Genomic DNA, 254,810 nt, shown 5'->3' with positions numbered 1-254,810 from the left:
GTGTCTGGTAGGCAGAACTAGAAAGTTCCAATCGAGGAGAGGTGGCAGTTTGAGACCAAGGTGCAGAAAAACATTACTTAGTAAACAACCAAAGGAGGATGCCCTGGAGCTATAACCATAAGAAGGGATGAGGGTGGGTGGAACCTGTGGCACCTTTGCCACCACCATTGATAAGGCATACAAGCCATAGTTAAACTGTTTGAGATAGGGACTAGAGACGTGGCTCAGTGGTTAAGAACACTTGTTGCTCTTGCAGAGAACTCAGGTCAGGTTTGGTCCCCACCACCCACATGTGTAACAAAGTTACATCATCTATGCTCCAGCTCCAAAGAATCCAATGCCCTCTTCCCACCTTTTCCGCTGATTTGCATTGTGCACATGTAGGCAAAACAGTTATTCATATAAACTGAAAAATTGTCAAAGATGTGTAGCTCTGAAACACCTTACATTCTGACTTGAATATTCCTTTGCTTGCTGCTCTACGAAGCTCCCAAGTGACAAAGATGGGGTTGGAGGAGGCATTACAGGGACACTTTAAAATTTGTTTTCTATGTGTATATGTGTTAGAGTAAATGCTCATGTGTGTGTGTGTGTGTGTGTGTGTGTAGAAAACCAAAAGAAGGCATCAGATTCCCGGGAGCTGGAGTTACACGCCAAGTGGGTCCTGAACTTGGGTCCTCTGGAAAATCAAGTGTGCTTGACTATTGAGCCATCCCTCCAGCTCCTTTTTTTTTTTTCTTGTAATCCAGGCTGGCCTTTAACTCCTGATCCTCCTGCCTCTGCCTCCTTCAGCTAATCCTACCGGGCTGTGCCACCAGAACTGGCCCCTCCAGTTCCTTTAAATGTTAAGATTGACCACAGAGTTATGTATTTCATTTTGTGACAGTATCATAAAATAAAATGTAGCTCCCAAGTGGATACAGGAGTGTTTTTTTCCCCCAAATGCTAGTCATGGTCTGGATAATAATTCTAATCTTGGGCAGGCAGCATGGTTACCCTGCTGAGATCAGAGATGAGGACCTGAAAGCAGTGATAGAACTCAGTGGTAGCGTATTTACCCTGTGACTGCTCGTAGCACCCCATGAAGAAGGGAGGAATCAGGCCATCAGGCTCAGCAGCAGCAGCTTCACCCCTGAACCGTACCTCACACGTGCACAGACACGCACAGACTTCCTAACGGCAGAATGTCATCCCCACTCAACTCAGATCAGAGCCCCTGATGATTCATAATACGCCTGCAAGGAAGAAAGCGTGCACTATCACCCTGCGGTGCCAGACAGGAATCTCTGAACAGGATGAAAACCGTGTGCTTCCAACACAAGTGCATACAGGCCGTTCTGGAATTACCCCAAACAGAGTACACGAAAAACTGAATTATCCAAAGACGCTTGGCTGAGCCCTGGAGAAGTCCCGACAGCAGGCCATGTGCGGTGTCACCCATCTCCACTTTGAGATGCGTCTCGAAGCCTGTTCCTTTCCTAGGCAAACACACTGAGTCCAGACAACGGCACCAGCTGCACCAATGTCATAGAGGGGAAGCCAGAGAGCTGGAGAACAACCCAAGGGCAGTCATGCCAGTGACTGGCAGGCAGGAAGCAAACAGGTGAGCCAGCACCACCCTGACACAGTATCTCCCTCTACCACACAGGGAAGAGCAGGTCGGAAGAGCAAGCTCCATGAAGTCGCTCAGACAGCACAAGAGATTGGAAAAATTGGAAAGACCGGGTGATAAATGCAAGACTGTTTTCAGTTCTCCCGTACTAACAACGAGGAAGCCGAGGCCTAAGGAGTTTAAGAATTTCCCTTGGGGGTGGGCTGGAGAGGTGGCTCAGCAGTTAAGAGCTTTAGCTGCTCTTCCAGAGGTCCTGAGTTCAATTCCCACTTGATGGCTGACAACCATCTATAGTGAGATCTGGCGCCCTCTTCTGGCCTTCAGGCACACATGCAGACAGAACACTGTGTACATACTAAAATAAGTAAATAAACACCTGACAACCTGAGTTCAATTGGACCTGCACCCTATACACACATACGCACACATTTTTAATTTCCCCAGGGCTTAAAAGAGTTAAGCAGTTAGGAATACCTGCTGTGCAATCATGAAGCGTTCTGGATTCATATTCCAGCACCCACATGACAAGCCAGATGTTATGCCCAAATCACGGAGTACCCAAAAAACCAATTAAGAGACTGAGTCCTGTATGTAAAAGCAAAGAACCTTTATTCTTATTCAAGTTTGAACTCAGACTCTCAGTGTGTCCAACATATTTGAGTATTCGGAGAGCCCCGAGTGCACTTGGGGTTGCGTTTTTATAGTAGCAAAGGTTGGGATGAGTGATTTCTAAGGTTCAGGATCCCTGATTGGCTGATATTTGTCTAGGGGTGTCCTGGTGAAAAGCAATGGGTGTGTGCTGGCAAGTGATCCTATCTGCAATTGTTGGAATGTTAGGAATTTCCTTTCGAGGGTCTGTTCCTGGTGCCTGAGTGGTCTCGGTTTGTGGGCTTTCTTGGAACCAGGTACTGAGACTCGGGCTTCTATTGGGCTTGTTGTGGCTGGGTCCTACACTAGACATCCCAACTCCAAAGGATCTAGGGAAATACATAAAGCCAGATATGGTGGTACACACCTATGATCCCAGCAACCAGGAGGTAGACAGAGAAAACCAGAAATTCAAGGGCATCCTTGGCTACATAACATGGGATAAATGAGACTTTGTCTCAATTGAAAAACAGCAGAGGAGCTGGGCAGTGGTAGCACACACCTTTAATCCCAGCACTCAGGAGGTAGAACTCTGTGAGTTCGAGGCCAGCCTGGTCTACAGAGTGAGTTTCAGGACAGACTCCAAAACTATACAGAGAAAAGAAAAAAGCAAAAACAAAACAAAACAAACAAACAAACAAAAAAAAAACAGTGGAGGTCGTTGGGTTGAGGTAGAACACACGTTTAATCCCAGCAAGAGGCAGCAGGCACATCTCTGGGTTCAAGGTCAGTCTGGTTTCAGGACTGCTAAGGCTGCACAGAGAACCCCTGTCTTAAAATACACACACACACACACACACACACACACACCAAAACAAAAGTGGAGGCAAATCCGTCTGACCACAGAAACCGCACATGAGAGGTGTTCAGGAAATGAAAGTTCAGTGTGCCTAACGTGTGAATTCAGCCTTATACTTCCTTACCCCTCCAACCCCCAAAAAGACAAACAGCAGGTTAAGGTTGCTGCTACACATTGTAACCCTCACACACACACACACACACACACACACACACACACACACACACAAACACTTAACATCTGACAATCAAAAGTTCTAAAAGAGAGGACTTGGTTCAGTCTTTTACCTGCATAGCACAAAAAAGGCCTGAAATTTAATTCCCAGGACTGGCATAAACTAGGTATGATAACACATTCCTGAACTCAGGAAGTGTAGGCAGGAGGATCAGAAGTTCAAAGTCGCTCTCAGCAGGTGAAAGTGTTTACCATGCAAGCCTGAAAACCCAAGTTCAAGCCTCGGATCCAGACCCAACAGTGAAAGAGAATCAACTCCTAAAAGTTGTCCTCTGGCCTCTGCAAATGGACCAGGCATAAGCACACCCACATGTGTGCACACCGACCAATTTAATTTTTAAAACAGAGTTTCTAGCTGGGCAGTGGTGGTGCACGCCTTTAGTCCCAGCACTTGGGAGGCAGAGGCAGGTGGATCTCTGTGAGTTCAAAGCCATATCAGTCTACAGAGTGAGCTCCAGGCACCAAAGTTACACAGAAAAACCCTGTCTCGAAAAAAAAAAAAAAAGAGTTTCTAACTAGCCTGGACTCCCTCACAGGACTGTCTCAAAACCGTAAAGGAGAAGTCAAATTTTGAAATACTGAAAATTGAGATAGGAAAGTCTGTAAGCAGGAAAGATCATACAAAGTCCAGGTCTAAAATAATAAGCTAATGGAAATTAATTAGTTGGTTTGCAACAGAATCTCTCTATCGGGATCTTTTGCTGTCCGGGAACTCGCTCTGCAGACCAGTCTGTCCTCAAGCCCACAGAGGCCCTGCCTCTGCCTCCTGAGTTCAGGGACTAAAGCCACTCACCACCACCTCAAGCAGAAATTGATGCTGATTGGATTTATTCTTGAGTTTTCAGACAAGGTCTCACTTTTTATTTCTCACTGGCCTAGAGCTCCATATGTAGGCCAAACTTGGCCTTAAACTCACAGAAATCCTCCTGCCTCTGCCTCTAGGAGTGCTGAGATCAAAGGCGTGCACCAGTACACCTGGATATATTAGCTGAATTTAGGTTCCTACGGCAAGGGGTTGGCAACGAGCCCATAAAGTCAGTGGAGTTCTGAGGGTCAGGAAGTGGGAAGCTCCACACACAGAACCAAATCAGCACCTGAAAGGTGAAACCTAGCATCCAAACACCTCGATCATTATTCATTCCACAACTACTGTCTAGAAGGTCTTCTCCAAGACAGGCAGCCTGTGGTCCCTTAATGCAGCCTCCAGATTTCTATTGTACAAGTAAATTCCCTGGGAATGGGAGTTAATGTCTTAACAGAGGTGTAGAAGAATTTGAAACAATGGCAGTATCTGACATTTCTATAGCCCTGGATGGGTGGGTCTGGAATTCTCAAAGTAGCTCAGGCTGACCTTAAACTCACAAAGATCTGTCTTTTTAGAGTAACCGAGTGCACCACTGCACCCTTCCGGATCTGTCGTGAGGCCCTGAGTTGCTCACAGACCTCGCCGCTCTCCCTGAAGCCCCTCATCCACCCACTGGAGGTATCATATTTCCCGTCACGTCTAACCCAACCAGCTGTCCCTCCATGTTCCCGTTCCTGCCTCCCTCAGCAAATTGTTTCCACATTTACTCTCCCTCTCCAGCTCCTGCCTCTCCCTAGTCACTGGCTGCTGTCCCCATTTTGTCCCATATGTAAGCACTGGCACATGCCTGTTCCCAAGTCTTCCAAACGTTCCTCACAGCGTTAAAAACAAACACGACGTGGTGGGATAAGACCTTGGGAATGGGGAGCTGGATCCAGAATGGGTCAGAGCTGAATAAGCTCTCTGTGGGCATGGTGCTTCTGGATGGTGCCAGAGATCAAACCCAGGGCTGCAAAAGTGCCAAAGAACCACTGTACCCCTAAGCTGCAACCTCTTCTACTGAGGAGCCTGGTTTTGACTAGCTGTTTAATATTGCTTATGTTTGTTGATGGAACCTTGCATGTAATTTTCAGAGCTAGTCCCCTCCTTCCACCGTGTGGGTCCCAGGGATCAAACCCAAGCCATCAGTCTTGGCAGTGTTATGGATTAAGTAAAAATGCCGCAGGTTCCTGAGTAGCTGCACCAAGCAGCCAGCCATGAGACATGCTACAGGTCCCCAAGCGGGTGGCAGGCAGTGGGCAGCGGATCCCGAGAGCAGCCAGTCCCAGGCAGGGACAGTGCAGTTCCCCAAGTGGCTGCAGTGGGCCGTGAGAGACAACGAGTCCCACGAGGAGAGATAGATGGATGAGCATGCTAGAAGACCACGCTGCAGGTCTCCAAAGGCGGCTAGACGGGGGCAGGGAGCCACTGGGAAAGAGACAGAGACATGGATGGGATAGGCATGAAGAGTGAGGTTGAATATTTATTTAGTGGGTTATGGAAGGGAAAGGGAGAAGGGGTGAGGGGAGAAGGGGGAAGGGCAGAGAGAAACAAGAGCGAGGGGTGGAGGTGGGCGTGGCTTGTCTCTTAAAGGGACGGAGCAGATCATTATAGGCAGCACCAGTTTTCACCAGCTGAGTCACCTCATTATCCCCGTTTAATGATCTCCAAATGAAACTAGCAACTGCAAATTATGTAATAACTTTTCTGTCCTGCATACTTCTGATGGATCCACACACAGGTATAATATAGTGCTCATGACGTAGCCAGCTAGGCTATGTGTACAGAGAGAATGCCTACATGGGCATTAAGCAATGGCCAGCTCATTCCGGAGGCTAACGCAGGATTGAGAGTCCGAGGCCGGCCAGCCAAGGCTATATAGCAATATCTTGTTTCAAAGCAAAGAAACCAACGAGAAAGCGAGCATTAAAAGTCCTTGCTATCGACACTGAGAACTTGAGTTCAGTCCCCAGGACCCACATGGTGAAGGGCAAGAACTGACTCCTGAAAACTGTCCTCTGACTTCCGCCACACACATACATGGTAAACAGTCTCTCTCTCTCTCTCTCTCTCTCTCTCTCTCTCTCTCTCTCTCCCTCCCTCTCTCCCTCCCTCCCTCCCTCTCTCTCTCTCTCTCTCTCTCTCTCTCTCTCTCTCTCTCTACACACACACACACACACACGCACACACACACACACACACACACACACTATTTTGAAACTGTAACAGCCTACTTTCAACACCATGCTCATGTATATAATTCCTTGGGATGGAACACATCTGTTAGAGTGCTTGTCCAGCATGCATAGGCCCTGGGTCCATCTCCAGCACCCCATAAAATCAGGGGTGGCAGGAAATGTCTGTAATCCCAGCAGGTGACAGGAGGAGAATCAAAGTTCAAAATCATCTTAATTCTGTTACAAAAATCAACCATCTAACTTACCAACGTGTGACCTCAAACTCACAGAGATCCACGAGTCCCTGACTCGTGAAGGCTGAGATTGAAGGCATACTCGTCCATCGCCCCTTGGCTGCCTCAAGACTTAATCACTCCTCAATACAATTCCATAAAATAAACTTTAAAATAATAATGCTGGCATGTGGCAAAAAGAGTCCATATACTCAAATTAGGAGAAACTCTTATTTTTGAGTGAGTGTACATGTGATGAATGTGTCCGTATCCATGTGTTTGTGGGAGTGTGTTGTCTCTGTGTGGAGATGAAAAGCCCAAGAGTTGACTTTGGGTATATTCCCCTATTTTTTGTTTTTTCAAGACAAGGTTTTTCTGTGTAAAAGTCCTTCCTGTCCTGGATCTCGTTCTGTAGCACGGGCTGGCCTTGAACTCACAGAGATTTACCTGCCTCTGGCTCCAGAGTGCTGTTCTTTACCTTACTTTTATTCCAGGCAGGGTTTCTTACAGAACTTGATGCTGGCCCCTGAGCCCCATCCGCTTGTTTCCACGTTTCCAGCTGGATTTCATGAAGCCCTTTCCCCCAGACCTGTTCTCTCCATTTCCCTCTGGTCCCTCAGTCTTCAGAGGTCTCCCCGACTCTGAACCCCGTCCCAGTACTGTCCGTTTTCTGGAGTATAGCTGAACATGATTCTTGTCTGCTTAAGCCTTCTTATTTCCTACAACTTCAAAATCAAATTCATTAGTTGTTTTTTATTGTTGTTGCTTTTTTTTTTTTTCCCGTTGGGTTTTTTGTTTGGTTTTGGTTTGGTTTGGTTTTTCAAGACAGGGTTTCTCTGTGTAGCCCTGGCTGTCCTGGAATTTACTCTGCAGATCAGGTTGACCTCAAACTCGAAATCTTCCTGCTTCTGCCTCTGAGTGCTGGGATTAAAGGGCCTGCGCCGCCCGTTTCTTTAACCTTTCCCAACTCTACGCTTGGAAAGCCCTCTGGGTTCTCTCCCGGGTCATCCAGCAGGAAGCTAGTGTGGAGGTGGACTGGGTCAGTTTTGAGAACCTGGGTGCAGCCTGCTCGCCGTTGCTGAGCGAAGGCTGCCCATACCCTCATCAGGAGCCTTCTTACTTCTCAGTTGGGCGCACGTAGACCGTGGTTCCTTGGAACTGTTAGTCTGACAGTCGGGCTCCCTAAACGATGTCTGCGATGCCTGCAATGCCTGCGCCTATCCCCTGCTATCTCCTGCAGCCTCCAGAACGCACTCTGTCCGCTTCCAGGCACTCCTACATGATCTGCAAGCTCTCAACTTGAAAGGAGCCACCCAGATCCCAAATAAAGCCCCCATACATAAAGATCCCTTCATAAGGCCCTCCCTGAGTCACTTCCCTCTGGCTAAGCTCAGAAAACCTTAGGATCGCCTCCCCACACACCGTAACGGCACTTGTGCAGTTAGTGTAAACCAAAACCTTCTGGCAGAGGAATCCTGGACACTAAGCCCTTCCTTTGCAAATCTATCCACGTCAGTCCTGCTTCTGCCTCCAACAGACAGCTTCTTCCATCCGGTATCGACCTCAGCTCAGTCTGCCCCTCTCAGAATCCCTCCACAGCCAGAATTTGACTCAAGGCGGAGGTTCCATGTAGCCTGGCCTCCCCTGCTTCTCTGGCCTCTCCCTAGTTCTGCTCTTCTGACACTCTGTGTTGGCAGCAACGGAGGCACAACGCTGCCTTGGGGCCTTTTACTTGCTGTTCCTTGTCTACTGGAATGCTCTTTCCCCAGGAAAGCCACCCACAAAACGTCATATTTACAGTGAGATCTTCCCTAACACCCTTTCAGAGTCTGGAGAACTGGAGTTTCCTTTGGACCTGACAAAATGCATGCCAGATAGTGAAACCATGAGCCATGTTCTCAATCTTCACTCAAATCTCCAAAGACAAGGCTACAAAGCCTTTAATCCCAGCAATTAGGGAGGCAGAGGCAGGCTGATATCTGTGAGTTTGAGGCCAGCCTGGTCTACAGAGTGAGTTCCAGGATAGCCAGAGATACACAGAGAAACCCTGTCTCGAAAAATAAACAACAAAAATCTCCAAAGAACCTGTGGGCCACTAATATACCTGTGACCCTTCTGCCTGCCTGGGATCACTAAGCTGACCCTACCCTGAAGGGGGTGACAGTTTTGTTTGGAAACCCCTGGAAGGAGAGCATTTCAGGGCTGTAGGGGTGGTCCACCAGGTCTTTGTGTTTCCGGGGACTTGCAGAACCTCTGCCAGCCTCCTGAGGACACAGGGTCTCATCCTCAAGAGTTGACCTAGCCGCTTCATGTCGGGTTTCCACTGAGCCCCACAGAAGAGAGAGCACACTGCTGGTCTCATTTCAGCCTCTTCTTCCAAGGAGGCACAGCACTCTCTGCTCTTATGTTATTTAAAAGCAGAAGACCCACTGGGAGGTGGAAGCATATACCTTTAATCCCAGCACTCAGGAGGCAGAGGCAGGCGGATCTCTGTGAGTTCGAGGCCAGCCTGGTCTATGTAGACAGTTCCAGGGCTACATAGACCCTGTTTTAAAAAATGAAATAAAATAACAAGAATATTGGTCGTGGTGTGAACTTAAGAAGTTTTTCGACTCACGGATGCAGAGTCGTGGGTCATGGAGATAACGTAGTCAGCAAGGCCCTGACCTGCGAGACTTTGGACCTGAGAAACAGGTATGAGTAGGACAAGCAGTGCTGGGAAGGGTCCTAGGAGCTTGCCTAGCTCCACCTACCTCTCCTTAACGAGCCACAGGCCAGTTTGGGCTGGGAGGGGGGAGGGGAACACAGCTAGCTGCCTGAGGAAGGACACCAAAGTTCACCTTTTGCCTCCCAGTGCATGCTACAAGAAACCGGAGACTCTGTCTTGTCGTCTTCACTGCCTGCCTCGCTAACGGCCTGGAAGACCTGAGGTGCAGGATACACGTGATCAGTCCAAACCCCGTTTCCTGGTGATCGTAAGCTTCAGGCAGAGACTGGGCTCGACACAGTCAGGCAGCCTCCAAACACTAAATCCAGAGCAACCTAGGCCTGGCAAAGCTAAGCCAAAGGCCCGGCATCTGGACAGCAGATGTGTGCACGCAAGATGTAGAGCCTGACTCTGCCGGGGCTGGGACAGAATTGGTTTCTCACAGAATTGACGAGAGCAGAGACCAGCTCATTGATAAGCCAGTATAATCGTGGTTTTGTTTTGTTCGTTTTTCTCATTTGTTTATTTTCCAAGACAGGGTTTCTCAGTGTAGCTTTGCAGTCTGTCCTGGAACTAACTCACTCTGTAGACCAGGCTGACCTCGAACTCACAGAGATCCTCCTGCCTCTGCCTCCCGAGTACCGTGATTAAAGGCGTGTGCCACACGTGTGCTGTGAGTACAGCCAAGCCAGTGGCATCTAGTTTAACACAGGTGATGCCAGAATACAGTTCAAGAAAGCACAGGTAGTTAATTGTGGCAAGAGAGTATGTTCCTAGGGCCAGCAAGGTGGTTCTGCAGAAGAAAGGGCTGTAGAATCCTGACACCTGAGTTCAGCATCTGGGACTCAGGATGGAAAGAGGTGCAGATTCATGTGGTTGTCCTCTGATCTCGACACACACCCATGGAATGTTCGCACACACACACACACACACACGCACAAATTTTTGTTTACTATTTATTTACTTACGGGGTGTGTGTCACGGCACTTGTGTGGAGGTCAGGGACAGCAAGCAGGAGTTGGTTTATTCTACTAAGTGGCTCCGAGGAATCAAACTCAGGCCATCAGACTTGGAGGCAAGCACCTTCACCCATGGAACCATCTTGCCAGCCACAAAATAAAGTCTTTAAAAAAATGAAGTATGCTCATCATAATCTAGGGGATTAATTTTCATAAGAGATAAGAGATAAAATTTGCTAGAACAAGACTCAAAATGAGATTTGCCAAAACCCTTGCCTTGTGGTTACACGTTGCACGGGATAGAAAGTCTGCAGAGAGCAGGTTCTAGTAAGAGCTTGCTCGTTCCTATAAATAAACACTTTGGGCTCCCCACCCCGTGCTGGAAAAGATACAGCTTTACCTTGAACCAGATCTTGGGGCCCCATGACGGATGCTATTTTCTTAGTAGTTTGAGAATTACTAAAAGGTTTTTCAGCATTAAGAAAATTGACTTTCTACCAAAAAGTAGAAACTAAGCCACTGCTCTGAATTATCTACCATCTTACGGCCATAAAAGGTCGTCAGCTGCAAAGAGCATGTGAGAGTTGACTAAAGCAGGAGGCTCAGCCATCTGACCACTTGCCCTCCGGCTGATCCTCTCCAGAGCCTCAGCTGCAGTGAGCACTCCCAGAGGTGGGAGAGCGGGCAAGCCAGTGTCCTTGTTTTCTGTTTCTTCTTATTTCTTTATGTCTCCTTCCTGCCTTTCTATGTCTGTCTGTCTCCTCCTCCTCTCATTCTCTCTCTCATCACCCGTCCGTCCAGTCTTGGGAGTCTGTAACTCCATGTACACGTCCTCACATGTTCCTTCTTCAGAGTTTTAGTCGTCGTCCAACAAGTACAAAACATCCCATCTTTTTTAGAACACATCTGTGGCTAAAACTCCTTCCCCTGGGGTGGGATAAACAATATCTAATGTTCCTTCCAAGGTGACAAACCAAAGCGTGCTTCTACTAAGGTTCACTCTGGGGACCCAACGAGTCCCACAAGAATGCAGATGAAGGGTTACCTATGTGATGGGGACTGGTAGGTACTTCTCCCCCAAAAGACCACACTGGAAACTCTTTACCCAGCAGTGATGATGGCTTCTCCAAAGGCAAATAGATGAAGCTCTCTCCCCCAGTCTTCCCTGGATAGAGTAGCATTCAGCAGGTGGTAGGAAGTGGCTGGAATCCTGTGACCCTCCTCACCCCTCCATGAAAGGACATAAACAATTATCAAGCCCAGCTGGGATAATCTTTTGCCAGCAGGCATGGCTGAACACCCATGGTGGGAGTTGTTTGACTTGGAGGACAGTCATAAACAGCAGCATCCCATGATGTAGGGGCAGGTTTTACATGCCACGTCACTTAAGGGATTAAAAGAACCCTATAGTTTCTATATGTTTATGTAGTCACCGCCCAGGTTCTTGTTGTTTGTTCATGTTAATTAAATGTTATTTAGTTAAATAACGTTTATTGTTGGGGACACATAGGAGCATATGAGGAGGTCAGAGGACAATTCTGTGGAGTCATTTCTCAACTTTTTTTTTTTTTTTGGTTTCTGGAATTAAACTCTGGTGATCAGACACGGCAGAACACACTTTCACCAACTGAGGCATCTTACTGGCCCCTAATTTGTTGTTGTTGTTGTTGTTGTTATTGGTTCTGGTTGTTTTCAAGACAGGATTCCTTTGTAACAAACAGCCTTGGCTCCTGGGACTCACTCTGTAGACCAGGCTGGCCTCGAACTCACAGAGATCTACTTGCCTTTCCCTCCTGAGTGCTGAGATTAAAGGCCTGCACCACCAACCCCAGCCCTAATTTCTTTTTCTTTTTTTAAATGAGTTGTGACTTATATTGGCAATTAGTTCAACCACAGTAAGTGGATTGCTAGGTATCAAACACTTGACCTTCTGAGACAACACAGGCTGGCTAAGCCTCCACAGTCATTTTTCTGTTGATGCTGGGATGTAAGTCCCCAGGGCAGGCAGTTGGGAAGCGAGGGAGCATCATCTGTCACAGACACCTACAGGTCCTGAAAACAGTCTCTCTGCTTCTGGCTTTGAGAATGTCAGTGTCTCTCCTGGCCCAGGAGCTCTCTCTACCCAAGCCTTGGGAAAATCCCGGAGAGGTGGCCATTTCAGAACAGTTTCCTGCCAGCTGGGATGTAGAAGTGACCCCGGACCAAACAGCCACGAATTTGCACGCACACCGTCACTGCCTGGATGCCCTGCCCAGGGCTGTGGAGTGCCAAGTATCACTCTGGTCTGTCTGGTGTGAGGTATGCATCGTCACCCTCTGTGGCTACCCCACACATGCAAGAGAGTTTTAGGAACTAGCCTCAGCTCCTGGGGATGAGGCTGCCTGCTTGCGCCCCGATTAGCTGTGGTACCTCCCTTCATTTCACCTCAAAAATGTAACTGATGATAGCTACCCATCAATACCCACGAGAGTTACATGAAATATGTCCTGGCTGCTGTGTCTAGGGCTAACCAAATGTTGGCCTTCTACGCACGCACCACCTTGCCCTGCTGAGTTAATCATTTGATCTCTTTATTAAATTAGAGGCTCAAAGAATCTGCTTTTGGCTTAAACTCATAAAAATTTCCTCTTTGAAATATTGATGATGATTATATGTAAGCCAGGCTCCGTAGTACGTGTCTGTAGTAATGTCAAGACCCCAGTCTCAAAAATTAAAAATGATTCATGTAAATTTAAAATGAGCAATAAAGTTAGTCTTTCATCCAATTCTGTAGAACTAACCCTTACCAGATATGCATATTTTTCATATAAATATTTTAATTATCTTATTACACAGTTTATTTATATCCATTTACACTACTGAATGTGTACAATCATATGCAATGATTTACAGGTACAGCATCATAGCTAAAACTTAGAGAGAATACACAAAGCAAATGGATTATCATACCACGCACAGAGGGTTACTTCAGTGCTAGAGAACCTTATACACATGAATCTGTTCAAGAGCTTCTCTGTCAATGTCCGTTTGCTGGCACACATCAAGGTTCAGTGATATCTCTTCCACCCAGGAGGACAGCTGCATATTAGTCTTAAGACCTAAGAGAGATTCTTGGAGACTTGGTACTGTCACTAACAGTGAGCCTTGTTTTCTGACATGATGAATGATGTAGTCCCAGGCACTGGCCTGTTTAGCCTCAGTAAGAAAATACTCGAAGACGTTATTCATTACAATGACATCAGCACTCTGCAGAAGCGGACCTTGGGTACAGATATCCGCACGAAGCACCTTTATTCTGTCGCTGAACTGGTATTTTTCGACGATCATTTCCTGCAACTGGCAAAAGTCTCCGTTCAGCTCTACTCCGCAGATCTGCGCTGCTGAGCTGTAAAGGTAGCCCCCGTAAAGGACTGGGCCAAGTCTGGAGCCAATGTCAACCAAGACCTTTCCCGACAGGTCGGGCAGTATGTGATGATAGAGGAACTTCAGCTCCGCGAGTGAGAAGGAATGGGAAATAAAGCCCAAAGGCGCCGTTTGGTGCGAGCCACACACGGTACAGTAGTGTCTGCTCATCTTTCCTTCCTCACATAATGAATCAATAAAGTCTTCATCATAAAGGAATGCATCAACGTGAACCGTGGGTTCTGGCTGCTGTTGTATTTTTTGGAGGGCTAGCTGTTCCGAGCAAAGCATAGCCTCTGGGGGCAAACAGCTCCGAAGGTCATCGGCTATGTTTTTCAGCACAATGTCATTGTTATCTTGAGTGAATTCGTCAAAATCCCGAGTAGTTCTCATCCAGTGGAGCAGTGCCGGGACTTCTGCTGGAGCCGTGGTCCGGAGCAGCTGAAGCACAGCTCGTCGGGCGGAGCGAAAGTCCATGCTGCAGCCTGCAAGCACAAAAGGAACACGTTTGCTCTCACTGAGCACACGCAGCCAGACCCCGCCCTCCCAGATATGCATATTTTTATCCAATTCTGTAGAACAAAAACTTTCCACCACAGACCCAGATATGCATTTTTTAACCTTTTTTAGCATTTTATTTTTATTTTTTGTGGAAGAATGTTTTGCCTACATTTAAAAGTGTACGCTATGAGTCAGGCACACGCCTCTAATCCCAGCACTTGGGAGGTGGAGGAAGGTGGACTCGGTGAGTTCGAGGCCAGCCTGGGTTACAGCTTGAGTTCCAAGACACCCACAGCTACACAGAGAAACCCTGTCTAGAAAAAAAGAAAGAGAGAAAGAAAGAAAGAAAGAAAGAAGGAAAGAACACTATGTATGTGCTGAGAACCAAGACTGAGTCCACGGCAAGAGCAACAGGTGCTCTTAACTACTGAGCCAGCTATCCAGCTTCTTTTTAGTTTTTTTTTTTAAATATTTATTTATTATGTATACAATATTCTGTGTCTGTGTGTATGTCTGCAGGCCAGAAGAGGGCACCAGACCTCATTACAGATGGTTGTGAGCCACCATGTGGTTGCTGGGAATTGAACTCAGGACCTTTGGAAGAGCAGGCTCTTAACCGCTGAGCCATCTCTCCAGCCGCTCTTTTTAGTTTTTTTGAGAGTCTCTCTCTTTCTCTCTCTCTCTCTCTCTCTCTCTCTCTCTCTCTCTCTCTCTCTCTCTCTCTCGTCTTTCAAGACAAGATTTCTCTGTGTAGCCCTGGCTGTCCTGGAACTAGCTCTGTAGATGAGGCTGGCCATGAACTCATAGAGATCCACCTGCCTTTGTCTTCCGGGTGCTTGGATTAATGGCTTGTGCCACCACCACCCAACCGGAGTGGCTTCTTAATTAGAAGGAGGAGGAGAAGGAGGAGGAGGAAGAGGAGGAGGAGGAGGAGGAGGAGGAGGAGGAGGAGGAGGAGGAGAAGGAGAAGGAGAAGAAGAAGAAGAAGAAGAAGAAGAAGAAGAAGAAGAAGAAGAAGAAGAAGAAGAAGAAGAAAATAAGAGGACATTACTGCTCCTAAGGGGTGAGGTTTTTATAATAGATACAAGGGAGAATACAGGCAGAGGCAGAGGCAGAGGCAGAGACATCCGGGAGAGTCTAGAGCAGGCATGACCAGCCACTGAGCCATGCCATGTGAGGAGAAGTGTTAGGGCAAACCGCTGCAGGTCCCCGAGTGGCGGCAGTGAGACTGTGGTGGGACATGAGGCCACGGCGGACCATGAGGCCACGGGGGCCACGAAGGCAGCCGGTCCCAGGCACGGAGCCGCAGGGCAGGTGAAAGACAGAGAGGGTAAGCAAGCCATGCAGAGAAAGTGGGTATTTATTTAGTGGATTATGGAGGGAAAAGGGAAAGTGGGGAAGGGGAGAAGGGAGAAGAGCAGAAAGAGAGGCAGAGAGAGAGAGAGAAAGAGAAACAGAGAGAGAGAGAGAGAGACAGAGAGAGAGAGAGAGAGAGAGAGAGAGAGAGAGAGAGAGAGAGAGAGAGAGAGGAGGGGCGAAGGAGGGGAGAAGGGAGAGAGACAGAAAGAAAGGGGCTCAGACTGGAAGCAGAAGGAAGTTCTGCTCTCCAAAAGGGGCCAAAAAGGGCCATGTGACCAAAATGGCTGGGTTATATTTAGAAATCAAAGGAGCTGGGGAAAGGAAAAGCCCAGCCCAGTCTCTGGGCTGGAAAATTAGGGCCATGGTAGCTATGCAGCCTGTGTAGACAGCGCTCATGGGAAGGGAGGATCAGGTGTCAGACCGATGCCAGTCGCCATTCCATCACAGCACCATGGTCTCTGAGATGCTGCACTCTTGAGGACGAAGGCTCATGTGAGTTCAGAATTTCAGCCCCTGGTCCCAAGCTCTGCTCCAGAGGATCCAAGAGGAAACGCTCCCCTCAAGGAAGCAAAGACAGACAGGAAAGAGTTTGGGTGTAGCATAAATAATAAAAATCCAGAGACAGATATTGAGGTTCAAGCTGAAGATCAGAAAAGCAAAACAGCCAGCCACTAGAGAAGCCTTTTACCTCTACCAAATCTGCAGTCCTGTCGAAAGGGCGAGATCCTGTCCCCATGAATCCTCAGACTCCACACTCCACTGAGTTCCTGTCTCTTCCTCTTTATATTCCTATCTCTGCCCAGCCTTATCACTCCTGTCTCCACCTCCCTAGTGCTGGGATTAAAGGTGTATAATCCCAAATGCTGGGATCACCTTTTGTGAGCTCTGTTTCCCTTTTAGACAGATTCAATCTTGTGTGGCCCAGGGAGACCTTGAACTCACAGAGATCCCTGGGCCTCTGTGTCCTGAGTTCAGGGATTAAAGGTGTGTGCCACCACTCCCTGGCCTGTATGGCTGACTAGTGTGGCTGTTTTACCTTCTGACCTTCAGGCAAGCTTTATTTATTAAAGAACAGATAATATAGCATTATTCTTGGGTTCCTCCATGACCTGACATTCCTCCAGGCACATCTTCCTAAAACACTGCTGTGCACTGTTGACTGATCCTTGATATGTGCCTGCTGGGACATTTACCCAGACCTCAACTTCTGACGCATTCATTCACTCTTTATTTCTTATTTTTTCTTTTTGAGACAGGATCTTTCGCTGTAGTTTCAAACTTCTGTCTCCTTCTGCCTTAGCTTCAGGAGTGCCAAGGTTACGAGTGTGAGCCACCACATCCAGCAACTTAAACATTTGGATAAGTCCTCCCCTGTCATAGGTTTTCTTGGACTGCCAACCCCAAATCACGGCATGGAGACTTATTATTAATTATGAATGCTTAGCCTTAACTTAGGCTTGTTCCTAGCTAGCTTTTTTTTTAACTTAGCTCATTTCTGTTTATCTGTGTGCTGTCCCGGGGCAACTATGGACTGTCCATCCTGCTTTCCTACTTCCTTCCTGTCTGTATGTCGTGCTGGCCCCAGGCTAGGCTGCCCCCCCCCCCCGGCTGTGCTGCCCCCCCACTGTGCTGGCCCCCTTTCTCTCCACCAGACCTGCCTATTCCTCTTCTGTCTAGCTAGTGGCTGTTGGGCTTTTTTTTAGACCAATAAAGTGCTTTAGGCAGGCAAGTTGAAACAGCAATACATCTTTACAAATACAGCATAAACAAAAGCAACACACTTTTACATACTTTGCATAAATTTACATTATTTATGCAAATGCAGTACAAACAAATGCAACATAGCTTTGCATAGTTAAACAAATACTCTGTTCCACAACATATCCCAATTTTGTCTAAATAAAAAAATATTTTAACTTTAACATAGTAAAACTATATACAATAAGAACAATTATCAAGTAAGAATTACATTACATATCCAGTGCCGTGGGACAATGGTCTTTTATCCTGTCTCTGTATTATTTTTAATAAAATGCTGATTGACCAGTAGCCAGGCAGGAAGTAGAGGCAGGCAATGAGAATTCTGGGAAGAGGAAGGATTCAGTCTGCAGTCATGACCAGCAATAGAGGATGCAAGATAGCTAGATGTGACTGTTTCTCTGAAAAGGTACCAAGCTACATGGCTCACACAGATAAGAATTGTGAGCTAATATAAGTTATAAAAGTTAATAAGATGCCTGAGATAGTAGGTCAATCAGTTTATAGTTTTAATGTAGACCTCTGTGATTTCTTTGGGACTTAATGACCGCAGAGACTGGGCAGGACAGAAACTCAGTCAACAGAATGGTGCCCAACGTGTGGACAACTGCATCCACATAAAGCCTGAGAGGGCTTGGGAAGTAATTTTAGACACAAAATAACAGTGTTAAACATGGCTTCTTGATAGCAGCACTTTCTCGGGTGGGCTCTGCTTGCTAGAGGCAAGAGCTCTCATTTAAGAGAGGCTTCCTGACTCAGCTTTAGCTTCAAAATCTTGCAGCTCTTTTAAGAGGTTCTGTCACAAAACACTTAAATGGTGTTGATAAAACGCTGACTACATACTTTTTGGTGGTGGCAGGGACCTTGAAACGCAATAGAGTTGTGGCAATAAATATTGCTCCAGCCAGTACCTCTGCCATGAGGTTAGACTGTCAGAAAGCTAAGAAATGGAGTAGATCCAGCCGTCAAAGTTGCAACTTTAATACTAGCCATATAGCTTAGCAAATCAAATACTCATGTGGTCAGAAAAAAAGAGATATACAGTAAAGAGAGATTCAAAGATGAAGAAAACTTCCAAATGTGTGCTAAAAAATATATGTAGGCTTGGGAGAGAAAAGAAAAAAAGGATAAAGTCCTTAAAATAAAAAAGAAAGAAAGAGAGTAGTTGGGTGTAGTGGCACACACCTTTAATCCCAACACTTGGAAAACAGAGGCAGGCAGATCTCCGTAAGTTCAGGACAGCGTGGTTTACAGAGGGAGTTCCAGGACAACCAAAGAAACACAGAAAAACCCTGTCTCAAAAGCCAAAAATTAAAAATAGAAATAAAAGAAATAGGGGTTAAAATAAAACCACATAAAGATGAAAATACACAGATAGTCTAGATATTGTATGTTATTATGTTCTCTTTAAATTGTTTTTTTTAATATTTATTTATTTATTATGTATACAATATTCTGTCTGTGTGTGTTTCTGCAGGCCAGAAGAGGGCACCAGACCCCATTACAGATGGTTGTGAGCCACCATATGGTTGCTGGGTTGAACTCAGGACCTTTGGAAGAGCAGGCAATGCTCTTAACCTCTGAGCCATCTCTCCAACCCTCTTTCAATTGTTTGAATGCTGAGGAAGAAGCAACAGCTGCTAAAAGATACTTGTCTATAAATGCTGCTGAATTAATCCAAGATAGGTATTTTAAAAATGCCTTGACTTCAAAATTGAAGTCAAAAGGTATGTTACTTTGGAGAAGAGGTTTTGCTTTTGTTTCCACAGGAAATGAGAAGCTGTGGATTCATTCCAGGTTAAGAAAAATTAGGTTTAATCAAGGAAGACCTCCTGAGAAATCTCCAATAGGAGTGGATGGCTCCAATGTCTGAGTTTTACATCCAGAACAGATTCAAGACTGCTGCCTGAGATGATCAAGCCTCACAGAATTTTCCAGTCAGGGCTTGACCATAATTCTAAATTTTCTTTAGGTCCCTGTAAGATTATCAGTGCCTCCAATCAACAGGAAGTAGCCTGGAAAACTATGCCCACATTCCCCCCAAAAATGGACTATGGATATTTTCCTTTGCTTAGAATGTTGGTTACAAGTTGTTATGGATAATAGCCAGGAGAAATGCTAAACAAAGAATATTAGATTCAGAGTTCTTGTTTTGAAAAAAAAGGGGGGGAAGTGCTGTGGGACAATGGTCTTTATCCTGTCTCTTGTATTATTTTCAATAAAACGCTGATTGGCCAGTAGCCAGGCAGGAAGTATAGGCAGGTCGACCAGGCAGGGAGTAGAGGTGGGGCAACAAGAATTCTGGGTAGAGGTAGGATTCAGTCTGCATTTGTGACCCAGTCATAGAAAAACAAGATAGCAAGATGTGACTACCTCGCCTAAGATGGTACCAAGCCACGTGGCTAACACAGACAAGAATTATGAGCTAATATAAGTTATAAGACTTAATAAGCCTGAGATACTAGGCCAATCAGTTTACAATTAATGTAAACTTCTCTGATTTCTTTGGGACTTAACAACTGCCGGAAACAGCAGGTCAGAAAACTCAGTCAACAATCCAGTCCTTTTGTATTTGGCAATTCCAGAAAAAAAAACTCCATTATTTATCCTTTTTTGGTGAATCCAAAGTTCTGTACTGAATTTACCTTCTAACATACCTAAGAAAATCTGTAACTTTAATTATCTAGTCTTCAACTCCATCAAGATTGCAGAAGGATTATAATTATCTAAGTAAACAGGAAGTACATTGCAAACTACTTTCAAAACTATAGAAACTATAGAGACATCTGGCTGCCTAAACTCACCCAAAGTTTCTTTACAACATTGGGGCATCCATCTTTGGCATATAAACCTAGAATACCTGGTAGACTTTTTAAAAAAAAGATTTATTTACCTATTACATGTGCATTGGTGTTTTGCCTGCATGTATGTCTGTATGAGGGTGTTGGATCCCCTGGAACTGGAGTTATAGACAGTTGTGAGCTGCCATATGGAACTTGAACCTGGGTTTTCTGGAAGAACAACCAGCGTTCTTAACTGCTCAACCAACTCTTCCCATCTGGCAGACTTTCCTATGAAACAATAATTTTGAAGGATTATCCCATCTTGTCTTGGCAATGTTTAGCAGTTGTTGTTCTAGGTATCCTGTATGTCCAGTTTGGATGGTATACTGTCAACAGTCAAGGCAAGAACAGTACTTTGCCCAAATGGCTAGGTTTGTCACAATGAAAGCAAGCTCCATATAGGGGTTCTTTGATGTTCATCATCCTTTTGTAAAGTAGTTTGGTGGCTGCCAAGAGCAGAGGTGTCTCACTGTCATAAAAACCTTAGGTTATTAAACATCTTAAATGTCATATTCTGTAGGTCTCTGAAGCATTTGAAGATCACCTGTCCCTCTAAAATATATGTTTAACCTTGAAAGCATACCTAATATGACTACAAGTTTGATTATTATAGATGACTAACTACTAACCTGCATTTCTTAATTATGGATTACATTTTTAAAGGAGCTGCATAGGTTTCCACACATCACACAGGGATCAGCATATCCATCCCCTGTCTTGCAGTCTTTCCTGGTTTATCTCTTTATGCCCATAGCCAAGATTTTTTAGGAGGTCTCCCTTGGCTAAACTTGTTCTCTATAAAACTTGAAGGAATCCACAGCCTTTCATTTCCCAAAGAAACAAAGGCATAACCTCTTTCCTAGTGCAATATATTTTTTGATTTCCATTTTAAGTTAAGACATCCCTGCTGCCTTTACTTCCAGCACTCAGGGAGGCAGAGGCAGGTGGATCTCTGTGAGTTTGAGGCTTTATCTACAGAGTGAGTTCCAGGACATCCAGGGCTACACAGAGAAACCCTATCTTGAAAAGCAAAACAAAAAAGACATCCCTGGATTATCTAAACTGGTTTAATTCAGCAGCCCCTTTTACAATCTAGTGTTTCTCAGCAGCTGCCATTTGTTCATCAGCATTTAAAATTCAAGTCAGCAAAGCAACAAAGGAGCCAGATTCCCTGTGTATTTCCTATTTCTACATGGCTATTTTCCTTTATATTATTTTACTCTCTCTATAAAAACTTTATTAATTTTTTATGGGCAAATTATTTTTAAGAATTTATTTATTTTTATTTTGTGTGTATGTGTGAGTACCAGAATGTATGTATGAATACCACAAGTGTGTCTGGTACCCACAAAAACCAGGAAAAGGAGTTGGATCCCCTGGATTTGTAGTTACTGGTTATTGTGAGCCACCACATGGGAGCTGGGCCCTAATTCTGGATCCATTTATTATTTTTTTAAACTTTATTTTATGTGCAATGGTGTGAAGGTGTCAGATCACCAAGAGACTGAATTTACGCACACTTATGAGTAACCATGTGTGTGTTAGGAATTGAACCTGGATTCTCTGGAAAAGCAATAAGGGCTCATAACCACCATGCCATCTCTCCAGCCTACTTTACTATTTTTTTTTTTTTTTTTTGGTTTTTCGAGACAGGGTTTCTCTGTAGCTTTGGAGCCTGTCCTGGAACTAGCTCTTGTAGACCAGGCTGGTCTCGAACTCACAGACTATTTTTAAATTATTTAATTTTTCATGCCAGGTGGTAGTGGTGCATGCCTTTAATCCCAGCACTTGGGAGGCAGAGGCAGGTAGATCTATGTGAGTTTGAGGCCAGCCTGGTCTACAAGAGCTAGTTCCCAGACAGGCTCCAAAGCTACAGAAAAACCCTGTCTCAAAAAACAAAAACATTATTTAATTTTTCCTATGTCTGTCCATACTGTTCTTTTCTTTTTTAAGTGCCCATGCACATTTTAAATACACTATAAGCTGTTTAGAGGTTTTTCAGTCTGGTCTGGCTTCACTAGGCACCTGTAGCATTCTCTGACCCCATGAGCCAAACCTTAAACTTGCCAGGCAGCTTTGTACGGGTAGCTGTCTCTGGCCACTTTATGTTTTTGAGCTTGAGGCCAGCTGTTGTAAGAGGCTGTTCATTTGTTTCCAACTACTCAGATATGAAATAATCACACAGAAACTATATTAATTAAATCTCTGCTTGGTCACTCACTACAACATACTCCTAGTAAGCTCTTACATATTAAATTAGCCCATTTCTATTATTTTATATTTTACCACAAGGCTCGAGGCCTACTGGCAAGGTTCCAGCTGGCAGCTCATGTCTTTCCACTCTTGAGGCTACGTGGAGCCTCCCTGGCTCTGCCTTCTCTCTCCCAGAATTCAGGTTAGTTTTCCCTGCCTACCTCTATTCTGCCCTGCCAGATTCTTTATTCATTAACCAACAAAAGCAACACATATACAGAAGGATTCCCACACCTGTGGGAGTCCCCGCTGTGTGCTGTGAATAAAGAAACTGCCTTGGCCTGTTGATAGGGCAGAACTTAGGTTGGCAGGGAAAACTGGACTGAATGCTGGGAGAAAGAAGGGCAGAGTCAGGAGATGCCATGGATTCACTGCCAGAGACAGATGTGCTGGAACTTTGCTGGTAAGCCACGACCTCATGGTGATACACAGACTAATGGAGATGGGTTAAATTAAGATGTAAGAGTTAGCCAATAAGAAACTAGAGCTAATGGGCAAGCAGTAATTTAATTAATACAATTTCCGTGTGGTTATTTCGGTTCTGGGTGGCTGAGACCAACAAGTGGCACCCTCCCCTGCAACACACACCATTTCCTTTTTCCTGTTTAAATAAAAAGGAAAGCTTTAACTTTAAAATAGTAAAATTACATGTAACAAAACAGGTATCAAGCAGGAATTATAGTTATAATATTTATATTTATTTTCTTTTATCATAACTAAGGAAAACTATAATTACAACTATCTATTCTTCAATTCCATCAAAGATTCCAGAAGGATATAATATTACCTAAGTAAACAGGAAGTGTATTGTAAGCAACTTTCAAAACTCTAGAAATGGCAGAGAAAAAGTAATAGAATAAGAAAAATAAGCCACATAAAATGGAATATATACAGAGAGTCTGGATTATGCATATTATTGAGTTTTCTTTGAATCTTTTGACTGCAGAGAGACATTTGATTCTGGGGACTGCTAAGATAAACCAACATATGTGTTTTAAAGGTTTTGACTTCAAAGTTTGAGTCTAAGGATATGCTGCTTTGGAAAAGTTGTTATTCTTTTGTTTCCCCAGAGGATGAGAATCTATGGAATCCTTCCAGAGTAATATGGCTTGATGGAACAAGACCCCCGAAAGGTCTCCATAAACACCCCCAAAAATTAATTTGCCCAACGAAAAGCAGAAAGCAGTTTTGAGAAAAACTATGCCCAAATTCTCAAATATTGTTTATAAAAGTTTGTTTACATTTATGGGGGGATATGCTATAAAGAGATGAACAGTTTGCATTGATATTGATCTTGGTTTATTGGTACAAATTTAAGGTCAATTTTATTATATGTATATTTTTGCTCTTGATTAAGGAATTGTGTTTGTGCAGCTCATTTAGAAATTTAATGTATACTTAAGAAATACAGGTAATAGATAATCATCTGTAATAGTCAAGTATGTAATCATGTTAGTTTGTTTTCTAGATATATAGAGATATAGTTCAGTTAGATAGGTATTCTTCAAATCTTTCAGAGACCTTTACAATATGGCATTTAAATAACTTAGGACTTTTTAGGACATGAGACACATCTGATCCTGGCAGCACAAATTACTTCAAGAGGAAGATGGGCATTGAAGAAATTTCTTACAGAGTTTGCTAGTCATTTGGACAAGAAACTGCTCTTGCCTGGACTGCTTGGTGTTATGCTGTGTGAGCTGGACATGCAGGACCCATGGAGAGAGGACTGCTGAACTTGCCTAAAAGTGAAATGGTTCTTTGGGGTTCCTGTCTGCCAGACATCCTGCAGGATACGTAAGAAAGTGACTGACAAACTGCCAATTTAGGCAGAACTGTTTTTGAAATTTGCTGCTTCATGGAAAACTCTGCCAGAGTCAAAACTTACACAGAGATGCTCTGTCTCAAAAGCCAAACAAAACAAAACAAAACAAAACAACAAAAAAGAAAAGCTCTAAAGGAAGGGGAGACTTTTTCAGTGATGTGATCATTCTTTAAATTGCGTGCTCCTCCAATCAAACCCTCACAGGAACACATACACATACACGCTGAGAGAAGTTAAGTTTGAAGGGGGCTTAATTGAGATAGGTGTGATGATTCACACCTTTAATCCCAGCACCCTGGAGGCAGAGGCAGGTGAATCTGCGTTTCCAGGCCAGCTAGGGCTACACTGTTGAGATCCTGTCTGTGATAGTTTGAATGTAATTGGCCCTATAAGCTCATAGGGAGTGCTACTATTAGGAGGTGTGGCTTTGCTGGATGAAGTATGTCCCTGTGGGGGCAGACATTGAGGTCTCATGTATGCCCAAGCCACACTCAGTACTTCTGTCTGCTTCCTGTTGCCTGCATGGCAATACGTAGGACACTCAGCTATTTCTCCAGCACCATGTCTTCCTGCAAGCAGTCATGTTCCATCAGGATGAGAATGGACCGCGCCTCTGAACTGTAAGCCAGCCACCCCAATTAAACGCTTTCCTGTATAAGATTTGCTGAGGTCATGGTGTCACTGCGCAGCAACAGAGAACCTAACCAAGTTGGTACCCGGGACTGGGGTGCTGTTGTGTTAGGCCTGACCATGTTTTTGTTTGGAGGTATTTGAACTTTGGTACTTTGGGTTAGAAAAGCAGTGGAATGCTGTAAGTACTGTTTAATGAGCCATACAGTAGGAGCCTGGAAGACAGTGTGCTGAGAGTGATTTGAACTTTGAGGATCAAGACGTTTCAGAGGAGCAGAATTTAGTATGTTGATGAGGGAACTCTTTCAGTCAATAGCCTTTAAGATAACAGCCCACTTTGGGTGTGGTCTCATGTACTATAAGTGCAGACAAAAAGCATGCATAGCCCCCTTTTTTTCCTGTGGGATTTGGTTCCAGTTTCCAGCGCATGCAGATTGCTACTGATTGCTACCCTTACTGTCTGTTTATCCCCAAATAAATAAATCTTTGTTATCCTCCATTCTAGGCTGTTGCGGAACTCTTTGATGGGACTACAGTATGTTGCGTAGAGATTGTTCTTATAATATTTCGATGAAGAATGTGGCTGATTTTTGCCCTTATCCAAAGACTCTGCTTGAGACTAAAGTGAAGAGTTTTGGATTAATTCCGATGGCAGAGGAAATCTTAAATCATCCTAGTATAGACTCTGTCAGGGAGTTACTAGTAGTAACACTAATGAAAATATATAATGAAAAGGAGCAGGTTGAGCAAATAAAAATGCAAAGTGTACAGATTTGAGAAAAGACACCAGGAAGTGGAATAAAGCTAAATCCTGTGTTCAAAGAGATGAATGGATTAAGAAATTGAATAAAGGGAGTGATGACCTCAGGGCAAGGTCCTACCCAGCTAAGTTTTCATCTTGTGAAAAGGAATTAAAGAAGAGTTTAGAGCTAGGTGTGGGTACATGCCTTTAATCCCAGCACTCCAGAAGCAAAGGCTCTCAGACCTCTGAATTTGAGGCCAGCTTCATCTACAGAGCAAGTTCAAGAACAGCTAAGCTTAGGCAGTAGAGATAACAATCAAAACCAAAAAGCTAGTAAAGATGTAATTGAGCCAGGCAGTGGTGGCGCACACCTTTAATCCCAGCATTTGGGAGGCAGAGGTGGGCGGATCTCTGTGAGTTCGAGGCCAGTCTGGTCTACAAGAGCCAGCCACCCCAATTAAACGCTTTCCTTTGTAAGAGTTGCCGTGGTCGTGGTATATCTTTGCAGTAATAGAAACCCTAACTAAGACACTGTCTCAAAAGATAATTGTTTTAGGGCCCCCTCCCCAGTAGCAGCACTGGGAATAAATGGAGCCAAGGTCACAGAAAGTAAGAGTTCTAACACTTAGCTCCTCCCCAGCCCTACAAATCCTTTCTTCCAGTCCGTAAAAATGCTCTGAAACCAGGCAGTGGTAGTGCACACCTTTAAGCCCAGCATTTGGGAGACGGATGCAGGCAGCTCTCTGTGAATTTGAGGTCAGCCTGGTCTACAGAGCTAGTTCCAGGATGGCTAGGGCTGTTACACAGAGAAACCCTGCCTCGAAAAACCAACATAAATAAATAAATACCTGTATTCTTGTCTTCATCTCATTCCTTCATCCCAGAAGACTGACAGTTCTGCCCTGCTTCCTGATGGCAAGCCTGTTCTCTCAACAGTTGTTCTGTGAGATTCCAGTATGATTAGCAGAGGGGGAACATTTTCTTCTGGTCAGTAGGTAAGGAAGACCCTGCCAAAAGGAAACCCTGCCCTATGGACATCTGACTCATGGGACAAACATTTCTCCGTGGTTAAACTGTCATCTAAATTTAAACCTCTCAGCCAAAGCGACTACAATGTCTTTATTTCAGGACTCCAAATGGATGTGGGAACTGAACTCTTCAGCATTGCTTTGCCTTCTCTGTCAAGTGTTTAACTTTGAGTCTTTGAGTGTTCTCCAGCCTGTAGATAGTAAGTTGGGAGGATGGTAGAAAGGAATCCAGGTACTTCATGTCATAGAGCAGGTGTTAGAGTTTAGACATATTTGAATATATATATATATCACATACATGTAATAAAGATCAATATTTCATTGAATCATTTGAATTTTGAGTTGTTTTAATTTGTGTGTGTGTGTGTGTGTGTGTGTGTACGTGAGTGAGTGCATGTACCCAGTGCACATGTGGAGGTCAGAGGACAGCTCTTGGGAGTTGATTCTCTCCTTCAATATGTGGGTCCCAGGATTCGAACTCAGCCATCTGGATTGATGTCAATCATCTTTACCCCAGGTCATCCCATTAGCCCTATGTTTCTTATTAAATATGGTGTCCTCCCCCACTTTTTTCTGTTTTTTCAAGACAAGGTTTCTCTGTATAGTCTGGCTATCCGGAACTATGTAGACCAGGCTGTCCTAGAACTCACTATGTAGACCAAGCTGATCTCAGACTCAGAGATGCACCTGCCTATGTCTTCCAAATGCTGGGATTAAAGGCACACTTTTTGTTTTTTGGGGCAGGGTTTCTCTATTTAGCTCCAGCTGTCCTAGAACTCACTGTATAGACCAGGCTGGCCTCAGATTCTGAAATCCACAAGTCTCGTGAGTCCTGGGATTAAAGGAGAGCACCACCACCCACCGCCTGACTTTTTCCTTTAATTAATTGATTTTGAAATAGCATGTTGCTGTGCTGCCTAGGCTGACAGCAAACTCCTGAGGCCACAGTGAGTTTCCTGTCTCAGCCTCCCAAACAGTTAGGAGCATGGTCCTGTGTCAGCTCTGATTCTCCAGTCCCAGTCTCTCAAGTGCTAGGATCACAGTCCTGTTCAACACACACATCCTGTCCTGGGGGATCAAGCCCAGAGCTTCATGAATGCTGGGAAATGCTCAACCCACCAGCAGTATCCCTCAGTTAGGCAAAGGACATAAAGTCAGAAACATAATCCACAAAATAAAAGTAGATAATTATTCCACTAGTTATTTATGAGTGCATAACTAAACTACTTATCTTCTAAATAATTTAAAACAATACTCATGAGCTGGGCATGGTGGGTCATGTCTTTAATCCCAGCAATCTCCCTAGTGCTGGGATTAAAGGCGTAGGACTCCCAAGTACTGGGATTAAAGGTGTGAGCCACCACTTCCTGGCCTCTTGTGGTTTAGCTCTGCACTCTGACCTTCAGGCAAACTTTGTTAAAACATAAACAAAATATTACTACACAGGCCAGACTAGTCTATTATGCAAATTCCAGGACAGGCAGGACTACACAGAGAAACCCTGTCTTGGAAAAACATAAATAAAATAATAATAATTAAAACACGTACATGTTTTCCTTCACTATGTGTGGATCAGAAAGAAGTCCAGGTTTAGCTGGGCGCTCTGTCTCAAAGTATCAACCAGGGCTGTTTGATTGAAACTATCACCAGGTATGGCCTGGCATGGTAGTCCATGCCTTTAACCCCAGCAGTTGGGAAGCAGAGGCAGGTGTAGCCAGGGCTACTTAGTGAGTTCCAGGCCAGTCAGGGATACATAGTAAGACCCAGTCTCAAGAGGCCGAGACAGGAGAATCACGAGTTTGAGGTCAGCTTGAGTTACATAGGAGTGCCTGTTTAAAATAATAATTAAACTAAATCTCAGACTGGACATGACCGTACTTGCCTTGGGAGCTCAAGACCCAGCCTGGACTACATAGGAATCTTAGGCCATCCTGAACTACAGGAGACCCTGCCTCAAAACAAAAACAAAAACAAACAGTAACAAAAAACAACCCACTGAGTTGGAGAGATGGCTCAGAGGTTAAGAGCACTGATTGTTCTTCCAGAGGTCCTGAGTTCAATTCCCAGCAACCACATGGTGACTCACAACCATCTATATAGTGAGATCTGGTGCCCTCTTCTGGCCTGCAGGCAAACATGCAAGCAGAACACTATATACATATATGTGTGTGTGTGTGTGTGTGTGTATGTGTGTGTATGTGTATATATACATATATATAATAAATGAATAAATCTTAAAAATAAAAAACCCTGAACCCACAATGTTATACCAAGACAACTCTTTTCATGAAGGAAATTTAGTTTGACCTAAATTTATTTTATTCATTTATTTTGTTTGTTTCCAGACAGGGCTGCTCTGTGTAGTCTGGCTGTCCTGGAACTTGGTCTTGTAGACGAGACTTGCCTTGAACTCAGAGATCCTCCTGGATGCTGGGATTAAAGGCATGCACCACTATGTCTGGCTAGTGTGACCTAAATTTAAAACAGAAAAAAAAATCAGTAATCACAACAAGTGCTGGCAGGGATGAAGGAACCTCCATATACTGATAGGAATGCAGCAAGGCACTGAAAAGCAGGTTTTCCACTGGCAAGGTTGCTCAGCAGCTATCAAGCCTAATGACCTGAGTTCAATCCCTGCGACCTACATGGTAGGAGAAGATGGAATTCCACAAGTAGTCCTCAGACAAATAATTGTTAAAAGAAAAGCTGGTTAGAGTGAGGAGGTGGAGGTACATGCCTTTAATCCCAGCACTCGGGAGGCAGAGGCAGGCGAATCTCTGAGTTCCAGGCCAACCTGGTCTACAGAGTGAGTTCCAGGATGGGCTAGGTCCACACAGAGAAACCTGTCTCAAAAAACACAAACAAAACAAAGAAGGAAAGAAGGAAGAAAGGAAGAAAGGAGAGAGAGAGAGAGAGAGAGAGAAAGAAAGAAAGAAAGAAAGAAAGAAAGAAAGAAAGAAAGAAAGACAAAGAAAAGTTGGTTAGAGCTATGATTGTAATCTCAGCACTCTGGCAGGAGGCTATGGCTGGTGAACCACAGCCAGGTCTACAAAGTGAAACCCGGTATCTAAAAACAACAACAACAACAACAACAAAAAAAAACCTACAAAAAAACAAAAAACAATACAAACACTGGATTTGATGCTGTACACCTCTAATCCCAGCGGTTTGTTTGGAGGTAGGATCGGGAGTTCATGGCTAGTCTCAGCTACACAGGGAGGGAGCCTGACCGGGATAGTGACGTGGCTCGGGAAAGGGGCCATGGTAAACGTGTCTGTTGCCCCAATCCTAGGGGCAAACATGGTAGGAGAGCACTGACTCCCAAAAAATGTTTCCGAGTTCCACACGTTCACTGTGGTACTTGCAGTCACACATATAAGCCCATATAAACACTAAATTGAAAAGTTTCTGCACTCCAAAAAGCTTCTCCACCGATGCAATAATCCTTATCAGATCAAATCAAATAAGATTAGAAAAAGCCCAGGTTTAATGGATACAAACGCTCTCAGATGGTTTTCCAGCCCCCCTCCCCACAGACAGAAAGGAAGACTGAAAATAATGCCTTTGTTCTCTGGGGGGCAGGTTAAATACCCTGTGGGAGTGGTCTTGAGCATCTCTGGGGAGGGGTCATCATTTGGCAGGTTTTCTTGGGGGCAGAGTCTGAACTGAGGCAACACCCAGGGGAGGGGGCTTGGGCTGAAGACTCTTTGCCTTGGGTATATGGTTGCCTGAGGCTGGGGTGTGGCTTCCATCCAAACATTCCAGAGTCTTTGAATATATATGGATGCCAGGGACTGGAGCGACGCTTCCACCCAAAGATAAATAAATTCATGAAATTTGAATGTATGCTTTAAAAAAAAAAGCTAAGCATAAACTTAGTGCGTCCAGGTGGGACGTACGTGTACAGGGTAGGTCTCTCAGATCTCGTGTATTCCAGGTTTGCCAAGCTAGCGACGTCTCCTGCCTGGTAACATCCCTGGAAGAAAGCTGCCAGGGAGCTAAAGCCATCACTCAGAGGAGAGATGCACACATGACTAACCCCACCCACTTTGTAAAACTGGGACACCGAGGCTGGGTGAAGACGCCGAGAACCAAGGGCTATGTAAAAGTCACAGGAAGGGGACCTGTGCCCAGACTCTGTAAGCAGACTCCACCCGGAGTGAAAACTTTTGCCTTTGCTGATTTTAATATGTGCTTTTGTCACCTTGCTGGGATTTAAAATTACCGAGGAGCACACACTAGGGTGTGCCTGTGAGCATTTGACGGGGAGTGTGGTGGCACCATTTCCTGGGCTGGGGTCCTAGGCTCAACAAGGAGAGCTGAGTGCCAGCAAGCAGCCTCTGCTTTTTACCAGCTGCCCATGCTCCCGCCGCCACGCTCTCCCTCCCGCCGCCACGCCCTCCCGCCGCCACGCCCTCCCGCCGCCACGCCCTCCCGCCGCCACGCCCTCCCGCCGCCACGCCCTCCTACCACAGACTATAGCTCCCCTTAAGCAGCAAGCCCAAATGTGCCCTCCTTGTCTTTAAGTAGCTTGTTACCAGGTATTTTTGGCTTATCACAATGGAAAAAGTAGTTAAAACACATTATAATAAAACATAATATCAACATTAGCTTTTTTTTTTTCTGAATCCTATGAGTCTTTCTGATAAATGTTGCTCTGGGACCCAAACCCAAGGGCACTTTATTTTTCATGTAGGTAGACTGAAATTTTCTCAATGAAATAGGACCCATATTCGACTCTCGTGTGAGAAAATATAGAAGTATGGCTTGTAACAAAAACCTATGTATGTGTCTAAGAATCTTGGTCATAAAATCATAAAAAAAAAAATGGAAAGAACCCAAATGACGTTCAAGTTATGAAAAGGCAAAACTAACCCCTGGGATCGGGGAGACCGGGTGGAAGACAGAGTGCGCCCTGGCTTCATCCCCAGGTTCCCAGCATTGACAAAGACGTACTGATCTATGGTGGCTGAACAAAGGCCTTAGGAGGGGTGGAGTGGGTGTGTGTTCTGCGACCTGAGGGAGGGAGGGGTGAACAGGTGCCACCACAAACAGGAAGCCCAAGACTGGAACGTTTCACAAGATGCAAATTTTACCCCCCAGGGAAAAAAAAAGGAAAACAATAAGCAAATATTGAACTTTAATTAATAATATGTGTGCAGAAACTGTAGGGGAAGTGTGCTCTGAAACAAGAGACCAAGACAATGTTCAGCAGCAGAGGAGACGTGCAGGATGGCAGGGCAAGCAAGAATCATCAAAAACACACACTGTCACGCCAGGCGGCAGTGGTGGCTCACGCCTTTAATCCCGGCATTCAGGAGACTGGCTGGGTCGTTGTGAATTCAAGATCAGCCAGGTCTACGGATCGTTCCAGCACAGCCAATGAGGTTCATAGAGACCCCGTCTCAAAACAAACAAAAAACACAAATTGAAGGGTTCATGGGTATTTTCTACAAAATCTCCCAACTCCACTCTTTATGTGAAAATTCCGTAAGAAGACAGGAGATAAACATTACAGCCCAGGCTGGGGACACTTGTTAGTCTTTCCTAGGAACTTAAGTCAGGCCGTGCTGCTTTGTGGGTCTGACCGGTTTTCTGATTTATCCAGCAAAGCACTGCTTTCCCCAAAGCTTGGAGCTTCCCTCTTTCTCTAGAGCTCCGCCCCCACCCATCCTGCCAAGTGTTGGAACTCACCGCCTGTGTAACTCAAATGGCACCCCACTTCTCCCGGACCCTTTTCCCCTTGTGGGCAGCTGACGGAATTTACAGTTGTCGCTCTGGGAGTTTTCTTTTAAACTCTAGTAAAATCGGTCTTGTGCTTTGAGGAGGAGAAAGAAACTTAAAATTTAGGCAAACTAAACCCCGTTCACATTCTAGCTAAGCAGCTTTTCATGTTCAGTGTGACCACAGTGCTCTTTTTGTCTAAATTAAGAAACACACATGGAGCCTGTGTCATACAGGGACGTATTCTGTAGCCCAGGTTGGCCTCAAACTCATGGAAGTCCTCCTGCCTCAACTTCCTGAATACTGGGATCACAACCTGGCTGAAAGAGGGCATGTGTACCCTAGTTAACTGACAATCACAGGGGAAATACAATGGGAAGCATCCATTTGCACCCTAGTTAACTGACTATAACAGGGGAAATTCAATGCTTGTATATGCACAGCCATTTTGTGGCACTAAGGGTCGAATCTAGGCCTCAGACATGCTAGGCGAACACCGTTCCACTAAGCTATGTCCCCATTTCATATTCTCTTTATTTGGAGACAAGTTCCAGGCAATTTGCACAGGCTAGCCTTGTGCTTCTCTTGGCTGGTCAGAACTGAGCTTGAGAACCTCTGTGTCGGATGCCAGGTAGCTGGGGTGGACAGGCCTGTGCCACCAGGACCAGCGCTCACAACTCTCCTGTTAAAACCTTCTTTTCTCTTTTTCTTTTTCAAAATTATTATTATTAATTATTTTGGTTTTTCGAGAGGGTTTCTCGGTAACTCTGTCCGTTCCCAACACCCACATGGTGGCTCACAACTATTGCTAACCCAGATCCAGGGGATTTGATATTCTGTTCTGACCTTTGCAGATACCAGGTATGCAAGTACAGACACATAGGCAAACTAATCATGCATATACAATAAATAAATAAATAAATAAATAAATAAATAAATAAATAAATCTAAAACAAAAACAAATAAAACACCTCTCTAGAAACACCTTTGTCTAGATGTGGTGGGGTACAACTTTACCAGCATTGGAAGGCAGTGGCAGAAGGATCTCTGTGAGTTCAAGGCCAACCTGGGCAACAGAGGGATGGCTAGGACTAGTTAACAACCCCATCTCAAAACAAAACAAAATAGTGAAAAACACCCTTACAAATCAGAGCCTTGGCCAGGTGGTAGTGGATCATACCTTTAATCTCAGCACTCAGGAGGCAGAGGCAGGTGAATCTCTGAGTTCAAGGCCAGCCTGGTCTACAGAGTGTGTTCCAGGACACCCAGGGCTACCCAGAGAAATCCTGTCTCACAAAACAAAACAAAACAAAACAAAACAAAACAAAACAAAACAAAAAGCAGCAACAAACCAGAGCCTTGTCTCCCAGGTGCAGTCAGGATCAACCATCACAGAATCAGCGGTGTGGTCATCGGGTTCTCACCTCCATGCACCCTACTCCAGGCAGGGATACTGGCTCGGTGTACACATCCTGAACCCCAGATTTGGAGAGGCTGAGCTGGGAAGATGCAGGACTTCAAAGCCAGCCTTGGCTACAAGCTCCTGTCTCCTCCTGTCTTATATTCCTCTCTGCCCAGCCATAGCCCTTCCTGTGTCCACTCCCCAGTTCTTGGATTAAAGGTGTGTGCCACCACTGACTGACCTCTCTGACTAGCTAGTGGCTTGCTCCACACTCTGGCCCTCAGGCCAGCTCTGTTCGTTGTAGCACAAATACCACCACAATTTATTATGTAAGTGGGTGTTTTTTTGTCTGCATGTATGTCTACATACCACAAGAAAGCATCCGATCACAGGACTGCTGTCATAGACAGCTGTGAGCCACAAGTGGGCGCTGGGAATTGAATCCAGGATCTCTGGAAGGGCAGCCATCTCTCAGGCCCAAGGCCTTGAATTTTAATTTTCCTGCCTCAGCTCCCAGAACACTGAGATTACAGGCATGTAGCACTAAACCAGGCCTTTTGAGAAGAAAGTTTTAGAGAACATCTTAGTACACCTTACTTATTTGGGGTGAATCTGTGTCTGTGTGCTACAAAGGACACGCAGAAGGCACAGGAGGACTTGCGGACGTAGGTTTCCTCCTTCCGCTAATGGGCTTGGGGACTTCAACTCAGGCCGCCCAGTTTCACCGAGTGAGCACCTCACCACTCTTCGCAGCTCTGAGATGTCACCTTAAAAATAGACGGTGTCGGGGGCTGGAGAGATGGCTCAGTGGTTAAGAGCATTGCCTGCTCTTCTAAAGGTCCTGAGTTCAATTCCAGCAACCACATGGTGCCTCACAACCATCTGTAATGGGGTCTGGTGCCCTCTTCTGGCCTGCAGACATACACACAGACAAAATATTGTATACATAATAAATAAATATTTAAAAAAAATAGATGGTGTCTTTGGACAGGCCTGTGTGGTTAATCTTTTCTTCTCTAACTGCTGTAAGGGATCCCTTTACACCACACTTTAAAAGATCTTTTGGAATGTGGCAGGATGACTCTCCTCAGTCAAATGCTTTTATCAAAAGTTCTGGGGCCTGGAGAGTTGGCTCAGAGGCTGCACTCAACTGTGAGCAGTGGAGTTTGGGTCCCAGCACCCACACGACAAGCCAGATGTTTTGCACACATCTGTAACCCCAGCACTGATGTGGGCAGAGACTGGAGAGAATCACTAAGGCTTGCTGGTTTTCCAGCCCAGCCAAAAAACATAGCCCTATCCCAAAGAAATAGCTGGAAATGATAGAGGACACCTGACATCTTCCCTGGCTTCTGTATGTGAATACAGGCACCTGTCACCAACACACACATGTACACACAGAGAAATGAATCCTTACAGAGTATGCATAATTGTACTCACTTGTGTCTGTGTGGAGGTATATCCACACAAGTGCAATGGGGGTCCCTGCAGGCCAGAGCCATCAGATCCCCAGAGCTGGAGTTACAGGCAGCTGTGATCACCTGACATGACTGCCAAGAATCACTCGGGTTTCCTGAGGACCGTGGTTTAACCCCCAACACTCAGACGGAGACTCACAACTTTAACTCCAGTTCTTGGGATCTGACACCCTCTTCTGACTTCCAAGGGCACCAGGAAGGCAAGAACACTTACACACATATAATAAAATCTTTATTGGTGTTATACTTTAGATCTGAAATGTAGGCCTATGGTCCTCAGCTGGCAAGGCCTCTGTGGGGGTTGGGTCCTAGCTAGAAAGGGGGCGTTACTGGGGAAGACTTTTGAGGTTAGGGCTTCTTTCAGCACAAACTCTGCTTCAGGATCCCCGACATCTGAGCCCACAAGCTGCACTGCCTAGTTCCCACCACTCCAGCTGCCTGCCATGCCTTCGTCATGGTGGACTGACCTCTGGCTGAGTCAAAGAAAGCTGACAGAGATTGGCCTGCCTCTGCCTTGAGTGCTGGGACTAAGGCATGTGCCACCACCACCCAGCGGGTTTTCATTTTTTAAATTTATCATTATATTGTCTGCATGTGTATGTGTGCTTCATGTATTTGCACCAAGAGTCAGGTCCCTGGAACTGAGATTACAGATGACTACATGTGGGTGCTGGGAACTGAACCCAGGTCATTCGCTGTAGCACAAATAAAAACCCAGAGACAGATATAGGGGTTCAAGCTGAAAATCAGAAAAGCAAAGCAGAACTAGAGAGTTCTCACCTCCTCTCATGCTCAGACTGAAAGGGGCAAGCCTCCGAACCTCAGATTGGGACTGAGACTCTTGAGTTCCTGTCTCTTACCACTTACATTCCTCTCTAGTGCTGGGATTAAAGTCCTGCACCACCACTGCCCGGCCTCTATGGCTAACTAGTGTGGTTGCTGGGATTAAAGGTATGAGCCACCATTGCCTGGTCTGTATAGTTGACTAGTGTGGCTAGCTTTGCACTCTGATCTGCAAGAAAGCTTTATTTATTCAAACATAAAGTATCACTATAATTTGCAAGAGCAGCAAATGCTGTCAACATTTTTAGATAAAGATGCCTGAGTAGAGACTCTTCTTAAGGCTGTCAACTTTCACTCACACTCCCTTTATAGCAAAGAATCTACCCATGGCATATATTCTTTGTAAATTGCTTGTTTTTGATGATGAATAAGATATTATGAGCTAGTCATGGAAGGGCAGAGCTCACTTCAGTGGCTGAGGCACTGCATACAGACACATTCAGTTAACTTTACTGAATGTGATACCTCGTCCCCATTGGTTTCAAAACCGAAGCAGAAAGTGAAGACGACGACGCACAGCTAAGGCTTATGTGCACTTCAGGGCGACATCCTGCACATTGAAAACATTTCTGTTTTAGTATTTTGCCTGCATGTCTGTGTATGTGGACCCTTTGTGAGCCTGGTATCTACAGAATCCTAAAGAAGTTTCCGATCTGGAGCTGGAGCTACACATGGCTGTGGCCATGCTGTGGGTGCTGGGAGCTGAACCCAGATCTTCAGCAAGAGGAGCCAACTGGGAATAAATGCTTGGACTTCTGAAACCTCAAAATCCTCTCCCAGCGACATACCCCCTCCAAGGCCAGACCGCTTAATCCTTTCTTCTCAGTGCCTTCAACTGGGGAAGCATTCAAACATATGAGCTTATGGGGCTGTTCTCATTCAGACTACCACAGAACCTATCAAAAGCCATTTTCCAACATGGTTAATTGGCATCATGAACAAGAGCTGTCATTCCAATCATCCACTTACATTGGTAAAGCAATTTTCTGTTCGACAAAACAGTCTCAGTCAAAACCCATCAGGGATTGGTCCCCCAGCTTGTCACAAACCCCAGCACTTCTAGGCACGGTGTCACCCTGTGGCCCACCATTCCATGTTCCGCCAAGTGGGGGAGGGAACAGCATTGCTTTCTCACCTGTCCTTCCCCACACGCCAACTCCAGACCCTCAACTTTACCCCTTTCTCCGTGGAGACTTCTGCCACACCAGCACCTGTAACCTTCACGAGATTTCCTGTTGTCCCCTTTCCCTCAACAGGCTTCAGGAGTCCAGGCTGGCCTTGAACCGCTGTTTCTTCAGGTCATAGAGAAGTGACTCACTGGTTGTGACGATGGCTGTGGAACTGATTGGAACACAGGAATGATATCTCCAATCCTTATTTAAAATTCTGCTGGTATGTGTACCATGTGCAGCCCCAGGCCTGTGCAGCTCAGGGGAGGGCATTGCTCATGCCCTAAACTCCATCAGGATGATCTCCAAGAATAGAAAGTGCTCTTGATTTCTCCATCTCTCCAGCCCTTGAGAGGCACAGGTCTATCTCCGTGGGTTACACAATAAGCTCCAGGACAGTCAAGGCTGTGCAAGAAGTGTGAGGAGCTAAGTTCGGGTCCCCAGAACTTCCTGTTGGCCAGCCTAGCTGAGCTGCAGGCATCCTTCAGCCTCAACCCCTAACGTAGCCACAAATCTGCTATTGAACTTGGTTGTAGAATTTTTTCCCGTTCATTTGGTGGTGTTGGATAGACTCCAAGGCTATTCAGATGCTGGGTAAACACTAACACCAAGTTATAGTCCTGAGCCCACAGATCTCCTATGTGCTCTTGCCCAGGAATATAGATCTAACAAATAGCAGAGAACATTTCCCTAGCATCTAAGGCAAGAAAATCAATTCAAAGTCATCCATGGCCACTAAACAAATTTACAGGCCAGTCTGTTACATGAGACTGTCTCAAGAATGTCAAGTGAGGGGTAGTTTACCAACAGCCTGGTTTCCCAGTCACCAGTAAGTTTAACACCCAGAAGAGCAGAAGCCACTGTGTAGCTGCAGACCCAAGTGCTCCAGGAGTCGAGGCCAGCATACATCATCTCGAGCCAGTATATAAATCTCAAGAATCAGAGAAGCCATGTGTGATGGCACACGCCTTTAATCCCAAACAGGCAGGAGACAAGAGGCAGGAGGATATCTGAGTTGAGGCCAGCCTTGTCTAGAATGAGTTCTAGGACAGCCAGGGGTACACAGAAAGAAAAACAACAACAACAACAACAAAAAAGAAGTTAATTAGAAAATTAAACCAACCTGGTACTTTCAAATACTCTTTCACAACGGAGATTTTATTGGTTGAGGAGTAAAGTACACAGACATTTCAATTCTTAAAACATGTACCCAAACTCTGAGGAGTCATACATTGTGTTCACGTACCCAAGAGCCATGTGTTGTTTCTCTTTGAACTTATTCCAAGTAATGTTCCATCCCCAAGACCTCACATAATAGTAAATTGTTCACAATCCTCCACTCCACTGATTCACCGTTTTATCCACGCCCAGAACACACTCTAAAGTTCAGTGTTTCACATTGTTACACGGTTAGGAAAGCGGACTGCCACGGGCAGACAGTCCTGACAGGGCAAGGGCCGAGGAGTGGGTTTGTAGCCAACAATTCTACGAAACACGACACCGGATATAACGGAACATACTCCAGACACAAATGCACGACTACTTAGAATATGCTTTGTGTTGTAGGATATAAAACTAGCCCTCTACGGAATGTTATGGTGACCCCCGAGACAGTCACAGCCTCTCCTGATTCAGTATCCTGCTATTTTCTGGTTGTACCAAAAAATAAACAACCAGCAAGTGATTTAACCTCTTAAAAAAATCATTTACACTTAAAAAATGGGATGAGGCAGGATTTCTCCCCACCTTTTAAAAATGTTTCTAGAGCTACTAAAAAACTCGCATTTACAAAATAGTTGATAAAAATATTCCTCTGGATTGTACAAGAAGGGAGGCGGGGACACTGACACACATGATGGATGGTTAGTCGGACTTGGCTTCTTTCTCTTCTCCTTCAGAGGCGGGACTCTGCAAACCACAGGAAAAGAAAGATCAAGTACACCATAGCCACAATCAACACTTAACACAGCACGGCATGGGTGCCATCTCTTTCCTTTCCTGAGACACCATCCTTCCATACAGCCCCGGCTACCTTGGAATTTATTTCGTACAACAAGCTGGCCTCAAGCTCAGAGATGTTCCTTCCTCTTCTCCCAGAGTGCAGAGATTAATGGTGTGTGTCACTATGCCTGCCTTTTTTTTTTCCTTTTGGGTTTTCGAGACAGGGTTTCTCTGTGTAGCCCTAGCTGTCCTGGAACTCACTCTGGAGACCAGCCTGGCCTTGAACTCAAGAGTTCTGCCTGCCTCTGCCTCCCAAGTGCTGGGATTAAAGGCATCTTCTTCCACCACCACCTGGCTAAGGCTCTGGTTTGTAAGGGTGTTTTTCAAATTGAGATGCAAATATCTGACCACTAAGAACCCTAGACAGCGATTGTGAGTTCAAGGTCAGCTTCATCTATACAGCCAGTGCTATATAATAAGAACATACCAAAAAATACTACTATAATACTATTCCAGTTGGAGACTGACTTGATAGGTAAAGTCACACAGGATAACCAGAGTGCTAATCCTCAGCGTAACAAAAGCTAGTTGCTGTCAGCCTGGTGGCTCATGCCTGGAATCCCAGTAGCTGGAGGCTAAAGCAGATGCATCATTTCAGGATTAGACTATAGAGGCTATCTCAAAAGGACAAAACATCTGTTATCAAAACCTTACACTGCAGTCAAGCAGTGGTGGCGCCTGCCTTTAATCCCAGCATTTAGGAGGCTGAGGCAGGCAAATCTCAGTGAGTTCAAGGCCAGCCTGGTCTACAAAGTGTTAGAAGAGCCAGGGCCAACACACTGAAAAATCCTGTCCCGAAAAACAGAACCGAACCCTAATCTGCTACATCCAAGATTCAATTTAATATCTGTTGCCCAAAACCCAACATGAACGCATGCAGGTGTACTCTTCTGACCTGGTTTTCAGTCTCTCCGTTCTCTGCAGGCAGATCCGTGGTTTGCTGGTCGGCCACTTCAGCTTGTTTGCCCTTTGCTCCCCTCTTCCCTTTTGCTTGCACTTTTTTATCAGATGACTTATCCTGAAACGAGAGCAAGAGAACATTTTAACACTTTCCATTTAATTTTGACTTGATGCAGACCATACCCACAATGGGGATAACAGTGTATCTTGTGAGACAACCTCAGACACCCAGAAACATAGCCTTGGTATCGGACAATTTGAGATTCACTCCAACAAGACCACCATCACACCTCATTAACCGAGATTTAACCGAAAGCCTGTGCTGCATTCTCCACAGCACATGGGCATTACCACACATCAGAGACTAAATGCAAGTCTTGTAACCCTACTAATCCAGCAATTTCTTTTAAGCAAGAATAATCCACCTGCCACACAACCACTGCTCTGGCAAGATCTGTACCCACATATGTGGATTTTTCACCTTTAACAATGCACATGTTGTGAGGTCATGTTGTCTATCCCGCCACACAGTCCCTTCTTGATATAATGAATAGCTAAAAAGATCAATTGTAAGGTGTTTTCACTTGGGTATTTGTAGAATGTGAAAAGCACACGTTAGTGTGAGGATATTACTTGAAACATTAAGTCCAAAACTAAATCCTGGGGCTGGAGAGATGGCTCAGAGGTTAAGAGCACTGACTGTTCTTCCAGAGAGTTCAATTCCCAGCAACCACATGGTGGCTCACAGCCATCTTTAATGGGATCTGGTGCCCTCTTCTGGCATGCAAGCATACGTGGAAGGAATGTTGTATACATAATAAATAAATAATATATATATATATATATATATATATATATATATATATAAAAACTAAATCCTAAGCAGTACGAAACTATTTCTGGATCCCATCTGGCTTATAGGGAAGGAGCTTAGTGATCCCCCTCCTCCTAAAACCAAAACAACAAAAACCATCAGTTCTCTGTAAAGATTACGGTTGTGGTACTAACACATACATGTATCAATAAATAGATGCAATAAAAGCCAAATTCCTTATGGGTGCTGGTGACTTACAAGACTTCAAGGGCCCCAAGGTAAACAAGAGAACCAATACTGTCTTAAGGGAACGTGGAAGCAGGGTTTCATATAGTAGGGTAACTACTCATGTGACCCATTCTGTTTTATCTTCTTTTGTTTTTTTGAGACAGAATTTCTTGGTGTACCACCATTGGTTGTCCTCAAACTTGCTTGTAGACCAGGCTGGCTACAAACTCAGAGATTCGCCTGCCTCTGCCTCCTGAGTGCTGACATTAAATAGGCACATTCCACCAATTTCCTGCTTGTCAGACCCATTCTTAAAGCCCCTTACTGCTTCTGTATTTAGCTGGTGAGCAGATGGGGACTTGAGCTTGAACCCAGACTCTGAAAAGTATAAAATACCCAGGCCCCGTGTGGATGCTGGTCACATCTTCAAACCCAGCAGCAGGCAGACCCCTATGATTTCTGTGGCTAGCCAGGGTCACAGTGAAACTGGCCTCAAACAAAAAAAGATAAATATGTACACAAAATACCTGTAGGTTAGATTAACCAAGTCTTCCTACATATGATTAAGCCTTCAAACTGTTCACTTGCCAAGTCTGTTCTCAAACACAAGGCCAGGTGTAGGAAGCATGCGTGTCACCCCATCCCCATTAGACAAAACAGTGACCACTCACCTCTCAATAGGGAAAAGAAAAATGGTTACATGTGATGCCCCAAACCCACTGAAGTCAAACACGGGCCACTCCACGGGCAGCTCAAAGTATAAAAAGCATAAAACACTTGGCAAGAAATAGGTAAGAATGCCAAATAGTTTATACACAGAAAAGGAGCAACAGAGAACTGCACAGACACCCGATTAAGAGCGACTCCTTAGACCCTCACCAGTAGTTTTTATGCTGGGATTACTGTCGTTCTCTGGCATAAGAAAGTAACGGGGGGGGGGGGGGGGAGGTTTGATGCACAGTTTCTGTGTAGCTTTGGAGCCTGTCCTGGAACCCCCTCTGTAGCCCAGACTGGCCTCGAACTCAGAGATCCACCTGCCTCTGCCTCCCAAGTACTGGAATTAAAAGCGTGTGCCACTACTGCCCGACGGCATGAGAAAGTCTTAGTTGACGGTACTGTCGCCATTTCTAGAAGCTGTGTTTAAAAAGACTACAAAGAGGGAATGGGAGAGACAGATCAATTCCCAGGACTCACCTGATGGCTCAAAGCTGTTAGATCCTCTTCCTGCCTCCGTGGTGCGCGCGCGAGACACAGACACAGACACACACACACACACACACACACACGCGCAAGCCCACTATCCCAACAGATCAGTTTCTACTAATGTCCACAAAATGCTCTTTGCCTCTAATTACATACACGCATATGTGCCTGTGCCGGCTGTGCCTGCAGAGGCCAGAAGAGGTCATCACACCTTTTTATCCCCTGGAGCTGTCACTCAAACAGATCCAGGTCCCTCTGTAAAATCAGTGTGCGCTCTTAACCAGTGAGTCATCTCTTCGGCTCATAGCACGCTTCTGAGTTCTTAAAAAAGGCCTGTACTTGTGTCTGTGCATCGCGCGCATCTGGGGCTGGAGACCTCTAGAAACAGGAATGATGGACGTTCGTGAGCTGCCCTGTGGGTGCTGGGGACTGAACTCAGGTCCTCTGCAAAAACCAAACGCGCACAAGTGCTAAGGATATACCCAGCCGCCCGCAATGACCTTCCAGGAGCCACAACTTCAAACGAGCGGCCTGCCTGCACATCCGTTTCCAGACCTACCTTTCCCGCGGCCTTTTTCGGCTTCGCGTCCACCTTGGCAGGGGCGGGCTTCTAGGGAGAGGGGACAAAAAGAAAGGTGAGAGGCGGCGAGCGGCCCTGCAGAGTGCGGCCCCGCTCGCTCCCGCCCCGGCCCCGCGGTACTCACGGCCGACAGCCTCGCGGAGCGGCGCTTGGGCTGCGGAGAGAGAAAGCAGAGTGAGCGACGCTGCGACCGCACCCCCGCCGCCCTGCCCGCCCCGGCTCGCCCGAGGCCCGCGCTCACCTCCGCCTTCGCCGCTCCATCCGCGCTAACCTGCAGAAAGAGCGAGCACCCGAGAACAATGCGGCCGCGTGACGTCACGCCGAGCCGCCCGCGCCCCCCGAAGATTCCCGAACCCGCACCCCGCTCGGGCCCGACCCCCGCTCGGGGCTCCGCCGCCCGTCCCTCCCGTCCCTCCCGCCGCGCTCACCTTCCTCTTGGGCATCGTGGCGGCGCTGGATGGGAGGCGCGTGCGAGGCCGAACCTGTCACGGAGCCGCCGCCGCACGGACTGCTGCGACCCGCCGCGGGGGCGGTGGGAGAACCGGATGGAACCGGATTGGGGCCCGCCCCCCTCTCCCCCGCGCCTCCCCGCCGGCCGGGCCGCCCCCCGCCCCCATTGGCTGCGCCGCCCGACGGCGCCCGAGCCCGCGTCCCCGCATAGGCGCGGCGGCCTGTCACTCCGTCGCCTCGCCCCGCCCCCCCGGGCCCCTCACTCGGCGGGCGCGACCCCGGCCGAGGGGCGGGCCGGAGCCGCCCGACCCCGCTAGGTAGTTTGTTTGAAGCCGACTGCAAAAGTGCGGTCTGCGCGCTGATTCGCGGGGGCGTGTCACGTGGCGCCGCGTCGCTCTCCCACAATGCCCCGGGCGGCTGGCTCTCCGGCTCGTCCAGCGAGGCTTCCCGGAACGCCCGCCCACGGGGTCTTCTCCAAGGTGGCTGTGGCTGGGGTTCGGCAATGCCTAGGCGATCTTCGCCATGAAATGCCCGTGGAGGCGCGGGCTGGGGAGGAGAAGCAGCGTGGCCCGTGCTGCAGACGCGCGCGCTGGCATGTCGCGCAGGCGCAGCTTCTGCGCGCCTTCACCAGGGGGTCGGTGTGTTTGTAATGCAGCTTGGTGAGGTTTTAGCGCATGCAGCTGTCGGGATCTCGGGCTTGAGTTCCTGCCCGCCGGCATCATCCCCGAGAAGCCACCCACTGCAGATTAATGTCCTTCTCTCCCCTGGGCTTAAGTGTGTGCAGGAATCGCACCGCCCCCTCCGAACCTGGTGCTCCGCTCAGCCGCGGTGGTTTTACCTCTGAATTCCCGAAGCCAGGAAGATTGCGCATAACTTTCTTTGTTTAAGAAAAGCAGTTAATGTTGAAGTAGACGGCAAGCTCGGTAGTAGAGTCCTACCTGCAGACATGTTACTGCTCATCGATTGTAAGGAATATATATATGTCTTTACCTACTCTAAAGCTTGTTGATAGGACAGGGAATTCGGATCTCTTATTTCTTGCCACTTGTAAGATTTTCATGCAGATATCTGAAGTCCCCTACCCAGTAAAACCTTTTTTTTTTTTTTTTTTTTTTTTTTTGCTGCATTCTACCAATTAGAAGGCTTGAAGCAGTGACCCCCTGGACCAAGTCTTTTTAGCCTAGCTAGCTGAATTAAGACCCTGAGGTCGGATCCCAGCCATTGGGGAAAAGACACTATCACCACCTGAGTTAGGATAAAAACCAAATGCATTTCCTGTCTCTGTTCTGTCTTCTGATTGTACCCTCTTGATTTGGATCTCTTATATTCGAGGCCAGCCTGGTTTACAGAACAAGTTCCAGGACAGACAAAGCTACAGAGAGGAACCCTGTCTCAAAAAAAACTACCACCAAAAAACCAAACCCATAAACTAAAGTTTGTTACAGGGAGCCTACCAGAGATGACCAAGCAGACACAGTTTATAGCGAACTCAAAGCCTTTGTTACGGCTACACTCCAGTCGGTATTCGGAACCCACGTGTAGCCCAGAGCAGCATTTAGAACAAGGGACTCTTTTTCTTTCTTTCTTTCTTTCTTTCTTTCTTTCTTTCTTTCTTTCTTTCTTTTCTTTCTTTCTTTTTCTTTCTCTCTTTCTCTCTTTCTTTCTTTCTTTCTTTCTTTTCTTTCTTTCCTTTCTTTCTTTTTCTTCTTTCTTTCTTTTTTCTTTCTTTCTTTCTCTTTCTTTCTTTCTTTCTTTCTTTCTTTCTCTTTTCTTTCTTTCCCTCCCTCCCTCCCTCCTTCCCTCCTTTCTTTTTTCTTCTTTGAGACAGGGTTTCCCTGTAACTTTAGAGCCTGTCCTGGAGCTCACTTTGTAGACTAGGTTGGCCTCCACAGAGATCCACCTGTCTCTGCCTCCCAAGTACTGGGATTAAAGGCCTGCACCACCACCACCCAGCGACCTAGGGGCTTTTAACGACAAAAACCACATCCTGGTATCTCCCTCAGCAGCTGTAGGGAGAGGTTTTCATAAGCAGTTTAATGGGAACTAAGTTACCTGGGACATCTTGGCCTTCCTAGAGTAGTTTCCCACAGCATTTTCCATTAAGAAGATCAAATTCTAGTTCAATCCAAAAAGACCTGAGCAAGAATACAAGATGGAGGAACCTCTGCGCTTCTTTTCCTGTCACATTTCCCACTGTGGGCATGAATCAAATCATTAGCTAGTCCTATTGTAAGGGGGCACAGCTGGTCCTAAGGACCAAGAGCTTAGCTGAGTTTATTATTGTGGGAATTCATTCCGCCAAACCACAAAGATATAGTTGGCCATGCAGTTGAGTATACAGGGTCCCATCCATAAGTCTGATCAGATAAAGAATCAATGGTTTAGCTAATGCTGACAGTCAGGTGGTCAGCCACTGGGACCAGGCAAACAGACTGGTACCAGTGGTGTGATCTAAGTCTCCTCCTTTCTTTGAGGTGTTCTCTGACTATGGCAATGTTTTCACTAACTATCACTGATGGGTTAGCATGGAAACAAGTTCCCCTGAGGCTGTGCAAAGTCTTCCCTTTGTCATTAAAAGAGGGTTCAGCCTCCTTCAGTTCTGTAGGACTACCTTTGTGAGGGAGTCGAGTTGGCTGTCCAGCCTGGAGATAGAATTCTCCAAGTGGCCTAAATCTAAGTTTCCATCTGGAAACTGAGCTCCTCAAAGTTTTGATTCCCAACAATGAAGCTTGAGGTGCCTACGACAGCTTTAGTGGCTATTCCTGCCTCTACTAGAATCAGAACCAGAATTAGGGTCCATTCAACCTTTATTAACGTTTACCCAAGGCTGATAAGAGCTCTTCCCTCTTCTCCATTATAGGCAGACAGCTGGAGGATAACAGACCAGTATACATAGAGTGGGGTGTGCCTTTCCACTGAGTAGCAGGAGGCACCTTTCCTCAGTCCATTGGTACAAACCAGCCAGGTAATGACATGATGCAAGGACCTAGTCCTTGGTAGGCCACACATAAAATAATTCCTGAAGGCCTTTTTCTTCTTTACAATTTGAAGGCCAGTCTTCTCCACAACCTGATTTACTGACCCCTGTGGTTTTCCTACACCTATATTGTTCCATCTCTAGAAGGGACATAAGAGAGCAGAGATTGATTCAAAAGTTTCCCATCTGTGGTTTTTCTGAATCCCCTCATCCAGGGTTGGGGCAGATGGGGATTGTGTCCCCTGCCATAGTAAACCCTGGTCATTTTCACCTTTATCTTTAAGGGGCCTGAGTCCAGATCCATCTGTCCTTCTTACCGGCCTTTCCTGCCCCCTCCCCCAGGGGATGACACCAGACTCCAGAGAAGGATGAGTTGCTGTCTGGCAGCATCTATCATCCTTGCTATCCTGTCTGGCCAGTCATTCTTCCTCCAGTCAGTCTCACCCCAGGGTGCATTACCTGCAGTCCAGTAAACTGGGTTACCAGGACTGGGAGAAGCCTCATGTTAGACCTGAGGGGGCTAAAAAACATTTCCATGGCTGTCTGATTAAAGTGCACAAGGGACTGGCCAGATGAGTGCCTTCCCCTAAGTCGGGGTTTCAGAGAGCAGCCCCTCACTGTCTTTTGAGGTCTCTTTTGTGAGGAAGAGTTAGGGTTGGTAGAAAACTGTTGAGATGATTGCCTCTTAGCAACTGGACAGAGGCATGGGGGACTTGGCTGGAGGCTGCCTGTAGAATAGAAAAATGCAAGAATACGTCATAGAAGGGGAGTCATCAAGATAACTGGGAAGAGGCATTCTGGGAAGGCAAAAGGGCAACCATGTATCACCAGTTCTGGAGTTTAGCAAGTGGATATACGTCATGGAATACAAATTCAGCATAGGTTGAAAAACACAGTTTCTAGGACACTTTAGGCTTAGGAAACAGAAACTTATTCTTGTAAGCTATGGAGACAGTAACCATGGATAGCAGTGTGGTACGGAGTCAGTAACAATGGATAGTAGTATGGTACGGAGACAGTAACAATGTATAACAGTGTGGTACAGAGACAGTAACAATGTATAACACTGTGGTACAGAGACAGTAACAATGGATAAGGATGTGGTACAGAGACAGTAACAATGTATAACAGCGTGGTACAGAGACAGTAACAATGGATAAGGATGTGGTACAGAGACAGTAACAATGTATAACAGCGTGGTACGGAGACAGTAACAATGGATAAGGATGTGGTACAGAGACAGTAACAATGTATAACAGTGTGGTACGGAGACAGAAACAATGGATAAGGATGTGATATGGAGACATTAACAATGGATAACAGTGTGGTACGGAGACAGTAACAATGGATAAGGATGTGGTACAGAGACAGTAACAATGGATAAGGATGTGATATGGAGACATTAACAATGGATAACAATATGGCTCCTGTTTTGGTTTCACACTCACCTCCTCTAGGGCCACCTCTGCAGCTCTATTGCCTCTGGTTTCTGCGGAATCCCCTTTTTGGTGGCTGTGGTTTTGGGATGGCTCACTCTCCATTCCATTTAGATCTGTTTCTCCAACCAACAGAGCTGATGGAAACACACTTCTTGTATAGGGAGGTATACAGTCATACAGAGACACATAATAAAGACAGCCACCACACATTCAGACACCAGAACAGACAAGGGGAGTCAGAGGAGGTCTCATACATATCTTGGACACAGGATCTATGGTCATGTCTTACCTGCCTTCTTTTTTCCTAACCAGATATTATAGAAATATAATATATAACCAAACTGAATTCCAGAGGGGTCAGATCAGATGACTTTCAATGCCCCCCTCTTTTTTTCTCTTCTGCGTGGCAGCATCCGTGTGCCTCCAGAGCGATTGGCAACAATCACTCACAGAGGATTTCCTTGGGGCCCAGGGACATCTCAGAGTGCACACTCCTTAAGAGTTCTTCCCAGCCTGTGTACTCTTTCCCTATGTGTTGAGGTCCAGTCTCTGGGGATCTCACTGGGGCCTCCTAAATCTTATGGGGAGCCTTCCAAGCACAGTTTATAGTCAATTAAAAGTCTTTATTTGCCAGGTGGTGGCTATGCACACCTTAATCCCAGCATTAGGGAGGCAGAGGCGGGCAGATCTCTGTGAGTTTGAGGCCAGCCTGGTTTACAGAGCAAGTTCCAGGACAGCCATGGCTGTTACAAAAAAAAAGCCTTTGTTCCAGCAGGCTACTAGTACTCAGGTAGTCAGGCCCTAAGTGTAGCCCTGAGCATTTAGACCAAGAGGCTTTTAAAGGCAGAAACCACATCCCGGTATCCGCTCTGCAGCTGCAGGGGGACATTTTCTCAAGCAAGCAGTTTAACAGGAACCAAGATAAGTTATCTGGGACATCTTGGCGTCAGGTCTTAGGACAGAGTTGGGTAATTTTCCACTGGATTTTCCATCAAGGAGATCAAATTCTTGCCTGAGCCTGAGCAAGACTACAAGATGGAGGAGACTCTGCACGGCCTTGCCCTGTTACATACCTGCCCTGGAACTCACTCTGTAGACCAGGTTGGCCTCTAGCTCACAGAGATCTGCCTGCCTCTGCCTCCCGAGTGCTGGGATAAAGGCGTGCGCTACCACCATCTGGCTTAGAAAAATGTTTTAATGGACTATGATCAGCTGGAATTGTAGGGGAGGAAAAGTCATAGAAGCACTGGAGTGCGATGTTGGCAGCAAGCCCACTGGACATGGTTTGGTAGCAGATGAGGCTTAGATGCTTTGAAACTGAGCAATTGCATAGGAAAATCAATGAGTGAATCTTTAGAACCTCAAGTCAGACCGTGTGACTCCTGTTAAAGTAAAGACTTCTGTCTTCCACTTTCCAGAAACCTGGTCTGACGTGTTTAGGGTGTCTGTGCTCTTGTCCTCCTTGCCTCAATGGTGCCACCATTTCCTGCTCCCTTGACTTCTTCCCCTTGGGCAGCCTTCACTTCAGGGCCATGCTAATTGCTGTCTTCTTTCTATCTGGTGAGACACGTGCTCTAATCTAAATCTTCGGGTAAAGCCACCCGTAAGGCTTTCCTCGCATTGCCCCGCCTGTTCTTTGTCTTGTTTGTGCAGAGGACGATTTGAAAGGGACTCTAGCAGGCCTGTGTGCAGCAGACACGGCTCCGGCAGGCCTTCCCTCTCCCCTGTCCCCTCAGCCTAGCTAAAGGAGCCACCAAGATCTGTTCCTTTATTTGTCTACTTCCTGCCCCTGACGCTAACCACCAAGTCAAGCTACAAAAGTATTAAAGTCCAGCAATCAAAAACCTCCTTTGTGCTGCTCTAATCAAATCAACATACCCAGTCAAAATCAAACACCTCATCCTAACACGAAGTTTTCCCCTTTTCCTTTATAAACTGCCGTTTGCCTTTGGGTCAGTTCTGTCAGGCTCTCCCTTCTCTCACCAACCAGAGGCAGTCTTTTGTCTCTCCAGGGCAAATACCATTCCCTCTCGTGTTCTCTTCCCCTCCCTCCTCTTTATCTCTTGGTCTTTGTCTCTTTTCCCTGTCTTTATCCCTCTGGGACAAATAAATCTCCTTTGTGCTGGAGAACTTGGTCTTGGGGTGTCTTGTATTTCAGTCCTTTAGGCAGCCAGTGGTCACCTATAGGGAGAATAACTTGGCAGGACCAGAGTGGAACTCAGCTTTTCTCTTGTTTGGTAGCTTTTAAAAAAGTAACCCTTCCCTGGTGGTGGTGGTACACACCTTTAATCCCAGCACTCAGGAAATAGAGGCAGGCACATTTCTGAGTTTGAGACCAGTGTGATCTATAGAGTGAGTTCCAGGACAGCCAGGGCTACACAGAGAAACCCTATCTTGAAAAACAAGCAAACAAACAACGAAAGGAAAAAAAAGAAAAAAAAAAAAAGAAAAGCAAAAATCTAATTCTATGGTGAACCTTTTATTCCAAACAGTTCATAGCATTTGTCATTTTAGAAGAATACTAAACCTGCCAGAGTTTGGTCAAATCGTTCTGTCCTGCCTCCAGATGTGGGCAGGAAGGACTGCTTTCATTCCTTGTTTCTCCCCAACGTGGTTCAAAGGAGAACCACTCCCTCGAAGAAACAGCTGTTTAATACTCAAGAAAAATGAAAACTGTCCATTCTAATGTTAAGGGGACTTGTTGTACCTGCTTCCTGAGAACCTGTGCAGTGAACAAGTGTGGGTTTTGCTGGCTCCTGTTAACTCTAAAGACAGGGAATGGCAAAATGATACACTTAACTGATGGGCTGTGAGGGATGCCGGTCCCGTCAGACCTAGAGCAGGGAGCTGCTTTATATGGATTAACCTGCAGCTGTGGTTTTCAGTTTTGACCAGAATAACAATCAAAAAGTGGAATTTTGTTGTTGCTGTTTGGAGACATTGTCTAAGGCAGCCCACGATGGCCTCAAAGTCAGCATCTCCTGCCCTGTCTCCCAGATGCTGGGATGCTAGGCATGCGCAACCATAATGTCTGGCAGCAAAACGTTCTATTAACAATATTCTTGTCGGGCAGTGGTAACACATTACCTTTAATCTCAGCACTTGGGAGGCAGAAGCAGGAAGATCTTTGTGAGTTTAAGGACAGCCTGGTCTACAGAGCTAGTTCCAGGACAGCAAGGGCTACACAGAGAAACCCTGTCTCACCCCCCTCCCCCCAAATACTCTCACCTTTATACAATGAAAAGGCAAAAATATTTCTGTGCCCTTTCTGGGAAGTGTACTTCATTTTGATATAACAAAGGACAAAGCAAAGCGACATTAGCAACTCTTCTTTATAGTTACGTGACATAAAATGCGGTTTCTTTTTTTTTTTATTTGTTTATTTTTATTTTATGTGCTTTGGTGTTCCAACTGCTTGTGTGTCTGTGTGTGAGTGGAACTGGAACTTGAGTAATAGACACCAGCAAGCTGTCATGTGGGCGCTGGGAACTGAACCCAGGTCCTCCGGAACAGCAGTCAGTGCTCCTAACCACTGAGCGATCTATCCAGCCCATAAATGTGGTTTCTATTTGAATGTCTTTTCATTTTTTTCCCCTTTCAGAGAAACCAAAGCAGGAGTTGGAGAGACAGCTCAGCAGTTGAGAGCACTCTTTCTTGCAGATAACCGGGTTCAGTTCCCAGCGCCTACATCATCTTAAGCCTATAGCTTAAACTTCCTGTAAGTCCAGAAATCCACAAACCTCTCTGGGCCTCCATGGGCATCTCCACCAATGTAGTTCACATACTGTTGAAGAGTATTACTTTTACGTAAAGGTGCATTGCTCTTGTTTATGCTGCGTTTATTTAACTCTGTAAAGATGTGTTGCTGTTTCACCTTGCTTGCCTAAGGCACCTGATTGGTCTAATAAAAAGCTTAACAACCAATAGCTAGGCAGGAGAGGGATAGACAGGGCTGACAGGCAGAGAGAATAAGTAGGAGGAAGAATCTAGGCTCAAGGGAGAATGAGGGAGAGAGAGGGGGAGATGCCTGTGGCCAGTCAGCCAGCCACAGAGAAACACAGGAAAGGAGGACGTACAGAATGAAAGAAAGGTAAAAAGTCCCAAGGAAAAGCACAAAGGAAGAGAAAGTTTAAATTAAGTTATAAGAGTTAGTAGGACATGCCGGGCGGTGGTGGCGCACGCCTTTAATCCCAGCACTCGGGAGGCAGAGGCAGGCGGATCTCTGTGAGTTCGAGGCCAGCCTGGTCTACAAGAGCTAGTTCCAGGACAGGCTCTAAAAATGCTGCAGAGAAACCCTGTCTCGAAAAACCAAAAAAAAAAAAAAAAAAAAAAAAAAAAAAAAAAAAAAAAGAGTTAGTAGGACAAGCATAAGATAAGGCTGAGCATTCATAACTAGTAATAAGTCTCCGTGTCATGATTTGAGGGCTGGCGGTCCGAGAAGGCCTGTAACACATTCACATGTGTTTGGTGTGGCAAGCAGAGCACACAGCCTGACACTGCTCAAAGAACATTTGTAGCAAGCAATCGTCTCAATACATGGAGTGGGAAGTTTCCCAATTACATAAGAAGACAGACTCTGAGTCACAAACTGAACGAGGTTACGCTTACATTTAATTAGGAAAAGCTATCTACATTTTTAAGCAATTAAACTGTGATTTGATTTCTTTAAATTTTTAATTTTTATTTTATGTGAATTGGTGTTTTGCCTGCATGTATGTCTGTGTGAGTGTGTCAGATCCCCTGGAACTGGAGTTACAGACGGTTCTGGACTGTGTTGAGGGTGTAGGGAATTGAACCTAGGTCCTCTGGAAAAGCAGCCAGGGCTCTTGACCTCTGAGCCATCTCTCCAGCCCCCTTGATTTTTTTATACTTTATTTTATTTTGTTTTTAAATATTTATTATTTATTTATTTATCCATTCATCCATTTATTTATTTATTTATTATGCATACGATATTCTGTCTGTGTGTATGCCTGAAGGCCAGAAGAGGGCACCAGACCTCATTACAGATGGTTGTGAGCCACCACGTGGTTGCTGGGAATTGAACTCAGGACCTTTGGAAGAGCAGGCAATGTTCTTAACTGCTGAGCCATCTCTCCAGCCCTATTTTATTTTTTTAAAAAAGAAAAAAATTATTTTTTTTCATTTTACATACCAAACCCAGTTCCCACTCCTCCCTCCACCAATCCTCACCTCACCCCTGCCATCCACTCCTCAGAGAGGGTAAGGCACATGGCTTTGGGGAAGGTCCAAGGCCCTCCCTACTATATCTACACTGAGCAAGGTATCCAATCAAAGAGAATGGGTTCCCCCCAAAACCAGAACAAGCAGTAGGGATAAATCCTGGTACAATTGCCAGGGGCCCCACAGTCTGCCCCAGCCATACAACTGTCACCCACATTCAGAGGGACTAGTTTGGACCTATGCTGTTTCCTTCTCTGTCCTGCTAGAGTTGGTGAGCTCCCATTAGCTCAGGTAAACTGTTTCAGTGGGTGTCCCCATCACAGTCTTGACCTCTTTGCTCATATTCTCACTCCTTCCACTCTTCAACTGGACTTTGGGAACTCAGCCCAATGCTCCACCATGGGTCTCTGCATCTGTTTCCATGAGTTGCTAGATGTAGGTTCTATGGTGGCATTTAAGATATTCATCAGTCTGACTACAGGGCAAGGCCAATTTGGGCTCTCTCTCTATTGCTTAGGGTCTTAGCTGGGGTCATCCTTGTGGATTGCTGGGAATTTCTCCAGTGCCAGGTTTCTTGCTAGCCCCATAATGGCTCCCTCAATCAAAATTTCTTTTCTTGCTCTCATCTCTGCCCTTCCTCCATCTCGTCTATATCGTTCCCTCAAGTTCTCCTCCCCCTCCCTTTATCTCCTCCTCTTCCTCTTCCACCCTTCCTTCTCCTCCCATCCCCATGCTCCCAATTTTGTCAGGTGATCTTATCTATTTACCCTTTCCAGATGGATCTATGTATGTTTTTCTTAGGGTTTACCTTGTTACTTAGCTTCTCTAGAATCACTGACTATAGGGTATATCCTTGGCTTTGCGTCTAATATCTACTTATGAGTGAGTACATACCATGTTCATCTTTTGGGGTCTGGGTTACCTCACCCAGGTTGTTTTATTTTCCTACTTCCATCCATTTCCATGCAAATTTCAAGATGTCATTGTATTTTACTGCTGAGTAGTAACTCCATTGTATAAATGTACTATATTTTCTTTATCCATTCTTTGGTTGAGGGGCACCTAGGTGTTTCCAGGTTCTGGCTATTACAAATAATGCTGCTATGACTATAGCTGAACAAATGTCCTTGTAGTATAATTGAGCATCTTTTGTATATGCCAAAGAGTGGTATTGCTGGGTCCTCAGGTAGGTTGATTCCCAATTTTCTGAGAAACCACCATACTGATTTCCAGAGTGGTTGTACAAGTTTGCATTCCCACCAGCAATGGAGGAGTGTTCCCCTTACTCCACATCCTCTCCAGCATAGACTGTCATTGGTATTTTTGATCTTAGCTGTTCTGACTGGTTATAAGAAGGTATCTCAGAGTTGTTTTGATTTGCATTTCCCTGATGGCTAAGGATGTTGAGTAATTCCTTAAGTGTTTTTTGGCCATTTGAGATTCTTCTGTTGAGAATTTTCTGTTTAGCTCTGTACCCCATCTTTCAGTTGTATTATTTGGAATTTTTGTGTCTAATTTCTTGAGTTCTTTACATTTTTTGGAGATCAGTCCTCTGTCTGATGTGGGATTGCTGAAGATCTTTTCCAATTCTGTAGGCTGCCTTTTTTTGTCTTATTGACTGAGTCTTTTGCTTTACAGAAGCTTCTCAATTTCAGGAGGTCCATTTATTTATTGTTGCTCTCAGTGTCTGTGCTACTAGTGTTATATTTAGGAAGTGCTTTCCTGTGCCCATGCATTGAAGGCTGCTTCCCATTTTTACTTCTATGAAGTTCAGCATGGTTGGATTTATATTGAGGTCTTTAATCCATTTGGACTTGAGTTTTGTGCATGGGGAAAATATGGATCTATTTGAATTTTTCTATATGTTGACATTCAGTTATACCAACACCATTGTTGAAGATGCTTTCTTTTTTCCATTGTATAATTTTAGCTTCTTTGCCAAAAATCATGTGTTCAAAGTGTGTGGACTAATATCTGTGTCTTCAATTTGATTCCATAGGACGACCTCTCTGCTTTTATGCGAATACCAATCTGTTTTCATTACTGTAGCTCTATAATAAAGCTTGATGTCAGGGATGGTGATGCCTCTAAGTTCCTTTATTGTACAGAAATGTTTTGACTATCCTGGGTTTTTTTATTTCCATATTGTTCTTTTAAGGTCTGTGAAGAATTGTGTTGGGATTTTAATGAGAATTGCATTGAACCAATGGAATGTTTTTGGTAGGATTGCCATTTTTACTATGTTGATCCTACCTTATCCAAGATCCTTCTATTTTCTGGCATATTCTTCTATTTTTTTTTTTATTCAAAGACTTAAAGTTCTTGTAGAACAGGTCTTTCACTTCTTTGGTTAGTGTTGCCCCAAGATATTTTATGTTATTTGTGGCTATTGTGAAGAGTGATTTTTCTCTGTTTTTTTCTCAGCTTCTTTATTTTTGTATATGAGTTGATCTTGTATCCTGCCACATTACTGAAGATATTTATCAGTCTTAGGAGTTCCCTGGTAGAGGTTTTGGGGTCATTTATATCTACTATCATATCAACTGTAACTAGTGAAAGTTTAACTCCTTCCTTTCCAATCAATTCCCTTGATCTCCTTTTGTTGTTTTATTGCTCTAGCCAGAACTTCAAGAACTATGTTAAATAGATATGGAGAGAGTGGGCAGTCTTGTCTTGTTCCTGATTTTGGTGGAATTGCTTTGAGTTTCTCTCCATTTAATTTGATTTTGTCTGTCAGTTTGTTGTGTACTACTTTTATTATGTTTAGATATGTTCCTTGTATCCCTGATCTCTCCAAGACCTTTATCATGAAGGGGTGATGGATTTTGTCCAATGCTTTTTCAGCATCTAATGAGGTGATCATGTGTTTTTTTTTTCAGTTTATTTATATGGTGGATTACATTGATATTCGTATGTTGAACCATCCCTGCAACTCTGGGATGAAGCTGACTTGATAAGGGTGGATGATTTTTTTAAATGTGTTCTTGGATTCTGCTTGACAGTATTTTTTTTTTTTTTGAGTATTTTTGAATCTATGTTCATGAGTGAGATTGGTCTGTAATTCTCTTTCTTGGTTGAGTCTTTGTTTAGTTTTGGTATCGGGTATCAGGTTTCTATCAGCCTCATAGAAAGAGTTTGGCAATGTTCCTTCTGTTTTATTATGTGGAACACTTTGAGGCATATAGGTGTCAGCTCTTCTTGAAAGTTCTGGACTTGAATTCTGCACTGAAACCGTCTGGCCCTGGGCTCTTTTTGGTTGGGAGCGTTTTGATTTTCTTACAGCTCTAGTTAAACTGTCCACCTGGTCTTGATTTAATTTTGGTATGTGGTACCTATTCCGAAAATTGTTTATTTCTTTTACATTTTCCAATTTTGTGGAACAGGTTTTTATAGTAAGACCTAATGATTCTCTGGATTTCCTCATTGTCTGTTGTTATGTCCCCCTTTTCATTTCTGATTTTGTTAATTTGGATGTTCTCTTTCTGCCTTTTGATTAGTTTGGATAAGGGTTTGTCTGTCTTGTTGATTTTCTCAAAGAACCAGCTCTTTGTTTCATTGATTCTTTGCATTGTTTTCTTTGTTTCTATTTTACTGATTGCAGCCCTCAATTTGATTATTTCCTGTCTTCTACTCCTCCTGGGCTAGTTTGCTTCTTTTTGTTCTAGAGCTTTCAGGTGTGCTGTTAAGTCACTAGTATGAGATTTCTCCACTTTCTTTATGTAGGCACTTAGTGCTATGAACTTTCCTCTTAGCACTGCTCTCATAGTGTCCCATAGATTTGGATATGTTGTGCCTTCATTTTCGTTGAATTCTAGGAAGTCTTTAATTTCTCTTTCTTTCTTTCTTTCTTTCTTTTTTTTTTTTTTTTTTGGTTTTTCGAGACAGGGTTTCTCTGTGGCTTTGGTGCCTGTCCTGGAACTAGCTCTGTAGACCAGGCTGGTCTCGAACTCACAGAGATCCACCTGCCTCTGCCTCCCGAGTGCTGGGATTAAAGGCATGCGCCACCATTGCCCGGCTTTAATTTCTTTCTTTATTTCTTCCTTGACCCAGGGGTGGTTCAATTGAGCACTGTTCAATTTCCATGAGTTTGCAGGCTTTCTGCAATTACTGTTGTTGTCAAATTCTAACTTTAAATCATGGTGATCCCATAAAATATAGGGGGTTATTCCATTTTTTTGTATCTGCTAAGACTTACTTTCTTATCAAGTATGTGATCAGTTTTAGAGAAGGTTCCATGAGGTGCTGAGAAGGTGTATTCTGTAGTGTTTGGGTGGGATGTTCTGTAGATGTCTGTTAAGTCCATTTGAATCATGACATCTATTCTCTTATTTCTCTGTTAAGATTCTGTCTGGTTGACCTGTCCATTGGGGAGAGTGGAGTGTTGAAGTCTCTTACTATGAAAAAAAAACCTACTAAATGATGCAGATACCATTCTGTTGCATAACATCTCTCGGAGGTTGAAATAGTCCATCCTGCAGGGAAGTGCCTTCAGCAGGAAGCTAAACAACTCAGAATAGCTGCAGGAAGTCCCTGAGATTGACTAAATTCATAGACCCCTCGCTGCCAGAATAAACAATGAAAGCTGAGTGTCCCTCTCAGACTAACTGAGCAAAGCTCCAAAGAAGACTCAGACCTGCCGGGCGGTGGTGGCGCACGCCTTTAATCCCAGCACTCGGGAGGCAGAGGCAGAGGCAGGCGGATCTCTGTGAGTTTGAGGCCAGCCTGGTCTACAAGAGCTAGTTCCAGGACAGGCTCTAAAAAAAAAAAAAAGAAGACTCAGACCAGCTGAGCTGTGAAGAACATTCTTGGTAACAGATCCACTGCCTGGAAGAAACAGAAACTAGCTGAGCTGCCGGAAAGAGGTTTAGACTATGTGTGATCTTAGAAAGGGCACTTCCCAGCTTGTTGAGTCTCCTGCGGGTGGTGCAGTGTGTTCTAGGTTCCCAGCTTTGAGAGCTGTCACCCACAGTGGGTGGGCTCTGGTGATGAACCTGTCTTTGAGTCATTTTTGCTCCTCATTCATATTCCTGTAAGTAAACTCAGGAAAACTCATTGGTTCACTGAGTTGGCTTTGGTGGTGTCTTAGTGTCTTGGCATTTTAGGTGTCAGACACAGTGCTTAGTTAACCACCAGGAAGAAACAGGCTGGGGACTTTGGGTCCATTATCATATTCTGTTAGTAAAATATCTCAACCACAGAGGACTTGGTAACTCTTTGTGAGACAGGGTCCCGTGTATCATAGACTGGCTTCCCGTCTCTGTACCCCAAGGATAACCTTGAACTTTCTGTAGACCCGGCTGGTCTCAAACTCAGATATCCAGCTGCTCTGCCTCCCCAAATGGGATTTAAGGCATGCACCACTACAGTAGGCCTGGTCAGATCTTGACTTTTTGGTCTTTCTGCTTCCACATCTTCCTGCCTGATTTAAAGGTCCCTAGCCTGGAAGATTACCTTTGGTCACTCACATGGATATCCAGTGTATCCATAAGGCTTCCAACAGTGAAAGAGGAAATTGGGAGGTCGGAACGTTGGCAGACTGAGAGCCCAAACCGAGTGCTGGGGTCACCAATTCTGAGGACGGATGAGAACCACGAGGCCAGAGTGCTGGCCTCAAATGCTGGAAAAGGCTGGAAAATGGACTCTGCCTTAGGAATTCCAGAAGGAAGACAGTTTAATTTTAGCCCAGTGAGCCCTACTTCAGATTTCTAAACTCTAGGACTATAAGGTAAGAAATTCATGCAAACTCAAACCACTCAATGTGTGGTAATTTATTACAGTGTTAAGGGGAGCCCACTAGAGATGACTATTCAAACACGGTTTGTAGTCAGTGGAAAGTCTTTATCCCGGTCGGCTAAGACCTAAGTGTAACACTGAGTGTCCAGAGCACGGGTTTTAAAAGGCAGAAACCATGTCCTAGCATCTCTTCATGGAGGGGAGATTTGCATAAGCAGGCGGTTTAAGAGAAGATATGTTAGCTGGGGCATCTTGACCTTGGGTTCCCAGAAGGTCATTTTGGGTAATTTTCCATGGGATTCTCATCATGGAGGTTAAATTTTACTTAAACCTGAGATGGTCTCAGCAAGAATACAAGACGGAGGAACCTCTGCATTGTCATGCCCTGTCACCATAGCAGAATTAATAAAGAAGCAAGATCTCGTTAGGAGTTCTGCTTACCACAACCTGTACCGGATCTTGACCGACGCTTTCACACTTTCTTTCTTTTTTTTTTTTTTTTTTTTTCCGAGACAGGGTTTCTCTGTGGCTTTGGAGCCTGTCCTGGAACTAGCTCTTGTAGACCAGGCTGGTCTCGAACTCAGAGATCCGCCTGCCTCTGCCTCCGGAGTGCTGGGATTAAAGGCGTGCGCCACCACCACCGCCCGGCTAACTTTCACACTTTCTTTATACAGATTAGAACTCCGTCTTCAACTGAGAACAGGGAGTGGTGCCCAGAACTAAGAGATGAGATGAATCATTCAGATTACCTGCTCCCGAAGGCCAGCAAGAGCTTGTCCACCTCGGCAGCATGTATCTATTACAGGATACTCACCAGTACTTTTATTAGCATCTTGCCTCGCCAGGGACAGAATGGTCCTCCTAGGGTGGTGTGACTGGTGGATAGGGTGGGGACTGCAGTATTAATACTTTCCTCTTCTCTCTGAAAGGCAGAGACTTGGGGTTGGAGAGTAAGCAGACATGGGGGAGTGGGGGATGGTTGTGGGGAGAGGGAGACACGGATACAACCGTCATCACTTCTCAAGAGGCGGTTACTCCTCAATCCATCTAAAGCTCCAGTGTGTTGGAACTGGCAGCCTGTTGCAGCATTAGGTAGTCTAGCTGCAGGGGAAGCTTATGGAGAGGGAGTCTACTGTCAGCATTCATTCCACCACTGCTGGTAGTGGGAAAACCAAAGTTACATTTAAAAATTTAAATACTATGCCTATCCATGAAACAAAAATGTCTCTGATCTGCAAGACCCTTGCCCGAGGACAGATAGTTCCTGCAATGTCCCAGGCTGTTGTTTATGGGAGATAACAAGACACCTGTTTTCACTCCCCTAAAGAAGTTTGAGCCAGCTCACTGGATATGTTGATCACATGTGGGAGGGAGGTTCACAGGCAGGAAGTATGTCAGGATGTATGCTTGCCCCTGGTTGGACCTAGTGGGAAATACTTCAGCTGCTGCAAACCTTGTTTCGGAGACATCTTCTGGAAACCCAGAGATAAACCTGGCCAGAGCCCATCCACCTGGTCAGTATTTAATTAAAGTTTGCTTCAAATTTGGCTTTAGATTGTGGTAGTGGTCTTATTCTAGATGGCGGGATTAACAGCAGATAACTGAACGACCCCAACCCTAGTCTCCATCTTAAGATGTCTTTGTGATCAACTAGGAAAAAAACAGGATACCTATGAGTAGCAGAAGCAGCCTTGAGACCAGCTGCACCTGCCAAGGGGGCAAAACAGGGTATCTGTGGGCGGCAGGAGCAGTCTTGAGAAAAACACCCAGTCCTTTGTGTATCAAAGCTCAGGAGGCAGAAACTGGCTGAAAACTGGCTTAATTTAGACTTGTTTTTGTTCTTAAGGTTCTGAGAACTTGGTAACAGCTTTAAGTGCACAATCTATACAGTTAATATAGGTTATAAGATATGCTGAACCAGAAAATAGTGACAGTTTACTGTACAATAGCTTTACCAGTTAGTGCTGTGGACCGTTTCTACCAAAAGGAAATGCACTTGTTTTTATCCTGTTAGACTTGTTTTCTTCCTGTTAGACTTGTTTCCATCCTGTTAGACTTGTTTTCGTCCTGTTAGACTTGCTTTCATCCTGTTAGACTTGTTTTCATCCTGATGTTGATCCCCTCATATGTTAATTTGAGTTGACCAATGATATTGCTGTTGCTATGGTTCCCTATTATGTAACCCTGAGACCCTATAAATGCTTGCTGGAAGACTACCAGGGGGGCTCAGTCTCACTGGAGTATTGAGTTCCCTGCTGGCGCCTTCAAAGAACCTCTTGTTGTTTGCAACCATTGGCGTAGCTTATTGAGTCTGGGGGATCCTTCCCTGAACCCTAGAAATTAGGGTCTTTCAATAACCATCCATGTTTCCTTGCACCTAATGTGTAGAACTATTCATCATTCCTATCAATTACTCACTCTCAGACGCTAACATTTTATCATGTTATTCACCATATGGAAGTGAATCGGGTTTTGTTATGAATATTCATTATTGTCTAATTTAGGTAATTTCATTAAAAGCTCACTGTAAAACTGTCCCTCCTCCTCCTCCCTTTCCTTCCCCTTCCTCCTCCAGTGTGCTGACGGGGACCTAAGACTCCACACATGGTTGGCAAGTCTCAAACAGTCACTAAGTGGTCTCTTTTGATTAATAACCTTATTTTTAGAAATACAATTTGATACGTTGTTCGTGTTTACTAGTGTTTAGTTTAAAAAAATGTAGACAGGCCGTTTAACTTGAGGCAGCTGATTAGAAAACAATTTTTAGTTACTTGCTACGATGAAGCAGGTTTCTATGCATGCAAAGACTTACCCTAAAATAAATTTATTTAAGAATAAATAAATAAAAAGACAAGGTGAGTTGTCTGGCGGTGGTGGCAGAAGTCTTTAAGCCCAGTACTTGGGAGGCAGAGGAAGGCGGATCTCTGTGAGTTGGAGGTCAGCCTGGGCCACAGAGCTAGTTCCAGGACTGCCAGGGCTACACAGAGAAACCCTGTTTGGAAAACCAAAAATTTTTTTATTATTATTAACAATAATAAAAATAAAGGTGACGTAATTCGGTAAGAACGTAAATAATTTCCAGATACTACAGACACTGCGCAACCCAATCACTGTTTGCTAACACTTGTATGGGCACCACGTGGCTACGGTAGCCGGGAAGGCAAAAGGCGAAGAGGCGTCCTAAGTACCATCCCGCTGAGCCCCAGAGAGAGGAAATGAGCAGGCGCGAGCCGCGGCGGCTCGGTTCCCATGGTGCTGCCGTAGCCGCTGAGCGCCGGCGCAGGCGCAGCTGACAGATAGGGCTCCGGGGCCCGCAGTCGCGGAACGGGGGCTGCAGTGCGCAGGCGCAGGCCGGCGCGGCGGCGTGGTCCCCATGGCGCTGCAGTAGCGGTGCTGGCGGCGTGGGAGCCGGGATGAGCGAGTCCGAGGCGGACCGCTGGGCGTGGCTGCTGGTGCTGAGCTTCGTGTTCGGGTGCAACGTGCTGCGGATCCTCCTGCCGTCGCTGTCCTCCTTCGTAAGTGGCTGCCGGGGGGTGGCGGATTCTGGGGCGCCGGGCCTTGCCCGTTGTGTGCTGCAGGGTTTCTACCTTCAGTGGCTCCTAGCTTCTAACAGGTCGCCAGGTTCCAATCAACTCCGCTTACTGCGCCCTGGAGGGTGGGGACTCCCGGAGCCACGCCTTCTGGCAGCAGGAAGCCTCAGATGGGTCGCGCTGGTAACCCACTTCCACGCAGCAGCCCCGGGCATGCATCCTCACGGGTGCCGGGTCCTGGGGCGGCAGATCCCCGGCTGCAGAGAGGGCCCCTTCTCCATACCCTTCTTGCTCAACTCGCGTTTCTTTTTTTATGAGTATGTGTGTTTCGTCTGCATGTATGTAAGTGCATCACACGTGTGCAGTGCCTTTGAGGCCAGAAGAGGAACTGGAATGGCAGTTGTGGGTTCTGGGAACTAAACCCATGTCCTCTGCAAGAGCAGCTAGTGCTCTTAACCACTGGGTTATCTCTCCAGCCCTCCAGTCTGTAGCTATTAAAGATTTATTTGTTGGTTATCCTATATTCCGAGTGTATGTATTTGTACCATGTGAATGCAGTTGCCCGTGGAGGTTGTCACACCCTCTGGAACTGAGTTACAAATGGCGTGCGCTGCCACATGGGTGTTGGGAACCCAGGTCCTCAGCGAGAGCAGCAAGTGTGCTTAACCGCCGAGCCATTCCTCCAGCCTGTATCTGTGGCCTTGGAAAACATTCTTTGTAATACACCTGTGAACAAGAACGTTTCCCTGAGTTTTGTGAGCTGGTCTTAGCAAATCAGTGGAGCCCGAAGAAGGGGCAGAGGAACTCTTGTAGGTGCGTGACTGTGGAAACTGACCGCGTCTGCAGGTTGGCGTGGAGAACACCTAGTTAGTGAGCCTACACATTTGGGATCACAGCAGCCGTCTGTGTGTGGGCGGCTGAGGGTGTTGGACTAGAAGTCCAAAGATCAGGGAGGAGTCGCTCCAGAGACCACTCACACAGGCACAATTGATGCAAAAGCAAGGTTTTATATCTAATATATATATCTAATGTTGACTGTCCTATGAAGACCATGGCTACCGCTGGCTGCTGACCTTCAGAGATTGGGTAAAATGCCTGTAAACCTCCATTAAACATTTAAGGAACACAGATTTTAACTGGCCCCTGGAGAACCTCTTTTACCTTGGCCGAATTAGTGGGGTGCCTTGCAGCCCCCCTGAGATTTGCCATGAGCCCGGCATTTTGACTGTCAGTTTCTCCCTTTAAGAATTAATTAGGCATCATCATGTAGAAGAATGAAAATAGATCCATATTTATCTTTATGTACAAAACTAAAATCCAATCAAAGACCTTAACATAAAACCAACAATATTGAGCCTCATAGAAGAAAAAAGTTTTAAATACACTTTCAAACACAGCCTCAGTGGCATAGACATTGAGAGAAACAATCAATAAATGAGATCTCCAGAACTGAGAAGCTTTTTGTATAGCAAAGGATATAATCAACAGAACATAATATAGAATGGGAAGGTATCTTAAAAACATATAAGGAACTTTGAAACTTAGTCCTCATAAGAACAAATAATCCAATAAAATTATGTTACAGACCTAAACTGTAAATTCTCAACAGATGAACTTAAAATAACTGAAAGATATTTAAAATTTGCTTAAATATAACATACTTAATCATCGGGGAAATGCAAATCAAACAACTTTGAGATTTTATCTTATCCCTGTAAAAATGACCAAGATTAAAAATATTGTTTGACAATTTACGCTTAAGAGAATGTGGAATAAAAATCCCCCATTTTTGGTAAAAATGTAAACTGATACAGCTACTTTGAACATTGATGGAGGACTCCCATTGGCTAATAAAGAAACTGCCTGGCCCATTTGATTGCCCAGCCTTTAGGTAGGCGGAGTAGACAGAACAGGAAGAAGGAAGTGAGGTAGATGGCTCAGTCAGATGCTACATCTCTCCTAAGTTAGGCAGACCGCCGTGCCTCTCCTAAGAGAGAAGCCAGACGCGATGAAGCTCCAGCCCAAGATGGACGTACGCTAGAATCTACCTGGTAAGGCACCACTTTGTGGTGCTACACAGATTATTAGATATGGGTTAGTCAAGATGTGAGTAAGAGGCTGAAAATAATGGGCCAGGCAGTATTGAAAAGAATACAGTTTCCGTGTAATTATTTTGGGTAAAGCTAGCTGGGTGGCCAGGAGCCGGGCGGCAGGAATGAGGCCCGCAGCCCCTCACTACAGAACATTAGTAAGATGAATTTTCAGAATTAGGTAACATATTACCTTAAAACTTAGCAATATCCTTTTTGGGCCTATTTTACATAGCAGAATTATTTCATCATAGACAGAATCTGAAAACAACCCCAAATGTACCTTTTTATATTAATAATAAATGAGAATCTTTGCCATGTGGGGCAACTCGGGGCCCCCACCTCATCACAAGCATTGTGAGCAGTCAAGTGTCAAATTCAGAGCTAAACATGGGCTGTTTACCAAAAGCCACAGGGATACTTATTTGCAATCTCTCTATCTGCTGTCATACCCAGTCCTGGCTGCCAAAATGAAGAGGTCCAGGCTCTTTACGAAACTTTTGCTTTCTAATAGGGTATCCGACCCCAGAGAAACAGCCTACTGCTGGTCCCCAGGCTTACTGGGTCCTGTGGGGAAGAATTAGCACCATCTTGGACCCCCCTGGCATGTGTGCCTCCTGCACAAGAAAAGGGATACGGTGAGGGGCAGACTGCTGTTATCAAAGTCGGAGGGGAGCCGGCCTTGGTGCCTGCACTGTGCTCTGTAACAAAATGGTTTGACCCAGAGTAGGGGGGGTTCTCTGGACAAGCTCTCCCAGGTGACAATATAGGGAACCTGGTCCGGGTGGCTATAAGGGTCAGGCTGGAAGACTTTTTCTTTAACCTGCAAAGTAGTATCTAGATTGAACGTCCCGCTCTATGGCCAGCCCACTTCAAAAGTGGGCCATTCCAGGAAGCAGACCATCTGCCAGCGTTTCTTTCAGATTTCTTTGGGTCTGCAGCTTCTCTCTAAAGTTAGAGTTAGGGTCAGAGAGGTGGTTACTTACTGCCCCATGGTACCAGATTTAGACTCGAGTACAAACATATACAAAAACAAAGACACGAAAAGCCAAAACCAAACTCAAAATCAGAAGCTGCGCAGCGCTACAGATTCAGAGGAAGTGAGCGGCAAAAAGCCATGCCTCCTGGGAACTAGAGGAATGACCTGGTCACTCTTAGCCCCTTTAGATACTGGAGCGTCCTCCAGATTTACAGATTACTGGAGCATCCTCCAGATTTACAGATTTTACTGGAGCGTCCTCCAGATTTACAGATTACTGGAGCGTCCTCCAGATTTACAGATTACTGGAGCGGCCTCCAGATTTACAGATTACTGGAGCGTCCTCCAGTACAGATACTGGCCCTACGTAGGTACAATTTCAGAAGCTGCGCAGCACTACAATAATCACAGAAACAAAGCAGTCAGACAGACAAAGACAATAAGAGCGCTCGATCTTGCCTCCAACTGGGCCTGGAATGGGTCCAGAAGCAACTCATTTCCCGGCCAGTGCACCAAAGTGTTGGACCAGAAGTCCAAACATCAGGGGGGAGTCGCTCCAGACACCACTCACACGGGCACAATTGATGCAAAAGCAAGAGGATTTTTATTCTGTCATGACAGGGCCCTTCAGGTTCGGGATATGAAGGACACCCGATAGCTGTTACAGTCCATCTTTTAAAGCAAAAAGCCACAGATACAAGGGGGCGGGGAGACCTGAAGGTTGTTTTCCAACTTATTGGATTGGCTTATTTAAAGAGTTACTAGCAGTGATTGGTCTATTCCAGGGCAGGAGAATAGCCGCTTGATCGGGTGAGATAAGGGAGCATCTCTGTGGTCTTCCTGACCTTGTTCTAGTGACTAAATCAATACATCAGGAACTGAGTCAACATCTGTGGGTTGTATTTGCCTCAATTCCTAGAATGGAGTTATGTTTGAAGATTATTCACAAGGACACAGGAGGATGAGCAGTCCTGCATGTGTGTGTGGGCGTCTGTCCGTTTCCAAGAGAGAGTGAGTGTAAGGTTTTAGAAAAATGTCTTAGTGTTGAGGGGGCTTACAAATGCATTTAGAGTCTTTCAAGGGGAGAGATGGAAACTGGATCTTCCTGGAGAAGCCTTTCTCCTTTGTCCCTGTAATCTGTTTGTTTGTTTCGGTGGGTAGAGCACCTTACGACAGCAACCCTTTGTGGGGTTCATTCCGGTTATTGTTGGGAGCCGTGAACCCCCCCCCCAGATCCTGAATTTCTGGTAAACAACTTGTAACGCTTGCAGCTGCTCTGAGCACGAGACCCTCAGGCGTTCCTGATGGCAAGGGAGTAGTTTCTGGTGTGTTTGGCTGGGGCGTGGCTATCAGTTAAGGATCCCTATATAAGCTGCCTCTGGACACAATAAAGGGGGCATTTCTGTTTCAAGGATGACCCCTGTCTCTGTGTCTTTGTGTGTTTCAGTCTCCAGCCCCTTGCTGGGTTCACGAACTGTATGGTAGCACGTAGAGCGCAGACGGCCGAGGTGCGCTATAGGTTATGTGTGTTTTCTTCCTGGTTCCTTGTGTAGTTTTATTTCTCAATCTCATATGTGTGTGTGGACATGCACAAATGGAGGACTGAGGTTGATATCCGGGATAGTCCTCGGTCAGTCTTACTCACTGAGGCAGGGTCTCTCCGTCAAACCTAGAGCACACTGATAAGGTAGTCTTCTTAGGTAGCTTGCTGTGGGGATTCTGTCTCTATGCTGGGTTCACAAACTATATGGTAGCACGTAGAGCGCAGACGGCCGAGGTGTGCTATAGGTTATGTGTGTTTTCTTCCTGATTCCTTGTGTAGTTTTATTTCTCAAACCTAGAGCACACTGATAAGGTAGTCTTCTTAGGTAGCTTGCTGTGGGGATCCCGTCTCTATCTTCCAAGGTTGGAATTACAGAGGGGCATCTCCTATATCCACCTTTTAGGTGGCTTCCTCATGCGTGTACGGCAAGAGCTTTAACCACGGGTCCACCTCCCGGCCTTTGTGTGGCTCCTTCTCTTCCTTCCTGTGTCTCGCACCCTTTCATCACAGTGGAGCTCAGTTGCTCAGGGAGGCCGTGTGTGGCTGTCCTCAGTGAGTTCGTCATGAGTTTCCAGTAGCAGGGAGATAGGGAAGAGATGCAGGTCCTGCCATCATCTCAAGTCCTCCAGTATAACTTTACAAGACTCACTGTGCTCTATCAGCCCCTCGTCAGGAAGGATTGCCACTGTAGGTGTACATGCCTGAGTGTTTACCTCGGTGCATCGGGCGTCAGTGCTGGGAGGAGGCACCGGGACCTGACCTGGGCCGTCCCGTGGGCTGTGTGGCCTCTGCCTTGAATCCATGAGCCCAACCCCTTTGGGAGTGACACCCGGGATGGTTGCTGGGTGCAGAAAGGTAATGTATGATTTAATACCGTAGTAGAGAACAGCCCATCTGAATTGGTGTTCAGAACAGGGGAGAGGATGGAGAGAGCCCATTTGTTTGGTTGCTGGGTTTCCAGGGAGGGAGCTGTTGGGAACACCCTGGTCCTCACAATGGTTAGAGCACCTCTACCCGCTGCCTCTGATTTGAATGACCAAGTGTAACATTGATGACAAGATGGTTGGGTTGGGACCGTAGCGCCGTGGTTAGGAGTTCAGAGTGTAGCCTCCCTCACTGAGATTCTAAGCGGTAACTTTGCTCATGGTCTTCTGGGCATCAGTGCAGTCAGGAGGGTGAGCACCCTCAGTTCTGCAGGGCGACTGCTGGGGTGGGGTTGCTGCCTGTGCTTGAGACTGTCTAATTCATAAAGTAGGGGTTCCAGCGTTGTCTTAAGAGGACATAGGACACTCCGTGCACATGCACGGGAGGCACACTGCTTGGCCTGAACTCACATGTACAGGTTGGGGCGAGTTCTGATGTTCAAGTGCCCAAGGAACTGCCCTGGCAGAAGTGGGGTGTAGCCCTGAGAGTTGCAGTGTGCAGGTGCCCGTGTGGACCTCCTGACAGACCTTGCTTTCCTGGTAGGAGCACACCGCACACACGCCTCTGGGGCCTGGCTGGTTCACGATGTGTGCCCAGCAGTTTCTACGTTACCCTTCACTTGTGCTCCTTCCAGGACCTGTCTGGAGCATTTTCCTTAGGTACTCCGTTTCTACAGACCAGTCTCTTAGCAAGGTCATTGTATGAGAGTTTTGGATTGATTGATTGATTGAGACAGGGTTTCTCTGTGTAGCCCTGGCTGTCCTGGAAATCACTCTCTAGACGAGGCTGGTCTCTAACTCAGGAATCTGCCTGCCTCTGCCAACCAAGTGCTGGGATTAAAGGCGTGCACCACTATAACTGGTTGGGACAGGATTTTTGCGGCTTCCAAGTATTAGGATGACATAGTAACCTAACAGGATCTACTTCTAGAGCTGACTGAGGTATGTTCCTGGGGTGATGGGTGGAGTGCTTGGCCCACAGGGCCATTGAGGGTGCAGGAGTGGGGAACCAGCATCCCAGGAGGAGATGGGCCCAGCCCAAAGAGTTGCTGTAGATGATCTGGTACTAGTTGAGGACAGCAGGCCGCTGGACTTTCTGCCTTTGGTCGTGGCTCATTCGTGAGATGAGATGGGTGTTGGAGACACACCCATGCTGGTGACCTGGGTTGGTCTTTTTTGTGCTTGCCTGTGGAATTGCAGGAGGGAGGAGCCAGACTGTTTAATTCCTGCCACCAGCTTTCAGACCTATCTGGCTCTTGGGTCATCAGTGGTAGAATTGGGGTTTGGCCCTTCCATGAGTAACTCCAAGTCTCTTGCCGGCAGGGTGGGAAGAAGGAAGGCTAGCATCTGTCCTTCATTCTCTGGATGTCTCTACCACCTGAATCAACTCGATAGAAATTTCACAAACTTATTTAGTGTTTCAGAGTCTCAGTTCTGTCTCCAGGGCATTTGTGAGTCTGGATCATCTAAAAGCTGGTTTTTCTTCTGAGATAGGCCCCAGTGTGCATTTCCCATTGGTCTGGAGGTGGCCATGCGCTCCTGACTGGCTTTGAAACAGCAGTTCCTGCTGCAGCTCCTGCTGCAGCTTCCCCAGCGATGGGGCAATGGGTGTGCACCCCCAGGCCCAGCTTCCCCAGCAATGGGGCTATGAGTGTGCACTCCCAGGCCCAGCTTCCCCAGCGATGGGGCTATGAGTGTGCACCCCCAGGCCCAGCTTTCTCCTGTTTCCTGTTTAAGCAGCCTTTATAGAGCCCCTGATTTTGAATGGTAGCTCTGTGACTATCATTAAATGGTGTATGGGAGCTGGAGAGATGACTCAGCAGTTAAGAGCATTGACTGCTCTTCCAGAATTGAACCTGGGTTCAGTTCCTACCAACCACATGGCCGCTCACAACTGTCTGTAATTCCAGTTCCAGGGAACCTGACACCCATAGCAAAACAACAATGCACATAAAATAAAAATAAATAGAAAGAACTGGCAAAAAAAAAATGGTGTATGACCTTTAAAATTATTTATGTGCGTGTGGGTGTTGGGCCTGCATGTATGATGTATGTCTGTATATCACCTGGATGCTGGGTGCCCATGGATTCAGAAGAGGGTGTTGGATACCCTAGAACTGGAGTCACAAATGGTGGTGAGCCACCATATGGGTGCTGCAAACTCAGCCCTAATTCTCTATTAAAACAAAACAGAAAAGTGCTCTTAACCCCTGAGTGTTCTGCAGTGTGCCTTGGTGACTTTTAGAGACTTTGGTCCATTCCTGTTTTCGTCTCCAGGGTGGACCAGGGTGGACCAGGGTGGACCAGGCCGGACCAGGCCAGACTAATGCTCTGTTTGAGCGGTGGATCGTGGGTAGCAAAGAGAGGCTGTTTTGCATACCTTTTCCGTGTACCAGCCTCAGACTGACCCAGTAGTGAGCTCAGTGTACAGCCGCCAGGATGACTCAGTGCTGGCCCCAGCCTCAGGGCTCTGCTGTGGGGGCTCATGAGGGGGCCTCACCTGTATGCCTGGACTCTGTGCGCAGTGGAGTGAAGGGTTTGCTTCTGGCTGTAACTGAAGTTGCCCTACTGTGTGGCAAGCAGAGGGGTCCTCTGAGCCGGGGGTGACACTTGCTGTGGGCCAGGTACACTTCAGATATTTCCACTTTTCATTTTTAAAAAATAGCTATTCTTAAAAAGTTTGGACAAAATGTCACATGCAGGAGTTAGTCATACAGTTTAAAAAGTTGTGTCCCCTGTTGCCCTCCCCCCCCCGCCCTGCTGAACCCTTGAAGGTAAGCTGACAGCCCTTTGGTGAGTGAGCAGAGTTCTTGGCTGTAGGGCTAGTGACAAACGTGTCAAAGGCCTGCTTTGGTTTCTCATTAAATGAGGTTCTTTCCACCATGACTGTGTTTGTGGTGATCACTGATGTATCCAGTCGGGGGGAGGGGGGGCTTCTGACTCTGGCAGGGGCTCTGCAGAGCCGCTGCTGTGTTTGGAGGGTTCCTGACAGTGTGCTGTTACTGCATCTGACATCCACTGGTATAGTCAGAGCTTCCATTTGATGATGGGGCTGGTCTGACCTGTGCCTTTCTGCTCTGCACCGTCCCTGACAAGCTCTGATAGTTGGTGGGCGCCACCTGGTGGCCGCTGCTGTCCTGCTCTGCTTTGGCTGCAGGGGCTATTTCTGTTTCACATGACTCCCCAGTGTAGTAGCTGGGCCTGTTCGAAGGCCAGTCCTGGATTGGCTGGGTCTTGGTGAGCACACGCAGGTCCCTCTTCAGAGCCGAGGGAACCCACTCTTCTCTACGTGGAAGGACACTGATGCTGGCCTCCTCCCTGCCAGGTGTCCAGGGTGCTGCAGAAGGATGCAGAACAGGAGTCGCAGATGAGGGCGGAGATCCAGGACATGAAGCAGGAGCTGTCCACTGTCAACATGATGGACGAATTTGCCAGATATGCCCGGCTGGAAAGAAAGATCAACAAAATGACGGACAAGCTCAAAACTCACGGTACCCATCTTGCAGTCACTTGTAACCTGGCATGTGTCGTGAGGGCTGATCGGGGAGGGCCTTGGTGTATGGATTTGAGGTGTATGCATCCTAGGTGGCCTACGGTGAACGACCTGTTGGTTGTATGCAGGATCTGCCACAATCACTTCTTCCTATTCACTGGTAAACATTTGCTTTCTAGATCTAGAAATCATCGTAGATTTTTCTTCATCCTGTAGATTTTCATTTCCAGGTTTGATGCTTTGCTGAGGAAAGTCCAGATAAAGGTCACACAGTTGTTGACAGAGGTTTCTGTCCTGCCTGGTCCTGCAGCCGTTCAGTCCCAAAGAAACACACAGAGGCCTATATTAATCATAAACTGGTTGGCCTGTTAACTCACGCTGGCTTTCTTTTTCTTTTTCTTTCTTTCTTTCTTCCTTTCTTTCTTTCTTTCCTTCCTTCCTTCCTTCCTTCCTTCCTTCCTTCTTTCCTTTCTTTCCTTTCCTTTCCTTCCCCCCCCCCCCCCCCCCCCCTTTTTTTTTTCTTTCTTTTTTTTTTTTTTTTTTTTTTTTTTTTTTTTTTTTCTGGTACCACTACCACAATTTACAGGGCAATACACCTGATGTAATGAAAAGTAAAAGAGAAAGACAGCTACAACAGATCAAAGGAATGCACATCTAATTGACACTGCATTGCACTAATCAGTAGCTGCATTTTTTGCAAACTCTGGCTCTGACAGTCCTGAACAAGAAGGGCCTCCTGTTTAAGCTGCGGTAACTTTTCTGACTACGGATCATGGCTCCTTCTGTGGCAGATTTTCATAGTTCCTGTAATGCATTTAGGACAACTGTCTCAAAGTAACCTGCAGCTTTCCTGACAACTCCTCGCTCTCTCTCCTGCTAAGAACTGCAGACCTTTTCTGCTGTTTTTCTGCTACCATATCCACCACTTCCACCACCATAGGGACTGCCATAAGGCTTTCTTATTAACTAAATCTTACATCCTACATTAACCCATAATTCCTGTCTGTGTTAGCCACGTAGCTTGGTACCTTTCTCATATTGCTACCTCTGCATCTGGGTTATGACTGCAGACTGAGCCTTTCCTCTTCTAAGAATTCTTTTGTTCTGATCACCCCGTCTAAACTTCCTGTCTGGCTACTGGCCAGTCAGCATTTTATTAAATCAGTACAAGTGACAAAGCTTCACAGGGTACAAGACCATTGTCCCACAGCACACAGTGGGTCCTCAGGAGCACATAGTGGGTCCTCAGGGCACTTTGTCTCACTCTCAGGAGCGTGCCCACAGCATATGGATGTCAGGGAGCAGCTCTTGTGCCAAGAGCGGTGCGCACTTGAGTCCCAGCGCTCTGAGGCAGAGGCAGGCAGGTCTCTTTGAATTCAAGGTCAGCCTGGTCTACCTGGTGAGTTTCAAGCTAGCCAGGGCTCCACAGTGACACACACACACACACACCTCTTAGTCTTTCTCTCTCGTCTCTCTCTCACACACAGGCACACACTTTTCTCGTCTCACTCACACATACACACACATGTGCATACACACGTGTCTCTAGAGAGCAGTGTGCCCTGAGAGGCCCTGCTGGACTGTGTAAGGTGGAGTAGGTTGCACACTGCAGAGCACACAGGGGCCTGTGCAGGCCTGGGGGGGGGGGTGCTGAACTCCTGCTGGTGGTTCAGGGATGGTGCAGGTTAGAAAGTGGAGATGATGCTCAGTCCTGTTGGTCGGTGGCAAGCGGTCAGGGAGAGTGCAGGGGTTCCAGGATGCAGTCTGAGATAGCATAACAATACCACCTTTCAAATTTTCCTAGTTAGTGTGCCGGCTGAGGAGTTTCATCATGGCTGTTTGAGATTTCTAAGTATATTGATTATTTTATTTATAATTAGAAGGTGTTTTGTAAGGGAAAATGACATTTCTGTGTATTTGGGTATTTTCTCAACTTTGCAGGATTGGTTCATGTTTCACCTCTTCCCTTTCAGTGAAAGCACGGACAGCTCAGCTGGCCAAGATCAAGTGGTTTATAAGCGTCGCCTTTTACATACTGCAGGCAAGTACGCGGTGTCGGCTGGGCTCCGGACAGCTGCTTGTTTGCTCCATCTGCTTGTGTACGTGTGTGTGTGTGTGTGTGTGTGTGTGTGTGTGTGTATGTGCTTTTCCTCGTGCTCATGCACATGTGTGTGATGTGCACGGAGGCCGGAGGTGGATGCTGGGTGTCTTCCTTGACTGCACTGCTCTCCATTTTACGTCGTGAGGCAGATTCTCTCAGTGTCTTCCTCTCCTGAGCTCTGAAATGTAGACAGGATGCTTTGCTCTCCTGCATCTGTGTGGGCGCTGGGCCCGCTGAGCCATTTGTGGATTTCCGAGAATGAAGCAGCAGCATCTCTGTTGGAGACCCAGGCCCTCAGAGCTGGTTTACCCTGCCCTGCCCTAGAAGCCACTGTGTTCCTTCCTTGCTCCCTGGTTCTTTTCTTTTTTAGATTTATTCATTTTCTTTATGAGTATGAATGTTTTTCCTGCATCTGTGTCTGTGCACCATGTGTGTGCCTGGTGTCCTTGGAGGTCAGAAGAGGGTATCAGATCCCCTGGGACTGGACTTAGAGACCGTTGTAAGCCACCACATGGGTACTGGGAATTGAACCTGGGTCCTCTGGAAGAGCGGGCAGTGCTTTTAAATGCTGAGCCATTGCTAGCCCACCAACCGGTTTTTCTCCTTCCTTGGCCCCTGGCATTCTTACCTGCTGGGGGATTGGCGGTGCTGCTGATGCATCGCTGCAACTGCACAGCTGGCCGGCATGTGGGCGACCTGGGACTTAGTGCTGTGTGTGGGTCTTTCCTGAGGTACAACACCCATGCCAGCTCCCCTAGAGACGAAGCTCGGAGAAAGGCTGAAGAGACGTGGCTCGAGACACTCTTACTTGATAAGCTTGTGCTCCGTGGAGGGCCAGGCCTCTGGCTGGCACCTTTTTCTGTCTATTCCGCAGAGGGCCAGGCCTCTGGCTGGTACCTTCTTCTCTCTGTTCCGCGGAGAGCCAGGCCTCTGGCAGGCACCTTTTTCTGTCTATTCCGCAGAGGGCCAGGCCTCTGGCTGGCACCTTCTTCTGTCTGTTCCGCAGAGAGCCAGGCCTCTGGCAGGCATCCTCTTCTGTCTGCTCGTTTGAGCAGAGTTTGGGGCAACAGAAGCTGCTTCTGGGGAAGGGCAGGAAAGAAGACATTAGTTTTTACCAGCTTGAAACTGATGGGGGTGCCAAAGGGAGCACCTCTGCTGTGTAGGGATGACTGTGCTTATTAGGATCTTGGAGTCACGAGTTCTTTTATATTTGTCATGTAGTTCAGCTACTCAGGATCGACATTGTGGGCGGACTCAGCTGATTTAAATAGTGAATGTAGACTTCTGTGTTCCTACGAGAAGGCCCACACACCTGCCACCAGTACATGACATTTTGTCTAAAGTCCTGTGTGTGTGTGTGTGTGTGTGTGTGTGTGTGTGTGTGTGTGTGTGTGTGTACTGCAGGGACTGACGGATGTGAGGCCTCTGCCACATCTTCCTCCAGGCAGCGTTGATGATCTCGCTCATCTGGAAGTATTACTCCGTTCCCGTGGCCGTGGTGCCCAGCAAGTGGATCACCCCGCTCGACCGCCTGGTGGCCTTTCCTACTCGAGTGGCAGGTAGGCAGTAGAGGTGTGTGGTGGGAGATCAGGCCACCTGCCTTTGTCCTCATTGTCCCCTTCGCAAGCTGCCCTTCCCGCCTCAGCCGTATGGGGTCTCGAGAAGCTGCCTGCAGGTTACTCTGAATGCTCAGGAGCAGTTACAGCCCAGGCTCTCAGAGGTCCCTCCTCCTCCCTGTGGCTGCTGCACTGAGCTGCTTGCTGCTATTGGCTGTTGCTTTTGGATGTTAAAGGCTGTTTGTGTCACTGAAGAATGAGCAGACACAACCCCTGAATGATGGAGGAGGGTCATCTGTCTATTTGTTACTTTCATTGGTTAATAAAGAAACTGCCTTGGCCCTTTAATAGGACAGAAAATTAGGTAGGCAGAGTAGACAGAACAGAATTGTGGGAGAAAGAAAGCAGAGTCAAGCAGCTGCTTCAGGTAGTCACCATGACTCTCCTCTCTGAGACAGATGCAGGTTAAGATCTTTCCTGGTAAGACAGCACCTTGTGGTGCTACACAGATTACTAAATATGGGTTAAAGCAAGATGTAAAAGTTAGCCAGTAAGAGGCTGAAACTAATGGGCCAAGCAGTGTTTAAATGAATACAGTTTCTGTGTAATTATTTTGGGTAAAGCTCGCCGGGTGGCGGGAAGCGGCCAGCCGCTTCTATCCTTCTATACCTGTTGGCCTCCAGCTCGCAGAGATTTGTTTGCTTCTCCCTCCCCAGTGCTTCTGGGATTAAAGGTGTGCTCCTCCATGCCCTGACAACATGGGAACAATTTTTTAAAAATAATGCCAGTTTAAAAAAAAAGCCAGGTGGTGGTGCACGCCTTTAATCCCAGAACTTGGGAGGCAGAGGTAGGTGGATCTCTGAGTTCAAGGCCAGCCTGGTCTACAGAATGAGTTCCAGGACAGCCAGGGCTGTTACACACACACACACACACACACACACACACACACACACACACACACACACCATACACAGACAAACCCTGTCTTGAAAAACCAAAAACCAAACCAAACCCAAACAAAGCCCCCCCCCCCCCAAAAAAAAATGCCAGTTGCCTTGTGTATACTTTTAGTCTGTCTGGCACTAACTTAACAGGCATGAGGAACTCTGTGAGTTCAAGGTCTGCTTGGTCTAAACAGGGAGTTTCAGACCAGGTAGGGCTACTTAGAAAAATGGGGGTAAAAAAGTTCCTGCCAGTTACAGATAAGCTGAGCTGTAGTCTGTGTCTTCCAGTGTGTCTTTGCCGTCTGTCTTAAGATGATCAAGGCCACCTGGCTTAACTCATTCTGTATCCTTTTCACTTTCTTGTGTCTCATATGTTCAGTCTGCTGTAATGAAATATACAGTGGGTACTTGTAGGCCGAGTTTCCCTGTCCTGACTGCCGGCCCCAGAATAAACACACCGAGTCTTAATATTCCTTATAAATGCTCAGTCGATAGCTCAGGCTTGTTACCAACCAGCTCTTACAACTTAACCCATTTCTGTTAATCTGTGTGCCGCCCCGAGGCTTGTGGCTTTTACCTCTATCCCCCTTCGTGGGTCCCACTCGTTCTGTGTCTGGCTGGCGACCCTCTGCCTTCCTCATCCCAGTAGCCTTAGTTTGGTTGTCCTGCCTTTACTTTCTGCCTGGCTGCCATTGTTAACCATGATAACAGTATATATTTCCCGTGTATAAAGATTTTTCCACAGCAGGTAACTTATACAGATCTGCTTCCTGGTGGCTGGGGTCCAAGGTGAAGGCGCCATAGGTTGAGCATTAGGACCCAGTTTGTGTTTCACAAATGGCCCCTTTTCAAGGGTCCTTGGCTAGGAGGAGGAGACGGTAGGCTGTGCTGTGTGGCCCCACGACCCTGCCAAAGAATTTTCTTGTTATTTGAATTTTCCTGTTAGTGCACTTTCTCGGGTCCTGATTGTTGGTGATCGAGGGGATACTGCTGGATGCGGTGGCTTATGCCTGCAGTCCCAGCCTTTGGGAGGCTGAAGCGGGTGGATTGCTGCAAGTTCAAGGCCATCATGGACTACAGTGTAAGAGCCTGTAAAAAGCCAAGTGTGATTCTTGCCAGTCACGGGTTCTGATGTGTGGAAGCGGTTTCCAGGACCCTCAGCTCAGCTGCGCCCCCTGCCCACACTGCTGGGCTCAGGGCGAAGGAGCAGCAGGTCACCTTGCTGGCACTCTGCCTAGCTGTTGGCCTTGCAACCCGGGCACGAAGGATAAGGATGTCTTTACTTTAGGCCTGAGAAGACATAACTTTGAGTACAATGCTTTTTTGCTGTTGTTGATTTTTTAAAGACAGGGTTTCTCTGTGTAGCCCTGGCTGTCTTGGAACTTGCTCTATAGACTAGCTGGGCCTCTAACTGAGAGATTCACCTGCCTCTGCCTCCCTACTGCTGGGATTAAAGGTGTGTGCCACCAGCCCCTCCCCCAGCTTTATAACACTTTTTTGAGAAGTGTAAAATAGTGGTCAGGGTGTTGTTATAGCCTATTGTTATACCCAGGGACATCTCTAGCAGGAAAGGGACATAAGACAGTGCCCGTTGTTCAGCTTGGTACACAGTGTACCTGTCTGTGACCTGTAGTCTGAAGAGCTCCCTCTCTTACCCCTCAACACTTGGAATCGGCATCTTCCTCCCTGTAGGTGTTGCCACTGTATCCTCTGACACGAGTTTCTTTCTTTTTAGGTGGAATTGGAATCACCTGCTGGATTTTAGTCTGTAATAAAGTTGTGGCTGTTGTACTCCACCCCTTCAGCTGAGCGGAGGGTGTGCGGCTACAGAACTTTACCAGAAGGATTCCGACGACCACACAGAAGCCCACAGGCTCTTGTTTTTGTGTTTTGGAATATGTTTGTTTTTGTCTGTCACCCGGGAGTCTTGTTCAAGTCAGGATTTTCTACAGTTGTTATTGAGCCAGAAAAAGACCGGTATGACAGTTAGTGTATTGTTGACATAGTTCTGGACCTCTGTGGGCTGTGAACCGTCAAGTGGCATTTGCATGCTGGCGCTTGCTCTGAGCATGGTTGGGTTTTGCTGCCAGCTGCAGAGACTTTCCTAACAACTCCAATAGTGCCATTTTTGTTTTGTTTTTGTTTTTGCACCACACACAAAACACTTCAGTGTTGTAGAAGACATGGACATGATGTTCACATCAGTAGTTTCTGCAGACAGGACCTATGGTCCTGGGAGGGTGAGGTCCCTCCCCAGGGCACCTGCAGGCAGTGCTCTGCCCTCATGTGATGCCGCCGCATCTGGGTCCCGACACACAACACACATCGTGCAAGGGAGAACCAAGTCCACAGCTGTCTTCTCTCTGGCCTTCACACTTGGTGTCGTGAACACACACACACACGCACACACGAACAGTCTTTAGTCCTGTACATTTGGGATCCCTTTGGAATAGACTATCCCTTTAGAAGAGACTTACAGGTCTGGATTTGGGATGGTGTTAGGATCGTGCACCGCCCCATACCCTTGACCGCTCTGTTTCTGTACACGTTGGCTATGCAGAGTGATGACTTTATGTCAGTTTGAAGAAATTCCTCATTTCTCACAGCAGTTTATGGGGGATGACAAACTCAGAATGTTTCTGTGTTATGTGCATTCAGCCTTGTGTTATACTGTCAGCTGGCAAATTGTTCCGTATGCGTTACGCTCCGTGGACACATCCTATCTGAACGTCTTCCCGGGTGCATCTTATGCAATGCTCTCAGACTGAACCCCAGATTACCCCAGACCTTCTCTGGAATGATACATAGAAATCTTTTTGGAAATTTGTCTAGTTGTCAGAGTTCTGCATTTTGAGTTTTTTTTTTTTTTTTGAGCAAGATCTAGGTAAACATTTTCTAACTACACCTTACAAACATCTCAAAAGAATGAGTTTATGGCAGTTGCTCAAATATTACATCTAAGTCCTGTTTTTGTGATATAAAATGTGGGAAATTTTAAATTAATTTTCTTATATTTATTATTTTTATTACATTATATGTGTGTCCCACAGTGTGTATTTGGGAGTCAGAGTACATCTTTCAGGAGCTAGTTATTTTATTTAATTTTAAAGACTTTTTCAGATTGTTCAGTGAATCAATAAATTATGAAAAAAATTTCTTAAATTCTTAATGACTGGAACTATTGCTGGACCTCACAGCTAAAGTGCATACACTTTGAGATCACATAAGACTTCAGGCTGCATTGTATTCAGCCTGCTTGCTTAACCAGCTTTGATACAGCAGCAGAACCACAGCTTTGTGCTGAATTTCCCATGTAATCGGCTATCACAAGCTAAGAGTGCACAGTTGTAATCCACACTGTCTGTCTGCATCTGGTGCTGTTAACACGTTTTTGAAGTGGCAAGGAAAATATTTAACTGCTAACTTCAAAACCACACACACACACACACACACACACACACACACACACGACTAAGGTTATAACAAATACAATAATCGTGTACCTTGTGGAAGTTTTCTGCTTCTCGCTCTTTCAAGGTCAGTCGCTCTCCTCTCTGCTCCCTCTCCTATCTTTTTCTGTATTTCTTTTTCAGACAACTGCAGTTTTTTCAAACTTGCTTTTTAGATTTTTAGCTTGAATAGAACCTCTTTTTAATTTGATTAGTTCTTCATATTTTCTACTCAGTCCAAAAGTTTCGTTTTCTTCTTCCTCGTCTCCCATTCCTTGTCTCAGTTCTCAAATCCGTTTCTGCATTTCTAGTTTATGCTTCTGTTCCTCCTCTGTTCATCGTCTTTCTTCTTCCATGTTTTTGTTTTAATAATTCTTCAAAAATTAATTTCCAGTTTTCCAGGCATCAGAGATCCTTGAGAAACCGTTTTATGTATCTGTCTCTGGGGAATCATCTAATACCGTGCTTCTCCTTGCTCCCCAAATGCTTCCTCTCTTCCTCTGTTCTCCAGGCTCCTCCTCGGCTTTTCTCTCCTCACCTCTCCTTTGCCTTTCTATTTCTTCAAAACTGAGCTTGCGTCTTCCAGGGTGGTACTCTTTAAAAACTTTTGCTGTACCTTGGTTGGTTTTCATCCTCATCCTCCTCATTTACCTGCTCAGCTCTTTTTGCTAATTCAAGCTGTATTTTCCTCTTTTCCCGGAGATCCTGTCTTTCCTCTTTGTTCTCCTTTTTTGCTCTTCCTGTCTGAGTCTTTCCATTTTATCAGGTTTACCTTTAGCTGTCTCTGTTAGCTTCGGGACATGAGCCTTTTCTTCTGTAGCAGAAATCTCTTCCTCGTCATCAGAAGCAAGCACTTCTTTAATCTCTGCCTTTTGTGAAACGTCATTCATGTTTGCTCTGTGTGGTTTGGGGCAGAAGCTTTGTATATTTTTGTATTCGGTAGATGAGGCTATAAGCATCAGACAGAATGAGGTTGCATGACCACATTCCTCTAAATTCATCCTTTTGTTTCCTGTACTTTGACTCTTAAGGATGAACACACTTTGAGTGTGACACCGGCACTAAAGAAAGTCGGAGGGAGCTCAGGCCGGCCAGGCGCAGGCTGTTCAGCGGTGCCGTTTGTAATTTTAGAAAAAAAAAAACCAAACACGCACACACATTTTTTTTTTTTTTAAGAAAAAAAAATACCACTACAAGAATTCTGCTTTTTATTTCTTGAAGTTCACCTGAAAATGACACTAGTGGATGTTGTTTGTGCTTGTCCTCCTCTTTGAAATGTCATTTGTTGGACCAGGTTCAGTGTAAAACCATGTGAAGAGCATCACCATGCATCTAAGCCTGCTAATTTTTCATAGTGGTTCTTATGTGTGTTCATGAGACCATGTTATGTGTTTTTATTTAAAGCATTTCAAATGAAGTGTGCTGTGTAGGTGGAGCAGTGAAGCAAGGTGAGGTCTGATCAGTTCATTTGAACTGACATTCATTTGGCTCATGAAGTTACAAGACAGAGTTCTGCCAAGTCTCAGTGTTTATCTTTTGTTTTTTTTTTTTTGAGACATAGTCTCTCAATGTAGTCCTGGCTGTTCTGGAACTCTCTCCATAGGCCAGGCTGGCCTTGAACCCACAGAGGTCCACCAGCCTCTGTCTCCCAAATACTGGGATTAAAGGTGTGTGCTGCTTCACCTGGCTCCAAGTCTGTTTTTGAAGCACTTTTCCTAGTTACAGTATTGGCCAGTGCTGATAGCCTAGGTTCTGGGGAGCCATAGCACAGAGAAGCTACAAGCTAGTAGCAGCACATATCTCTGCACATCTGGCTGACCTGGAACTCAATACGGAGACCAGGCTGACCTGGAACTTGCAGGGATTCACTTGTCTCTGTCTCCTAGCTGCTGGGATTAAAGGCACAGCACTGGGCTTTGAAGGATCATATTTATATTCTTATGTGTCCTAGTAATCTCATAAACAGCTTGTTCTTTTGGCTGACTGTACTGTGAATAGGACGAGCGTCAGATGGAGCACCACCCGAGCAGCAGACGCTGCAGACTTACACGGCACCAGGGTGACTTGGCTGGGTATATAGAGGGCACAGTGGTGTGCAGCAGTAGGCATTGCCAGCATTGGCCTGCCCGTCCGCTCCAGCATCCCCACCCCTCAGCAAACACTTGGTCTACAGATCAGTCGAGGATCTGAGGAGGTTGGGACGGCACTGGAAGCTGCAGAATCTGGGCTCGCTTCAGGAGCTCGGCACTCGGGGTTGGGGAGGGCATGCTTGCACCTTGGTCCTTTGTAGTGAGCTGCCATCTGGAACGGTGCTTATGCGGTGCTTACGTCATCCAGACCTAGGCCTCTCCAGGGATGTGTGATGTCAGCTGACTGCAGGAAAACAGTGACAGAGGGTTAGTTTGTTCCCACGTTAGTGCCCCACATGCATAATGTAAGACTGCTCGTGTCCCCACGTGTATAATGTAAGACTGCTCGTGTCCCCACGTGTATAATGTAAGACTGCTCGTGTCCCCACGTGTATAATGTGTGTAAGACTGAGTGGGGGATATCACTGTGTCTCTCCCCCCAGAATTGTATTTGTTTAAAAATGGGTAATAAACATTGAATTAACCAGGGAAAGGTGCAGCAGAAAGCGACTCTGTCCCTCTGCCCTGTCAGTTCTCCACGCTCCACTGCTACCTGCTTCCAAGGGTTCTCCAAGATGCCTGTTTATGAATGTTGCTGTGTATGCACTTTAAAAACCGATGAAAGGAAAAAACCTGAAAAACTAAAATTAATTTTCTTTAATTTTAATTTTTTTGAGGCAGAGTCTTCCTGTGCAGCCCTGGCTGGCCTGGAACCCACCATGAAGAATACCCCTCTGCCTCCTGAGTGTTGAGATGTGGGTGAGAGTGGCCACAGGCGGCAGCAGCATCACCCCTCGGCAGGCACCGAGCCATTGGTGCTAATATACACTAGCGTATGAACATCCGGAGACAGTTGCTCCTTTAGCGAAGTGAAGGCGAGTTACCCAGTGTAGGTGGGAACCCCGACCCTTTATAGCTCCAGCAAAAGCTCTTCGAACTGAGCAGCTAGCTCCAGCATACAGTGGTTTCAGGACAAGGTTAAGAGGAAAGATCATTATGTAACAAAAGAGTAATATATCTCAACAACAACAAAAAATACAGCCTCCTATACAGGCACAGATTGGCTCACTAAGGCAGGGCACTCAGGAGACCACCGGCAATGAGCATGAGGCAGAGCGTGAATCCCTGTACTATCTTTTTGAGTCTGATGGCTGTCTTGCTGCCAGTGCCTCTTCCATGACGTTTTGACAGCAGTCCTGCTGACAGAGTTTGTATGCCTCAGGCTGAGCAAGAGTCGCTGTGAGTCCCAGATCTCCAAGCTCTGTAAATAAACCGGTCTGCCTGAAGAGTGGATGTTTTTTGCCTTCATAGTAAAGGTGTAAGTTTGTATTTAAAATGTTACCATTAGGCTCCAAAGCTACAGAGAAACCCTGTATCGGAAAAAAAAAAAAAAAAAAAAAAAAAAAAAAAAAAAAAAAAAAAAAATGTTACCATTAATCAAGGTACAGTGGATTATTTTATTAGATACCAATAAATTACCCAAATTAACCACAGTCCACTCAAGTACTAAAACAGACACTATGTAAACCCTCACAGGTAAGTAAGATTAAAGGCACGTAACTAGTATATAAACCAGAATGTATTAGGCCTCTGTTGCATTTAAATAACCGTTTTCCTGTTTCCTTTGGCGGGTGAGGCCTGGATGGACCGCACCATGGTGGCTCTGGAGTCCCCAAAGGCGTTGCTGGCAGAGGCCTGGCTAGGTCCGAGCTGCTGGGCCTTGCCGGCCACCTCGCCGTTGGTGGGGCCACTCCTGCCCGCGAAGCCTGCACCGAACAGCTCCTCCATGAGGCTGCTCTTCTTGTCCCGGAAGGCAGTCTCCTTGGCTTTGACCCTGGTGGCCTTGCCGAAGGAGGGCTCGTAGCTGGCGGGCTCCAGCCGCAAGTCCTGGTCGCTGCGGTGCTTGCCCATGCCATGGCGGCAACGTGGGCTGCCTGAGGCATGCCCACAGGACGTGGGCAGCCCGTGGTGCAGGTTCTCAGTGGCCTCTGTGAAGGAGTAGTGCTTCCTTGGCCGAGGGGTCTTGTTTGGGGCCGGCCCAGGCTCCACATCATCTGCCACTCCCTCCTGGGCCACCTCAGCCACCTCAGCCACATCCCTGGCTGGAACCTCGCCCTCTGGGTCTGCAGGGGCCACGCTTTCCCTTGCAATTGGCTCTACTTCTGGTGGGATGACTTTGTTTTCTTCATCTTCCCTTTTCTCTTCTTGCTTCCTAAGAGTTTCCAGAGAGGCTTGTGGTTTTGGGTATTCGATCTCCTTTGATAAATCTGCATTAGAAAGATTAAGATTAAGTGCCCTCAAACAAGAAATAGATTTTAGAAGCAACTCCCCCCCACCCCCTCATGGTGCAGTGGCTGAGGGAACAAGCTGAGGGCTTGAGTTCTACCCCCAAAACTTGCCCGTGGGGCCGAGGCAAGAGTCGGGCCTGAGCATTGGTGGTGGGCCAGTCTAGGCTAACTCGTAGCTAGCTTTGTTCAGTCAGAGCCCTGCTTTGAAGCAATGAGGCCGAGAGCAGTGGAGGAAGAAGACATGGTGGCCTGCCCGGTTCTCAAACGATGTATTTGGGGCTGAGAGTATAACTCGGTAATAGAATACTTACTTAGCATGCCTAAGGTGCCTGCCGGGTTTGATGCCCCAGCTCCATAAAACCAACCAGCTTGAGAGAGAGAGAAACCTTAGTGGGTTTCCATTTCAGGATGGCGTGTTAGCACACCTCCCGAGACTTCAGACATGTCACTGAAATGTACAGGAGGTGAATACTCACAGGACACTAACACAGAAGGGCTCATTGTTAATAAGCTTTCCTAGACTGTTCTAAATAAATGGGAATTAGGAAAAGAAGAAAATTTATCTATGTACAAATACTAAGAAAATCTTCCCTCGATGGTACTCATCAAACAGGAATCATTTCCGTCCGAAGCTGAGGGGCTGGCCCAGTGATAGCTGTGTAGGTAGTTTCTAGTGGGATTTAAGTGACAACGTCCTTCAGCCCAGCACTTCCATCAGAAGGCTGCAGGGGGTGCAGACAGCAAGCACGCTATCCATCCAACTCTGCAAATGTGCGGGGGAGGGGAGTTAAGGGCAGCGTGCTGCTGTGGGGTTCTGGGTAACTGTGGGCAGGTGGCCTTATGGGAATGACGATTCTACACTAGAACAGGAGCTCAGGGATTTTGTATTTGTTCCTGCTGCTGCTGCTGCTGCTGGTGTGTGTGTGTGTGTGTGTGTGTGTGTACGCGTGTGTGCACACACACCGAGAACCATGCCTCACCATAGTATATGCTCAAATAGAATTTGTCAAATGAACAAATAAATTTTCCAAGTGGATTGAAAATAAGTGGAAAGGGCTGGGGAGATGGAGAGACGGCTCAGGGTAAGAGCACGGGCTGCTCTTCCAGAGGGCCTGGGTTTAATACCCAGCACCCACATGGCAGCTCACAACTGTCTGTAACTCTAATTCCAGGGGAGCCATCATGCTAGGCATTGTGTGTGGGACACATCTCTCTGCATGCAGGCAAAATACCCATATACCTAAAATCTTTTTAAAAAAAGATTTATCATGTATATAATAATCTGCCTTCATGTATGCTTGCAGGCCAGAAAAGGGCGCCAAGTCTCATTATAGATGGTTGTGAGCCACCATGTGGTTGCTGGGAATTGAACTCAGAACCTCTGGAAGAGCAGCCAGTGCTCTTAACCTCTAAGCCATCTCTCCAACCCCATACAATACATCTTAAAAAGTGGAAAAACTGACTACCAAGCCTGGGAAATGCAGCTGCCAAAGTTGTTACCTAAACATCAGTATGGCCCTTCAGGTCCTCCCCCAGCTCTGCCCTCAGGCCTGAGGAAAGGTGTGGACTCTGGGCTTGCTCACCTCCCGCTTAGCCTTGACAGGTTCCCCCGGCTCAGCTGTCAGCAGTGATGAGATACAAAACCACTGTCTTCAACATTATGAGGGAAACGGTAGCTGATGTGGGATTCCCCCCTGGATGCTGTGAATGTGTTTATACTGTTGGTTAATAAAGAAGCTGCTTTGGCCTATGGCAGGGCAGAATAGAGCTAGGTGGGAAAACTAAACTGAATGTAGAGAGAGAGAAGATGGAGTCAGAGAGATGCCATGTAGCTGCAAGAACCTTACTGGTAAACCATGAGCCTCATGGTAAAATATAAAATAATAGAAATGGGTTATTTAAAATGTAAGAACTAGTTAGATTCAACGCAGTGCCCATCAAAATCCCAGCAAAATTCTTCAAAGACCTTGAAAGAACGGCACTCAACTTCATATGGAAAAGCAAAAAACCCAGGATAGCCAAAACAATCCTGTACAATAAAATAACTTCTGGAAGCATCACAATCCCTGACTTTAAACTTTACTACAGAGCTACAGTACTAAAAACAGCCTGGTACTTGGCATAAGAACAGACAGGAGGAACAATGGAACTGAGTAGAAAACTCAGCTATCAATTCACACATCTCCGAACACCTGATCTTTGATAAAGAAGCAAAAAATACTAAATGGAAAAAAGAAAGCATATTTAATAAGTGGTGCTGGCATAACTGGATATCAATATGTAGAAGAATGAAAATAGACCCATATCAATCACCATGCACAAAACTCAAGTCCAAAGACCTCAACATAAAGCCAGACACACTGAACCTTATAGAAGAGAAAGTGGGAAGTACACTTAAATGTATTGGCACAGGGAACCACTTCCTAAATATAACCCCAACAGCACAGACACTGAGAGAAACAATTAATAAATGGGACCTCCTGAAACTGAAAAGCTTCTGTAAAGCAAAGGACACGGTCAACAAGACAAAACGACAGCCTACAGAATGGGAAAAGATCTTCACCAACCCCACATCAGACCTTGGGTCTGATCTCCAAAAATACAAAGAACTCAAGAAATTGGACACCAAAAGATCACATAATTCAATAAAAAAATGGAGTACAGACCTAAATAGAGAACTCTCAACAGAAGAATTTAAAATGACTGAAAGACAAGGAAATGTTCAACATCCTAGTCATCAGAGAAATGCAAATCAAAACAACTCTGAGATTCCATCTTACACCTGTAAGAATGGCCAAGACCAAAAAACACTGATGACAACTTATGCTGGAGAGGTTGTGGGAAAAAGGGAACACTTCTGCATTGCTGGTAGGAGTGCAAGCTGGTACAACCCCTTTGGATATCAGTGTGGCAATTTCTCAGAAAATTAGGAAACAACCTTCCTCAAGACCCAGTAATACCACTTTTGGGTATATATCCAAAGGATGCTCAGTCGTGCCACAAGGACACGTGCTCAACTATGTTCATAGCAGCTTTGTCATAGCCAGAACCTGGAAACAACCTCAATGCCCCTTGACTGAAGAATGAATAAGAAAAATGTGGTTCATTTACACAATGGAGTACTACATAGCAGGAAAAAATAACTACAGCTTGAAATTTGCGGGCAAATGGATGGATCTAGGAAACATAATATTGAGTGAGGTAACCCAGACCCAGAAAGACAAATATAATATGCACTCACTCATAATTGACTTTTAGACATAAAGCAAAGAAAAACTAGCCTACAAACCACAATCCCAGAGAACTTAGATAACAATGAGGACAGTAAGAGAGACTTACATAGATCTAATCTACATGGGAAGTAGAAAGTAGAAAAAGCCAAGATCTTTTGAGTAAATTGGGAGCATGGGGGACCTTGGGGGAGGACTGAAGGAGGGGAAGAGGCAGGAAGGTGAGCAGAGAAAAATGTAGAGCTCAATAAATATCAATAAAAATGTATGTATATATCTATATATCTTTATCTATCTATCTATCTATCTATCTATCTATCTATCTATCTATCTATCTATCTCTAGAAATATGCCTAAGTCATTAGCCAAACAGTGTTGTAATTAATATAGTTTCTGTGTGATTATTCAGGTCTGGGTGGCTGAGAAATCAAAGCAGAGTCTCCATTTACAAATAACCTAGACTTTTTACCTCTGTGATTATCATCTGTGTGGGTCTAAGAGTGACACTCCAGATGAAAGACACAGATCTGCCCAATGGCCACCTGTCCCCAAGAAGCTCTAGGAGGTGGTTGCTGAGCTGAGCTGAGGGCGTGGTTTATGAACAGATTCAGTGGAGGAGCAGGTGGGCATTGAACTTGTGGGGGATGCTGGGAGATTCCCAGCCACATCCCTGCAGCAGCCGGGCCAGGACCAACCCCCACATCTCCACTCCCCTTTCCCTCCGGGCTCCTCTGTACCAGGGGAGCTAGTCCTCTGCCTAGAGGACCGACCCCGCTCAGCCTGCAGCCTACAGCCTGGCTGGCTGAGGCTTCTCACACCCACAGACGCTCTGGACGCTCTGAGCACCCCTTTCACTCTCTGCCTCTTCCTGTCTTGGCTCTGCCCACAGGAGCCCCGGCAGAGGCTGTGGACCTACTGACTTTTGTGTTTTCCAAGCTAATTCATGACCTTGCCCACTGAGTGTGCTCTGAACTTGTGGTGAGGCCCATTATGCATGGCAGGAGACTTTGTTTTTGGTTTTTGAGGTAGGGTTTCCTAGTAGCTATGGAGCCAGTCTGGAGCTCACTCTGTAGACCAGGCTGTCCTCGAAGTCACAGAGATCTGCCTGCCTCTGTCTCCCGAGTGCTGGGATTGAAGGCGCGCGCCACCAGTGCCCAGCGGGCAGGAGACTTTTTAAAACTGTTCAGTTACCTTCATAGTTTCGCTTAGACTCCTCTTGTTTTGGTAGTTTACACATATAGCAAGAAATGTCATGGTTTATTTCAGTTGATTTTTCTTTATGACCAATGTTTCCTGTTGTCTTTTTACCCTATAATTTAGAAAAGCAGTAAAAAGTGCATGTTTATAATTTTAAATTACATTTTTTAAATAAAAATTTTAAAATGATTTATTATGTATACAGTGTTCTTCCTGCATGTTTGCCTGCAGGCCAGAAGAGGGCACCAGATCTCACTATAGATGGTTGTGAACCATGCGAGGCATGTTGTTGCTGGGAATTGAACTCAGAACCTCTGGAAGAGCAGCCAGTGCCCTTAACCTCTGAGCCATCTCTCCAATCTCTCCAGCCTCTTAAATTATATCTTTATATAATGAATATCTAAATTTTCTAAATAAATATCAGTGTTTTTTGTATACAATAAATGACTGCTTTTAGCTACTCCCCTCCCCCAGGGTTTCTTGAGTAACAATCCTGGCTATCCTGGAACTCAGGCCCGTCTTGAACTCACGGAGATCCGCCTGCCTCTTCCTCCCGAGTGCTGATATTCTTGTTAAGACTTTCAGAACAATGCAAGACTGTGGAGCTCACATACCTTTGCTGTACACAGTGGCACATCTGACTTTTGGGTTTCCTGGTGTCTCATATTTACAGATGGCAAACTTTTTCTGTCTGCTTGTACTGATTTTGTTGAAGAAACTATAAAATGGGTAGATTGTAGGTGAGAAACATTTAATGTTGAGAAGCTACACTGATTTAGACTATGACGTAGCGCTGAAGCGGGCAGCACATCGTAGGGTTCGCCTCTTGCCCGTCTCTGCTTTATTCGAGGCCTCAGGCTCTGCCATCGCAGAGTTAAGGGGAAGCCAGGAGGCTCTGGGATGAGGCAGAACTGCTGCTCTGCTTCTCTGGTGGTTGTGCGAGGCCAAGCTACTGCCGCACCATGTCAGAGCTCCTGAAGCCTGGTGACTAGATTGTCCATGACGTGAACAAGAGCCATGGGCACTGGAAGCAGACTTCACTGAATCGTTCATGTTGACAGCAGACACACCATCTTTTCTGGTAGGCATTACTCAGGATTATAATCCAGAGTGAATGGAGACCGAGAAAACCAACCTGGCTGCTTCTCTGCACAGAGCCTGAGGCTGGGAGGAGAGCAGGGCCCATGAACACATTTGTCTTGTTACAGTGGACTGCAGGGCAGGAGCACTGGCCGGGAGCACTATGCTGAACGAAGGGAACTGGTACAGAACAGTGCTGTGTATGGAGTTCGAGAGTGAGAACTCGGTGCCTGCTCAGGCCTCAGGGACCTTGCTGTGCATGTGATCTGACCCAAGTGATGGTTACACGGGTACATGTCATAAAATGTTCAGAGGCTCCACACTGGCTTATTGATCTCCTTAGAAGGCTGCGTTTGGCAGTCCCTTTGCTTCTGAGCCCTGTGGGAACTAGAGCGTTCTGGTTCTTTGGACAGTATCATAACTCTATTTTCCTACAATCACCAAATGCATTCCAGTGCCCAGTCAAGCGGCTGTTAAAGATTTTCTATATAAATTAGGAAACTATGCCCAGATACTTAAAAATAACTTTTGAGCAAAAGAGACTAAAACCTACCTTTTGGGTAATCTTCCTTTTCATGTAAGTTCTTAAGTATTCGATTAGTGTAGATGTTTTTAATTTCCAGCTCGCGGTCCTTCTCCTAAGAAGAGCCACAGTGTCAGTCTCCCATAAACACCTGCTTTACAACCTTGACTTAAAAGAGAAAAGCATTGTGGCTATAGCAGCACTGGCTACATGCTGTAATTTAAAAGTGAAGCAAAGTCAAAATCTACCCACACCTAGTGACCACAGTATCGGATAGTGGAGATGAAGCTCTCACCCCAGCTCCTGTCGGGGCTGCGCACACCGTGTGGGGTAGGTAAGGCCGGTAACAGGAAGGCCACTGCTTAGCTCTAAACCCCAAAATTAATGTTTTTGAATAATGGCAAAACAAAAGCTTTCTAAGTCTTAACTTGTTGGGGGTAAGAAAGGAACTAAGACCTTAAATGCACCTCTTGAATTGTATGTTGAGACGAGCCTGTGGTCCCCATGTCAGTGAAGGAAACCTTACAGACCTCCGTATGTCTGAGTCGTAGAGCATAGGCTTTATATTCTTAAAAAGTTTTTAAGAAATTATCTTTATGAGTGTTTTGCCTGCATGCATATATGTGCACCGTGTGTGAGCCTGGTATCTGCGGAGGCAACAAGAGGGGATTAGACTCTGTGGACCTGGAGTTGTAGATGTGTGAGCTGCCATGTGGGTGCTGCACTGAACCTGGGTCCTCTGTAAGAGCAGCCAATGCTCCTAACCACTCAGGTGCTGCTCCAGTCCTTTATTTAATCATAAAATTTTATTTTGATATGTACATACATGCATAAGAAATATCTTTTCTAAAATATATGTTTTCAGAAACAAAGTATTATGGTCCACTTCCTCCTTTCTGCTTTCTTATATTTTAACATTTAGCTCAGAGATCAGAAACACCAACAGTTATGGTTGTGACATCCTAAGCCCATGGAGGCCAGGAGGCAGTGCTGGGTCTCCTGGACCTAGTTAAGTAAAAATGGTTGTAAGCCACTGTGTGGGTGCTAGGAGCCAAACCTAAGTCCTGTGCAAAAACAGCAGCAAGTGCTCATAACTGAAGAGCCGTCTCCCAGCCCTAGAGTGATCTCACCCACCGCTTTAGGTGAAGATTTGGTGTTTACCGGAACAAACATGTTGCTTTCTGGAAAGCTCATCCTGTCTTTTCGTTTGATATTTACGTAGTTTAGCAGAGAGGATGCAGGGTTGAGTGCAGTCAGAAGGAAGCAACACAAGGGACAGTCCTCCTTCGGGCTTAGAAGAGAGGTTCAAGGTCCATATGATGGAGCTGGGCCACACCAAGGCAGCAGTTTTGGAACACAACCCAGGGTACTTGTGTGATTGGTCAACAGAAAAAGAAAGATGGACCATAGATGACAGCACATGTCACGCATGATTGTGGGATATCCACAGTGAATATGACCCCTGCGCTCCTAGGAAATAAAACCAACTCAGGGTGAGAGGAGGCGGCAGCATCTTGCTAGGTTCTCCCCAGGGCTTGCCTGCACGACCAAGGTCATAGCATCTCCCTTAGCTGTGGAAGACTGACATCCATTGAGAGTGTTGCTTCCTTCATTGGCCTTTTGTGTTTGAAGTTCTCAGGCATGGTTTCTATGATGTGTTTTTATTATACCCAGTTACCCATGTGCTCCTAATTTATTTGTGGGAATAATACTAGTTTTGCATGATGGCTCATGCTCAACTTTTGCTTAGTAAAGTGGAGTCACCCAGAATGAGGCACAGCCTGAAGTCACTGTGCTATATGGAGTGGCTTAGAGTGGGCAGTCTGAACTCCACACTAGACAGTACACAGCTCAGACAACCTACACTCTCCACACCACTGTCTCCAACTCCACTCCCAGCCTGGAGTACTTTAATCAAATTCTACTTTTTAACCTAACCTGTTGGTATGTCAGGGTCTACAGTAGAAGCCTCAGCGCCCTCATCAGACCTCAGCGCCCTCATCAGACCTCAGCGCCCTCATCAGACCTCAGCGCCCTCATCAGACCTCAGCGCCCTCATCAGACCTCAGCGCCCTCAGACCTCAGCGCCCTCATCAGACCTCAGCGCCCTCATCAGACCTCAGCGCCCTCATCAGACCTCAGCGCCCTCAGACCTCAGCGCCCTCATCAGACCTCAGCGCCCTCATCAGACCTCAGCGCCCTCAGACCTCAGCGCCCTCATCAGACCTCAGCGCCCTCATCAGACCTCAGCGCCCTCAGACCTCAGCGCCCTCAGAACTCAGCGCCCTCAGAACTCAGCGCCCTCAGACCTCAGCGCCATCATCAGACCTCAGCGCCCTCAGACCTCAGCGCCCTCAGACCTCAGCGCCCTCATCAGAACTCAGCGCCCTCATCAGACCTCAGCGCCATCAGATCTAGTCTCACATTTTTGCCGTTGTCTTTCAGTGTTTTCAGAGTTAGTTTGAAATGATCCAGTCGAGGTGCCCAGTACTGTGTGGAGTCACCTGGTGTTCTCTAGCTGAGGGCGGCACAAGCAGCTTACTGTGTGCTTACTGCTTGTGCGTGGCAGACATGGGCAGAGGAGAGGTGGGTGCTGCTAACAGCTTCTCTGTGGAGCCCTTTACGTACTCCTCAGAGCTGTGTGTGGCCTGGCATGAGCTTTACACCAGGGAGGGCTTGCTTTATGGATTCTCTTTTGTCATCTGAGAGGCAATTACTAGCCATTGACTGCCACGATTAATTCACTGTGAACTTTTTGCTAACTGGAATGATTTATAAGGAGGAATGGCCCTTCTCACCGTTGGGTTACTAAGAGTTCACACAGGAAAGGTAAAAACAGTGGCTTTTTCAAAAATGATGTTAAAATCACGAACAATAGTTCTGTGCCCCATGTGGGAAGTTCTGTGGCCCGCCCTTGTGCTCTCTCTTCTGCACACTGTTATCTCTTTTTGGTATGTGTGAATGTGTGTGTTTTGAGACAGAATCTCACATTGTTATCTTTTTTTGGTGTGTGTAAATGTGTGTGTGTTTGACATGGAATCTCACTAAAGAGCCCAGTTGGCATAGATCTTGCTATCTAGCCCAGGTGTGGCCTCAAACTCATAATCCTCCAGCCTTTGCCTGCCAAGTGCTGAGACTGTGTTAGTCACCACACCTGACAGTTTTCCTCTAAATATCAGTCAACATACAGTCTGTACACTCCATGTGTGTACAGTTGACTGACACTCGGATGTGCATGTACACCTGACACTATGGAATGACACTGTACATGTACACATGACACAGTTGAATGACCTCTGTGTGTATATGTGTCATGTTTTATCCTTTAAGCTGTTGAATGCCCACCCTGATTTCACATCTGTGCTTATCAGTGGTGCAGGTGTAAACACAGGTATTGGAGTGTGTTTTTGTATGTAGACTTCATTTCCTTTAGGCGTGTATCCGTGCTGTTGCTGCTGACATAGCCCTTCTGTTTGAAGCCCTCTGAGGAGCCGTCACCACCCTCACGGCTCAGCTAACTACATTCCCACCAGCAGGTCTTCCCCTCTGCATCCTTGGCTGCATTTTCCTGTGGTAACAGCCTCCTGCTAGGGTGGAGTGGGATCCCATGGCAATAACGACATGTGTTGTCTTGATGAATAAAGATATGAACAGTTTTTATATTTTTGTATCATTTGAATTTCTTCTTTGAAAAGTGTCTATTCAAGTTATTCTACTTAATTATTTTAAATGTGTGTGTGTGTGTGTGTGTGCGTGTTTATGTGTAGCACATCATGTGGAGCCGAGCAGATGAGAAGAGGTAGAGTTACAGCTGGGTGTCAACTGCCATGTGGTGCTGGGGCCCAGAGCCAGGTCCTCTGCGTCAGCAGTGAGCACTCTTAACTGCTGAGCCATCTTTATGTTGGGTGGCTCACAGTGGACCAGACTCCAACTTGAGAGGCTCTGATGTGCCTCTCTGACCTCCTTGGGCACTATTCTTACGATTACAAGCCCACACTCTCACACACAAATGTACACACAATTATAAATTAAAAACAGGACTGGGAAGATGGCTCAGTGGTTAAGAGCACTTGCTGCTCTTCCAGAGGATCTGAGTTCAGGTCCCAGCACCCATATCAGGGGTTTCACAACTGCCTGTAACTCCAGTTCCAACACCTCTTTCCAGGCTCTGTGCATACTCACATAAATTATCTACACACAGGAACATGCATAAACACATAATCTAAAAGTAAAATAAATCTAAAAAATGTTTTAAAAGACTCACATTCTTAATTTTTTACATTTTATTTATTGTTTGTGTTTGTATTTATGTGTACGTATGTATATGTGTGTGTATATGTATGTATGTATGTATGTATGTGCACATGCATGCCACTGTGTATGTGTTGAGGTCAGAGAACTACTTGGAGGCTCCTTTTCTCCCTGACCACCTGGGTCCCAGGGTTCTAACTCAGGTTGTAAGGCTAAGCAGCAAGCCCTTTTGCCATGCCAGCCCTATTTTTTGAGACAGAGTCTCACATAGCCCAGGCTGACTTTCAGCTACTCATTCCCATCTCCACCACATCTGGTACTGCAAGTGAAACTACTGGCTTTGCATCTGTTAAGTTGGAAACTCGAGCTCATGCATACCTTGTAAATGCATCACCGATGGGCTACATCTCAAGTACAGCCCATCTCTTAAATAAACTTAAGGGCCATTAGACTTACTCTGAAAGTTACTGTGCTTTGATTTCTAAGTTAAAAACATTAGAATGTTGTTGGATGTACTGGTGTTCGCTGTTGTGAAGGAGCAGTGAAGACAGATAGTCTTATGAAGAGAGGGTGAGTTTTTCTAACCACAGTGCACAGCGGTCAGGCTTCTCACTCTCTCTCCTCCATCTGTTCACTATCGTCTGAAGAAACAACTTGAAGACATCTACATAGGTGTAGGTACTATGGTGTTTGGACAGGCGCGTTGCGATGGTGTTTGGACAGGCGCGTTGCGATGGTGTTTGGACAGGCGCGTTGCGATGGTGTTTGGACAGGCGCGTTGCGATGGTGTTTGGACAGGCGTGTTGCGATGGTGTTTGGACAGGCGTGTTGTGATGGTGTTTGGACAGGCGCGTTGCGATGGTGTTTGGACAGGCGCGTTGCGATGGTGTTTGGACAGGCGTGTTGTGATGGTGTTTGGACAGGCGTGTTGCGATGGTGTTTGGACAGGCGTGTTGCGATGGTGTTTGGACAGGCGCGTTGTGATGGTGTTTGGACAGGCGCGTTGCGATGGTGTTTGGACAGGCGCGTTGTGATGGTGTTTGGACAGACAGACACGCTGTTTTGGAAGAAATACCTTAAGCTTCTGCTGCAGCTGTCGCACTTCTACCTGCAGAGTCTTTGTTGCTGTTTGGGCTGTTAATGTCTTCCGGTTTTCTTTGGCCAACTGCCGACCAAAAGATCGATTGTTCAGCCTCAGCTGTTTTTCCAAGTTCTGAAAACAGTATATATTTCAACTACTCTGCAGCCAGCGTGGAGTCATGAAACTTGACTGCAATGAAACGAGCTGCATTTATGACAGGCGCAAATCTCAACATGACTTTAGCCACTGACTTAGTGGACAAACATTAGAACAAAACAAAATGAAACATCGGCCAGAAAGTCCCAGATCTCAGGTCTAGAGAATATATATACCTTTCTAGCCCAATACCCAATGTTCTTTACAAACCATGGATACTGATAAAAAATATTCAAACACATCCTGAAACATGATTTTGAATTAACTAAAACTGTTTATGTGGAAACCAGTAAGTACAATCAGAGTCTTAACATGGGGCCCAAATGCGCCATTCTGCTGTCTTTGCAGATGGTGACCCTTGGTTCCTCTCCCTAGAGGGTCCAGCCCAGTGCAGACCATGATGGACAGAGATCCCTAGAGAACAGACATAAAGGCTGTAACGGGCTTCATGCCACCCTCTACAGTGCTGGACTGTAACTGATGAAACAGAAGCTTGCTGGGCATGGACCCCCTATACACTAGCACCCAGATGCTGACCTAGGTGTAGCAGAGTGCTGGGCTACTTGGTGCTGTTGGTGTCCAACACCCATTCCACGGAAGACAATTTTCTTTGAAAGTAGAGAACTTTTCCAGCAGAATAATATTATTCTGTCTGTTCAGAAAATGTGGGTGAAACAACCTAATTGTTATCAAAGGAAGCGTCTGTCACCATCAAGTATGGAAGAACTAACAGTACGTCAACTCCATCTGTATTTATGTCCACAAAGGTCATGTAAAACAGGCAGGACTCTGTGTGATTAGTGTTCCTTTCAGAGACATCCCCTGGCTTTGGACAACCAGGGTCTGTTGAGGAAAATCTATCCATCCATCTCTTCAGTTATTTTAATTCCATTCCTTCCCTTCTCCCCTCCCTCTCTCCATCCCTCCTTCACTTTCTCCTCTCCCCTCTTCCCTTCCCCTCCTCTCTGTTACCTTCCCTGCCGTTTCCTTTCTTCTTCCCTGAGAAACACGATTTTGAAATAACTAAAACTGTTTATGTGGAAACAAGTCTATAATCTGTCAGACTGAGGAGAGACAAAAGCAAAGGGAGCCAGCCAGCCAGCCAGCCAGCCAGCCAGCCAGCCAGCCAGCCAGCCAGAATGCTCTGGCAAGGGGGCAGCCTTTCAGCAGGAGCTGAATGCAGGCGTTCATTTCAAAAGGTGACTCCCACAACACACAGAAGGCTTCTGCGTCACACTGGTACCGAGTGTGGCTGTCGGACCAGTTGTTTCCAGACACACAGCCTGGCTAGAGAGAGCCGATGCCCAGCTCTGCCTCCTCCTTCCAGCTCTGCCTCCCTCCCCCACTCGACACTAAACACAATCACTTGCTGTGGTGAGCTGGCTCACAGCCTGTGGACTGAATTATGTGCACCCTCTCTATTAATTCCAGACCTTCTGAGATACAAACCTGTATTTTTTTGTCATTTGCCTCCATTTTGGCTGTCAGAACAGTCAACCTGTGAGTCAGTTCTTCTCTTTCTGCAAGGCTCTTGTCTTCTGAAAGTTTCTGTAGGGCCTGCAAGGCATCTCTGGTCCTCAGCAGCTCACTGTCAGTCTCTCGGAGCTTCCTCGCCACAGCTCGCTCCTTCTCCTGGGATTTCCGAAGGAGCTGCCGCAGGCTCCTCACCTCATTCTGGTGTCTGACTGTGACCTGCGGCAGGCTGTCTTGGGAGCTCACGTATCTCCCGATGGCTTTCGCGTGCCTGAGCTGAAGCTGCTTCAGGAATTGGTTCTCTGTGGCAGTGGCTTCCAGCTTCCGGCGTGTGTCGGCTAGCTCATTCTTCAGCTCTTTAATCTTATGCAGCCGGGCTGACAGTATGCGGTGTGTCATGGCATCTCTTCTTTTGGTAACTGTTTGAATTTGAGAATTGAGGAATGAAGCATTCCAGATGTGCCTTTTCTCGGTGGGGAGGTCCTTCTGGCCTGTGTGAGCAGACAGGGCAGATGGTTACCAGAACACCGAGGTCACACAAGTGTGGGAGACCCCACAACACACGTAAACGCCATGGGCCTAGGTGGCCCCAGGAGGCTCCCTGAGTCTTTACATATGTGTGCCTCACTGACAACTCCTCAGTCCAGTTCATCTACGTTGTATCTGGACGTTTAAGTCACCCAAGGTTATACAGCCATGAAGTGACAGAGAATGGACTGAAAAACCACACCTTGGAGTCTGAAGTCTGTGTTTAAATATCTGCTATAAAAGTTATTAAAAAATCCTGCCAGGTGTGGAGGCACATTCCTGTATCCAGCTCTGAGGAAGAAGAGGCAGAAGGATCAGGAGTTCAGGGACAGCCTACACTGAATGAGATGCCATTTCAAACAGAACACGACAGAATGCAAACTTTATTCAAAGCCGTTGTGTTAGAGTGCTAGACAGTTTATGTCAGCGGCATAAACTGAAGTGAGAGGAGAGAACCTCAGGAAAACTGAGATCAGGCAAGCCTGGAGGGCACTTTCTTAGTGACTGGCGGTGATGGCCCAGCCTGTAGCCTGTAAAGGCAAATCCACAGGACCCATTCAAATGGCTGTCAGGAGCTGATTAGGAAAACACTCACAGGGTTCACATCATGGAGGTCGTCTGTTCTGCCGGGGCGGGGGGTGGTGGTGAATGGAACCTGCAGCATCGGATCTCCAACTACCACGTGAAAGAGAGCCTGTCCCTCTTTCTATTAAAGGAGTTACATCAGCAGACAAGAAACTCTACTTTGCTGGGCAGTGGTGGTGCACACCTTTAACCCCAGCACTCAGAAGGCAGAGGCAGGCAGGTCTCTGTGAGTTCGATCGAGGCCAGCCTGGGCTACAGAGTGAGTTCCAGGACAGCTAGGGCTACACAATAAGATACTGTCTCTAAAAACAAAACAAAAGGCCACAAGGAAAAGACATCACTAAAGCCCTTTGGGTGATGTTGGTTTTAAAGACTGTCAGCATCCTCACCAGACTTGAGACACTGTCTTCTTGGGTCTCAAATGACAAGACATTGACATTTCATTGGCAGTTCAGACTTTGATCCTTTAGCTAAGACCAAAGGCTAAAAGCTAGCACTGACTAGCCATGCTGAGGCTGCCTGTTAACTAAAGTCAGAACCCTCCTTACTAGCAGGCTTGGAGGGTCAGCTCTACTGGGGACAAGGGTACAGCTTCTTGTTATTGTATAATAATCCATACTTTATCTATTTCCCAATTCTTTCTATAAAAGTTCACCCATTGTGGTGGTTTGAAATAAAATGGTCCCAAAGGGAGTGGCACTATTAGGAGAGGTGGCCTTGTTAGAGGAAGTGTGTCACTGTGGGGGTGGGCTTTAAGGTCTCTTTTGCTCAAGCTTCCCTCAGTGTGACAGTCAGTGTCAGCTGACGTCCTGTTGCCTGCAGGCCAAGATGTAGTACTCTCAGCTCCAGCACCATGTCTGCCTGCACACTACCTAGCTCCCTGTCATAACGATAAGGAACTGAACCTCTGAAACTGTAAGCAAGTCACCTCAATTAAATGTTTTCCTTATAGGAGTTGCTGTGGTCATGGTGTCTCTTCACAGCAATAGAAACCCTCACTAATACAGAGGAGGGTACCAGGGACTGGGGTATTGCTGTGATAGACCTGACCTTGTGTTTGTTTTTAGGAAACTAGACTTTGATATTTTGGGTTAGGAAAGCAGTGGATGCTTTAAGCACTGATTAATGGGCCACACAGTAGGAGCAAGGAAGACAGAGGTGCTAAAGGCTATTTGAACTGCTGGGGGCTTACTGAAGGGGGTTCAGAGAAGAAGAACTTTAGTATGTTGCCTAGAGATTGTTCTTGTGATATTTTGGTGAAGACTGTGGCTGCAATTAAAGAAAAGTTCAGAGCTGGGTGTGGTGTTGCACATCTTTAATCCCAGCACTGGGAAGGTAGAGGCTGGCAGAATTCTGAGTTTGTGGACAGTCTGGCCTACAGAGAAAACTCCAGAACAGCCAAACTTAGGCAATGAAGGACAGAAAACTGGTGAAGAGGGAATTGAATGAGGGAGCCATGTTCCAGCCCCAGCAAGCAGCAAAACTTGGCAGTTTTGGCCACGTGGTTCTGGAGTTAAGGACAGAAGAAAGGGGCTGTGTAATCTGCCTCCATGACAAAGGAAAGCTGCTGAGGACAGGCATGTGTCAGGGGCGTCCCTGAATTAGGGGCCTAGGGAGGCCATTGCATGAAGCTGTGAAGTTGAAGCCTGGTTTGCCTTGGAGACCCCAAGATGCTGGAGATGCATAGCAGTGGGATCCCTGCCCAGGAGAGCTGCTAAAAGGGGGTGGAACTGGTGAGAGAAGGAGAGAGAGAGAGAGAGAGAGAGAGAGAGAGAGAGAGAGAGAGAGAGAGACAGAAAGACAGAGAGAGACAGAGAGAAAGACAGACAGACAGAGAGACAGAGAGAGACAGAGAGAGAGACAGAGAGAGAGACAGAGAGAGAGACAGAGAGAGACAGAGAGACAGAGAGAGACAGAGAAAGAGACAGAGAGAGAGACAGAGAGACAGAGAGAGAGACAGAGAGAGAGAGACAGAGAGAGAGAGACAGAGAGAGACAGAGAGAGAAACAGAGAGAGAGAGAGAGAGAGAGAGAGAGAGGTGTTGCTGTCAACAAAGCTGAAAGGAACTGGAGATGTGGGGAGTGCTGACATCAGACACAGAGATGCAGAGTTTGGAATTTGCCCAGCTGGCTTTTGGTCTTGCTTTGGCCCAGCATTTCCTCACTATGCTCCCTTCCCTGTGTTTTGGAATGGTAATATATATTCTGTGCCATTATATGTTGGAAGTATGGAAACTGCTTTTTGATTTTGATTTTTACACGTGATTACAGTTAAAAGATTGCCATGTGTCTCAGAATGAAAGACCTGGATAAATCCAGGTCCTCCCCAGCAGGAAAAAATAGAGCCAAAAATCTAAGCAGGGAGAAAAGAATCAGAAATCTAGGATTAGCCGGTTCGGTGACTGTTTCAGGAACTAGCTGATTATGACCCTGAGAGTGGTCTTGAGAGGCCGGGAGTTGCCCCCCTGTGATCATCACTGGTATTTTCGGAATTTTCTGTGAAGCCCTCCCCATCCCCTTTTGGATTGCTGGGCTGTGGTTTCTTCCTATAAAAACCCCTTCTCCCGGTCACTCGGGGTCGAACTCCTCCCCTGCGTGGGTTATGAGTCTCGGCCCCAGTGCACTATTTCCCGTCTTGTTGATTAAACCTCGTGTGACTACAGCAAGGACGGTCTCTCGTGAGTTACTGGGGGGTGGGGTCGTGTTATCCCGAGACTTGAGAGTCTCCCCACACTGGGGGTCTTTCAAGAAGAGGCTTTAGACTTTTGACTTTGAAACAAGTTTGAGACTCTGATAGACTATGGGGACTTTTGAAGTTGGACAGAATGCATTTTTCCATTATGATGTGGCTACAAGCTTTTGGGTGTCAGGGTTGTGTTGTTTTCTGTCAGGGTCGATGCCCCAACATAAAACTACTTTTGTCTAAATGGACCTAAATATGGGCCTACAGGTTTCAAAGAAAATGGCCCCCGAAGGGAGTGGCACTATCAGAGGTGTGGCCTTGTTGGAGGAAGTGTGTCACTGTGGGGGCGGGCTTTGTGGCCCACACAATGTAGGATGCTCAGTTACTGCTCCAGCACCGCATGTCTGTGGAGCACGTGCCCCTGCTAAGATGATCAAGGACTACACCTCTAAAACTGTAAGGGAGCCACCCCAGTTGAATGTTTTCCTTATAAGAGTTGCTGTGGTCTTGGTGTCTCTTCACAGCAATGGAAACTCAAACTAAGACAGCTATATATGGAATATTTAGGAACATACACCTGTAACTGATTGTGGACCGCTACAAGGTACTAGCATTAAACAAAAACGTTACTGTGCCCAGGGCTGCAGCCTGGCAGGGATGCCTGGCGTTTTACCTTTAGACTGGGGGACTTTAGAAGGGCTATACTTTCTTTTCTCCTTTTCTTTCCCCAGAGGCCTCTCTAACGCGTGTCTGTTGGTGGCTGTGTCAGAGTACTCAGAAAGAAAGTCTTCTGAATAGTCATAGTGGGAGGCCAGGCTTCTGTAGGAGCACTGAGATCTGCTGTAATCCACGCTCCCATTGGAAGCCCTGCTGTTCCGTGACAGGTCGCCAGCGCCTGGGCTGCTCTTGCCTTCTGCAGACTTCCTGCTGTCTCCTAGTGCCAGGCTGAGGAAATGCTCATTTGTGTGTGCTTTTGTTGTATCAGCCAAAGACATAGTCCACAACCTAGTAGGAAAGAAGGATGCTTCAGTTTATGGATACCTGCATTCAAATGGGCCCATGCTTTAGTGTATTTTCTTTACTACGTTGAGGAAGAATGTGAAACAGTACTCTTTTTTTGAGACGAGATTTCATTATACAGTCTTGGCTGGCCTGGAGTTTGCTATGTAGAACAGGTTGGCCTCAAAGTCACAGAGATCTGCCTTTCTCTGCTTACCAAGTGCTAGAATTAAAGGCTGTGCCACCATCAGGTCAGAACAATACATTATTAAAATGCATTTTTTGGAACAATCTCAATTATGCTCTTAAATTATTTCCTACATGAAATATAGGACGTTGGGCTGGGCGGTGGTGGCACCCGCCTTTAGCTCCAGTACTTGGGTGGCAGAGGCAGGCAGATCTCTGTGAGTTTGAGGCCAGTCTGGTCTGTAAGAGTTAGTTCCAGGACAGGCACCAAAGCTACACAGAGAAAACCTGTCCCGAAAAACAAACAAACAAACAACAACAACAAAAAGAAAATAGGACCTTGGAGTCAAACTTTGATAATATTCACAGGCAATATAAAACTATATCTGATAACAACACTGGCAACTTTTTTGATTTACTTATTTTTATGTATATGCATGTTTGTCTGTATGTATCTGAGCACCACATGTATGCAGTACTGTGGAGGCCAGCAGAGGGGTAGGTGCTGGGAACCTGGCCCTGCTGTGGGACAATGGTCCTGTACCCTGTGAAGATTTGTCTCTTGTACTTGTTTAATAAAATGCTGGTTGGCCAATAGCCAGGCAGGAAGTATAGGTGGGGCAACCAGAATAGAAGAATTCTGGGAAGAGGAGAGGTCAGTCTGCAGTTGTCACCCAGACCAAGGGGAAGCAAGATGAGAATGCCTCACTGATAAAAGGTACCAAGCCATGTGACCAGCACAGACAAGAATTATGGGCTAATTTAAGATGCAAGCATTAGTTAGTAAGAAAGCCTGAGCTATTAGGCCAACCAGTTTATAATTAATGTATACCTCTGTGTGTCTCTTTGGGGCTGAATGGCTGTAGGACCTGGTAGGAAAGAAACCTCTGTCAACATAATCCAGGCGTTCTGCAAGAACAGCAGATGCTCTCAGCTGCTGAGCCATTGCCCCTTTTAAAGGTGTATCCCCAGATGGCCACAATTTATGTTTAAACAAAGAAAAGGAAAACAAAAGCAACGAGTTCTCTTTGTTCATTGGCTCTTCCTTCTAAAGGGATCTGGAGTCCAGTCCAGCATTCTCAAAATATATTTTCTAATTTATTTTTTATGAAGTGGAGGGGCACATATGTGGTGGTCAAAGGACAACTTGCCAGAACTAGTTCATTTGGGCATCTTAATGTCAGGCTTGGTGGCAAGCTTCTTTATCTATTGAGACAGCTATCTCTGACCAAGCTGGCCTCAAACTCTAATCCTCCTGCCTCAGCTTCCCCAGCACTAGGATTATAGGCATCCTCTCATGATCAGTTAGGTCTAAGTGGTTTGTTAAGTGGCTGCTGAGTGGCCTAAGAGGTGGACTCAATGTCATCCAAGGAAGAAACTTAGGGCTCTCCTGGTGTGAACTATGGGCAGAGTAGGGAGTCACACACGAGAAGAGTCCCGAACAGATACATTCAAAACAACTTGAGCTGGAACACAGAGGCTCAACACTTATTTATGAGGCTCTGTACTAAGAAGGATCAGGCTACTGGAAGCTCTTGCATAGTAGCCTACCTCATCAGTAGAATGAAACAAACCAATCCATCGCAGGCGTCTTTAAAAGCATGTCGTTTTCATTCAGTTCTCAATTCTGTTTTATCAAGAAAGCAAAAGAGATATTATTAGCTGGTGTAAGATCCTTTGCAAATTTATTTATGTGTATAGATATTTTGCCTGCACATACAAATGCATGTCACCTGAGTACGGTGCCTGCACAAGTCAGCACAGGGTACCGACTCTCACAGAACTGGCGCTATACATGGTTTTGAGCTGACATGTGGGTACTGGGAGAACACCCTGTTTTAACACTGAGCCGTGTCTCCAGCTCCCAGCCTCTCGTACTTTCTCCTTCTCCATGAGTGACTGTGTAGCCTGTGCATAAAGGAAGGTGACTTCTTTCACTGTATGGATAATTTTTTCTTTTTCTTGCTTGGTTGCACTAGACAGAACCTCTGAGGATGGTGAGACTGGATGTCTTGACTTGTTTTGGGTTTTAGGAGGAAAACATCCAATCTCTCACATTAGATATTATATCAGCTATTTAAAAACAGATGTCCTTTATCCAAGGGTGAGTGTTCCCTTCTAGTCACTGTTTGCTTAACGAACTAAGGGAGGGCTAGTGGAAAGTAGAAACAGACAGTGTGGGGAGAGAGAGAACAGCCAGGACAGCTGAGTGGTCCAGCACTTACCTGGTGGGTGCCTGCGGAAGACCTAGAAACTATCCACTGGAAGATACATTCTTGCACTGGATGTGGCAGTGGGTATTGTTGGGAGCAGTGAGACCCCAGATCCTGAATTTCTTATAATCCCCTGATCTGAGTGCCTACAGCTGCTCTGAGCACGAGACCTTCAGGAGTTCCTGATGGCAGGAGAGTGGTTTCTGGTGGGTTTGGCTGGGGCGTGGCTATCTCTATATAATCTGCCCCTGAACACAATAAAGGGGCATTCTTGGGGAATTCAAGGATGACCCGTGTAGCTGTCTGTCATTTGTGTGTGTTTGTGTATTTTAACCTCCTGTCCCTTGCCCGAAACTCGGTAACTGGGTTCAAGTGCGCCAAGCGCAGACACGGGGGCGCAGTGTGCGGCAATTGGAGGTCTCCACCGAGGTTGCGGCAATTGGAGGTCTCCACCGAGGTTGCGGCAGGGCATCCCCCTGGATGCTGCAGGGAAAGCGGCAGTGCTTCTCTTCCCCTGCACTTAGCTCTGCTCCTGCTTCTCTTCCCCTGCACTTAGCTCTGCTCCTGCTTCTCTTCCCCTGCACTTAGCTCTGCTCCTGCTTCTCTTCCCCTGCACTTAGCTCTGCTCCTGCTTCTCTTCCCCTGCACTTAGCTCTGCTTCTCCTTGGGCTCAGCCTGAGCGAGCTCTGAGCAGGACAAGGGGATGAGGTGCTGCCTAGGAGACCAGGAGTGTTCCAAGCCAACCCAAATCATGCTAACAATGTGATAAGAGGCTTTTTCCTTTTTCTTTTTTTCTGTTTTTCTGTTTTGTTTTGTTTTTTTCTTTTTTGAGACAAGGTTTCTTTGTGTAATCGCCCTGGCTACCCTGGAACTTGCTCTGTAGACCAGGCTGGCCTGGAACTCACAGAGATCCGCCTGCCTCTGCCTCCTGAGTGCTGGGATTAAAGGTGTGGGCTGGCTTGAATGTTACGAGTTTTAACTAAACATCCATTCATGAACCGAGCTGCTAGCAGCCAGCTGTGGGAAGGGCTTACAGGCTTTTCCTAGGTGAGGGAGGAAACTGAGTAAAGAGAAACTGTCTCACTTGACTGTTCAGTCAGAAGGTTTCTGCTTATGTAACCTGAGGTTAACTTGGCATTTTAAAGCTGGCTAAATCCAAATGCAAATCAAGACAACTCTGAGATTCCATCTTACACCTGTAAGAATGGCCAAGACCAAAAAACACTGATGACAACTTATGCTGGAGAGGTGGTGGGGAAAAGGGAACACTTCTCCAATGCTGGTGGGAATGCAAGCTGGTACAACCCCTTTGGATATCAGTGTGGCGATTTCTCAGAAAATTAGGAAACAACCTTCCTCAAGACCCAGTAATACCACTTTTGGGTATATATCCAAAGGATGCTCAATCGTGCCACAAGGACACGTGCTCAACTATGTTCATAGCAGCTTTGTTTGTCATAGCCAGAACCTGGAAACAACCTCAATGCCCCTTGACTGAAGAATGAATAAGAAAAATGTGGTTCATTTACACAATGGAGTACTACATAGCAGGAAAAAAATAACTACAGCTTGAAATTTGTGGGCAAATGGATGGATCTAGAAAACATCATATTGAGTGAGGTAACCCAGACCCAGAAAGACAAATAAAATATGCACTCACTCATAATTGACTTTTAGACATAAAGCAAAGAAAAACTAGCCTACAATTTACAATCCCAGAAAACCTAGACAATGAGGACCCTAAGGGAGACATACATGGGTCTAATCTACATGGAAAGCAGAAAAAAGACAAGGTCTCCTGAGTAAATTGGAAGCATGAGGACTATGGGAGAGGGTAGAAGGGCAGGGGAGAGAAAGGGAAAGGAGAAAAATACATAGCTCAATGAAAATAATAAAAGAAACCTGACTAAATCCAGTTCCATTTCCTTCAATGCTAGTCACTTATAGTCAACGCTTTTGACTTAGACTTGACTAGTTTTGGATTGTGGCCACTTGTTAACTGTTTTAACAGGACACAAAAGCAACACCCTTACTGTCCACTACTGGCTGCTGAGGACAACTGGAATCTGACACCAACTGATTTGGAGAAATAGACAAGTGATTTCTTTGACAAATCATCATATTCCTATCTTGAAGTAGGGAGCAGTGTCTCCAGGATAAGAAGGGGATTGCAGCCAGGCATAGTGAAATGTGCTTTAATCCTGGTACTGGAGACAGAAGCAGGTGGATCTCTGAGACAGGGTCTCTCTATGTAGGTCTGGCTGTCCAGATCATGTGTGGATAGACCAGTGTCTGGTTAGAGTTCTCTGGGCGTGTTTACAGTATGATGCTGTCTGCTTTATTCACCTGAAGCACAGTTCTGACTCTGCAGTGAACGGCACACAGGTGTCTCTCTGCTTTCATGACTCAGGAACACAAACAAAAACTGTAGCAGCTGTTACAGTCAGGGCTCTGAATGGCGTCTGCTCCCGGATGGCACCGGACCCAAGGTACGGCTGCCCCTAGTGGCAGCAGACCTTTGCACTGTCTGTCTACTACTGAGGGAGAAAGAAGAATATCCTCATCAGCAGCAAACCTTTGCGTTCATTATAGCTGCATATTATAAAGGGAGACTAAGAAACTTCTAATCTAGGTGTACACATGAATTATCATGGTTCTACACTCTGCTTTTCAATCCTGGTTTTGCAATAAGGCAGCTAAAAAAGCACATACTGAATTATTAAGGAGTTACTGCGTACCTGTTGCTCTTTTCCAAACTCATTCCCTAAGGTGTCTGGAGAGGAACTGTACGCCTCACATGGAGCACTCTTCACTGCAGGACCCATGAAGTTTCCAAGTAGGACTTTTTGACATGTTCTAGTCTCTTTTTAAAATAAAGGCTATATTTCAAAAAACCCTAAAATATTACAGAAGAAAAGTGTTAACCTCATAGTCACATTTGTGTAAGAACCACATCTATCATCCATCCATCTATCTATCTATCTATCTATCTATCTATCTATCTATCTATCTATCTATCTAATATCCATCCATCCATCCATCTATCCATCCATCCATCCATCTATCTATCATCTATCCATCACGAGAATGCTCCTATTTGAATGCATGGTCTACAGACTGTGGAACTGTTTGGGAAGGATTGGGAGGTGTAGCCTTACCGGAGGAGGTGTCCCTGGGGGTGGGCTTTCAGATTAGAGCTCTCTCTGCCTCATGCTTCTGGATCAGATCTAAGATCTTAGCTACTGTGTCAGTAACACACCTGTCTGTTTGCTGACACGCTCCTTACCTTCTAATCCTCTGGAACTGTAAGCCCCCAAATTAAATGCTGTCTTTTTAAGTTGCTTTGGTCATGGTGCTTGTTCATACCAACAGAAAAGTAACTGAGATACTATGTTTGTCTGCAGTATAGATTACTGTGTATATCATACACTGAGGCCTTTTTTTCTTCCAAAGAGAAATCAACTATTGGCAGTTGTAGTTACTCTTCTTTAAAAATCTATTGTGTATGGGTGTTCTGCCTGCATCACTTGTATGCCTGGTGTCCCTGGAGGAGACAAGAGGGCATTGGATCCCCTGGAACTGGAGTCTCAGATGGTTGTGAGCCACCATATGAATGCTTCTTTTCTAGAGCAGCCAGTCCCCAACCGCAATCATTCTTGACTGTCAGCTTGGCAGGATCTAGAGTCACCTAGCTGATAAAGCTCTGGGCATGACTTCTAGATTATGTTCATTGAGGTGGAGAATTAGACATGGGCAGCACCACCACACAGGTGGATAAAAAGGAAAAAGCTACTTGAGCACCAGAACTTGCTCTCTCTGCTTCCTGAATGGACATGACGTGACCAGGGCTTCATGCTCCTACAGCCATGCCTTCCCCAACAATGACTGTCCCTCAGACTGGGAACCAAATCAGTCCTTCCCTCTCCTAAGCTGCTCCTGTCAGGAACACAGCACTGACTGGGAAATGCTTGGCTGTGACATCAGGCAGCTGCGTGGAAGGAAGAATCCAGAGTCATATGAGAACATGCTTGTTCCTTTTTTCTGGTGTTCAACAAAAAATTATTGCATTATGTGTTACTATAGATGACAAAACGTCAAAGGAAAGGCATCTTGGTATGACTGGTAGGCTCGTGGTGTTATTTTAGAAGCAGTGATGTTGGGTGGTGATTGTTACACATGGTTTTCAGTGGGTCTCATGACTTACAAAATTTCTGACCATTAGTATTACAACCATAGCCTCTCCCTGCTTCCCCAGTGCTTGGGATCCATCCAGAACCATGTGATAAAAATCCAAATACCATATACTGAAGTGATTACTAATTCATATGTACAGCATCTTCCAGAAATTATCCCATGGAGGCAACTGTCATGCCTGTAAAGCTCAAATGCTCTGTCTGCAGATTCCTATATCCAATGCCCTGGCAGGCAAGCTCAGTAGGACCAATGCTCGGGATTCTACCCAGGGAAGGTTAGTGTTCAGCACCTTTGCTCGCCTGCTGTGGCTCAGCTTCCATGTCAGTGGGAAATAAGGGCCCAGCACATCTCCCTTTCCTTACTCCTTCTGCACTGCCTGTCCTTTCCAGCGCAGATCGAGATGCAGCATGCACCAGCCCTGACTTACTGACATGTTCGAGATGCAGAATGCACCAGCCCTGACTTACTGACATGTTACTATGTTTCACTCTGGATGATGTGATGACTGCTTTATCTAATTATACCTCTAAAGTCTAGAAGAATTCCTAGGGATACTGAGTGTTCAATAAATACGATCTAATAAGTTTCTTTTTAGTTTTTCTGTGTTTTCTTAATTTCTGTATGCATGTTCATTACTTCTGATAAAACTTCACTACTGCTAAGCCCAGCTGAAAATGCTCTGAATGAAATCTTCCTCAGTGTGGTAAATGAACAAATATGCCAATGGTGAGATGTCAAGCTGGCGCAGGGATAAAGAAAAGGATACCTTCTATCTGTAACTAATATTGTTCTTCATGTTCTAGACAATGGAATCAGACAACTAAAGTATCACACATGAGAAAGAAACCAAAGGTACAAATACTGGAAACTAGAGGTAACTTATTCATTAACTGCAGAGAGCAGAAATGCATCCTTAGAGCACTTGTAAGACACTGGGAAAGACGGGGCTGTGGCACTGGCTTAGTCAGTGCAGTGACTGTGCCATGAGCATGAGGATCGGGCTCGGATCCTGGCACTCATGGAAGGGGCTGGGCCCCGGGGCTCATGTCTACAGTGCTAGCACTGGGGAGCAGAGGCAGGAGGCTCCCTGGGGCTTGCTGGCTGGACAGTCTAGCTGACCGGTGAGCTCCAGACAGTCTGGCTGACTGGTGAGCCCCAGGTTCAGTGGAAGGACTTTCTTAAGATGAAGGTGGAGGTGGGGCTGGAGAGATGGCGCCACGGTTAAGAGCAGTTGTTGCTCTTGAAAAGGACAGAAGTTCAAGTGTCAGCACAAGGAGGCTCATAACTGTGTGTACTCCTTTTCAAGGGGATCTGATGCCCTCTTCTGGCGTCTGTGGGTATCTGTACTCATATGCACATACCAACACTCACACTTAACTTCAAAACTCAAAAGTATAGGCTGTGAAATGGATAAGAGGACCTAGAAAATAGATAATATATCTATTTACTATGAAGAGAACCTTTAAATCACTAAAAAATTTATACAAAGAGAAATATTTTGTTCTTATACCATAATGACAAAGATTCTAAATATGTAATTGTCCCTAATGTAATTAATATAACCAAACCACTCCCAAAAAAACATCAAGGCTTGAAATTGGACAAAATGACACCAAATCACCTGTAGTAAGTATGGGGGACACAGAGACTCTGAAAAGGAATGGCGGCAAGAGCTGTGCCCACCAGAAAGGAAGAAGTGAAGCTGCCATGGGTGCAGTGCCTGTGCAGCTAGCTGTACCACAAGATGGGAGGGAGGAGCATAGCCACACGAAGTCCAGGACGGATGAGCGTGGACAGAGTGGCAAGACTGGCATGGGCTAGATGCCGTCTGCAAACCCAAGGTGAACTCTTACTGCATTCCTTAACCTAAAGTAACTGTTAGATGAATTTGAGAGATATGCATTAAGAAAAATATCTTAAATGAAAACACAACATTTTGGCTGAGCCGTGGTGGTGCACGCCTTTAATCCCAGCACTTGGGAGGCAGAGGCAGGCGGATCTCTGTGAGTTTGAGGCCAGCCTGGTTTACAAAATGAGTTCCAGGACAGTTATGGCTGTTACACAGAGAAACCCTGTCTCAAAAAGCAAAAAAACTCCAAACAAACAAAAAAACAAAAACAAAACCAAAATGAACAAACAAACAAAAACCCCCATAAGATTTGGCAAGGCATAAAGCCCAGGCTGAAATGGAAGCAACAGCAAACAAAATATAAGTGGCGTGCTACAAACGGAGGTTAGTTTCAATATGTGTGACTAATTTCCTTAATTTATCTTTTTTTTTTTTTTTTTGGTTTTTCGAGACAGGGTTTCTCTGCAGCTTTAGAGCCTGTCCTGGAGCTAGCTCTTGTAGACCAGGCTGGTCTCGAACTCACAGAGATCCGCTTGCCTCTGCCTCCCGAGTGCTGGGATTAAAGGCATGCGCCACCACCGCCCGGCAATTTCCTTAATTTATAAAGAACTCGTAAAGCAACCCTTTAGTAAACGAGGCAGAGGACAGAGCATGTTCTGGAACAGCGGGAGAATGGCCGGAAAGGCTCTTTCCTGAGCTTACACACACGGCACTGTACAGGAGTGGAGGGCCAGCATCTGAGGATTTTAAAGAAAGCTGTTCCAAACACAGTATCTTCTAATACTGTATCTCATTTTTGATATAGAAATTTGAGGACTGTAGACACTGACAAAGGGAGATTAAAAATTAACACTGAGAGACAGAAAAAAGAGAGAGAAACTCGGCAAGATATCCAGGGTTGTACTCCAGCTTTGCCAATACAAGTAGCTGTTTTAGCCTCAGCTGCTAAGGCAGGAAGTTAGCTGATTTTTCAATGACTTCTAAGGCCCACCTCTAAATCTACAAGTGAACCAGAAGTAGTGGAACACACCTTTAACCCAGTATCTTGCAAGTGGAGTGGGGCAGGGGATCTGTGGATTTGAGGCCAGCCTAGTCTACATAATGAGTTTCAGGCCAGTCAGAATTACATATTGAGTTCCTATCAAAAAAAATTCAATCAGTGAAACACATTTTTCTCTCTCTCCTCTCTCTCTCCCTCCCTCCCTCCCCCCCCACACCCCTCTTCAAGAGTTGCAACATGAGGGCTGGAGAGATGTCTCAGAAGTTAAGAGCACTGTCTGCTCTTCCAGTGGTCCTGAGTTCAATTCCTAGCAACCACATGGTGGTGTACAACCATCTATAATGAAATCTGGTGCCCTCTTCTGGATGCAGGCAGAACACTGTATACAAAAATAAATAAAAAATAAGTTGCAACATGAGAAGTGTCAAGTTCCAGAGCCTTTGGATGGTTACAGAGTGGCTTTGGATGGTTACATGTGGGTTTTGAACATTTACCAATTGCAAGTGTTTACCTAGTTTTGAACTCCTGGACACAGCAGTCTTGCCTTCAGGGCTGGAAGCCCAGCCTCTCTGCTTCCACCAAGTGGTGGTACTAGTGGACTGCCCTGCACAGAGGAAGCTGGTATGGTCATCAGAGAAATGTCTATTTCTAACTCCCCTAACTTTTCTTGTCTCCAATGTTTATTTTTTTACTGTAATTTTCATTCTATGTCAGTGAGATTGTACTAGAGCACCTAGCAGTGACTTCAATCTTGTATGCAGCGGACGGACACTCATTCCAGCCACTATTCCCACATGTCACGTGCCGGGAACCGTGTGCTGCATCACGAAATGAGGATGCTTTGGGGGAGACTCCTATGTGGGCAATGAACCAGTCTCAGGGCTCTGCTCTGTCTGAAAGGAAAGATCTAACTCTGTGAGGCTACATAACGGAGACTTTAGGTCCCTGGAACATGGCTTCAATAGGTTCAAGCAACAGGGCCAACTGACCCTGGCCTGAAGCCTCTAAGCAACCTTTGATCTTTATAAGTTGACTGTCTTCAGTACTGGCTCTGGCTGTGCAAAGCTGACTGACATGTAGTGGCCGCCTGAACCAAGGTGCTGCTGGGCAGTTAACCTGGTGTAGGGTGAAGGGTGGAGGCACCCTGCCTTACAAAGGATGAGGTTCCTGTTCAGTCTACTGAGAGGCTCTGCTTGTGCACTGTGAGCTGGGTCTGAACGAGTAATCAGGAAGTGATGTCACTCAGCTCAGTGCTTATGGTTTAGGCTTAAAGCTGTAGGCACTAATGTATGCTTGGTGTCAGGGACTGGGGAGACAGGAAACGGGCACTGAACCTGAGGACCTTCATTGTTAAGGAGCCTGGGAGAGAAGGCATGGGGACAGAAGAGGGCTTGGGGTTAGGAGGCAGCTCTGGGGTTTGTTTTTCTGTAGAGTCCCTTTTAAAGTTCTCTCCACAGTTCAAACCAAGGACTAACGGGGTCCCTAAGAGTCCAGCTCTTAAGAAACCCCTCTGTGCCAGCTCTACCATGCTTAGGTAGTCTTGCCTTAAAATTGGGAGTTTTCAAAAATATATACTAAAATACTGGATTTTTTGGTTTTTGTTTTCTGAAACAGGGTTTCTCTGTGTGGCTCTGACACTCATTTTGTAGACCAGACCAGGCTGGCCTTTACAGACATCCGCCTGCATCTGCCTCCCAAGTGCTGGGATTAAAGATCTGTGCCACCACCACCCAGCCTAAAATACTGTTTGTATCTTTGGGAAGCGTGAATTTACAAGTTCCACAAAACCTTTTTTTTTGGTATAAAATGAATGACCATGCTCAAGTAGAGAAAGGGCATATCAGGGAGAACAAATTACTGAAATAACTGGGGACTGACGTGGTGACGGCGGGGGTTGGGAAGAAGGTACAACTAAGAATCTGTGCTGGGTGTATTGTGAGAGGGTGTGCTCACAGAGTCACTAGACACCAAGGCCTGACTAAGTGGAAGAACGGAGTTTCCAGTGACTGGGTGGAGCCTGGCTGCGGGCTTATCAGGCACCTTGGACACCTAGTGAGACAGCCTCAGGCTGCGGCTGAGTCCACCCGGCTGACGTTCAGAAAAGGGGCCGGGGCTGAATAGACACACTTTGGGCTCACTGGCATTCATGTGGGCTTTGAGTCTCTGGAACTGGATGAATCCATCCAAGTGATTCGTGCAAACAGAAAACAGGGTCAGTGTTACCTAGGGCCAACAAAAGCTGGCCGGAAACGAATTAACTTGCCAAGGTAATTGTAATGCACTTGAGGGAAGGAAAGCAACCCAGCGGGGCGGTAATGCACAGCGGAGATTCGGGATAACGATGCTCTGGAAGCCGGGAAGGGGGCACTGTCCTCACTTCGAGGACCAGCGACCCCGGGTGGCGCAAGCTCCAGTGTGTGCAGGCCGCACTTCCTGGGCAGGGAGGCGCCGGGGCTACGTTACCAGCTCGGCCGAGGTAAGGCGAGGAGGGAGGCCCGAGCGGGCGAGGGGACCCACGACGCCGGACCCCCGCGGGGAGCTTGTCGGGCGGCTCCGCGGAGACCGGCGCCGGCTGACCGGACCATGACTGCGGGGGACCACGGTGGCGGCAAGGCCGTTACCTGCTCCGCGCTGCTCCCGCAGCTGCCTCAACCCGGGACCTAAGGAAGCGCGGGCGTCGCCATGGAAACCACGCGGGGCCTCCTGGGACCGCTGGCAGGGCTGGAGGCGGCGGCACAAGGCCTCGAGGTGTGCGCATGCGTGCTCCGAGCGTGGGCAAGCGGGTGCGCCCAGGGGTGGAGGTGTGCGCAGGCGTGCTGAGAAGTTGGAGCCCCGACCAGAGAAGGAATTTATAGCTGAGCCTGCTCCTGGTGGCAGTGCCAGAAAGGGAGAGGACCGGGAACAGAGTGTCCCTGGTAACTTGGTGGTTCCTTTTCTTTTTTTTCTTTTCTTTCTTTCTTTTTTTTTTCGAAACAGGGTTTCTCTGTAGCTTTCGAGCCTGCCCTGGAACTCGCGCTGCAGACCAGGCTGGCCTCCAACTCACAGAGATCCTTGGTTTTATACATGCGGGGCTTCTACTAACACTAAATCCAAGCACAAAAACAATGTGTTTGGTGTAAAATAATTTAAGACTGACTACGGGCTAAGACAGAAGTCACTCAGATGGTAGAATTTTATGAGTTGATCCTTAAAATTGGCATCTTTAATTGTAAATTTCCAGTTACTAAGAAGGGTAGGTGGTTTTAATATTTTTATTGGTGTCACACAAAACGACAACGACATCAGCAACAACAACCACCAAGGTTCTCACCTTCCAAGGAAGAGGAGTTTATTCTGGAACTAAATGTGAGCGACCATTGTAATGGTCTGTCCTGTCCCTTTAAGAGACAAGTCCTGCCCACTCCCTCCCCAGTCCACCACCGAGGCAGACAGATCTTCCTTCTGCTTCCAGCCTGAGCCCCCCTTCTTTCTCTCTCTCTCTCCCTCTCTCCCTCTCCCCTCTCTCTCCCTCCCCCCTCTCCCTCCCTCCCTCTCTCCCTCCCTCCCCCCTCTCTTTCTTTCTCTTTCTCTCTCTTTCTCTGCCTCCCTCTCTGTTCTTCTCCCTTCTCCCCTTCTTCCTTTCCCCTCCATAACTCACTAAATAACTATCCATCCTCACTCTGCATGGTGTGCCTACCATGAGGCTCTGTACCTAGGACCTGCTGGCTTGGCTCCCTGCCTGGGACCTGGCTGCCTTCATGGCCCACTGTGGTCTTGGGACCTGCCCACTGCCTGCTGCCTGTCACCACTCGGGGGCCTGTGGCATCGTAACAACCATGACCTGGGAATACAGATAGATCTTACCTCAAAGATCATGTTCTAACATGGTAGACGTAAAGTTTTGATAGTTACAGAGCGAAATAAATCATTAGTCACTTGCAAAATAGATGATACCAAGCCGGTTATAGCAAGCCAGGAAAATGTGTAGGGTCTGTTTGTTCTTTCTAAAATGATTTACCTGACGGTCATAAAAATGTTATGTCAATCAGGGTGTGTACAGTGTTGGGCTATTAAGACTAAAGATAGCCCAGGGTAATTTGGTTCCAAACCACAGTTATGAAATTATGTAATCTAATTAGCCAATCAGATGTTAGAATCATTAACATGGGTGTGGCTTTTCTGGAGGGGGGGGGGGTGAATGTCAGTTCACAGTGCCCATTATCCTTATTTGGTAGTCTCTCCCAAACTTCCTTTTCTTGTTATCGCTACTGGAGATGCAACCCAGTGCCTGAGGGTTTTTATTTTTAATTTTTACCACACGGGCCAGACTGGCTTCCAATTTACAGGATTAAGTGGTCTCCTTAACCCAGCCTCCCAAGTAACCCGGTCTACTAGGGTGAACCTGGCTTTTTAGCTTACTTTTAACTTGGCATAAATCTTTGTAAAACTGGATTTGGAAGAACTTTTGATGTATGGAAACAGTCTGTGATACATGTTGTAAATACTTCCAAGTTGTCAATCACCTTTTAAAAATTTTATTTATTTCTGTTTTATGTATGAATGCCCTGCATGTATACCTACAGGTCAGAAGAGGGCACCAGATCTCATTATGGATAGTTGTGAGCCATCATGTGGTTGCTGGGAATTGGACTCAGTACCACTGGAAGAGCAGCGGGTGCTCTTAACCATTGAACTATCTCTCCAGCCCATCAGTTACTTTTTTATATTTTTTACCAACAGTGCCTCACTCCACAAATAGACCGGGCTAGCTTTGAACTCATAGAAATCATCCCATTTCTGCCTATTACAGATATGTGCCACCCTCCCCACTGTCATTTATCTTTTGTCTTCAAGTGTCTGTAGAGTTAGATTTTTTAATGTTTACCCTCTTTAATACTGTGTGTGTGTGTGGTGTAGGTGCATGCATGCAGTACCTAAGAAGGCCAGAAGAGGGTGCTGGATCCTCTGGTACTGGAGATGCAGACAGTTCTAAGTTGTCCTAGGGTGCTGGGATTTGAACCCAGGTCTTCTGTAAGAGCAGCAAGTACTCTTAAGTGCTGAACTATGTCTTTAGCCCCTATTTATTTATTTTGAGACAGGGTCTTACTATGTAGTGCTGGCTGGCCTGGAACCAACTCAGAGATCTGCCTGTCTCTGACTCCCGAATGCTGGCATTAAAGGTGTGTGCCACCATGTCCTTAATCTAAGCTTTATTTTATTTTGAATTGTTTGTATGCGTGTGTCTAGATGTGTGCATGCAGGCACAGGTGCTTGTGGCTTCAGATCCCGTGAAGGTGGGGAGCTGGAATTGTGAACCGCTCCAGTTTGCTTCTGGGAACTGAATTCTGGTCCTCTGAGAAAGTAGGACATGGTTGGCTCTTGACTGCTGAGCTGTTCTCCAGTCAGAAGCAGAGTTGGAGATCTCATTAAAGATGTGTTATATAGATTCAGACGGGATTGGGAGAAAAGGAGATCCTCAGAAAAGTCAGTGGTACAGGGATGGGTTCTGACTTCTCATTACAGCCTCTCTCTCTCTCTCTCTCTCTCTCTCTCTCTCTCTCTCTCTCTCTCTCTCTCTCATGTTTTTATATCTCTCTCTCTGGGAATTGTGGTAAACACCTTTAGTCCCATCACTCTGGAGGCAGAGACAGGCAGATCTCTGAGTTCAAGGCCAGCCTGGTTTACAAAGAGAGTTCTAGGACAACCAGGACTACAGCAACAACAACCAATAGCAAAAAACAATAACAACAAAACCTACAACTATATATATATATATATATATGTATATATATATCTATTTTTTCCAAATTTGTACTTGTATACAATTATCACCTTCCAGGAACTTAAATTCTTGATCTCTTTTTTTTCTACTTCCCCAAATGTTGGAATTATAGGCTGTGCAGTGGCTGTCTCAGTCACTTTTGCATTGCTATTGTGATGTCTGAAGAAACTCCATTTTATGCTAGGTGTCCATCTTGGTAGCCACTAGCTGCTTGTCTCTGATTACAGTTCCTGGAAGGTCACGCTGTCTCAGTGACCCTTCCCTAACCCGAAAATGTACAGCCACGACCATGTCCTTGTTACGCTGTAACTACCTTTTGGCTTCTGTAACCGCTTATGCAGACATTGAAGGACTTTTGCGGTTGCCTTGCTACCTAATCTTGCTTGTGCTGATGCTCAACTTTAAAAATTCTCCTCTCACATTCCTTTGCGTGGCAATCTCAACGTTGGCACCAAAGACTCTTGTCCTGCTCGCAGCAATTAATAAATCTCTTAATTATACTTGGATTGACTCTATGGTCCTTTCCCTGTGGTCAGGAACTCTGACACCATGACCATGACCAAAGCAAGTTATAGAAGAAAGAGTTAACTTGGGGCTTACAGTTTGAAAGGGCAATGGCCACCATGGCAGGGAGCATAATAGCATGAAGGCGGGCATGGCACTGGTGCAGTAGCTGAGAGCTTACGTCCTGATCCACAAACAAAGTTTCACGTGTGTGTGCGCGCACACACAGACACACACAGACACAGACTCACACAGACAGACACTGACACACACACAGACACACACAGACACACACACACGCACACACACACACAGGGGGGAGAGAGAGAGAGAGAGAGAGAGAGAGAGAGAGAGAGAGAGAGAGAGAGAGAGAGAGAGAGAGAGAAAGAGAGAGGTAGCTAACTAGCCATCATCAACTGCTGCATGCTTACATGGCCACACAGCTCCAGTCTGAGGGGAAAAACAGTTGAGAAACATATTGAACTTCAAGACTTAGAAATATCTGGCAATGATTTGTCATCTCCAAGCTCAGCAATGTCAATGGAACACTTAAGGAATTCTTGAGTTTTTCAGAGTTCTAAGTATACACTTTTCTGGTTATTTAAAAAATAATGTACTTGGGCCTGTCATGGTGGTACACACCTTTACTCCTAGCACTTGGAAAGCAGAGGCTGGGGGTTTTCTGTGAGTTTGAGGGTGGCTTAGTTTAAATAGAGTTACAGGACAGCCAGGGCTATGAAGAGAGACTCTGTCTTGAAAACCAAAACCAAACTGACAACAACAACAAAAAAACTCCAAAAACGTTATACTTAAAAATAAATCAGTCTTAATTAGGGTTTCTGTTGCTGTGAAGAGATACCATGATCAGACCAATTCTTATAAAGGAAGACATATAATTGGGGGTGGCTTACAGTTCAGAGATTTAGTCCATTATGGTCACAGTGGGCAGACATGATGCTGGAGACGTAGCTGAGAGTCCTACATCTAGATTGGCAGGCAGCAGGAAGAGAGTGACCCATTGGATGTAACTTGAGCATCTGAGACCTCAAAGCCTGTCTCCAGTGACACAGTTCCTCCAACAAGGCCACGTCTACTCCAACAAGGCCACGCCCCATGATCCTATGGGGGCCATCCGTTTTCATTAAAACTATCACAAACTCCATGAAACATGGGCCCTAGGGATTTGAAGGAACCTCTGTAGCTTCATTTGTATCCTACTAAGAGAGCCAGATTTATGTCCTCACTCTGAGTGGGAGCTAAGTTAAGGTTTTCTTTATCAAAGGATGGGTTTGTGCAAAATACCTGGAGTGGAGCTGGCTAATGATCAGCTCCAAAAGATGGGCAGTTATTACTTCTGCCAGTATCTTTTTTTTCTCTCTCTGGACCCTGCAGATGGCAGTTGGAAGGAACACCATTATTGAACACATATTTTATCCTCTGAGCAGGAGTGTGTGTTCTCCACAGAACACGAGAATGCAGCCATAGTTTATATTTCTAATGTACACAGCTATTAGAAAATACACCTAGGATAAGGCCATACCACCCTGAACATGCCCAAACTCTCATCTGATCTCGGAAGAAAATATCCCGAGCTTATTACTGGTCAGAGAGACCCCAGACGCTCCCCAAACAACATAGGTTATTAGCATTGCTCTTTCTGTCCTCTAGAAATAACTGCTGAAGACACCACACACTTGGTTACAGAGTAGTCAATCTTGAACTGACTGTGAAATTCTAAATTCTGCTCCTGGCTAGCTTCCTTAGTACTGGAAGGTGCTGTGCAGGGTCTCTGTGGTCTCTGCAACGCTGGACCCTGCACGCTCCAATACAGACATGCCAGGCAGGATGGGCTCACTGGTGCAGTAGTTCCAGAGTGCATGTTGGGTAATCCTGTCCTCCTGATTGGACGTCTGACGTGACCCCCAGGAAGGAGTTCAACCCTGTGCCTCGGGAAGTCGTCGGTCCTAGGGGAGAAGCTATTGATGCTGTTTGTCTCAATGGTCACATTGTCACTCTGCCTTCCAACTTGTTTACGTTTAGAGTGATAAATTCATGCTGCTCCAGAGTTAAATTTTGACTTGTGAATTAGTTGAACTTGAGCTGGATTCTAGGGACAAGAGTGGTCTTTCTTACTATAGACACCCACCTGAGTGGCAGGGACAGATCTCAGAGTCCCTGAGACACTGGTGAAAGGAGTAGGCTCAGAAGCCAAAGAGTTCTCCACCCTGCTCCCCTCCTCCGTGATGAGTGGCAGGGGAAGAAAGTCTGGAACCAGAGGGAGGCCAATGCTCACAGCGTTTCCTAAGTGACAGGCCTTTGCCACTAATGCCCTTGGACATGATTTTTCAATTTGTGTGCGTGTGTGTGTGTGTGTGCATATGTGTGTATTCGTGTGTGTTCCTGTATGTATGAGTGTATATGAGTGTATGTGTGTGCCTGTGTGTATGACTGTGTATGTGTGTGCATGAATGTTTATGTTTTTGTGTATTTGTTTTTTCCTTCCACTATGAGGTTCCAGGAAGGTCATCCGGCTTGGAGGCAAGTGACTTTAGCCAGGAGACCATCGCATGACACCCATCAACAGAGTCTGGGTTGGCAGCACTCGGGCTTCTTTATTAGTTTTGTATTCAGATTTTTTAAAAAAAAATATTTAATTTTATTTTATGTGCATTGGTGTGAGGGTGTCAGATCCCCTGGCACTGGAGTTACAGACAGTTGTGAGCTGGCATGTGGGTGCCTGAGAATTGAACCCAGGTCTTCTGGAAGGGCAGCCAGTGTTCCTATCCGCTGAACCATGTCTCCAGCCAGTATTCAGATATTTTTTACTGCTATTCAAATCACCTATATAAATCAGACGTATCAGAATTTGCTACAACATCCCCATCCCCTAAGTCTTTAAAACAGGGAAGATAATTTGCGAGTTGCAGTAGTCAGGCAACCACGGGCTATTTCGCTGCCTCTGAGGTGTCCGTGAAGTTATACAGCACCCAACAGCTGGTAGAGAAAGCAGGAAACAGGCCACTCCTAAAGGGATCTTGTGTGACAGACAGTTCACTGGATTGTTTAAAAATAACCCTCTAGAAAACATTAAACAGGGAGTTGCTCTTCATTTGAATGACCACTGTGATTGCTTCAGTCTTCACAACTCTGTTGTTTGTCCAAAGCCCTCCTGGATAAGTTGTTTTATTTTCTGGGCTTTTCCCTATGATCCGGATTCCTGGCTTCTTTTCCACAGCCCCCAGCCTCCCTAGGCCCCGCCTCCTCTGCCCTAGGCATCTCTCCATAGGTCTGTGATTGGTGCGCTCTCGAGCTCCAGCCTGGCCTTTTACGGACTGTTGTCAGGCCTTTAAAGTGATAAGGGAAAGGGTCCAGCAGCTGCTTTTATCAGCCAATCATTTCCCTGACATCCCAAACGGAGGGGGAAACCCAGGATGCCTCTCTGTTACCCTTTAGCCTCTTGGTTGGCGGGGAGGGCTGGGGGCAGAGCCCTCTGGTTGGAACAGCGGCCAACACAGACCTGGCACCTGCTCTCCCAGCGTCACCGCGGGATTTGTCTAGCGACATCCCTAGCAGGGGTGTGTTAGGGGGAGTCCTCTTTCCGACTGTCGAAATGGTTATCAAAGTGTTTGTTGCCACATCTTCTGGGTCCATAGCGGTAGGTGTCTGGGGCTCTGTGGGCTTTCTTCCTGGGTGATTTTCTGGAGGAGTAGTGGGTGTGCCCGGGCTTTGGTCTTGAATTCCATTTTTTTTTTTTTTTTTTTTTTCGTGCGAATCAACTGCACACCGCAGCGAGCATGAGTGCCCTTCGCCTTTTGCATTTGTCTTCCTGGTGTTGGAAAAAGTGTGTGGTGAAGTGTATGATCTGGCAGGTGGGCGGGAAAGGAGACTGGAGTGAGGAGTGTTCCACGCTCGGCTTCAGCCTGCGCTTTCTGTCCTATGGTTTTCTTTTCTTTTCTTTTTTTTTTTTTTTTTTTTTTTTTTTTTTGTTTTTTTTCTGTTACTGGCCTTTGGTTTTCGACTGCTTTACCATTCATTCTGTAAGATGCAGATTAAAACCTGGAAAAAGACGACAGGTCAGGGAGAATTGAAAGAGATCGGCAAAATGGTCTCAGGGCAAAATTCCTTCTGTCTTCGAACTAGCTGGAAGCATGAAGATAGTGGGTGTGATATTATTATTTGTGGAAAATGATGTCACAATGACAATAGCAAACTCATCTGAGGTCACAGTTTTAAATGCTCTCGGGATTGAGGCACCCAGAGTGTGAGGTAAAAGCCCAGTTCCATACCATTGCTTTGCCTGGATTTCTTTGGATCACCCACTCCTGATTCAGACCTTTGTTCTGTGAAGTCTTGACCTATCTGCCAAAGACATAAGGGCAACTCAGGGGCTCAGTTCGCCTAGGAATGAATCAGAGATTGGCTTCAGGCTGGAATTCAGTTTCTGTCTGTGCTGAGGTTTTGACCAGTATTTTAGCAGAAATGAGGGAGACTGTGGGAAGAAAACTGTTAATTAATTTGGAGAGTTGGAGACCAGAGAGGGGGCTGTTTCCTTTTATAGCTGCTTCCTAGAGGGTCTCAGGTTGCAGCTGGAATTCTGACAGTCACTCAGCAGAGATGTTTCCAGGGCCTGGCTACGTACCAGCCCCAACCAGAGCTTGCTGAGGGCCACCACTCCTAGCCCTGAACTTTCAGGAGGATTTCCAGAGAGAGTGAGCAGAAAACCAAAGAGTTTGGCAGTCCCACCCACCCATCCATAATGGTTTCTGTGATTCTACTCAGTCGTTAGGACATAGACTTACAGATAGATGGAATGCCATGTTAACCCCATAATGGACTCAGACCCGGAATAGGAGAAAAAGAGGAGCACACATCTTGAATGGAGAATTCCAAACAACACAGAGACTGCAAATGTAAATATTTCATGACTGTTGGTGATATAAACTTTGCTTGATGGATATAAATAATGAGGGCATGTTTGTTTCTGCAGACCAGGGGCTGCATGTATGCTGTGTGAGCATGCTAACTTACTGCTATGCTACATTCTGAGATTACATGTTTGTTTTTTTTTTTTAGATTGAAATTTTTTTTTCAAGAATAATGGCTTTGGTGGTTCTTTTTAGAAGTGGGTTTTATTTTTAATTTTTAAATAATATTTTAAAAAATAATTTATTTTTACTTTATGTGCATTGGTATTTGGCCTGCCTCTGTGTGAGGGAGTTTGATCACTGAAGCTTAAGTTAAGTAGCTGTGAGCTGCACGTGGGTGCTGGGAATTGAACCGTGGTCCTCTGGAAGAGGCAGTCAGTGCTCTTAACCACTGAGCCATCTCCCTAGCCCCTGGAGTGGGTTTCAAATGTGCTCATTGTTGGAAACTTTTAAAATTTTATGTACCTAGGTGTTTTGCCTACATGCATGCCTGTGCACTACATGTGTGCCTGGTACATACAGAGGTCAGAAGAGGCCTCAGATCCCCAGGACTGGATTACAGGTGGCTGTGAGCCACCATGTGGGTGCTGGGAATTAGACCCATGTCCTCTGGAAGAGCAGCCAGTGTTTTCAACCACTGAGTCAGTGTTTTTAAGCCACTGAGTTACTCCAGCCCCAGCCTTTCCTCTACTCTGACAGTGTGGCTGTTCATATTCTTCAGACAACAGGAATAAACTACAAACTTCTTTGGTTTGTTTATTGCAAATGTTTCCGTGTCATCTGTAACCGTGTGACCTTGGAGGAGACCCTTGCTAAGCCTCAATTTCCTTGTCTGTAAAATGAGGACAAGAATAGTGTTCACCTCATAGCTAGGTCACAAGGACTCCTGAGGTGCCACCCTCTGGTGCCCAGCACTGTGCCAGGGCCTGAGTGGGCCCCAGAAAGTTTCCTGATTATTAGTTATAGACACCGGCAGCTGCTTGGCAGTGTCAGCTGCCGTTCTGAGTTTTGTTAGCCACTGTTAATATTAATGAACATTGTAGCTGTCCTTATTAGTTACTGTGATTATTAGCGACTATTTTAGTAGATCTAGGGCTATTCTCATTACGTATAGAAGAACCGTCTAAAACCAAGGGGATAGAGCACTCCTGCCTTGTACCACGAAGAGAGCCAATGCAGCACCCCACAGCTGTGCTGCCGAGTGTTCAGGAATGGGGAATTTCACCCAACAGCTTCTTGACAGGAAAACTGCGCAGCTACTGTGTTCCTGCTCCCGTGTGTAGGGTGTTTAGAGAATAAATCCCGGCTCAACAGAAAAATAGCCAACAATCTCATCCATAGGAATGGAATTCACGTTATACATCAGCATTATAACAATGACATTCAAAAGCCTGGGCCACACGGTACCCCGCTTGTGAGGACTTTGGCCTGAGGGGAGAGGGCAGGTGTCTTCTGTCACTGCAGTGAAGCATGGGGATAAAGAGCAGAGAGAGGATAGATAGCCTTTCCTTTTTCAAGGCGTTCATTCCCTGCAGGGGCCTCCTGTAAGACAGCGGACGGATGGGTCCTCCCAGGCTTCTCAGTCCCTTCTCCCACTAGACTGGTGGTGTAAATGTGATAGGAAAAGTGGGCCTCTGTGTGTTTGTGCATGTGTGTACGTGTGTGTGTTTGTGAGGGTGGTGTATGAGCATGGCTGCGTGTGAGTGCATGTATGCACGTATCTGCACACACATGCAGAGGCCAGAGGAAGTCACCCTGCAGACTGCGGTTACATGTAAGCCTGTGGCCACCCCCCCCCAAAAAATGAGTTATTTTGATCTGGGTGTCAGTCTTGGAAACCCCAGCAATTCATTGGAAACTCGTTGTTCCTTTTTTGGCGATAAGAGCATGTATGTGGCAAACCAGGCATGACGGCGCACACCTGTAATCCCAGCACTTAGCAGAAAGAGCGTGCGCTTGCAGCCAGCCTGGGCCACATAGCTAGCTCTAGGACAGCCTGGACTGTGTATTGAGACCCTGTGTCTAGCAGTACACCAACAGTGAGACCCCACCTGCGAGCATGGTCAGCCTGACTGGGAAAGGACGGTGTGTGCTGGGTGCGCAGCACTGCAGGTTCTTAGGCTGCCACACAGACGGCCTCACCAAGCACGGCCCCACTCAGTCGTCACCAACACCCCAGAGGAGGGAATCAGAGCCCTAAGCCCTTGCTCGAGAGCAGCCTTGGAGCTAGGACAAAGGTCATCTGTGATTTCCACCCAGCAGGCTCCACACTACAGTATGGTGACCTCAGCTGGAAAATCTCACTGTACCAGACAATAAACAAGAGTGTCAAGTGAAGGGATCTGGGAGGTGTGGCTGTGGATTCTCAGACACACTGTGGTGGCCAGCAGGGGCTGGGTGACTGCAGGACAGAGACAAAGCTTGTGGGCATAAAGAAAAAGCTCATCTAACCTCCACTGAGGTCCCTGAGGCTCTAAACAGTGACTGGGTCCCCAGAGACCTGCAGGTCCTGCAGACCTGTCCTTTAGGGCAGCCAGCCAGTGTGGAAGCGGCAAGGCCTTTGGCATCCTGAGGATGGAGAAGGGACCTACGGAAGGTGTGGAGTGAGTCTTGAAGTGCACGGCTCTCTCTGTCGTGTAGAGGAGGAGTCCTCTGAAGGCTGGCGCTGTGTGCATGGGGTCAGCTCAGGATTCTACCTGGAGAAGAGCAGCTCTTTGCGAGGAGGATGACCCAATGAGAGTACTTGAGCAAGGGCCTATGTGGGGGGGAGGATGAGGTGGGTGAGGGTACTCACCAGAGAGGAAGGACACCTGCCTCCTCCTTCCTCCCCTGGGCTTGACTCTAGAACCCTTCCTTCTCTCAAAGTCCCAGGTCAGGCCTCCCTCACTTGTTCCAGTCAATCTGAGGAGCCTGTTTTAAGTGGTCCTTGGTGAGTCCAAGGGCAGACAGATTTCTTCTGTTTTCTTTCTGGGGGGCAGGTATTGAGAATAGCATTTAGCATAGCATCACGCTTGTGCCGAGACCAACAGCTCCATTGTTCCTCTATTGATCCTTTCTAACAGAAAGGTATGATTTTATTGCTTTCTTTGTTTTGTGCTATATACAGTACAGCTAAAGAAAATGACTGATGTAAACATCAGCCAATCATGCTCCAAAACAAGTTATAATATTATAATACAGTAATGATCATTTTTTTTCTCTGTTCTTAACCAGATTAGAAAGAAACAGCAAGAAGTGGTGGGCTTTTTGGAAGCCAATAAAATAGACTTTAAGGAACTGGACATCGCCGGGGATGAAGACAACAGGAAGTGGATGAGAGAGAATGTGCCCGGGGAGAAGAAGCCTCAGAATGGGATTCCTTTGCCACCTCAGATCTTCAATGAAGAGCACTATTGTGGGGTGAGTATTCAGTGCTGTGGAAACGTCTTCTGTGCGTTTGTCAGGACTAATTATCAATTAGTGTGTGTGACTTGCAAGTCTGTGTGCCCACGCATACGTGCACGCGTGTGTGATGTCGACCAGAGGTTGACACTGGGTGTATTCTCCAATCACTCTCTGCTTTGTGTTTTGAGACAGGGTCTCTCGCTAGACCTGGGGCGCCTTGGTTCAGCTCGGCTGGCAGGGTTGTAGGTGTCAAAATCCGTCTCTGCTCCCTTCCCAGCACCAGGTTGACGGGACGTGCTGCTGGGCTCCGCTTCTCCATGGGCGCTGGGGACCTGAACTCAGTGCCCCGTGCTGGCGGAAATTTGCCGCTGACCCATCTTGTCAGCCCGTTGGCCAGAAATTGTTTGAAGTAGATTAATTTTGAGTCACTGTTTGAAATCGTTCTGGCCTGTCAGGTCATGATTTCTTTCTTCTAGCCAACCAACAGTTGAGAGTGAGAAGTTGGCCTAATGAATTACACAGCGACCAGAAGAGTTGGGGTTGTTTTAGATTCTGTATGTTGAAGAATAGGAGTCGTTTGTTCAAACAAAATCTGCACTTTAGGTAGAAAGGGATCAATTCTACTTAACCCTTGTGAAGGGCATACTCAGTGGGTACGTGATAAATTCTTTTTTTGTTTATTTATTTATTTTTTTTGTTTTTGTTTTCAGGATAGGGTTTCTCTGTGTAACAGTCCTGGATGTCCTGGAACTCACTCTGTAGATCAGGCTGGCCTTGAACTCACAGAGCTTCACCTGCCTCTGCCTCCCAAGTGTTGGGATTAAAGGCATGCGCCACCACCGCCTGGCAATAAATTCTTAAAATTTGACTATCGGACATGTTGTCTTATGCCAGAAACAGGATGAATGTGTTCAAACTCACCCAGTTAGTTTAAATGTATTCTGAGAATTTGATGGTAATGACAGTTTTATTTATATTTAAACATTTTTATTTCCTTTAAATTTGTTTGTACGCCCGTGTGCATGTGTGTGGGTATGTGTAAGCCATGGCATATGGGCTTGTAGGTCAGAGGAAAGTTTTGGGAATCAGTTTTCTCTTTTCCCCATGGTTTCTGAGGATTGAACTCATGTTTGTATACATGGCAGACTTTATACACTGAGCCCGTGTGGTGGCCCAACAACTTTATTTGAAGGACTTCATAGTTTGTGTCAACAAAAAGCCACCTTTCTCAGAGCTCACAAGTTTTTTTTTTAATATTTATTTATTTATTATATATACAATATTGTGTCTGTGTGTATGCCTGAAGGCCAGAAGAGGCCACCAGACCCCATTACAGATGGTTGTGAGCCACCATGTGGTTGCTGGGAATTGAACTCAGGACCTTTGGAAGAGCAGGCAATGCTCTTAACCGCTGAGCCATCTCTCCAGCCCCCCGTCACAAGTTTTGCTTAAGAAAGCAAATTGCTGAAAGGAAACATTGAAAAAAAAATCAGTGGACTTCTGCTATGAGAAGTGGACGTTCAGGAGCCCGTTCTTCGGTCATTCCTCCTACGGGGATGAGGGTGCTGCCAAGCAGAGGGAGTTAGTTGTCTGGTGTGTGCTGCGTCTGAAATCCGGGCCCGGTGCAGGATATGCAGGCACTTCTTTGCTCCTGTCATTGGGAGTTGTCTGTGCTTTTCATCCGAACCATCTGTCTCCGAGCAGATGCAGGCCAACTCCTGCTGCTGCCTGTCTAGTTCTCAGTAGCCCGCATCCGCAAGAATCCATTCACCAGTCACCTGCAGCTGAGGTCAGACTGTGGCTCAGCCGAGTGCTTGGAGCCAAGATTATACAGCCCAACGTACTCCCTGGATGGTCTCGTGGGTGTATTCTTGTGTGGAGGTCAGAGGACTGAGCTGGCTGGACAGTAGGTGCCAGGATCCACCTGCCCTTGCCTCCTTGGCACTGAGGTCATATGTGTGCACTACCATTCCTAGATTTCTTTTACATGGGCTCGGGATGGAGCTCCGGTCCCCATGCTTGCAAGACAAGCACTTCACTGACTGACCGACGTCTTAAGAGTCTCTATCAACTCTTTTACACAAAAGCTTTTGGGCTTCTGATCTGAAGTATGCATTTTTGCCTGTTAGGGCCTTGGGTTGCTTGCCTACAGTGGCTCTAACAAACTGCCACAAACTGTGATTTAAAATATCAGGTATTTATGCTTTCTCAGCTCCAGGGGCCATGTTGGAACTTCTTAAGGAGAGCCTGTTCCACTCCTCTCTCCCAGTTGCTCAAATATGCCAGCAGTTCTTGGATTGTGGAAATATTGCAGATGTGGCCTCTGGCTCTCCCTGTGTGTACCAGGGTCTCCGTAGGGCCTTCCTGGAAGGATGACAGCCACTGAAAGGGACCCACTCTAACTTAGTATGGTCTTACCATAACAGCCACAGCTGCAAATATCTTACTTCCAAACTAGGTCACTTTCTGGGGTACCAGGTGGACAAGGGCTTACATGGGAGGCCCTTGAGCCTAGCATGGGACTGCATGAATTTGCAAGGCCAGATTAGCTTGTTGAAAGGCTTGTTAAAAATCCTGTGGGAGAGAGTACTTTCAGTCTTGATGTGGTCCGTACACGCTGTGGGGAGCGTATGGTCTCTTTCAAGCCCCCTGTGAATTTTGCTTGGGGCTTCCCAGAACGCAGAAAGGATTTCCTCTGCTAGGAAAGACCTCCATCCAGTGAGGTGGCTCAGTGGATAAAGACACCCATCACCAAGCCTGGGTGACCCCAGCACCATCTCCGGATCCCACAAGGTGAAACAGGACTCCCAGAAGTGGTCTGCTGACCTCCATATGTGAATGCAAGCATGCTCATCCTCCACAGTAAATAAATGTAATCAAAACAATAAAAGACAAGAGAATCCACTCTCCACACAACCCCTAGTCTCCTATGCATCCTACTGGACAAGGAGAAGGCTAATGCAAAAGGGAGTGATGGTGACAAGAAATTCTGATTTTACTTTTCTCGTAAAAAATAATTTAATTTTATTTTTTGAAATTTATCTGTGTGTGCTTGCATGTGTGTGTACGTGTGTGTGTGTGTGTGTGTGTGCATGTGCGCGCTTCCCCATGTGCCTGCTTGTGCACATGTATCTTAGTATGAAGTACCTACAGAGGTCAGAAGTGGGTGTCAGATCCCTTGGAGCTGGAACTGCAGGTGGTTGTGATCCAGCCACCTGCTGTGGATGCTGGGGAGTGAACCCCAGACATCTGTGGGAGCAGCAAACACTCTTCCCTGCGGAGCCGTCTCTCTGGCACACCATTTCCTTTCACTATTAGGAAAATCAGAAAAGGTCATACTAGCACATACCGAAAGATGAGATGATTTCGAAGGGTCTTCAGTGTGAATCACCCCATCCCAATTCCTGCTCACGGTTAACTACAGTCCCTCGAGCTGAGCTCGCGCCACACTCCCCTCTGGGAGGTCACGGGGCTGCTCAGAAGGACTTTATTCTTGGACCCGATGGATCTACTTTTCTCTGGCCTCAAACATAAAGTAAATGGTCCTGCTTGAGGCACCAGTGTTGCTAACTTCTTGTTTGAAACGTTCTATGTGTGTTTGTTGTCTCTAAATAGGAGCAAGGGCCAGGCCAGAGAGCGACAACAGCCTCACTATATAACCTTTTCCATTAAGGAACCATTTGTCAACAAGCTTTGTGAAACTCTTAAAGGCATTAGGGTGGCTGGAGAGATGGCTCAGCAGTTAAGAGCACTTGCTGTTCTTGCAGAGTACCTGAGTTCAGTTCCCAGCACCTCCTTAGTAGCTACAACCAGCTGTAACTCCAGTTCCAGGAGATCTGATACCCTCTTCTGGCTCCTGCAGCTACTATGTATATACACAGTGTACAGACATACACGCATGCAAAACACTCACGAAATAAAAATAAAATGGCAGAAACTAAAGAGTCTGTCTGTGTTGGCTAGTTTTATGTTATCTTAGCATAGGCTAGCATCATTTGGGAAGAGAGAACCTCAGTTAAGGAAATGCCCCACTGAATTGATCCACGGGCAAACCTGTGTTGCATTTTCTTGATTGATGACTGTTGTGAGTGAACCTGCCTCACTGTGGGTGATACCACCCCTAGGCAGGCCAAGAAAGCCATGGAAAAGTAGCCAGTGAGTATCACTCCTCCATGGCATTGGGTCCTGCCTCCAGGTTCTTCCATGTTTGAGTTCCTGACCTGGCTTTCCTCTAATGGTCTGAAAGTGTAAACTGAAATAAACCCTTTCCTCTCTGAACAGCTTTTGTTCATGGTGTTTTATCACAGCAATAGAAACCCTAACCAAGATACTGTTGCTGTATCTTTCCCCTTATCAGAATGTAGATTATGAAAATCTCACTGGTTCATGTGGATTCTTGGTCAGCTATGCCCTGGGCCCTATGACAGCAGCAGGCCCGGGGACAGGGACAAGCAATGGATGTCTCTGCACCAGGAGGTGAGAGCGTTAGGTGTGTCTGGGAGTCCTGAGCATCTGCCGTGCAGAGAAGATGAAGATGTTCTAAGAGCCATGGCAGACAAGTGTCAGAGAAAGGCAACACCAGACGGAAAGCCAGGCATAGTCAAGCCTAGGCTACCCACCCAAGGGGGAATTCCTGTTGGAAGTAGCATACATGTATGCCCATGAGAAGCTGAATTGGGCTGCAGTGACCGCCTGAGGACCGAGACAGCCTAGGCTTGGGCACAACCAAATATGACATCTTGTCATTACAGGCACGGTGTGCCTGTCCCTATCACCCCGTCTGCAGTCTTTACTCTGTTTCCTCGTGTGTGTGTGCGTGTGTGTGGCAATGCATAAAAACAAATGTAACATTAATGGCTTTATTTTATAGCTTTAGGGGTTAGTTATCTGTTGATAAAACAAGCAGAGAGGACGTTTCATGTTTGATAAGGGGACTGGGCTCAGAACATATACCAGCCCCCAAGTGTAGGATGGTTTTAAGTATTTCATTTCTTTGCCTCCAGGACTTTGACTCTTTCTTCTCTGCAAAAGAAGAAAATATTATTTACTCATTCCTTGGTTTGGCTCCCCCTCCAGGGTCAAAGGTAAGCTGGGATGCCCTGCGTGGTCCAGTACAGGCCATAATAGAAGGAGATAGAAGCTGACAAACACTAGTGCTCATCAATGATGCTCTAAGTCAACATGATCACTTTTTTTTTTTTTTTTGGTTTTTCGAGACAGGGTTTCTCTGAAGCTTTTTTAGAGCCTGTCCTGGAACTAGCTCTTGTAGACCAGGCTGGCCTCGAACTCACAGAGATCCGCCTGCCTCTGCCTCCCGAGTGCTGGGATTAAAGGCGTGCGCCACTACCACCCGGCTCATGATCACTTTTTTTAAATTTACAGAATGCTTCATAAATTTACATGTCACTGTTCTATGGGGCTTTGCTTATCTCTCTACCAGTTCAATGTGTGTGTGTGTGTGTGTGTGTGCTCGCACGCGTGTGTGTGCATGTGTGCACACATGTGTGTGCGTTTGTGCCTTTTGGTCGTAGTGTTTCATCAGAGCAATGGAAACCCTGAGTAGCACAAATAGGAAGTGAGGCAACACTGTAACTCCCCAAAGCCACCCTAGTGATGTAATGTACTTCCTTCAGCAACGCTGCACCTCCTAAAGGTTCCAGAAACTCCCCAAGGAGTGCCACCAACTGTGGACCGAGAGTTCAAACACAGGAGTGTATGGGGGACATCTCTCATTCAGAACACCGCATGGACATTGACTTTAAATTAAAAAATCGTGTTCAGGATGGAGCCTAGGGCTCATTCATACTAGGCAAATACTGTTTTATGAGCTATAATCCCAGCTCCAACCTGTTATTTTATATCATATATAAAATTAGATTATAGATCTAGATAAAGGTCTAGATATTAACAACTATAAAGGCACAGAACTGTTAAGATAAATCTGTCTTTACAAAAGAGTTAAAATTGTGCTCACTTCTGCAGCACATATACTAAAATCGGAATGATACAGAGATTAGCACGACCCCTGCTCAAGGACGATACACAAACTCGTGAAGTGTTCCCAGGTCAGCTGGTCTCAAAGACCCATCCAGAATTAGAAATAACTCAAGGAAAGCGGTCAGGACACAGTTGAAATCATCTGAACAGACAGTGTAAGTGATTCAAAGTGTGCCCTTCCTTTCTAGGGACCAAGGAGATATAAATAAAGATGAAGATGGAACTCCGTTCCCCCCCCCCCGAACACACTCACAATCATTAAAAAGCACAACTGTGTTAATTGGCCACAAGGCTAAAGAAAAGGAGGATGTTCATATATTACAGAGGGATCTGAATCACTCCCACCTTTTGAAAAGGAACCTGATAAAAATATCCCCACCATTTTAGTCAGAGAGTCATAAACATGGGGCCATGTTGACTATCTACCATTTAGGACGTATTTGAATAAATTATCATAGTCTTAATGTTAAGCAGACGTTACAAAGAATAAATTAGAATGGTAGGATATATATATATATCATATATATATATATATATATGAATGATTAATTGTCATATGAGGGTGTCAACAGAAGGTGAGTTTGAAGAATGTTTGTCCTGACGATAAACTCATGATAGCTTTAAAAAGCTGAGGACCTTTTAATAAGTTATGACTGTCATGTGGGGGAGCTAATATGGCTCTGTGTTGACAGAGGTTTCTATCCCACCCAGTCCTGCAGCCGTTCAGTCCCAAAGAAACATATATAAACATATATAAACTGGTTGGCCTATTATCTCAGGCTTCTTATTAACTAACTCTTACATCTTAAATTAACTCATAATTCTTGTCTGTTAGCCACATGGCTTGGTATCTTTTATCACTGAGGCATTCTCATCTTGCTTCCTCTCCCTCTGGGTGACAACTGCAGACTATGCCTTTCCTCTTCCCAGAATTCTCCTGTTCTAGTCACCCCGCCTAAACTTTCTGCCTGGCTACTGGCCAATCAGCATTTTATTAAACCAATAAAAGTGACAAATCTTTACAGGGTACAAGACCATTGTTCCACAGTAGCTCTGCCCCAAGCATGTGCTAAGATGCTTTCTGCTTTCATGCTCTCAAAATTATTGTAATTTTATTTCAAGTGTATGGGTGTTTTGCCTGCATATATGTTTATATGTAAAGTACGTGCCTGGTGTCTGCGGAATCCAGAAGAGGCACTGGGTCCCTGGAATTGGAGTTATGGATGGCTGTGAGCTGCCATGAGTATGCTGGAAACTGAAACCATGTCCTCTGCAAGAGCAGCCAGCGTTCTTAACCACTGGGTCATCTCCCCAGCCACAGGGATTAAGTTCTTATTACTGTAGTATGGGTGGCAATGGCTTCATCTCTTTGTGGGCCCCATTGTTGCTGTGGATAGAATGAAGGTCAAAGATAAGAACAATTCAGTTAGTTCAAAGACACTGACATGTGAGTCATTGTCCTGAAGAGAATCTTCAAGTGTTTTCAACTATTTGGTATAGGTGACAAAGCCCGAGGAAGCTTCTTCCCTTCCCAATGGAGATGTAGCAGGAGAGGCGGAAGGCTCTGCAGAGGTAAGGCTGGTGCTGCCAATGTCTTCAGGGTGACTGCGTGGGCCTAACATTTCTTTCATCTCTCTCTCTCTCTCTCTGAACTATCTATTCATCTATCTATATACCCAACATTATTCATTTATCATCTATCTATCTATCTATCTATCTATCTATCTATCTATCTATCTATCTATCTATCTATCTATCTCTATCTATCATCTATCTATCTATCTATCTATCTATCTCTATCTATCTATCTCTATCTCTATCTATCTATCTATCTATCTATCTATCTATCTATCTATCTATCATCTATCATCTATCTTCCATCTACCTATTATCTATCTTATCTATCCATATACCTTTCATCATTATTATCTATTATCTCTTTATCTGTTATCCATCCATCTATCTATCTATCTATCTATCTATCTATCTATCTATCCATCCATCTATACATCCACCCACCCACCTGCTGATTTATCTACCCACCCATCCACTGATCCATCCACCCACCCACCCATCCACTGATCCATCCATCCATCCATCCATCCATCCATCCATCCATCCATCCAGTTTACCTGTGTATCTGTCTACTGTATTCATCTATATCCATCTATCTCTGCATCTGCCACCTTCACCAGCCTTAAATGGGTGACTCAGCATCTTTCATTCAGTAGCTTATGGCTGCAGCATGCAGGAGTCTGTTAGAAGTTTGGGGCTTTGGGGAGCTGTGTCAGCATCTAAATGACCTTGTGTAGAGGGGTCTCTTACATGCCGTGACTGAGATGGAAAAAGCCACAGCGGGGGTGGCTTGCTTTGTCCTTGGGTGCTTCCTGAAGGTCAGTGATGCTTTGAGATTCTTTTCTAAACAGGGAACAGAGAAGGCCGAGGAAAGTGGAGAAAATGAGGCACAGAAAGAGGACAGTGAAGACACTGGCAACGTTTCTGAATCCCAAGAGAAGAATGTGAGTGTTTGCTCTGTCACTGCGGGTTTGTTGCTTCTGTCCCTTACTGAACTCCTGCATGGTGCCAGGAATTGTGCTGAGCTCACAGCTGCGAGAAAGGGCAGGCTGAGGGTGTAGCTGTGAGGAACCAGCTATTCTCATTCCTGCTTTAACTGCTGTGGACCTGGTGCTGAGAGGGCCAGAGGGAGGAGCCTGAGCCAGACTTAGTGGGAAACAATCGGTGGAGGCTTCACGGATTCCTCATGTACCCAGGGAGAAGTCATAGTCACGCTCTTGCTGGGACACGGGTCCTTACTCCTTGCCTTGAGTGATGGCTAGCTCCAACATGTAGCTTCCTGTGAGCCTCCTGGGGGAAAGAGCCAGGGCATTCGAGTGTCAGCAAAACATAAGTGGGAATGTGAGGACTGGAGCTCAGCATCGGGAAGGAAACTCACTGAGTCCAGTGTTCAGGTAACCAACAGGTCCCAGTGAGTCTGAGGTGTGCATGGGGCCTACTTCTAAACGTTAACAGAAGTTTCTGTCCCATCTGGTCCCGCAGCCGTTCAGTCCCAAAGAAACACACAGAGGCCTACATTAATTATAAACTGTTTGGCCTATTAGCTTAGGCTTTCTTATTAACTAACTCTTACATCATACATTAACCCATTATTCTTGTCTATGTTAGCTACGTGGCTTGGTACCTTTTATCAGTGAGGCATTCTCATCTTGCTTCCTCTGTGTCTAAGTCAGGATTGCAGATTGAGCCCCTTCCCAGAATTCTCCTGCTCTGCTCACCCCACCTATACTTCCTGACTGGCTACTGGCCAATCAGCATTTATTAAACCAATATAACTGGCAAGTCTTTGTAAGGTTTGAGACCATTGTCCCACAGCACCTGAAGAGATTTGCTGTCCAGGGGATGTCTGGGGATTCTGTAGGGACCAAGAGCAACAGGTATGGGGATACTTAAGGAATTGTGGGACGGTGGCTGACAAGGCCTTGGGGTGGCTGTGGGTGGACTACAGGCCTCAGGCTGAGCCTCCCCTTGGGAGAGTTTCAGTGGAAACATCATAAAGTCTTCTAAGACCGTGGAAACATCACAACTGGCTCGTGTTTGCGTTGGCTCTTATCAAGGTAAATTTATCTACAGAAAATGCCAAATTGTTTTGAGTAATGCTTGTTGCCAGCTGGTACTCTTCATCTGAAAATCTCTAAGCCCTGGACTTGGTGACACATGGTTGAAGTCTCACCATCTCGGCTCCTCCCCAAACAAATCCTCACAAAAGTGACTTTTGTTAAGGCCAGCATGGATATAGCTCCAAAAAGCGCACAAGGCTGGACTAAGGGCCAAAGACCCAGGGGACACCACCAGTGCTCTCTCCTGCCAGTTCTAGGGCTAGCTGCCCTTTCAGGTCACACTGGCAGGGTTCAGCATCCTCGTCACCATCCATGTCCGACACTCGTCACCACTGACACCTGCCCTTAGGTCTGTCCCAGTGCCAGGTCAGTGGCCCAAGTCTTGGCTAAGTTCCCAACAGAAAATAGCTGCCGCGGAAGGTCCAACATATCTCATTTCCCGTGTGTGCTCCTCCTGGCGGCTCCTCCTGGTGCTCCTGTCTGCAGTGCTGTGAGTACCCAACTTCACTGACCCAGGAACTACAGTTTTCTCCATAACGCTGTTGTCTATGTGATTATTTTCTGAGCATAAGATTGAGTTCAAGCGTTGTATGGAGTTGGCTTTTTAACAGCTGCCTAGTTCAGACGCCGTCTAGTTCTGTGAGCTAATGCTGCAAAGCTTTTGAAATCAATATATTGTACCTCAACTTAAGAAGAATTGGAAGCAGGAGTGGCATTTGGTAAATATATTCAATTCACATTTTGTCAGTCGTTTGAGCCACTGACCCCGTGACAGGTGGAACCTCAGTGATTAAGAGGGAGCAATGGAAAGGAAGGCAAAATTCTGTCCTGATGGGGAGCCTGTGTTCTGAGTGCTGGTGCCGACAATATCCTGGGCCCTTTGAGGTTACTTTCAAGACTCTTATGATTATGATTATGATTATTACTTACTACTACTATTAATTAGGTTTTTCAAGCAGTTGTTCTCTGTGTAGCCCTTGCTGTCCTGGGACTAGCTCTAAACCAGGCTGTCCTCAAACTCACAGAGATCCACCGGCCTCTGCCTCCTGAGTGCTGGGATGAAAGGTGTACACCTCCACCATCTGGCTGGTTGCCCCATTTTTAATGATACCTTGTTCCGCTTGGATACTAAAAGTCCTTGGATTTAGGAAAGTGTAAAACTCTACAGAATTGATAGCTCCATGACGTTTAATCTGATGACACAGGATAAGAAGAAAATGAAAGCTCTTCGAGAGGCAGAGAGTAGGTACCAGATTTCATGTGTTCCTGCTCCTGGCCATAAACTCGTGTTTATCCAGTTTATAGCAGCAGCGGCAGGGTCCTGGAGATCCTGAAAATAAGTAAGGGACAGATCACACCTGCAGGGAACATGCAGAGAAGCCAGAGAGAAGGACAACTCAGGGATGGCTGTGGGAGCCGAACTGAGGGCCTGTGACTCAGCCTTCTGGGCTAGGAAATATCTTCCCGGCTCATCCGATTCTGAGTGGCAGCTGACGTGAATCTCATGGGGTTCGGTGTTGCTGAGTAAGGAGTGAGGAGGAGGGAAGCCAGAGCGCTAGGTAGGCACGGGGAGGCTTTCAGCCATAGTTGTAGATGATAAAGGAGATGTTCCAGGTTTAATAGGAAATAGATGAGAAGAATTAGCTTTTAGGAGAGCATTATCAAGAGGCCCCAAAGTGGGAGAATCTTTGATGTAGGGAACAAAAGGATTTCTAGTTCTTATAGGTTTCTGGGGATGGGCTGGAAGGGTAGAAGGTTCCATAGCACATGATCCAGCCTGTGGGCGGGGAGCCATAAGGCCAGAAGGGGTTAAATAAGAGAATAAAGTCATTCCAGAGCCTGGGCATTAGGGAGATGGACTTGCCTCAGCTGCAAGAGTGAGGAACTGCCAGCCCATGGCTGGTGTGTTGCTTGTGGTTCCAACTGAAGAGAGACAGGCTGTAGAGTGACAGCCTGATATATCCAAGGTTGCCACCTCTGGTTCTCTAAAGTGGTAGCGTCTTTTAAGGTCTGTAGCCTAACAGCCATGCCGAGGCCATGAATTTGAATGAGAGCAAATGGGGGAGGACATAGGAGCAGTTGGAGAGAAGAGAAGGGAAACGATGTCATTATAATCTCAAAAATGATTGCCATTGTTCCACGGTGTACATATGGAGGTCCGAGGACAACCCTGTGGGATCAGTGTTTTCACACCACCTTTATGTGGGACATGGGGCTGTTGTAGAATATTACTTTAAGGTGTGTTACATTTGTTTATGCTCCGGAACCCTTGTTTAATGATGTAAAGATGTGTTGCTTTTGTTTATGCTGCATTCGTTTATGTCTGTGAAGCTGTGATTCTTTGCCTGTCTAAAGCACAGGCTAATAAAGAGCTGAACAGCCAATGGGGGTGGGGGGGAGCAAGGATAGATGGGGCTGGCAGGCTGAAAGAATAAATAGAAGGAGAAATGTGAACAGAAAGAGGGGCAAGGAGAGGAGAGCGCCAGGGGCCAGCCACCCAGCCAGCCACAGAGTAAAAAGTAAAGAAAAGGTAGACAGAAATAGAGAAAGATAAAAGCCCAGAAACAAAGGGTAGATGGGATGATTCATGAAAAGCTGGTTAGAAACAAGCCAAGCTACAACTGGGCACTTATAAGTAACTGAAGCATGAATAATAGAAACTCAGAGAAATTGGGGTTCACCCTGAAGATTCGAAAAGCAAAACAGCCAGCCACTGGCTCTTACCTCAACCTCAGTCCGAAATGGCTATCCTGCCTCCAAGAATTTTAGAATGAGACCATGTCTGAGAGCTGTCTTCTCACATTTTATAATCCTCTCTCAGGCTGGGATTAAAGGCGTGCACTAATACCTGGTTTCTATGGCAAGCTAGGTGGCTACTGGGATTAAAGGTGTGTTTTATTGTTGCCTGATCTGTAAGGCTGACCAGTGTGGCTGTTTTATTCTCCTGATCCCCAGGCAAGCTTTATTTATTAAAATACAAATGAATTACCACTACAAGTAAGAATAAGACCCCATGTGTGATTTATTTGGGAGCTGGGTAGCGGGCCCCCCAAAAGAGTAAAATAATAAAAACAATGACATTTTGGTGTTCCAGCATGGGCTATAGTAAAAGAAAGTCCAGCAACATGGGGTTTGAACTCAGGTCGTCAGGCTTGCACGGCGAGCACTTTACTGGTCGAGCATCTCCCTGGCCTTTGACATGTATGAACTGTGTTGGAGCTGCAGTAAAGACATACCTATCAGGATAGAGAGGCAGTAAAGATGTTTGTGTTTTGGTTGAAAGACTTAGTTGCTTGCATCTCTGATCTGATGCTGTTAGATCATCACAGCTCTGCTGACACCTTACGGATAAGTAATGTCCTGCTCATTCAATGAGCTTCCATTTTTGTTATAGTTTGTTTACCTTAAACATTCAATTTAAATCTTACTCCATGTTTTATCTTTGTGGACCCAAGGAAGAAGAGGGAGAAGAGGGAGCAAGAACAACAGAAGAGGTAGGATCAGCATCTTTGACCGTTGGTTTAATCAACTTAGTGAAAACGTTTGTGGGTGACACCAGTGCCGCTTTTGCTACACTCCTCTCATGTGTGTTTGTGTGTGTGCGCGTGTGTGTGTGTGACAACTGGAGGTCAATGTCAGATGTCTTTTTTAGACACTCTTCATCTTTGAGTGGCAGGTGTCACTGTGAGCCCTCAGCTCTAGTTTGGCCTCTTATTCCCATGGTGTCTTTGGCTTTTATGCGTCTCAGTAATGATGTGATTTTGTAAACACTAGACAGAAGAGGTGACAGAGGAAGGAGCAGAGGGAGAGGCCGAGGAAGAGGAAGCTGAGGAAGAAGCAGGAGAAGGGGAAGACTCTTAGGCCTTTCAGGCCGGTTCATCAACTATCCCAGGTAGGTGCAGAATTCCAGGCTGAGTGGCTTGTCCCTGTGTGGCCCTGAGTGACCTCTCATGAGGTGTGAGAAGCATGAGCACACATCTCTCCTGCCCGGGTCTGTGCACTGCAGGGCTTCAGACTACCGTGTGCATGACTTGGCTCTGGGGCAGGATGGGAAAAGAGCACTCTGAGCAAAGGAGGGCTGGAGTGTCTACGTTTCCTCCTCCACGTGATCAGAGCTGGCACAGAAGCAGCTTTTGCATGTCCACGGCACGAATGCCGTTCATCACTGATGATGCTGGCGGCAAACCTGACCTCAAAGTCATGGAGCTAGCTGCTGGTTCATGAAAGACAGTTCCTGCAGCTCTGCATGTCATCTTGAGTGCTGGGTAGCCTGGCCTCACTTATTAATATTAACCAAACACTTGTGTGTACATACCTGTGGACGATGAGACATTTGGTGAGCTTTTGCTCCCTTGTGGTTTTAAACGTCTGTTGGTGGTAAGACAGTAATTATGCATTCTCTGCAGGTGGGCAGGTACTGTGTGATTATGTTAATAGGGTAAGGATGGTGTACAGTAGTAGGGCATCAAGGACACGATGGGATCCTTGCCTAGCACAGGCTAAGTGAAAACCCTACAGATCATGTGGTGCTGGGAAACCACGGGCTTCACGAGACACAAGGACAACAACACATTTGCACGAGCCAGCTTGCTGCTCCTATTGTCCTTGTGTCCGAGCCAGAGGCAGTGGATCTTTCTGGGAGGGACCTCACAGTTGTCTGCCACCACGTAAAAACAAAAATAAAACAAAGAATAAACCAAACACTGAACAAACCAGAAACCTAAAAAGTGTTTTAGTCTCCTCGCTGTCTGTATCACTCCTGTACTCAAAAAACTTGAGTCAAATTTCTGGGCAGTAGCTGTGAGCGCAACTGAGAAGGATGCAGTGAGGGATAAATACCTGGACACACAGTAGGTCACCAGCAAAGGCCCGTGATAATGAGGGATAGATACCTGGACACACTGTAGGTCACCAGCAAAGGCCCGTGATAATGAGGGGTAAGTACCTGGACACACAGTAGGTCACCAGCAAAGGCCCGTGATAAGGTGCACACAGGGGTTCATGCAGAGATGGAAAAAGAATTCTTCAGTGCTCTGAAGTAACAGTGGTGCTAGGTACGAAAGAAGAGGGAGAGAAAACCACGGAAGAGGTGGGGTCTGCCATCTTTAACCATTGGTTTTACCAGCTTAGTGAAAACATTTGTTGGTGATACCAGTGCTGCATTTCCCTTTGTATGTGTGTGTGTGTGTGTGTGTGTGTGTGTGTGTGCATGTTTGTTTGTGTGAACAGTGTGGTCATTCTTCCTCAACATTCTTATGGACAAGATGGTTAGTATGCCCAGGTGGTGGTGGCACACACCTTTAATCCCAGCACTTGGGAGTCAGAGACAGGTGGATCTCTGTGAGTTCCAGACTGTTCTGTGAGTTCTAGGATAGCCAGAGCTACACAGAGAGAAAAAAAAAAGAAAGAAAAATGAGATGGTTAATATGTTTTCTTGGAGCTGGTGAGATGTCTGTCACAGTTTGTTTAAACTATAGAAGTATTGTGCTCCATTTATATTACAGAAGATCTAGGGCTTGATGTCTCCCCACCACTTTCCTTCATGCTAGTGACACACAGACCTCTCAACTGTCTGTTCCTCTGTAATGATTCTACTGCTAAGGAATGAATTGTGGCTCATATTTAAGAAAGAGAAAATTGGCAGTTTTATGAAATCCCATCTGAAGAATCAGGAAAAAACGCAAAAGTGATGGTTTTATCATCGAACCAGCATCAAAGCCAAAGGCTACAGAGCCACAGCCTCATGAGCACCATGAAAATCCACTGATACTCACGCTACTTGCAGGGTTCCTTAAAAACTATACAGTTTTAGTATGATGACATGAAAATACTGAATGTGAACTGGCTCAGCAGAGAGAGAAACTTTAGTGTTTGGACGGTGTCCAGGTCCAATTCCAAAGTTAAAATAAAAATGAAGGAACAGTGTGAGGCTGTGTGGATCATTTTGTCTGTTCCTCTGAGGGTGCTGGGTTGGAACTCAGCCCATTGCAGTCTGTTAGATACCTAGACGTGAAGGCGTGGACCAGGAGGCTCTCGGTGTCTCCCTTGGCTCCCACTGATTCAGTGACTTTCTTTCAAGTGTGCCTTGGTTGGCAGCAGGATCCATCTCTGGGAACCGCTCAGCTTCCAGAGGCCACCCTGTCTCGGTGCCTAGGAGTTCACATTCAGTCTGAAAACACCATCTCTGGAGAACATGGCAGTGAACAGAACCATGAAGGCAGGCAGTCACCTGTCCAGTTCAGAGCTAGAATCAAAACTGGTGCTTGAGTCTGAGGAGCAAACTCTACCTCCCGAGGCTGCAGGGATGGTTCAGGGATAAAGAGTACTTGCTGCTCTTACAGAGGACCCAAGCTTGCTTCCTACCACCTACCCTGCCTGCAGCTCAGGCTCCAAGGGGTCTGATGCCCTCTTCTTGCCTCCATGGGCACCGTCATATGTACATCACACATACTCACACATTCACACGTATGAAAATAAATATAAGTAAACAAATAGACGCTACTTCCCAACGCTTGCCTCTCAACACAGCCTCCTACTGTAACCTTGCATCGTTGGAATTCCCTCTTAGGGACTCAGTTGTAGATGCAGACTCTGCTTCCATAAACAGATAGCAGGGAAGCTAGTTAGAGGGCCGGCCTTTCTTCTGGTGTTTGAGATGTTAGCTCTGGCACCCAGTACAAACTTATTTTCTCTTCTCTGCTCTGGGGCCAGAAAAGGTAAACTGTGGTCATGCCTTCCCATTAAATAGCAAAGATTGCAGTAAACACTCCTGTCTTTAACAGTCTTCTCCCGCTCCTTCCTTTCTTTTAGGATGTCCGAGCCACGAGGCCACATTTCAACTCTCTCCACTAAGTTGGTAGCATTCCTGGGGTTCACCGAGGACTTGTGCCCTTCGATGCAGTTGAATGTGTTTGGGTACCTACTGCGCTGTATCACCGTGAGCTGAATGTGAGGACTGCACGCATACTGTGCCTATCATTCTTGGTCTTTGCTTAGTTTTTGTTTCTTTTCTGCACACAAGTAGACCTTCCGTTAATACTCTGCGAACAGGATCTTACTGCGATGCAGCAGGAGTGTTTCCCTGTGTACTGCTTGTTTATGGCTTGGCTTTCAAAATGAAACACTTCCTGGAGAGCAATCCTAAATAAAGATTGATAGCAAGAATCTGTCTGGTCTTTCTGCTTTCTTCCCCCTTTCCCTATGCTCACGTTTTTGTCTCTCTGTGGACTTGAACTTGCTCTGTCTGTTCAGACTAAGTTGTCTGTATCCCGAGGTAGATTGTTTCTGTTGCACTAATTGGTTCAGGTTGTCAAATGGCACTGACTGTCTTGTATCACATCTTGTGTAACACAAAGTGCTGTGTATCCTGTCTGGACCCTGACTGCCGCCCACACCTGCACAGATGTGGCTAGGACAAGACATATGCTGCCTCATGGCCTGAACATTTCTGAGGTGCAGGAATCTCTGCTCCTCTGGCTGCTGACTGATTTGCAGCCTTAGTCTGGGGTGTGCGTCAGCAACTGCTACTGCAGTCGCCATGGGTGCATGATACACATAAATGTGTTTATATAAAACATCCACACGCATAAAAATAAATGAACTTTACAGTGTGTAATTTTTTCTAAAAGTAAAAGATCAAGCCAGGCAGTGGTGGCCCACACCTTTAATCCCAGCACAAGGGAGACAGAGGCAGATATCTGAGTTCAAGGCCAGCCTGGTCTACAGAATGAGTTCCAGGACAGACGTGGCTACAGAGAAAAACCCTGTCTCAATAAATCAAAAAGCAGATCAAATGTTCAAAGTCAGGTTAAATACATAGTGAGTTTATAACAGAGCAAGCTAAATATCACGGAGAAAATAGTGAGTTTATGAAGATACGCCACATTGAGAATCAATCACTTTCCTTAGCTACTGAAGCCAACCAAAGACTGCATACTCACCTCGGACTCAGCCCCCACCAGTCTGCTCACTAGCTGCTCTAACCTTATCTTCTGTTCACCAGAGAGTGTGCTAATGGTCACAAGATGTCCCTGGGGCCTGAAAACCTCCAGAGACAGGTCTGAGTAATCTCTGTCCTTCAATGAACTTCTAATAATGTCCTTGGCTGTCTGGGACCCTAAACTCCGTGGGCCACACCCAGTCCTGTCCGAACAACACTTCTAGAAACCTGTGAGCAGCCTCCATCCTCCATCTGCACTCAGCTGTGTGCGCACCTGCTTGGTTTCTGTTCAAACACACTCTGAAATACATTCCTACCTCCCCGCTTCCAGAACCATAGAAAATGGGCAATGTGACCTAGCCTGATTTGGGGTATCCTCTGAGTGAACTGTTAGGGGAGCTCCCTACTTGTGGTCTTATGTCTATGCAAAAGTTGATGCACATAAGATTAAAGTCAGATGTATCTTGAGAAGGGAGCAAAAGCTTGCATAATCCAAGCCTGTCAGTCAAAACTGAACCACCTGTGTCATGCCCTTGGCAGCCGAACTCCTTATCTGACACCCATAAAAGAAAGCCCCAAGCAATAACAATAAAACACATTTCTTCCTGATCTGTACTAGCACTTCACTTGGAACTAAGCAGTCCTGCTGCTCCGCAATCTTGAATCATCCTTGGAAACATCCAGCCCAGAACCACGCCACTGACCAGCAGTAACCATCACACATCCATAAGCGGAGCTCTGAGTCATTGCTCTGTGCATGGTCCAGTTCTCACTTCCTGAGACCTTTGTCATTTCCATTTCCTTCCTCCAAAACACATGCAGAAAATAAGCAAACCAAGAAGTGAACACCAGGTAAGCAATAAATAAAATAATAAGTAAATATACAGGGGGTAAAAGCAAGCCTCGCTCTTACTACAGAACCTCTGCGCTCACACTGTCCCTCCACTGCAACTGTTGCCACGGAGCGAAACAAACCGAAATTCAGACAGGTTTTCCCCTCACTAAATTGTCCAAATCAAACTCTCCCCTTTTTCTGAGACAATGTTACATCTCAGGCTGGATGCTATCCGGGAAGGCATTTCACTAACTGCAGACCTGCTCTGTCTTGAGACTACAGCGCGCAGGTAGTTATCGGAGGACGGCTAACATCCTTGATGATGCAGCTGCGTGTCTGTGAGAAGCAGACAGCAAAGCAGCAGTCGGACTGCTCCTGGTCATCGGGGTTTTAAGGCAGACTCTGAGGAGAGACTGCGGTCAGGGACTGCACCTATGTGAGAGAATCCGTGACTGCTAAGAAGGCGCCTGGGTCACTCAGGAACACGCTCTTGCTGGCTCCCATGCTCACTTATCTGTTCATAAAGCAACCCAGGGCAGGAAGCTAGGACTCACTTTCTTCCCTGCATCATTCTGCAACAAGGCAGGTGTGACCCTATACACTGTCTCATCCTGAGACAAGGCACATGAGACCATACACAGTGCCTCATCCTTATACAAGGCAAGTGAGACCCTACACTCTGCTTCACCCCCAGAAAACTTAGGTGAAACTCTACACACTGCATCATTCTGAGACTAGGCACATGAGACCTTACCCACTGAATAATTCTAAGAAAAGGCAGGTTAGATCCTACACACTTCATCATTCTGAGACAAGGCAGGTGAGATATTACACACTGCCTCACCTGAGAAAAGGCAGGTGAGACCCTAACAGTACATCATTCTGACATAAGGCAAGTGAGACCCTACACACCACATCATTCTGAGACAAGTTAGGTGAGACCATATCCACTGCATCATTCTAAACTTGAGCTAGTTTCATCCCCCAGAACTGTCTTTAAAAACTCTCTAGTCTTAAGTAAGTTATGAGGTCTCTCTAACCTAGGCTCCTACACTTGGGAGAAAGAAAAACAAACCCTGTACAAATTTCTCAATTTCATATAAGGAATAAATATTTTTAGTAGAAATGTGTTCTATACATTGTGTGGGAACTATTTACCCTAAAAGTATTTGCTTCTTGTCTGGGCATTTGAGACACCCTTAGTTAGTCATTGATGGTCTGTAATTAGCTGATCTACAGTTTATCTGGTAATTCTTCAATCCTAATACTAATTATCTGGTAATTAGTGAGGTGAGCCTTAGAATCTAGCTATTTCCAACATCTGAAATGAGGTGTGTGTTCACTAATTCAATGTAATGGTCAACTTTCTCTTCAGGGAGCATTTGTTCTTGATAGGATTCATCCATGCTAGGTGTTCTAGGAATTATTGTTTCCCATTTCACATACAAAACACTTCAAGTTAGCTTTATGAGGCTACCACAGACAAGCATAAACATGCATAAGTTGGAATGTAGTACTTTACTTCTGCCGCCAGATGGTACTGCAGGGTGAGAAACTAAATTAAAATTACAGTTAATGACATATATGGATACATATGCACTTAGCTCTTTGTGTGTGTGTGCTCATGAAGGCCAGAGGGCAACTTTGTATGGCACTCTTGGTGATTGTGTTATTCTTTGAGACAGGCTCTCTCAATGAGCTAGAGTCCCACTGATTAAACTAGGTAAGGGAGCTAGTGAGCCCTAGGAATCCTATTTCTGCCTCCCTAGAGTAAGGAATACTAGCATGTCCATAGTATGTCAGCACACCTGGCATTAGTGTGTGTGTGTCTTCTGGGGGTGGTAGGTCACACTTGGGTCCTCATGCTTGCAAGACTTTACCAACTGAGTAACAGTCTTCCTGACACTGAAATTTTAATTTACTAACTTTCTTGGGCTGTTTCCCTCCCTGCTCATGACACATAAACATATTCCATTCTGTTTTACCCTGTGAATGGTGAGTCAGATGTTCTTTGAATGTTCACCCTAAAAATACAGTCTGTAGATTCCTTTTCTATAGAAAAAACACGAATGACTATCCACCAGCTATGCTTTATTTTTGAATATGAAGATGTGTGTTCCTGCTTTCTTTCATAATCTATTCTAAAATTAGCTGGGCCACTCTTTGTACTCTTCAGTAGCAGGTTCCTGTTTCATTGATTATGTGTGGTGTACTATTAGCATCTGGTCAAATGCACCATCAGTAGGAGCCCAGAGCCCTAGGTACCAGCAGGTACTGTAGGGAAGGTCCACGGTCACTGTGGTATGCTCTCAAAAGCAATTGTGGAACCCCAGTTTCTACCCCTTCTCTTTCTGCCCCAGTACTTACAACATGCAACCTTTGCCAGAAGACCAAGAAAATGAGGCCACCTGAATTTGCATTTGAATCCCATAAATCCTAAGGCTCTTCATGGCTCCACTGTAGTGATACAAGCTGGTTAGGATACTGACATTCCTCTCATGTGTCATGGATAAATGAATACTTAGTAGAAAATTAGTGAATGAGTGATTGCCAGGGATACATGATACATGTTTGTTGGGGAAAATGACATTTCAGGCATCATAACAGATAGTGATGGTGAAGACCTTTGTGAGAAAAGATGACTGAGCCATAATACTCGCCTGACATCTGGATCTGTCTCTGTTGATAAAACCTGCCACCTGCACTCCCATCACTGTAGAACAACTAATAAAATTCAGAGACAGATATTGGGGTCCAAGCTGAGAGATGAGAGAAGCAAAACAGCCAAGCCACTGGAGAGCTCTTACCTTTAGAAATCTTCCTGTCTCACCCACCTTATATTCCTCTCTAGTGCTTATACACCACCACTGCCCGGCCTCTATGGCTAACTAGTGTGGCTGCTGGGATTAAAGGTGTGTGCCACCACTGCCTGGCTTGTATGACTGACTAGTGTGGCTAGCTTTGCACTCTGATCTTCAGGCAAGCTTTATTTGTTACATCATAAAGAAATTATCACTGTATATCACTCTCAAAGATGTTTTCTTCCACACCACCTTAAGTCAGTACATTGAGACTACACACATCAGAAGTGGATACAATAGTTCCAGTCCTGCAGAGGAAGCAGTTGCAGTGGGTATGAATTGGACTGAAGAATAGTCTCCATATCTGTTATGTCTACAGAGTTGAAGTGGAATGTCATTCTGTATATGTGTTGCTTTTATTGGTTGATGAATAAAGTTGTTTGGTCAATTACTTTGGCATATTTCTAGATAGTTCTTACATTTTAAATTAACCCATTTCTATTGTTTTATATTTTACCACGAGGCTTGTGGTTTGTTACCTCTTGTTTCTTGGGAAGCTACATGGTGTCTTTCTCCTTCGGCAGCTACATGACATCTCCTAGACTCTGCCTACTCTCTCTCTCTATCTCTTCTAGCCTGGCTATATTCTGCCATGCCATAGGCCAAGATAGCTTTATTTATCAAACAATAAAAGCTATAACACATATACAGAAGGACATCCCACATCACAGAGTCACCCGTGGGCATGTATTTAATCAGCTTTCACAGATAGAGGAATGGCCACACTTGGTAGTTAGAATAATGTTCTTGTTAATGACTGCACTGTGTCCTCTTCTGATGGAGGAGGGTCATCTTTCTATGTGTTACTTTCATTGGTTAATAAATAAACTTCCTTGGCCCTTTGATAGGACAGAAAATTAGGTAGGCGGAGTAGACAGAACAGAATGCTGGGAAGAAGGGACATGAGGCAGATGCCTCAGGCAGACACATAGCTCTCCTCTCTGAGATGGACGCAGGTTAAGAATCTTCCCAGTAAGACACCACCTCGTGGTGCTACACAGATTACTAAATATGGGTTAAAGCAAGATGTAAGAGTTAGCCAATAAGAGGCTAGAGCCAATGGGCCAAGCAGTGTTTAAAAGAATACAGTTTCCGTGTATTATTTTGAGTAAAGCTAGCCAGCGGCCAGGAGCTGGGAAGTGGCCCACAGCTACATCAACAGAATGGCACCCATACATTTTGTGTGTTGTTATTTTGGGTGTAAACCTAGCCGTGTGCGAGCCATGTGGGAATGCAGCCCACTGTTCCTACTACACTCTTCAAATATGACCCTGTCACATACTCGGGGTACTTCACCCTTGGCGCCAGGGATAAAACACAGGCCTACCCAGCACCTTGTGGTCTTGGGAAGTCAGCCATTATTTTGGGTGCAAGGGCAAGGGCAGATACAAAGGAACAGGGAGATGGAAGAGATTGAGATGCATGATGTGAAAAACACACAAAATAATTAAAATTTTAAAATATAAAGCTGACCATGTCTATACAAATCTAAAAAAAAAAGCTTGCTCTTACCCTCACTATGTGAGTGGAACTGTGGCTGCTGTGGGTGGCTGTGGGCCTCTTGGGGGAGCTTGTGTTCAATCTACTATAGCTCATTCTTCTAATAATTCATATCCAGTCTGCGTACAAAATTGTCATCACATCCAAAGACCCAATTCTCAGTCCATTATAACCTCAGCCTGTTGAGAAAGGTTTTTGTCTCACCCAGTCCTGCAGCTGTTCAGTCCCAAAGAAACACACAGAAGTCTATATTAATCATAAACTGGCTAGCCTATTATCTCAGGCTTCTTATCAACTCTTTAAACTTACATTAGCCCATAATTCTTGTTTGTGTCATCCACATTGCTTGGTACCTTTTATCAGCAAGGCATTCTCACCTTGCTTCCTCTGTGTCTGGACGACAACAGCAAACTGACCCTTTTCTCTTCCCAGAATTCTCCTGTTCTCATCACCCTGCCTCTACTTCCTGCCTGGTTGCTACACCTATACTTTCTGCCTGGCTACTGGCCAATCAGTGTTTTATTAAAACAATACAAGACCATTGTCCCACAACATCAGCCTGGTTTCAGCACCTCTCAGTCTCACAGGCACTACTATCCATCTGCCATGCTGGCAGACTCTGAATTGCTGATAATATCAGGTAAAGTGGGGTTATTCAGTAGGGAGACCTCTCATCTTCTCTTTTGGACCTGAATTAGTATAACCCAGCTGGATACCAAGCTGCAGCCTTTTGTTGGTATATTGGACTACTATACCCAGCAAAGTTTTCATTTACTATCAGTGGAGAAAACAAGATATTACATGACAAAACCAGATTTAAAAAAATATGTGTCTACAAACCCAGCCTTACAGATCATACTAGAAGGAAAACCCCAACCCAAGGAAGCTAACTGCACTCACAAAAACACAGGCATCTGATAACCACCACCAGCATAACCCAAAGAAGGGAAACACACAAACACTACTACTGAAAAATAACCAGAATTAACAACCACAGGTCATTAATATTACTTAATATCAATGGACTCAATTCACCTATAAAAAGACACAGGCATTTTGAGTGAGGTAACCCAGACATAGAAAGACAATTATCACATGTACTCACTTATAAGTGGTTTTTAAACATAAAGCAAAGAAAACCAGCCTACAAATAACAATCCCAAAGAACTTAGACAACAATGAGGACACCATGAGAGACATACATATATCTAATCTACTTGGGAAGTGGAAATGGGCAAGATCTCCTGAGTATATTGGGAGCATGGGGACCTTGTTGGAGGGTTGAAGGGGTGGGGAGAGGGAGGGAGGGGAACAGAGAAAAATGTAGAGCTCAATAAAAGTCAAGAAAAATACACAGACTAAGAGAATGCATACAAAAACAGGATCCAGTGTTCTGCTGTATACAAGAAACACACCTCAACCTCAAAGATAGACACTATCTCAGAGTAAAGAGTTGGGAAAAAGTTTTCCAATCAAATGGACCTAAGAAACAAGTGGGTGTAGCTATCCTAATATCTAACAAAATTGGTTTTACACTAAAGTCAGTCAGAAGAGTGTCTGTGGGACACCATGACAGCAGTGCTAAGAGGAAAGTGCATAGCACTAAGTGCCCACATAAAGAAAACAAAAAGCTCACATTCGTGACATATTAGCACACCTGACAGTTCTAGAACAAAAAGAAGCAGAATCACCCAGGAGGAGTAGAAGACAGTAAATAAATGGAGAGCTGAAATCAGCAAAATAGAAACAAAGAAAATAATTCAAAGAATCAATGAAACAAAGAACTGGTTCTTTGAGAAAATCAACAAGATAGACAAGCCCTTATCCAAACTCATCAAAAGGCAGAGAGAAAGCATCCAAATTAACAAAGTCAGAAATGAAAAGGGTGATATAAACAATAGACAATGAGGAAATTCAGAGAATTATTAGGTCATACTACAAAAACCTGTACTTCACAAAATTGGAACATGTAGAAGAAATGGAAAGATTTTTAGATAGATACCATATACCAAAATTTAATCAAGACTAGGTGAGCAATTTAAATAGACCTTTAAGCTGCAAGGAAATAGAAGCTGTTGTCAAAAACCTCCTAACCAAAAAAAGCCCAGAGCCAGATAGTTTTAGTGTAGAATTCTACAAGAACTTCCAAGAAGAGCTAATACCTACACACCTCATCATGTTCCACATAATAGAAATTGAAAGGACATTGCCAAAACTTTTTATGAGGCTGCAATTACCCTGATACCAAAACCACACAAAGACTCAACCAAAAAAGAGAATTACAGACCAATCTCAGTCATAAACCTGGTATAAAAATACTCAATAAAATACTGGCAAACTGAATCTAAAAACACATAAACAAAACCATTCACCATGATCAAGTGGGCTTCAACCCAGAGATGCAGGCCTGATTCAACACATGAAAATCTATCAATGTAATCCATCATATAAATAAACTGAAAGAAAAAAAATACCATATGATCATTTTATTAGATGCTGAAAAAGCATTTGGCAAAATATAACACCCCTTCATGATAAAGGTCTTATAGAGATCAGGGATACAAGGAGCATATCTAAATATAATAATAGCAATATACAGCAAGCTGACAGCCAACATCAAATTAAATGTAGAGAAACTCAAAACAATTCCACTAAAATCAGGAAGAAGACAAGGTTGTCCACTCTTTCCATATCTGATGTGAGAGTCTCCTCTGTATGCTGTGATTACCATTAATGAATAAAGAAACTGCTTTGGATCTATAGCAGGGCAGACCTTAGCTAGGCAGGAAAAACTAAACTGAAGGCTGGGAGAAAGAAAGGCAGAGTTGGGGAGAGGACATGGAGCCACCGGAGATAGATGCTATGAACTTTACTTGGTAAGTCACAGCCAAATGATGATATACAGATTAATAGAAATTGGTTAAATTAATAGAAAAGTTAGCCAATAAGAAGCTAGAGCTAATGGGCCAAGCAGTAATTCGATTAGTACAGTTTCTGTATGATTATTTCAGGTCTAAGCTAAGCAGGTTGCCAGGAACCAAGAAGAGGCCTTCCTCGAACACCTATCTCTTCAACATAGTTCTTGAAGTTTTAGCAATAGCAACAAGACAACAAAAGGATATCAAGGGGATTCAAATCGGAAAGGAAGAAGTCAAACTTTTGTTATTTGCAAATGATATGATAGTGTATATAAGTGACCCTTAAAACTTTACCAGGTAACTCCTACAGCTGATAAATACCTTCAGTGATGTGGTAGGATACAAGATCAACTAAAAAAATTAGTAGCCCTCCTATACACAAAGGATAAGGAAGTTGAGAAGGAAATGAGAAAAATATCACCTTTCACAATAGCCACAAATAACATAAAATATCTTGGGGTACTACTAACAAAAGAAGTGAAAAAGATCTATTTGTCAAGAACTTTAAGTCTTTGAAGAAAGAAATTGAAGAAGATACCAGAAAATGGAAAGATCTCCCATGTTCTTGGATAGGTAGGATCAACATAGTAAAAATGGCAATCCTACCAAAAGCAATCTATAGATTCAATGCAATCTTCATGAAAATCCCAACACAATTCTTCATACACCTTGAAAGAACAATAATCAAGTTCATATGGAAAAACAAAAAACCCAGGATAGTCAAAACAATCCTGTACAATAAGAGAACTTCTGGAGGCATTACCATCCCTGACTTCAAACTCTATTACAGAGCTACAGTAATGAAAATGGCTTGGTATTGGCATAAAAACAAAGAGGTTGACCAATGGAATTGAATCAAAGACACAGATATTAATTCACACACTTATGAATACCTGATTTTTGACAAAGAAGCTAAAATTATTTAATGGAAAAAAGAAACTATCTTCAGCAAATGGTGCTGGCAACATGTAGAAGAATGAAAATAGATCCATATCTATCACCATGCACAAAACTCAAGTCCAAATGGATTAAAGACCTCAATATAAATTGACTACACTGAACTTGATAGAAGAGAAAGTGGGAAGTTTTCTTGAATGCATGGGCACAGGAGACAACTTTCTAAATATAACCCCAGTAGCACAGACACTGAGAGCAACAATAAATAAATGGGACTTTCTGAAACTGAGAAGCTTCTGTAAAGCAAAGAACACAGTCAATAAGACAAAAAGGCAGCCTATTGAATGGGAAAAGATCTTCTTCAACCCTACATCAGACAATGGACTGTAGTGAGGAGCTGCCAGCTGCATTCCCCCTGCCCTGCTTCTGGCCACCTGGCTAGCTTATGCCCCAAAATAACAGCACACAGACTGTATTCATTTAAACACTGCATGGCCCATTAGTTTCAGCCTCTTACTCACATCTTGATTAACCCATATCTAATAATCTGTGTAGCACCACAAAGTGGTGCCTTATCAGGAAGATTCTAGCATACATCCATCTTGGGCTGGAGCTTCATCGCATCTGACCTGGTGGCTGGCTTCATGGTGACTGGCTCAGAGAGGAGAATCATGGCAATCTGACTGAGCCATCTACTTCACTTCCTTCTTCCTGTTCTGTCTACTCCACCCACCTAAGGGTGGGCCTATTAAATGGGCCAAGGCAGTTTCTTTATTAACGAATGAAATCAACACAAACAGAAGACTCTCCCACATCATTTTCTTTTTTTCTGTTTAAACAAAAAGAAGGCTTTAACTTTAACATAGCAAAATTACATATAACAAAACAGTTACCAAGCAATAATTACAGTTACAATATTTATATCTACTTTATCTTTTATCATAACTAAGAAAAACTATAACTATCTATCTATTCTTCAACTCCATCAAAGACTCCAGAAGGACACAATAATACCTAGGTGAACAAGGAGTAAGCTACTTCCAAAACTCTAAAAATGACAGAGACATCTTGCTGCCTGGACAATCACCTAAAGTTCTTTTGTACTGTTGGGGCATCCATCTTTAGCCTACAGGCCCATAGTATCCAGCAGACTTTTCCATGAAGTAGGAAATTTCAAAGGCAGTTCAGTCAGTATCTTCTGTGTCCTGTAGAATGTCTTGCAGACTCTTTTATGAATCAGGAACCCCGAAAGATCATCTCACCTTTAGGCAAGTTCAGCAGTCCTCTCTCTGCGGGTTTTTTGTGTCCAGTCTATGCATCAGTCCAGGCAAGAGCAGTTTCTTGCCCAAATGGCTATCAAACTCAGTAAGGAGCCTCTTAGATGCCCATCTTCCTCTTGAAGTAGATTGGTGCTGCCAGGAGCAGATATGTCTCATTGTCATGAAAAAGCCTAAGTTATTAAAACATTTAAAATGCCATATTCTGTAGTCTTTGGAAGATATGAAGAATGCCTATTTAACTGAAATATATCTCTTTATATCTAGAAAATCTAACTAACATGACTACAAGCTTGACTATTATCAATGATTATCCATTAACAACCTATATTTCTTAATTATACATTACATTTTTAAAGTGAACTACACAATCACAATACCTTAATCAGTTTCAGAAATACATATACATATTACAAAATTGTCCTTAGAATCCATACCAATGCAAATTATCCATATCTATATCATTTCCCCCTTTAAATGTAAAAGAACATTTATAAACAATATTTGGGAACATGGGTGCAGTTATATCTCTCCAAACTGCTTCCTGCTGAATGGGGGCACTGTTAATTAGATCTTTCATGGTGTAACCTGTGTGCTAGGTTCCTCTCAGTCAGCAGTTGAGCAAAGTAATTTTTTGGAGTTATTGAATTAACAGATTCAATATATATGTATATTGAATCCTTATCTTTATCTTTACAAGAAAAGGACCAAGCAAAATTTGCCTTCACAGTGTCTACTTGTAGTAATCCTCAGTCTGTTAAGTGATAGCAATGGAATAGTCTCCCACAGGGAATATTAAACAGCCTCAATCTGTATCAATGTTTTGTAAGTCAGCCCTTGAAAATAATATGTCAGCAATTTCCTCAGTCTATAGTTTACCGTTCTATAGAAGATGTTTTACATGATGTCTCAAATGTAGATACTTTAAAAAGAATGTTTGAAGAAGTAAGGAAAAATTTTCCTAGGTGGGGATTACAAATTGCTCTGAAAAAATTCAAAGAAGAGATTCTATTATCTATTTAGGATAAAAATATAAATTTTCTCCAGAAAATTAGACCCCAAATTGTGCAAATAGGAGAGATCAATTGCTGACTCATAATGACTTTCAGAAATTGCTAGAGGACATTCCTATCTAAGACCCATTATTGGAATAAAAAAATGAGCTGAGAAATACGTTCAAAACCTTAGAAGGTAAAAAGGACTTAAATAGTCCCAGGAAATTATCTTATAAAGCTTTGGTGGCAAAAAAATTACAGAATGCATATGTGAATAGTGAGAATCCAAAGCTTAGCTGCATTCTGGTCATATTACCCTCAAAGCATTACTCTACAGGAATTTTAATGAAGAAAGCAGATTTTTTTTTTCAGAATGGATCTTTTTAATACATAAACCGAGTAAAAAATTAAAAACTTTTGTGGAAAGGTCACTTAGTTATTTCTAAATGGAAATTTGAGACTTTGTCAATCAGCTGGAATAAACCCAGCAGAAAGTGTAGTACCCTTTAATAGTGATGAAATTGACAAATCATGGGAAGAAAGTGAACCCTAGCAATGAGCTTGTAGTAATTGTTTGGGAGAGATTAGCAATAAATATCCCCAATGCAAAAGAGCTCAACTTATAAAGAGAACTAACTGGATACTTCTTGCCTTATAAAAATACTAAAATCTAGATCCCCTACATTCTATACTAATGCAAATAAATCAGGAAAGGCAAGATATAAGTCAGAAAATTTGGGTAAAGTGGATCTAAGCCCTTATGATTCTGTCTAAAACAGAATTACATGCTTTTCTCATGGCATTAATGGATTTTACAGAACCTCTCAACATAGTTACTGATTTGCAATATGCATTGTTTTTTATATTGAAACTGCTGAATTTATACCAGATGATTCAGAATTTACTTTTTTATTTATTCAGTTAAAGGAAATAATCAGGAATAGGATTCATCCCATATACACAACATACATATGATTCCATATGGGTCTGCCAGGCCTTCTAGCAAAATGTAGTGCAGACTATTGATTGGAAATGTGCTGGAGGATTCAAAATTTCATAAAAATCATCATGTTAATAGCAACAGTTTTAAAAAAGGTTTTCCATCACATGGCAGCTCACCAAGGAAATTATAAGAAAATGTCCTACTTGTTCTTCATGCAACATAACACAACTACCTGCAGGAAGTAGCCCAAAGGGTACTCAAAGAAATGAAATATGGCAGAGGGATACATTCCATTCTGTAGAACTTGGAAAACTAAAATACTTACAGCACACCATCAAACCTATTCAGGTTTTCAATTGGCAACTGCTTTGAGTTTGGAAAAGGTCGATTCAGTAATCACACATTTACTAGAAGTTTTGGTCATCATGACGTTGCAGCATATGTCTCTAAGAAAATGTAAGTTTTTGCTTATTATGAGACAAATTATTATTATTATAAGACGTATTACAGGTATAACACAATCCTTCAAGGCAGGCAGTTATAAAGACCCATAGAAATAGAATGCTAATGCTCCATTAACTTTGAATTTTCTAAATGCTACGGATAAAGGAACAACAGCAGTGGGGAGACTTTGGATAATAGGAAAAACTTCAGAATTATATCAGCCAATATAATTTAAAGATATGTTGACCTCGAAATAGAAAACAGGCAATGCATTATGTTGGGGAAAAGGTTTTACTTTTGCTTCTGCGGGAGAATGTTAAGGGAGAGACGGCCTGCTTTTCATCCTGGCCACCCAGCTAGCTTACACCCTAAATAATCACACAGAAACTGTATTCATTTAAACACTGCCTGGCCCATTAGCTCTAGACTCTTATTGGCTAACTCTCACATCTTGATTCAACCCATTTCTAATAATCTGTATGTCACCACGAGGTCGTGGCTTACCGGGAAAGCTCCATGTCAGCTCTCTCTCTGCCTTCTCCTTCCTTCCTCCCAGAATTCAGTTCTGTCTACTCTACCTGTCTAAGTGCTGCCCTATCAAAAGGCCAGCACAGTATCTTTATTCAACCAATGAAAGCAACACATAGACAGTAGAAAAGAAAGAAAGATACATCAGAGAAGAAAGCTAAGGATGCCATCAAAATTGATAAAGATTTGATTTGAACAAAAAAGACCTATTAATTAGAAGAGATGGTAGTTCATCAGGCAGCATTATTGTTTAATCTAAACTAACTTTTAAAACTAACAAATGTTTTTCATTTGTTATATCAGATACAACATGCCCAAAGAGAATCTCCCCAAAATTAGGGTTCAGGAAGGGTTTTGTTTCTGTCCTTTCAGGAGAATAAAGGCATCTAGCTAAGAAAAATGAGACATCTGAAGAAAATGGACAAATCATTCACAAAGTCCCAATAAAAAGAATAAATTGTTATATTGATATATCACATTTCCAACAGGATAAAATTTTATCTATCTTCCCAAATGTATGTTTCTGCTGTTCTTTTTTTAATATAATTTTAATTGATTTTTATTGAGCTCTACATTTTTCTCTGCTTCCCTCCCTGCCTCTCCCCTTCTTCTTTAACCTTCCCCCAAGGTCCCCATGCTCCCAATTTATTCAGGAGATCTTGTCTTTTTCTACTTTCATTGTGTCTCATAAATTTGGGTATGTTGTGTGGCCATTTTCATTGAATTTTGGGAAGTCTTTAATTTTTGTTTTTATTTCTCGTTTGACCCATTGATGATTCAGGTGAGCACTGTTTAATTTCCAGGTGTTTGTGTATTTTCTGGAATTAGTATTGCTGTTGACTTCTAGTTTTAAACCATAGTGATCTGATAAAGTAAATTGGGTTATTCCATTTTTTTTTTGTATTTTTGAGGTTTGTTGTGTTATTGAGTATGTGGTCAATTTTTAAGAAGGTTCCATGAGGTGCTGAGAAGAATGTATATGCTTTTCTGTTTGGATGGAATATTCTATAGATATCTGTTAAGTCCATTTGAGTCATAACATCTGTTAGTTCTCTTATTTCTCTGTTCATTTTTTTTTGTCTGACTGACCTGTCCATAGGTGAGATGGGTGTGTTGAATTCTCCCACTATTAGTGTGTGGGGTTTAATGTATGATTTAAGCTTTAGAAGTGTTTCATTTACATATGAAGGTGCCCTTGTATTTGGGACATAGATGTTCAGTATTGAGATTTCCTCTTGATGGATTTTTCCTGTGACTAATATGAAATGACCTTCTTTGTCTCTTTTGACTATTTTAGCTTGAAGTTTATTTTGTTCGCTATTAGGATAGCTACACCCACTTGTTTCTTAGGTCCATTTGACTGGTATATTTCTTCCCAACCCTTTACTCTGAGGTTGAGCTGTGTTTCTTGTATGCAGAAGAAGGATGGATTCTGTTTTCATATCCAATCTGTTGGCCTGTGCCTTTTTATAGGTGAGTTGAGTCCATTTACATTAAGGGATATTAATGACCAGTGATTGCTATCTCCTGTTAATTTAGTTTTCATTGTTGGTTATGTTAATTTGTGCATCCTTCCCTTCTTTGTGATTTACTGCTATGAGACCATCAATTGTCTTGTGTTTCTGTTGGTGTAGTCAGCGTCCTTGGGTTAGAGTTTTCCTTCTAGTATTTTGTGTAGGGCTGGGTTTGTGGCTAGGTATTGGTGAAATCTAGATTTTTCATGGAATATCTTGTCCTTCTGTGGTGATTGAAAGTTTTGTTGGGTTTAGTAGTCTGGGCTGGCATCCGTAGTCTTGTAATGTCTGCATAATGCTTGACCATGACCTTCTGGCTTTTATTGTCTCCAGGGAGAAGTCAGGGGTAATTCTGATAAGTCTACCTTTATATGTTACTTGGCCTTTTTCTTTTGAAGCTCTTAGTATTCTTTCTTTACTCTCTATGTTTAGTGTTTTAATTATTTTGTGGTGAGAGGACTTTTTATTTGGATCTAGTCTGTTTGGTATTCTGTAAGCTTCTTGTATCTTTATAGGCATATCTTTTTTTAGGTTGGGAAAGTTTTCTTCTATGAGTTTATTAAATATATTTTCTGTGCTTTTGAGTTGAAATTTTTCTCCTTCTTCTATGCCTATTATTCTTAGATTTGGCCTTTTCATGGTGTCCCATATTTCCTGGATATTTCGGGCTAAGCTTTTGTTAGATTTAATGTTTTCTTTAACTGATGAGTCTGTTTCCTCTATTGTATCTTCAGCACTTGAGATTCTCTCTTCCATCTCTTGTATTCTGCTGTTCATGCTTGCATTTGTGGTTCCTGATTATTTTCTCAAATTTCTGTTTCTATAATTCACTTAACTTGTGTTTTCTTTATTGTCTCTATTTCAGTTTTCAAGTCCTGAATAGTGTTTTTCATATGTTTGATTTCTTTTTCCTGGCTTTCTTTAAGTGATTTGCTGATGTCTTTCAATTTTTTGTTTGTCTTTTCCTCCATTTCTTTAATGGACTTTCTCATTTCCTCTTTAAGAGTTTCAAACATTCTCTTGAAGTTATTTTTTAGGTCATTTTATTCTGCTTTATCCTGTTGTTTAGGTCTTGCTGCTGTAAGGTCTTAAGGTTTTACTGGTGTTGTGTTGCTTTTCGCATTGTTGCATGTGTTCTTACCCTTTCTACTCATCTTTTCCTCTAATAGGTGTGGTTGGAGCTGTCTGAGATTCTGTTGATTAATCTTTTAGGTACCAGTGAATCCAGAGCTCAGATGGTTGTTCCTTGTGGTACAGTGTCACAGTTCTAGTTACCCCTTTGGTTATTCCGTGTTCCTGGAGATAGCACAGCACTCCTGTACTTTGGTCTGCTCCATTGGAGTTTGCTGTCTCAGGCCTGCTTTTGCCTAGGTTTCCAGCTTTGCCCTGTTTCTATAAATCCTGGTCTAGAACTTCTCCTGCAGAAGTTCCTGGCTTATAGTTGGACCTGTAAAGGTTTCTGGCTCCAGTCTACTGTCTCAGAGGTCCCAGGCTCAGGTGTACCCAGAACTGCAGAGGACCTGGCTCAGGCTTACTCCCTTAGAGGGCCCAGACTCATGCTCAGACCCACAGAGGTTCCAGGTTCCTACTTACTCCCTTTGATGTCCCAAACCAATGCTTGGACCTCTGGCTCAGGCCTACTCCCTCTGAGGTCCCAGACTCACGCATCACCCCACAGAGATCTCTGGTTCCTGCCTACTCCCTCGGAGGTCCCAGATTCACAACCCTGACTGGCAGAGGTCCTGGCTCAGGCCTAGTTCCTGGGAGGTCTTAGACTCACACACAGACCCACTGGGGTCCTGGCATAGGTCTACTCTTTTGAAGGTAACATATTCATGTCCCAACCCTCAGTGGACTCTGGCTCTGGCTCTGGTTCACTCCCTCAGCATTTACCCCCCTGTACCTGTTCTGGTGGAGATTGCTGACTATGGATCAAGTGTTTGGCTTAATCCTAGTCCGCCAGAGTCCTGGGACATGATTGTCTCCTGGCGTCTGCTCCTGTGGAGCTTGCTTCCTCCTCTGGGTTTTTATTTAATAAGACCAATTAGGATTTCATTATATGCTCCAGCAAGTATTGATTGTTCCTCTTCCACATGCCAGGCTGGGTCCTTTTCTTCCAGAGCAGTAGCTCTCAACTGTAGACAACTTTTCTTTCCATGGGACATTTGCCAGTTCAAAGATATTACTGGTGTGTGTGTGTGTGTGTGTGTGTGTGTGTGTGTGTATGTACACACTCACGTGTGCATGAGCGTGGTGCTGGCAGGAATGGATGGGTACCAGGGGTACTGGTAAACACCTAACCACAACAAAGAATGGTCAGACACAACAACAGTCACTGTAGCTGAGGTAGGGTGTGCTGCTTGGGGGTCACTGTGGCACCTGAAGGATGAATGCTTTGACTGGCAATCTCTGGTACTAGGCTCTGGAGATTGTTTGCTTGTGGACTGGGCACACACTGGGGGCACATGGAAAGCAAAATAGTTTACATAGCTCACTGAACAGAACAACCTTCGTGAGAAACAGCACAGTTCACAGCCTGGAATGGTGTCAGAACTTTAGAGTCTGAACTTTGATCAGGAGTCACCTACTATATTAACAGAAACCTCCAAGCCTCAGGGCCCAGCCTAGCTCATTTCCCACTGGGCTTCCCTGTGCCCAGTATTGTAAACACATGAACCTACCTCACCTGACGTCTGCTCTTAGCTCATTTTCTGTCGTGGTCCAGTGCCAGTCCAGACCATAAATTATTTCTCCAGACCAGAGGGGAAGTGTGGGAATAATTGAGACAACTCACATGTCTTTACTGGGAGGGAGTTTTTCATTGATCCCTCATGAAATCCTGAGTTCACATCCTGAAAATTCCTCACGTTTATTTTTCAATCAGCCTTATCTACCAAAATATAATCTGAGGGGGAAATTTATTAGCATTCAGTTTCCTAGGTAACCAGGTAAATGGCTATGGTAATCTCCACATCTACCTATGTCAGCACTGTCATGTAGGCTGAATTAACACCTCTTTCCAGGCATCCTCCAAATTACAAAGAAGGGAGCAGGGCAACAGTAGCATATCCTGACCCTTTATTAGGGAGGTGACCACCACCTACGTGGCAGTTGCAAACTATGGCCTGGTATTTTTGGCTGTCATTCAATGTAGAAATATGGGCCTACAATCCATTCTCTCTTATTAGTTTTAATAAACCTGTGTATTTGTAACAGGACAGATTATTATGTCTCCCTTAGGCAAAGACTTCTCCATTTACCCAAATTTATTCATCCTTGGAACAGGCATTTTATTTTAGGCACACTCCTGTCTTAGGCATCTGGGAAGAAGAAGCTTTAAACCTATCACTGACTGTTGATCTCTGTGAAGAAAAGAGATTAAGGGAGAGAGATACCTTTGGGCTCTGTGTCTTGGAGCCATATTTTTTGTCAGGAGAAATAATCATGTTTCATGAATAAACATGTTTTTAAAGACTATAGTTTTCTATTTAAAGGAGAAGAGGATTGCCTGGTTGAAAAGGTGTTTTTTTTTTTTAAGCTAGTTTGGAGCACCTCTTAAGTCTTTTACATTGTCTCAAAATTTAAAATTTTTAACACATGCATTATGTAAAAGATAGCAAATGAAGGAGAAACAAACCCAGGAGGCAATCCTATAAAAACATTTTTTTTTGTTCCTTTGTGTATATAGCATTGCCTCCTGGGTTTGTATCTTCTTCATTTACTATTTCTGCCCTGGGTCAAAGGGATGGGGGAATAGGTTTTAATGAGGTGGGGTCTGGGGAAGGGATTGGTCCAGTCAATGCTGGGGTGCCCAGTGGTTGCTCTTGTCCATTTTCTGAATGTAGGGAATTCTTAGTTGCATGGCTGAGGGCTACACACACTTAATGCCCATTTTTCTCTTCCTTTTTCTTTTGCCTTCTTTTTTCTTTTTGTCTATTTTCTTTCTTCTTTCTTTTCTTTTCTTTCTTTTCCTTCTCATCCTCCTCTGCTTGCTCCTTCTCCTCTCCCTCTTCCTCCTCCTCCTCCTCCTCCTCCTCCTCCTCCTCCTCCTCTTCTTTCAGGGTTTCTTTGTGTAGCCCTGGCTTTCCTGGAACTTAACCACAGACCAGACTGGCCTCAAATTCAAAGAGATCAGCCTGCCTCTGCCTCTGCTTCTCAAGTGCTGGGATTAAAGGTGTGCACTGCCACCACCATTGCCACCACTGCCTGGCTTTCCCATTCTTGTATAATGAAGGTTTTTAGTTTAATTATAGCTTTGGGCGAGGAATATAGCTTAGTGGTAGAGACATCCTTGGCATGTTGGAGGCCCTAGCTCAATCTTCAGAATTGAAACCAACAAGAAAAACAAGCTTGTCTGTTTACCTGTCTGTCAATCATCCATTAAGTCTTGTGTGTGCTCCATCAGTCTGCCCTGCCTTTTTCAGTGTTTCTTCTCTAAAAAAAATAGTTTGAGTATTATGCAAATTTGTTTTCAAAGAGATGTTTGTCTTAAGGAGTGACTGTGCATGGGTCTGTTCTCTGTTACCTTCAATTTTTGTCTTCTATTTCCAAGTTGTATATCCAAAAGGCAATTAAAAAAAGAAAGTCTATAGATGTAGGTTAAGTCCATTTGAGTCATAACATCTGTTAGTTCCCTTATTTCTCTGTTAATTTTTTGTCTGACAGACCTGTCCAGTGGGAAGGGAAAAGATCTTCACCAACCCCACTTCAGACAGAGGTCTGATCTCCAAAATATACAAAGAACTCAAGAAACTGGTCATCAAAATACAAATAATCCAATAAAAAATGGGGGTGCAGACTTAAACAGAGAACTCTCAACAGAGGAATCTAAAATGGCTGAAAGATGCTTAAGGAAATGCTCAGCATCCTTAGCCATCAGAGAAATGCAAATCAAAACAACTCAGAGGTTCCATCTTACACCTGTAAGAATGACCCAGATGTAAGATGAAAACGTATGAGGAGAGGATGTGGGGTGTAGGGCCCATGGGTCTACCCCTGCTCCCGGGATTCATTTTGAGGATGGTTTCTGGCCAGCCAGCATTTCTCTGTTTGTTCCTGTGCTCCCTCTGCCCTGCCTGGTGATTAGCTATAGGGCATTGTTTACTCCATCTTGGGTGTGGCAATTTACCACCTGCCTGGGGGAATTCCTTGTGCAGCAGTTAGGTATATAAGGATTTTCCTAAGCTTGAGTAAACATCATTTGGCTGATCTTCTTTCGAATGACCCAGGTCTCTTGTGTGTTCTTTCAATCTCCAGGCCGGTATAGTGGCACACCAACTGTACTGAGAATAACGCAGGTGTTACAGTGGGGCAAAGGGAACACTCATGCATTGCTGGTGGGAATGCAAGTTGATACAGCCCCTTTGGATGTCAGTGTGGTGATTTCTCAGAAAATTAGGAAACAACCTTGAGACCCAACCATTTTTGGGTATATACCCAAGGATGCTCAATTGTACCATAAGGACATGTGCTCAACTATGTTCATAGCAGCATTGTTTGTCATAGCCAGAACCTGAAAACAACCTAAATGCCCCTCGACCAAAGAATGGATAAGGAAAATGTGTTACATTTACACAATGGGGTACCACACAGCAGACATCTTTAAATTTGCGGGCAAATGGATGGATCTAGAAAATATCATATTGAGTAAGGTAACCCAGACCCAGAAAGACAATTATCATATGTACTCACTCTTAAGTGGCTTTTAGACATAAAGCAAAGAAAAACCAGGTTAAAATTTATAATCCCAGAGAACCTAGACAATGAGGACCCTAAGAGAGACATACATGGATCTAATCTACATGGAACATAGAAAAAGACAAGATCTCCTGAGTAAACTGGGAGCATGGGAAAGGGTAGAAGAGTCAGGAAGAGAAAGGGAGAGGAACAGAGAAAAATACATAGCTCAATAAAAACAATAAAAATATTAAAAAATTGAAGATTAGAAATAAAACCAAAATAAAAATAATTCCTCAATAGTTATACTTAATGGTCAACGTTGAAAACTGCTCCATATTATTAACTTGCTCTCTCTCAGGAGACATAATGTAAATTATTCATTAAATATTGAGAAGTCCTCAATAATAAAAACAATAATGGTATGTACTCACTCATAAGTGGATACTAGTCATAAACAAAGGGCAACAATGAGCCTATAGCTCAGGATCCTAGAAAAACTAAGTAATAAGGTGAACCCCAAGAAAAAACATATGTAGACCCACCTGGAAATTGTAATCAGACAAAAAATTTGGGAGCAGGGGGAGGGGGTGGGGGGAAGAAGGAGGGTGGAGGAGAACTTGAGGCAATGGGATAGTCGTGATGGAGGAAGGACAGATATGAGAGCAAGGAAAGAGATATCTTGATTGAGGGAGCCATTATGGAGTTAGCAAGAAACCTGGCTCTAGAAAAATGCCCAAGACCCCCCCAGGGATGAACCCAGCTGAGACTCTAAGCAATAGAGGAGAGGGTGTCTGATCTGACCTTACCCTGTAGTCAGACTAATGATTATCTTAAATATCACCATAGAACCTTTGTCCAACAACAGATGGGAACAGAGGCAATGACCCACATCAGAGCACTGGACTGAGATCCCAAGATCCAGTTGAAGAGTGGAGGGAGTGAGAGTATGAGAAAGGAATTAAAGACCATGAGGGGGTCATCCACTGAGACAGTTTGCTTGAGCTAATGGGAGCTCACCAATTCCAACTAGACTGGGAGTGAACGAGCATGGGAACAACCAAGTCCCCCAGAAGGGGGTTGACAGCTGGGGCAGACTGAGGGGCCACTGATAGAGACACTGGGATGTGTCTCTACTGCATATACCGGCTCCATGGGATCCTATTCTCTTTGGATGTAAACCTTGCTCAACCTAAATGTAGTAGGGAGGGCATTGGACTTTCCACAGGGCAGTGTTCATGGCACTTCCATAGGGTTGGAGGGGTGGGGGAGGGTCCGTGGAGGGAAAGGGAGGGGACTGGGAGGAGGGAAGGGAGTGGGAATTTGGATTGGTATTAATAATAAAAAAGGAAATAAAAAAGTAATAAAAAAGGAAAAAAATAAAATAAAAATAAAACTGTAGAAAAATCAATAAAAACAATTTATTTTTTAAGGAAAGAAAGTCTAATTTTGAGGGGAAAGCTCAGGCTGTTGGCGTCAAGTCCATGAAGAGATCTTGGGGAGCAGATGTTTATCCCTCTTCCCCACACCCCAGCTTGACCCAGACAGTTCTTCCTTTATGAACGTTCCTCTCAACAGATGTTCCTTCTTTTGTGGGTTGTGGGCACGTGCTCCGAATAAACAATGGGCATCTCTGAGACTGGACTTCATAACATGAGGCCAGGTGTTCTGACATGCTGGGGAGTCTCCTTTCAGCCGGGCTCTCCCCCTTCTATTCCCACTTGCTGGTTACAGGCAGTGGACAGGAAAGGTTAGGTCAGTGCAGAGAAGGACTTCCAGAGGTGGTCTCTGCTCTCCTGGGCATGACCTTGGTCTTGGACTTTGAGCTCAGGAACCTGCCATCTGTCCTGTTTGCCCCTTTAATTGGGCATCAGATCCTATTTCTCCTGGGTTTTCTGGTCCTGAGAGTCACTCCTGGTTCCTGTGGCCTTGAATAGCTGCCTGGTATCTTCTGTCCCCAGTAAGTGAGTTGACTGAACAGGATGTGATCCTGCCTTGAATCTGACAGATCTAGCATGTCCTTTTCCTGACTCTATGTATCAGTTAGCAGGAGCTCACTGCCCCACCCTGGGTTGGGTGAGCTGAGTGTGTGTGTGTGTGTGTGTGTGTGTGTGTGTGTGTGTGGTATGTGTCGGGGTTGGGGTGGGGTTGAGGGTGAGGAGGGTGGGGATGGGAGTTGGGGAGTGCCATCTAGTACCCAGTTGGCTTTTATCCTGATCCCTATTGCTTGTCTCTGCTCACTTCCCTGCCATCGGGGATGCACACACCTGGCAAGGGAACTTTCCACTTTTCCTGATCGCAGACTTGGGGATTGTGCTCCATCAGCCTGTGTGACTGGCCTCCCTTGGGTTCGGACAACACTTTCCTTTGCTTCTGGTAAGAGGGAATTACCTGAGCCCATGTCTGAAGCTGCAGGGTGAAAGGGTGGGTGAGATGGATGACAGAGGTTTTGGTAAAGTTACATAATCTCAGGGTAAAACCAGGACCATGAGCTTGAGTGTCTCCAGACTGAACTTTGAAATAACTGATGACCAGCTTTCCTGCTAGTCACACAGCATGCAAAGGTTAAACCCTGGACTCTGGAAACCACAGTCCTTGGGTGCTGGTTATTAAGTTAGTTTGTATTTCCCACTGCCCAACTAAAGGAGGGTGGGGTGGTGATGTTCCAGACCAGATCTATGTGGTCTAGATGCCACGTTGACATACCAGATGAACTCAGGGTCTTTATAATTTCAATATAGAGATAAAAACACACTATCCAATGCTGAGAAAGATCTGGGCTTGTCACAGCCCTTATAGCTCAGCCTGAATGAGTGGCTATTCAGAGAGCACACTTGCTCTGGGAGAGGAGACGGGTCCTTTGAAATATAAGCTGACTGTGCTCGTCATTGGCCATCTAGTGATATTTCAAGCTGGCTTCCCAAACTGGTTAGCCATCTGTATTCTGTACTGAGTAGGGAAAGAACCTGCAGACCCAGCTATGGTAAGACTAAAACAGAGCTTTTGACGAAATTATATAAAGCAAGAACATGGCTGCTTCAATGTACGTACTCACGGAGACAGGAACTTGGGCACATTAATTCAACCCTGCACCTCAGGTCTCTCCATTGACACCACAGAGGCTGATATTATTATTTCTCTGGGTGCACATGAGGACGATATGGTCGCACCTTTCCTCGTGACACCAGCGACAATTATTGCAGCATTACCTCTCCTTTTCTTAGTACTCTGCTGAGTTTTGCTTGGTTATGGAAAGAAATAAAAAAGCTTCTCAAATTATAAAATAACTTGGTCTTAAGAATAATTTCCAATCAGCAAGATATATATATATATATATAGGGGCTCAGTAAAATGGCAAAATAGAGGACAGACTTTGGGGCACAGTGGTGACTGTGCTGACTCAGGTTTGGGTTCTCTTCCATGTAGCTCGTTCCCTCTGTCTAAACTCCCTTCCCGGTGTCACTGTTCAAGGCTGTCTATTCTCTCTCTTGCAAGACCTCACTTCTCTGATCCCTAGGGTGTGTTAATTGCTATGTGTTAGCTCTGCAAGTCCCTCTTTTAATCGCCTGTGTCTCTTGTAATTTTTTATGTATGTTGTGTTTTGCTGACTGAGTATTCCCAATTTCTCTGGGGAGCAGTACATTTATCAGGCTCCCCTTTGATCCACTTCTGGGAGTTCCTTCTTCCAGATTAGCTGGGCTGTCATTCTTGTTTAACAAGGGCAGGGTCACCTGGTTGGCTGCCTCTGTAGGCGCAAGTTACTTTGATTATTCATTATTGCCTCTCTCTTATTTGGATTTTATTCAAATTCTTCTCAGAGTTTCAGTTGGAGCCTCTGTATCACAATCTACTTCTTTGTTGTCCGTTCTCCTAGGCTATTAAAAAAGGGGGTTGAGAAGGATCCGGAAGTGCGAACTAGTTCTTGTAGACCAGGCTGGTCTCGAACTCACAGAGATCCACCTACCTCTGTCTCCCAAGTGCTGGGATTAAAGGCGTGTCCCACCACTGCACAGCTAAATGCATATTTCTTAAAATTTTAAACTATTTCAGGTTGTGGAAAAGTCAGGGAGCTGCAGACAAGCTGTGTGTGAGCATGTCCCTGTCACATGGGCGGTACCTGCTTGTGACTTATAAGGTGAGATAGTAAAAAGTGAGTTGGCTATAAAGTATCACCGTTCAATTTTCTCCCAGCCTTTTACGCTTTCTTACTGCTCTGGCTTCTTCCTCCATCCTTCCTGTGTGTGTCCGTATCTCTATGTGTGAGTCGGTATCTCACGTCACTACCATTATGCTTTTTTAAATCTGCCGATATTAAGCTGGAGTCCTAATTTCTGCATTTTCATCACTATTGCTGAATATCTAGATGTTTTGTATTTTTATATAAAACGCAGTGGTAGGCATTCCTGGTCTGTCTCCTCTTGCACAACTGTGTGATTTCCTGTAGATTAAGGATCTGCCAATATGAGTGTAATTAACTTCCAGGGCAGTTCTAGATTGGTCTTAATCTGTCCTTGATCCTGAAGGATGCTACTTGAGAGGGTAGGGGCTGCACTAAATCACACTCCCACCAACCATATGGTTCAGTAACTCAGTTTCTGGTTCCCCATAGCTTGGCCATGTCTTAGACTCACTGGACCTTTACATTTGTATTAATAGAAAAAGTAGTAATTGTGTCTCATTGCTTTAAGATGTATTTACCTAAGCTGGGTGGTGGTGCACATTGTTACACGCGGAACTCAGGATTCAGAGGATGGCGGATCTATGTGAGTTCAAGGCCAGTCTGGTCTGCAGAGCAAGTTCCAGGATGGCCATGGATACACAGAGAAACCCTGTCTCAAAAAACCAAAGAAGACGAAGAGGAGGAAAATATGCATTTATCTGATTCTAGCATAGCTGGCAGTGTTTTCATTAATATATAGGTATTAGCTTATGATTTGTCTGTCCCTTGTTTATCAGTCTGCCATCATCATCTATTGATTGATCTATCCATCTTTCAACTCTCTTTGTTTTTTTATCACCTATATTTTCTTGTCTATCATTTATCCATGACCTATATTAGTCTTCTATAATCTATTTACCTATCACTTGCCTGTTTTCTTTTCAAAATATATATTCTTATATATCATCTAATATCTATCTGGTATATCTATCAATCAGCTGGTAATTTATCTATTATCGATCCATCTCTATCACTTATAAGTAGTCTAGCATGCATGTTTTCATCAATCTATCATCTATCTTCTATTTATAATTTATATTATTTACATAACTTGTATATCTTTTTGGTATACCTATTATCTATCTGCCATCTATCTTTGATTTAAAATCACATATCATTTCTCTATCACCTACCATATATCTATTTATAATCTATTATCTATCCCCTATCTATGTATTTATCTATCTATCAACTATCTATCATCTACATATCACCAATCATCTATCTATTTCTGTCTCTTTGTCACTGTGACCAAGTACTTGGCAAGATAGAAGTAACTTGAGATGGAGAATTGCCCTGGGATCACAGGGGAGAAGGTACAGTCATTACAGCAGGGACAGCATGGAGTCAGGACCAGCTCCTCTCTCTGGCAGCAGGAAGATGAGGTAACTAGTCAAGCCACACCAACCAGACAGCATAGAGCTCAGGCGAGAAGGAGACCAGGCTACAAAATAAAGGGCTGCCCCCACCGTATCCAGTTATGCTTCTACATCAAAGGGCCCATTTCCTCCACAAGACCAGGCCAGAAATTGAGAAGCATTGTAGTCAGGAGCTGTGGGCAGGCCTGCTTTTCGTCCCGCCCAGCTACTGCATGGTTAGCTTTACACCTGAAATAACAACACACAAACTGTATTCATTTAAACACTGCCTAGCCCATTAGTTTCAGCCTCTTACTCACATCTTGATTAACTCATATTTAATAATCTGTGCAGCACCACGAAGTGGTGCCTTACCGGAAAGATTCTACCATATGTCCATCTTGGGCTGGAGCTTCATCACATCTGTCTCAGAGACGAGAGGCATGACATCTGCCCCAGAGAGGCGAGGCATGGCGATTGCCTGAGGCATCTGCCTGAGCCATCTACCTCACTTCCTTCTTCCTGTTCTGTCTACTCCACCCACATATGTTCTAACCTATTAGGCCAAGCAGTTTCTTTATTAATTAACCAATGAAATCATCAGATAGATAGAAGACACACCTACATCATTTCCCCTTTTTCTGTTTAAACAAAAAGGAAAGGCTTTCACTTTAACATAATAAAATTACATATAACAAAACAGTTATCAAGCAAGAATTACAGTTACAATATTTATATCTATTTTATCTTTTATCATATCTAAGGAAAACCATAACTATCTATCTATTCTTCAACTTCATCAAAGACTCTAGGAGGATATAATATTACCTAAGTAAACAAGAAATGAGCAACTTCCAAACTCTAGAAATGACAGAGACAACTTGCTGCCTGGATAGTCATCCAAAGTTCCTCTGCACGGTTGGGGCATCCATCTTTGGCCTACAGGCCCATAGTTTCCAGCAGACATTTCCATGATGCAGGAAATTTCAAAGGCAGTTCAGTCAGTATCTGCTGTGTCCTGCAGAATGTCTCGCAGACTCTTTCATGAAACAGGAACCCCGAAAGATCATCTCACCTTTAGGCAAGTTCAGCAGTTCTCTCTCTGAGAGTTCTCTGTGTCCAGTTTATGCAATAGTCCAGGCAAGAGAAGTTTATTGCCCAAATGGCTATCAAACTCCATAAGGAGCCTCTTTGATGCCCATCTTCCTCTTAAAGTAGCTAGTGCTGCCAGGAGCAGATGTGTCTCATTGTCATGAAAAGTCCTAAGTTATTAAAACATTTAAATGCCATATTCTGTAGTCTTTGAAAGATATTAGGAATGCCTATCTAACTGAAATATATCTCTCTATATCTAGAAAATCTAACTAACATGACTACAAGCTTGACTATTATCGATGATTATTCATTAACAACCTGTATTTCCTAATTATACATTACATTTTTAAATGAACTACTCAATCACAATACCTTAATCAATATCAGAAATACATATACATATAATAAAATTGACCTTAAAATCCATATGAATGCAAATTATTCATATCTATATCATATCCCCCTTTAAATATAAAAGAACATTTATAAACAATATTTGGAAATATGGGCACAGTTTTTTCTCTCCAAACTGCTTCATGCTGAATGGGGGCACTGTTATTTAGGTCTTTCATGGTATAACCTGTGTGTCAGGTTCATCTCAGTCAGCAGTTGAGCAAAGTAATTTTTTGGAGTCACCTCTCCAGAGGCAGTCTGGTCCAAGGCTCCAGTGGGAACAACTGAGTTGGGGGATGGTTGTGCCGAGGCCTCATTTTCATTCAAAATATCACACTAGTTAGAAGTTCAGCAACCATGAAAGGTCACCATCACATTTATCGAAAATACATTCTCTTAAATGGTTAGGGTTTCTGTTGCTGTGATGAAACACCATGACCAAAAGCAGCTTGGGGACAAAAGGGTTTATTTTGTTCACAGTTTTTTATTATAGTTCATCATCAAGAGCAGTGAGGACAGAAACCCAAACAGGACAGAAACCTGGAGACGGGAGCTGATGCCGAGCCATGGAAGAGTGTTGCTTACTGGCTCTCTCAGCCTTGCTTTCTTATAGAACCCAGGACCTCTGACCCAGAGGTGGCACCACCCAGAGTGGGCTGGTCCCTACCCTACAAATCACTAAGAAAATGCCTTACAGCCAGATCTTATGGAGACATTTTCTCAGTTGAGGTTCACTCTCTTTGGATAACTCTTGTTTGTGTCAAGTTGACATTAAACTAGCCAGTACAATGGTGGCTATTAAATTTCTTTCAGTCTCTCAGTCTTTCAGTTTCTCAGTCTCTCTCTCTCTCTCTCTCTCTCTCTCTCTCTCTCTCTCTCTGTGTGTGTGTGTGTGTATGTATGTGTAGGTGTAACTTTTATGTGTGTCTGATTCTGGCCTCTTGATCTTTCCCCTAATGTATCTTTGTGCCAGTTTTCTCAGATAATATGCAGGTCAGCTTGTTCCTCTTATGAAGAACATTTAGCTGTAGGTATTAGATGCCATGCCACATGGGCCATCTTAGAGCTTTTTAAAATGTTGTTTGGGGATCCAACTTGGGTCTTATGCTTGCTTAGAGCTTTACCAGCTGAGCTGTCTCCCCAATCTTTTAGGAAATAGTCTTCACAGATTAGGAAAGAGTAGACCATGGTTGTTCCTGTGGTCTTTTTTGACTCAAAGCAGGCAGTTGTAACCTTTGGCAGGGTAATTAAATGAACAGTCCAGAGAACACAGGATTTCCATGGGTTGAGCATTGCTCCACTGTGGAATGATGGCTATATAGAAAGGGACCCCCACTCTGTCATATGGGAGGGACCCCCACTCTGTCATATGGGCCTGAACTCTTCTCAGACCCCCACCATGCTTTCCTGTGGCATCAGTAACTCTAATAATAAATTGCTCACCCAAAAGGGCAGTTTGCCTCAGTGTTTCCCTCGGGCAAACTGAGAGGTTTTCAATACAATGAGTAGGCAGTCTCAGCTTTTCTTATCAAAACACCTGTTTGCCCAAGTCAACCTGGGGTAAACTGAGTTGTATGACAACAATGCTCTGTGCCTCTATGTAGGAAGAGAGAGCTGCTTGTTGGTTCCTGGCTGCTTAGCCCTGAAATAATCACACAAAACTGTATTAATTAAATTAGGGCTTGGCCCATTAGCTCTAGCTTCTTATTGGCTAACTCTTACATATTAATTTAACCCATCTCCATTAATCTGTTTATCACCATGTGGCTGTGGCTTACTGGCTAAAATTCTGGCATCTGTCAACTGTGGGGTTACATGGCTTCTCTCTGACTGCACCTTTTTTTTTCTCCCAGCATTCAGCTTAGTTTTCCACACCTACCTCTAAGTTCTGCCCTATCAACAGGCCAAGGCAGTGTCTTTTTATTCATTAATGGTAATCACAGCACACAGAGGGAAATCCCACATAATCTCCCCTTTTCTGTTTAAATAAAAAAGTTTTAACTTTAACATAGCAAAATTACATATAACAAAACAGGTATCAGGCAAGAATTACAGTTGCAATATTTATATCTACTTATCTGGTGAGGGATGGAGATAGAGACAGAGACCCACATTGATGCACTGGACTGAGTTCCCAAAGCCCAGATGAAGAGCAGCAGGAGGGAGAACATGAGCAAGAAAGTCAGGACCATGAGGGGTGTGTCCACCCACGGAGACAGTGGGACTGATCTGATGGGAGCTCACCAAGGCCAGCTGGACTGGGTCTGAACGAGCATGTGATCAAATCGGACTCTCTGAATGTGGCTGACAATGAGGGTGGACTGAGAAGACAATGATAACAACACTGGATTTTGATTCTACTGCATATACTCGCTTTTTGGGAGCCTAGTCTGTTTAGATGCACACCTTCCTAGACCTGGATGGAGGGGGGCCTTGGACTTCCCACATGGCAGGGCACCCTGACTTCTCTTAGGACTGGAGAGTGAGGGGGAGGGGGCGTGGGAGGAGTGAGAGGGAAAAGGGAGGATGGGAGGAGGTGGAAATGTTAAATAAATACATTTTTAAAAAAGAAAAACCATAAGTTCTTCAATTCCATCAAAGAATCCAGAAGTATATATTACCTAAGTAAACAATAAGTTCTAAAACTCTGGAATTGACAGAGACATTTCTCTGCCTGTAGAGTCACCCAAAGTTCTTTGTACCATTGGGTCATCCATATTCAGCCTACAGGCCCATAGTATCAGCAGACTTTTCCATGAAGCAGGAAATTTCAAAGACAGTTTGACTTATGTTGGAATTTTGTCAGTCATGTTTTTCTGTGCCCTGCAGAATGTGTATCAGACTCTTTCATGAAGCAGGAACCCCAAAGGATCATCTCACCTTTAGGCAAGTTCAGCAGTCATTTCTCTGTGGTTCCTGCTTGTCCAGTTAAGCAGTCTAGGCAAGAACAGTTTTTTTGCCCAAATGGCTAGGAATCTCCATGAAGAGCCTCTTCAATGCCCATCATCCTCTTGAAGTAGATTGGTGTTGTCAGGAGCAGCTGTGTCTCATGTCATGAAAAGTTTTAACTTCTTAAAACACTTTAAATGCCATATTCTGTAGTCTTTCAAAGGCTTAAAGAATGCCTATCTATCTGATATACATCTGTGTACATCTTGAAAATATATCTAACATGACTACAAGCTTGACTATTATAGATGATTACCTATTAACCTGCATTTCTTAATTTTACAATACTTTTTAAAATGAGCTGCACAAATACAATACCTTTATCAAGAGCAGAAATATATACATAACAAAATTGGCCTTAAGTTTGTATCAATAAACCAAGATCCATACCAATGCAAAAATCTTTAGAATATCCCTTTTTATATGTAAAAGAACATTTATAAACAATATTTGGGAATATGGGCATAGTTATTCTCTAAACTGCTTCCTATTATTTATTGGGTGAAGTAATGTTTTGAGGGGTGGTCAAATCAACCTTTCAGGGGGTCTTTTTTTTTTTTTTTGGTTTTTCGAGACAGGGTTTCTCTGTAGCTTTCTTAGAGCCTGTCCTGGAACTAGCTCTTGTAGACCAGGCTGGCCTCGAACTCACAGAGATCCGCCTGCCTCTGCCTCCCGAGTGCTGGGATTAAAGGCGTGCGCCACCATCCGGCCCAACTGTCTCCTACATTCCTCCAAACACAACAATGTCAGGGCTGTCAAGCTCTATCCTGCTCCCTGGTACCAACTTCTGTGTTAATTACTTTTCCCTTGCTGTGATGAAACACCATGAGCAATGGATCTCATAGAAGCATACGGTTTTTTCTTATAGTGTCAGAGGGTTAGCATCCATGATGACAGCAAAGACAAGAATGGCAGGAACAGCTAAGAGTTCACACCTTGATCCACAGCCTTGAGGAAGGAAGAGAGCACAGTGGTAATGGTGTGAGTTTTGGAAACCTCAAAGCCCACACCCAGTGACACACCTCCTCCACCAAGGCCATACCCCCAATCCTTCCCAAAGACTTCCACCCACTGATGACAAAGTCTTTAAACAAATGACCCATAGAGGCCATTTTCCACCACAGGGCCTATCTTTGTCTGCGAGATCTCAGAGGATTCTTAGATGTTTGTTTGTTGTTGAAGACAGGTGAGTCATATGGTTGATTCTGTGCCTCAGTTGTACCCGTGTTAGAAGTCACAAAACTAGGTCCAGGAATGCAGCTCACACACTTGCTCAAGGTCACACAGGGAGAGGGCGAAGCATGAAATAAAATGAAAACAACTTGAACGCTATTATTTTCTTTCCTAGTTATTCCTGAGAGACACAAGCTTCATTTTTGGTAGACAAACCAAGTCCAGAAGATTGTCTTGGAAGGTAGGGTGGAACATTGGTCCCCAGCTGCTCTTCACAAGGAATTCATTTCATCGTGGCTTCTACTCTGTGGCTTAGCCACCTAGAGGGAGCTAAGTTCTTGCTCAGCAAAAGTGAGTGTTTTTCTTTCTCAGTGTTACAACACTAAGACTGGTGATCTCAAAGCTATCACATTCTATGTTTCTTGAATTTCAAGGTAATTGTGCAAATCAGAAAACCAGAGGTGCCTTTGTGTTCATTACTTTTCTCATTGCTATGACAAATACCTAAAGAGAAATGACTTATAGGGTGGGGGGATTTACTGTGGATCCTGACTCGAGGCGATTCTCCTTTGTGGCAGGAACACATACACACCACTGGGAGCAGTTTGCCGCTGTGGTAGCAGGGTGTGAGATTATTGTTCATATCTTGTGGATCAGGAGGCAGAGAGAGGACATGGAGTGGACGATGCTCATCCCCCTTGAGTACTTCTTGTAGCTCGGCCCCATCTCATAAAGGGTTCTACAACCTTTTCCAACAGCACCGTCGCTGCAGACCAAGAGTTCAGACACTTGAGTTGTCAGGGACTCAAAGTGTTAAGAGTTGCTTTTTTAGCATGCTTAATTAGATCAGTCAAGTCTGTGGCCATTTGTTGGGGATCAGTGCCAAAAAAAGTATCTTTTGCCAGGGTAGAGGCCATGGGGATTTAAAAATATAGTAAAGAGTATGAAAACACAACTGAAAATAATAAACTGGAAAACATATAGGATAGTATCCAGAGGGAATTCCAGTGAGCACTAAAATTTGACTGCATTTAATTTCCACTTGCTTTAAAGACCCCTGATGGCAAAAGGTAGGAGTAAGACAGAAAACTCCATTAACACGATACAAGGAAATGAATATACCAGTTGAAGGCTGAAAGCTATATCCATTAAATATTTTCTGGCTAGAACAAAACAAGTCATGCTCACACCCTAGACCAAAACACTCTGTAGGCAAACCACTCCCTGTATACAATCCAAAGTTATCTCCACAAAGGATCTGGAACCATAGTTAGATTTTTAGACTTTTGTTTGAAGCAGTAACATATTTATTTCTCTATTCCTGAAGTACAAGGTCTAGTTATAAGCCACACCTGTTGACAATAAACTTGAGAGAGCAGAACTCCTAGTCTACAGCTAGGTGGGGCCTTTGAGGTGGAGGCAGAACAACCTTGAAAGAAGTATAGGTAAGTTCCAACTCTTTGACCTTTGTCAATGTGGAAATAGGCTCATATTTTTGGGCCTCCACAGCCAGTCATGTGCTTGTACTCAGAATGCACTGCTTCCAGACCTGTGCTTGCACCCTGAATGCACAGCTGTCAGACCTACAGGCTGTCTAGCTGCATTGTGACATTCCTTGTCATGGAGTCACCAGAGGTCAGAGCTAAGGATCTGTTGGGGGATATGGTCCCATCTGCTGAAGGACAAGGAGTCTGAATACCCCATCAGAGAAGGGCTGGCAGGTCCCAGAGCTTAGAACAGCATCTAGAATCCCAAGGCTGTCTGTGTGGCACTGGGGGACAGCATGGCAGGCTGCCCTGTGTGCTTTACTGTTGGGGCATGGTTTCCATTTCTGTATTCTAAGAGTCCAGACTTCCTTCCTTTCTTTTTCTTTTTTATATTTTATGTATGAGTGTTCTTCATATATGCCTGCATGCCAGAGGAGGGCATCAGATCATATTATAGATGGTTATGAACCTCCATGCGGTTTCTGGGATCTGAAATTGGAATCTATGAAAGAGCAGCCAATGTTCTTAACCTCTGAACCATCTCTCCAGCTTCTCCAGAGTTTTCTAAACCATGGATCTCTTCATCTATCTCACTTACCTGGCACATCAACTCATATTTTTTAAAAGTTCATTTTTAAATTGTGTATATGTAAGGTTTTGTATAATGCAGTACACGTGGTGTATACTGTTTACACAGATTCAAATTCCATTTCCTTAATTATTATTTTTCATTTGTGTGTGGAACTTTTTTGGAAAACTTTAAAAGTTTTTAGTTTATGTGCATGGGAATTTTGACTGCATGTTTATCTGTGCACCACTTATGTGCAGTGCTCACAGAGGCCAGAAGAGGGCATCAGATCCACTGGAACAGCAGATACAGTTGGTTGATTGCAGGAAGTGCTCCTAACTACTGAGCAGTCTCTCTAGCCTGTGTTGAACTATCAAATACTTCTCTGTTAGTTCCTTATAAAATATAAATTCTAGTCCTGGTGCTAGTTTTGGAACACCAGAACAAAGCCATCTAATCTCCGTGTGTTTACGTTATCTGTTACTCCACCCTCTCTCTTGGGAGACCTGGCAGTTTGTCTTTGTTCTTTCAGATGGACTTCATGAAGATGAGGCTGGTTTATGCTTTCATTCTGATGGTGGGCGTTCTTTGCTTGTACTTCAGCATGGAGTCTTTTGAGGAACCACCAATTGTTTTCAAGAAAGGTCATGGGAAGTTCCTTCATCTTCCTGATATAGACTGCAAGCAGAAGCCCCCTTTCCTTGTGCTGCTGGTGACTTCATCTCACAAACAGCTGGCAGCTCGCATGGCCATCCGCAAGACATGGGGTAGGGAAACAGAGGTGTGGGGGAGGCGTGTGAAGACCCTCTTCCTCCTGGGGGCCTCAGACAGCACCTATGAGATGAATGCCATAGCCAAGGAGGGCAAGCAGCACCGTGACATCATCCAGAAGGATTTCAAGGACATTTATTCCACTTTGACCCTGAAGACCATGATGGGCATGGAATGGGTCCACAACTTTTGTCCTCAGGCAGCTTTTGTGATGAAAACAGACTCAGATGTGTTTGTGAATGTTGGCTATCTGACTGAACTGCTTATAAAGAAAAACAAAACCTCCAGGTTCTTCACAGGCTATATAATATCCAATAACCCTCCCTTCAGGAGCAAGTTCAACAAGTGGTTTGTGAGTAAATTTGAATATCCCTGGGATACGTACCCACCTTTTTGTTCTGGTACAGGATATGTCTTTTCTAGTGATGTGGCCAGCAAAGTTTTCAATGTCTCTGAGAGTGTTCCATTCCTCAAGCTGGAGGATGTGTTTGTTGGGCTCTGCTTGGCCATGCTGAAGATCCAGCCTGAGGAACTCCACACTGAACCAACCTTTTTCCCATTTGGCTTAAGGTTCTCTGTGTGCCGCTTTCAGAAAATTGTGACCTGCCACTCTGTGACACCCCAGGACTTACTCACGTACTGGCAGGCACTGGAGAACTCTCAGGAACAGAATTGCTCTTCTGTCTGAGGGGAGCCTGTGGCACAAACTTCCAATAACCTTTGGTTATACTTTAGAAAGATCTGGGCTGGCCTTGCTGGGAACTGTCAGGGGAAGAGAGAGAGGACAGGAAGGCAAAGAGTGCTGTTCTCAATGCCCTGCTTACACTAGAGTGGATGTACACACACACACACACACACATGTCAAGACTCCTTCCCATTTGGCACCCAGAGCAATAACAGATCTCATCTACCAGACTTTTGCACTATGTTCTCTATGTTTGAGACATGCCCTAACCTGCTCATTTCAGAGCTCACTATACATATGAAGCCATGGATGTGATCATTCCCATTTTACAGGTCCAGGAGCAAGTAGCCATGTCTACTTACGTGTCCAAAGATTCCTAGCCTGAGGATGGAGCAAGAATGACAATCAATTGCTATATTAATTCAATTGGTGACCCCCAACTGAGTGTCCCATTATTTGCCAGAGGGCAGTGGTGGAAGAAGCTTAGGGTGGGTGTTTTAAAACAAATAGCATCCTTCAGGACCTTTCCTGGTTCCCCTGCCCCTCCCTTCCCAATCCTTCTACCTTTTAAATGCTAAGTCTGGGATGAACCAGCTTTCTAAGCCATTTCCCCTTACTTGAATGATGTAACTAGGCACTAAGTCTGTTAGCCACTGGGTACCCAATGCATCTTCAATATGAGACATGGTTGCCTGCAGACACTAACGCATCTCCATGTTAGAAGGAAACTGGGTTATATGACCATGTAAATCAGCTTGAGTTTTGCTGTATATGTAGGTTGACCACAGTGCTGAAATCCTAGCAAGGGTGACATCTCCTCTGAACCTTCTGGGACACCTTGTCTCTGCTACGGATGTCTTGATGGATTGATGGTGATCAGCTGCAGCTCTGGAGCACTGCAGACCTCTAAGTTCAAACTCAAGGAGAGCCAGGCACAGGCATGGTCTGGTGTAAGATTTCCTTCTGTTTGTGTGTTGCTTTCATTGGTTAATGAATAAAGAAACTGCCTTGGCCTAGTTGATAGGGCAGAACTTATTTATTTATTTATTTATTTATTTATTTATTTATTTATTTATCTATTTATTTATTTATCTATTTATTTATTTATTCATTCAGTCATCCATTTATGTATGTATGTATGTATGTATGTATGTATGTATGTATGTATGTATGTATATAGTGTTCTCCCTGCATGTATGCCTGCAGGCCAGAAGAGAAAATAAGATCTCACTATAGATGGTTATGAGCCACATGCAGTTGCTGGGAATTGAACTCAGGACCTCTGGAAGAGCAGCCAGTGCTCTTAACCTCTGAGCCATCTCTCCAGCCCCCAGGCATAGCTGTTTTAAACACAAGTAGAAAAATGAATTCTGTGTCCAATTTTTTGTTGTGTTATCATTTTGGGGTTTTGGTGCTGGGATGGAGCCCATGACTGCACAAAGCTCTCCCCAGCCCCTGGTGATTGTTTTGCATCATGCATTCTACTACCTCCCTGCAGGGGTCATGGGGATCAGCTCCTGATGCCTGCAGTTCAAATGCTGTGCTGGGAGATTATGACTGTTAACTTGACACAACCTACAATCACGCTGGAAGAGAGTTTTAATGAGAAATATCTCTTTATTATCCATTGGTGTAGGAAGACTCAGCCCACTGTGGGTGACTCTGCTTCCCAGGCAGGGTGTCCTGAGAAGTATGAGAGGAGGAAGCCAGCTGAGGGCAAGCAAGGATCCATGTGTTTTCCTCTCTCTGTTGGGACCATGGATGCACCCTACTGCTTTAAGTTCCTGCCTCGACTTCCCTGCAATAACAGACCACACCTGGAGTGGTGAGCCAATGAAACCCTTCTTCCCTGAGCTGCTTTTAGTCAGGGTGTTTATCACAGTAACAGAAATGAAGCTAAAACAGATGCTCAGGGCATTACCCACACGGGGTCTCAGACCCTTCTCACCCCACCATGCCCCTGGATGTCATCGCCAGTGCTGCCCCTTTGTCCCAAACAGGTGAGTCCAGAGAGCTGTGATACCCTTCTTACATTCTGCTTTGGGAAATATCAGACGGGGAGAACAGACTCATTTCACTTTGTCACATAGAACAAGAAATACCCTCCGTGACTGGAAGTGACTCATCTGAAACCGAGGTCAAATCTGATTTCCTAAAGGATAAAAAATTGTGGCAAGAAGAGCTGAATGAAGTGGGGCCCGAAACCACCTCCCTGTGAAGGGTTGTGTGGATCTTTTTTTTTTTTTTTTTTTTTTTTTTTTTTTTTTGCACCAGGCTCATCCTCTCCATCATGTGCCTGATGGTCACACAATGGCTGGCTTCAGTGGACCAGCCTTCACGGTGAAACACCTCTTGGAGTACACGCAGGCAACAGAGTCTAACCTGCAGCACAGCTTGCTGTTAGTCCTAGGCCTCTTTCTGACAGAAGTTGTTCGCTCCTGGCCGCTTACGCTGACTTGGACATTGCACTATAGAATTGGCACCCAATGTGGGGTGCCAACTGATAAATGGATTAAAATAAATGCTTAAAAGAAATCCCACACTAGTTTACAATTGAAAAATAGATATTAATTTAGGGCTAAACTCACAAATCAGAATTCTCTGCTTAAACAGTTGACAGAGATCAAATCTAGCAATACAACAATCCAAACAAAGAGCCATCCAAAAGGAGGAAGGGGCCGATGAGGCCATGCCCCAGTAGGTGGGTAACCACAAGCTGTAAGACTTCCTACAGCAAAAAATTAATGCCTGTGTTATTGAATGGTGTTTGAAATTGTCATTTGTCTGTACACCGAGGAGGTTCTATAGGCTGACACCGTGTTTAGGGAGCAGGTATATATATATTTATGATTTGTTAATAATGACATTTATCTTTAATAAAAGTTAAATTATAAGCAGCATAATGCATGTGTGTGGTTCTAGCTTACAGCTTATCTGAAGTTAGCCATATCCATATGTGTGGTCTAAATTCTGCTACCTTTTTTTTTCATTTATCTTTGTGTTTGGAAGTTTTTTTTTTTTTTCAATTTTGCTTTGATTTTGTATGTTTAGAAAAGTATTGAGGAAGAATTTTGCTTATGTCTGAAATATAAGAGGACTTCTTGTTTCAACCATGTTTTGGAAGACACAGAACTCTATAGTTCAAAAGGCTTTCAGGGGCAGTGAGCCTTGGGTGAGTAGTGTGGCATTTTTGGTAATTATAAACGCAGACAGTAGGCAATCATCCTTTGGAATTGCTTTCTCGCTGGAGTACTTTTCTTTTGTTTAAGCCTAAGGAATTAACCTTATGAGATGCGTTTGGCATCTTTGATCATTATTTGTTTTTGAGGTGCAGTTTGGATTCTCAATCTCTTAAATGGAATAAAAGTGGATGAACCAGAAGTCTCCCTTTGACCTTGGCATGTCTGCCACTAATCTCATGCGCAGCCCTGGAAATCTCTGCACCCATGCTCCATACTACTCATCTCTGCAGCCTCAGAAACCAAGTTGTAAGCAGCAGGGAGGGCCACAGGGCTGTGCACACAAGTGCACAGATGCCCGGAGATGGGCAGCTTCCAATGGCTCTACTCATTCTCATCCTCACCCGCAACCTTGCCTTTCCATGACAATATGGAAACTGTGGTCTCCTTGAAGGCTGGTCCTGTCCCATCTGCATGCCTTCCTTGTTGCCTCTCCAGCTAGGCTCCCACTGTTATCTCCCATCTGCAGCTCTAGTACCTCCCTCCTTCTAGAACATTCCCTCAGCACACAGCATGCTCACCCTCTCTACACAGACTGTCTTCCAGATAGCCCTTCTACAAATCTACCTCCTTTCTCTTTTTCTCTTAGTGTAAAAACCCTTCCATAGAACAGCTTTCCCCATTTTATCTGTCTCCAGCTTGCTCCCCTCATCCCACTGTATCCTGACCATTCCGGTGGAGCAACCACACCCTCCCTCTGGTAACTACTCCTACCCCATGGGAGGGCAGAATTCAGCCTGCTATTTCTGCCCCTCCAAAGTCTTGTCATCTCTGCATTCTTCTGCTTTATGACAATCAGTGGTCTGCATCGGATTATTAAGAAGCCAGAGGAGGTGGTAGGGCCATGGTTTGGTGAACATAGTGCTTGCTACATGAGCAAGAAGACCTGATTTTAAATCCTAAGAACTTATCTAAAGCTGGGAACAGAAACATGTTATCCCAGTCTCCCTACTGTGAGATGGGAGGTGGATACTCCCTGGAAATTTGCAGGACAGGGGGCCTGGTGTACAAAGTGTAAACTGCTACAAACAAGGTGGAAGGCAAGAATATTGGTACCACGGTTGCCTTGATCTCCACAGGTGGACTGTGACATGTGGACACACACACACACACACACACACACACACACACACACACACACACACAACTGTGACATAATGATTTCTTTTACATTGGAGTCAATCTGGATGAGCTTGTTTCCTTTCTACCAAGTGGGTTCTGCGAATCATACTCAGGCTGCCAGGCTGGATGACCAATGCCTTTACTGGCTAAGCCATTTCTCCAGCCCAGGTGACTTTCTGTAGACACAGATGATACTTACTGGATTGATAAGCAGCCAGTTCTCGTCACAGAGCCTTATTGATCTGTGCTTTCCTGCAGTGAAGACCTGTTTAAGGTCCTAGAGTAAGGTGGTTCTACAATGTCCGTTTTAGATTTGTTCATTATTCTGGTCCTTTTGACCAACGTCTATGAGCCAGGCAAAGCATCCTCTCCACCTGACATGTGCAGGTGAGGAGGGTGGGCCAGGCCAGTCACAGCCAGTTCCTCGTAGCAATGCTGTGTGCTCTCTCTTTGTTTGGATGCACTGTGGCTCTGCAGGCATTGCCAGTATAGATGGATTTTGAACTCAGCAATTAGATCTCTTTCTGTGATGAGGCTCAGGCCATGCTCAATTAGATAATATTTGCATTAGCGAAATTAACACGAGAAATTCTAGATTTGCTTACCTCAGGCAAGAGCCAAGAACTCCAGACAGAGAAGGGCCTCGTATACAAGAAGCCAAACACCATGCCACGTTTATTCAGAGGGAGAGCTAAATTCCACTGACTTGTTGACTGGAGACAGCACCAGAATCAAGTAGGCTTTCTACTCCCTCCTGGTTTGGGATTTCAAAGAATATAATGATTCATAGTGGTCGAGGCAAGATGTGAACCCCTAGTACTTTTCGGTGATTTGCTGGTCCTGAAATCTGGAAGAGGCACTCCATGTGTGAAAAGCACTGGACTCAGAGACTGAGTTAGGGTTAGGTTGGTCAAGGTAAACAGAAGTTCGACCCTGTTACCTTCTACCTGGAATTCACATAGGGCCAAAGGCACACATCTTAAAGGAGGCCTGGCTGGGCTAGATCAGCTTCCCATCAGTGTCAGGAACAGTGATTGATGTATATCAACACAACAAACTTACTTATCATTCATTTTGTGCCCTCCTAGAGGATCTTCCCTCCCTCTTTCCTCCCTTCCTCTCCCTTTCCTCCTTCCATTCTGGCTTTGAACTCACAATCCTCCTGACTGACCCTCCCGAATACTAGGACTACAGACATGTACCACACCTGGCAGAAATTTATTCTCCATTAAAGAAAATGACTGTTAAGGTGGCTTTGGGAGTAGAGTGTGGCTGTGATGAGTGGACATGGGACAGGCACCGTCAGTATTCTTGAAGTGCCAGAGAAACTTTTGAGAGAAAGTACAAGGAAATAGGTCATACCCCAATATGTCTTCTGGGCACAGCACACAGAATATGTGAACTCACCAAGTTTTTTCTTCATATCCTTGGTGGTGATTTCTGAGACCCTTGCTGATATGTTACAGCTTCAGTTGGACATGGTTTGGTCTCAGAGGACTATGGAATGCTGCCCACTGAGAGAGCAAAAGTCACCAGTCCCTGCACATGAGAACCTGTGCAGTTCCTCTGTAACGTCCTGACAGTCAAAGAAGAGTGTGTGTGCTTCCAGCCTGGCGTTTCCTCCCTTAGAGCTTTTAAATACAAATACCACGACTTAAACACGAATGTCTTCAAAGATGAACATGAATGAAAGTGGATCTACACCTGTAGCTCTGGAGAATTGTAAAGATGGGGATGACATTTGCCTCAGGGAAACTGGAGTCCTTCCTCTAGTGAGGGTAATGACAGGTGGGTCCCCTCTGTGGTGATTACCTTCTGATACTGTCACTCCAGAGCTATCTTTACAGTAGTAAGTCACTCGGTTTACAACCTTCAGGTTAATACCTTTGACAACAAAGTGAAAGGGAAGATTTCTCCAGGCAACAAGGCAGTATACAGACAATAAGGGGGTTATACAGGGTGAGTTTAGGTCAGAGCACACAGTTCTCTCTTCAGATGATATGTCATAGGACATGTGCATACCATCAATGATTAAGATTAATCATTGTTAAACATTGTGCCCTTTGTGCTTCATGGAGTCTCAGATGAGGCATAAGGTTAGGATCCCTATGTTCTCAGGTAGTGGGTATGATTTCCTATGAGTCCTTCCTTTCTTCCCTCAGATTTTCCTCCCTGGTGGCTGTTGACCAGCTATGAGCAGCGCCATGACAGCGTGTGCCACGGACTGACTGCCCAATGATCTTGCACTCCCGTCAATTCCCTACAATTAGTCCAGGAGCAAATCCTTCTGGCCTGTGACCCAAGGCAGAAGGCCACTGAGAGCCAGTGGAGCCTCATCTGTCTTTTTCTCTGCTGAGGTGACATTGGAGGTCATGGGTCCCCAACTGTTGCATGGTCCACTTTCTGTCAGACTTACCATAAGTGAAAATGAGTCCAACTGTGTCAGGCTACTGCGATGCCAGGCCTTATTTCCAGTGCCCTCAGAAAATGTCCCAGCTTGAGTCATAACATTGCTTGTTATCCAGAGCTTATAATGGCATCCTAAAGAGGCAACTGCCAAGATTTTTGGAAATGCTTAGCACTGAAATTGGGCTGCAAAATACTCATGAAGACTTTGAGTGTGTGAAATTTTTAGATGCTCACAGGTGGGGTTTTAGATTTATAGGCTTATATTAATTTTCTTATACAAATACTTTAAAAAGATTTCATGATTTTACCCCAAATAGTACCCATACAGAGACAATGTCTCTGGCTGTAAGACCCACAGGGAATGCCCATAGTAATGTATCTGATGTGGGATTTCCCTCTGTATGCTGTGAATACCATTGGTTAACAAAGAAACTGTCTTGAGTCCATGGTAGGGTAGAATAGAGCTTGGAGGGGAAAACTAAACTGAATGCTGGGAGAAAGGAGGTGGAGTCAGAGAGAAGCCATGGAGCTCCCACCAGAGACAGACACACCAGAAGCTTTTTGGTAGGCCATGAGCCTCATGGTAAAATATCAAATAATGGAAACTGGTTAAATTAAGATGTAAAAGCTAGCTAATAAGAAGTTTAGCGCTAATAGGCCACACAGTGATTTAATTAATACAGGTTTTGTGTGGTTATTTTGGAAGTCTGGGTGGCCTGGAAATGAGCAAGTGGCCTCTTACAACAAACTGGTGCTTCAATGTGTGCTAGATAAATCCATGTAAAACCTAGCCTTTGGTCCTCATTCTGCACATGTGATTCTAAGGTCTGTTTTTCCTTTAAAGATAACATCTCATCCTTGGACATTATTTGGATAGTGTGCAGATTGCCTTCCTGGAGAGATACTCTATCTGCTATCCTATTATAACTTTTAACAGATTTTGATTGTCAAATTCATCAGTATGAATTCTTTCAGATAATTGCTCAGAACCCTTTGGCATGGATTGAATTTTATTTGTTAAATTAATGTTATCCTTTTTAAAGTATTTTTTCAAGTCACATTTGATTTTTGATGGTATTAATTCAGTCAGCTAGTTGTTCATTATTAGTCTGTAAAGACTGTATTATCTATAAAGGTACCTCATTCTTGGCTCTGTTATAAAACAAAAAACAAAACTAGGCTAAAATTCACAGTCTCACAGAGGACCTAGACAATGAGTACCCTAAAAGAGACATACATGGATCTAAATTACATGGGACATAGAAAAAGACAAGATCTCCTGAGTAAATTTGGAGCATTGGGGCCATGGGAGAGTGTAGAAGGGGAGGAGAGAGAAAGAGAGGGAGCAGAGAAAAATATAAAGCTCAATAAAAACAATAGAAAATTAAGAAATTGAAGGTTAGAAAGAAATACAATATAAAAAGAATTCCTCAATAGTTATACTTAATGGTCAAAGTTGATAATTGCTCTATATTATCTTGTTCTCTCTCAGGAAATATAATGTAAATTATTCTTTAAATATTGAGAGGTCCTCAAACTATAAAAACAATAAAAAACAACATTTTTTTAAAAAAGTCTAATTCTGTGGAAGAAGCTCAGGAGAGGCTGTTGGCATCAAGTCCCGGAAGTCTTTTTGGGGAGCAGATTATTTCTTCTTCCTCCTCCCCACCCCCAGCTTGACACAGACCGTTCTCCTTTTATGAACGTTCCTCTCATCAGATGTTTCTTCTTTTGTGGGTTGTGGGCAGGTGTTCTGAATAAACAATGGGCATCTCTGAGTCTGGACTTTATGAGATGAGGCCATGTTTTCTGACATGCTGGGGAGTATCTTTTAAGCTGGGCTCTCCCCATTTTGTTCCCACTTGCTGGTTACAGGCAGTAACAAGAAAGGTTAGGTCAGTGCAGAGAAGGACTTCCAGAGGTGGTCTCTGCTTTCCCGAGCTTGGTCTTAGCCTTGGACTCTGAGCTCAGAAATCTGACATCTGTTCTGTTTGCCCATTTAACTGGGCATCAGATCCTATTTCTCCTGGGTTTTCTGGTCCTGAGAGTCACTCCTGGTTCCTGTGGTATTGTATAGCTTCCTGGTTGTTGTAATGGACGAGCGCAGGCCCCTTGTTCCATCCCACTCGGCTAGCTCAGTTGGTAGAGCATGAGACTCTTAATCTTAGGGTCATGGGCTCAAGCCCCACGTTGGGCATTAGATGAAAGCGTCATCTAACAATCCCACACCAGTTTGGAATTATGATTAATAGAATGGTTATTTATTTAAAGGGAAAAAAAACTTAAAGATCACCATCCCAGACAACAGCCCTCTGCACCATCAGGAAAGGAGTCTAGTAGCCGGAAGTGGAGCCGGAAGCAAGAGAGCAAGAAGAGGGCTGCCAGTGCTTTTTTAAAGAGAGAGACCATGCCCCTGTGGGCTGGTAGCTCAGTGGCTATTGGCTGGAGGAGCAGAAGGAGCTTCACAGCACCCTCTGTTGTAATTGAGGAGTGCAGGCCCCTTGTTCCATCCCGCCCAGTTAGCTTATACCCAAAATAATCACACGGAGATCTGCATTAATTAAATTGCTGCCTGGCCCATTATTTCTAGCCTTTTCTTGGCTAATTCTTACATATTTGTTTAACCCATCTCCATTAATGTGTATTGCCACTTCACTGTGGCTTACCGGTATGAGTCTAACCAGTGTCCATCTCAAGAGAGGAGAGCCATGGCATCTGCCACACTACCTTCTTCCTCCAAGAATTCAGTTCTGTCTACTCCACCCACCTAAGGGCTGACCTATCAAAACGCCAAGGAAGTCTCTTTATTTAACCAATGAAAGTAACACATAGACAGAAGACCCTCCTACACCACCTGGTATCTTCTGTTTCCAGATAAATAAGTTGATTGAACAGGAAGTAATCCTTTCTTGAACCTGACAGAGCTATTGTGTCCTTTTCCTGACTCTATCAGCTACCAGGGGCACACTGCACATTTGTTGCCCCACCCTGGGTTGGGTAAGCTGAGTGTGTATGTGTGTGTGTATGTGTAGGGATTGGGGTGGGGTTGAGGGTGAGGAGGGTGGGGATGGGAGTTGGGGAGTGGCCTCCAGTACACATATGGCTTTTCTCCTGATCCCTATTGCTTGTCTCTGCTCAATTCCCTGCCATCAGGGAAACACATGACTGGCAAGTGATCTTTCTATTTTTCCTAATCGCAGGCTTTCCTTTGCCTGGGCTTGGGGATTTTGCTCCATTAGACTTTGTGACTGGCCTCCTGTGGGTTTGGACAACACTTTCTTTATCTTCTGGTAAGAGGGAATTATCTGAGCCCATGTCTGAAGCTGCAGGGTGAAAGGGTGGGTGAGATGGATGACAGAGGTTTTGGTAAAGTTACATAATCTCAGGTTAAAACCAGGACCGTGAGATTGAGTGTCCCCAGACTGAATTTGAAATAACTGATGACCAGCTGTCCTGCTAGTGATACGGCATGAATAGGTTGAACCCTGGACTCTGGAAACCACAGTCCTTGGCTGCTAGTTATTAAGGTAGTTCATCTGCTCCACCGCCTAATCAAGGGTGGGGTATTGTTGTTCCAGGCAAGATCCATGTGATCTAGATGCCACGTTGACATACCCAGATAAACCTTGGCTCATTATAATTTCAATATAGAGATAAAAACACACCATCTCATGCTGAGAAAGATCTGAGCTTGTCACAGCCCTTATAGCTCAGCCTGAATGAGTGACTCTTCAGAGAGCACACTTGCTCTGGGAAAGGAGAAGAATCATTTGGAATATAAGCTGACTGTGCTTGTTATTGGTCATCTAGTGAAATTTCCAGCTGGATCTCTGAACTGGATAGTCATCTGTAATCTGTACTGAGTACGGAAAGAACCTGCAGACCCAGCTGTGGTAAGACAATAACAGAGCTTTTCACAAAATTATATAAAGCAAGAACATGGCTGCTTCAAAAATATGGCTGAGGGGAAGGTTCTTATTGTAAGTATGAGGGGTGAACAGTCAGAGGCACCTGGAAGAGTCCAGAGCAGGGACAGAAAGTAACAGACTGAACTGAGCTTTGAGAAAAGAGGGAAGTGGGGAGAGGAGAGCAAGAGAGGAAGAAAAGAGAATAGAAGAGAGAGGGGAGAACAAAAGGAAGAGGTCAAGAGGGGCACATGGATAAAATGGCAGGGTTTTAGAGGAAGGAGAAGCTGGGGAAGGATCCCCTGAGCTGGAGGGATTTAGGGGGCAGGGTTAGCAGAGCTGAGAAGAGCCACAGGAACTGAGTGAGCTTGGATATTAGCTTGTGCTCTCCATTGCTAATAGGCATCACAGACAGCCATTTGTTCCTAGTTTCTTTCGGATCTGATAAAAATAACATGGTAGTGAGTTGAAAACCAAGCTCAAGGGCTCAGAATGCTACGTAATGATATTCACTTGGTAAAGATGTCATCCAGACTTTTTATATCTGATTTTGAAGATCATCCTACTTCCTCAGTAAGAACTAGAAGTCATTTGGGACCAAACAGGGCTAAAGATGTAGTTGATCACTCCCTCATTCCCTATGTACTCATGGAGACAGAGGAACTTGGGCACATTTATTCAACCCTGCACCTCAATTCTCTCCATTGACACCACAGAGGCTGATATTATTATTTCTCTGGGTGCACATGAGGACGATATGGTCGCATCTTTCCTTGTGAAACCAGCGACAATAATTATTGCAGCATTACCTCTCATTTTCTAAGTTCTCTGCTGAGTTTTGCTTGGTTATGGAAAGAAATAAAAAAGCTTCTCAAGTTATAAAATAACTTGGTCTTAAGGATAATTTCCAACTAGTATAAGATATATATTTTGGGGCTCAGTAGAATGGCAAAATGGAGGACAGACTTTGGGACAAAATGGCCAGTGTGCTGACTCAAGTTTGGGTTCTCTTCCATGTAGCTCATTCTCTCTGTCTAAACTCCCTTCCCAGTGTCACTGGTCAAGGCTGTCTATTCTCTCTCTTGCAAGACCTCACTTCTCCATTCCCTAGGAGTGTGTTAACTGCCATGTGTTAGCTCTGCAAGTCCCTCTTTTAATCTCCTGGGTCTCATGTAATTTCTTATGTCTGTTGTGTTTTGCTGACTAAATATTCCCAATTTATCTGGGAAGCAGTACATTTATCAAGCTCACCTTTTATCCACTACTGGGAGATTACTTCCAGATTAGCTGGGCTGTCATTCTTTCTTAACAAGGACAGAGTCACATGGTTGGCTGCCTCTGTAGGTTCAAGTTATCTTGATTATTCATTATTGCCTCTCTCTTATTTGTATTTTATTCAAATTCTTCTCAGAGCTTCAGTTGGATCCTCTGTATCACATTCTATTTCTTTGTTGTTTATTTTCCCCGGCTATGATAAAACGGGAGTGAGAGGGTTCAGGCAGTGTGAATAAGCATGATTTCCAGGTTGTTTTTCATGTTATTTTATTATAATATGTTTTCAAGGCTACTCAGGTTAGGTAGGAAATTCCTTCCTTCTCTCTCTCTCTCTCTCTCTCTCTCTCTCTCTCTCTCTCTCTTTCTTTCTTTGATGGAGGATTCTCATTAGCTAATAAACAAACTGCCTTGACCAGCCCTTAGGTGGGTGGAGTAGACAGAACAGGAAGAAGGAAGTGAGGTAGATGGCTCAGTCAGATGCCACGCCTCTCCTAAGTTAGTCAGACTGCTGTGCCTCTCCTAAGGGAGACAGATGAGATGGAGCCAGCCACCAGTTCAGACATGCTGAATCTTTCCCAGTAAGACACCATTTGTGGTGTTATACAGATTATTAGATATGGGTTAGTCAAGATGTGAGTAAGAAGCTGGAACTAATGGCCAGGCAGTATTTAAAAGAATACAGTTTCCGTGTAATTATTTCGGGTAAATCTAGCTGGTGGTTGGGAGCTGGGCAGCTGGAAGCTGGCCCACAGCCCCTCGCTACAGAATGGCACCCACGTGGATAACTGAATCCACAGAAAGCTTGAGAAAACTTGGGAAAGAATAGAGTAAAGCATGGCTTCTTGGTAGCAGCAATTTCTTGGGTCTGAACATGTGTTTTTTGGTTTTCAGCCGTAGCAGGAAAAAAGCTGTGCTGTTTTAAAATGCCAGCTTTTTGGGCCATCCTGCCAGGGCAAACTCTGACTCTTTCAAGCAGGCAGTCCTGACTATGGAGCTTTTGATTGTTGTTTAACACTGTTGCAGCTTGCTTGCTGGCAGGGACCTTGAACTGCCATAGAGTTGTGGCAATGAACATGGCTACAGCCAGTACCTCTGCCATGAGTCTGGAAAGCTAAAGAATGGGCTGGATCTAGCTGTCAAAGTCACGGCTTTAGTCCTACCGATATCGTTTGGTAAATTAAAGACTCATGTAGTCAGAAAAGGAGAGATATACAGTAAATGAAAAATTCAAAGTTGAAGAAAACGTCTAAATGGTTTACAATGTGTTAAAATATATGCAGGCTAAAGGTTAAAGTTCTTAAAAGTAAAAAAGAAAAAGGAAGTAGCTAGGGTATGGTGGTACACACCTTTAATCCCAACACTTGGGAGACAGAGGTAGATTGACCTCTGTGACTTCAAGGTGTGGCAGGACACACCTTTAATCCGAATGCTTGGGAGGCAGAGACAGGCAGATCTCTGTGAGTTCAAGGTGTTATAGCACACACCTTTAATCCCAGCACTTGGGAAGCAGAGACAGTAGATCTCTGTGAGTTCAAGGACAGCCTGGTCTAAAGAGTTATTCCAGGACAGAGATATACAGAGAACCTGTCTCAAAAAATAAAAGTAAAAATAAAAGAAATAGAGGTTAAAGCAAAGCTGCACAAAGATGGAAAATACACAGAGAATCTTGATACTGTATACTATTATGCTCTCTTTGAATTGTTTGAATGCTGAGGAAGAAGCAACAGCTGCTAAAAGATATTTGTTTATAAATGCTGCTGAACTAATCCAAGAAAGATATCTTGAAAATACCTTGACTTCAGAATTTGGATCTAAGGATATGATACTTTCGAAAAGAGATTCTTCTTTTGTTTTTACAGAAAATGAAACCCTGTGGATTGTTTATATCCCAATGTGGTATGATAGACCACGCCCTCCTGAAAGGTTGCTATGAATACCCTCAAAAAATTACTTCACCCAACTGATGACTGAGATGAACCTGACATACAGGTTACACCATGAAAGATCTGATTAACAGCGTCCCCATTCAGCAGGAAGCAGTTTGGAGACAAATAACTATGTCCATATTCCCAAATATTGTTTATAAATGTTCTTTTACATTTAAAGGGGGATATGATGTAGATATGAATAATTTGCATTGGTATAGATTTTGCTTTATTGATAGAGATTTAAGGTCAATTTTGTTATATGTATCTTTGATACTGATTAAGGTATTATGATTGTGTAGTTCATTTTAAAAATGTAATGTGTAATTAGGAAATATAGGTTGCTAATGGATAATCATTGATAATAGTAAAACTTGTAGCTATGTTAGTTAGATTTTCTAGATATATAGAGATATATTTCAGTTAGATAGGCATTCCTAATATCTTTCAAAGACTACAGAATATTGCACTTAAATGTTTTAATAAATTAAGGCTTTTCATGACAATGAGACACGTCAGCGTCTGGCAGCACCAATCTACTTCAAGAGGAAGATGGGCATCGAAGAGGCTCCTTATGGAGATTGATAGCAATTTGCACAAGAAACTGCTCTTGCCTGGACTGTTGCAGAAACTGGACACAAAGAACCCACAGAGAGAGGACTGCTGAACTTGCCTAAGTGTGAGATGATTCTTTGGGGTTCTTGACTCATGAAAGAGTCTGCGAGACATTCTGCAGGACACAGCAGAGAGTGACTGAACTGCCTTTGAAATTTCCTGCTTCATGGAAATGTCTGCTGGATACTTATGGACCTATAGGCTGAAGATGAATGCCCCAACAGTACAAAAGAACTTTGGTTGACTGTCCAGGCAGCAAAATGTCTCTGTGATTTCTAGAGTTTTGCAAGTTGCTTACTTCTCATTTACTTAGGTAATATGTCCTTCTGGAATCTTTGATGGAGTTGAAGAATAGATAGATAGTTATAGTTGTTCCCTTTGTTATGATAAAAGATAAAATGGATATAAATATTGTAACTGTAATTCTTACTTGATAACTGTTGTTATATGTAATTTTACTATGTTAAAGTTAAAGCATTTCTTTTTTGTTTAAACAGAAAAAGGGGAAATAATGGCAGATTCTCATTAGCTAATAAACAAACTGCCTTGGCCAGCCCTTAGGTGGGTGGAGTAGACAGAACAGGAAGAAGGAAGTGAGGTAGATGGCTCAGTCAGATGCCACGCCTCTCCTAAGTTAGTCAGACTGCCATGCCTCTCCTAAGGGAGACAGATGAGATGGAGCCAGCTGCCAGTTCAGACATGCTGAATCTTTCCCAGTAAGACACCATTCGTGGTGTTACAAAGATTATTAGATATGGGTTAGTCAAGATGTGAGTAAGAGGCTGGAACTAGTGAGCCAGGCAGTGTTTAAAAGAATACAATTTGTGTGATGTTATTTCGGGTGTAAAGCTAGCCGTGCAGGAGCCAGGCGGCCAGGAGCCGGGCGGCCTGCAGCTCCTCACTACCTTTCTTTCTTTCTTTCTTTCTTTCTTTCTTTCTTTCTTTCTTTCTTTCTTTCTTTCTTCTTCTTCTTCTTCTTCTTCTTCTTCTTCTTCTTCTTCTTCTTCTTCTTCTTCTTTCTTTCTTTCTTTTCTGTTCCCTTTTTTGTTTTTTGTTTTCTTTTGCTTTTGGTTTTTCAAGATAGTGTTGCTTTGTAGCTTTGAAGCCTCTCCTGGAACTAGCTCTTGTAGACCAAGCTGGTCTTGAACTCACAGAGACCTACCTGCCTCTGTCTCCTGAGTGCTGGGATTAAAGGCAATCCCTACTACCATATAGCTAAATGCATATTTCCTAAAATTGTAAACTATTTCAGGCTGTAGAAAAGTCAGAAAGCTGCAGACAAGCTGTGTGTGAGCATGTCCCTGTCACATTGGTGGCACCTTGCTGTTATTTATAAGTTGAGATAGTAAAAAGTGAGTCAGTCATAAAGCATTTCCTTTCATTTCTCTCCCTGTCTTTTACCCTTTCTCACTGCTCTGGATTCTTCCTCCATCCTTCCTGTGTGTGTGCTCGTATCTCTATGTGTGATTCTGTATCTCACATCACTACAATTATGCTTTTGAAATTTGTGGATATTAAGCTGTAGTCCTAATTTCTGCATTTTCATCACTATTGCTAGATACTAGATGTTTTGCATTTTTATGTAAAACACAGTGGTAGGCATTCCTGGTCTGTCTCCTCTTGCACAACTGTGTGATTTCCTGTAGATTAAGGATCTATCTGTAAGAGTGTAATTGACTTCCAGGGCAGTTCTCAGACTGGTCTCAATCTGTCCTTGATCCTGAGGGGCTGCACTAAACCACACAACTACCAACCATATGATTTAGTAACTCAGTGCCTGGTTCCCTACAGCTTGGCCAAGACTTAGACTCACTAGACCTTTATGTTTGTATTAATTAAAAATGTAGTAACTCTGTCTCATTATTTAAGATGCATTTACCTCTCTTTGTGTCCTCATTGTTGTCTAAATTCTCTGGGATTATGAATTGTAGGCTGGTTTTCTTTGATTTATGTTTAGAAATCACCTATGTGTGAGTACATGTGATAATTGTCTTTTTGTGTCTAGGTTACCTCACTCAAAATGATGTTTCTTGCTCCATCCATTTTCCTGTAAAATTCAAGATGTTATATTTTTCTTCTGTTTAGTACTCCATTGTGTAAATGTACCACATTTTCCTAATTCATTCTTTGATCTAATCTACATGGGAGGTAGGAAAAGACAAAATCTCCTTAGTAAATTGGAAGCATAAGGACCTTGGGGAATGGATGAAGTGAAGGGTTAGAGGCAAGGAGGGAAACAGAGAAAAATGTAGAGCTTGATTAAAATCAAATAAATAAATAAATAAATAAATAAATACCTCACATATTAAAAAAAGAAAAAAGTGCACTTACCTAAGCTGGGTGGTTGTACAAACCATTAATCCCAGCACTCAAGAGTCAGTTGTTGGCAGATCTCTGTGAGTTCAAGGCCAGCCTGGTTTGTAGAGAGAGTTCCTAAACAGCTAGGGCTACACAGAGAAACCCTGTCTCAAAAAAAAAAAAAAAAACAAAGAAGAGGAAGAGGAAGAAAATATGTATTCACCTGATTCTAGAATAGCTAGTTGTGTTTTCATTAATATATGGGTATGAGCCTATGATTTTTTGTATCTTGTTTATCAAGCTGTCGTCATCATCTATGGATTGATCTATCCATATTTCGACTCTTTGTATTTAACATATATTTTTTCTTTTCTATCATCTAGCCACCACATATTAGTCTTCTATCATTTATGTACTTATCAATGTCTATTTTCTATTCATAATATATATTTTTATCTATCATCTAATATCTATCTGGTATATCTACCAATCAGCTGGTAATCTATCATCTATTCATCTCTATAATTTATAAGTAGCCTAGAATGCATGTTTTCATCAATCTATCATTGATCTCCTATTTATAATCTATATAATTACCTAACTTTTATTGTATATCTTTTTGGTATACCTATTATCTATTTGTCATTTATCTTTGATTTAAAATCACATATCATTTCTCTATCACCTACCATGTATCTATTTATAATCTATTATCTATCCATTATCTATCTTTCTATCTTTCTATCTATCTATCATCTATCTATCTATCTATCTATCTATCTATCTATCTATCTATCTATCATCTATCATCATCTATCATCTATCTATCTATCTATCTATCATCTATCTATCTATCTATCTATCTATCTATCTATCATCTATCTATATCATCTATCATCTATCATCTATCTATCATCTATCTATCTATCTATCTATCTATCTATCTACCTACCTACCTATCTATCTACCTACCTACCTACCTACCTACCTACCTACCTATCATCTATCTATCTATCTATCATCTATCTATCTATCTATCTATCTATCTATCTATCTATCTATCTATCATCTATCTATCTATCATCATCTATCATCTATCATCTATCATCTATCATCTATCTATCTATCATCTATCTATCATCTATCTATCTATCTATCTATCTACCTACCTACCTACCTACCTATCATCTATCTATCTATCATCTATCTATCTATCTATCTATCTATCATCTATCTATCTATCTATCTATCTATCTATCATCTATCTATCTATCTATCTATCATCTATCTATCTATCTATCTATCTATCTATCTATCTATCTATCATCTATCATCAATCATCTATCTCTGTCTCTTTGTTACTGTGACAAAATTCTTGACAAGACAGAAGTAACTTGAGATGGAGAATTGCCCTGGGATCACAGGGGAGAAGGTACAGTCCATTACAGCAGGGACAGCATGGAGTAAGGACCAGCTCCTGTCTCTGGGAGCAGGAAGATGAGGTAACTAGTCAAACCACACCAACCAGGCAGCTCTATAGCTTAGGTGAGAAGATCAGACTGTAACACTTAATGGGTTGCCCCCACCTTATCCAGTTATGCTTCCACACAAAGTGCCCATTGTCTTGCCAAGACCAGGCCAGAAAATGTGGACCAATAATTTATTCACACAAGCCATGTGGGACATTTCCCTTTCATATTAAGAAAGTCTCTCTATCTGCCTACCGCTTGGCATTGCTCTTCTGTGAGGGATCTGTTTGTACCTTCTGTTCATGTTTGTACCTTCTGTTCACTTTTCATTTCAATGTCTTCTTCTTAGTGGTTGCATAGGCTTGTTAGAGCCTTCATTTACCTGTGAAAACCATTCCCTTAGAGACTTAATTTTCACTGTGATGTCTGCTATACAGACATCTTAGTCCAGGTGACTTAGAGCAGAAACTTGTGAAGACCAAGTAAGTCTTAGGTCAAAGTCCCTGAGTGGCTGGCTCCTGGTGAGGTCTCTCTTCTGGTTGCAGACTTCCATTTTCTGTCATTTGAAGGGCCTGGCATTTCTCTTTCTTTCTCTTCTAATATTCAATTTAATTAGGGCCCTACCCTGGAGCCTCATAATCTAACCTTAATTACAGCTTGAAGGCTCTGCCGTACTGGGGTTAGAACTCCACCATGACTGTTAGGGGAGGCACCATTTAGTTCATGACATTGGTCTCTTTGCCTGTACCTCGCCAATACATTCCTAACTTATGACTGAATGGCAGGATTCACAGGCAGCAGGTTTTCCTCTGTTTTCTTTGTAATGTGCTGGTCAGTTTTTGTTCTCTATGTGAATTTCACATTCACTTGTCAAGTTGAGTTAAAACTGTTGTCATTTCAGAATTGTTGTTCTGTCAGAATGTATTTCTTAGTTTCAGAGCAAACACAACTTATTTATTCATTTATTATTACTCCAGGGTTGTATTTTTCAGAGAGTCTTTCTATATAGCTGAGGCTGGCCTCAAATTCTTGATCCTTCTGTCTCAGTTTCCTTAGTCCTGGCATTACAGGAATGCACCACAACACCTGGCTCAATATGCTTAATTTCCAGACTGTTTGCATTTTGCACAGTGTTCTTGTTAATGTCATTCTGGTCTGGGATCACACCCAGAATCACATGTCGTAGTTGGTTTTCATCTCTGCTTCCAATAATACCTCTGTAATAGCCTTTCAGTCTTTGTTTCTCATGAGTTTAACACATCAGGAAGGGCCAGAATGAGTGTTTCATAAAATGTCTTTCAGTTTGAACTTGCCTCATTAGAATGAAATTAGGAATTCTTATTAATAATACTGTAAAGGAACTGGGCAGTGGTGGTGCATGCCTTTAATCCCAGTACTTGGGAGGCAAAAGCAGCTGGACTGGAGACTAGCTTGGTCTACAGAGTGAGTTCCAGGACGGCCAGGTGTACACAGAGAAACCCTGTTTTGAAAAACCAAAAAGAAGAAAAAAAATACTATATAGGCATAATAACCCAGATATATTCTTATTGGTTATAATGTTCATATGTAGGATGTCTTTATATTAAAAAATAAGTTTTACTATGTTTTATTGTGTGTGTGTGTGTGTGTGTGTCTTGTGAATGTATTCCATGTGTGCACACAACCGTGGGGGCCAGAAGAGTGTGTTGGATCCCATGGAGTAGGAATTAGAGGAAATTGTGAATTGCCCAAAATGGCAACTGAGAACTGAACTGGAGTCCTCTGAAAGATGAGAAAGTGCTCTCAAGCACTGGGGCATCTCTCCAGCACCTGTCTTCAGTGTTTTAATGCAGTTAATTATATAAGATATTTTGATTATGAATACGTAGAAAAGATATAGCTTGTCTTAGGGTTTCATTGCTTTGGAGAGACACAGTGACCACAGCGACTCATTTTTTTATTATTAGTTTTTATCACTTTTAAAAAACAACAATCCAATTTCCCACTTTCTCCCCTCCTCTCACTTCCCTCCCACTTCCCTCCCACTCCCTCCACACACCCCTCTCACCCCCTCCAGTCTTAAGAGAGGGCAAGGCTCCCTGCCCCATAGAAAGTTCAAGGTTCTCCCCACTACATCCAGGTTGAGCAAAGTATACATCCAAAGAGAACAGGATCCCAACAAGCCAGTACATGCAATAGAGACGAATCCCAGTGCCATTATCATTGGGCCCTCGTCTGCCCAACTATCAACCATATTCAAAGGGTCCAGTTTGATCCCATGCTCATTCACTGCCAGTCCAGTTGGAGTTGGTGAGCTCCCATGATATCAGGCAAACTGTCTCAGTGGGCGAACCCCTCATGGTTTCAATAGTCTGCCTGCAGCAAGGTAGGCCCTTTGTCGGTGAGCTGCCTGGCCAGCAAGGAGACCGGATTGTCTACCAGAAGATCTATCATTCGTTGGGGTGAGTGAGTGCCTGATCCGTGGCAGCCGCCTGGAGACGGACCACAGACATTCCTCAACCCCCTAGACTTTCTGGTCTTCCTGCAGGGGCTATTCTCCCTGGATACTGCCTCTCTACCTCTCTCTTCCTGTCCCATCCCAGCTTGCACCCAGAACCCCCCCTTCATCCTCCCATCTTCAGGGACATAAAATCCCCCAGCTCAGCCTGTTTGGGTGCTGGGACCGGGTAGTGAGTGCACCCAGGCAGGTGGGAGTTCCTTTGAAATTCTTCTATTGAGAAATCTCTGTATAGTTCAGTACATCATTTTTTAATTGGGTTATTTAGAATTTTAATTTATAACTTATTGAGTTTTTTCTGTTTTTTTTATTTTTCTATTTAAAAATTTACATTTCCTCCCCTCCTCCCATTCCCCTCCCACTCCCCCACTCACCCTCCTTCCTCCCCTTCTCTCCTTAAGAGAGGGCAGGGTACCCTGCCCTGTGGGAAGTCCAAGGCCCTCCCCGCTCCATCCAGGCCTAGGAAGGTGTGCATCCAAATAGACTAGGGTCCCAAAAAGCCAGCACACACAGTAGAAACAAGTCCCAGTGCTATTATCAATGGCTTCTCAGTCTACCCCCATTGGCAACCACATTCAGAGAGTTTGGTTTGATCACATGCTCATTCATTCCCAGTCCAGCTGGATTTGGTGAGCTCCCATTAGATCAGGCATGCTGTCTCAGTGGGTGGACCAACCTCTCCCTGTCCTGACTTCCTTGCTCATCTTCTCCCTCCTTCTGCTCTTCAACTGGACCTTGGGAGATCAGTCCATTGCTCTGATGAGGGTCTCTGTCTCTATCTCCATCCATTGCTGGACAAAGATTCTATGGTGATATTTGAGATCATCAATGTGATAGTGGGGCAAAGCCAGTTCAGGCACCCTCTCCTCTGCTGCCCAAGGACCTAGCTGGGGACATCCCTGTGGACACCTGGGATCCCCCCTAGTGACAAGTCTCTTGTCAACCCTAAAATGGCTTCCTTAATGTAGATATCTTCTTCCCTGCCCCTATATTCACCATTCCTCCATCTCCACCCTCCCACTCCCCCAAGCTCTCCCCAGTCTTTCCCTTCTCCCTTCTTTCTCCCCCTCTCCCCTTCCCCCATACCCATCCCCCCTCTACCCCACCTCCATGCTCCCAACTTTTTCCTGGAGATCATGTTTGCTTCCAATTTCCAGGAGGATCTATATATGTTTTTCTTTGGGTTCACCTTGTTATTTGACTTCTCTACGCTTGTGAACTATAGGCTCAATTTCCTTTTGTTTATGGCTAGAGTCCACTAATGAGTCAGTACATACCATATTCATCTTTTTGGGTCTGAGTTATCTTACTCAGGATAGTGTTTTCTATTTCCATCCATTTGCAAGCAAAATTCAAGATGTCATTTTTTCCCGCTGAGTAGTACTCTAATGTGTATACATTCCACACTTTCTTTATTTATTCTTCAGTTGAGGGGCATCTAGGTTGTTTCCAGGTTCTGCCTATTACAAATAATGCTTCTATAAACATAGTTGAACAAATAGTATGATTGGGCATCTCTTGGGTATATTCCCAAGAGTGGTATTGCTGGATCCTGGGGTAGGTTGATTCCAAATTTCCTGAGAAACCACCACACTGATTTCCAAAGTGGTTGCACAAGTTTGCATTTCCACCAGTAATGGATGAGTGTTCCCCTTATTCCACATCCTCTCCAGCATAGGCTAACATTGGTGTTTTTGATTTTAGCTATTCTGACAGTTGTAAGATGGTATTTCAAAGTTGTTTTGATTTGTAGTTTCCTGATCACTAAGGAAGTTGAACATGACCTTAAGTGTCTTTTGGTCATTTGAACTTCTGTTGAGAATTCTATGTTCAGTTCAGTACCCCATTTTTAATTGGGATAATTTGATATGATAGTGTACATCAGTGACCCCAAGAACTCTACCAAAGAACTCCTACAGATGATAAATACATTCAGTGATGTGGTATGATACAAGATCAACTCAAAAAAATCAGTAGCTCTCCTATACACAAAGGATAGAGAAGCAGAGAGGGAAATCAGAGAAACTTCACCTTTCACGATAGCCACAAATAGCATAAAGTATCTTGGGATAACACTAACCAAGGAAGTGAAAGATCTAGTTGACAAGAACTTTAAGGCTTTGAAGAAAGAAATTGAAGAGGACACCAGAAAATGGAAGAATCTCCATGCTCTTGGATGGGTAGGATCAACATAGTAAAAGTGGCAATTCTACCAAAAGCAATCTATAAATTCAATGCAATCCCCATCAAAATCCCAACAAAATTCTTGACAGACATTGAGAGAACAATAATCAACTTTATATGGAAAAACAAAAAAACCCAGAATAGCCAAAACAATCCTATACAATAAAGTACTTCTGGATGCATTATTATCCCTGACTTCAAACTCTACTACAGAGCTACAGTAATGAAAACAGCTTGGTATTGGCATAAAAACAGAGACATCGACCAATAGAATTGAATCAAAGTCCCAGACATTAACCCACAAACCTATGAACACCTGATTTTTGACAAAGGACCTAAAATTATACAATGGAAGAAAGAAAGCATCTTCAACAAATGGTACTGGCATAACTGGATGTCAACCTGTAGAAGAATGAAAGTAGATCCATATCTATCACCATGCACAAAACTCACGTCCAAATGGATTAAAAACCTCAATATAAATCTGACCACACTGAACCTATAGAAGAGAAAGTGGGAAGTATATTGCAACACATGGACACAGGATACCACTTCCTATGTATAACACTAAGAGCACAGACAATGAAAGCAACAATGAATAAATGGGACCTCCTGAAACTGAGACACTTCTCTAAGGCAAAGGACACTGTCATTAAGACAAAAAGGCATCCTACTGAATGGGAGATGATGTTCACCAACCCCACATCAGATAAAGGTCTGATCTCCAAAATATATAAAGAACTAAAAAAACTAGACATTAAAATTCTAATTAACCCAATTAAAAATGGGGTAAAAAAAAGTTTGACTTTTTTCTTTCTGATTCGAATCCCCTTGATCTCCTTATGTTGTCTTATTGGTATTTCTAGAACTCCAAGCACTATGTTGAAGAGACATGGTTAGAGTGGACAGCCTTGTCTTGTTTTTGATTTTAGTGTAATGGCTTTGAGTTTCTCTCCATTTAATTTTATATTAGCTGTTGGCTTGCTGTATGTTGCTTTTTATTATATTTAGATATGATTCTTGTATTTATAATCTCTCTAATACCTTTATCATTAAGTGGTGTGGAATTTTGTCAAGTGATTTTTCAGCATCTAATGAAATGATCATATGTTTTTATTCTCAGTTTATTTATATGATGGATTACATTGATAGATTTTCTAACTTTATTACATGGTGATCTGATAATACAGAGATGGTTACTAATTTTTTTATATCTGTGGATGTTTGCTTTGTTACTGAGTATGTGATCAGTTTTCAAGCAGGTTTCATGAGGTGCTGAGAAAAAGGTATATTCTTTTGTGTTTAGTGGAATGTTCTATAGATGTCTGTTAAGTCCCTTTGATTCAATACATCTTTTAATTCTCTTATTTCTCTGTTAAGTTTCTGTCTGGTTGACCTGCCCAATGATAATAGAGGAGTGTTGAAATCTCCTACTATTAGTGTGTGGGGTTTAATGTGCGATTTAAGTTTTAGTAATGTTTCTTTTACATATGTGGTTGCTCTTATAGTAGGGGCATAGATGTTCAGGATTGAGAGTTCATCTTGATGAATTGTTCCTGTCATGAGTATAAAGTGTCCTCCATCTCTTCTGATTGATTTTAGTTTGAAATCAATTTTGTTATATATTAGGATAGCCATACCCTCTTGTTTCTTAGGTCCATTTGATTGGAAAACCTCTTCCCAACCCTTTATTCTTAGGTGTTGTCTGTCTTTGAGGTTGAGGTGTGTTTCTTGGAAACAGCAGAATGCTGGATCCTGTTTTCATATCCATTCTCTTAACCTGTGCCTTTTTATAGATGAATTGAGTCCATTGATATTAAGTGATATTAATGACCAGTGGTTGTTAACTCTGGTTATTTTTTGGTGGTAGTGTTTGTTTGTTTCTGTTCTTTGTGTTGTGTTTGTGGAGGGTTATCAGATGTTTATGTTATTTTGGGTGTTGTTAGCTTCCTTGGGTTGAGGTTTTCCTTCCAGTACTTTCTGTAAGGCTGGGTTTGCAGATACATATTGTTTAAATCTGTTTTTGTCATGGAATATCTTGTTTTCTCCATTGATGGTGAATGAAACCTTGGCTGGGTATAATAAGTCTTGGCTTGTATCCATGGTCTCATAGTGTCTGCAGCACTTATCCAAGACCTTCTGCCTTTCATGGTTTCCATTGAGAAGTCATGTGTAGTTCTTATAGGTCTACCTTTATATGTTACTTGACCTTTTTCCTTTGCTTCTCTCAATATTCTTTTTTTATTCTGTAGGTTTTGTGTTTTGATTATTATACAATGAGGGGAATTTTTTTATCCCATCTCTTTGGTGTTCTGTAAGCTTCTTGTACTTTCAAAGGGATATCCTTATTTAGGTTGGCAAAGTTTTCTTCTATAATTTTGTTAAATATATTTCAGTGCCTTTGAGCTGGAGTTTTTCTTCTTCCACCCCTATTATTCTTAGGTTTTGTCTTTTCTTTTGCTTTGTTTAGCTTGAGATATGGTTCTAATTCCTAGTAACTGAACATCTGCCTCTTGGAGAGGCCAATTTGAATGCCAAGATTCTGGAGTAATGACTCACATCTGCACCTTTGTCTGTCAAACTAACAATTATAATACCATTTATATGCACTCTTAGCTTTGGTCTTTGATCATTTATAGAAGTCTGCCTGAATATACATTTCTTATTCCCTATTGGGATTTTTGACTTATCCTCTACGTTTATGCCATCATTTATAACAGCATGGTCTTACACATATGCCTCTGGGTTATTTAATTTTCCTGGTGTGACATTTACTCCACAGTTACTGGGAATGACTGGGCCACTTTTGTCCTGGGGACCTGTGAGAGGTCCCTCAAGAAGTTTCCCAATGGTACCGGGTTGCCTTGTCTGTCTGTTGTGGTTCTGCATTCTTTGGTCTAATGTCAGCCTTTGCCACACCTTCTACATAAACTTGAAGGCTGAGGTCTCCTAATTTTGCCATTCCCAGAGGAGATATTATTCCTAGGAATTCCTTGTCTACAATCCCTTTTCAGATGCTCTATTCTACCACAGTTAAAACATTTGGCAGTTTGAGGTCTCCTCATTCCTTTGGAAATTGCTTCTCCTACTCAGGATTTAGCATTATAGTCAAATGTCTCAACATTTATTGTATGCAGAATCCATTCATCCATAGCTACTGATCTAACCTTTAAAGGCTCCCAAGTATCTTTTTCCATTCTAAGTTTGCATTTTCAAAAGCTAAAGATTCAAGAAGTACTCATCTAGTGTCTGGGTCTGTTACTCCTGTTTGTACAGCCTTACTTAATCTTTGTAGAAAGTCAGTCAAGGGTATTCTCTGTCCCTGTATAACCCTTGTATATGATTCAATTATTTTTCCTATTCCTGAATCCTGTCCAAAGCATTTAAGTCTGCTGTGTGGCATAGGGACAAGATTTCTTCATCATAAAGAGCCTGAACCTGTGGGTCAGCATAAGGGCCTTCAGCAAGAATTTGATCTTTGGAAGTCTCAAGGCCTTTTGCTTTTCCCTGTTGTTCTAAAATTTTGGCTACCTCTCTGAAGTAAATTTTAAATATCAAAAGAGGTTCATCATCCAGTGCTGCTGAAACTAACTGAAAAAAATCATGTGGGGTTTCTCTGACATTAGAAGCCCAAGTCTTTATCATCTCCTTAACAAATGTGGAATGCAAGCCATAAGTTACAACAGCTTGCTTAATTTCTTTTAGATCATTCACTCCTATAGGTATCTATCTACCTTCCTTGGATCCTTTTGAGCCTTTAGAACTTGATGCTTTTTTCAGAGTAGATTTCAGTGTAGGAAGGTAAAACCCTGGGTAAGCCATCTCTAATGTAAGCCATTGTTGATGTTGAATCCTGTTCTTGTTCCTTCTTTCCCTGTTCATCTGCTCCAGAAATTTCCTCAATTATTTCAAATCTTTTTATTATTGTCTTTTGTAAAGCCTGAATCTCCTGGCCAATATATATTTCTAGTGATTTCATTGAGGTACCTAGTCTCTGGTTCTCATTCTGCACATGTGATTTCAAGGTCTGAATTTTCTCCTTTAAAGATAACATCTTCTCCTTGGACTTTACTTGAATATCATGCAGATTGTTAACTTATCATGACTTTTTGACAACTTTTGATTGTCAAATTCAACAGTATGAATTCTTTCCAATAACTTCTTTTTTCTTCTTTTGTCTTGTTTTTTTATTTTTTATTAAAAATTTTCACCTCCTTCCATCCTCCCATTTCTCTCCGCGTCCCCCCACTCTCCTCCTCTTCCCTCTCCAGTCCAAAGAACAGTCAGGGTTCCCTGCCCTGTGGGCAGTCCAAGGTCCACCCCTTAAATATAGATTCAGTTTTGTCTGTAATAGTATTAGGTTTTTCAGGTAACCTTTGATTTTCTATGATATTAATCCTGTCAATTAGGTGTTCATTATTAGTCTGTAAAGATAATTTCATTCCTAAAAGTGCCATATTCTTCCTTAATGATAGAATATGGAGAAGAAAAATGAACCCTAATACCCAATAAACTGAAGTATCACCATAGTCATATAAACCTCACATAATACAAACTATAGTGTTAGCAAAAAAGTTACTAAAAGTTGCACTGTTGATGAAACCTGCCATAATGATTTTTGTATTACCTGTTATTGTCCAGCAGATGTCATGTTGCAGAGTTGCTACTAGAAGTTAAGCAACTGGTGATGACAGGAATGGTTCTGGGCTGCTTTAGTTTCTGCCTTGGTACTGGTTAAATACTGTTGCAGGATGGGCCTGCTAGTTGGAGTTTCTGTCCTGCCCAGTTCCCACAGCCAGCAAGTCCCAAAGAAAATCACACAGAGGTCTATAAATAAATAAGTTATAAACTAATTGACCCTTTAGCTCAGGCTTCTTATTAGCTCTTATAACTTATATTAACTCATTATTCTTATCTATGTTAGCCACATGGCTTGGTACCTTTCTCAGTGGGGCAGGTCACATCCTGCTTCTTCTGTGATCTTGGGAAGACTCAGTGGAATGGGCTTCTTCTTTCCTAGAATTCTCTTGTTTTTGTTGCCCTGCCTCTACTTCCTCTCTGGTTGACCCACCTATACTTCCTGCCTGGCTATCGGCCAATCAGCATTTATTTAAAACATAATTGACAGAATATAGAATTGTCCCACACTACTTCCAACTCTTTTTTTAAACAAAATAAAATAACCATAGTCCATTTTTGGGGAATGTGGGTATAGTATTCCAGGCTTCTTCCTGCTGGTTGGGGGTTCTGATAATCTTTTGGGGACCTAAAGAAAATTTAGAATTATGACCAAGTCCTGACTGGAGTATCCTATGAGGCTTGATCATCTCAGGCAGCCTGTCCTCCTCAGCCTTCCTTAACCACAGAAGAAGACTTCACAATTCCTCATCCCAGAATCATGCGGGTAATAATTTCAAGTCTGACTGCCTCCTTGAATCCTGTTTGCAGGATCTTTTCTTTGTTGTTGCTCTTTAGGAATAGAAAATCCCTTAGGTCTCCCTCTTACAACTTCGGAGCTTAGCTGGCTGGGGTCTTGCCCTAAGGGCACCTTCTCTTTATTACAGTTTGGATCCAGCCTTTTTAAAATTTACTTATCTCTTTTAGCACAAGCCTGGGTTTTAACATTAAATTCCTCTGGTGCTCTTTTTCTCTTCAAACATTTTATATAAATTTTCATTCCACCTGCTCATTTTTATTGTATGTTTGCCTAAGAGTATCACTAGTAACCACATGAGAAAGTCAGTATTAGTCTGTTTTGAAGTTGTTCTGTCAGCAAAATTGTCTTATAGTTTCTATTACTCTGAAGAGACACTGTGACCTGCAACAATGCCACACCTCCTAATAGTGCCACTCCTTATGTGCTTATGGGGTCAATTGCATTCAGACTACCACAGAACTTAATCCCTTATTCTTCAGTTTAGCCTCAGGCATATTTATCTTTTTAAAATGAACACCAACTCTTTTTTTAAAAAAAACTTTGTTTTATGTGCATTGATGTTTGGATGTCACATCTTCTGGAACAGAATTACAAACAATTATGAACTGTTATATGAGTGCTGGGAACTGAACCCAGGTCCTCTGGAAGAACAACCAGTGCTCTTAACCACAGAGCCATCTCTCTAGCCCTCAGACAGGTTCTTAATACAAGGGCAGAAAGCAGCCTCATTCTTTGTAAAAATATCACAAGAATGGTCTCTATTGCCATTACTAATATTGTTCCCCTCTGAAATCTCTTGAGGTGGAATCCCACACTCCACAGCACTACTGCTACAATCCTACTAGGATGGCCCATTAAGCACAGCAGTCAGTGTTCAACCATTTTCCTCCTCCAAAATCCCACTGCTTTTTATATTCCTCCAAAACAAAACAAGATCAGACCTGTCAAGCTCTATCCTGATCTCTGGTACCAACTTCAGTGTTAATTACTTTTCCCTTGCTGTGATGAAACACCATGAGCCAAGGATCTCATAGAAGCATAGTGTTAGAGGGTTAGTGTCCATGATGATAGCAAAGACATGAATGGCAGGAACAATTTAAAGCTCATACCTTGATCCACAGCCATGAGGAAGGAAGAGAGCACAGTGGTAATGGTGTGGGTTTTTGAAACCTCAAAGTCCATACCCAGTGACACACCTCCTCTACTAAGGTCACACCCCCAATCCTTCCCAAAGGCTTCCACCCACTGATGACAAAGTTATCAATCATAAAGGCCCACAGAGGTCATTCTCACGTAAACCTCCACAGGGGCCATTTTTGTCTGTGAGACCTCAGAGGATTCTTAGATATTTGTTTGTTTTTGTAGGCAGGTGAGTCATATGGTGGACTCTGTCTTTCAGCTGAACTCATTTTAGAAGTCATAAAACTGAGTCCAGGAATGCAGCTCACACACTTGTTCAAGGTCACAAAGGGGGAGGGCAAAGTGTGAAGTAAAGTGCAAACAACTTGACTCTATTATTATTTTTTTCCTAGTTATTCCTGAGAGACACAGTCTTCATTTTTGGTTGACAAACCCAGTTCGGAAGATTGTCTCAGATGAACATTGGCCACTATCACTGACTGCTCCTCACAAGGAATTCATTTCATTGTGACTTCTACCCTGTGGCTTAGCCTTCCTGATGGAGCTAAGTTCTTGTTCAGCAAAAGTGAGTGTTTTTATTTCTCAGTGTTACAACACTAAGACTAGCAATCTCAAAGCTATCACATTCCAGGTTTCTCAAGTTTCAAGGTAATTGTGCAAATCAGAAAACCAGAGGTGCTTTTGTGTTCCTGTCTTTTCTCATTGCTATGACCAAATACGTAAAGAGAAATGACATATGAGGGGGGGATTTACTTTGGATGCTAACTTCAGGTGATTCTCCTTTGTAGCAGGAACACATACACACCACTGGGAGCAGTTTGTAGCTGTGGTAGCGGGGTGTGAGATTATTGCTCATATCTTGTGGATCAGGAGGCAGGGAGAGGACATAAAGTGGACGGTGCCATAAACTCAACACTCTTCCCCCTTGAGTACTTCTTGTAGCTCGGCCCCATCTCATAAAGGATTCTACAACCTTTTCCAACAGCACCGTAGCTGCAGACCAAGCGTTCAGACACATGAGTTATTAGGAACTCGAAGTGTTAAGAGTTACTTTTTGAGCATGCTTAATTAGTGCAATCTGTGGCCATTTCTCAGGCATAAGCCTCAATAAAAATACCTCTTGTCATGGTAGAGGCATGGGCATTTAAAAATATAGTGAAGAGCATGAAGATGCAAATGGAAATAATAAACTGGAGAAACATATGCTATAATATTGGGAAGGAATTCCAGTGAGTACTGAAATTGCCCACAATTAAGTTCCAATTGCTTTACATACTCCTGACCCAAAAGGCAGGGGTAAGCAAAAACTACATTAACATGATACATAGGAAATGAACATATCAATTGAAGGTTGTAGGCTACATCCATAGTTAAACATTTGCTAGAACAAAACAAGTCAGGCTCATACCCTAGACCAAAACACTCTGTAGGCAAACCAGTCCCTGGGTGGAACCCAAAGTTATCTCCATAAAGGAATTGGAACCTTAGTTCTATCCTCACACTTTTGTTTGAGGTAGGAACATATTTATTCTTTATTTCTAAAGTACACGTTCTGGTTATTAGCCACACCTGTTCACAATAACCTTGAGAGAACAGAACTCCTGGTCTACATCTAGGTGGGACCTTTGTTTGAGGAAGAAGCAGAATTACCTTGAAGGAACTAGAGGTAAGTTATAACTCTCTGACCTTTGTCAATTTGGAAATTGGCTCACATTTTCAGGTCTCCATAGCCAGACCTGTGCTTGCACCCAGAATGCACAGCTCTCAGACCTACAGGCTGTCTAGCTGCATTGTGACATTCTTTGTCATGGAGTCACCAGAGGTCATAGCTGAGGATCTGTTGGGAGATCTGGTCCCATCTACTGAAGGACAAGGAGTCTGAATACCTTATCAGTGAAGGGCTGGCAGGTCCCAGAGCTGGGACCAGCATCTAGAATCCCAAGGCTGTCAGTGTGGCACTAGGGGACAGCATGGCAGGCTGTCCTGTGTGCTTCACTGTAGAGGAATGGCTTCCATTTCTGTGTGCTGAAAGAGTTCAGACTTTTCTTTCTTTCTTCTTCTTTTTTATATTTTCGCATAAGTGCTCTGCATGTGTGCCTGCATGAAAGAAAAGGGCATCAGATCTCATTATAGATGGTTGTGAACTTCCCTGTGGTTTATGGGAACTGAAATTGGGATCTCTCAAAGATCAGCCAATGCTCTCAATCTCTGAACCATCTCTTCATCCCCTCCAGAGTTTTCTAGACCATGGATCTCTTGTCTCTTGTCTGCGTTTGGTGCACTTGAACCCTGTTATCGAGATTCGGACAAGGGACAGGAGGTTAAAATACACAAACACACACAGACAGAAAGACAGCGACATGGGTCATCCTTGTATTCCCCAAGAATGCCCCCTTTATTATGTTTGGGGCAGATTATATGGAGACAGCCACACCCCAGCCAAACCCACCAGAAACCACTCTGCCATCAGGAACTCCTGAAGGTCTCGTGCTCAGAGCAGCTGTAGGCACTCAGATCAGGGGATTACAAGAAATTCAGGATCTGGGGGTCTCACTGCTCCCAACATCGCAGTATGCATATATAATGTGTACTGTTTACACAGATTTAAATTCCATTTCCTGAAATATCTATATAATTTTTTGCTTTGTGTTTGGAACTCTTTGGGTAAGCTTTAAAAGTTTTTAGTTCATGTGCATGGGAATTTTGCCTGAATGTTTATCTGTGCACCACTTGTGTGCAGTACCCACAGAGGCCAGAAGAGGGAATCAGATCCACTGGAACAGCAGATACAGGTAGTTGCTGGCAGGAAGTGCTCCTAACCACTGAGCAGTCTCTCTAGTCCTGCGTTAGGAACTATCAAATACTTCTCTGTTAGTTCCTTATAAAATATAAATCCTAGCCCTGGTGCTAGATTTGGAACACCAAAACGGAGCTCTCTGATATCCTTGTGTTTGCCTATCTATTACTCCACCCTCTTGTTTTGGAGACCTGGCAGTTTGTCTTTGTTCTTTCAGATGGAGTTCATGAACATGAGGCTGGTTTATGCTTTCATTCTGATGATGGGAGTTCTTTGCTTGTACTTCAGCATGGAGCCTTTTGAGGAACCGCCACTTGTTCCCAGGAAAGGTTACAAGAAGTTCCTCCAGCTTCCAGATATAGACTGCAAGCAGAAGCCCCCTTTCCTTGTGCTGCTGGTGACTTCATCCCACAAGCAGCTGGCGGCTCGCATGGCCATCCGCAAGACATGGGGCAGAGAAACAGAGGTGCAGGGGCGGCGTGTGAAGACCCTCTTCCTCCTGGGGGCCTCAGACAGCACCGATGACATGAATGCCACGGCCCAGGAGGGCAAGCAGCACCGTGACATCATCCAGAAGGATTTCAAGGATGTCTATTACAACTTGACCCTGAAGACATTGATGGGCATGGAATGGGTCCACCACTTTTGTCCTCAGGCAGCTTTTGTGATGAAGACAGACTCAGACGTGTTTGTGAATGTTGGCTATCTGACTGAACTGCTGCTGAAGAAAAACAAAACGTCCAGGTTCTTCACGGGCTACATAATGTCCCATAGCCCTCCCATCAGGCAAAAGTCCAGCAAGTGGTTTGTGAGTAAATTTGAATATCCTTGGGATAGGTACCCACCATTTTGTTCTGGTACAGGTTATGTCTTTTCTAGTGACGTGGCCAGCAAAGTATTCAATGTCTCACAGAGTGTTCCATTCCTCAAGCTGGAGGATGTGTTTGTTGGGCTCTGCCTGGCCAAACTGAAGATCCGGCCTGAGGAACTCCACACCAAACAGACCTTTTTCCCATTTGGCTTAAGGTTCTCTGTGTGCCGCTTTCAGAAAATTGTGACCTGCCACTACGTGTCACCCCAGAACTTACTCACTAACTGGAAGGCACTGGAGAACTCTCAGGAACAGGATTGCTCTTCTGTCTGAGAGGAGCCTGTGGTGCAAACTTTTAATAACCTTTGGTGATACTGTGGAAAGGTCTGGGATGGCCTTTCTGGGAACTTTCAGGGGAAGAGAGAGAGGAGGAGGAAGGCAAAGACTGTCCTCAATGCCCTGCATATACTAGAGCGGATGTACACACAAACAGAGTTAAGACTTGTTCCCACTTGGCCCCCAGAGCAGTAACAGGCCTTGACTTTCAGGCCTTTGCTCTGTTATCAATGTTTGAGACATGCCTTCATCTGCTCATTTCAGGACTCAGTATACATATGAAGCCATGGATGTGATTATTCACATTTTACAGGTTAGGAACCAGCAGCCATGGCCACTTACATGTCCAAAGACTATCCCATTCTGCAGATGGAGCAGGAATGAGAATCAAGTGCTATCATAATTCAGTTGGTGGCCCTCAACTGAGTGTCCCATTATTTGGGAGAAGCTAGTGGTGGAAGAAGCTTAGGGTGGGTGTGTATTGAATGTAACTAGCATCCTTCAGGCTCTTTCCTGAGTCCCCTGCCCCTCAATTCCCAATCCTTCTACTTTTTAAATGCTAAGTCTGGGATAAACCAGATTTTTCAGCCTCTCCCCTTACTTGAATAATTTAACTAAACATTAAGTCTGTTAGGTATTTGGTACCCAATACATCTTCAATATAAGACATGCACATTTGCAGAGACTAGCTCAACTCCATGATAGAAGGAAACTGGGTTGTATTACCATATAAATCAGGTTGAAAAACCATAACTGAGTCTTATTGTATAGGCCAATCACACTGCTGAAATCTTAGTGAGGCTGATGTCTCCTCTGAATCTTCTGGGACACCTTGTCTCTGCTGCGGATGTCTTGATGTATTGATAGTGATCAGTTGCAGCTCTGGAGCACTGCAGACCTCTAAGTTCAAACTCAAGGGAAGCCAGGCACAGGCATGGCCTGTATTAGTGTCCAGGAACTTTGCTGGAACCTGGACTGGTCCAAGCTCCTGGAATGCAGATCATGGAGGTAGACCCAGTCGAAGGGCTCTCCCTGCATCTGTGATCCCTCCCCACCTCTTCACACTGGGTTTATCACATGGTCATAGACCTGCTGAGTGTTTTGGTTTGGAATTTAACCCTGAAGGCTTTCAGAGCTCTGTAAAAATATGGGCTCATGGCCATTCAGCCACTGCCACCAGTCACGTAATCTTGCTCTGTATCATTGGAATTATTGATTTCCCCTGCATTTTACTTTACTAGATTTTACTATGTGCTTGGAGCCAAGGCTTCATGTGACTGTGTGACTATAAACGTTGCAATATGCTTCTCATCTGAACACAGGAAAATTTACTCAAGTCAGAATTGTTACTCCTCCAGTTGGAGAAGGCTGGAAGCTTCCTCTAGTGCCTCATTTCCACACTTATTTCTCCCTCCTCTGAGTCTCTTTTATAACTCTTGGGGGGAAATTCTGACTGTAATATTCTTCAAAATCATACAGCAACAAGTTCAGGACCCTTAGTGTACTTGGAACTATAGACACTGTCAAAACTAAAACCAGCCACATCTTCTCTGGACAGAGGAGAAGCCAAGGCTTATAACAATATGGTGGCTTTGTTTTGCCGTCTAGAGGGTGGAAGAGCTGGCATCAGGATCCAGCACCAGCCGCACTCTGTCAGACCTTCCCTTTATTCATTCCTTCATTAGCCATGTTTGCTTATTGCATTCACACACATCATGAGCAAGGTCAAGGTGAGGGTCTCCAGACAGCAGACCTGAGTGAGCTCAGTGTGGAGAAGCTGGTCGGGCACAGGTTCTCTTGGCCTATGCACAGTGCATGGGAGCATAAGCAGGTGTGGTCACCTGTGCCCAGACTTGCTCTTGCATCGAAGATGCAGGCGTTCTTTGAGGGTAGCTGCACTTCATTCTTACAATCAAACTGGTTGTCAGCAGAGGCAACTGAGGTGACTCAGTGACTCAGGGCCTGAGATGCGGTGGAGGCCAAGCCCTCAACCTTCTCCATTCACACACCATTAATATACCTTCCTATATGCTTACTTCTCTCAGAATCCTGGGGCTGGTGCTACCCAAGGAGTCACCAGCATCTCCCTTTGCCTGTGCACTGCCACCTCTGTCCTGGGTGTTGGCTAGAGTGTTGGTCTACTTCTTCATGGTTCTGTTTGATTTCTGTGACTTGGCACTCAGGCCCTCTGTGAAATTCTTCTATTTATGCTAACTTTATCATGAACAAAAACTTTTTTTTTTTTTTTTTTTTTTACAAAGGCTCCTGCAAACACTGATCTCCGAGGCTCTTTGCTTATTTTTATTTCTCTGGCTCTTCATGACATAAGCCCTGTGTGTGAACACTGGCACAGGTGTATTAGAAGTAAACTCTCAATCACATCTCTAGGGTTTGTATAGGTCTTTCATTTGGCTGAGAATTTGTTGGGAAAATTGTTTGGGGGCTTTCATCTTGTGTCTCCTGCCTTTTAACCTAACTTTCAGGAAAAGGCAGATCCTCAGAGATGGCTTTAGATTGTTTCTGCATGTGAAGATTGAAACAGCCCAAACTCAGAGTTGAAACAGGCTGTATGAGCCTGAGATGAATTTGAATGAAGCATAATAACAATAGAAAAAATTTTAATTTATTAAAAGCAGTATTCTTTAATTTTCAAGCACAGTCATTTCATTGTTTTACAATATTTATTTATTTATGTATACATCGTTCTGCCTGCATGTATGCCTGCAGGCCAGGAGAGGGCACCAGATCTCACTATAGATGGTTGTGAGTCACCATGCATTTGTTGGGAATTAACTCAGGACCTTTGAAAAAACAGCCAGTGCTCTTAACCTCTGAGCCATCTCTCCAGTCCCCAGGCACAGTAATTTTAATACAAGTAAAAAAAAAATATTCTGTGTCCAAATGTCGTGTGTGTGTGTGTGTGTGTGTGTGTGTGTGTGTGTGTGTGGTGTCATTTTGGAGTTTTCATGCTAAGGATGAAGCCCATGACTGCACACAAGCTCTCCCCATCCCCTATTAATTGTTTGGCATCATGCATTCTACTACTTCCATGCAGAGGTCATGGAGATCAGCTCCTGATGCGTGAAGTTCAAATGCTGTGTTAAGAGGTTATAACTGTTAACTTGACACAACCTATAATCATGCCGGAAGAGAGTTTTAATGAGAAATATCTCCTTATTATCCATTGATGTAGAAAGACTCAATTCACTGTGGGTAACACTGTTCCCTAGGCAGAGTATCCTGAGCAGTATGAGAGGAGGAATCCAGCTGAGGGTAAGCAAGGATCCATGTGTTTTCCTGTCTCTGTTGGGATCATGGATATGCCCCCAATGCTTTACGTGCCTGCCTTGACTTCCCTGCAATAATAGACCACACCTGGGATTGTGAGCCAATGAAACCCTTCTTCCCTGAGCTGCTTTTTGTCAGGGTGTCTATCATAGTAACAGAAATGAAGCTAAAACAGATGCTCAGGGTATTACCCACACGAGGTCTCAGACCCTTCTCACGCAACCACGCTCCTGGATGTCATCACCAGTGCTACCCATCTGTCCCAAACAGAGGTGAGTCCAGACAGGTGTGAAACCCTTCTTACATTCTGCTTTGGGAAATACCAGAGGGGGAGAATGGACTCATTTCACTTGGTCACATAATACAAGAAATAACCTCCTGTGACTGGAAGCCACTCCTCTGAAACCGAGGACACTTTGTGGTTAAGTCTGATTTCCTAAAGGGTAAAAAAGTTAAATGTCTGTGTCATTGAATGGTGTTTGAAATTGTCATTTGCCCATACTTTAATGAGGTTCTACAGGCTGATAATGTGTTCTGGGAGCAAATGTATTTATTTATGATAAGGATATTTATCTTTAATAAAGTTTAAAGTATAAGCAGCACAGTGCATGTGGGTGGTTCTAACTTACAGCTCCTCTGAAGTTACCCTTGTCCACATGTATGGTCTCAATTCCGCTGTCTGTTTCCATTCATCTTTGTGTTTGGAAGTTTCTTCTTATTCAGTTTTGCTTTGATTTTGTAGGTTTAGGAAATTATTGCTGAAGAGTCCCACTTATGTTTGTAAATATAGGAGGACTCCTTGTTTCAATCATATTTTGAAAGCAAAACCATAAAACTCAACTGAACTCTGAAAGGCTTTCGGGGGGGGGGGGGGTGGGCAGCGAGCCTTGGGTGAGCGGTGTGGCGTTCTTGGTAACTATAAATCCAGACAGCAGGCAATCATCCTTTGGAATTCTTTTCTCTCTGGAGTACTTTCCTATTGTAAAAGCCTAAGGAATTAACCTTATGAGTTGACTGGCTGTGCCTTCGGCTTCTTCGATCATTATTTGTTTTGAGGTGCAGATCCTCGATTTCTCATGCGTCATTTAAATGGAAATAAAGTGGATGAACCAGTAGTGTCTCCCTTTGACTCTACCATGATTGTCACTAGTCTCATGCGCAGCCCTGGAAATCTCTGCACCCATGCTCCTCACTACTCATCTCCTCTCCAGCCTCAGAAACCAAAGTAAAGTTGGAAGGGGCAGGGAGGACCACAGGGCTGTGCACACAAGTGCACAGATGCCTGTAGACTCATTCTCGTCCCCACCAGCAACCTTGCCTCTCCATGACAATGCGGAGACTGTCTGTGGTCTCCTTGAAGGCTGGTCCTGTACCACCTGCATGCCTGACTTGCTGCCTCTCCAGCTAGGCTCCCACTGTTATGTCCCATCTGCAGCTCTGGTACCCCCTCCCTTCTAGAACATTCCCTCAGTACACAGCATGCTCACCCTCTCTACACAGACTGTCTTCCAGACCATCCCCTCTCCAGTTCTGCCCGTTTTCTCTTTTTCTTGATGCAAAAACCCTTCCAAAGAACAGCCTTCCCCATGTGATCTGTCTCCAGCTTGCTCTCCTCATCCCATTATATCCTGACCATCCTGGTAGAGTAAGTGCACCTTCCCTCTGGTAAGTACTCCTACCACATGGGAGGGCAGAATCCAACCTGCTCTTTCTTCCCCTCTCAAGGCTTATCATCTTTCCATTCCTCTGCTTTATGACAGACACAGTGGTCTCCATTGAATTTTTAAGAAGAAGAGGAGGTGCAAGGGATATGGCTTGTGAACACAGTGCTTGCTACATGAGCAGACCCTAAGGACCTATTTAAAGCTGAAAACAGAAGCAGCCTCCCTACTGTGAGATGGGAGGTGGAGTCTTTTGAAACTTACAGGACAAGTGACCTGGTACGCAAAGTGGCAAATGCCTCAAATAAGATGGAAGGATAGAATTGATACCAAGGTTGCCCTTGATCCTCACAGGTGTACTGTGACATGTGGAAACACACACACACACACACACACACACACACACACCACACACACACACACACACACACAGAGAGAGAGTGATATGATTTAGTTTACATTGGATGTCAACCTGTAGGAGCTTGTTTCCTTTCCACCAAGTGGGTTCTGGGAATCATACTTGGGTTGTCAGGCTGAATGACAAGTGCCTTTACTGGCTAAGCCATTGCACCAGCCCAGGTAACTTTTTGTAGCCACAGATGACCCTTATTGGATGGGGAAGCACCAGTTATCACCACAAAGCCTTATTGATCTCTTCTATCCTGTGGTGCAGAGCTGTTTAAGGTCCTAGAGAAAGGTGGCTCTACAATGTCTATTTTAGATTTGTCAGTTATTCTGGTCCTTATGACCAGTTTCTGTGAACCAGGTAACGCATCGTCTCCATCCAGCATGTGCAGGTGGGGAGGGTAGTGAAGGCCAGTCACAGCCAGTCCCTCATGGTAATGCTGTGTGCTCTCTCCTTGTTTGGATGCACTGGAGCTCTGTAGGCTTTGTCCGTATAGATAGATCTTGAACTCAGCAATTAGAACTCTTTCTGTGATGAGGCCCAGGCCACACCCAATTAGATAATATTTACATTAGTGCAGTGAACACCAGATAGCTCTTAAATCATCAAGCCCATCCATAGAGTAGCATTCTCATGGACTTGAAGATTGATGCTAAAAATAAATGTCGCACTAGCTTAGAATTGAGTATAATAAAGGGTTATTTAATTTGGGGTAGACTCAGATCACAGTCCTCTGCACAAACGAGAAACACAAATGAAATCCAGCAGCCAGAAGAGAGAGGAAATGCATGCATGCTTTATGTTGGTGTTTATAGTATAAGAGGCCATGCCCAAGCAGGTGGGTAACTTAAAGGCTACTGGCTGTAGAACTTTCAAAGCACCTCCCCCTTTTGTTTAAATAAGAGAGTTCTAAGCCTAATACAATTTATGTACAATAAGAGCAAATATCATGTATAAAATTAGGATCACAGCCAGCATAAACAATGACAAGCAAGAAACGTGATAAATGTTTCAGTAATATCCTATCCTGAAGAGTTTAAGACATATTAGAAATAATTTGGCCAAATGATGAGAGGAAAGGAACTATGACTATCTAATCTTCAACCCCATTGAGGACTTGAGAAGGAAAATAATATTACTCGAGCAGGCAGGAAGTGTAATCAAGCAACTTCCAAAATGTGTAGCAAATGAGAGACAACTGGCAATCACTCAAATTCTCATTTGTAATGTTGGAGCAGTCAATTTTGGCTAATGCCTAGAGTCACTGACAGACCATCTTCAGAGGCAGGAAAAATTTTCAAAACTGTCTTACCCTGTCTTGGCAAGATTTGGTTGTCTTGTTTTCTTGTATCCTGTTTGTCCTGCCTGGATGTATTGTACTTTGTCAGTGGTTGAGTCATAGACATTTCCTTGCCCAAAGGCCAATTTTGCCAAGAAGAAAACATGCTCTAAGCGGAGTGTCTTTGGTGCCCAACAGTCTCTTGTGAATAGATCAGTGCTGCCAGGAACAATTGTGTCTCACTTCCACAGAACCCTATGTTATTTAAATGCCTTATTTTACATGCTATTTGAAGTGGTTGAATGTTACCTATCTATGCAGAATAGAATCTCTATGGATCTAAACTCCTGATTAGTATAACTATAAGTATCAATATTCAAGAATCTATACCAATGTAAATTGCCTATAAATAATAGCTTACAAGTAATCACTCCATTATTCATTATTATTATTAGTGTGAGTAAGTTTTCACTAAACTATTATCCCACCCAATTTTCCTTTTTTTTCCGTCAAGATTGCCTACACAATTTCCCAGACAACCTCCAACCCTATGCCCATTATAATAAACCCCTAAATCATGTACCTAATCCTGAAGACAAACTTTGTTGGAAGAAGGGATGTCATCATCTATAATTACTTCCAGCTGTCATGGGGGTGATGTTTTTTTCTTGGGATCCTGTGAAAGTTGAATGATGGTTAAGTTCCAAGATTACTGTCTGGTATAATTGCAAATAGTCTCTGAGTAGTTGGTAGGGTTTTGCTGAGCTTCCTATTTGGAGTTTTAGCCAGAACATTGTAAAAATGTGCACCATTTTAGCTAACAAGTTGGAACCATCTTGAGCAGCAGGTACCCCAAACAGGTCTTATGGTAGTGCTAATAGCATCATGATGTTATATCAAGCAGGTGGAGTCATTGTTTTGGGGCATCTTCTTCCTGGAAACTTCAAAGAATCATGCAGAAAAATGTATTGTTCATTGTGGAAAACTTAAACATTATTTATATAGACATATGTTCAATGAAAGGTATGATAGAGACAAAATAGGTATGAATAAAAGTAATTTTTTTTCTAAATTCTTTCTTGTTTTTATCCCATACCAGTTGGGTCCTGACATGAGACTAAAACTCTGAATTTTTCTTTTAACAACATGCTTGGATTTAGAGAACAGAGCCATTGTCCATCTCTGTTCTTTGATTTTTAAATGAGTCATGACTATTATTCTAGTTAATATTCAATGACTCTTATCAGATGACCTATCCTCACAAGTGATCCTATCTGGACAATTATCTTTTCCTCTTTTGGCATCTAGATTTCCAGGGTCTTTTGATTTCTAAAGATGAGTAATTTCCTTCAAAGACAGGCACAGAACCCTGTCCCAACCTTTATGAGGTTTCCTTATCACCTGTGTGGTTGTCACCTCTTTGGAGGAGCCATCATTTCTCTTTCTCAAGAGATTTCTCTTTTTCAAACTGAATCTTTATTAATTTTGATGGTATCCATAACTTTTCTACTTCTGTTGAAATAAGAGCAAAACCCTTTCCCCAGCCTAGTACATCTTCTGGCTTCCATTGTGAGGTCAGCACATCCCTGAAATACAGTGGGTGATTTAATTCAGAAAACTTTTCTATTATCCAATGTTTCTCTTTGCTGCTGTTGTCCCTTTCTCATTAGCATTAAGAAAAAGCATTATGTAATCTATTTCTGGGTGTATTTTCCATTCCTTTCTGTTTGTTTTAACATATCCTTTATAGTTCGATTTGATCTTTCTATAGCTGCCTGACCTGTAGGATTGTTTTGTCTATCTGTAATATGCTTTATATTATAATAAGCAAAAACTGCTTCATTTTTTAGAGAAATATGTCATACAATTATTATTTTTTATTTGTGAAGTTATACCCATGATGGCCATAACTTTTAATAAATGTGTGATTACTGAATCAGCCTTTTCTGAGCTTAAAGCAATTACCCACTGGAAACCTAAATAAGTGTCATGGTGTGGTGTAAATATTTTAATTTTCCAAATTCTGCAAAGTGGAACACATCCATCTGCCATATTTCATTCCTTTGAGTATCCTTTGGGTTATTCCCTGCAAGTAGTGTTGTTTGGTTATATAAAGAGCAAGTAGGACATCTCTTTAAAATCTCCTTAGCTTGTTGTCATATAATAGAAAACTCTTTCTTTAAACATTTTCTGTTGACATGATGTTTCTTATGAAATTCTGAGGCCTTCAGCACACTTTTAATCAATAATCAATCAATTTCTGCATTACTTTGGGCTAGCGATCCTGGCAGACCTGTATGGAATAGGATGTGTATTATATAAATGAGACAGAGACTATTCCTGATTATACCCCGAATCTGTATAAATAATGAAGACGATTCTGTATCATCTTGTATAAATTCAGCAGTTTCAATATGCAAGACAGCTCTTTCTGCTATTGTGAATCAGTAACTGTATTAAGGAGTTCTTTAACTGTATTAAGGAGTTCCTTAGTACCTTGAGAATAGCATGCAATTTTGCCTTTTGGCCAGAATTTGCTCCATCTTAATAAATTTTCTGATTTGTATCTTGCCTTTCCAGATTTATTTGCATCAATATAAAATGTTTGTGCTCAGTTATTGGTGTGTCCCCTACAATGCAGGGAAGGATCCAAGTAGTTGTCCTTATTAGTTCAATTTTATCACTTTTGGGATAATTGCTATTAATCTGTTCTAAAAATTAGCATAAGCTCTTTGCCAATGTTTATTATCTTCACATAATTTTTAGAAAAATTTCATAAGTAGCAAAAGGCAGTATAACCTCTGCTGGGTCTATACCTGCTATTTTATGAAGTCTCAATTTTTTTATAATTAATTCAGAGACCTTTTCCATATAAACGTTTGTTTTTACTAAGTTTATGTGGTAAAAAGATCAATTCTAAGATAATATCTTCCTTTTGCATTAAAATTCCTGTAAGGGAACTAGTAGATGGCAATATGACTAAAATGCAATTAAGATTTGGATTCACCCTATACACATGTGCTTCCTCTAAGTTTTCTTCAATGACAATTAATTTTTTTCTGCTTCATTTGTTAGTTCTCTGGGATTATTTCAGTCTTTGACACCACCTAAGGTTTTGTTTAAACAAACTATTAGATCAGGTATTGTCCTAATAGCTGGTTATAGACTGGAAATGTCTCCTAACAATCTTTGAAAATCATTAAGAGCCCACAACTGGTCTCTCCTAACTTGTTCCTTTTGTGTTCTAATTTTCTGTATACCTATTTTGTAACCTAGGTAACTGACAGAATCTCCTCTCTGTATTTTTTTAGGAACAATTTGTAATCCCCACTTTAGCAAAACTTTCTTTACTTCTTCAAACATTCTTTATAAAGTATCTATGTTTGAATCAGATAGCAAAATGTCATCCATGTAATGGTAAATTATAGATTTAGGAAAATTTTTTATGTATTATCTCCTATGGTTGACTGACAAAGTATTGGCATATGGTGAGGCTATTCAGAATTTCTTATGGAAGGACAGTCCATTGGTATCTTCTAGTAGGTTGAGAATTATTCTAAGTAGATACTGTGAAAGCAAATTTTTCTCTATCCTTTTCTTGTAAAGGTATAGTGAAGAAACAATCTTTTAAATCAATAATTATAAGAGGCCATCCTTTTGGTAGTAGAGAAGGCAGAGGAATTTCAGATTATAGAGGATCCATATGTTGAATTACCTTGTTCATAGCTCTTAGATCTGTTACCATTCTCCATTTACCAGATTTATTTTTAACAAAAAATACAGGAGAATTCCAAGGGCTGGTTGATTCATCAATATGGTGAGCATCTAGTTGCTCCTGTACCAGCTGCTCTAAAACCTGCAGTTTGTCTTCCATTAAAGGCCACTGTTTAACCCATATTGGTTTCTCAGTTAACCATTTTAAAGGTAGGGCCTTCAGTATCTCTAAAGGTTTGCTATTTGCTTCGTGTTCTTGTACAGCTTGAATAGTTGGTGACCTTTGTGCATAGTACCTTATAATATCCTTTCCAGAAATGTGAGTTTTGGGGACTGCAGGAATGTTAATCTGGGTATTTCATTGCTGTGACCCCAAAAATTTACTGCAATATTAGCCACATATGGCTTCAGCCTTCCCTTCTTTCCTTCTGGCCCTATGCATTAAATAATACTCACATCCTTGCCCATGTCTATTGAACCCACAGTTACAATGCCATTTGTATGTACTCTTCGCATTGGTCATTGATCATTTATAGAAGTCTGCCAGAATGTACCTATTTCACACTGGAATTTTTGATTCATCCTCCATGTTTATGCCATTATCCAGACAGTATGTTTTTTTTTTTTTTTTACAGAAAGCTCTGAAAATTTTTAAATTTTCCTGGAAAGACAGTCTTGCATAGTAACTGGGAATGGCTTAGAGCATTTTTGACTTGAGGGCCTGTGTGAGGTCCCCCAAGGAGTTCCCAAATGGTATCAGGTTGTCTTGTCTGTCTTTTGTTGACCTGCATTCATTGGTTCACTGTTGATCTTTGCCACACTTTCTATATATACCTGAAGGCTGAGTCCTCCTTTTCTTGCCATTCCCAGAGGAGAAATTATTCCTAGGAATTCCTGGTCTACAATCCTTTCTCAGATGTCTTATTCTTCCACAATTAAAACATTTGGCATTTTTGTGTCTCCTCATTCTTTTGGAAATTGCTTGTCCTACCCAAGATTCAGAATTATAGTCAACTGTTTCAGTGTTCATTGTATGCAGGATCCATTCATCCATTGGTGCTGATCTAACCTTTAAAGTCCTGAGTATCATTTTGCATTCTAAGTTGTCATTTTTCAAAAGCTAGAGATTCAATAAGTACTTGTCTAGCATTTGGGTCTGTTACTCCTATTTGTACCCACTTAGTTAATATTTGTAAAAAGTCAGTAAAGGGTTCTTTCTGGTCCTGTTTAACCCTGGTATATCATTCAATTAATTTTCCTGCCTGAATTCTGTCCCCAGCATTTAAGGCTGCTTGTTTTATTGGGACTGGATTTGTCCATCTTAAAGAGCTTGAGCCTGTGGGTCAGCATAATTGCCCTCACCAAGAATCTGTTTTTTGGAAGTCTCAAGTCCATTTTCTTTTTCCTGTTCTGAAAATTTGGCCTCTTTTCTGAAATAACATTTTCATATCAGTTGAGGCCCATTCTCTAGGACTGCTGAAACTAACTGAAGCCAGTGGTATGGGGTGGCTTTAATACTAGAAACTCATGTCTTTTTTTTTTTTTTTTAGAAACTCATGTCTTTACCATCTCCCTAAGAAACATGAAAGGCAAGCCATAAGTTACTACTCCTTGCTTAATTTCTTTTAGATCATTTATTCCTATAGGTATCCATCTACCTTCTTTAGGTTCTTTTGGGCATTTAGGACTTGATGCTTTGTCAGAGTAGATTACTTCCTACAGGGTAGGAAGCTAAAAGCTGAGGAAAGTCATCCCTAACAGCTACTGGCAATGTTGAATCCTGTCCTTGTGCCTTCTTTCTCTATTCATCAGCTCCAATAATTTCTTCAATTGCTTCAAGTCTTTTTACTACTATCTTTTGTAATCCTGAATCTCCTGGCCTCTATATATTTTTAGTGATTTCATTGAAGCACCTAGCCTTTGGTCTTCATTCTACACATGTGATTCCAAGGTCTGAAGTTTTTCCTTTAAAGATAACATCTCATGCTTGGACATTATTTGAATAGTGTGCAGATTGCATTTCTGGAGAGATACTCTATATGCTAACCTATCATAACTTTTAACAGATTTTGATTGTCAAATTCAACAGTATGAATTCTTTCAGATAATTGCTCAGTATCCTTTGACAGATTGATTTTTTTTTCTGTCAAATTAAAGTTATCCTTTCCAATAGTAGGAATTTTTTTCAGGTAACTTTTAGTTTTGATGGTCAGCTAGCTGTTCATTATTAGTCTGTAAAGACTGTATTATTTCTAAAAGTGTTTCTTTCTTGCCTCAGTTATCGAAAATTTTCTTAAGGATATAATATGAAGAAAAAAAATCGAGTCCCAATATCAAATAAATGGATGCATCACAATAACCATATAAGCCTTGCAGAATACAATCCATAGTATTAGCAAAAGAAGCTACTAAAATTTTCCATGGAAATATTGTCTGATATTTATAACTTTCAAGTTTATTGATTTATTAATTAATAAAATACCTGTGTTATGAGGTTTGTTAAATTGTTTTAGTTGTAGTAATCTTTTCTGTCCAGCAGGTGTCATGGTTGCAGAGTTGCTACCAACTGTAGAACAAGCAGTGGTGCCAGGAACAGACCTGCAACTCTTTGGTTTTCTGACTTGGTGCTGGTTAAATACTGACAAATATGCTTTGCTTCACAAATTAAAAGCACAAATTAAAAGCAGTTAAGTCAATTCAGTACACACAGCAAGGAGCCCACAACTCAGGAGCAGGGAGCCCAAACCAGAAGCTGTGCAAGTAACTGCATGGCAGTGGGGGGATGTGCTCAAGTTTGGGAAATTTCCAAGTTGTTGCATGCACTTAAGGCCACTGTTGTGGGGGTTAAAAAAAAAACCTGCTTAGTAGGTGAAAGCAAGCCAAACGGGCATTTTCCACTCCTTTATGTTTGTTTAACATATCCTTTATAGTTTGATTTGATCTTTCTACAACTGCCTGACCTGTAGGATTGTGTGGTATACCTGTAATATGCTTTATATTATAATAAGAAAAAACCCATTTCATTTCCCTGGAGACATAAGCTGGATCATTATCTGTCTTTATTTGTGCAGGTATACCCATGATAGCCATAACTTCTAATAAATGTGTAATTACTGAATCAGCTTTTTCTGAGCTTAAAGCAGTTGCTGACAGAAAGCCTGAATAAGTGTCAATGGTGCGATGTACATATTTTAATTTTCCAAATACTGCAAAATGGAACACATCCATCTGCCAGATTTCATTCATTTGAGTACCCTTTGGGTTAGTCCCTGCAGGTAGCAGTGTTTGGTTATATAAAGAACATGTAGGACATCTCTTTATAATCTCCTTAGATTGCCTCTATGTAATAGAAAAATCTTTCCTTAAACCTTGCTATTTACATGATGTTTTTATGAAATTCTGAGGCTTGCAACACATTTTCAATCGATAATTAATCAATTTCTGCATTATCTTGTTCTAGAGGACCTGGCAGACCCGTATGTGATTGGATATGTATTATGTACATAGGACAAAGCCTATTCCTGATATTCTTGCACACAGATAAACAATGAAGACAGTTCTGTATCATGTGGTATAAATTCAATGGTTTCAATATGCAAGATAATTCTTTCTGCATATTGTGAATCAGTAACTACATTAAGAGGTTCTTTAAAATTCCTTAGCACCATAAGAATGGCATATAATGCTGCCTTCTGGACATAATTATAAGGGTTTTGTTCCACCTTACTTAATTTTTCTGATTTGTAACCTGCCTTACCTGATTTATTAGCATCAGTATAAAAAGTATGGGCTCCAATTATGGGAGCATCATGTACAATTCAAGGAAGTATCCAAGAAGTTCTCTTCATAAGGTTTAGTCTATTTCTTTTGGGATAGTTGCCATTAATTTCTCCCAGATAATTTGGGGCTGGATGATGGCTGACTTTATAATGTAATACATGAAATTTTGCTATGGTTCCCTGGGATTTTCTGCTCTTTTCTCCAGGACAGAGTCAGGTGAGACAGCACAGCTGTGGCCATGCCATATTGCATGGCAAAACAGATTTTTGTGGATGTAATTAAAATTCAGGGTCAGTTGCCTTTGAGTCCATCAAGGGAACATGACTGGGATGAGTCTAGATTGGGAGCCCTTTGAAGAGGAGATTGCTCTGGACTGCACTAAGGCATACAAAAGGCAAATTAAGAAGAAAGTCTATATATGTTGGTTAAGTCCATTTGAGTCATAAAATCTGTTAGTTCCCTTATTTTTATGTTAATTTTTCTGTCTGACAGACCTGTCCACTAAAATGGGAAAAGATCTTCACCGACCTCACATCAGAGTGTTGATCTCCAAAATATAAAAGGAACTCAAGAAATTGGACACCTAAAGAACATATAATCCAATAAAAATGGGGTTCAGATTTAAACAGAGAACTCTCAACAGAGGAATCTCAAATGGCTGAAAGACACTTAAGGAAATGTTCAACATACTTAGTCATCAGAGAAATGCAAATCAAAACAACTCAGAGATTCCATCTTACACCTGTCAGAATGGCCAAGATAAAAAACATTGATGACAACTTATGCTGGAAAGATTTGCAGTAAAGGGAACACTCCTACATTTCTGGTGTGGAGTGCAAGCTGGTACAGCCCCTTTGGACATCAGTATGGCAATTTCTCACAAAAATAGTAAACAACCTTCCTCAAGACCCAGTAATACCATTTTTGGGTATATACCTAAAGGGGGCTCAATCATACCACAAGGACATGTGCTCAACTATGTTCATAGCAGTATTGTTTGTCATAGCCAGAACCTGGAAACAACCTAAATGTCCCTTGACTGAAGAATGGAAAAGAAAAATGTGGCACATTTACACAATGGAGTACTACACAGCAGAAAAAAATGAAATCTCAAAATTTGTCAGAAAATGGATAGATCTAGAAAACATCATATTGAGTGAGGTAACACAGACCCAGAAAGACAGTTATCATATGCACTCACTCATAAGTGGCTTTTAGACATAAAGCAAAGAAAAAAAGCCAAGGTAAAATTCTAAGTCTCACAGAGAACCTAGACAATGAGGATCCTAAGAGAGACATACTTGAATCTAAATGACATGAGATATAGAAAAAAACCAAGATATCCTGAGTAAATCGGGAGCATGAGGACCATGGGAGAGGATTGAAGAGGGAAGGGGAGAGGAAGGTAGGGGAGCAGAGAAAAATATAAAGCTCAAAAAACCCCAAAATTAAAAATTTGATGTTTAGAAACAAAAAGAAAATAAGAATTTCTCAATAGTTATACTTAATGGCCAAAGTTGAAAACTGCTCTATATTATCTTACTCTCTTTCAGGAAATATAACATACATTATTCACTAAATATTGAGATGTCCTCAAAAAATAAAAAAATTTATAAAAGAAAGTCTAATTTTGAGGGAAAAGCTTGGGCGAGGCTGTTGGCGTCAAGTCCCGGAAGAGATCTTGGGGAGCAGATCTTTCTTCCTCCTCCCCACCCCCAGCTTGACCCAGACAGTTCTTCCTTTATGAACATTCCTCTCAACAGATGTTCCTTCTTTTGTGGGCTGTGGGCAGGTGCTCTGAATATACAATGGGCATCTTTGAGACTGGACTTTATGAGATGAGGCCAGGTGTTCTGACATGCTGGGCAGTCTCTTTTCAGCCGGGCTCTCCCCCTTCTCTTCCCACTTGCTGGTTATAGACAGTGGTCAGGAAAGGTTAGGTCAGTGCAGAGAAGGACTTCCAGGGGGGTCTCTGCTATCCTGGATGTGACCTTGGCCTTGGACTCTGAGCTCAGGAACTTGCCATCTGTCCTGTTTGCCCATTTCACTGGGCATCAGATTCTATTTCTCCTGGGTTTTCTGGTCCTGAGAGACACTCCTGGTTCCTGTGGCCTTGAATAGCTGCCTGGTATCTTCTGTCCCCAGTAAGTGAGTTGACTGAACAGGAAGCGATCCTTCCTTGAACCTGACAGATCTAGCATGTCCTTTTCCTGACTCTAAGTATCAGTTAGCAGGAGCTCACTGCCCCACCCTGGGTTGGGTGAGCTGAGTATGTGTGTGTGCGTGTGCGTGTGTGTGTGTGTGATTTACGTGCAGGGGTTGGGGTGGGGTTAAGGGTGAGGAGGGTGGGGATGGGAGTTGGGGAGTGGCATCCAGTACGCAGTTGGCTTTTCTCCTGATCCCTATTGCTTGTCTCCACTCACTTCCCTGACACCAGGGAAACACACGACTAGCAAGGGAACTTTCCACTTTTCCTGATCTCAGGCTTGGGGATTGTGATCCATCAGCCATTGTGACTGGCCTCCCGTGGGTTTGGACAACACTTTCCTTATCTTCTGGTAAGAGGGAATTATCTGAGCCCATGTCTGAAGCTGCAGAGTGAAAGGGTGGTGAGATGGATGACAGAGGTTTTGGTAAAGTTACATAATCTCAGGGTAAAACCAGGACCATGAGATTGAGTGTCCTCAGACTAAACTTTGAAATAACTGATGACTAGCTGTCCTGATAGTCATATGGTATGAATAGGTTAAAGCCTGAACTTTGGAAACCACAGTTCTTGTGTGCTAGTTATTAAGTTAGTTTATATTTCCCACCACCCAACCAAGGGAAGGTGGGGTGGTGATGTTCCAGACAAGATCTGTGTCATCTAGATGCCATGTTGACATACCAGATGAACCCAGTGTCTTTATAATTTCAATATAGAGATGAATGCACACAATCCAATGCTGAGAAAGATATGAGTTTGTCACAGCCCTTATATCTCAGCCTGATGAGTGACCATTCAGAGAGCATACCTACTGTGAGAAAGGAGAGGGGTCCTTTGTAATATAAGCAGACCCTTGCTTGTCATTGGCCATCTAGTCAAATATCAAGCTGGTTTTCCAAACTGGATTGCCATCTGTATTTTGTGCTGAGTAGGGAAAGAACCTGTAGTCCCAGCTATGGTAATATAATAACAGAACTTTTGACAAAATTATATAAAGCAAGGACATGGCTGCTTCAATGTATGGCCTAGGGTAAGGTTCTTATTGTAGGCATGAGGGATGTACAGTCAGAGTCACCTGGAAGAGTCCAGAGCAGGGACAGAAAGTAGTAGACTTAACTGAAAGAAGAGGGGAGTGAGGAGAGGAGAAAATAGAAGAGGAAAGGAGAGGAGCAGAATAAGAGGAGGGGTCAAGAGGGGCTCATGGATGAAATGGCAGGGTTGTAGAGCAAGGAGAAGCTGGGGAAGGGATCCCCTGAGCTGGAGAGGTTTAGGGACAGGGTTAGCAGAGCTGAGAAGAGCCACAGGAACTGAGTGAGCTTGGAGGTCGGCTTGTGCTTTCCATTGCTAATAGGCACCACAGACAGCCACTTGTCCCTGTTTCTTTTGGTCCTGATAGAAATAGCATGGTAGCGAGTTGAAAACCAAGCTCAAGGGCTCAGAATGCTACGTAATGATATTCACTTGGTAAAGATGTCATCCAGACTTTTCCTATTTGATTTTTAAGATCATCCCAAATCCTCAGTAAGAACTAGAAGTCATTTGGGACCAAACAGGGCTAAAAATGTAGTTGATCACTCCCTCATTCCTTAAGTACTCATGGAGACAGAGGAACTCAGACACATTAATTCAACCCTGCACCTCAGATCTCTCCATTGACACCACAGAGGCTGATATTATTATTTCTCTGGGTGCACATGAGGACGATATGGTCGCATCTTTCCTTCTGACACCAGCGACAATGATTATTGCATCATTACCTCTCATTTTCTAAGTTCTCTGATGAGTTTTGCTTGGTTATGGAAAGAATTAAAAAGCTTCTCAAATAATAAAATAACATGCCGGGCGGTGGTGGCGCACGCCTTTAATCCCAGCACTCGGGAGGCAGAGGCAGGCGGATCTCTGAGTTTGAGGCCAGCCTGGTCTACAAGAGCTAGTTCCAGGACAGGCTCTAGAAACTACAGGGAAACCCTGTCTCGAAAAACCAAAAAAAAATATATATATAAAATAACTTGGTCTTAAGAATAATTGCCAATTAGTACAAGATATATATTTTGGGGCTCAGTAGAATGGCAAAATAGAGGACAGAATTTGGGGCACAGTGGTGACTGTGCTGACTCAGGTTTGGGTTCTCTTCCATGTAGCTTGTTCTCTCTGTCTAAACTCCCTTTCCAGTGTCACTGTTCAAAGCCGTCTATTCTCTCTCTTGCAAGACCTCACTTCTCCATTCCCTAGGGTGTGTTAACTGCCATGTGCTAGCTTTGCAAGTCCCTCTTTTAATCTCCTGGGTCTCTTGTAATTTCTTTTGTCTGTTGTGTTTTGCTGACTGAGTATTCTTAATTTCTCTGGGGGAGCAGTACATTTATCAAGCTCACCATTTATCTACTACTGGGAGTTCCTACTCCCTCCCAGATTAGCTGGGCTGTCATTATTTCTTAACAAGGACAGGGTTACCTAGTTGGCTGCCTCTGTAGGTTCAAGTTACCTTGATCATTCATTATTGCCTTTCTCTTATTGGTATTTTATTCAAATTCTTCTCAGACCTTCAGTTGGATCCTCTGTATCACATTCTACTTTGTTGTCCATTTTCCCCGGCTATGATAAAAGGGGAGTGAGAGGGATCAGGCAGTGTGAATAAGCATGATTTCCAGGTTGTTTTTCATCTTATTTTATTATAATATGTTTTCAAGGCTATTCAGGTTAGGTAGGAAATCCTTCCTTCCTTCCTTTCTTCCTTCCTTTCTTCCTTCCTTCCTTCCTTCCTTCCTTCCTTCCTTCCTTCCTTCCTTCCTTCCACCCTCCCTTCCTCCCTCTCTCCATCCCTCCCTCCCTTCTTAAATTTGTAAACTATTTCAGGCTGTAGAAAAGTCAGAGAGCTGCAGACAACCTGTGTGTGAGCAAGTCCCTGTCACATTGCTGGCACCTGCTTTGACTTATAAATTGTGATAGTAAAAAGTGAGTTGGTCATAGAGTATTGTCTTTCATTTCTCTCCCTGCCTTTTACCCTTTCTCACTGCTCTGGATCCTTCCTCCACCCTTCCTGTGTGCCTGTTCATATCTCTATGTGTGAGTCTGTATTTCATGTCACTACTATTATGCCTTTGAAATCTGATTATATTAAGTTGTGGTTCTAATTTCTTTATTTTCATCAATATGATTGGATATCTAGATGTTTTGCGTTTTTATATATCACGGTGGTAGGCATTCCTGGTCTGTCTCCTCTTGCACAACTGTGTGATTTCCTGTAGATTAAGGATCTACACATAAGAGTATAATTGAATTCCAGGGCAGTTCTAGATTGCTCTTAATCTGTTCTAGATCCTGAAGGATGCTACTTGAGAGGATAGGGGCTGCACTAAATCACACTCCCACCAACCATATGGTTCAGTTACTCAGTGCCTGGTTCCCCACAGCTTGGCCAAGACGTAGACTCACTGGACCTTTATATTTGTATTAATAGAAAAAGTAGTAACTCTGTCTCATGCTTTAAGTTGCATTTACCTATGTTGGGTGGTGGTGCACACTGTTAATCCTAGCACTCAAGAGTCAGAGGTTGGCAGATCTCTGTGAGTTCAAGGCCAGCCTGGTCTTCAGAGTGAGTTCCAGGACAGCCAGGGCTACACAGAGAAACCCTAGCTCAAAAAACCAAAGAAGAGGAAGAAAAATATGCATTTACCTGATTCTAGCATAGCTAGCCGTGTTTTCATTAATATGTGGGTATTAGCCTCTGATTTGTCTGTCTCTTGTTTATCAATCTGCCATAATCTTCTCTTGATTGATTGATGCATCTTTTGAATGTCTTTGTATCTGTCATCTATATTTTCTTGTCTATCATCTATCTACCACCTATTAGTCTTCTATCATCTATGTACCGATCACTTGTCTATTTTCTATTCATAATATGTATTGTTTATCTATCATCTAATATATCTCTGGTGTACTATCAATCAGCTTGTAATCTATCATCTATCCATCTCTATCACTTATATGAAGTCTAGCATACATGTTTTCATCAATCTGTCCTTGGTCTTCTATTTATATACTATATAACTTTCATAACTTCTATTGTATATCTTTTTGGTGTCATCTACCTTTGATTTAAAATTACATATCTTTTCTCTATAACCTACCACATATCTATTTCTAATCTATATCTACCCTTCATCTATCTATCTATCTATCTATCTATCTATCTATCTATCTATCTATCTATCTATCTATCATCTATCTATCTATCTATCTATCTATCTATCTATCTATCTATCTATCTATCTCTATCTATCTATCTATCTATCTATCATCTATCTATCATCTATCTATCTATCTATCTATCTATCTATCTATCTATCTATCTATCATCTATCTATCATCAATCATCTCTCCCTGCCTCTTTGTCACTGGGACAAAATTCTTGACAAGACAGAAGTAACTTGAGATGGAGAATTGCCCTGGGATCACAGGGGAGAAGGTACAGTCCATTATAGCAGGGACAGCATGTAGTCAGGACCAGCTCCTGTCTCTGTCAGCAAGAAGATGAGGTGACTATTCAAACCACACCAACCAGGCAGTATAGAGCTTAGGTGGGAAGAAGATCAGACTGCAACACTTAATGGGCTGCCCCCACCTTATCCAGTTATGCTTCCACACAAAGTTCCCATTGTCTTGCCAAGACCAGGCCAGAAAATGAGGACCAATAATTTATTCACACAAGCCACAGGGGACATTTCCCTTTCATATTAAGGAAGTCTGTCTATCTGCCTACCCCTTGGCATTCCTTTTTTGTGAGGCATCTATTTGTACCTTCTGTTAACTGTACTAGGGAGGCCTCTTGTTCATCCCAGCTGTTCCAAACTGAAATATCCACATAGAAACTCTATTAATTAAACCCTGCTTGGCCCATTAGCTCTAGCTTCTTATTGGCTAACTCTTACATATTAATTTAACCCATTTTCTTAATCTGTATATTGCCATGTAGCTGTGGCTTACTGGGTAAAGTTCCCAGCATCTGTCTCCTGTGGCAATTTCATGGCTTCTCATTGACTCTGCCTTCCTTCTATCTTATATAGGGCAAACCAATTACTTTATTCATTAACAAATAAAAGCAACACATAGACAGAAGGACCTCCTTTTCTGTTTAAACAGAAAGAAAGGTTTTAAACTTAACATAGCAAAATTATGTATATCAAGCAAGAACTACAGTTACAATGTTTATATCTACTTTACCTTTTATAATAACTAAGGAAAACCATAATTATAACTATAAAATGTTCAACTCCATCAAAGACTACAGAAGGATATAATATTACATAAGTAAACAGAAAGTGCATTGTAAGCAACTTCCAAAATTCTAGAATTGACAGAGACATCCTGCTGCCATTGGAGTATCCGTTTTAGCCTACAGGCCCATAGTATCCAGCAGACATTTCCATGAAGCAGGATATTTAAAGACAGGTCTGCCTATATTGGCAGTTTGTTAATCACTTTCTTCTGTGTCCCACAGAATGTCTGGTAGACTCTTTCATGAAGCATTAACCCAGAAGGATCATCTTACTTTAATCAAGTTCATCAGACATTTCTCTGTGAGTCCTGCATGTCCAGGCAATAGCAGTTTTTTTTGCCCTAATGGCTAATAAAATCCATTAGGAGCCTCTTCAATGCCCATCTTCCTCTTGAAGTAGCTGGTCCTGCCAGGAGCAGATGTGTCTCATTGTCATGAAAAGTCCTAAGTTATTAAACATTTTAAATGCCATATTCTGAAGGTCTCTGAAAGATTTGAAGAATACTTAGCTGAAATATATATCTATCTATATATAGAAAACCTATCTAACATGACTACAAGCTTGACTATTATAGATGATTCTTTATTAACCTATATTTCTTAATTATACATTACATTTTTAGATGAGCTGCACGAACATAATACCTTAATCAAGGGCAGACATAAACATAAATTGACTTTAAATTTGTATCAATAGAGCAAGATCCATACCAGTGCAAGTCTCTATAGCATATCCCCTTTTAAGTGTAAGCAAACATTTATAAACAATATTTGGGAATATGGGTGCAGTTTTCTAGAGTACTTCCTGCTGATTGTTGGGTGAAGCAGTTTTGGGGGTGTTCACGGTGACCTTTCAGGGGGTCCCTGGAACATCAAATCACATTAGCCTGAAATGAATACACAGGTTCTCATCCTCTTTGGAAACAAAAGCAGAACCTCTTTTCCAAAGCAGCATATCCTTACCTCCAAATTCTGAAGCCATGATAACTTTATAATACACATGTTAATTTAGCTCTCTGCTACATTCAGCAAAATGGATCATTTTAGATCCCACAGGTTAAAGATTAAATGGCCTAAGGTGTAGATGGAAGCTTCTGTCCCACCAGCCGCTCCCAAATAATCATACCGAGGCTTACATTAATTAGAAATGCTTGGCCAATAGCTCAGGCTTTTTACTAGGTAACTCTTACATTTGAATTAAGCCATATGTTGTGTGAGGGAGAGAGGGCCTGCTTTTCATTTCGGCCGCATGCTAGCTTACCCCTGAAATAATCACACAGAAATTGTATTAATTAAATCACTGCCTGGTCCATTATCTCTAGCCTCTTATTGGCTAATTTTTTTTTTTTTTTTTTTTTTTTTTTCGAGACAGGGTTTCTCTGCAGCTTTTTTAGAGCCTGTCCTGGAACTAGCTCTTGTAGACCAGGCTGGCCTCGAACTCACAGAGATCCACCTGCCTCTGCCTCCCGAGTACTGGGATTAAAGGCGTGCGCCACCACCGCCCGGCTATTGGCTAATTCTTACATCTTAATTTAACCCATTCCTGTTAATCTGTATATTTCCACATAACTGTGGCTTACTGACAAGATTCTAACCAGCATCCATCCCAGTCAGGAGATCCATGGCATCTCCTTCTGCCCTTCCCAGCATTCAGTTCTGTCTATCCTGCCTACCTAAGTGCTGCCCTATCACAAGGCCAAGGCAGTTTCTTTATTCAACACATGAAAGCAAAACATAGAGAGAAGAACCTCCTACACTACCTATATTTCTTTTTTTTTAATTAAAAATTTCTGCCTCCTCCCCACCTCCCATTTATCCCCTCCCCCCTCCACTCCCACTCCCTCTCCTGTCCAGAGAGCAGTAAGGGTTCCCTGCCCTGTGGGAAGTCCTAGTTTCTCCCACCTCCATCCAGGTCCAAGAAGGTGAACATCAAAACAGGCCTGCCCCCCCCCCAAAGCCAGTATGCATAGTAGGATCCAAATCCAGTGTCATTGTCCTTGGCTTCTCAGCAGCCCTCATTGTCCGCCATGTTAAGGGAGTCTGGTTTTATCCCATGTTTTTTCAGTCCCAGTCCAGCTGGCCTTGATAAGCTCTGAATAGATCAGCCCCACCATCTCAGTGGATGGGAGCATCCCTCGCAGTCTAGACTTCCTTGCTCATGTTTTCCGTCCTTCTGCTCTTCATTTGGACCTTGGAGCTATGTCTGGTGCACCAATGTGTGGCTCTGTCTCTATCTCCATCCATCGCTAGATGAAGGTTCCCTCATGGTCCTGACTTTCTTTCTCATGTTCTCCCTCCTTCTGCTCCTTGTCAGGACCTTGGGAGCTCAGTCCAGTGCTCCAATGTGGGGCTCTGTCTCTATCTCCATCCATCGCCAGGTGAAGGTTCTATGGTGATATGCAAGATATTCATCAGTATGGCTATAGGATCTGGCCTTTTCCAGCTCCCTCTCCTCAGCTGCCCACAGAACTAGCTGGGGGCATCTCCCTGGATGCCTGGGAACCCCTCTAGAGTCAAGTCTCTTAATAATCTTAAGATGGCTCCCTTAATTAGGATATATGCTTCCCTGCTCCCATATCCACCCTTCCTATATCCCAAGCATCCCATTCCCCCAAGCTCTCCTTATACTCCCCTTCATGCTTTTTTCTCCCCATCTCCCCTTGCCCCCAACCCACACCACCCCCAAGTTCCCAATTTTTTCCCAGCAAACTTGTCTAATTCCAATATCTAGGAGGATAACTATATGTTTTTCTTTGGTTTCACCTTCTTATTGTCTTCTCAAGGATCACGAATTATAGGCTCGATGTCCTTTATTTATGGCTAGAAACCGATTATGAGTGAGTACATCCCATGTTCATCTTTTTGGGTCTGGGTTACCTCACTCAGAATAGTGTTTTCTATTTCTATCCATTTGCATGCAAAATTCAAGATGTCATTGTTTTTTACCGCTGAGTAGTACTCTAATATGTATATATTCCACAGTTTCTTCATCCATTCTTCCACTGAAGGGCATCTAGGTTGTTTCCAGGTTCTGGCTATTACAAATAATGCTGCTATGAACATAGTTGAACAAATGCTTTTGTAGTATGTTTGGGCATCTCTCGGGTAAATTCCCAAGAGTGGAATTGCTGGGTCCTGGGGTAAGTTCATCCCGAATTTCCTGAGAAACAACCACACTGTTTTCCAAAGTGGTTGCAGAAGTGTGCATTCCCACCAGCAATGGATGAGTGTACCCCTTACTCCACAACCTCTCCAGCAATGGCTATCATTGGTGTTTTTGATTTTAGCCAATCTGACAGGTGTAAGATGGTATCTCAAAGTTGTTTTGATTTGCATTTCTCTGATAGCTAAGGAGGTTGAGCATGACCTTAAGTGTCTTTTGGCCATTTGGACTTCTTCTGTTGAGAATTCTCTGTTCAGTTCAGATCCCCATTTTTAAATGGGTTAATTAGCATTTTAAAGTCTAGTCTCTTGAGTTCCTTATATATTTTAGAGATCAGACCTTTGTCAGTTGCAGGGTTGGTGGAGATCTTTTCCCAGTCAGTAGGCTGCCTTTGTGTCTTAGTAACAGTGTCCTTTGCTTTACAGAAGCTGCTCAGCTTCAGGAGGTCCCATTTATTCAATGTTGCCCTTAATGTCTGTGCTGCTGGGGTTATACGTAGGAAGTTGTCTCCTGTGCCCATATGTTGTAGAGTACTTCCCATTTTCTCCTCTATCAGGCTCAGTGTGTTCAGATTAATATCGAGGTCTTTAATCCATTTGGACGTGAATTTTGTGCATGGTGATATATATGGATCTACTTTCAATCTTCTACAAGTTACCATCCAGTTATGCCAGCACCATTTCTTGAAGATGCCCTCTTTCTTCCATTGTGTAATTTTGGTTCCTTTGTCAAAAAAATCAGGTGTTCATAGGTTTGTGGGTTAAGAACCGCGACTTCTATTTGATTCCATTGGTCAACTTCTCTGTTTTTATGCCAATCCCAAGCTGTTTTCAATACTGTAGCTCTGTATTAGAGTTTGAAATCAGGGATGGTAATGCCTCCAGAAGTTCCTTTATTGTATAAGATTGTTTTGGCTATCCTGGGTTTCTTGTTTTTCCATATAAAATTGATTATTGTCCTCTCAAGGTCTGTGAAGAATTTTGTTGGGACCTTGATGGGGATTGCATTGAATCTATAGATTGCTTTTGGTAGAGTTGCCATTTTTACTATGTTGATCCTCCCAATCCAAGAGCAAGGGAGATCCTTCCATTTTCTGGTATCCTCTTCAATTTCTTTCTTCAGAGAATTAAAGTTCTTGTCAAATAGATCCTTCACTTCCTTGGTTAGAGTTACCCCAAGATATTTTATGCTATTTGTGGCTATCATGAAAGGTAATACTTCTCTGATTTCCCTCTCTGCTTCCTTATCCTTTGTGTATAGGAGGGCACCTGACTTTTTGGAGTTGATCTTGTATCCAGCCACATTACTAAAGGAGTTTATCAGCTGTAGGAGTTCTTTGGTAGAGTTTTTCAGGTCGCTTATATACACTATCATATCATCTGCAAATAATGAAAGTTTAACTTCTTCCTTTCCAATTCGAATCCCCTTGATCCCCTTGTGTTGTCTTATTGCTATTGCTAGAATCTCAAGCACCATATTGAAGATATAAGGAGAGAGTGGACAGCCTTGTCGTGTTCCTGAATTTAGTGGGATGGCCTTGAGTTTCTCTCCATTTAATTTGATGTTAGCTGTCGGCTTGTTGTAAATAACCTTTATTATATATAGGAATGACCCTTGTATCTCTAATCTCTCCAAGACCTTTATCATAAAAGGGTGCTGAATTTTGTCAAATGCTTTTTCAGCATCTAATGAGATGATCATATGGTTTTTTCCTTCAGTTTATTTATATGATGGATTACATTGATAGATTTTTGTATGTTGAACCAACCCTGCATCTCTTGGATGAAGCCTAATTGATCATAGTGGATAATTTTTCTAATGTGTTCTTGGATTCTGTTTGCCCATATTTTATTGAGAATTTTTGCATCGATGTTCATGAGTGAGATTGGCCTGTAATTCTCTTTCTTGGTTGAGTCTTTGTGTGGTTTAGGTATCAGGGTAATTGTAGCTTCATAAAAGGAATTTGGCAATGACTGTTCTGTTTCTATATTATGAATTATTTTAAGGAGTATAGGTATTAGGTCTTCTTGGAAGTTCTGGTAGAATTCTGCATTGAAACCATGTGGTCCTGGGCTTTTTTTGGTAGGGAGGTTTCTGATAACAGTTTCTAATTCTTCGTGACTAACAGGACTATTTAGATTGTTCACCTGGTCCTGGTTTAACTTTGGTATATGATACTTATCTAAAAAACTGTCCATTTCTTTTACATTTTCTAATTTTGTGGCATACAGGCTTTTGTAGTAAGATCTAATGATTCTCTGAATTTCCTCTGTGTCTGTGGTTATGTCCCCCTTTTTATTTCTAATCTTATTAATTTGTTTGTTCTCTCTCTGCCGTTTGATTAGTTTGGCTAGGGGTTTGTCAATCTTGTTGATTTTTTCCAAGAACTGGCTTTTTGTTTCAGTGATTCTTTGGATTGTTTTCTGTGTTTCTATTTTGTTGATTTCTGCCCTCAGTTTGATAATTTCCAGTCTTCTACTCCTCCTAGGTGAGTCTGCTTCTTTCATTTCTAGAGCTTTCAGGTGTGCTGTTAAGTCTCCAATGTGTGCTTTCTCCATTTATTTTAAATGGGCACTTAGTGCTATGAATTTTTCTCTTAGCACTGCTTTCATAGTGTCCCATAGGTTTGAGTATGTTGTGTCTTTGTTTTCATTAAATTCAAGGAAGACTTTAATTTCTTTCTTTATTTCTTCCTTGGCCTAGGTGTGGTTTAGTAGTTGACTGTTCAGTTTCCATGAGTTTGTAGGCTTTCTGGGGGTAGCATTGTTGTTGTATTCTAATTTGAATCCATGGTGTTCCGATAAGACACAGGTGGTTACTAATATTTTTTTGTAACTGTGGAAGTTTTCTTTGTTACCGAGTATGTGGTCAATTTTTGAAAAGGTTCCATGAGCCGCAGAGAAGAAGGTATATTCTTTCCTATTTGGGTGGAATGGTCTATAGATATCTGTTAAGTCCATTTGGTTCATTACCTCCATTAAGTCTTTCAATTCTCTGTTAGGTTTCTGTCTGATTGACCTGTCCATTGGTGAGAGAGGAGTGTTGAAGTCTCTAACTATTAGTGTGTGTGGTTTGATGGCTGCCTTGAGTTCTAGAAGTGTTTCTTTTACATAAGTGGGTGCTTTTATATTAGGGGCATAGATATTCAGGATTGAGACTTCATTCTGATGGATTTTTTCTGTAATGAGTATAAAGTGTCCCTTTCCATCTCTTCTGATTGATTTTAGTTTGAAGTCAACTTTGTTAGAAATTAGTATGGCCACACCCCCTTGTTTCTTAGGTTCATGTGCTTGAGAAACCTTTTCCCAACCCTTTACTCTGAGTAGGTGCCTGTCTTTGTGGTTGAGGTGTGTTTCTTGTAAACAGCAGAGTGTTGGATCCTGTTTTTATATCCAATCTCTTAGCCTGTGCCTTTTTATAGCTGAATTGAGTCCATTGATATTAAGTGATATTAATGACCAGTGGTTGTTAACTCCTGTCATTTTTTTCTGTTAGTAGAGTTTGTGTGTTACCCTTCTTTGAGTTGTGCTGGTGAAGGTTTGCTAGATGTCCTGAGTTTATTGTGGGCCTTGTTGGACTCCTTGGTTTGTGATTTTCCTTCTATTACTTTCTACAAGGCTGGATTTGTGGCTAAGTATTGTTTAAATCTGTTTTTGTCCTGGAATATCTTGTTTTCTCCATTGATGGTGAATGCAAGCTTTACTGGGTATAGTAGTCTGGGCTTGCATCCATGTTCCCTTTGTGTCTGGAACTTTTTCCTTTGCAGCTCTTAATATCTTTTCTTTATTATTTATGTTTTGTGTTTTGATTATTATATGGCATGGGGATGCTTTCCTTTGATCCAGTGTATTTGGTGTTCTGTAGGCTTCTTGTACCTTCATAGGAATATCCTTCTTTAGGTTGGGGAAGTTTTCTTCTATAGTTTTGTTGAATATATTTTGTGGGCCTTTGAGTTGTAATTCTTCTCCTTCTTCTGCTCCAATTATTCTTAGGTTTGTTCTTTTCATGGTGTCCCAGATTTCCTGGATGTTTTGTGTTAAGAATTTGTTGGATTTGTTTTGTTCTTTAATCTGTGAATTTATTTCCTCAATAGTATCTTCAGAGTCTGAGATTCTTTCTTTCATCTCTTGTATTTGGTTGGAAATACTTGTCTCTGTACTTTCTGTTCATTTAACCAGAATATCCATTTCCATTTTCCCCTTGGATTGTGTTTTCTTCATTACCTCCATTTCATTTTTCAGGTCTTGTACTGTTTTCCTTACCTGTTTGATTGCTTTTTCTTGTTTTTCTTGGGTATCTTTGATAGATTTATTTATTTTGTCTACCTTTTTTTTGTCATCTCCATTTCTTTATGGCAGTTTTTTTTACCTCCTGTTTAAGGTCCTCTATTATTTTCATAAAGTACTGTTTAAGGTCGATTTCTTCTATTTCTTCTGGAGTAGGGTTTTCAATTCTTGTTGTTTCGGGATGTCTGGATTCTGGTGATGTCATGTTGCCTTTCATGTTGTTGGAGGAGTTCTTGCATTAGCACCTGCCCATCTCTTCCTTCAAATGGAGCCAAGAGGGACGTGGTGTCTTAGACCAATATTTGCTGTGACTGAATCTGGTTGGATCTCCTCAGTGCCTGAGCAGGAGCTATTCCTTGCAGCACAATCTGAAGGAGCCTGCACTCCCTTGCCAGAATCCTCAGACATGCCTGGAGGGCAACCTCTCACCCCTTTAGGTGGATGCCCTTAGTGCAGGAGCAGGACACTTGAATACACTAGGGAAGGCCATCCAGATGGAACTCCACTGCACTGAATCAGGGATTCCTGGTAGCTCAGGGATGCCGCAGGGACAAAAGGGCCAAGGTGGGGGTAGGGCGGGATGGAGTATCACACAGTGAACCTTGCAGCACAATCTGAAGGAGCCCCACACTCCCTTTCAGGAATCCTCAGACCTGCCTGGAGGGCAGCCTCTTACCCCTTTGGGTGGATGGCTTAAGTACAGGAGCAGGACATTTGAATACACTAGGGAAGGCTTGGGAGAGGCAGGGACATGAGAAACAAAGACAAGCCTGCTGAGGCAGCTGGGGGAGGGGCTCTGTGCTCTCTTCCAGGGCAGATTGCCCCAGAGTCGCACACACTCATCTGTCCAGATGGAATTCCCCACACCAGATCAGAGATTCCTGGTAGCCAGGGATGCCGCCGGGACAAAAGGGACCACCACTCATATTTCATATCTGTTTTGCCACCATGGCTTGGTATTTTTTCTCAGTATAGCACCCCAATCTTGCTTCTCTCTGCATTCCTGGCTGCTCCTGATACTGCCCCTTATTCCTCCCAGTATCCTCTTAGTCTGGCTATCTGTCTATACCTTCTGTTTAGCTATCAGCTGATTAGCTTTTTATTAACAATGAGAGCAGTACATGTTTACAGTGTACAAAGATTGTTCCCCAGCCCCAAGCTCAGTCACTCATTTATTCTAAAGTGTCTACATTTTGTTGACTTTACATACAGTGACCAACTTTTCCTGCCTACCAGAATCTTGGGACTGCAATCTGGGGATACATTGTGCTGTCCTAATCTGTTTTCTCATGGTTACAGTGTCTCTCCACGTACACACTCAGAGAGGGAGGTTCCCTTTTCACCTCAAGGCACAAAAACCTACTTTGTACATGGGAATACTGATGGTGTCACTTTGGACACAGTTTCTTGGTAATTCTACTATAGACAGGAAAAATTTTCCACCCTTCATTGGAACAGGAAATCTAGGAAGTATTGGCATTTGGTATGGCTTCTGCTTTGATCATGGTCTGTCATTTGATGTTTATGTAGAGGGTGATACAGTGGAGGAGGGGAGCGTTCACACCTGAGAATTTTAACCTCTGTGATGTGTCCAGAGTAAAGGTGTAGTGGTGAGCTGTGGGCCGCTTTCCCGCCGCCCGGCTCCTGGCCGCCCGGCTCCTGGTCGCCTGGCTAGCTTATGCCCCAAAATAATAACACACAAATTGTATTCATTTAAACACTGCCTGGCCCATTAGTTTCAGCCTCTTACTCACATTTGATTAACCCATATCTATTTGTGTAGCACCACGAAGTGGTGCCTTACCAAGAAGATTCTAGCATATGTCCATCTTGGGCCAGAGCTTCATGGCATCTGTCTCCCTGAGGAGAGGCGTGGCATCTGACTGAGCCATCTACCTCACTTCCTTCTTCCTGTTCTGTCTACTCCACCCACCTAAGGGCGGGCCTATTAAATGGGCTAAGGCAGTTTCTTTATTAATGAATGAAATCAACACAAACAGAAGACTCTCCCACATCATAAAGGAACCCAGGAGGTAAGGGTACTTTGTTCACAAAGCCTGATGACATGAGACCTGAATTCAAGCTTTTGTCTGAACTTCACACTTACATTGTAGTGTAAACACACACAAAACATACACATACACACACTAATGATTTTTAAAGATGAAATTTTTTTACTTTTAAAATTTTATGTGCTTATGTCTCTGTGTGGGTTTTCACATAGAATATAGTTAGTTGCCTGCTGAGGCCAGAAGATGTTAGATTCCCTGGAACTGAAGTTGCAGATAGTTATGAACTTCTTGACATGGGTGTTAGGAACTGAATTCAGGACCTTTGAGAATACTGCTCTGAGATATTCATATTCAAACCACCACAGTCTCCTCTCTGACTCCACAGAGTTGTATCTATACTATACTGCAAAATGGATTTAGTCCAACTCAGGAAATCCCATAGTCTCTCACAGTCTCAACTCAGTTTAAAAGATCAAAGTCTCTTTTTGAGACTAAGGAAGACTCTTTACTGTAACCACCTGTAAAATATAATCAAAGAGTATATTAAATAATTTCAACACACAATAGCAGGGAATATACAAAACCATTCCAAATGGGGGAAGGAGGCATACTGAAGAAATATTAGATAAAAGCAATATAGAGACTGAACACAGCAAAGTCCAAATCCTCTAGCTCCATACTCAGTGTCACTGGGCTTAGCTGGCCCTTCCCTCCCGCTTGGCTCCCCATACCACACATCCCTCTGTGCTCCACTCCTCTGTGCAGCTGTCCTTGGCAAACATCCATGGCTCCGGCAAGTCTAACACCTGAGAGTCTCCATGCAACCCAGGCTTCAGTTTCACAGCTTCATGCGATGCCCCTCAGGGCTTCTAGGTCTTGCAGGGTCTTTCTTACCATAAACTACTGCCTGGCCTCCTCAGCCCTCCTTAACCACAGAGGAAGACTCCATAGTCCTCCATCCCGGAACCATGTGGGGGACAGTTCCAAGTCTGGCTGCCTCCCTGAATCATGATTGTAGGATTTTTCCTTCATCATTATTCTTTAGGTATAGAAAATTCCTTAGGCCTCCCTTTTACAGGTAAGGAGCTTAGCTGGGTGGGGGTCTTGCCCTGAGGACACCCTCTCTTTATTCCAATTTGGATCAGGCCTTTTTAAAATCTCCTTATCTCTTTCAGCACAAGCCTGGGTTCCAACAATAGATTTCTCTGGTGTTGTTTTTCTCCTCAAAAATTTTATATTAATTTTTGTTCCACCCACTCTTTTTTATTGTATGTTTGCAAGGGTATCACTAGTAACCACATGAGAAAGTCAGTATTAGCCTGTCTTGAAATTGCTCTGCCAGTGAAATTGTCTTTGGGTTTCTATTGCTGTGAAGAGACACCATGACCTCCAACAAGGTCATACCTCCTAATAGTGCCACTCCTTATGCGCTTATGGGGGCCAATTATATTCAGATTACTGAAACTGCCTGGTGTGAGTGAGAAGGAAATACCAAACACGCAACAAACCTGCTTAGGAATTTATTAGAGGGGTGTGTACAGGCCTGTGGAATTGGTGTGCAAACAGAGAAATACGGCACATCTAGCTTTTAAAAAGCTGCCTAGCACATGCGCACAGGGGGTTGGCATGACTATGTCATATGCAGATAATGCAGATGATGGGCTCATGCATGCAAACAGGGCTTAGCTGAGTCAGTGGATGTAAACACACATGTATGCACATGGGTCACATGGGGGGCCCTTTAACACTCAGGCACTTTTGCCTGAGGGCTTCTGTGCATGGGCATGGTTCTAGAACTCAGAAGTGCAGCTTTATTTGTGGCTGTATAATTACAACTACCACAGAACTTAATCCCTTACTCTTCAGTTTATCCTCAGGCATATTCATAGTTTTTTAATATGCACACCAACTCTTGTTTTTTCCTTTAACTTTATTTGTGTTGATGTGAGGATGTCACATTTTCCAGAACTGGAACTACAAACAATTGTGAGCTATGTGAGTGCTGGGAACTGAACCCAGGTTTTCTGGAAGAACAACCAGTGCAATCCATCATGACTTCTACCCCGTGGCTTAGCATTCCAGATAGAACTAAGTTCTTGTTCAGCAAAAGTGAGTGTGTTTCTTTCTCAGTGTTACAACACTACGATTAGCAATCTCAAAGCTACCACATTCCAGGTTCCTTGAATTTCAAGGTAATTGTGCAAATCAGAAAACCAGAGGTGCTTTTGTGTTCATGTCTTTTCTCATTGCTATGACAAATACCTAAAGAGAAATGACTTACAGGGTGGGGAGATTTACTTTGGATCCTGACTCGAGGTGATTCTCTTTTGTGGCAGGAATGCATACACACCACTGAGAACAGTTTGTAGCTGTGGTAGCAGGGTGTGAGATTATTGCTCATATCTTGTGGATCAGGAGGCAGAGAGAGGACATGGAGTAGACGGTGCCATAAACTCAACACTCATCCCCCAGGAGTCACTTCTTGTAGCTCGGCCCCATTTCATAAAGGGTTCTACAACCTTTTCCAACAGCACCGTAGCTGCAGACCAAGAGTTCAGACACTTGAGTTGTCAGGGACTCAAAGTTTTAAGAGTTGCTTTTTGAACATGTTTAATTAGAGCAGTCTGTGACAATTTGTTGGGGATCAACAAAAGTATCTTTTGGCAGAGTAGAGGCCATGGGGATTTAAAAATATAGTAAAGAGTATGAAGATGCGAATGGAAAAAAATAAGCTGGAGAAACAAATACTATAGCATCAAGAAAGAATTCCAGTAAGTACTGAAATTTTCCCATGTTTACATGCCAGTTGCTTTAAATACTCCTGACCTGAAAAGGTAGGAGCAAACAAAAAACTACATTAACATGATACAAAGAAATGCACCTACTTATTGAAGGTTGTGGGCTACAACCCTAGTTAAACTTTCTGTTGCTAGAACAAAACAAGTCACTCTCACACCCTAGACCAAAAACACTCTGTAGGCAAACCACTCCGTGGGTGGACCCAAAGTTATCTCCATATAGGAACTGGACCCCTTAGTTGGATCTTTAGACTTTTGTTTAAGGTAGGAAGATATCTACCTCTCTATTCCTGAAGTACAAAGTCTGGCACTCTAGCCAACAACTGTTCGTACTATACCTTGAGAGGCAAAACTCTGGTCTACAGCTAGGTGGGACCTTGAGGTGGAGGCAGAATAACCTTGAAGGAACTAGAGTAAGTTCCAACTCTCTGACCTTTGTCATGTGGAAAAAGTCTTATATTTTTGGGCCTCCAAAGCCAGTCAGGTGCTTGTACCCAGAAGGCACTGCTTCCAGACCTCAGCTTGCACCCAGAATGCACTGCTTCCAGACCTCAGCTTGCACCCAGAATGCACTGCTTCCAGACCTCTGCTTGCACTCTGAATGCACTGCTTCCAGACCTCTGCTTGCACCCAGAATGCACTGCTTCCAGAACTCTGCTTGCACCCTGAATGTATAGCTGCCAGACCTGCAGGCTGACTAGCTGCATTGTGACATTCCTTGTCATGGAGTCACCAGAGGTCAGAGCTGAGGATTTGTTGGGAGATCTGGTCCTATCTACTGAAGGACAAGGAGTCTGAATACCTCATCAGTGAAGGGCTGGCAGGTCCCAGAGCTGGGACCAGCATCTAGAATCACAAGGCTGTCAGTGTGGCACTGGGGGACTGCATGGCAGGTTGTCCTGTGTGCTTCACTGTAGAGGAATGGCCTCCATTTCTGTGTGCTGAAAGATTCCAGAGTTTTCCTTCTTTCTTTTTCTTTTCTATATTTTATGCATGAGTGCTCTGCATGTGTGCCTGCATGCCAGCGGAGGGTGTCAGATTTCATTATAGATGGCTGTGAGCCTCCATGTGTTTTCTGGGAATTGAAATAGGGATCTCTGGAAGAGCAGCCAATGCTCTCAATCTCTGAACCATTTCTCCAGCCCCTCCAGAGTTTTCTAAACTGTGCATCTCTTTATCTATCTCACCAACCTGGTACATCAACTCATATTTTTTGAAAGTTCAGTTTTAAATTTTGTATATGTGGGGTTGGTATAATGCAGTAGCCATATTTAATGTGGACTGTTTATACAGATTCAAATTTCACTTCCTTAATTATCTACTTTACATTTGTGTTTGGAACTTTTTTGGTAAACTTTAAAAGCTTTTAGTTTACATATAAGGGAATTTTGCCTGTATGTTTATCTGTGCACCACTTGTGTGCAGTACCCACAGAGGCCAGAAGAGAGAATCAGATCCACTGCAACAGCAGATACAGGTGGTTGCTGGCAGGAAGTGTTCCTAACCACTGAGCGATCTCTCTAACCCTGTGATATGAACTTTCAAATACTTCTCTGTTAGTTCCTTATAAAATATAAATCCCAGCCCGGTGCTAGGCCTGGAACACCAGAACAAAGCCATCTGATCTCCTTGTGTTTGGGTGTCTGTTGGGCCCCTTGACTTTCTTTGCCTGCCTCAGATACTTTGCCTGCTGGAGTGAAAACACCCATGCCTGTAGCTGCTCTGAGCAGGAGACTTTGCCTGCACCTGAGCACAAGGCCTGCAGCTGAAAAATCTCGAGAGCTGGGTATGGCTATCAGTAATTCCTATGTAAGCTGCCCCTGTGCACAGTAAAGTTGGGCATTTGGCATTGTGGCCATTTCATGTATCCAGGATTGGACCTGCGTTGTGCCTCCCTATTCCTCCCTATTCCTCCCTCCCATCCCTCCATTTCCCTCCCTCTCTCCTATCCTCCCCCCTCCCGTCTGTGTTTGTTTGTGTTGTGTGGTTCTCTCTCTCCCTCCCCCCCCTCTCCTCTCTCTCTCTGTGTGTGTCTGCCTGTCTCTGTCTCTGTGTATGTTTTCAAAGCTCCAGGCCTGGTTCCTGAGAATGGCAGAACAGGTCTTGTGGTGGCACAGATGCTACAGGACCATTTTGTGTTTTCACAGTTATCTGTTACTCTACTCTCTCTCAGGAGACCTGGCAGTTTGTCTTGTTTTTTCCAGATGGCCATCATGAAGAGGAGAGTGGTTTATGCTTTCATTCTGATGATGGGTGCTCTTTGCTTCTACTTCAGCATGGAGCCTTTCAAGGAACCACCATTTGTTCTCAAGAAAGGTCTCGGGAAGTTCCTTCAGCTTCCAGATGTAGACTGCAAGCAGAAGCCCCCTTTCCTTGTGCTGCTGGTGACTTCATCCCACAAGCAGCTGGCGGCTCGCATGGCCATCCGCAAGACATGGGGCAGAGAAACAGAGATGCAGGGGCGGCGTGTGAAGACCCTCTTCCTCCTGGGGGCCTCAGACAGCACCGATGACATGAATGCCACGGCCCAGGAGGGCAAGCAGCACCGTGACATCATCCAGAAGGATTTCAAGGATGTCTATTACAACTTGACCCTGAAGACATTGATGGGCATGGAATGGGTCCACCAGTTTTGTCCTCAGGCATCTTTTGTGATGAAGACAGACTCAGACGTGTTTGTGAATGTTGGCTATCTGACTGACCTGCTGCTGAAGAAAAACAAAACCTCCAGGTTCTTCACGGGCTACATAAAGTCCAATGAACTTCCCATCAGGCAAAAGTCCAGCAAGTGGTTTGTGAGTAAATTTGAATATCCCCAGGACAAGTACCCACCATTTTGTTCTGGTACTGGTTATGTTTTTTCTAGTGATGTGGCCAGCAAAGTATACAATGTCTCACAGAGTGTTCCATTCCTCAAGCTGGAGGATGTGTTTGTTGGACTCTGCCTGGCCAAGCTGAAGATCCAGCCTGAGGAACTCCACACCAAACAGACCTTTTTCCCAGATAGCTTAAGGTTCTCTGTGTGCAGCTTTCAGAAAATTGTGACCTGTCACTCTTTGATGCCCCAGGATTTACTCACTTACTGGCAGATACTGGAGAACTCTCAGGAACAAGATTGCTCTTCTGTCTGAGGGGCGCCTGTGGCGCAAACTTTTAATAACCTTTGGTGATACTTTGTGAAGATCTGGGATGGCCTTTCTGGGAGCTTCCAGGGGTAGAGAAAGAAGAAGGAGGAAGGCAAAGAGTGCTGTTCACAATGCCCTGCAGATACTAGAGTGGATGTACACACAAACAGAGTAAAGACTTGTTCCCACTTGGCCCCCATAACAGGCCTCGACTTTCAAGCCTTTGCTCTATGTTATCAATGTTTGAGACATGCCTTCATCTGCTCATTTCAGGGCTCAGTACATATATAAAGCCATGGATGTAATCATTCCAATTTTACAGGTTAGGAACCATCAGCCATGACCACTTACTTATTCAAAGACTCCCATGAAGGCATAAGTTCAAAACAATCATACACCAGTTTCGAATTATAATTAATAAAAGCATTATTTATTTAAGGGGGAAAAACTTAAGATCACCGTCCCAGACAACAGCCCGCTGTGCAATCAAGAATGAAGTCTAATAGCCTGAAGCCAGATGCAAGAGAGAGAGACAGAGAGAGTGCATGGTTACAGCTGCTTTTTAAAGCAAAAGAGACCACACCCAAGTGGGCTGGTATCTTAAAGACTATTGGCTGAAGCAGCAGAAGGAGCTCCTGTAGCACCTCCCCCTTTTATTTAAGTAAGAGAGTTCCAAACCCAATACAAAACAATATACACTAGGAACAGATATCAAGTATAAGATTAGAATTGCAATCAGCATAAACAATACTAAGCAAAGAACATATGCTAAATATTTTAATAAACATTCTATCCTAAGGAGTCTAAGTCTTGTATTGGAAATGGCTTGGCTAGATCATAAGAGGATGGTAACTACAACTATCTAAATTTTCAACCCTATTGAAGGCCTGAGAAGGGAGATAATATTACTTGAGCAGGCGGGAAGTACAATCAAGTAGCTTCCAGAGCAAGCAATATATGACAGAGACAATTAGCTACCTGAGCAATCACCCAAAATCTTATTTTGCAACATTGAAGCAACTAACTTTGGCTATGGCCTAGCATAACTGAGAGAATATTTTCAGAGGCAGGAACTTTTTCAAAACAGTCTTATCCTGTCTTGGCAAGATTTGACAGTCCTGTATATCCATTTCCGGATATCCTATAACTTGTCACTGGTTGAGGCATTGTCAGTTCTTTGCCCAAGGGCCAGTTTAGTCAAGAAGAAAACAAGCTCCAAGTGGAGTGTCTTTGGTGCTCAGCATTCTCTCAGGAATAGACTGGTGCTGTCAGAAGCAGTCATGTCTCATGACAACAGAACCCTAAGTTATTTAAATGCCACATTCCACAGATCCTTGAAGTGGTTAAAGATACCCCATCTAGACAGAATACAGTCTCTATATTTAGGATATTAAATCTTATCTGTGTTTTAATTAGCTGGATTAGGTGCAATAACAGTTACCTGCAAGTAGGTGTCGCAGGTAATGTACCAGACTAACCCAGCAGGGCGTAATGGTGCATGTGAGCTCACATGGCCCATCTTTTTTTTTGGTTTTTCAAGACAGGGTTTCTCTGTAGCTTTGGAGCCTGTCCTGGAACTAGTTCTTGTAGACCAGGCTGATCTCAAACTCACAGAGATCCACCTGCCTCTGCCTCCCGAGTGCTGGGATTAAAGGTGTGTGCCACCACCGCCCGGCACATGGCCCATCTTAAATCTGATTTTAGAGCAAAATGCTGAAAGATAAATCACAGACTGTGTGCTCTTCAGATGTCTCTAGAGCATTGGAATAGGCAAATGCAAACAAATCATTAGAAAGCTTCAGAACAGCTGGCGGAAGTGTGTCATTGTGAGGGTGAGCTTTGAGGTTTCAGATGCTCATGCTACACCCATTTTGACACCCAGTCTCTTTCTACTGCCCACAATCAAGATGTAGAACTCTCAGCTACCTTTCCAACATTGTGTCTGACTACATGCCATCTACCATGAAGATAATGGACTAACATTCTGAACTGTAAGCAACCCCAATTAAATGCTTTCTTTTGTAAGAGTTGCCATGGTCATTGTGTCTCTTCACGGCAATAGAAACCCTAAGAATGCCTTCCAACATGACATGGAGAAATAGGCTCCAACATAGTAATCTAGGGGATATAACAGTACACATCAGGTCAGGCTTGCCCCGTCTCTTCTGACTCTAATCTCACTAAATTGAACACCTTAATCCCTGGTTCAACATGTTTCTGCATCCACCAGTCTGTCCACTCTAGCCTCTCCCCAGGAGCCTCTGCTGCTCACATGTGAGTAGGGGTCACTGGGTCTCCATTTGCTTGTACTTTCTCTGGAGAGAAATTACTCCCAGTAGTTCACGAGAGTTCCACCCCATGGATGGGCTTGATGATTTCAGAGGTAATACATTTGTACACAAGAGTTCTACCCTTATGGATGGTTCAACACATTTATGACAGGAGATTAGATTGATGGTCTCTCTGCCACAGAAGATACAGCATAGGGGATAAGAAAATATCTGTTTGTATAACAAGAAGAATGTTCTTTAGAAGGACCTGTCTTGACCAACACTTTGACCCCAGACTTTCAGAACTGCCTGATATTTAAGCTGCCACAGTATATATTTGTTTAGAAAGCCAAAGCTAAGGAAACAAGACTAGATAATTTGGGGCTCGATGATGACTGACTTTATAATGTGATACACAGAATTCTGTTATGGTTCCCTGGGATTTTCTGCCCTGTTCTCCAGGACAGAGTCCGGAGAGACAGCACAGCTGTGGCTTTGCCATATTGTATGGCAAAACAGATTTTGTGGATGTAATTAAAGTTCAGGATCAGTTGACTCTGAGTCCATTAAAGGGGCATGACGTGGATGTGTCTAGACTGGGAGCGTTTTGAAGAGGAGATTCCTCTGGACTGCACTGAAGTTCCAGGGTGGGGAAAGAGCCGTGCCACAGCTGTTGATGGGTGTGTACTGGGAATGGGGTGCCCTCAGCTAACAGCCAGGAAGGAGATGGAACCTCAATCCTGTAGAGCCTGCAGAGCTGAAGCTCCTAGCATTTACTCAGTACCTCCTGGGATAGCCTTGTTGTGGGAACTCCTTCAGCTAACAGCCTTTAAGATACCGGCCCACTTTGTGTGTGGTTTCATGTACTATAAGTGCAGCTAAAAAGCACCCATGGCCCATTTTATCTGCTGGATGTTGTGGGATTCCCCTCTGTATGCTGTGAATTTGTTTTATTACCTTTGGTTAATAAGGATGATGTTTTCATCTGTGGCAGAGCAGAATAGAGCTAGGCAGGGAGCACTAAACTGAATGCAGGGGAAATAAAAGCCAGAGTTAGGCAGATACCACGTAGCTGTCAAAAGAGAAAGATGTCAGCGCTTACCACTAGGCCACAGCCTCATGGGGATACATATCGTAATAAAATAGGTTAATTGAAGATGTAAGAACTAGCTAGAAATATACCTGAACCATTGTCCAAACATCATCGTAATTAATACAGTTTTGTGTGATTATTTGGGTCTGGGAGGCCAGGAAGTGATCATGCAATAACCGTTTGCATAGCCTTCCCCTGACAAGCATGGCCAGCTTCCTGCCTTCAGAACTGTGAGGTAGCAAGCAGGTGTTTAAGGTTCACTCTAGTTAGTTGCACGATGTGGTTAGCTTTTAATGTTGACATTACACAAGCTAGAGTTATCTGTGAAGAGTGAATTTCAACTGTGGAATTGTCCCACAGCAGGAGGAAGAAGGGCAGAGTCAGAGAGAAGCCATGGAGCCACTGTTGGAGACAGACTGCTGAAATTTTGCTGGTAGGTCATGACCTCATGGTGATACACAGATTATTGGAGATGGTTTAAATTAATATGTAAGAGTTAGCCAATAATAAGCTAGAGCTAATGGGCCAAGCTGTGATTTGAATAGTATAGTTTCTTTGTGATATTTTGGGGCTGAGCAGCCGGGAACCAACCAACAAGCATCAAGTCCTCTTAAGCTCTGAGACGTTTCTCTGCCCTCCTTATAAATTTCGTAAAGATTTATTTTATGTGTGTCAGCATACATGTATGTGTACCACATGTGTGCACTGTCTGCAGAGGCTGGGAAAGCCTGGATTTCTTAGAACTGAATTCACAGACATCTGTGAGCTACCAGATGGGTGCTGGGAACTGAACATGGGTCCTCTGCAATAGCAGGCAATGTTTTAACCACTGAGCTATTTCTCTAGCTCTTAATTTTCTTTTGATTTCATAGAAGTCTGCAGTTGAAAGATTTTGGACTCTTAAAAAAACTTTCTTTTAAAAGAGATTGGACTTTACAAGTGTTGAAAAATTTAAAGCCTATGAGAGTTTTAAAGTTACACTTGTTTTATATTGTATTATATACAAGAGACCTTGGGGACAAATCAAAAAGAAAGGCTATGAGTTGAGAGGGATGTATTTGTGCGTTGAGTTGACAAGGGGTCAATTGTGTCGCTTAGTTTTTTGTCAACCTGGCACAAACTAGGTCATCTTGAAGGAACTGAGAAATTAACTTTATCAGATTTGCCTGTGGGAAATTTCTTGGGGGTCTTTTCTCAATTAATGATTGATGTGGGAGGGTTCAGCTCACTGTGGGCCGTGCCAACCCTGGAAGATGGTCCTGAGTTGTGTAGGAAAGCAAACTGAGCATGACGTGAGGAGCAAGCCAGTAATCAGCACTGCTCTGTGGCCTCTGCTTCTGTTCCTGTCCCCAGTTCCCTGCCCTGATGTCCCCCAGTGATGGAGTACAACCTGAGAGTTGTAGGCTGAAATAAACCTGAAAACCAGTCATGAAAAGCTAAAATGAACAGATCATCCAAAGGAAGTTCTGTACTTCCAACCATTATGACCTGCCAGTGTAGGACTCAGCTATTGATAAATTTAATAGAGGCCTGGGTCTCAGTAGTTTACCCTGAAGCAATACCTGGTTGCAGTAAGGACCACAAACTGAGATTACCTGAGCACTCTCCAAAAACAGACCATCCAATGGAAATGCCTATCATTCCAACTGCTTTAGATAGGATCACCTGCCAGCACACACTCACCAGGACATCCCTAGACAAATGTCAGCCAATCAGGGGTCCTGAAACCCCTCACCCCTACCTTTACTACTATCAAACCCCAATTCTAACTGAGCTCAGAGCTCTCTGGTTATTCCAATACATTGGACATGTGGAGAGACTGAGTTTTCAAACTTGCATATAATAAAGGCACTTGCTTTTACACATGGAACTCAGTCTCCTTGTTGGCTTTTGGGGACTTTGCAGATTTTTTGCATTACATTTGGGGGCTTGTCTGGTATCCCCCAAGCCCACTGGGACTACCACCTGTAGAGCCTTCAACTGGCCAGTAAGTTTTCTGTGTTTTGTTTCATGTCTCATGTCTGTGTCTTATATCTCATGTCTTTCTGTGAGTGGGCCCAGGAAACATAAGCGCCTGTAGACAATGTGCAGATGTGTCAAAAAAATCACAGGTGGGGTACCTGGAGGAGATGTCCCCAGGACCCTTCTGCAGAGGGTGGTTTGCTCTGATAAGACTTGCGGGTAGCATTCTTAGTTCTGTTATGAGACACTGAGGTGGTGTTCTCAGTTTTGTGGTGAGACCCATGGGTAGCATTCTTAGTTCTATTGTGAGACATGCAGGTAGCATTCTCAGTTCTGTTGAGAGACACATGGGTAGCTTTCTTAGTTCTGTTGAGAGCACATGGGTAGCATTCTCTGTTCTGTATAGAAACATGTGGGTAGCATTCTCATTTTGATAGAGGGGCGGGTCACACCCACAAAACAGCTTGAGGCTGTCATCTTTGGTTTGATTTGGCTACATTGTCCTTTTCATTGTCTTGTGTGTCTGTGTGTTGTGTTTTTGTCATGACTCACGTGCTGACAATATGGGACAGACTCAAATCATGACTTCTTTGACTTTGAAATTGTGATCACTTACAGGACTTTAGAGATAGGGCCATAAGCATAGAGGTATATTTTCCTAAAAGGGATAAGACAAATAACCTCTACCCACCACCTTAAACATTTGATAAAAAGGAGTCAGCCTTGGCCCCAACTACGAGGCTGCAGGGCAGTGTGCTTGTGTGGATGAGTGGCTGGGCTATGCAGCCTTGTTGTTGCAATGTAGCAAGGCTGCCAGCCACAGTTGTAGGGGGCAGATGTATCCCGATAGGATTTTAAATACTAGACAGAG

General features: G+C 43.9%; 8 protein-coding genes and 1 non-coding gene across 12 annotated transcripts; 6 read left to right on the top strand and 3 right to left on the bottom strand.

Moving 5' to 3' along the window:
* Positions 1 to 13,186: 13,186 nt before the first annotated feature.
* On the bottom strand, positions 13,187 to 26,507 carry LOC119824550. Its single transcript, XM_038344734.1, has 2 exons — positions 26,375 to 26,507; positions 13,187 to 14,100 (listed from the first exon to the last, which is right to left on the bottom strand). Exon 2 carries the CDS (start codon positions 14,090 to 14,092, stop codon positions 13,187 to 13,189), a length of 906 nt encoding a protein of 301 aa, XP_038200662.1. The 5' UTR covers positions 14,093 to 14,100; positions 26,375 to 26,507.
* An 11,800-nt stretch (positions 26,508 to 38,307) lies between these two features.
* Hmgn1 (high mobility group nucleosome binding domain 1) lies at positions 38,308 to 43,469 on the bottom strand. The gene is made up of 6 exons (XM_038345487.2): positions 43,325 to 43,469; positions 43,138 to 43,167; positions 43,021 to 43,050; positions 42,876 to 42,926; positions 40,067 to 40,189; positions 38,308 to 39,078 (listed from the first exon to the last, which is right to left on the bottom strand). Exons 1-6 carry the CDS (start codon positions 43,337 to 43,339, stop codon positions 39,034 to 39,036), a joined length of 294 nt encoding a protein of 97 aa, XP_038201415.1. The 5' UTR covers positions 43,340 to 43,469; the 3' UTR covers positions 38,308 to 39,033.
* An 18,527-nt stretch (positions 43,470 to 61,996) lies between these two features.
* Get1 (guided entry of tail-anchored proteins factor 1) lies at positions 61,997 to 78,661 on the top strand. 2 transcript variants are annotated; one of them, XM_038345376.2, is made up of 5 exons: positions 61,997 to 62,194; positions 71,070 to 71,235; positions 73,211 to 73,278; positions 74,743 to 74,897; positions 77,574 to 78,661. In XM_038345376.2, exons 1-5 carry the CDS (start codon positions 62,093 to 62,095, stop codon positions 77,608 to 77,610), a joined length of 528 nt encoding a protein of 175 aa, XP_038201304.1. In that variant the 5' UTR covers positions 61,997 to 62,092; the 3' UTR covers positions 77,611 to 78,661. The 2 variants fall into 2 exon arrangements, with proteins under 2 accessions (XP_038201304.1, XP_038201305.1); XM_038345377.2 differs by having other exon boundaries at positions 61,998 to 62,194; positions 74,783 to 74,897.
* A 4,354-nt stretch (positions 78,662 to 83,015) lies between these two features.
* On the bottom strand, positions 83,016 to 113,605 carry Lca5l (lebercilin LCA5 like). The gene is made up of 10 exons (XM_038345372.1): positions 113,553 to 113,605; positions 106,627 to 106,784; positions 103,227 to 103,302; positions 101,164 to 101,495; positions 96,672 to 97,186; positions 95,061 to 95,198; positions 89,765 to 89,849; positions 88,746 to 88,849; positions 88,126 to 88,243; positions 83,016 to 83,683 (listed from the first exon to the last, which is right to left on the bottom strand). The coding sequence occupies exons 3-10, from the start codon at positions 103,229 to 103,231 to the stop codon at positions 83,016 to 83,018; spliced, it is 1,965 nt and encodes a 654-aa protein (XP_038201300.1). The 5' UTR covers positions 103,232 to 103,302; positions 106,627 to 106,784; positions 113,553 to 113,605.
* LOC119824848 (SH3 domain-binding glutamic acid-rich protein) lies at positions 112,992 to 142,301 on the top strand. 3 transcript variants are annotated; one of them, XM_038345374.1, is made up of 8 exons: positions 112,992 to 113,198; positions 125,335 to 125,520; positions 130,509 to 130,589; positions 133,003 to 133,074; positions 133,929 to 134,021; positions 138,593 to 138,631; positions 138,912 to 139,029; positions 141,948 to 142,301. In XM_038345374.1, the coding sequence occupies exons 2-7, from the start codon at positions 125,434 to 125,436 to the stop codon at positions 138,996 to 138,998; spliced, it is 459 nt and encodes a 152-aa protein (XP_038201302.1). In that variant the 5' UTR covers positions 112,992 to 113,198; positions 125,335 to 125,433; the 3' UTR covers positions 138,999 to 139,029; positions 141,948 to 142,301. The 3 variants fall into 3 exon arrangements, with proteins under 3 accessions (XP_038201302.1, XP_038201301.1, XP_038201303.1); XM_038345373.1 differs by lacking the exon at positions 112,992 to 113,198 and adding an exon at positions 113,216 to 113,407; XM_038345375.1 differs by lacking the exon at positions 112,992 to 113,198 and adding an exon at positions 120,625 to 120,851.
* On the top strand, positions 131,472 to 131,575 carry LOC119825882. The gene has a single exon (XR_005287336.1). It is a non-coding gene; the product is annotated as a U6 spliceosomal RNA (small nuclear RNA).
* Positions 142,302 to 177,232: 34,931 nt separating the features above from the next.
* LOC119824203 (beta-1,3-galactosyltransferase 5-like) lies at positions 177,233 to 178,165 on the top strand. Its single transcript, XM_038344353.1, has one exon. The coding sequence runs from the start codon at positions 177,239 to 177,241 to the stop codon at positions 178,163 to 178,165; it is 927 nt and encodes a 308-aa protein (XP_038200281.1). The 5' UTR covers positions 177,233 to 177,238.
* A 32,526-nt stretch (positions 178,166 to 210,691) lies between these two features.
* On the top strand, positions 210,692 to 211,618 carry LOC119825784 (beta-1,3-galactosyltransferase 5-like). The gene has a single exon (XM_038346892.1). It carries the CDS (start codon positions 210,692 to 210,694, stop codon positions 211,616 to 211,618), a length of 927 nt encoding a protein of 308 aa, XP_038202820.1.
* A 36,075-nt stretch (positions 211,619 to 247,693) lies between these two features.
* LOC119825785 (beta-1,3-galactosyltransferase 5-like) lies at positions 247,694 to 248,620 on the top strand. Its single transcript, XM_038346893.1, has one exon. The coding sequence runs from the start codon at positions 247,694 to 247,696 to the stop codon at positions 248,618 to 248,620; it is 927 nt and encodes a 308-aa protein (XP_038202821.1).
* Positions 248,621 to 254,810: the final 6,190 nt, after the last annotated feature.

The sequence above is a fragment of the Arvicola amphibius genome, chromosome 10, assembly GCF_903992535.2.
Source record: "Arvicola amphibius chromosome 10, mArvAmp1.2, whole genome shotgun sequence".
NCBI lineage: Eukaryota > Metazoa > Chordata > Mammalia > Rodentia > Cricetidae > Arvicola > Arvicola amphibius.
The sequence above is the reverse complement of the archived record's forward strand: the minus strand, read 5'-3'. Positions and strand labels throughout refer to the sequence as shown.

Coding starts and splice junctions, on each gene's coding strand:
- LOC119825785 (XM_038346893.1), top strand. CDS start 247,694: ATGGCCATCATGAAGAGGAGAGTGGTTTATGCTTTCATTCTGATGATG.
- LOC119824203 (XM_038344353.1), top strand. CDS start 177,239: ATGGACTTCATGAAGATGAGGCTGGTTTATGCTTTCATTCTGATGGTG.
- Get1 (XM_038345376.2), top strand. CDS start 62,093: ATGAGCGAGTCCGAGGCGGACCGCTGGGCGTGGCTGCTGGTGCTGAGC. Junction 71,236..73,210: donor GGACAAGCTCAAAACTCACG/GTACCCATCTTG, acceptor CTTCCCTTTCAG/TGAAAGCACGGACAGCTCAG. Junction 73,279..74,742: donor TCGCCTTTTACATACTGCAG/GCAAGTACGCGG, acceptor TGTGTACTGCAG/GGACTGACGGATGTGAGGCC.
- LOC119824848 (XM_038345373.1), top strand. CDS start 113,273: ATGCTCTGGAAGCCGGGAAGGGGGCACTGTCCTCACTTCGAGGACCAG. Junction 113,408..125,334: donor ACGTTACCAGCTCGGCCGAG/GTAAGGCGAGGA, acceptor GTTCTTAACCAG/ATTAGAAAGAAACAGCAAGA. Junction 138,632..138,911: donor GAGCAAGAACAACAGAAGAG/GTAGGATCAGCA, acceptor TGTAAACACTAG/ACAGAAGAGGTGACAGAGGA.
- LOC119825784 (XM_038346892.1), top strand. CDS start 210,692: ATGGAGTTCATGAACATGAGGCTGGTTTATGCTTTCATTCTGATGATG.
- Hmgn1 (XM_038345487.2), bottom strand. Junction 42,927..43,020: donor GCTCCGCGAGGCTGTCGGCC/GTGAGTACCGCG, acceptor CCCTCTCCCTAG/AAGCCCGCCCCTGCCAAGGT. Junction 39,079..40,066: donor ACGGAGAGACTGAAAACCAG/GTCAGAAGAGTA, acceptor TGTGGTTTGCAG/AGTCCCGCCTCTGAAGGAGA.
- Lca5l (XM_038345372.1), bottom strand. Junction 89,850..95,060: donor AGCTGCAGCAGAAGCTTAAG/GTATTTCTTCCA, acceptor GGCTCTTCTTAG/GAGAAGGACCGCGAGCTGGA. Junction 88,244..88,745: donor TGCCACTGTGTACAGCAAAG/GTATGTGAGCTC, acceptor TCTAAATTATAG/GGTAAAAAGACAACAGGAAA.
- LOC119824550 (XM_038344734.1), bottom strand. CDS start 14,092: ATGGACTTTCGCTCCGCCCGACGAGCTGTGCTTCAGCTGCTCCGGACC.